This window comes from Botryllus schlosseri, chromosome 3 (assembly GCF_051294905.1).
Source record: "Botryllus schlosseri isolate E-star chromosome 3, Bs_hap1, whole genome shotgun sequence".
NCBI classification, from domain to species: Eukaryota; Metazoa; Chordata; class Ascidiacea; order Stolidobranchia; family Styelidae; genus Botryllus; species Botryllus schlosseri.
In genome coordinates, this window is record NC_137238.1 from 35,459,210 (window position 1) to 35,678,887 (window position 219,678).

At 40.5% G+C, this 219,678-nt stretch overlaps 10 protein-coding genes, 2 long non-coding RNA genes and 6 other non-coding genes across 20 annotated transcripts; 9 read left to right on the top strand and 9 right to left on the bottom strand.

Annotated features, from left to right (window-relative positions):
* The first annotated feature begins 2,381 nt into the window (after nt 1–2,381).
* LOC145435145 (uncharacterized) lies at nt 2,382–17,178 on the top strand. Its single transcript, XM_080312439.1, has 8 exons — nt 2,382–2,702; nt 3,434–3,576; nt 4,179–4,292; nt 6,271–6,384; nt 7,196–7,348; nt 10,323–10,531; nt 13,768–13,916; nt 16,904–17,178. The coding sequence occupies exons 1-8, from the start codon at nt 2,590–2,592 to the stop codon at nt 17,115–17,117; spliced, it is 1,209 nt and encodes a 402-aa protein (XP_080168565.1). The 5' UTR covers nt 2,382–2,589; the 3' UTR covers nt 17,118–17,178.
* On the bottom strand, nt 7,696–9,184 carry LOC145435168 (uncharacterized). The gene is made up of 2 exons (XR_013913729.1): nt 9,068–9,184; nt 7,696–8,291 (listed from the first exon to the last, which is right to left on the bottom strand). It is a non-coding gene; the product is annotated as an uncharacterized LOC145435168 (long non-coding RNA).
* Nucleotides 17,179–20,270: 3,092 nt separating the features above from the next.
* Nucleotides 20,271–93,507, bottom strand: LOC145436412 (proteasome subunit beta type-7-like). Its single transcript, XM_080313758.1, has 8 exons — nt 93,498–93,507; nt 25,462–25,553; nt 24,872–25,051; nt 22,666–22,813; nt 22,280–22,388; nt 21,743–21,801; nt 21,279–21,433; nt 20,271–20,506 (listed from the first exon to the last, which is right to left on the bottom strand). The coding sequence occupies exons 2-8, from the start codon at nt 25,521–25,523 to the stop codon at nt 20,392–20,394; spliced, it is 828 nt and encodes a 275-aa protein (XP_080169884.1). The 5' UTR covers nt 25,524–25,553; nt 93,498–93,507; the 3' UTR covers nt 20,271–20,391.
* Nucleotides 25,613–27,640, bottom strand: LOC145436414 (glia maturation factor beta-like). The gene has a single exon (XM_080313761.1). The coding sequence runs from the start codon at nt 27,552–27,554 to the stop codon at nt 27,114–27,116; it is 441 nt and encodes a 146-aa protein (XP_080169887.1). The 5' UTR covers nt 27,555–27,640; the 3' UTR covers nt 25,613–27,113.
* Nucleotides 28,374–30,678, top strand: LOC145436413 (proteasome subunit beta type-6-like). The gene is made up of 2 exons (XM_080313760.1): nt 28,374–28,840; nt 30,329–30,678. The coding sequence occupies exons 1-2, from the start codon at nt 28,459–28,461 to the stop codon at nt 30,607–30,609; spliced, it is 663 nt and encodes a 220-aa protein (XP_080169886.1). The 5' UTR covers nt 28,374–28,458; the 3' UTR covers nt 30,610–30,678.
* Nucleotides 49,948–52,200, top strand: LOC145435334 (uncharacterized). The gene has a single exon (XM_080312623.1). The coding sequence runs from the start codon at nt 49,985–49,987 to the stop codon at nt 51,011–51,013; it is 1,029 nt and encodes a 342-aa protein (XP_080168749.1). The 5' UTR covers nt 49,948–49,984; the 3' UTR covers nt 51,014–52,200.
* On the top strand, nt 66,384–104,381 carry LOC145436564 (uncharacterized). The gene is made up of 11 exons (XM_080313925.1): nt 66,384–66,890; nt 73,555–73,906; nt 75,169–75,357; nt 76,257–76,334; nt 76,399–76,500; nt 100,108–100,206; nt 100,870–100,971; nt 102,384–102,476; nt 103,469–103,543; nt 104,122–104,223; nt 104,296–104,381. Exons 2-11 carry the CDS (start codon nt 73,555–73,557, stop codon nt 104,379–104,381), a joined length of 1,278 nt encoding a protein of 425 aa, XP_080170051.1. The 5' UTR covers nt 66,384–66,890.
* Trnah-gug (transfer RNA histidin (anticodon GUG)) lies at nt 77,683–77,754 on the bottom strand. Its single transcript has one exon. It is a non-coding gene; the product is annotated as a tRNA-His (tRNA).
* On the bottom strand, nt 77,760–77,831 carry Trnam-cau (transfer RNA methionine (anticodon CAU)). Its single transcript has one exon. It is a non-coding gene; the product is annotated as a tRNA-Met (tRNA).
* Trnam-cau (transfer RNA methionine (anticodon CAU)) lies at nt 98,699–98,770 on the bottom strand. The gene has a single exon. It is a non-coding gene; the product is annotated as a tRNA-Met (tRNA).
* Trnak-uuu (transfer RNA lysine (anticodon UUU)) lies at nt 103,269–103,341 on the top strand. Its single transcript has one exon. It is a non-coding gene; the product is annotated as a tRNA-Lys (tRNA).
* Nucleotides 104,382–108,625: 4,244 nt separating the features above from the next.
* LOC145436565 (uncharacterized) lies at nt 108,626–131,378 on the top strand. Its single transcript, XM_080313926.1, has 43 exons — nt 108,626–108,650; nt 109,003–109,119; nt 109,185–109,322; nt 109,384–109,521; nt 109,583–109,720; nt 109,782–109,919; nt 109,981–110,118; nt 110,180–110,317; nt 110,379–110,516; nt 110,578–110,715; nt 110,777–110,914; nt 110,976–111,113; nt 111,175–111,312; nt 112,203–112,298; nt 113,181–113,291; nt 113,761–113,862; nt 113,930–114,025; nt 114,494–114,601; nt 114,667–114,762; nt 115,692–115,802; nt 115,920–116,078; nt 116,303–116,428; nt 117,509–117,604; nt 117,685–117,795; nt 117,869–118,006; nt 118,072–118,167; nt 118,492–118,602; nt 118,657–118,788; nt 119,754–119,864; nt 119,930–120,028; nt 120,089–120,196; nt 123,520–123,630; nt 123,704–123,793; nt 123,854–123,964; nt 124,711–124,821; nt 124,881–125,009; nt 125,160–125,270; nt 125,335–125,433; nt 125,494–125,601; nt 126,228–126,382; nt 127,762–127,858; nt 129,323–129,419; nt 130,335–131,378. Exons 1-43 carry the CDS (start codon nt 108,626–108,628, stop codon nt 130,660–130,662), a joined length of 5,214 nt encoding a protein of 1,737 aa, XP_080170052.1. The 3' UTR covers nt 130,663–131,378.
* Trnak-uuu (transfer RNA lysine (anticodon UUU)) lies at nt 114,837–114,909 on the bottom strand. The gene has a single exon. It is a non-coding gene; the product is annotated as a tRNA-Lys (tRNA).
* Nucleotides 115,277–115,349, bottom strand: Trnak-uuu (transfer RNA lysine (anticodon UUU)). Its single transcript has one exon. It is a non-coding gene; the product is annotated as a tRNA-Lys (tRNA).
* A 6,829-nt stretch (nt 131,379–138,207) lies between the features above and the next one.
* LOC145436566 (uncharacterized) lies at nt 138,208–151,397 on the top strand. Its single transcript, XM_080313927.1, has 4 exons — nt 138,208–138,624; nt 146,801–146,966; nt 150,050–150,110; nt 151,361–151,397. The coding sequence occupies exons 1-4, from the start codon at nt 138,559–138,561 to the stop codon at nt 151,395–151,397; spliced, it is 330 nt and encodes a 109-aa protein (XP_080170053.1). The 5' UTR covers nt 138,208–138,558.
* LOC145436415 (uncharacterized) lies at nt 140,721–146,261 on the top strand. Of its 3 annotated transcripts, XM_080313762.1 has the most exons (9): nt 140,721–141,931; nt 142,003–142,098; nt 142,779–143,058; nt 143,319–143,427; nt 143,931–144,130; nt 144,201–144,407; nt 144,465–144,594; nt 144,668–144,738; nt 145,759–146,261. In XM_080313762.1, exons 7-9 carry the CDS (start codon nt 144,477–144,479, stop codon nt 146,017–146,019), a joined length of 450 nt encoding a protein of 149 aa, XP_080169888.1. In that variant the 5' UTR covers nt 140,721–141,931; nt 142,003–142,098; nt 142,779–143,058; nt 143,319–143,427; nt 143,931–144,130; nt 144,201–144,407; nt 144,465–144,476; the 3' UTR covers nt 146,020–146,261. The 3 variants fall into 3 exon arrangements, with proteins under 3 accessions (XP_080169888.1, XP_080169889.1, XP_080169890.1); XM_080313763.1 differs by having other exon boundaries at nt 140,721–142,098; XM_080313764.1 differs by lacking the exons at nt 143,931–144,130; nt 144,201–144,407 and having other exon boundaries at nt 144,502–144,594.
* A 16,825-nt stretch (nt 151,398–168,222) lies between the features above and the next one.
* LOC145435424 (ficolin-2-like) lies at nt 168,223–187,881 on the top strand. The gene is made up of 5 exons (XM_080312701.1): nt 168,223–168,265; nt 168,329–168,483; nt 168,540–168,636; nt 186,645–186,741; nt 187,531–187,881. Exons 1-5 carry the CDS (start codon nt 168,223–168,225, stop codon nt 187,835–187,837), a joined length of 699 nt encoding a protein of 232 aa, XP_080168827.1. The 3' UTR covers nt 187,838–187,881.
* A 5,185-nt stretch (nt 187,882–193,066) lies between these two features.
* On the bottom strand, nt 193,067–204,172 carry LOC145436464 (uncharacterized). The gene is made up of 7 exons (XR_013914316.1): nt 204,087–204,172; nt 203,155–203,205; nt 200,539–200,668; nt 198,103–198,209; nt 197,172–197,253; nt 195,229–195,347; nt 193,067–193,529 (listed from the first exon to the last, which is right to left on the bottom strand). It is a non-coding gene; the product is annotated as an uncharacterized LOC145436464 (long non-coding RNA).
* Between the last annotated feature and the right edge of the window lie 15,506 nt (nt 204,173–219,678).

A 219,678-nucleotide genomic window follows, 5' to 3' on the forward strand; every position in this document is an offset into this window, starting at 1 on the left:
GTCGTTCGACATCCTCCTATCTATTCATTACATCGCATTGTGTGTTATCGCATTGTACATTGTGTGTGACTTGTTCAGATGAAAAATATAACTCAATGATTATTAAAAAAAGAATGACGTCATGGCATGCATTGCGTAAACGATTGCTGGGCAATAATGGCGCGTGTTGTACGTTGTTGAGATATATATCGGGATAATAATCCCAAGTCCAATTCAAGGTGACACAGTCAACTGCATGCAGTAGGGCACTTTTTTATACTTATAAAGCGGAAGATTTTGACCTAAAAAATCAAAATGTTGACATTTTTTTCCTTGGAAAGCTTAATTTTGACCAAATTTTGATCTCATGCATGTAAGTTAGGTGTTTTTCCACATAATGTTAGAATTGTGCTACTTTTCTTCAATTCTGTTTGTCCTTACGAAGTAGTTTAGCCTTGAAAAATTTTCTTGACTTGAAAACTGGCAAATATTTACATGAAAAAACTTTATTTAACTAAATCTGGACCTATGAAGAGTTCCAATCACGCATTATAGTAAAAATTATTAAAAGTTGCTGTAGTACAACGAAAGATATAGGCCGACTTTCCTACATTCTCTGGTAGAAAGTGTCCATCCTAACTAGCTTGCCAATAATGGAGAAAGAAAAGCTCAACAGCAGCAGTTGTTGGCTGGCAACACTGAAGTTGTGCGTACACTGCTGGTGACACACCGTGTTGGTCCATCTGACAATGTTGTCTACATCACAATTTTTCAGCATGCGCTTCTTGATATAAGAACCAATGGCCTGGCCACGCAATCTTGCTTCAGTTTGGTTATTGCGGTACGTTGAGCACCATGTCAACCTATTTGTTTCATTTGACCACTGGACCACGATCAGGTACATCGACCTCACCTTCCGTCACATGGTCATTTTGTCTATGTTATTTTATATCTTATATTACTTTTCATTCAGTGTGCACTTGTACATTGTACAAGTGTGCAACTGTGCGGGCGGGCGTCTGGTTTTAAAGACTAGGCTACTCCAAGTCGTTTCGGCGCCTTCCTATCTACTCATTGTATCGCAATGTTGTGATGTATTGACCTGATAAATTGTTAGTAATAAAGTGAACTGAATGATGATAAGTCACCAACATAGTGAACATTCAGCGCTTGCCAAACGCGCGATGCATATACCAGTTGTTATTGCTGTCATTCATGTCGAACGGAGTCAAGATTCACGATAGCTAGAAACACTCGGTAAAGGACGCATACAGTGAACGCTCCATAAAGAGAGGGCATTAATACTATATTACAGGGGTGGGCAAACTGCGGCTCTTTGAGCCTTTGACCGTGGCTCTTTAAATGATTGCACAAATGAACATGCTTTTCGTCATTTAGCTAGAAAACTTTGAAGGGGCACTGCACTCTAAAAATGATATAGTCTCAAATTGAACGGCAAAACGAAAAAAAAAATGGCCGCAGCCGTTTTCTTCAGAAAGCCACCGTAATGGAGCTGCAATATATTGAAATGTCCAGAGGGGTTTCACGCTCCAGCAGTCACACAGAGATCGAACTTTATATAGTTGTCAGCCGATGTTATGAAGGAAATATGTCGTACACGCTGAGGTGGTTTAGATACCGCGTTCAACGGAAGATGTTCAGACAGGAGATTTAAGTCGAAATCGGGCCTAATGTATATGTATTCTATTTTTTTAGGACAGAAATAGATCATGTCCTATTCTTATGTATAAAACATAGTTAGACATGATCTATTACTTTCCTACAGAAATAGAATACACTAGGCCCGATTTTGACGTCATATCAGCCGGGTTTCAAACATCTTGCAACCCAGATATCATCACGCAATAATAAACTTCATTCGATAGCCCACATTTCATTGTGACGTAATAAATTCGTATTTTTGAATTTTAGTTTTCTGGCTCTTTTAAACTAAGATTTTTGATATGCGACTCGTGCATGAAGTAGGTCTGCCCACCCTTGCCACATAAAATCGCAGTCTATATTTGTCATAGTAATACTATATATATATACCACTTGCATATCAGAGGTATATGCATAAGTGCGGCCCGTGAATGAGTGCCGATTTGAAATTGTGTCTTCGGCGGATGAAAATAATAAACACCGTTTTTTTACACTGTTTCCGTTGAAATATTATTATCCTTCTATGCTAGTTGCCGGAAATATTCGGTTTAATTCCAATGTGCATGTAATGTTCAATTGTACAAGTAAACTCTGTACTCCCACGAGTCTGCTTTTGCGTGTAATTGGCATTGTATCCATCGTGTTACACAATGATTGCAACAAGCCAATCATCTTACAAGCGGGCTGCACAGTTTAGCAGTATAGCGCTGCGCTTTGTTTAATCAGAGCAGTATGAGACCGAAGCACTACATTTGCAGAGCGGTAATGTGGCTAATATTATATTACGAGACCCTCGCCTTTTGATTGGTATCGTCCGTGTTAAGTTCAGCTAATTGCACTGCTTCTACCAGCGAGATTTTCGGGGTTAACACTCTATGAACAATTCGTCGCACGTTTTTCGTTCCAGTTGCTAGTTCGGTTTGCTTGTTGTAGTGCAAAAGGCTAAAAATGGAACTGGGCAAACCAATGAAAGAGAATTTTCTGCTCGATAATTCTATAGCTTTCGTCCAACACGGATCGTACGGACCCGCGCCGAAATGTGTGATTGATCAAAAGATAAAGTGAGTTCGCTTGTTATTGAGTACATATTCTGCAAAGTATCATATTACAGAGCTCTCCTAGTGCGCTGCGAAGCAGAACTTCGTGCAAAATGCTAAATACCGTCAACCACTACTTGCACTCTTTTGCTGCGTACCGCACACAGAGTCGAGCTCGAGTATACGTGTAGAAGATTGGCATATTCTCTTCTGAATGCATGCCAATGCTACTGATTTCGTGCTGTTAACTCAATATTGTTTTAATCTCGAGTTTTCACAGCTGTGCTAACCAGTTCTGAGTCTCATTAACTACGGCAATACAGAACCGGGTTGCCAATGTTTGCAATGCTATGTTTCTGATACAAAGCAAATCTATGGAGAATATTTCTTCAAAGAAGCTCTGCTTCTGATTTCAATTAACTATTGTTTGGCTAGGTTAGGCTATTGCCTTTTGTATCTCTGACAAATTTTTATCCATACGGCTTTGATCTGCAGAATCGTTGATAGTTGAAAGGCACTGATTTTTCGATAGGATTGCAGCGCTGCTTCTAATTTCAAGTAACTATTGTATGGCTAGACTAGTGCCTAATGTATCTCTCTTGGCTATTTTAGGCCACAGGCTTCGACCTGAACAATTCTTCATATTTGAGAGGCAGTAATTGTGGATAAGGAATGCAATAATGTCCATCTACTATCTCGTTTGCATTTCCAGCCATATTAAACCGCTGCCCGGAACTGCAAGACATTTTTTTCAGATACATTTACGAACAAGAGTCTTCACCCGACGATTGGTTTCGTGTCAAACATCCGCAATATTATGAAGAATCCTTGTCTGCTGCTGCCAGGTTCATCGGAGCTAAACCCGAAAATTTGGTACTCCTGGACAATGTAACGACCGGTAATTCTAAGGTTCTTATTGTGTACATTTTATAATAGGAGGTTTACCGAACAATGTTTGTCTCACAGTGACCTAGCTGTCATACGCTACTGTCGGTGTTGGATGATATAGATGTTTGCCAATGATTTGCTGGTGTGTTTAAGGTTGTCATTTCAACACAAAGTTTGTATCACTGAGGAAAGGTTTTGAAACGATCCACATTGACCTGACATTGCATTAAATTCTGTGAAATTTTTAATGTGATTAAATTACACTGAAATCTCAAGTAGTTGCTGACCATTATACTCCTAACGACTGCCAGCTGAAAATATTAGGGGTTTATTTCAAAAGAAAATATTATTGAATTGAAATTAAGAAAGTGTGTGTATAATGAGAAATACAGGACAATCCTTTATCCTTATACCGGTACTTTCAATTATAGGATGAACATAAATGTAAATAGAGTTTATAAGATATGCATCCCATGGTAAATTGTGAAGAATTGATATGCCATGAAAGAATATTGGCGCGTAAATTTTTGATTGAACTGCTATTACTGGTCATTGTAAATCACTTTATTTTCGAGAAAGGGGTTGTTTTGATATTCTGTATTACTATTTCAGGTATCAACACCGTCATAAAGAGTCTTTCTTTCGAACCAGGAGATAGGATCATGGTCAATAGCCATACTTATGGTGCTATTGCGAACGCAGTCAAGGAACAGCATGATTTCAAAGGTAGATTATAAATATTTGTTGTATAATTTCACAGATTTATATCGTGGATTTTGCAGAGGTGTCCGTGCTTTTGAACTAGCTCCTCTCCATTTTCAGTAATTTTATCTGGTAGTTTGATATTTCAAATCACTTCAACCCTTTCCGTTCTTAGGAAATGCTCAAATATCCAGGAGAATATGGCGCTGGTAGCCAAACAGCAGAAATGTCCCGACTTGTCACAAAATTTTTATGCCTGGGCAATGCAGGAGACCACCCTGGATGGATTTTCCAATACAAATTTTTAGATCCAGTTCAGAGTAGTTCAGATATCCTTTGTGGGCTTTCAATATTTACGTGAAAATTGTACAGATTTGCGAAGAAATGCAGCGAGATGTATATCCGTAACACCAGATATGCATATCAAATTATCTGAGTGAAAGTGCTATCTAATTCTACGAAAGTAATGTTATCACGATTTGATTTTTATGTAGTTCATGCCTGGTCTTGGAGGCCTTGAAGCTAGCAATTCTAGTGTGTGCTTTCATTATACGTTAGGCTTACCATACGTCCTCTTTTAAGAGGATTTGTCCTCTTTTTTGACTTTTTTGAAAGTGTCCTCGGAGGACGCCCTTTTGTCCTCTTTTTTTGAGATTTTGTCCTCTTTTTGAAAATTTAGGTCAGATTTAGAGCAAATTGCGAGTGATATGCCGTAAATTAGCACAGAAGTGAAGCTCCGGCGGGTATTTCGGAGTGAAAAACGGTGATTTTAACTCTGAGCGAAAAGATGACCTTTTTTTTTTTTTTAGTCAGCCGATCACAAAGTGGGAAAAATTAACCGGTTTTTGAGAATTTTACTACGGTATTGCAAGTTGCAAGTTTCTGAAAAAGTGTCCTCTTTTTTGATTTCCAAAATATGGTAAGCCTATTATACGTATAATCGCTTTTCAGCTATATTATCGCAATTTGTCCTATATGTCTGGCTCATGACATGATTGGACGAGACGAATCTGCTACTGTAAGCTCCTGATCTGTAATAAACTGCATTGCAATTGCCGAATATTGCTATGTAGGCTACTTAGATGTCAATATATAATCATATATGAAGAGCTTCTTGGAGGTACAATTGATTAATATGTCCGTCCATTAGGGCTCTTCAAAAATGACTTTTTTCTCAAATCTCACTGGCTACTTGATAAAATTGTTAGGTTACCTAATTTAAGCCTACACACCAAATTTGGTTCAATTCCAACCAGTAGCCGCATTGCTACAGGAGAAGAAAGTTTCTATTCATTATATAAAAATAAATAACAAAACTTTGAAAATTTTCTGTTCACCCATGAAGGTGTTAGGTTGTCTATAGAAACGATGTTCTCTCTCCAAATTTGGTTGAATTCCAACCAGTAGAAGCGGAGTTATTGCCGTCGAAAAATTTGGATTTGACTAAAATAGTATTTACGGTGGGCACCACTATAATAAATAATTAAAGAATCGGTCACCGTAAATACTATTTTTTTCATAATCCAAATTTTTCTACGGCAATAACTCCGCTGCCACTGGTTGGAATTGAACCAAATTTGGTGAACATCGTTTCTATAGACAACCTAACACCTTCATGGGTTGAACAGAAAATTTTCAAATTTTTGTCATTTATTTTTACATAATAAATGGAAACTTTCTTCTCCTGTAGCAATGCGGCTACTGATTGGAATTGGACCAAATTTGGTGTGTAGGCTTAAATTAGGTAACCTAACACTTTTATCAAGTAGCCAGTGCGATTTGAGAAAAAAAGTCATTTTTGAAGAGCCCTAAGTCCATTGTCCATTTTGTGATTTTCCCTCTTCACATTTTATTGCATGCACAGCAAGAGAAGTAGGCCTATGATATGAATATATTATTCAATTGTATATTGAAGTTCGGTAACTGCAACTCAGGGTAGTTTGTTAGCACCTAGGAAGGATTTATTTGGTATCTTCTAACAGTCATTTTTCCTACGTAACAGGAGTTGAAATCGTCCATGTGGAGATTACTATGCCAATAAAATGTGAGGACGAACTCGTGGACGTCTTTCGCAAAGAATATGAAAAGCATAAACCAATTAGACTGCATGTTTTCGGTAAGGAGTTTGTACTTTGCAGTCAACATTGGGACAACTAGATATAGTTCTAAGTTGTCAAATTAGACCAGGGGTTTCAACCCTATTTCGGCCGTGGCTCATTTTCCGATGAACCGTAAATTTTCTGTGGCTCACGTCTTAGTCTAGAGTCCTAGTCCAGCTCAGTGCGGGGTTATCATCGACGGCGCTGACTTGCCTATTTCTATAAAATATGCGAATTTTTTGTTGCAATTCATATTCAAATCTGGACATCAAGCGAGATGAAATCGCGCGAAGCGCAAAGAAAATATATAAGTTCAATAAATCTTCATTACACAACTAATGAAATAATTCTGCTCCCCTTTGAGCTTCTCCCGATTGGGGGATGAGGTATGGCAGCTACAGTCATGTTTGTCCGTATAACTCCTCAGTACATTATGACCGTCCGCGGTTCCACGGACTACTGAAGTTTCTGTCTGCTGAAGTTTCTGCCTACTGAAGTTTCGATGTCGGAACATCCGATCAAATGATACAATCAATTCATGCGAATCTACGTCAATTACAATGATTTCAAGGCTGGAAATTTTTAGACTAATCCAAATATCAATGCACTGCGCTAAATCACCAATCCATTGCGATTCGTTGCGGTTGGCCATATACTTTCATAGGAACTTGATAATTTCATAATAAATTGCAATGATAGCTATTTTTCTATTACAATGATACGACCTGAAGAATTACTGTAAATCTATATTGAATTCACTCCAGTCCGCACCCTTTTGAACGGCTGGCGGATTTTTATACTAGATGTTCAATGTTGATACTATTATAGACCATATCACCAGCACTTCGGCATTGGTGTTTCCTGTCAAGAAACTGGCAAAGCTGGCTAAAGAATATGGTACTCTGTCTTTGATTGACGGTGCCCACGCGCCTGGTCAAGTGGATCTGAATGTGGAAGATATTGGGGCCGATTTCTACTCAGGTATGCATGCATATTGCATATTCTTGGATAGCTTCCTCTGATGTAACTATATGCCGCTTTTTGGTAGAATGTGCAGTGAAAATATAGTAAAATGTTCAAGTATTATCTGATTAACTAGGGCAGGGGTTCTCAACTTCCCATGTATAACGGGCCGCATTTTAGCAGCGAATGACGCTGCGGGCCGCAAAACATTATTACCATGCATTTGTGGGCTTCTATCAAATTTTGGCTACTTCAGCATATTTATGAGTCGTATAAGGGCGTCTTGTCCATTTGTATGCATTCTAAAGCATTAATGGACAACGTTCGTGAGTTTGCAATTGCTGTTTTTTGTGAGAATATGTATCTTCCGGCGTCGCAAGTATTGTATTTTATTGATAAGATACGACAGTGGTGCTTATAGCCTTGTGAGGCTTTGTGCTCCATGATAATGGCACGATGACAATTTCAAGAGTTCAATGCATTTGTTTTTGACGACTTTTTCTTCCAGTCTCTCTTCCACACGTATTCATTCATCGGATCTTTGCTGTCGACTTTCAAGTTCGGCTCAATGTACTTTCTGGGTTTTTTACGTATCTGCAATCGCAGCCAGGTCGGCGGCGTCGCAAGTAAATCACTTCATGGAGCGGGTGCATTGCATTCATTACCAAGTCAGTATATCCACTTTGAAACCCTCCCTCCAGAGAACGGAACGCTCTGTTTCAATGCGTGAGCGAGCAAGCATAAAATCACGGTCACTTTTTCGTGACAACAGAGGTCATTATCACTTTGAGCTCTCAGTGATATGAGAAGAAGTCTGTCGTTTCGGGGTAATTTCTGAGCAAACCAATCATCCCATGTCCTTTCCTTTCATGACTGGAGCACTCCACCAACAGAAGTCAACTTTATCAAGTTGATGTTTTTCGCTGGCCCCTTCCCAACGCTTTCCTTGCCAGCATTTCTTCTGCAAATATGTTCACTCTGATAAAATGCACCAAGAAAATTAGCTATATACAATGTCTGTGAAGTCGGTGAATAAGTCCAATGCTAGGATAAAGTAGTATACGCGGCAACGTGTTTCAGAATATGCGATTAAAGGTCGACTGGCTACTCTTTTGGTCACGGTTGAATCGGACAATTTCAGCCTCGAAATTTCTCAGGTGATGTTGTCCTTGCTGCTAAGTATCGGAAACAGCGAATATTCGCACGGTATGTTAAAGTATTAGTCAAATAACATCTTTTCTAGCAGATTTCTTGGGTTTAGCGATATTCCGATGCGTCTGTAACGTCGTCGGCAATTTTAACAATTCCCCGAACTATGGATTGCTGGGCTTGACACGTAGGTAGCAACGTTTCTTCTAAGATGAGGCGATATATGTAACCTAGAAGAAACTTTCGTGGTATCATTTCAAGCTTCTGCGCTTCGTTACGACAACTGTTCTCCGACAAATATGACAAATATAGGTTTTCAATTTATAACCTATATGAGAACGCAAATTCATTGTTCCACGCCGAGATGCAAACCCAGTTTTCGCCGTTCCTTCCTTGTTCTTGTTTCTGTTAAAACCATCCGCAGTGAGTGCAGCACTCTTTTAAAGTGTACTATGGAGCGGTATTATCTTAAACCAGAGTTCAGACCAATGTTCCCTTCAAGCTGCGCACGTGCGCGGCCGCACACTGCTGACAAAGTCGCCACATACAGAAAACCTGTGCCGCGCACAAAAAAGCTGAAGAGATTACCTTTCTTTCAGTCGTTACGCACTGTTGTCCAAGTGAACGCGGTGAGTTGGTGAGTGCGCGCAGACTCGTGAAGAATTAAAGGAAACATTGGTCCATACCAATACTGATCCAGAACAATAGCAAAAACTCGAGAACATATCAAGAGACCAGAACACGACAAAAATGGGTATTTTAAACGAAACAGCGACGGTTCGATTAGAGAGCTAAGTAGCTAAATTAATATGCAACAATGCTGTGCCAGTAGTAATTGCGTTCATAATGAAAGAGGCCGCGGGCCACGGGTTGAGAACCCTTGAACTAGGGTTACGATATGTCCTCTTTCAAGAGAATTTGTCCTCTTTTTTCAAGAAATATAAAGTTTATTCGGAGGACGCCAAAATGTCTTCCCTTTTTCAAGATTTGTCTTCTTTTTCTCGAAGTAGTGAAAAAAATACGTGTCGTACTGAACGACAGAGTGGGCTAAAAAGATACGAATAAAGACGGCCCAACGGTAGTTCCGTTCCGACAATTATTGCTCTGAGAGTTTAAATATGTTTGCATCGCTTTTACGAGATAAATTATGATAAAAAAACTAGGCGTAATAGCCCTAGTATCACGGTAACTGAATATTTTCCTAAGAACTCGCACTCATTTGGTAAAGTCATCATCAATCCCTATTGCAATTTCCAATTGCGACCTCGAATCAAGTGCTAAAAGCTATATGCTACCCCTCAACTCAATATACATTTTGAAATGACTTACTGGAGCACTCCCGTGCCTTTGATGTTAATTCTTCCACATGCGTGTGATTGAATAGCAATTTATGGCGTTACTTCTACTTCTACTTGAGTAGCAGCCCAAATTATTTTGGCAACCTCTTTATATCATTACTTTGCGATCAGACCCGGGAAACTACGCAATTCTATTTGTCTAATTAGCCTGATTTGAGTGAAATGCCGATAATCTAATTTGTGAAATGTTTCTTTGCTCTAATTTTAATCTGATTTCTGATTCTCCTGCACATTCTACATGAGGACTGTATATTACGAAATGAGCCTACCTTGGTTTACAGACATTTCACATTCTCGTGCTACGAGAATGAACTCTACTTTGATATGAACTGAACTCGTTTTTTGTTGTATTTCCTTTGTAATTAGGAAGTTGATTCAATTTCCAAGTCGTTGCGAATTCAGTAATTTTACTTCGAAACAATTTGGATACGCTACAGTTTCCTAGTTGCCTAACTATGTGGTATATCTGCTGTTATATATTTCAGCTGATTTCTACAAATGGTGCTACGTCGCGCGTTCCTGTGGATTTCTCTGGCTCTCTCCGGATCAAGCCGGAAAGATACGTCCGCTGGTGACCTCTCACGGGTACAAGCAGTCGTTGAACGATCAATTCAACTATTCCGGCACCAGAGACTGTTCCAGCATGTTCACCATTCCGCGAGCACTGCAGTTTTATGAAGAAATCGGTGGCCTGGTAAGCACTAATCTTGACAGGGAATCAGTACTGCAAATTTCTGTTTGCGTGAAAACAGACCCGTGTTTTCTATGTATCAAGACAATTCTTTTCTCGAAGAGATGCTTGGAAGTACAGTGTAGTATATTTATTATATTCCTGTGTATTGTCCACCAACACTCGCCAGTAGTGGTCGCCAACGAGTAGACAACTGAAAAAGAGTCGCGTCACCAAACATGATGCCACAGGCATGAAATTCGAATATCCGAAGCAAACAGATGGCTTTAACCAGTGGTTCCTAACCTTTTTGAGTGTTGGAGCCGCATTTCAAACTTCAGGGTGCGTATGGAGCCGCATGGAAACACTCGAGTAGGCTATAGACTACTTGCACGGAAATTTAAAGGTAACTAGCCTACCTCTGGATCTCGCCATCCAGCTAATTCACTAGAGCAGGGGTTCTCAACTTCGCATGTACAACGGGCCGCATTTTACCCGCAAAAGACGCTGCGGGCCGCAAAACATTATTACCATGCATTTGTGAGCTTCCATCAAATTTAGGCTACTGGAGCCTATTTATTAGTCGTATACGGGCGTCTAGTCCATTTTTATGCATTTCAAATCATTAATGGACACTGATGGACAGCGTTCGTAAGTTTTCAATCGCTGTTTTTGTGAGAATATGTATCTTCCGGCGTCGCAAGTAAATCGCTTCATGGAGCGTGCATTGCATTCATTTCCAAGTCGGTATATGTACCTTATTATTATCATTTCACACGGTATTACTGTGACGCTTATCGCCGTTTAGGCCTTGTGCATCTCAACACAGGCACTTTTTTGTTGCAACAGAGGCCATTATCACTTTGAGCTCTCGGTGAAATGAGAGGAAGTCTGGCGTTTCGGGATCATTTCAGAGCAAACCAATTAACCCATGTCCTTTCCTTCCATGGCTGGTGCCCTCCACCGATAGTTACAGAAGTCAACTTTGTCAAGTTGATGTTTTTCGCTGGCGACCTCCCCACGTTTGCCATGCCAGCATTTCTTCTGCAAATATGTCCACTCTGCTAAAATGCGTCAAGAAAAATAGCTATACAATGTTTGTGAAGTCGATGGATTCGTCCAATGATAGGCTAAAGTAGTATACGCGGCAACGTGTTTCAGAACATTCGATAAAATGTCGACTCTTCCGGTCACGGTTGAATCGGACAACTTTAGCTTCAAAATTTGTCAGGTAATGTTGTCCTTGCTGCTAAGCAGTGTTCCCCCTAATTTCTGACGAGTCTGCGCACATACTCACCAACTTACTGCGCAGACCCTTGGACATTGACAACCGCGATTTAAGACTATAAAAAAGGTCGTCATTGCTGATTTTTGTGCCCAACTTAGATTTTCTGTACGCACAGATCGTGTCAGCGCTGCGCATTTGCGCACGTGCCCAGCTTGGAGGAAACATTGCTGCTAAGGCCCGGAAACAGCGAATATTCGCACACTATGTTAAAGTATTAGTGAAATCACACTATCTCTAGCAGATTTCTTGGGTTTAGCGATATTCCAAATCGTCTGCATAACGTCGTCGGCAATTTTAATAATTCCTATAGAACTATGGATTACCGGGCTTGACGCCTAGGTAGTAACGTTTTTTCTAAGATCAGGTGATATGTAACCTAGAATAAACTTTAGTGGTATCGTTTTAAGCTTCTACGCTTCGTCACGACAACTGTTATTCGACAAATATGACAAATATAGGTTTTCCATTTATATATGAGAAAGCAAATTCATCAAATTCAAGCTGCGCGCGTGCGCGGCCGCACACTGCTGACAAAGTCGCCACGCACAGAAAATCTGTGCCGCGCACAAAAAAAGCCGAAGTGATGACCTTTCTTTCAGTCGTTACGCACTATTGTCCAAGGGAGCGCGCGGTGAGTTGGTGAGTGAGGGTAGACTAGTGAAAAATTAACGGTCCATACCAATACTGATTCAGAACAATAACAATCTAAACTCGAGAACATGTCAAGAGACCAGATCACGTCAAAGAATGGTTATTCAAACGAAACAGCGACGGTGTGAGAGCTAAGTAGATAAATTAATTTGCAACAATGCTGGGCCAGTAGTAATTGCGTTCGTAATGAAAGAGGCCGCGGGCCGCAAAATGTGCCTCTGCGGGCCGCATGCGGCCCGCGGGCCGCGGGTTGAGAACCCCTGCACTAGAGAGACGACATATAAAGGAAATGTCTATGACCAGCAGCACTCAAGATACATCCTTGCCTGACGCGTATTCATCCACGCGTTTGACGCTAGTCTACAAAAATACTCTCTCCCAGTTTCCAGAATCGGCCTTATGGGCGGCTTTAGACAAAACTAATATCCATCATTTTAGCATTCATATAAAGCAGGGTTGTAACCAAGTCACAAGGCTCCGAGTCACAAGTCAATCTCACTTTTATATTTTTGACTCGAATCAAGTCGAGTCATTTTCAATTCCCACCGAGTCAAGTCCGAGTCCAAGTCAGCGAACAGAGGATCGAGTCCGAGTCATGGTATTATGACTCGAGTCCGAGTCCAAGTCATTGTTGACTGCTCAGTTTCCAGTAAAAGTCTTCCTAAACCCACTTTGTTAACTTTGTTTGGTGATATTGAATGGTCCGCATTTAAAATATATCAATTTTCCTCACTTTTAGCAGTTTCTGGTCACATTTTCAAGCACCAGTACCAACAAACGAAATCCCAATAGTGTGTTGGCTTCGAAATTACAATGAAATGTCGGTCTTGGCCGTCTGAATATCGAGTCAATGACTTGCTTCGAGTCATGCGCAATGACTCGAGTCCAAGTCGAGTCAATACACAGATTGACTCGAGTCGAGTCGAGTCATTTCCGTATTTTGAGAAAATGACTCGAGTCGAGTCATCTGAAAATCGTGACTCGAGTCTGACTCGAGTCGAGTCATGACTCGAGTCATTACAACCCTGATATAAAGAAATGGTCTATAACTATTCATAGAAAAAAAACTGTCGTCTATTTCTATTATATATTTTTGTGGCATATTTAGAGGTAAATCAGAACCGCAAGAAGGCTACCTTGGAGCCACATGCGTCTCTAAAGAGAGCCGCGGTTGGGAATCACTGGCTTAAACTCAATTTACTGTCTTTAGATTATATGTGATGTAAGATTGAGATTATATGTACAGGTTCATAAGACGCGGTTCCTTTGTAATGTCGGATGCCTGTCTTGAGATTGTATATACACATTTTGATCATTTCAGAAAGCTCTACAGTCGCATGCTGATAAAGTTCTTGGGGTTGCGTGCAAAAGCCTGGCCGCCGCTTTAGGGACAGGAGAAATGGATGTGCCAGATTCCATGAAGGCACCGTTTATGCGTCTGGTGCGATTGCCGATTGACAAACCTGCTCAGTTAGTGTTATTATTGTTTTTAATACGCCTTTCATAAGATGCCTTGAAAGGTGAACTAGCCATGGCTGAATCTAATTATCAAGGGCGCTTTGTGAATGAAATAAGCTGGTAACACCAGAGCACTGGCGTAGCAGCATCTGTTGCCGCCCCTGGCTCTCGATTAAAATGCCGCCCCCTAAGTAGACCGCAGCAAATTTCGACATAGATTCCTGTTCAAGCAATCTTGTCAATAAAGATAATTACAAATAATGCGCCGCGTTTCAGCGTCACCGTCTCAACGTTAATAAGACAAAAAATAGTAAAGACAAGAAATAGCGAACGAATGTATCGTGCACATAGGGGAGGCGACGAGTGACGCAGTGTGTAAATCAACTGTGCTGCGGCACCAATGGTGGTTAGTCCGAACCCATGTTCAAGCTGGTTTCTATGTGTCGGAGGTTTATCTGGGCTTTTCATCGCTGATCCCGCTGTACTAACAGTGCTGTCTTGAAAAGACCCAGAAACACAATAAGCCACGCTGCACAAAGTCGACATGCGAGGCTAGAAGTTGAATGCATGAGGGAGTGAAATGAAGGGCGAATAGTGAAATGAAAGTGAACGATCGCGAAGCGCTTGAAGAAAGACGCAAATATCAAGTTTACTTAAAAAGAGAAGGACACTGAACTGTATAATTTCCATGTCGTGTCGATGCGCAAGGCCTAACAAGCGTCATTGAAATGCCTTGAATTCATACTAATAATAATAATATTGTGCAAATAGAAAATCAATAGCCGCCTCAAAACATAACATTTCGGGCTTTCGCCGAAACAAAATCAGCGATAATATCCTCACATTCAAGTTTTTGAACGTAGTCTCTTTCAATAGACAGATTGGATAGAGCTGATAGGCGATCATCATTCATGGCAGAACGTAAATACGACCTAATCAGTTTGAGCTTTGAGAAGCTCCTCTCACAGCTTGCAATTGAAACATCAATGGTCAGATAAAGTTACAAACACGAGCATAAATACGGTGTCCAATCAAGTAGCTTTGCATTAAGTAACCACTGTAAAACATCAAACGTCGTTGCACTATACGATAAAACTTGGTTTCACTGCTCCGCACCAGCGTCTTAAATCTGTCAATTTCCGCAGCTAACTCCAATAAGTCCACCTCGTCGTCAGGAGTGCTTTTAAAAGCGCTGGTGAATAAATTGAGACTTTCGCTTTGCAGCAGCGCCTGGGGATTAAAAATCCAAACATATCATTTAAGTGGTGTATGCCGGTATACCTAGTTTCAGCTTCAAGTTTAAATCTGCTTCTGTATTTCTGCTTGTCTTGCTTTCTTCTTCTTTCTAAAGAAAGCTCCACTCTCTTGACACGTTTTATTTTCGAGTCCTAATTAACACTTGTATAAATTTAGGCACAATCTGTCAATCTGACGTTTATTACCAACTTAAGCAATTCCAGGACTGGTTTACCTTCACAGCTATCTCGGTCTGCTGTACCAAATCGTAACTCAAAGTATAGACCACTAACCTACGAATAGATGCGCAACTTAGTTCTCACACTTGAATACGCAGACAAGCCTACTGCTGAGCCAGCTAAAAGCAGCATAATTGGTCTTAGTTATCCTGTAGTTGGCAAGGCCCTCCGAGTGCTCAAATTTAACAATACTGATCTTCATCGAAAGCTATTGGTGGCCTGATTCCGGAAATACAATTTAAATGCTAGTCTGAAAATCGGCGTAGTTCCGAATAATCGCTCGAAATAATTTCCATTATCATGGCCAATTGGTCATTGTGTTGCGATTGTTAAGAACAACCGGCCATGACGGCTATTTCGGAGTGGTTCCATTGCCATGTTAACTTATTAATTCGTGTTTACGGAATCAGCGCAACACTAGCTTTCGATTGAGACCAGTTTGATTAAATTCAACTCGCGGGACGCCAGCTACAGGACTACCAATAACGCTGCTTTTAGCCGGCTGGTACAGCCTCATTTTGCCGCCCCCTTCGAGCCCGCCGCCCCTGGCGCAGAGCCAGAACCGCCATGTGGCTGCTACGCCAGTGCACCAGAGTTGGATCAATTCAGTTCAATCACAATTTATTTACTCCCTTGCATGTTTAAGTTACATTACAATTATAACTCTTTTATGCTAAAAATATCAAATTACAATTACAACATGTAATTGATTAATCATATATTCAACTTCGGTAGGGAGGCGGTCTTTGACAAACGTACCGACGTAATTAGCAGCAATCACAAGCTATTCATGTTTCATTCATGATGCGTAAAATACCCTTTGATTAAAAAAACTCGAACGTTTTCGAACTATTCCTAATCATGAGTAGGACGCACTGAAAAATATGAACACAGAAAAAAATTTAGGCGACATTTAACAACTGCATTTCTAATTGTGGAGCGGCTTGATGTTGCATATCTTGGTTCAGCAGTCAACAACAGATTTTTGAACGTTTCACTATCTACAATACTTTATGGTGACTGATCACAAGCTATTGATTTGAGTAGAGCTTTTGTTAATGCTTTTTGAGAGGCATCATATGAAGCAGATCCCTGGGAACAAGAAGTTTAAAAAATGACTTGATAGATGGTTGACCCTGGTCTAATTATAACGGTAATCTATTCTACTATAATTTGTTAAATGCGTCTTTAGCTCTAATTATAATCTAAATTTTTTTTGAAACTCCCTTAGGAGAACTGTATTGTGAGAAACAAGCCAGGCTTACTATATAGACATTTGTAATCCCCCGGCTTATGGGGATGAAATATGTTTCGATATGAACTCAACTTTATTCAATTTCCAAGTGTCCACGAATTCAGTAATTGCAATCGAATTTGGGAAAAAGCTGTGTAGCTTTAATCCTTTGGGATTTGGAAAAGCTGAAATTTTCTTGGTGTCGACTGTCCATTATGTCCAACTCTGGACTGCTGAAACAACAGCCAAGATTCCAGCAAAGTAGGCCCTACATTGCGCAATCTATTCAGGTCTTTAAAGCGGTTCACGACTCATGACGACGTTCGCGAGGCGTTGACGAACATGGGAACGTACATCTCGCGCGAAAACAAAATCGAAACGATGTTCACCTTCATCAGCGATGTGGTATATGTGCGATTGTCGGCTAACGCCTACACTAGCGGCGAGGACTTTCGAAAGCTTGAAGAAAGTTTAATTCTTGCGAAAGACCATTTTAATGGCTAGATATTCTGTGGTATGTTACAAATACATTGATAATGTTTACAAATACAACGTTGCAAATGTATATTGTCTATTCTCTGTATTCGTTTCTTTTCTGTTACATTATGCACAGTAATCCTAGTATTGGCTATGCAGATGGGAGAAGTTAAACTACGGTCTGTGGCACTACACGACGATGGTACCTACTCAATGACAAGTGGCGATTTCCAAGACATATCAATAGCCTACTAATCCGTAGTTTCAAGTAGATTTTGCTGTTGATCGGCGGTCGCTGCTTTCGAAATTGCAATATGTATCTTCGCGACTAGCGCAAAATGACTAATGACACAACAAATGAGTGCGATTAGGGTTGCATTTAAAACAACAATCAATTTAAAACAATAAACATGTTTGAAACGAGGCCCAAATTTAAAACATGTTTTTTATTGTTTTTGATGTTTTTTTTTTAGGCAATGAAGTCATAAATAATCAATTATGATGTCATAGTCGATTGACTTTGACAATTGAAAATATAGGGTAAAAATAGCTCCTATGACGAAATATATGTATTGCTGTTGCTATTGCTGTTGAACCGACTGTTATGAGGATTACAACCATCCCATATCAATGTACGTCGACTCTATCCGGTTGTAATTATCCGCAGGCTCATACAACATGTTTTTTGTAAAGTATTTACACAATTATGACATAATTTTACAACTTGAAAAAAAAACATTTTTTTTAAATACCTTTATTTAAAACACTGTGTGAAACATGTTTTAAACAACGTGTTTCAAGACACCGTTTGATTTAAATGCAATCCTAAGTGCGATGATCGAAAATATATCCCCTCGCCTTGAAAAAAGGGGCTATTTCGCCAATCTCACTCGACACAAACAAACCCAAAAAATAGCCTACATTTTATTCTACAGCAGGGCTGGCCAACCTTTTAAGCCAAAAGGCCACATTAGATTGACGAACTGTTGCGCGGGCCACTAGCCGCACGAAGCGCGAAAATTTTTTGAAGTTCACAGGTCAATAATATTGTCACCTGACTATATTGCGGGCCTGTTATATATCTCTGGGCTCAGTTTGCAAGGAATGGGCTATTGGCGTCTGGACATATCGATATCGAAAGTTTCGACCAACATGCGTCAATCATTTTGTGCCTATGGTTTCATAGTCGACGGTCTTTCTGCGAGTGCAAACGCAAAGTCGCATATGTTGAACGACACTCTGTCTCGTAATCGCGAATATAGTTCGATTCAATCTGATGTATTAGGTGTTCTTTCATTTTCACAAAGGGGCAATAATATTAAAAAGGAAAGGAAAGGACGTAGTTTATTTTTGTCCTTGATGTTTTTGCGGCATATACACCGACTCATGATATACTTACACACGATCTGCGCATATGCATACCATGAGTGCATGATGTGCATATATGCCGCTGGACAAGGAAGTGCAGATATAGCCTTTACGACTTTCTAAGTCATGCACCACCCCTCCATGCTATCTCAGTAATGCATGAGCGCCAAGCAGGGAAGCCATGGATACCAGTGTTACTATAATCAGGTCTTTGGTCTGACCCGGCCGGGAATCGAACCCACGACCTACCGATCAAAAAGCCGGACGCTTAACCATCACGCTATTTTGATCGGCTTACGCCGAGTGACAACATGTTGCGGGAAGCGTGTAGAAAATTTTTACATTTGATAAATCTATCACAAATTATTCTGCTTTATTGTAGTCTACGAAGATCTACCAATATGTGACTAGCTCATGAATCTGCCAATGCGTCGGAACTGATATTTTTAGTCATCTCATCTCCAGTGTTGCGGCCAGACTAATAAAATTTTTGGTTGGCCTCACAAGTTCACAATCTGTGCAATCCATTTTTGATAACATTAGAAATTTCGGAAATTACCTCGCGGGCCACTCAAAACCTTCTCGCGGGCCACGGGTTGGCCGGCCCTGTTCTACAGCATACAAACCGTAAAAATTATCGTGTTAATAATTAATAATTGTCAGATTCTATTTTCATCTGAACAACACACGCACACAATGTACAATGCGATACACCAGTTGCGGTCTCGTGACCTGGCATCCACCTCGGCCTAGTGCCCGATGTCAGTGCCGTATAGGCTAGTAGCCTCTGGGCGAACAGGGCTCTGCGCCATGGGCGACAAATGTTTGGTGATAACCCTTTTTTTAGTCCACACTACAGAAGTACTGAAAAAGGTGGGTAATGCGGTATTCGAGGCGAAGTGATCACATTTTTTCCAGGAACTATATATTGAAACTATTTCAAAATCCGGGCGACATTTTCAATGAAAGCCATGGGCGGTCCTATGCTCCTACGCCACTGCCCGATGTTACAGTTTTTTTCGATGTTACTCTCTATGCCGTGGGTCTTCCAATTCCTTGTGGATACGTTCTTTCAACGAACCTTTTCTGTCTGCTCTGCGACGCGGGGAAATGGAGCCCAGATCAACCTCCGACGCGGAATCGAGCACGCGTAGCAGACGCTCATCGTCACCACTTCGCTAAATTTCCTGTATCGCTAGTCGCTAGTAATTATGACCGTTTCCCTTTTACAAGTGCAACAAAAAAATCCCAAAATTGCTTTTGTACATAAAAAAATTTAAGAGGTTCTTTGAGGTACAAAACTTCAACAATATTATGCAAAATATAAGTTGTAAAAGTAAGCGGCTCTGTTTAAAAAACTAGAAGTGGAACGAGCCTAAAACATTACAACTCGAGTAGTATGTAGGCAAAACACTCGTCAGTACTCTGAATGCCAAGATTGTTATGACTCAACTCGTTTCTTTCAATACGGAAAATGACTCGAGAATATTTAAGTTCCCACACGATCGGTGTTTCGTCTGCCAGAAACCGTTAAGAGGTGAAAATTTGTGTAATATGAATAAGCAGTGGATATCACCAAGCGGAGTTATAAAAAGTGGGTTTCACAAGACTTCAACTCGAACTGAACAGCCACAACACCAGGACTCGGTGGTGAATTCCAAATGACTCTAGTCAAAACTATAAACGAGATTGACTTGTGACTCGGAGCCTTGCTGCTTGGCTACAACCATGCTGGATGCACAATAGCACATCACACGCTACCTTTCCCTGTGTGTTGTGTGTGCAGCGCACTCATTTCAAGCAAGAAGCGTCTTACGAATAACACAATCGCAATTTATTTCAAATTTTACACAACGTTCAAAGGTGAACAGTACATCACCGGACCGGGGTCCAGTTGAGCCGCAGAGTCAGTCGTCGATAGTAAATTACACGGCTAAGTCGTGTCCATCTGCTCTTGTACGGTTTCGGAGACGACATCAAACTTGACGGGCTTCACGGTCTTGGAAAGCACCGCAGTCGTGCCGGGTTTAAACTGATATTTCCCTTGTCTGCAATACACAATATTGTGAGTGCTCCGGCATAGCTACGACTGTGTGCATGTGACGCAGTGCTACATAAGCATCGGAAGAGGAAACTTCCAAGAGTGGCACTTTCACAAAGTCAACTAGGCTAGGTCTTGATAGATAGAACTAGATAGATAACTCTAATTCTAAGCTCTGATTAGGTTCATATTATTACCGTTAACACTCGATTTGGATTCAATTTCTCAAATCATTGTGCCATGCAAAATATATAGACAAAAAAACACAACTATTATCGAGATCAGGGCTGTAACGACTCGAGACCGATCAGTCTTTGTCACTCGATTTGACTAGAGTCATTTTTTAATGCGTAAAAATGACTTGACTCGAGTTAATTTTTGCATTGACTAAACTTGTACTCAGGCCATTGTTCATGACTACAGCGGCCAAGACATAATTTCATTTTAACTTCGAAGAATAGTTAAGTTAACGAATGATCATTGGTATTTCTTCGATCAGTCACGATACTTGGAAAATAGGTCAAAAACTGTTAAGACTGAGGAAAATTGCAGTCGGTGGTGAATTGAAAGTGGCTCGACTTGACTCGAGTCAAAACTATAAAAGCGAGATTGACTTGAGACTCGGAATCTTATGACTTGGTTACAACCCTGATTTAGATTGATAATGGCACAGACATTTGCCATTTTAAGTACTTGCGAATCCAGCAATTCTAATTCTAATCTGAATGAAGACTCAACATCTGGAGTCACCAAAAAACTATAAAATTAACTCGACCCACCTGACGCCCTTCTCATTGGCGACGTCGTAGGGCCGCAGATATTCCACTTTGTTGTCTTTCTTGATGACGCAAAGATCTACGTTGGAACCGGAGCCGAGGTCGTTGAAGATACCGGCGGCAATCGCGTCGCGCACTAGCAGCATGGCTTCCTCTTTCTGAAATCATATCTCCAGAGATAATTTATCAACGAGAATCATAGTTTCGATAATATTTCCCATTATGGGAGCCTCGAAACCTCGATTAGTCGTAATGGAGCATACAAAACATGTACGGTACTGCAAAGCGACATATGTTAGTGGAAATCATATATGATATTGAACCAAGTGCAATGAAAAAGGTATGGATGAAAAATACTAAATAAATAATCTTTATGTCATTTAGAACCACCGGTAACAACGTTGTTTGAGGTTGTATAAAAAATACAGTTTTGAACTCCAGTATCTATAAATATATAGTTATCATACCTTCATATTAGGCCTGTAGCGTGCTTCAAATGTTGCCATCGCAGCCAACGAGCCAGATCCTGGAAATGAATTCAAGATTACTGTATTGCTAAAGATTTTGCCACGTCATACGTAACGATGACAAAATAAAAGTGTTTCCATTTCTAACATCACATAATGATTATTGTGTGTATTGTAAATTTGCATCGTAAAATTCTAGAGCGGTATCTATTTTCCCCCAATCCCAAAGATAATTTCGTCACATAGGCGATACAAACAGACGGCAAACTACTTTCTGCCTAAAATATAAAGATTTAAACGCAAGTAGTTATGCCCTCCCCCCCAAAAAAAACTGTCCAGCAAAAGAATAATTAGTTAAAAAACGTAACCCCTCGAGTACGTGGTGCATACAGGATTCCAGGGATTCACCGATTAAATTGTTAGGTTGCCAGGGCCAATTGATATTTTCGAATTTATTATACAAAATAAAGATATAAAAAATTCGGAAAAAGCGTTATTTTTGAACAGCCCTACCGACCACTTATGACAAACACTCACCCATAGTGACGTACGGGAGTTTGTCCGTGGACCCGTGCGGGTGGATGCTGTATAGATGAGGTCCGGAATGGTCCACTCCCCCGAGGACCAATGCGGCGCTGACGTGACCCTATTAAAAAATGCAGTTAGAGGGTGGGTAAACATTTTGGGAGCTTACGGCAGGGTTGCGATGACTCAACTTGACTCTAATAAATAATGGTAAATTTTCTCTTGGTGGCGAGGAGCGTATAATTACAGTACTTGAAGAAAATCATCTTTCGCTACTCTACTCAAATCATTAGAATTGATACTCCATTCAGTTTTGAGTACGGGTTCTCAAATCATTGCGCTCAGCCCGAAGCATGCCACGTCAACGATACAAACACAATTCTCGAATCAATCTCTACCTGGTATTGAAACAAGTACTGCTTCAGCATTCTGTTGGCGGTCACCACCCGTGTCGGCCTCTCCGTGTCCAGTCGATGGAGAGAAAGGTTGGACGCGATCATATTTGTGGTCATCTCCGTGTCTGCGGCTGTACCGGCTCCACAACAGCTAAACATGAAAAAGGCAATTTTAGAGTCACAGTCGATCAAATTTTGGAGATATCGTCAGGGTTGTAACGAAGTCACCACAAGTCCATCCTACTTTTATAGTTTCGACTAGACTCAAGTCAGGAAGCAACAGGTCGAGTCATAGTGTTGAGACTCGAGTCCAAGTCGCTGTGTTCCCGGCGCGTTATCGAGTTCAAGTCTGGTTCAGCTCGCTTCTTAAATGTCCCAGGCCTTGCATAGGGATGTTCAAAACTACCGTAACTTTTTTCCACCGGATTCCGGGGATTCACTTCACTGATTAATTTTTCAAATTGTTGCCTAAAAGAACGACGCGAAACAATTTTTGTTTACTTCCAACCGGTAGAAGCGAAGTGATTGCAGTTGAAATTTGCAAAAATAACATTGACGGCGGGTAATCCCAGAGCTAGGAATGAAATACTCAAATAACTTCGCTTCTACTGGTTAGATTTGAGTCAAATTTAATCAGTGCATCACCAGAATCCTGAAAAAAAGTAAAATCTGAGCAACCCTACCTCGAATTCAGAAATACATAAATTTTGCACAATTGACTCAAGTCAAGTCGAGCCATGACTCGAGTCATTACAGTATAACCCTGGATATCGCCACATTCTCTAGTCACAAGTTTCACAGTTGGTCAAAGTAGAAAGCATTACTAAGGTAGACGTAAAATTGTAAATTTGTAATCAATCACAAGTAGAAGTAGCAATTTCTTACACAAAACTACTACAAGTGAATGGCATATTCATATTGAAATAAACCCGAATATTTTCGGCTGACACTCGTCAGGGGCAATCGCCAGCAACTACCCCTGACGAGTGTCAGCCGAAAATATTCGGGTTCATTTCAAGTAGAATTTCTTTTCGATGGCCTATTATGTCCCCCTGTAAATTTTGATCAATAAAACAGTATTGAAAAGTGGGGATACAATTCCAGCTAGAAATTCAGTGCCTGCAATTCAAATCAGCTGCGATTCGATTATGGGCAAAGTCGAGTGCCTGAGCGATTTGAGTCTGAATCGAGTATTAGGTTAGTAGTCATGTATCGCTCACCTGGCTTGTAACGACTCCAGTCATTTTTTCAAATGCTAAAAATGATTCGACTCAAAATCAATTTGTGTATTGACTCGAATTGTACTCGAGTCATTGTGCATGACTCGAACCAAGTCATACGACTCAATACTAGGACGGACAAGACAGATAATTCGTTGCAACTTCGGAGAATAAAAAAGTCACCACATTATCGGTATTTCGTCTATCAGTTCTGATACTTGGAAAATAGGGCCAGAAACTGTTGGGACTGAGGAATATTACGATATTATAATTGCGAGCCATTTTATATCACTCGAGCAGAGTTGAAAAAGGGGGTTGAACCGGATTGAACTCAATAATGAACAACGAACAGCTGAACTCAATAATGAACAGCGAAGAGCTGAACACAATGACTTGGACTCGAGTCAAAACATAATGACTTGGTGGTGAATTGAAAACGACTCGAGTCAAAACGATGAAAGTGAGATTGACTTGTGACTCGAAACCTTGTGACTTAGTTACAACTTGAAACCCTGTCACTCACCATGATAGTGTGAAAGCTGCAGACAGTTTACATATGTCACCTTATAGGCGATCACAAATGATACAATGCCAGTTCTATAAAACATCTAAGATACTTCGGTATTTATTCAACTTGGATAATTCGCTGTCCTGCACTGACAATGATAAGGGTTGATGACTTCACAGATACGTAATTTGTACCAAAGTGTGTAGCTTTGTACCGCATGTTTTGGAGCCTGTTATACAACCAAGAATCAATTTATGTTTCAAGGCTTTTACCATGGAAATTAGCATCGAAACAAGTTAATGCTCGTTGATATATTAACTTTCAGTAGCAAGGAACGCATCATTTCAGCACTCGTAAAAAATCCCCTCAATACTGCCTTGAATCATTAGAATTATTACTCGATTCAGATTCAAGTACTCAAACCGTTGTGCCCAGCATTGATTGCGAGCATCGCTACGCGTGACAGAGCGGTCATACTTACTAGATGTTGGGAGCGATGTAATGTATTTTCGAGCAATTTTTATCGGCCACGATCATTCCCTCCGTGGCCCGCGTGTCAGCGCCTAGGATAACGCCGTCTTCGTAAACTAATCCCACAATAGTCGTGCCCGTCTTCACGGCCCTTGGCAGCGCATGACCTTTTTTCTCGAGAAACGCATTTCTAAAAGGAGAAAGTATATTTGGTCGATAAGAACTGTCACGGACACCAGATGCTGACGAAGTAGTCATTGTGGGTGCAAAAGTATAAATTTACGAAACGCTATAAATTTCTACTCAAGTGCAAGTACAAGTATCGATTTTTGAGGCATGTCAAAAGTACTTGAAGTGGAAGTATATTTCGCCGAAAAGAAGTGTTACAAATATCAAAGGCGGTCTATAGGGCTGTTCAAAATTAGTTTTTTTTCAAATTTTACAGGCTACTTAATAAACATTGTTAGTTTGACTAAAATAAAACTGTACGTACACCAATTTTGCATCAATTTTAACCTATAGAGGCATTGCTATATAAAAAAACGTTTTTTCAAACTGTAAAACAGATTTTTCAACTGGACAAAATAAAATTTTTCTCACCTGGTATAATTCTCGAATGAAAATCCGCCGTCTGGTGGAGTCAAACATTTTACGGTTGCCATAGCAATATCCTATTATTAACGAACGGTGCTAAATAATATGACAAACATATTAATTTCAACGTTGCATGCATACAGTAGCATTACCACGTCCATTTAAACATTGATTTAAATCCAGTCGTTTTCACAATGCAAAAAATGATACTGAAACGAGTCTATATTGGAATGCGGACAAAATTATTAAAGATATCCAAAACATTGGAAACTGAACAAATCTATAGCAAACCAGAAACACAAGAAAAATCAATTGGCAAATATCATAGAACATATGGTAGGTTACTTACTGACTATATATATTAATTAGCAACATAATCCATACCAACATTGCAGACTTGCAGTGTAGGCCCAACGCTCGATACAATCAATATCCAACAAAACTAGATGTAATTGTATAAAACAACACCCACCAACACGTAATTTCAGTTGTGCGAATTTCATTCTTGTCTAAGTAACTAGTTAAATATTGGAGTGATAGATAGATTCTAAAAACATCTTCACAATAATGATGAAGATTCTTACACAAGAGTTGAAAAATATCAACTATGCATAGCTAACAAACCAAAATATGAAGTTAACTTTACGGATACGGCAAGACCTTCAGATTGTTCAGATGTTTATAAATAAGCATTGAATGTGAGCAGCTTTCGCCTTAACTCATAAATCATGGTTTACATCAAATTATATCTGCTGTATTAGTTCAACATTCGATATAAGTTTACTCATGATATTTTTAGGCTAGTTTATCTCAAACAATTTATTGTCTCAGACCTCAGTATGGAACACAACATATTTGAAGTCAATGAACTGTTATACATAAATGGCATCAGTTGCCTCTTGCAACTAGAAGTCACAATAACATATGATTTACAAAAACATGCGTCGGTTCGACCCCACAGCACAAATAGAGACTATAATATAGTACGGTAATATCATGGGTTTAATAGGGTGTAATCAATTTGACAATTGGAAACATTCAATGATTGGCAAAGCAGTTTATTAGAGCCAGGCTGATAGTATCAAGTTGATATCATAAAGTGAAAGAAATATCGGCATCGGGCTAGCGACCCTTACAGATAACAAAATATCGGCGGTTTTCGTGACATCACAGTTAACAGGGATTCAGAGCATTATAATCTTCTGCCAGTGTTAGACAGGAAATATTGATTCATTATAGATTACAGGTGTTCAGAATTCAGATGCAGCCTTTCTAGTTTAATTCACGTCCAAACATAGCGATGGCTATAAAGCTGACCAAATGAATGGTCCGAAGTTTTGGAGATAGGTTCTAAGCTAAAATGGCATATATTTTCAATATCAGCCGAATATTATCGGTAAAGGTCCGACAGATATTCGTTTTACACTAACAGTGTACAGTATATCAAATATGCAGCATTACATATGATTTCAAAGACATATCATCAGCAGAATTTGTAATTTTAAATTGGTCTGCTGTATTTTATGGTCAAGTTGGGTATTTTGGCTTAAATTCGCCGCAATTGATATTGGCTACATAGTAGGAAAATTTGGAAGATTTATTCCTTGATTATACCATACCCAGTGGCTGCTGGGGGCTGCTACATTTCAATTCCATTCTCAAGTCAACCTGAGTTGCTTTATAAGCCACTCGTCAGTTAGATCTTCGCAATCTACCAATTCCACAGACTGAACAGCTCCACTAAGTTCGTACACTTTTTGGTAGCATCCAGCATAACGCATCACTTGATTCGGATTGCAGCCTTGGGGATGGTAGTATATGAAGCATAACTGTGGCGTTGTGCGGCCATCTTTTGTGGTATGCTTGAAATTATACACAATATATCTAGGCTGTATCTCGGGGAGCTCTTCGCGCAATTCTTCAGTGGTTATGTCTTCCAGTTCGTCGTCGATGACGATTTTGTCCTCTTTCACGATAATTTTTAGAATGGCAGCCTTGGCGACGATATTACGTCCAGAGTACTTCAACTTCTTCAAAACATCAGCTATGCCCTCCTCGACCTCGCACATAGCCTGTGTTTCTAAATTCTGGCTCGCCATATTGCTTTATTATGAAGCAAAATTGCTGCGTGGGATATGTTGAAATCATGAAATGCACACGAACTGAATCGCCAAGCCTACGAAAGAGTGCGGTTAGTCAGCAAATTGATGATGCATATCGTTATTCAGCATTCGGCGCGGAAATGGTCAAAATAAAATGAGCATCAGATTAGTATCAGTTTGTTATTAATTTTATCATTTCAAAACACCACAAGACTGCAATACAATGAAAAGATAGGAAGGTTTCTAACCAACTTGGAGTAGTCTTCGAAATCAGACTCGCACTTGAGCCCAGACGATGTAAATCATCATCATCATCATCATCATTGGTTTATTAGCAATTTTATCAGTTCAATACACCACAAAAAATGCGATACAATGAAAAGACAGGAAGATGTCGAAGCGACAAGGAGTAGTCTATGGAATCTGACACCCTGGCTGGATGAAAAGAAATAACACAAAACGACTGGTGGTGGTAATGTCGATATGACAGATAGAGATCTGGTAATCTTGAGGGTTGAGCAGTATTAATTCAGTTGGAATTGTTATGCATCGACTTGCATTTAGAATACTGGACGGTGGACATTAAACAGGACATGCTCGAAGACTGTGGGACCGGTAAGAGCGCCGCCTCTTGATTTCTGTCGCTTGAAATTGAAATATCGCATGGTGAATGAGTCGGATATTATTTGGCAAAATTGGAAAAACTACCATACGATTATTTTAGCAAGAGATGAAGCGTTCTAAAATGATTTAAAAAATTCGACCCGAGATGGCACTGCGCAGCAATCAATTATGCGAAGTCATGTTTCATGATATTGCATCGTCAGCGCCGAACGCCGTGATATTTTCTTCGTTGAACTTAGGCAGTCCAGTCTAAATTTCCCGATAAAAGACTAAAATTATGCTTGCTACGGCCCCCATGATGGAGCAAAGCTTCACGCAGGAAGAAGTAAGCACGGGAACATCCATAATGGCAGTGGAATTCGACGGAGGAGTCGTAATCGGTGCCGATTCCCGCACGACATCAGGATCGTATATCGCCAACCGAGTTACAGACAAACTTACACCAATTCACGAAAGAATATTCTGTTGTCGCTCCGGTTCTGCAGCCGATACTCAAGCAATTGCGGACATAGTAGCCGCGCATGTTGAGCTGAACGGGATCGAAATGGGCGAGCTGCCCTCGGTGCACACCGCGGCTCAAATATTCAGACGGTTCTGTTACCACAATAGAGACCAGCTCATGGCCGGGATTATTGTCGCGGGATGGGATCCGAAAGAAGGTATACGCGCACCTATGTTTTTCTTGAAATTTGTATGATTTTATTTCAGATTACAGTAGGCCTACAATCAATTTTCCAATGCACCCTAGGTCGCACGTCGCATGAGAATATATAAGCTGGTTTCGTTTTGGAATCGAAGTAGCTGATGTCCATTTTTCAAATTTGGAGATCCATTTTTGAAATTGATAGAAAATCAAGTTTTTGTAATATTTTCATATTTTCGGCCATGTTTGTCACATTGTTTCGAAATTAATCATGACATAGATATTACCGAGAGAAAATGAAAACTGTATAGGCTACGTGATGTTAATATTCTAAAAATGTGTAAAACAGACTTGACCTACGGTACTTTAATTCCACATCGACATTATGGTCTGATTTTTTTAGCAACGTCAGTCTTACTGATCAAAGTATGACTTGGAATTGAGACTGATCGAGCTTTTTAAGACAACATTAAATTGTCATGATTATTCTGTCTTAATAATCAGATCAACAAACCAATTTGATGATTAATAATACCTTCAAAACATCAAGACAAAATATAACTATTTTTGTAGTACACCATATACGATATTTCCATACCTCACTTTTATGACCCACACCATTGTAATTGTAAGACATTACCTTTGTCATTCTAACACCAAATTCAATCAACACTTCAACAGTAATAAATGCATGCCGACAGAACTAAAGAAATTGATCAATCAATCTCAACTAGGAGTCTTGGGAATTGATAATTTTCCAAATTATTTACTGTTTGATCAACCCATGGATAAACACCTAGCAGCAAGAATCTGTTGACCTATGCATTAATCCAGGAACCAGGTGTTTAGTTATATGCTACTTCGTAGAGTGGATAAAACAAATGATTTTCATTAACCTTGAAAACATCACTTCTGATTTACGGTTGACACAGTGCCTATGAGTTAAGTAAGCTAGCTTGCCCCACTAAATTTCGTGAAAGAGATTGAATGTTTATGTTTTACATGGAAAACAAGCTCCGACAGTCCTTAACAAGCTCCCAAACTTTGTCAATAAATATCTATGATTGCCACATCACTGTGTTAGCGGTTGCAAATTTAATGTTGATGACTTTACCCAGACTGAAAAAAATAGATAATTAGAGCGAACTGCTGGTAATATAATTCTAATCTAATTATGAAATCTTTCTGTGCTCTGATTTTAATTCTAATCCAATAACTGGTTTTCCTGAAAAATGCTACATTTGCACTGTATAGCGCGAAACGAGCCAAACTTGGTTTGCCTTCTCATACTTACGGGAGTGGACTCGTAATTCATATGGACCGAACCTGATTTTTTTTCCTAATTCGGAATTTAATTCAATTACGGTACCAAGTTTTTGCGAGTTCAGTAATTCTAATCCAGTTTGCAAAAAATCTATGCAGCTACAATTCTAATTATACTTCAATTTGGAAAAGCTGAACATTTTCTTGTTGTCCAAGTCTGACCTTACCTTTTCTCAACCAGGTGGACAAGTCTACACTATACCGCTGGGCGGAATGGTGGTGCGTCAACCATTTTCGATCGGAGGCTCCGGTAGCACGTACGTCTATGGCCATGTGGACGCCACGTTCAAGCCAAACATGACCAAGCAACAGTGCCTGGATTTCGTAGCCAATTCTCTAGCTCTCGCTATGAACAGAGATGGCTCCAGTGGCGGAGTGATAAGGCTTGCTGCTATTGATAAAAGCGGGGTGGAACGAAAAGTGATTCTCGGGAACGAACTACCCAGATTTTATGAAGGGTGACCTGGAGGGTTGTGCTAGTGTATTTTTGCTTACGTTTTTTGAAATCAAACAAGCATTCGTGCTGGAAAACGTGTCGTTTTATGTGTGTATTGTGTGTAGGGTTGTAATGACCTTACTTGTGACTCGACTCCAGTCATTGTAGTAATTTTAAAAAATGACTCAACTTGACTTGAGACAATTCGTGTATTGACTAGACCTGCACGCCACTCATATGACTCAAGACAAATAGGGGTGTATCTATTTTGTCAATGTATAATGAACTAGTTCCTGGTGGAGTCGATATTGTCGCTACTTGAGTAGGACACGGAAATATTTTCTGATGTCACAAGTTTGAGGTGATGTCACACAGTAGGTGTTCAGAGGGTATGCATGCATAGTCGCCAACAAAACAGTACGGAATGCAAGTTTGTAACCAAGTCGCAAGTCAATGCCACTTATAGTTTTGACTTTTGTTGAGTCATTTTCAGCTCACCACCTAGTCCAAGTCAGCGAGCAGAGGGCATAATCCGAGTTGTGGTATTATGACTCAAGGCCAAGTCATAGTGTTGACTGCTTAGTTTCCAGATAAAGTCTCGTTAAACCCGCCTTTTTTAACTCCGTTCAGCGATATCAAATGGTTCGCATTTTTAATGTACTCGTTTTCCTCACTTTTAGCAGATTCTGGTCGCATTTCCAAGTACCAATGGACGAAATCTTAATAGTGTGGGTACTAAACTATTCTTAAAATTACGATGAAATGTCGGTCTTCGCTGTCTGAGTCTCGAGTCATATGACTTGGTTCGCGTCATACGCGATGACTCGAGTCAATACACAAATTGACTCGAGTCGAGTCATTTCCGTATTTTGAGAAAATGACTCAAGTCGATCGACATCAGAAAATCGTGACTCGAGTCATCGCAACCCTGACGGTATGTTTACACCTTCGTATTCCTTGGACTTTAAAAATAAATTCATTGCCTGAGCTGTCTGTATGAGAGTATTGGATAAGAACTGAGATTTCAATGATACTTGATGGAATTTTTCAGTAGCCTAGCCAGTAAAATATCTATCAGCCTTATTGGTAGTTTAAATTTGTTATTAACAACTCATTTCAATACACCGCAAGACTGCGATACAGTGAAGATAAGACACTCACGTGGCCTTGGCGATGTAAAGAGGAGGCTTGTACAATGTACAAGTAAAAGGAGGTGGAATGCGTCGGAAGTCGAAATCGATATGAAAGGTCGTGGTCTGGTTAACTGACATCGGAAAACAATGTACTGCCTTGGCATTTTTCGAAACGCCTGCTGTTGGCAAATATTCGTGCATCGTGGCATTTTCCAGGCCAACCAGCTACAACGTCAATGAGTATGTTGCCGAAATTCACATATTTTATCCATCCGACGAATCCTTAGCAACGGGCTCTATCGCAGTGGTTCTCATTCTCAACCTGGGGTCCGCGAAGCATTTTCAGGAGGCCGCGAAACCTTCAAATTTGCAAAATGGTTGATAGCCCAATTTGTAGTTTTTTAGATTATAGAAATCACGAAGCATTTTCGCTTACTAACTGCTAAAACTTCAGGACTCACATAAACAGAATGGCCGTCTGATATGAAATATTCTACTATGCACAAACTTATTTTAATCGCCAAATTGCCATAGCCCAGTGGTTCTCAACCGGCGTGTGCCGCGGCACACTAGTGTGCCAATTGGACTGCTCAGGTGTGCCGCGAGCAAAATGTGGTAACCTATGTCGAAGTATAACAAAAATCTAAATTTTGAGTGTGTCATTGTTGGTTTTTCTATTAGATTTACCCGATCAAGACACGCGATGCACAATCCGATGCAGTTATCAGATATGAGGATGTCAAGGCGACCGTAGTCACGGCATCTCAAAATCTAGTATCTCAATCTGGCATCCCTATTAGGTAGGGTTACCATATTCTGGAATCGGGAAAGTAGGACACTTTTTCAAAATTTTCAAACTTAGAATACCGGTGGAAAATCCTGAAAAATGGTAAATGTTTTCCACTTCGTGGTCGGTTGACTAAAGAAAAAAAAGTTCAACTTTCGCTCAGCTCCCGAAATACCCGCCTGAGCGTTAGTTCAGTGCTATTTTATGGTATCTCGATCGAATGTTGCCCTATGTTGAACCAAAATTCTCAAAAAATAGGACAAAATCTCAAAAAGGACGACATTTAGGCATCCTCGGAGGACATTTTCAAAAACCCGAAAATGGAGGACGATGGTAATTCTGCCTTAGGCCTAGGCCATGAATTGGCTCTTTCTCTGGGCTTTGTATTGTAAAAACGCTCTGAGCACAGCAAAGTAAATGGGAGAATCTAATAAATCTGCGACGCTTCATAACTTGCTACTGCACTGCCATGAATCAAACTGGGGCCTTAACCGTCAATGGGTGTGATAGTGTGATACGCTAGTTTGCCCATACATAGTAGTATTTAGGACGGTGATAACTAAACTCGGGCATTTGGACCGTGATATTGAGGTGTGGCCGATGTGTCCACCTTTTACTTGTCACCCCCATCAGAACCGGAGGCATAACAGGGACATGACGCAGGTTGATGACCTTTTTCTGATTCTATTTGTAGTCGTATTCTTGCCATGTCTTCGTCATCGATGATCAATTTACAGTTTACACCATACCGATATCACTTATTATTTTGATTCCTGCGATGCCAACTCATAGCACGGCCCACTTTTTGTAAGACACTGCTTTTGCAGATCGGAGGACGAGTAGGAGCCTATACAGACCTCCAACACCTAGGAAGGCATTCTCACCATCGAGAAATGAACTCATTTGGAAGTGATGTTCACGTTTACAAATTAGATTTGCCAACATAGCCATTCACATTGCGATTGTTAGGTAGCGTGCTTGCACTGCAGGTAAAATGTAGGCTCAGGGCGCAACGTTACGTTGCAAGCGACAAATTCGAGAATTGAGAAGTAAAGTTGATCAAATTATATCAGATTCAAATTTCTCCGCCGTTGAGGTTTATTATCCCGGTTTGTTGGAACTACAATTGAACTGCGGGTGGCTGCCAGTAACACTATTGAGGTATACTATCCTCACAGGTGCTATTACACGATCTGGGTGGAAATGCGTGTGGCATCCATGTATATAATACACTTCTATACGTCTCTGCATTTGTTAGTGGCGATCGTGATTGGACTCTTCGATGCGACGGATAATTGCATCGACAATGCGGTAGTGGGCAGGCTTTATTGTAAAGCCAATCTTATGAAATTAAGCTCTACCTGAAGATAAACGAGATCTCAGCAGGCCCGTTTTATGGTAACCAATGTTCGCTCCAAGCTGCGTAAGTGCGCAAACGCGCAGTGCTGACACGGTCTCTGCGCACAGAAAATGTAAGTTGCGCACAAAAAATCCGAAGTGATGACATCATATTTAGTCGCTTCGCAATGTTGTCCAAGGGTCTGCGCAGTGAGTTGGTGAGTGTGCGCACTGTGCAGTCCCGTCAACAATTAGAGGGAGCATTGGTGGTAACAGAGGTATAGCTGATAATTCAAAACCTCACACGGAAGCGGAGAAAGTTCTTCTTCCGGCCTGCAATAAAATTGTAAAGAAATGTTTGGGAAGAATCGAAAACGATTCCCATGTCAAATGATACCATTCGTAGACGTATTTTAGAGATGTCCACAGAGATAAAAGAAAACTCACGCAGAGAAAAGCTTACTTAGGTGCTCCAAAAAGCTAGAAGTACTTCGTCAGTGGCCATGGCCCCCTCTGTAAGACTATATATGGTTGCTGTTATACGCATTCTGGTAGTTTGCCTGTGCCGTAAGCCAAAAGAGTTCAGAACCACTGCGCTAGTGTGCCGCGAACAATTTTTCAATTCCAAAGTGTGCCGCGAGGTCAAAAAGGTTGAGAACCCCTGCCATAGCCTACTGTGCACTGTGTATTTCAAGAAATGCAGCTACTTAGGGTTGTTCAGAATTGATCGACTTTCAAAATGTCGTGGTTTTCAGTCCGATTCCCATGCCTTATACCATAAAAACATATTCTAGGTACTTTTTTTCGTAATTCATCCCTTGCATCCGTGTGCACATTGAGCTGGAAGAATATCGGCTAAAAATAGGGGATTCCCCTAAAATTTGAGTGTCGCTATTCGCACTAGGCTAGTAAAACGTCATATATAAGCTGGTTTTATGTAGCTATTGCGGTTGGAGTGCTACATAACCTCACTATAGAAAGTATTGTCAGTTCAGGACACCATTTTCATGTCCCACACTGCCTTAGAACTCCTCAAAACTGCCTAAGACTGATAGTCATTTTGTTATATCACCTATCCTACACTCCTCAACCCTACCCGAGATTGTTCATCAATTGCCGGGATCACCACGTGCAAGAATACAACTGTAAATGTATCATTCACTCACAGCCACATTATAAACATCACATTGTTCAAAGGAAACGAAACAAAAAGGCAAAGAAACAGATCAACTTGGCACATTGCATTGCACTGGGATGCAATGCTCACGAGAAGTCGTTTCGGAGGGAAATTTGAGGCCTAGGCAGTGCTGGCATAGTCTGCGTATTCCAACGCATTTGAGAAAGGCAAACTTCTTGACAATCGAACTCTGGAGAGTGCTACAGGAAAAGCACAGGCTGGCTGGAACATTATAATTTAACAAATAATGTCAGAGCTCTTGTGTTTGACACAACACCCTCAAACAATGGAAAAAATAAAGGTGCGGTTCTGTTACTTGAAGAATTGATAAACAGGAAAGTTTTCTACTTTCTACTTCTGCTTGTCACCATCATATTTATGAACTAGTCATCCGGGGAGGTCTGGAAGTGGAGTGTGTTTGGATCTGCGACCACAGGCCCTGAAAACACAGATTTTAATACCTTCCAAGAAGTGGAAAGATATTGATCAATTAAGAAGCTCTAAAACACTTCAGTTTGATGAATGCAGCTGGTTGGCGATCAAAGCTGATGAAGCTAAGCAAGAAATAATTCCACTGATGAAGCCATATAATGGAAAGCAGAAAGAAGTCTTGATAATAAATGACTACAGAGAATGTGCAACAGGCACCTTGGCGATTATAGCTACCCAGAGGTGGTCAAAGTAGTCAAGAAAGCTACTCAAGTAGAAGTAGAAGTAGCGACGAAAAAAATCTACTCAAGTACAAGTAGAAGTACTTCTTCCACAGGCAACCTAAAACTACTTGAAGTAGAAGTAGAATTGACCGACTTTAAATCTACTCAAGTAAGTAAGTAGTTGTGAAAACGCTCGTAATTCGTTCTCATGGGTTGTCAAAAGGTGCAAATTGAGCTATGCGAAAAGGTGTCGAGCTTAATTCATATTGATGCATATCACGAGGCAATCAATTTTCGACAGGGTAAGCATTCGTCCGCATAATGGGATGAAAATGATGATATTGATATGGAAATGCGGTACTAATCCTATGTTTAATCGAACAGCACGTTTTGGAAAATATCATGTTACGGCGCACTCCCACATATTATAAGGCCCGTAGTTTAGTCGAAGAGCAATACGGAGAAGTTGTATAGGATACGAAGTAAACACTTTGCGCGATTAGAAAACGTGAATAAAAATATGGTGGATCGTAAAAATGCGATATTGTGTAGCTTTACAAAAGGTTGCTTTTATACTTCACCATGTATGTTATCCAGACAAAAGAACGGATATCAATTATAACTCAAATATATGATACTGGGAATTGAAAGTGAAATATAAATACTATTTATAAAAGCGGAAAATGTATTTCATATGTTTTTAGTCCAGAAAGTTTCAAAGATGGTATGCTAAAACAGCTCTAAAACTAACAAAAGTTAGATTCTACTTTTCCAGATTAGGATACGCCATGGACTGCTAGATTACGATATGATAGGAAATGCTAGATTGCTAAACATCAGTTTCAAACGTTATGATGAGCCATATATACACTGTCATGAAATGTTTGATGTGGGCAATGGGAGACAATGCGGTGTGGACGGAACCATGCCAACCCGCTACCTAAATTATATTCACCGAAACTTTCGTGAAATCATGCTGGTTAATCCATATCCACGGAGCGCGGAGCGCGACGAAAATTCTGGGCTTTACTCAACTTTTATGAAGATTAAATGTTAATACTCCTTGAAAACAGCCCCGAAATTCCTCAGGCTATCTTCCTGACTGGAGGATTAAACTACTTCTACTTGACAAACTGAAAATAGCGAAAAGTAAGTAAGTAGATCACAAAAAATTACGAAGTAGAAGTAGAAGTAGCGAAAATCAGATCTACTTGAGTAAGTACCAGAAGTAGAGGAAAACTACTTGAGTACTTCGAAAAAGTAGAAGTACTTCGTTACTGACCACCTCTGTAGCTACCCAATATATTGATAATCGTTTTCGCAAGCCTGGTGCTACTAATAGCACTGGATGGATGAGTCAAGTGCTTTCCTGTCAAAAATGTTCATGTGGAGAGAGCAATCTGAAGAGTTCATTAGAAAGTTGCCCTGTGGTCCCAGCTTGGTTGAAAACTGGTAATGCATGTGACGCACAGTATATTGATCTCAAATTCCTTCATGGCATGACAGACTTTTCATTGTGCGATTTCACAGTTGCTGATGTGGCATATAAAAAGATGCGAGAACATCATTGGCATCTCACCGAGGAAGCGGTGGTATCGACAATGTTCTCGGCTAAACCAAAGATTCCTGACAAAGTGAAGGAAGCGATGGCTGCTAAATTGCTGCAAATGCCAATCCTTGAACAATTTCGCAGAGGTCGGCTATACCTCTGAGTCTGATCTCTGACTCTGTCTCTGAGTCAATGAGTATGGTTGTTAATTGAACCGGAATCATGGTTTCTATTCAATGCTATACATGTCGAACATGATTGGTTTAGTCTTCTAGTTTCGGAATGGCATACTGATTCGCATTTCATGACTGCTCAAGAATTTGTGAGTAGCGTTGAAATAGTTAACGGCGCAGCAGAGCGTTCGGTGAAATTGAATACCGACTTTGATGCTTTCAAAACAGATGACAAAGAACAGCGAGCGAGCCTCTTACAAGCCGTGGAAGATAACGGTAACAGATATGACGATTTCTCTAAAGCAACCATTTCATCCGGACCTGATTAAGTAGTATTTGCCAAGTTGATCTGTTTCTTTGCCTTTTTGTTTCATTTCCTTTGAACAATGTGATGTTTATAATGTGGCTGTGAGTGAATGATACATTTACAGTTGCATTCTTGCACGTGGTGATCCCGGCAATTGATGAACAATCTCGGGTAGGGTTGAGGAGTGTAGGATAGGTGATCCAACAAAATGACTATCAGTCTTAGGCAGTTTTGAGGAGTTCTAAGGCAGTGTGGGACATGAAAATGGTGTCCTGAACTGACAATACTTTCTATAGTGAGGTTATGTAGCACTCCAACCGCAATAGCTATATAAAACCAGCTTATATATGACGTTTTACTAGCCTAATCCGAATAGCGACACTCAAATTTTAGGGGAATCGCCTATTTTTAGCCGATATTCTTCTAGCTCAATGTGCGCACGGATGCAAGGGAGGACTTACGAAAAAAAGTACCTAGAATATGTTTTTATGGTATAAGGCATGGGAATCGGACTGAAAACCACGACATTTTGAAAGTCGATCAATTCTGAACAACCCTGCTACATATTTGCTTTGAAATAATTGAAGTATTCATCCCAACACTGCTTGCACATTGATGGAAAAGAACCATCTTCCTGTTGAAATAGTCGTCCCCATTCTCCATCTATTTACTCTATATTTTCATTTGTCAATATAATGTCATTCCAGTGTGATATCACAATTAACGATTCGTGACGTCATGTCTGGAAACTAACTATATAATGACGTTTTAACAGTCATGTTTTAAACATATTTGTATTGACTTGATTTTTGTTTTACATGCAACGCTACTCATCAGGTAGGCCTACCGATAATAATCTGCTATCGACCACCTTATTATGAGCAGCCGGTCCCAGTAGTTACTGTGTGCTTTCAGTTGTCGTGTACGGCGTACTGATTGAGTGTTAATTGTTCAGTTTCCACAGTTAGTCAGTTTTTCGGCTCATTGGATCCAGTACATCCCATCAGAATGTTTTGATTTTGTTGCACACGGCTGTCACAGTGTCACCACAACTCACGAATACAATCATGGTTGCGCTGTTGAAACGTTTCATACTAATTTACGGTCTTCAATATATGTATCCACCAGTGGCGGCTCGTGACAATATCGGGTGGTGGGGCAAGGGCTGCGAGCGACTTTTATCAACATGACGTCACAATGGCGTTTTCCAACGTAAAAAAGTAACTTTATGATGCTCACATGAATTTCCCGACAACAGTGATTTTAACGTAGGTGCCGCGAGAGGTTTGCCGGTGAGCCGTGACTTGAAGTGTGGTAACAAATGTTTTATTCATTTATTTTTTAACAAAGGATTATTTTACAAAATGTACGTGAACTAAGAATCGTCCCTATGCCACGAATCAAGTATCAGGTCATCCTTAGTAGCATGCGTTATGATTTCATGGTATAGTTATAGATTACGCAAATCGATAGACCCTAATTTTTCTAAGCCCGTCCGAAGTGTTTCGCACACGATCCTGGTGTGTTACGACCACTGAGCTGGTGATTACGACCAGAGATGGGCGGATTCCAAAATTTCGGGATCCGAATCTATCCGGATCCGGCTGGCAATAGGAAATTCATAGTCCAAAGAAATCCGGCTGGTGAATGTCCAGTTCGGAATCCGAAAAAATCCTGCCAGAACAATGCTAATTAATCATATCACAGCAAAAAAATCCGGCTAAAATCCGACCGTCACCCCAAATTCAAAATCCGGATCCAGTCCGGCCAGGTAAAAAAACATTGAAATCCTGCTCCGGCTCCTGAACCGGACTGTGGCCATCTCTGGTTACGACCAGGTGATAATAGGCAACCAAAACGTAGGCACCCGGCGTACGATTGGATCAATAGACTGGACAACTTCTAGACCTCTCATTTTCGCTCTAAAGACAACTGCGTAAACTACGTACGGAACAAAGATTCAATACGATTCATGTTCGCACTTGACTTGACCTGACTCATTCCAATGACTAGAACTCGAGAGATTGCGTAAGCCTAACTGGAAAGGTCAACGAGTTCGGACACATACGCAATTGTTATCTCATAGATTGGGCCTGTCATATTGAATCCAGAACATCAATTTGAATGGTCTTTGAAGAACTAAGGACAGCAGCCTCGGAACTTCGGTCTCGGAACATCATAGGACATTTTGGCCTTGAAACTGGAGACTGTGACACAACACATACGGCTTAGAGTCTATAAGTATGCTGCGAAATCGGCGTTGGAAAATATACTAATCAATAAATACATGAATAAAAGCCGTAACTTAGTATACTGTTACAAGAAATCATCGAGAAGTAGCATACGCAATCTCATAACCCATTCCGGTATGGTACACTGTCAAAATCAATACAAACAGACGAACACCGAACTTTGAGTAAAATAGATCGAGGAATAGGCTGATCGAATGATCAGCTGTTAGCCGACATCGAAAATGAAATAGCTATCGCATTTGACAGGGGATTGTAAGCAAATGGTTTGAAGGCCACAATTTCACAGTGAAATGGACATTGGCGAACATAAAATTATGTGAATATTTGAATGCAAACCGAGAATCTTGGTCAGCTGTTTCATGCGATCATCGAGATATACCATTGGAAATATCATCACCGATCTCGTTATGGAACGCAGACTATAGATTAGCACAGACCGACACCGGCTATTGCGTGAGATCCGCAATGACGTAGGTAGGCTAAGTATCAGATCAGCGCGCATCTCTACCATACTCGACCTCGAAAACGAAATAACTGCCTCAATCATTGAGTGTCAACTTTAAGACTTGGCACCGTGTTCGATACTAAAATCCAGACATACCGTGCGAAAGCTCATGACAGATCTAGGTATGGAACATCGTTGAAATCAACAGAGACCAATAACGGCTTTTGCGTAAATTTGTTGGCGATAAATGAAGAGTCAGCTCTTACTCGACTTTGGAAACGAAATTACCACCCACATAGTTCAGTGACAAACTTAAAACTTGTTACAGCGGTCGATACTAACACTTATCGTGCCAAATGTCATGACCGATCTCGGTATAGAACATCGTCAAAATCAATGGAGACCAATACCGGCTTTTGAGTAAAATCTGTTTGCTTTACTATGTACATGATAGATCAGCACACACTGAACTTCGGAAACGGAATTACTACCATTATCTTTAAGTAGCAAGCCTGAAACTTGGAGCAGTGTTAAATACTACCTTCACGACATATCATACCAAGTTTCAAGAAATATCATGGTGCGAAACACCGTCAAAATCGACCTGTTCCAGCAAAGGTCGACTCAACGCATATTACGGTAACCGAGTTCAGATATAGATACGATTGTTACATCACACCTTAGGGGCCAGCAAGCATATTTGCCCCGGTTGCTCGGCCATTTTACGAATAGGAGAGAGTAAATCACCGTTTCTTTATTGTGCGCGGCTTTGAGAGAATAGATAGTGAAAGCTTGTTATGAGCGCTACCGGGGCAAGCCCCGGCTAGGCATTCACAAAGCGAAAACACAGAAGAGAATTCGATTTTCGCAGAGACTTCGCTATGTATGGGCGTTTGCAAGCGAAAGCACAAGAAGAACGCGGGTTTCGCTGTGATCTCGGTATATATTGATTGCTGTGCGTCTATAAATGGTTAAATTGTTATTGAACAGAATTTTAGGTGGGGCAATGCCCCAGTTGCCCTATAGGACGAGCCGCCACTGGTATCCACTGTTCCGGGAGTGACCTGTGCACACTGAGAAACGAGCATGTACACCGGATTTATTGTCGGAATTACAAGTAAATCTCATGTAAATAACAAAGATGTTGAAAGGATCTGGGTTGCGTTAGCTGATTACCCATGCGTGACCACTGACCAGCTGTAGATCAGAATTGCCGCGTCAATCACACAGACAGCAGAATAAATCAGACTGATATCAGTGCAATAGTCTGGCGCAGGCTGTTTCGAGCCTTTGTGTATCGTAAAGGCCAGTTGCAAGGGGAAACTTAGAGACTGTCAAAGGTATTGGGTAAAAAGTAAATAGGCAGCGTATAGGTTTTGGGTATTAGGATAGTGCGAAGTAATTGCCTGAAGTATATGGCGTCGAGAACTCTTTAACTTGAAACTGTTGCAGAATCTTATACCGCTACTAGAATCATGTCTACTTTAGGTTCGTCTGATCTGTTTACGCGGTCGTAGCAATAATATTTTGAGTGATTTCTCAAGCAGCCCTGTGCGTAGTTCAGGCATACAATGGCAATATTAAACCGCGGAACTGCGGACCGGACGGAGTCCAGGCGCGTAGCTCACGAGGGGATCCCCTTTAAAAGCCGAAACCCCGTCATTTTCAAATACCCAATGTTCCGCTATGAACCTATGATGCAGGAATTCATAATATCAGAATTGCGCGCGGCCAATTAACGGGAACCGTATTAACAATTTGCGAGAATCGCCTGTGCACAGCACTGCACAGTGCACACAGTGCACAGTGCACAACGGCACGCGATCTCCCGATGCGATTGTTTTTCGTCTGAACGCGAAAGTTCAAACATTGATTGCTATGCGCTCGCGGTATTGTCGCTGGCGGTATTGTCGCGGTTTTATCGCATCTCCAACAGGCCTGGTTCCACTGTCATTAAAAATCGCATTTGCAATAGGCCTGGTGCGCAAGGTATCATGGTCTGATTCATAGGCGCCGACATTTATTTTTTGCGAGGTGGCGAAGTCTTGTGACGTCATAATTGTTCCATATCGATGACGTCATCGCCGCAATAAAACGGACTTTACTACATGCCGCTGGCGTGACGTTTTAATATCGACCCTGCACTCATTAATATCAAACCATGCAGTCGACTTATTAAATGGTATCTTTCGGTACGATCATTCGAAAGAGTAACTACGCAGCCAATCCGTCCGACGGAATGCATCGAACAAAAATCAGATTTTACGTCACTCTAAGAATCTGGAGTTGCATTAATGTTATTCACGCGCAATGCGCCGTGTAAGTAACGAAATACACCACGCACTAGCCTGGCAGGTAACATACGACAACTCTCGAATATTTCAAGCAGACGATAATGATGATTACAAACGCGAAATCGCGCAGCCAATCAGTAATTGTCTCTTGCGGTTTCTTGCTTCGCGTTGACCAACTAATTCAATTACGTGTTGACGACCGCACAAATTTCCTTCTACGGCGGCAGGTTGGCACCCCTGGGCTGGAATTAATTCCACTTCCGAGTGCATGCCGCGATCTTATCAATAGAAATCCACTGTCTACCAACTGCCTAATAGTTTAGTATTCGATATTGTTGTTCTCGATACGAGTACGTACATCCAATCCAGCAATCAAGATGATCGGAATGTATAGAAGGTTCCCTGTTCAAACTAATCGATTATAGTCAGAATTTGTGCCACCCAGAATCTGGAGATGACAGCCTACTGCACGTTAATAACGAAAGGAACAATGAAAAATGACCTTCCGCGACAATTTCGGAGTACGAATGTATCGAGTAGATAACAAGAAATATGGATGATGGCAAATGAGAAAGCGTGTATCCTAATCAGTATCGCCACAAATGGGTTTTGAGTCTGACACCGTATTGAGCAGCTTTCGTCGCGACAATAGTTTTCTCATTATATCGGTGTTTAAGCTGTATTGCTACATTTCTCAATAGTTGTCACTGGCAAAGCCTTGTTAGCGAAACGACTCTGCGCAGAAATGAATTCCAATTAGCAATCACACACCAACACACCCTTCAAATTCGCGCTCCGATTACAAAGACTATCACGAAGCTAGCTAGCTCACGAATGGTTTTGTAAACGAATATGGGCGCACATAATTTAGAATTCAGAAAAGCAGAACGTCTATTTGGGCGCCTGGTCGGGAGAGGAGATCTAAGAGTGTGCTTCTCAGCACACGCCAGGTGCGTGGCCACTGGCCAGTGGAAAAATTAGTGGGATTTGGATGTTTTTTTTTCAAATTTACCGATATAGCGTCAATTCAATGCCGGTCAAGTACATGTGTAAATGGCGATCATATAATCTCTTCGTACTGACGATTTAAGGCGTATGATAAGCTTGCCAAAGATTCTGGGAGGGCTGTCAATTAGCTAGTCCCTGATCCCTGGTGAACAATTAAATACGCGCTCGTATTACGCAGTCTTAGGCGACAGTTTTCGCTAATCAAAATGTCCGAACTTGATGGTACCCATTTCAAACCTATGTCGTCTTTCAGAACTCATGCCATGGTACACATCCTCTGATCGTTACGTTGAGGTATTAGTGGGAATCAATTACGCACGTTAAAGTCTGTTTGCAGCTATTCGATGTTATTCAGTTTCGTGAAGTTGCTTTTTAATCAATGACATAAAAAACAATCATTAATTAGCGTAAAATCGACCGCATTGTCTCCACACCAGCGAGAGGTGGAGCAAAAGCACGCTAGGCCCGCGACGCGATAGTTAGCCACATGGCCAGCAATGACATCTTTCGCACCAGGCCTATTGCAGAAGCTATTGTGTATGCCAGCGATGATATCGTGCACACCAGGCCGAGGCCGCCAATGCAGATGCGATTGCGCAGGCAAGCGATGATGGTGTATGAACTGGGCTTATTGCAGATGCGATTGTTCATGTTCAAGTCTGCGAACCCAGGCTTGTTAGAGACGCGATAAATCAGGCTAGCGACGATTGCCACGCGCATGGGAATGAATGACCTAATTTCGCGACAATCTCAGTGGGAGATAATCATAGACTCTTCTCAACACGTTTCTCGCAAATCAGCCGCGCGGAACATTGATAACACGATTATTGAATTGCAACTGAGTATTAGAGTTGGAAGGATCATTTCAAAATGACGGGGTTTTGCGTTTGACCCCTGAAACCCTCGTAGCTACGCGCCTGACACACGTGCATATCGAAATCGAAGACGTCCCTAACGAGTTCGGTTCGATTCGCCTGATTACTAATTACTGGTCACAAACTCACAAATCACTTGGGCGTTTGAGCATTTTGTACGAGGTTGCCGCCACCTCGTAGATATAGTCGGCGCCTATACTCTGATTTATCGCTTCTGCAACAGGCCTGGCTCCAATAGCATGAAGAATCGCATCTATAATAGAGTCGGTTTAAAACAGTGACGTGTGGTCAGGGGAGGCAAGTTGCGCAGTACCTCGCCTGTCGCCTAGATGAGTAAACAAAATTATGAAAACCTTCAATGATTATTGATATTTACCAACGATGCCCATGAATAACTAAATTTGAATATTTTTTCATCCAATATCACCAATTTTCATATTTATTGTACAAAAATACAGCGCGAAAGGGGAGGGGGCACCTGCGACAATGCAATTCATCATAAACAGCTCAGAATTCGTAATAACTGGTATCTATCAAACGCTATTGTCGCATCGATTGGATGCAAAGCAAATTAGAAATCTTGGTCTTCATATGTAATTCTTAGTAGCCTACAGAAACCTCTAGGCTCGCTGAAGCAACTGGCGTACCACTTGAGATGCTCGCGTTTCAGAGTTTGGCAACCACTGGTTTAGAGACAAATGTCGTTGTTCGCTAAATGCATGCTGATTGCTGAGTGATGAGCGACTATTGTGTTATACTGGTGTAAGAGTGACATTGCGAATCTAAATGAAATCGAATCTCTGCAAACTGACTTCAATAGGCGCAAATGATTGCCGCTAATACTAAAACATTACCATTGGAAGCTGTGTGTCAAGTTCGTCAACGCTAGAAGCTTGTATAATCGTCATTTACGCATGCAGTATGTGCGCAACCCCGATAAATTGTTGCTATTTTCATCAATTTGAAAAAATCGAAACTTTCCTTTGAGATAGTGTAACCAGCGTGTACTCAAAGGTGGTGTGGACACTCCGCAAATCACGTGACTGTCACGCCCAGATACCTTTGATGAAATTGTTATTGTCTGCAGCATTAATTAAAGTCAGATACGCTATAGGTCTTCGTTGATTTTGGCTGTGTTTCATATCGAGTTAGGTGACAGGATTTAGTAAGCGATCCCCGGCCGGGTCAGACCAAAGACCTGATTAGTAACACTGGTATCCATGGCTTCCCTGCTTGGCGCTCATGCAGTACTGGGATAGCATGGAGGGTTGGTGCATGACTTAGAAAGCCGTAAAGGCTATATCTGTACTTCCTTGTCCAGCGGCATATGCACATCATGCACTCATGGTATGCATATCCGCAGATCTTGTGTATGGGTATCATGAGTCGGTGTATATGCCGCAAAAAACGTCAAAGACAAAAATATACTACGTTTTTTACTATTACGGTATATTTTGATGCATTCATCTAGCCCTGTACCAAAGTTTCAAGGCTGTGGCTCAATAATAATTAAAGGCAAAGTCGCTATCGGTCTTAGTTGCTTTTGACTGTGTTCCATATCGAGTTGGGTGATAGGATTTAGTATGGCATATTTTTATGCTGTCATCTAGCCCTAACACAACCAAGATATACCATACCGAATTTCGTCATCCATCTCGCTTTGGAAAACTTTCAAAATTCACATATACCAATATCAAATTTTCCGAAAAATCCTCACTTACTACTGTAACTATTGAGTCACGGCCTTGAAACTTGGTACAGTGTTAGATGGAATCATGAAGGTATATACTACGAAATTTTGTTATCCATCGCCGTATAGAACAAAATCAAAATCTAGACATACCAATACTGTCTTTCGCGAAAAATCTGTTAGAGAGAGAGAGTCTTTATTTTCATCCAACCAAAATACATAACACACGGCAGTGGTGGTGGTACAGAAAATATGCATGCACAGTATTCGGTATTAGATAGGAATGATCGATAAGACCGTGAAGGTCATCTAGTCTCTGATCACACCAGGTACACTTGGCTCTAAACAGTCTGGCGGTAAAAAATGGTACGGTAACATGATATCTTTCGGAATGCAATAGTTTGATGTCATTGGTTTTCGTATAATCTCAAACCACCCGCGGGCCGCAGAAGTAACTGACCTGTCGCGCAGACTTGGGCCACTAGACAATTCTAGTTGGATAATTGGACCACATTAGAGGAAAATGTCGGTAATATCATTCGAATGTAATTGTGACATGTTTCGTTGCTCTAATTCTGATTCTAATCTAATTTTGGAAATATTTCTATACTCTAATTTTATTCTAATCTAATTTCTTCTTTTCCGAAAATGCTACAGGAGAACTTTATAATGATAAACGAGCCAAGCTTTCTGTATCGACATTTGCCACGATCATGCCTACGAGAATAAATTCCGATTTGATATGAACTGAGCTTGATTAAACTTCCAATATTTCGCAAATTCAGTAATTCTAATTCTAATCCAATTTGGGAAAGCTGAAAAAATAGTAGTTGTCCATATCAATATCACAGCATGCAGTATAGCGATGACTATCATCATATAATACATCACTATAATAACTAGAATATAATAACTAATGTTTATTTTTTTACATGTCAAAAAAAGTCAAAATTGGGTCAAAATTGTAGCGTTAGGTCAAAAAATGTCAAATTGTTTTATAAAATTAAAACTTTTTTGCAACCTGCATTTCGTTTGTATCGTAGATTTTGCACTGTCGGTGAACTTATCATTTGACATTTTACAGCTTGTAACCTATTTTATAGGCCTACTGTTGTAGACGGCCCATTGTCTGCTCATTGTGCATCATAAACATTCAAATGAAACAAATAGGTTGACATGGTGTTATGCTCAACGTACCACAATATCCCAACTGGAGCAAGACTGCGTGGGCAGGGCATTGCATGGTTCTTATATCAAGAAGTGCATGATGACAAATTGTGATGTAGACAGTAGACACCTTTGTCAGAATGAAGCAACACGATTTGTCACCAGCAGTATAGGGCCAGATTTCGTTAAAATTAGTTTTTTTTTCATGTAAAAATTGTCAGTTTTTGAGGCAAAAAAGTATTTTCTCAGGCCAAACTGCTTCGTAAGGACAGTCAGTTCCAACCAGAAATGTAGATAAGTACTACAATTCTAACATTATGTGGGAAAACGCCCAATTTGCTTGCGTTTGGTCAAATTTGGTCAAAATTAAGATTTTTAAGGTAAAAAATCTCAAAATTTTGATTTTTAGGTCATAATCTGCCGTTTTTTAGGTAAAAAATCGCCCTACTAAGAACTAATAAATCATTGCTGGTATCCACCAACTGTGCGCAGCGATTACCAGTATTCATCGCTTCGTATGGTACATAAACGCGAGACCGTCACGCAAGTATCCAGATATTTACTAATCAGCCTACAATCATCGCTCTATCAAATATGTCAGACCTGATTTGTGGAACAGTATCTTGTCGGCTATCCGACAGTCGTCGAGCATGTCCAATTGTCCAGTTGTCCACAGTCTAGTCGAAATACAAGCAATTTCCACTGAATCAATACTAGTCAACTCTCAAATTTACAGGACCACGACCGGACACATCGATCTCGCCTTCTGTCACCTGCCACCTTATTTTGTCGCTTGTCCTTTGTATTATCTTCTTTTACTTTTCATTCAGTGTGCATGCCTCCTCTTTACATCGCCTAGGCCCGAGCGGGTGTCTGATTTCAAAGACTACTCCAAGTCGTTTCGACACCTTCCTATCTTTTCATTGTATCGATCGCAGTTTTGTGGTGTTTCGAAATGATGAAATTCTTCATTAACTGGTATTGTTATTGATACTGATACTGAGTAACAAATCATATAAATAAGGACAGTGTGGTTTTATAAAACATTTGCAAGTGATAGCTGAGCTCTTTCTCATATCGCTAGTGCTGTTAAAGTAATTATTATGGTAAAATGGCTTTCCACTGAATTGTATTTAAAAAGATTTTGTATATAGGCAAATATTAGTTAGTTCTATCAGCTGTTTCTTCCCGAATTTCACTCTGCAACTTGGCTGATACCCTCTCCAATGAACGTTTCATTCGTAGGCTTGGTTAAATCATTCTGACAACGTATTTTCATCGTTCGGTTACATTGTGCGAATTTCAAGTGGCAAATATTGATGCAACAACGATAATGCTCACCATAGTTAGGTCATTTTGCGTTATCATTAGGGGAAGTTTTTGTTGCATTTATTTTTTCACAAAAGTTGCTTTAAAAGACCACATTTTGGTCGGTTGACTAAAAAAAGGTCAACTTCCCAGTTCCACTCCCGAAGTACAGTTTTCCATACACATTCTCCATTGGTTGACTAAAGAAAGGTCAACTTTCCGGCTCATCTCCCGAAATACCCTTTAAAGCGTTACTTCAGTGCTGATTTACGGTATTTCAGTCGAATTCGACCATGTATTTCACAAAAATTCTCGAAAAACAGTGACATAATCAAGCGATCTATTTACATATACTGCCAAATATTTCCAGTAAAATGTTGATTGCATGAAAAATCGTAAAAGTTGCAAAAAGTTGCATGAAAAAAATGGACAAAAGTTGTACTATAAGATTCCTTGAAACAGCTTAAAACAGCATTCCACATAACTTCCGAGTATTTAGGAAGCTGCAGGAAGCTGTAAAAAAAGTTGCAAAAACTTGCCCTAGTTATCATATTAGTGTCGTTGATGATCGTATATTAAACAATTATACCGAATTGTTCTGCCTATAATATTGCATTTCAAAATCTAGCGATACTCGATTTTAGATCAATATTTAATTTAGTCGTGTATAAAACATAATATGAGTTAATTGGAAATTTTAACAGGAAAACAACACCACTATTCATTAGTAACCCATACTCGTCTCTTTTTGGAATCCACTTGATTAATGCTTCCACCTGCCATTATCTCCAAAAAATATTGTTGAAAAAGATTCCCATGGACTCGCATATTCCTGGTTGTTCCACAAAAGATCTCCATTGCGATATATGTGGAAAAGTGTTTACTTGCAAGAGTAAACTCAAAAGACACATGGCTATACATTTTGGCCTCAAATGCTATCAATGTCATATTTGTGGGAAAGAATTTACTCTAAGGAGTAAACTGGGAATTCATATGAATAGGCATGTCGGTTTTAAAAATCCTGAATGTGATGTATGTGGGAAAAGCTTCACACAAAAGAGTGGATTGAAGATACACATGGTCGTGCATACTGGTGTAAACTGTCACAAATGTGACATATGTGGGAAAGTGTTCACAAGAAAGAGGGTATTGAAGCTGCACATGGATATACATGCTGGTGTAAACTGTCACAAATGTGACATATGTGGGAAAGTGTTCACAAGAAAAAGCGAGTTGAAGCTGCACATGGATATACATGCTGCTGTAAAAAGTCATAAATGTGATATATGTGGAAAAGGGTTCACACGAAAAGACGGATTGGAGGGACACATGGCTATGCATGCTGGTGTAAACTGTCACAAATGTGACATATGTGGGAAAGCGTTCACAATAAAGAGGGGATTGAGGACACACACGGCTATGCATGCTGCTGTAAAAAGTCATAAATGTGATATATGTGGAATAGGGTTCACACGAAAAAAGGGCTTGAAGCGACACATGGCTATGCATGCTGCTGTAAAACGTCATAAATGTGATATATGTGGAAAAGGGTTCACACGAAAAGAGGGATTGGAGGGACACATGGCTATGCATGCTGGTGTAAACTGTCACAAATGTGACATATGCGGGAAAGCGTTCACAATAAAGAGGGGATTGAGGAAACACATGGATATGCATGCTGGTGTAACTCATAAATGCGTTGTATGTGGAAAAGCGTTCACACAAATGGGCACCCTCAAGATGCACATGGATATGCATGCTGGTGTAAACTGTCACAAATGTGACATATGTGGAAAAGCGTTCACACAAATGGGCACCCTCAAGATGCACATGGATATGCATGCTGGTGTAAACTGTCACAAATGTGACATATGTGGGAAAGTGTTCACAAGAAAAAGCGGATTGAAGCTGCACATGGATATACATGCTGCTGTAAAAAGTCATAAATGTGATATATGTGGAAAAGGGTTCACACGAAAAGACGGATTGGAGGGACACATGGCTATGCATGCTGGTGTAAACTGTCACAAATGTGACATATGTGGGAAAGCGTTCACAATAAAGAGGGGATTGAGGGCACACACGGCTATGCATGCTGCTGTAAAAAGTCATAAATGTGATATATGTGGGAAAGGGTTCTCACGAAAGAGTGGATTGAATAGTCACATGGCTATGCATGCTGCTGTGAAATGTCATAAATGTGATATATGTGGGAAATGCTACAAACAAAAGAGTGACTTAAAAAGACACATGGCGATACATGCTTTGAATTGAAGAGACACATGGCTATGCATACTGGTGTAAACTGTCGTAAATGTGATATTTACTACAAATTTCTCGTTGGAATATCATCTTGATATCCATGCTGATGTAACTCATGAATGTGACGTATGTGGGAAAGGATTTACCTCACAATATTACGTGCAAAAGCATTTAGATAATCATGCTAGTGCCACACGATGAATGTGATGTTTGTGGGAAAGCATATCTTCTTTGAAAATCCATCTCGATGTCCATGCGGGTGTAAGAAGCCATAAATTTGATGTATGTTTGAAACGATTTAGTTACAAAATGTGCTCTAAGGACACAGGCTACGCATGATGGTGTGAAAAGTCGAAAATATTTTGTATGTGTAGAAAAATCTTAATGATCGCACACGACAACACATCCTGATTTTCATGGCTGTCTGACAAATGGTTAATGTGGTATTTGTGGCAAAGAATTCGCTCGAAGATTTCATTTCAGGATTCATTTAGCTACGCATAGCTGTGGTATCTGTGGAAAGGAATTTACTTGGAAGAGTATTGAGAATATTGTAGACTCACATGAATATCTATCCTGAAGTGAAAACTCATGACTGTGTTTGTGAGAAATTCCAGCTGTCGATAGCCATTCATTTGTTGGCATCATTTGAATATACTAACTTGCATTTCTGCTATTGTTAATAGTTTAGGGCCAATATTGATATACTGACACCAGAGTCGAACCTTCAAAACCGATAATGATACAAATTTGTTTAAAAGTAGAATGAAAATTGAAAATTATCAACAAATTTCATATTCAAATTCGGGATAAAAATAATTGTGAATCAATATCCATTCGAATTCTGACCAAAATCATGAACCCCGGTTTTGTCATATCCAAATAAATCCTAATATCTGGTTATTACTGTTTCTCTTATTTTGTCTGCATACTTCGTATAACTTTCACTCCACTTCTTAGGCTTCGAAAGTCACACTCCCAAAGATTTGTCAAGTGTGATGCAGCTTTTCCGGATATTTTCATTTTACTGGGTAGATGTACTATGCCATTTAATAATTAGTTTCGAACTTTGTTATGATACAATTGATAGTTCTTCAATTCGTGTTCGGTGTGTGGATCATTCGTTTACTTCGTTTCTTTCTTGTCCGTCGTCTGGTGTTGAATTGTGCTCGGGGTTCAATACAAGTTGTATGGCGGCACTGCGTTGTGTTCATGTGATGCCTAGGCTTTGTCATAACATGTGACATACATTGACACATAGATATCCAAATGGGTCGTTTTTTTTTATATTAAGGCCGTCTGCACCAACGCTGAGACGTGATAGGGCGTCGGGCGAGTTCGAGCACAGGTTCGTTGTTCAAGTGTTGGAAGTTTAGTAGTGAGTTCTTGTCGCCACGCAATACTCACGTAGTGACTATACACCAGTGGTTTTCAAGCTTTTTCACCCCATCAAAAGGAGGCATAGTTCGCGGCACCCTAGCAGTTTAAGTAGCCATGAGTGGCGGAAATAGGTTGCGGATTCGCGTACGACCAAGGTTTACACTAGAATCCCTTTCTATGTGGTGGGGGTTATCTAGAATCCTATTTGCCATGTAAGCGGTGTTTTACAAATACTATCGAGTGCAAGCGAGCCGGGCTTTGTGTTGGCACAGGGGTTCTGAAAAGGTGGGTCACAGAGCATTTTGAGGTGGGTCACAATGCTATTTAGAAAATTTTAGAATTAATGTAAGTTTAGTTATATTTGTTATGGTAAACGCTGGAAATATATTCATAAACTTTTCATCAGACTTTGAGGAAACGTAGTGGCATGTATGTAGTCCGCATGTACAAGTCGAAAACAGGAGGGCAAACGGCGACTTTTTCCACTGGCTATGACAACCTACGGCTAACAGCAACTAAAGTAATTTCGAGTATATGATAACTGGAAGGTAATGAATAAGTAACCAAGTATTCCGGTAGGGTCATATGACGCTATGCCGTTGAAAGGGGGTGCAATAAACTCGGATTGAAGTGTAATTGATGTAGGGATTTTCTGTACTTCGGCAGGTCGCATCATTGTAAGACAAAAGTAGCCATAATTGAAATATATTGGCAATTTCCGGTGAAGGCATGCTGCACCAACGCAACGAATCGTAATGGATTGCGGATTTAGCGGCCTGGAAATCATTGAACATAATGTAAGAGTCACATGAATTGATTGTATCATTGGATTGAATATTCGGACATCGCAACTTCAGTTGGTTTGGTACAAGACATACAATGTACATTGTACAGCATGCATATTAAATACTCTTTCTCCACTTCTCTGTAGTACTAGCACCCCGGCATTCAATAATGAATTGTTTGAAGCTGGCCCAGAATGATTATATTATTCCCCACAATAGTGGAACTAAAACCCTAATCACACAGTGAATGCGGTGAAAGCACATTTTCAAACCGGCATCTCAGAAATAATAATAAGCAATTTAGCTATGGTGTAAAAGGACCTCGTCGAAATAAAATGAACACTAAAAACAACCAGTGGTGTGCGTGCCAGATTTTGGAAGATGACGACTAAAAATGATATAGACAAAAGTCCTCAATTTACGTCAGTTCACTGTTCGGCCTATGGTTCTGATAGCTGAGACTAAAAAAGTTCAACACCGTCGTCCAAACATAATGGTATAGAATCTCCCGAGTGATGACGTTTTGTTTAGGAAACACTTCCCCAAATGCGGACGTACCTTGTCGAGTTTTGGCGTTCCGCCGCCATTGTCGGTGTGCTCACAGTGTCCTTACAAAAATCCCATGACCCGATCGAGGATGAATTCAAGGAAGAGAATGACAAAGGGCGAGGAAGTCTAAAACAATGAAAAATAAATTTTAAGAACCACTGTCGAATCCATACCTGCTATCACACCATGGCAATGATCGTGATCAACCCATATATATATTTCATGGTAGGATATATACGTACGACATTACGATGCGATAAATCTGATTCTGTTACGGCACGATATTGTAAATAACTAGTAATATTAGTACTGCACGAAAACGTTTCGTTTGCAGTATCAATCCCTGTTTGTTTGTTTGTGGTACTCATCGTGTTTGTCGACTACTATGGTCATTTACACCAGGCCGATATTGTTCATTATTTTCCGTAACTGCCGACTTTACCACGGCCCACCTCTAGGCTTTTTGATGAGGTGGCGACGAGGAGCCTAGGTAAACCTCCAACATTTAGGTATCAGAATTCTGAAGTTGACCACCGTCGGACTCGAACCGGCACTCATCGGTGTTCCAGCCGCGGATTATACCACTGCGCTGTCCCGCAGCCACGAATTCCCGTTGGGTTACCATATGTCCGTTCTTAAGAGGGTCCACTTTTTCAACAAATTGAAAGAGTCCGAAGACACCTAAATGTCCTCGTTGTGGGGTATTTGTCCCCTTTATATAGAAAAATGTAATGAAAAACTCGACTCCGACGCAGCGAACGCCATAGTTGGCAATACAATGAACGAAAAATTCGGCGCGACGGGTAATTCGGGAGTAGAGTCAACACCGCAAAAGTAACGTAAAAAAGCGTGAAATTGGGGAGTCGAGTCAAAATGATGACCTTTCTTTCAAGTCAGCAAAGTACTATTGGCCGAAAAAATTTTAAAATCATCAGTTTTCATTTCATTTTTTTATAATTTTTGAAACGTGTCCTTATTTTCGGAGCGCAAAATATGGTTACCCTACTGTTGATAACAATACGAAATATTCTGATCGGATATTACTGGCTTATTAGTGCGATTTGGAGTTCATGATATCACCAATCCGAGTGAACGTACTGTGAACCGATAGGCCAGTACCTATCGAAATCATGAAGGTACATGTGCTTCAAGATAGCTGCCGCTGCGGCTATATCGCATAGAGGAGGATGGCTGGTATAACACTAGCTCAGCGGTTCTCAACCGGGGATCCGCGAGACCCAAACGCGTAGCCAGGGGGAGGTTCGGGCATTTAGACGCGCGAAACCCCCTCCTTGAACGTGAAACCACGTCCTTTTCAAATGAGCGTTCTAACGCTAATAATACTCGGTTGCAATTCAATAAGTCGTATTATCAGTGTTGCGCGCGGCCAATTAACGAAAGGAGCGTTACCAATTAGCGAGATTCGTCCGTGCGCATTGCTCTGCACAATGCAACGCGACACGATCTCCCGCTGAGACAATTGCGAAATTAGGTCATTCATTGCCACGCGCTAGGCAATCGTTGCTAGCCTGATTTATCGCGTCTCCTACAAGCCTGTAGTTCCGCTGGCTTGAATAATCGCATCTGCAATAGGCCCGGAGCGCACGATATCATCGTTGGCCTACACAATCGCATCTGCATTGGCTTGGTACACACGATATCATCGCTGGCTTATCGACTTCCGAATTTCGATACCTAAGTGTTGGAGGTTTACCTAGACTCCTCCTCGCCACCTCATCCGCGTCAGCGGTATCTTACAAAAGCCTAGAGGTGGGCCGTGCTATAAGTCGGCAGTTACGGAAAATAAAAAGAATATCGGCCTGGTGTAAATGACCATCGTAGTCGACAAACACCATGAATACCCCAAAAACAAACAAACAAACATCGCTGGCCTACACAATCGCATCTGCAATTGGCTTTTCGTACTATAGTACGAAATATATCGCTAGCCTAACTACCACGTCTCGAGCCTACCTACCATGCTTTGGCTCCTATTTCCCGACGGCTTGGATAAAATGCCGTTAAGTATATGCTGATAGGCGATTGTGATTAAAGAGTGACATCTCGAAACTAAATGACATCAAATGTCCGCAAACATGTGCGACGCGTGCGTACATGCGTAGTTGATTTCCGCTAATACTTGAACATAACCATCAGAAGCTGTGTGTCAAGGCTTGAGTTATAAAAGAGGTAAGGTTTGAACCACCTGCAATCGGCGTCATTATAGCACATATTACATAAAAACTCGTACATTTTGACTTGCGCAAATCTTCGCCGAGGCTACGTAAGACATAGTACGCATTGATAAGCGTGCGGTAGGGTTGTTCAGAATTGATCGACTTTCGAAATGTCGTGGTTTTCAGTCCGATTCCCATGCCTTACACCAGTGGTTCTTAACCTTGCCTCCAGCGCCCCCCAGGGGGCGCTGGCGATTTTAAAGGGGGCGGAAACGCTCAGGGGGCAAAATGGGGGGCGCTGGGCTCAGGGGGGCGGTATGGGGGGTGCTGGAGAAAAATGGCTTCGCATTAGATGATGTGGTGGTAGGAAATATCCTATAATGAGTATTCAGAGCAATTAACACCGAAAACTTCTTTATATATAGCCTACAAAAGACATATAGGTTTTCGAGAAGAGGAATTCCATCTGGCGTGGAAAAATTATATGCCAGTGAAGAAATACCAATTTGAAATCGTGTGCGTCTTTTAGTTTAGTACGATTGGGATTAGATGTTCCTGTTGGGCGATATCCCTGTTGGGCGATTCTATATTTTTTTGATATAGCAGACAGGAGGTCACGAAATAACATCATGCAACGAATCATAGTAACGGGTTCGCCCGCCCGAATATGTTTAATTATTAGTTATGGGCCCTACAGTTTCGAGGACACCTCACAATGTTCGCTATACGTTTTGATGAGTCTGCGCACACTCAACAACTCACTGCGCATACCCTTGGACAACAGTGCGTAACGACTAAAAAAAGGTCATAACTTCGGATTTGTTTTGTGCAACGTAGATTTTCCCTGCGCAGACACCGTCTCAGCACTGCGCACGTGCGCAGCTTAGAGGAAACATTGCACCTCACTCAGCTATGCCGGTAAATCTGGTAACGTGAGCAGAGAGGACAAGGAATTGATGGCAATATATGTATGCAATTCCCGATCTTACTGATCGATTTTATCATGAAATATCGAAAGTTTTCGCGCTTCGCACTGGCTCGCTAAACAGTACAGCTGATTTCGTGGCAAAAGCGAACAACGTGATGGGGGCGGTTGGTTTATCACCCTATGGGAGCCCAAGACCCAAGTTATTTCGGCGGGCCTAACGAAGTGCCATTTCGTTCCTGCCAACGGGTATACGCCCGAAGATGTATAATTCTTATTGAGGGGGTCGTAACTTTTCAATGACACATCACTCAGCTCTACCGGTAATTCTGTTTACGTGAGAAGAGAGAGCATAAAAATTGATATCAATATACATGCAATTCCCGATTATATTGACCAATTCAATCATTAATTATTGAAACTTTTCGCGCCTCGCGCGTCTAGATGAGATTAGCTGGCTCAGTAAATGGACAGTGGACACCCAATGTAGATGAGTATCAGCAAACAGTGGCTAGCAGAAAGGGGGTCTGGAGACTGACGAAGTGCTGTTACGTCCCTGGTAACGAATTTATTGTACCTACGGGCACGCCCGAATATGTTCAATTATTAATTACGTGCCCTTTATTTTCCCATACAACAGCTCACTCAGCGCTGACCATCGAAATCACGCTACGGGTTTCTTGTGGGCGAAGCCCTCAGAAGTTTGGTTTATCACGCTACGAGTGCGCAAGGCAATCGTTTTTAGGGGGTTGACGAAGTGCTGTTACGGCCCTCCCTCTTACTCATTGTCTTTATTACATTCCTTACAATATGAGGTTGGGGGGCGCTGGAGCAAAATAATTTTTGAAAGGGGGCGCTGGAGGAAAAAAGGTTAAGAACCACTGCCTTACACCATAAAAACATATTCTAGGTACTTTTTTTCGTAATTCATCCCTTGCATCCGTGTGCACATTGAGCTGGAAGAATATCGGCTACAAATAGGGGATTCCCCTAAAATTTGAGTGTCGCTATTCGGACTAGGCTAGTAAAACGTCATATATAAGCTGGTTTTATGTAGCTATTGCGGCTGGAGTGCTACATAACCTCACTATAGAAAGTATTGTCAGTTCAGGACACCATGTTCATGTCCCACACTGCCTTAGAGCTCCTCAAAACTGCCTAAGACTGATAGTCATTTTGTTGGATCACCTATCCTACACTCCTCAACCCTACCCGAGATTGTTTATCAATTGCCGGGATCACCACGTGCAAGAATACAACTGTAAATGTATCATTCACTCACAGCCACATTATAAACATCACATTGTTCAAAGGAAACGAATCAAAAAGGCAAAGAAACAGATCAACTTGGCACATTGCATTGCACTGGGATGCAAAGCTCACTAGAAGTCGTTTCGGAGGGAAATTTGAGGCCTTGGCAGTGCTGGCATAGTCTGCGTATTCCAACGCATTTGAGAAAGGCAAACTTCTTGGCAATCGAACTCTGGAGAGTGCTACAGGAAAAGCACAGGCTGATCTGTCAGTTGAACTGCTGGAACTTTATAATTTCACAAATAATGTCAGAGCTCTTGTGTTTGACACAATACCCTCAAACGATGGAAAAAATAAAGGTGCGGTTCTGTTACTTGAAGAATTGATAAAGAGGAAAGTTTTCTACTTTCTACTTCTGCTTATCGCCATCATATTTATGAACTAGTCATCCGGGGAGGTCTGGAAGTGAAGTGTGTTTGGATCTGCTACCACAGGCCCTGAAAACACAGATTTTAATACCCTCCAAGAAGTGGAAAGATATTGATCAATTAAGAAGCTCTAAAACACTTCAGTTTGATGAATGCAGCTGGTTGGCGATCAAAGCTGATGGAGCTAAGCAAGAAATAATTCCACTGATGAAGCCATATAATGGAAAGCAGAAAGAAGTCTTGATAATAAATGACTACAGAGAATGTGCAACAGGCACCTTGGCGATTGTAGCTGCCCAATATATTGATAATCGTTTTCGCAAGCCTGGTGCTACTAATAGCACTGGATGGACGAGTCAAGTGCTGTACTGTCAAAAATGTTCATGTGGAGAGAGCAAATGGGCTATTCTGAAGAGTTCATTAGAAAGTTGCCCTGTTTTATGTCCCAGCTTGGTTGAAAACTGGCAATGCATGTGACGCACAGTATATTGATCTCAAATTCCTTCATGGCATGACAGACTTTTCATTGTGCGATTTCACAGTTGCTGATGTGGCATATAAAAAGATGCGAGAACATCATTGGCATCTCACCGAGGAAACGGTGGTATCAACAATGTTCTCGGCTAAACCAAAGATTCCTGACAAAGTGAAGGAAGCGATGGCTTCTAAATTGCTGCAAATGCCAATCCTTGAACAATTTCGCAGAGGTAGGCTATACCTCCGAGTCTAATCTCTGACTCTGTCTCTGAGTCAATGAGTATGGTTGCTTTAATTGAACCGGAATCATGGTTTCTATCCAATGCTATACATGTCGAACATGATTGGTTTAGTTTTCCAGTTTCGGAATGGCATAATGATTCGCATTTCGTGACTGCTCAAGAATTTGTAAGTAGCGTTGAAATAGTTAACGGCGCAGCAGAGCGTTTGGTGAAATTGAATACCGACTTTGATGCTTTCAAAACAGATGACAAAGAACAGCGAGCGAGCCTCTTACAAGCCGTGGAAGATAACGGGAACAGATATGCCGATTTCTCTAAAGCAACCATTTCATCCGGACCTGATTTAAGTAGTATTTGCCAAGTTGATCTGTTTCTTTGCCTTTTTGTTTCGTATCCTTTGAACAATGTGATGTTTATAATGATCCCGGCAATTGATGAACAATCTCGGGTAGGGTTGAGGAGTGTAGGATAGGTGATCCAACAAAATGACTATCAGTCTTAGGCAGTTTTGAGGAGTTCTAAGGCAGTGTGGGACATGAAAACGGTGTCCTGAACTGACAATACTTTCTATAGTGAGGTTATGTAGCACTCCAGCCGCAATAGCTACATAAAACCAGCTTATATATGACGTTTTACTAGCCTAGTCCGAATAGCGACACTAAAATTTTAGGGGAATCCCCTATTTGTAGCCGATATTCTTCCAGCTCAATGTGCACACGGATGCCAGGGATGAATTACGAAAAAAAGTACCTAGAATATGTTTTTATGGTATAAGGCATGGGAATCGGATTGAAAACCACGACATTTTGAAAGTCGATCAATTCTGAACAACCCTAGCGTGCGGTGCGTATTTAATTGTTCGACGCGTTGATAAGCGCGCATATTTAATTGTTCGCGACAGATTAGGGAGTCGCTAATGAACAGCACTTCCAGACTCGTCGACAAGCTTATCATACGCGTATAATCGTCAACACGAGGATGTTGTATAATCGTTATTTAAGCGTGTACTCAACCCTAAGGAATCGATGCTATACTACTAAATCCGGAAAAAATAGAAACCCCCCCCTTATTTTCCGGCTGGCTACGCGCCTGGCGAGACCTCCAACTTTGCAAAATGATTGAAAGCCTGATTTGTATTGTTGCAATTAGGTAAATCACGAGACAAATTCGCTACATAACTGGTAAAACTCCACGACTCACGTTACAAAAATGGCCGTCTGAAATGAAGTAGCCTATCCCACTGTGCATACTCATTTTAATTGATAAAGTGAGAGCAGTTTAATGATACAAACATATATTGCTTGATAAAGTGAGAGCAGTTTAATGATACAAACATATGTTGCTATGTAAATATGTTTTGTCGTGGTTTGTGAAAAAAAAGGTTAGAGTAGTGAGGTCAATCAGGGTGACTTCGAAAAATTACAAGTTATCAGTCTCAGCAAAATACTGAGCAGCAGGGCCGTGACAGTACTTCGTCAGGCCCCCCCCAAAACTTTGGTCTTGGGCCCCCCATAGGGTTATAGACCTAACTTCTGGGGGGCTTCGGCCCCCAGACCCCCCCTCCGGCAATACACTGTTTACCACTATTCATCATGTTAATTGGGAGCTTGTTGAGTGAACCGCCTTTTGCTGCCAAAGCGCGCGAAGCGCGGAAAATTTCTAGAATTCATGATTCCATCGGTCAGTATGGTCGGGAATTGCATATATTGTTATCAATTTTTATCTTCTCTCTGCTCACGGAACCAGATTTGCCGGTAGAGCTTATTGAGGTGTGTTCGAAAAGGTAGGACCACTCAATAATAATTAAACATCTTCGGGCGTATACCCGTTGGCAGGAACGAAACTGCACCTCGTCGGGCCCCCAAAAACGTGTGGGTCTTGGGTTCTTATAGGGTGATAAAACGATTCCCCCCATCACGTTGTTCGCGTTTGTCACGGAATTATCTGTAGGCTACTGTGTTGTGAGCCAGCGCTAAGCGCGAAAATTTTCGATAATTGATGATAAAATCGGTCAATCAGATCGGCTATTGCATATATATTATGCTATCAATTTATTGTCCTCTCTACTCACGTAATTAGATTTACCGGTAGAGCTGAGTGAAGTGTCTTGAAAACGGGAGGGCCCGTAAATAATGATTAAACATCTTCGGGCGGGCGGACCTGTTGATATGACTTCGTTACATGATGTTATTTTGTGACTTCCAGTCTGCTATATCAAAAAATATAGAATCGCCCAAATAGGCTTCTAAACTAAGAGACGCACACGATTTCAAATTGGTATTTCTTCACTGGCACAAAAAATATTTCCCAGCCGGATGGTATTTGTCTTGTGAGGTTCAGATTGCAAAGACAGGAACATTCGGCGCCAGTCATTTAGGCGCCTATGGACAATTAAACCTATATGCATTTTGTATAGCCTTCGGTCTGCATAAGGGCATACACCTTTTCGGTCAAGTTTTTCTCGCTGCCGATCGTTCTGGCACACTTCTTGGAGTCGCATGTTATATGGCCTAAAACTTGATTGTATGTCATGGTGGGTCGTGGCGCGGTAATGGCCCAATACCCAATAATATAGAAAAACCGCTAATTAAATTCGCGCGCATCGCGAAAAAATTTTGAAAAAATTGCATAAATTTTCAAAAAAATACTCCATGATTTATGCTAATTCACGAAATAATTTTGGGCCCCCTTCGAGCTCGGCCCCCCCCAATTGGGGGGTTTGGGGTGCGGCAGTTACGGTGCTGCTGAGCAGTAACTAGAAATGGAGGTTTTTGATCCATTTCCTTCAGAAGATACATAAGCACTATTAAAGAATAACTTCAAGATGAGTTGCTAGATAGAAATGGCTCGGCTGGACGTTCATTCAAACATATGTTTCTCAATTTTGATACCTTAAGGTGTCTTCGCAAGCGTTACGAGTTGAAATCACCTTCGCCACTACCTATCTGTGTAAAAATGGATTTTCAGCACTCGTTCATATCAAACCAAAAGCGCGAGTTTTCAAGACACGACCACTCGACCATTTCTGTAATACGTCTACATCATTGACCACATTTTCAAGCGGCACCCCTTAGCAGTCCAATCGGCACACTAGTTGAGAACCACTGGAATTCACTCTTGGCGAGATGATTGTGTATTCGCACCCGTGCACCATCCGTGATATACGGATGTAAACATACACCCATGCTACCCGAAACCAGAAGCTGCATCAGACTTAAACCACGGTAGAAATCCAACACAATATTTTAATCCAAATGATGCTTGCACGAAGCGACTAAGGAAGGTATACGTAGGCCTACTATTTATAACCGCGATATACTTCTGAGGTTGGTTATCTTCTCGTGTAACAATTTTTGGGTTTGAATACATAGGCTACTGTTTTCGCTAGAGGAAGCCTTGAAGCTGAGTTGGACAACCAGAATATTTTCATCGAATTATTGTAGAATTACAATTACAGGAAAGAAACATTTCGTAAATTAGATTATACTTGAATTATCAGCATTTCGCTCTAATTATCTACTAGTCCAAGTCTGCCCTGAACCCTATACTGATCGTATCACAGGATACAAAGTACGTTGTACAAGAGTACAAGCAGGTTTATACAAGTATAGAATTATAGCTACACAGTTTTTCCATATTAACTTAGAATTAGAAGTACTGAATTCGTCAACGTATAATGGCAATTTCTATCCATATTTCGCGTCATTTATGGCGTTGTTTAGTTGTCACTGTACGGGCACAATCGAATGGATGTCAAAACTATAAAGGGGACTTTTTGGCGTCTTCGGAGGAGATTTTCGATTTCTTGGAAAAGGAAGACAAATCATCCTAAAGGAAGACGTATGGTATAACCCTACTATATCATTGCCTGCTACATCTACATTGTATACTACTTCTGCATCGCATTATACTTCTATACTTGGGTAATAATGTGACCACCATGACCACTTGTTAGAAACTTTAGGATCTGATCCATGTAAGGCTTACACCAGGGGCGGGCAACATACGGCCCGCGGGCCGGATCCAGCCCGCGAAGGGATTTTGTCCGGCCCGCGGAGAGTTCTCCGTCTTACATGATAATGTGGCCCGCGGCCGCAGTCTGCCGAGAGCTTTCCCACTACTTGCTTAGATGTATGCGAAGCGTGCAAGAGTGGAGCTTACGCTAAAGTTCGTCGAAGCGAGACTTGCATTATCGACATTTACGATGTACTCAACCATAATGTCGTTTGTGGTAATCGTAGTGTTTGTCGGTTACAATTATCATTTACACCAGGCAGATATTTCTTATTTTTCATTCCGTAACCGCCGACTTGTAGCACGGCACACTTCTAGGCTTTTGTAAGAAGTAGGGCTACCATATTTTGGAAATCTGAAAAGAGGACACTTTTTTAAACTTTTCAGACTTGCAAAACCGGAGGAAAATCCTGAAGAATGGTAAAATTTTCCCACTTCGTGGTCGGTTGATTAAAAATAGAAAGGTCAACTTTCTCGCTCAGCGCCCAAAATACAGTTTTTCCTTTCACGTTATCAGTTGGTTGACTAAAAAAAGGTCAACTTTCCGGCTCATCTCCCGAAATAGTCGCTGGAGCGTTACTTCAGTGCTAATTTACTGTATCTCAGTCGATTTTGCCACATATTTAACCAAAATTCTCAAAAAAGAGGACAAAATCTCCAAAAAGAGGACAGTTGGGCGTCCTCCGAGGACACTTTCAAAAAAGTCAAAAAAGAGGACAAATCCTCGTAAAAGAGGACGTATGGTAACCCTAGTAAGACGCCGCTTATACCAGGGGTCGCCAAATAAAACGGGTCAAATGTTCAAATTTCGTAGAGGACGCGTACCGCATGAATTCAATATCGAGATTAATCAGGCCACACAGTTGAACAACGACCTACTCCACCCTACACCACCTACTCCACCCTAATGAGTTGATATCTTGGTAAACTATGGGTACCGGGTTTATCGAACGCCTTGAAATCTTAATTAAGGATTGCATCGTGTGTTGATTGATCAGATAGAAGCAGACATGGCGGCGCCTGTATGACAATGCTATTCTCAAATCAACATTCTCTTCGCCATTATCGGCGAGAAATGGCTTTGAAGTGGCGTTGCTGTCGTTAAAATACATCCATTAAATACGATGTATTCCTTGTATATGTGGATAAATGGGCGAATAATGTAACGATTCAGCAATCCGGCCCGCCAAGTACCTAATTTCCCTATATCTGTCCCGCCGACTGGAGAAGTTGCCCGCCCCTGGCTTACACTGTAATCGGTGTCTTATAAAGGCGTAGAAGTGAGCCGTGCTACTAAGTGAGCATGAGCACTGAGCAGCTACGGAATAAAAATGATTAAAATTGGCCTGGCGTAAATGACCATAGTGGTCGACAAGCACCATGAATACCACAAACAATGAAATGTGTGCAAGTATCAGTCACAACATAACCTTAAACTGCTGCTGTGGTCTATGCTATGTTTAATTACACTGTGGGAATACGGAATGCTATATTTGATAACTACACAAGCTGCATCTTGCTACAGGCCTTAATCTAGATTCTAGATCCATGTATTATTTTATTACCATTACATTGCTGCAAATAACTTACAATGCGGGAAATATCCCGCACGCAACACCGCAAACACAAATTAAGCCGCCTTAAACTTTAACGTAAACTACTAATAATACCATAGAACGTGAAGAAACGATTGAGGTATGCAATTCCAGCCTGTAACTTATTGGCTGATTCATAAATATACGCCGACGATTCAATGAAGATGTGACCCTACAACCTCATATAATAACTAACACATGTTCACCTAGTCGTGTAGATCGCGATTTATTTACGGCGTTCCGCCAACGATCAACAACAGTGACATTTAACGCGTCATTTTTAGCGTCAAAATCACGTCACACCTATCGAGAAGTTAGCCGTTTATCGAGTATTTATTTCTTATCAAATTGAGATCTGAAGTCTCTGGTTTCGCTTGCGGTCAGACTGATCTGTGTGGGTAGCAATATCATTATAGAGACATTTCGTTGAGCTGCTGCTTGAGACTATGTACTGTACACTACAGTAGTATGTTTATAGCACGCTTAAGTGGTAACTATGTATCCATACCGCATACCGGTGATAACTTGTGAGGAATGGCATATTTCAGTAGCCGCCACTTGTATTAGCTTACGGGTTAATGTTAAGGGCAAATTCGAGTAGGCTTCTATAGCATCCCTGATCATGATATAATAAAAGTGCGAATGACGTAGAAATTTCAAATATGTGCATGATAAATAATGCCTCATGTTTTTTGACCATGCCTATTTCATTGCACCTGTAACAATGTTGCATTTCTTATTGCTGGGAGTGCTTTGTACTTGGCTACTACTAATCCAAAGTTTTAAAAGTAACTATTTTGGCCTAAAAAAACTGTTAAGTATAGTAGTACTTGGACTCGTACTCGGACAACTAGCTGTCTAATTATACTAATTATAGCGAAATGTCGGTAATCTAATTGTAACATGATTTGTGAAATGTCTGTATGCTCTAATTTTAATTTTAATCTATAATCTGCTTTTCCTGAAAATGCTACAGGAGAACTGTATATTGCGAAACGAGCCAAGCTTGCTGTAGCCTACGGACATTCGCTCTTCTCGTGCTTATGAGGATGAACTATGATATGATATGAACTGAATTTCATTCAATATCCTAGTTTTGGCGGATTCAGTAATTCTAATTTAACTTGGAAATTGCTGTGTGGCTATGATCATAATTTTAGTCTGATTTAGAAAAAAAATGTGTTTTTCTAATTCTAATTCTAATCTATTTTGGAAAATGCTGTGTAGCAATAATTCTAATTTTAGTCTAATTTGGAAACAAGGTCTTTTGCCATAATTCTAATTCTAATATACTTGGGAAATTATGTGTAACTATAATTCTAATTCTAGTCTAATTAGGAAAAGCTGTGTAGTTGAAATTCTAATTCAAATCCGATTTGGAAAAACGTGTATAACTATAATTCTAATTCCAATCTAATTAAAAAAAACGTGTATACAACATTCTAATTCTAATCTAATTAGGAAAAACCTGTGTAGTTATAATTCTAAATTTAGTCTAATTTGACAAAAAAGTGTGTTGCCATAATTATAATTCTAGTCTAATCAGGAGAAAGCTGCGTTACCATAATTCTAATTCTAATCTAATTGGGAGAGGCTGAACATTTTCTAGTAGTTCAGTCACGTATAAATTACCATTGCTGATAGATCACGCGATATGGTCACCCGAGGCTTCGACACAGGAATGTATTCTGTTGTGATATCACCAATTTCTGGAATTGTGGTAATAAATAGGATGCATATATCGTGTGGCCTACCTATATTTTCATGTGAAAAATTTACGGGTGTCTATATAATAGCATCTGTTATACATTTTCGATGCTGCGAATCGTGTCTGCAGAAGCAGTTATGCGGTATTTATTTTTAGCTGATTCGGAGACTGATAATACGTAATTCCCTCAGGCCACTGGTACCAATATTAATATACAAGTCACTTTTTTCGCATCAATCCACCCCAAGTGATATAAATATCGACCTCGCCTGAAATATTAGCCATAGGATTGTATTTGTTAAAAAGACGAAACAAAGACGAAGATATAATACAAGGTGGAAATAGAGCAACTCACAAGGTAACTCCTACCATATTCAATTCACTTCTATCTGCTGTAGTTTGTAAGTCCTACAGTTTGCCAGCGGCAAGCTTAACTCAATCGGATCGAATGCGATAGCAAGCGAAAATGTGTCTAGTGTGTGGCGCTTTTGGACTGAGCAGAATTGAACTATCGCAGCAGTGGCATTTTACGTTAGGGTTTCGGGTGTTCGACTGGTAGCATTATTGCGTCCATAGACACATGAGCACGCAACCGCGCTTGGACGAATAGATATTTCGCCTGCAATCCAATTCTATTATGATTTGTGATTTTTAAATAATTCTCTCATTCTTATTTAATTTCTGGTTTTCCTGAAAGCGCAACAGGAGAACTGTATAGTGCCAAACGAGCCAAACTTGCTGTGCAGATTTTTGTCATTCACGTGCTCACTGTAGCGCAGTGGTTCTCAACCTGGATGGGGGGGGGGGGGCGCCTCCATTACCTCCAATTCACGCGTGTTTCTCTATATATACACCTAATTTCATATTTTTTAATTCTCTCATCAACAGTCATAACCTTCCATGTCATCAAACAATCTGTTGGGGTTGCTAGCATCCCGGTTGGATTTTATGATATGACGATAAGGGGGCGCGAAATTTTTCACTATCATAAACAGGGGCGTATCTAAAAAAGGTTGAGAACCACTGCTGTAGCGAGATAAAGTAGCGGTATGATCCACATCTGCAACACCAATGGGTTGCGGGTTCGAGTCCGACCGAGATCGACTCCGGAATTCCCGCCTAGGTGTTGGAGGTTTAGGTCTAGGCTCCTCTTCGCCACCTCTTATAAAAAGTCTAGAAGTGGGCCGTGCAAAAGTCGGTAAATACGGTATCAAAAAAAGAGTATCGGCCTGGCGTAAAATAACCAACGTAGTCGAGACACAATGAATAACAAACAATCATTCTCGTGCTTGCCGTAATGAACTCTGATTGGATACGAGCTGAACCTGATTACATTTGCAAGTTTTCGCGAACTCAGTAATTCTAATATTAATCTAATTTAGAAAATTGCAATTTATACTTGACTTTGACCATGAGCAGTTATTTTGATGTTTGTAAAATTTGTCGAAATTTACTCTTCATAGAGACGATATTCAAAGATCTATGACCAGCAGAACTCAAGATACATCCTTATCTGACGACATCTATGCGTTTGACGCTGGTCTACAAGAATTCTCATACTAGGTTTTGAGAAGCGACCTTGAACGGCTTCAGACATAACTAATATCCTGAATTTTAGCATTCATATACATAAATTGACTATGACTATCCATGGAAACAAACAACAACTGTCGTCTATTATATTTTTGTGGCATATTCAGAGGTCAACCAGAACCGCAAGAAGGCTACCGCGGCTGGGAATCACTGATTTAGGGTGAGATTAGGGTGGGGTTTAGGTTAGGGTTAATTTTGGGATTACGGGTTATGCAGGCACTTCAAATTTCGGGCACCCCATTGCTGTTACTTGTACAAATTTAGGACGGGCCGGAGAAAAGGTACCTTGTTACGGCCCGATTAGGAGGTGATCCCTAAGGCCGGAGACAATGAAGTTGGAATAGCAATAAAGTCAATTATCGCGTTCGTCAGGATTTATCAACCCAGGATTAAGGAATCCGGTTGATCGCAGCGCCTAAAGTTAGTGTTAATCTCATGATTTAACTAACCGGATCAAACTATAGATAACTAGTTTTCTATAAAAACTGCGTACACTGCGTATCATTCCTACGCACGAATATTTTCTATAATGACAGTGCCGATTGTCTCCCAGGTAATAGCTTCACTAAACAATCAACGAATTATGTATCCGCCATTGCAGAGCGATATCAATATTCTATAATCCGTTTCTAAGCTGGACCGTAAGAATAATACACGACTTTCATTTCGCGATGACGATAATTCGACCTACCTCAGTGGCAGTATCGCTATCATCAAACTGCTATTTCATTCAACAAATTGACAACTGGTAGCCTATAACGCGTTTTCGCATTATGATGCAACATAAATTGCCACTTGAATGAAAACTCGGGACACCTCGACCAACCATCGCGCGTATAGCCTTTTCCAACTTTATGCGTCGCGATTAGCAATATTGAATCACACGATTAGCAGTCTTCCGGATCAGCCAACTTTATTGTCTCCGCCTAAAATGCGTCCCGATTAGCAGGCTTAATCACATGATTATCATTCTCCCGGATCAGTTGACTTTACTATCTCCCCCCTTAATCTTCAACTCGAATACTGGAAGCCGAATACTCGGTATTGCCCAGCCCCATAAACGAGCAAATACACTTTCTCCCTCTCCAAATTGAATTATATTTGCGGACACAAGTCGCATTCCTAAAGATCATAATAATTCGTGAGCGATTTTCGTGGTAGTCTTTCTACTCGGAGCGCGAAATTGGACAGTGTGTTATCGTGTACGCCCGTGGCTTTCGTTCCTGCGTGTAGTTGTTAATCCAATGATGGATTGCGACCGTGAATTGTGAAATACAGCAAGGTAGTACAACTCTCTCCTTTATAATTAGCAGTCACATGCCGCACGGGGCGAATTACTAATTGGATGCGCGCTTTATCAAAATATAGTACCCGTAATTAAAGCCTGGTACCAAAACATGGTAGAGTTGTTATTGCTATTGTTTGTGATATTAAAGCTGTTTTTCGACTACAATGGTCATTTACACCAGGCCGATATTCCATATTTTGATTCCCTTGCTGCTGACAAGAAAATTTTCAGCTTGTCCGAAATAGAATAGAATTAGAATTATAGCTACACATTTTTGTTCTCTTATGATCAGGCCGTGTTATTTTTGGCATATGCCAAAACTGCCAAAAATAACTTATTTTTGGCATTTTTCGATTTTTATTTTTGGCAGTTTTGGCATCGTCCTCTAAATAAATAGTTTCGGACTCGAATTAGTCACAAAAACGCTTCATTTCGGCCAGTTTGTCATAAGACACCACAAAATGTGCAGCATCCACGTATAATCAGTGCCAACAAACAATAAGAAGAAGAAAAAACCTAACGATTTCATGGGTTGATAATATCAAACAAAACCACAAAAGCCTGACAAACACGCTCAACACCTGATTGTTACAGCTGTTGAATAGACTTAAATCGTTTGCACTGTAACAGTGCTTCCAAACTCAGGTCAGCTAAGTTTCTCCTAAATTCATTTCTCGCTCAGCGAATCTGGGAAATATAGGCTTCAACAGTAGCCGTTGAGGGAAAGAATGATGCCAGTCATCCACAAAAGGTTTTCAGAGCTTCAAAATCTTTGGAGGGCCGAACCGGCTTCCTTGCATCATGAAAGGAAATCACTTCGCCAGTGCCATCGATCTCATCGCGGAAAGAATTCTCTTCCCGATACCTTTCCAGTAGTTTCCTGTGTTGTCTCTCAACACATTCTATTTAGTAGCCCAACTATCCCATATCCTTCAGTCTACCGAGATATTTTCGGAGGACTTTTGTCACTTCAGGTGGCTTTATTATTACCAACTCGCATGGAAGAGTCCTGGGAAGGTTATAGCTTCTTCAAAAACATTGACGCAACAAGACTGTCTGGCAAAACGAGACTATGCAGCTGAGGAATAGTCAGACAGTTTGTTGCGTCACAATGTTAAACTCGATCGCGATGCAAAAATCGTGGTTGATTTTGGGGGTTTCAGTTCCATGAGCAGAATAAAATTTATATTTTAATAATCAGTACAGCGGCAGCTTCTCATTGATACCCGTTTTATCAAATTTAGCGCTCGACAAGCCGGTCAAAAATGGTCGTAAAATCGCCTTTGGACAAATGGAAAGTATGACGTAAACCAAATGCAGTCAGCCGTTCAATCTCGCTGTGCCCACACCATTCAGGACACCATGCTTTCACCCCTAATGGGTGGGCTGGACCCAGATTAAGAAACCTGCCTTTCACACACGCTCTTCTCGCTTGTAACGCGGTCCTGTTAACACAACACCATGAACGAAATACACTATTAGGCAAGCCGTGTTATTTTTGGCATATGCCAAAAATTGCTTATTTTTGGCATTTTCAAATTTTTATTTTTGGCAGTTTTGGCATCTGGCTCTTGAAATGCCAAAAATAACACGGCCTGCTTATGATTCTCATAAGCATGATAACGGCAGATATATGTACAGCAAGCTTGGCTCGCTTCGCACTATACAGTCTGCCTTAACATTTCCAGCAAAACTAGCAATTAGATTAGAATAAAATTACAGCGCGGAAACATTTCACAAATTAGACTAAACTTGGAATTTGAGCAAAGAAAGATTTCTTAAATTTGATTGGAATTAGATTACTGACGTTACGCCCTAATTAGTTAAATTATATAACTGTAACATAGTCTGGTACAGTAGGGAGTCGGAAATAAATACATTCTGCGAATGCTAGACTGTGAATATTGATCTATTTCGTACGGCTTATAGCTGTGCAGATGCAGCCTTACTAGTTTATTTCATGCCCAAGCGTATAGCAATGACTGTAAAGCTATTTTATTAACCGCCTAAATAAAGTTTTGGAAAAGCACCCTAAGCTAGATGTCATATCTTTTGAATATCGGGTGAATATAACGTCGTTATCGGCAAAGGTGCTATAGTTATCGGCTGTATCGGCAGTGGCTCAAAAATTTGATATAGGTGAGGCTCTTCTTGCATTGATATGTTCCGTATTAATTATTTTCTGCTTAACGGATATAGTAATCCCGAATTGTCGCGCAATGTTACTTGCCAGTGTGTAGCTAACTCGATATAACTGAAACACCGCAGCTATTCGTGGTGCTTATCGCCTATTAAGGTCACGTACACCACGACAATGATATTAGTAATATCCAGGATCTTTACATTTCGCATTCTTTCCGGACGACTTCCACACTCGCGCGCTCGCGACTTCGGTCTCGATCTCTTCCAAGCATCCGGACCTTTCCTTTACTGGCGACTTCGTACTGGGGCGGCTCACCATCATAATGGGCTTTTTGAGACACTGCTTTGGCAGTGAGGTTAGCGATGAGGAGCCCCGATAAACCTCCGACACATAGAAGTTGGTTCGACCCGAGACTCGAACCACTAACATTGGTGTCGTGACTCTGACGCTTAACTAACTGTGCCACTCGCTTCCCCAAGGGCATTTGGTAGAATGCGGCTATTGATAATGTTACGACCTGTTTTGATTTTTACGTTTAGGCACAACTATTATACTATTTTTTTTGTACTGTGGATTTGGGATATGTCTTGTTCCTAATTGTTTATAAGCAAAATTGTGATGGCAGCTGGCGGAATAGCCCACTTATCGTGTAAGATGAATATATTTTCGAAAATTCACTCTTGGCAAAAAAAATAGTGTGCATTCGCACCTGTGTACCACCCATGATAAACGCTGTGAATATACACCGTGGTACACGAATCCGCACGATATCTCAGAACTACACCACGGTATAAATCAGACACAACATTTTAATCCATATTAAGCTTACACGTACGGGCTAAGGAAGGTATGTAAAATTCATACGCGGAAGTACTTCCGATAATGGCCGTGGCATTTGTGCCCTATGTAACGGCTTCACTAAACAAGCAGCCAATTAACCAATATTATACGCACCATTGCAGAGCGATATACCTATCAATATTCTATAATCCGCTTCTTCGCTGTACCGTACTGATCACACGCGACTTTCATTTCGCGATAATGATTAATGCTACTTATTACGGTCTTTTGTCAGCAGCTTGCCGCTTTATTCAACAACCTGACAATTGACAGCCAATAACGCGTTTTCGAATTATGATGCAACATATATCGCAACACCACTTTATTAACATTACCACGTCGGGATAATCATCGCGCGTAACCTTGTCCAACTTTATGCGTCCGGATTAGCAGTATTTCATCACGCGATTAGCATTCTTCCGGATCAGGTATTTTTATGATCACCGCCTAAAATGCGCCACGATTAGCAGTTTTTAATCACGCGATAAGCATTCTCCCAACTTCATGATCTCCGCCCTTAAGACCTGCAAATCTTGTTGAAATGTTGGTCATCATCCGCACCGTTCATGCTTGACACAACATCGTGTGTGAGTGAAGAATCTGTGGATGGAAACAGTGACTCGTAACTTTAATTTTCACCGCATGATGTGCTATATTGGCTGTTTTTGTGAACCTGGATTACTCACACGACCTACGTAGGTTACGTAATCACGGTACATGAATAAACTAGACTTCAAACTTAACGCATATCTGGGTGATTTTATACAGTAGTTTGTGTCCCCATATTACCATAAATAAATAGATTTTACAGCTTAAATTCCAAAGAACTTTTCGCTCACCGCTCAGAAACGCGTCGCGTTCCATATTTAGCCTGCGGACCCGAGAATGCCCAGTAAGGCTGTTCAAAATTTTTTTTTCTGGATTCCAGCCATTCAGTTATTAAATTGTCAGGTTACCCTAAAAAACGCTGCACACCAAATCTGGTTCAATTCTAACAAGTATAAGGCTCCGATAATCACTGAATGGCTGGAATCCAGAGAAAAAAAGGTTATTTTTGAACATCCGTAATATCCAGGTCTAGCCTATAGTGTCCATCCAGTCTCTACTCATCTATACCCCTCTGTTCCCATTAAAGATTACTTTCACGCTTCTATACAGATGATGTCTATCGCCCGGCTAACCTTAACACTGTGCACTGGGATCGCTCTAGTCTCGTCGGACTCGTGTCCATCTACTATAGGAGAATTCATATGCAAAGAATGCCAGTCGTGCTGTGACAAGCAACTAGGACTCCGACCTCTCATCAATAGAGGACTGAAAGGTGAACCCGGAGATGTAGGTGAAAAAGGCGAGCCAGGCGGAATTGGCTTTAAAGGAAGCAAAGGTGACAAAGGTGACAGTGGTGCAGACGGTAGCCCTGGAATGGAGGGTCAAAGAGGAAGGACTGGCAGGCCTGGACCGGCTGGTAGCCCTGGTCAGAAAGGAGAATCTGGGCCGGATGGATTACCAGGTATAGAAACGAATTTTGAGGCGGCCAAACTATATAGTCATTGTTGGTGCTCAAAAGTAGGAGTAATGTCGTGAATTTCTGATCGAGTACAAGTAGACGTAGCGATTTGAAGTAGTCTAAGTAGTAGTAGTCTAGTGTATTAAAAGTAATTATTTTTACCTGGAAGCTGTTCAAGTAGACGTGGAAGTAGTCTAAAACATAACTACTTCAATTCAATAGTATATTCATATTGAAATGAACCCGAATATTTTCGGCTGACACTCGTCAGGGGTAATCGTCAGCAACTAGCAGAGAATTCAAAAGAACAGCGTATACGGTTACCCTGAACATGCCATCAACCGCGACATCGAGAGGAAAGTAACGCAATTCAATGCAGCAAAGTCATCAGAGCCTACCGAACGAACAACCAAAGATGTTTACAACCATCTACTTTGAATAGGGACTATTTCCACCTGCTTTGAAAAGCAATTGATCTCAGCGGTCAATAAATGTAACGACACAGTGAAGACCAACGTGATTTTCACGACAACGCAACTGCTCCTAGCAACACGTAAAGACGTGCTTCCCGCACTTCAACAAAGCAATGTATTTTAAGAATTCAAGCGTCACTGTGATTGTGGCTACGTGGGAAGAACGTCAAAGCGCTTGCAGGAACGCATAAATCAGCATGTCCCTAGATTAATTAGAACACGCTCGACGAAAAGCTCACCCTTAACTCATCCGCTCAAGATTGATGCGGAACAATCAAAGGTCATAAATTCTGCAATTGGCAAACACTTATTGGATAATCCCGCCTGTGCGAACAATTATCGAGACGACAGATTTCGCATACTCGGAAAGGGTCGCTCACACTCTCATTTGTGTGCCTTGGAGTCGATTTTTATCAAAATACACCAGCCAAGGCTGTCTCAACAAAAAGAGTTCGTGTATCATCTAAAAATAGTACATTAAACGCTCTCGTATTCGACATTCCGTGCTGGTGACGTCATATTTTGTGTTACGATTGTTGGTATACGCTGTTCTTTTGAATTATCTACTAGTTGCTGACGATTACCCCTGACGAGTGTCAGCCGAAAATATTCGGGTTCATTTCAATATGAATATACTATTAAATTGTATATTGAAGTTCTGTACCTCCAAGAAGCTGTTCAAATAACTACTTCAATAAATAGCGCAAGTAAGAATAATCTACTTGAATATACTTCGATAAAGTAACTAATTCATTGCTGACCACCTCTGAACGGGTAGTGTGTGTTCTACAGGGACAAAAGGCGAACCAGGAATTTCAGTAGGTCAAGGCGTTAAAGGCCAAAAAGGCAGCTCTGGCAGAAAAGGGGATGTCGGGGCGAGTGGTCCAATTGGGCCACGTGGTAATCCCGGTCGGGACGGCGTACCAGGTGTTGTGGACACGACCGCACTCGAAGATTTGATTGATCGGAAAATAAAGCAAGGCAAGTTACCTGATGTATCGGTTCATAAGAAGAAATACACCAGCAAATTAACAATCAATCATGGCCAGTCATGAACACTCTAGTACAGTGGTTCTGAAAGGGGGAGCCAGCGTCCCTGGATGCGTTTACGACCTCGAAAAGGGCGCCAGCTAGTATTTGGGCGATGGCGGGACTCTGAGAAAAGGAAGGGGGCTCTGAGAGTAAGCGTGGGTAGTATGGACTATGGAAAACTGTTTGAGAAAATCCGTGAATTAATAGCTCTCTCTGTGCACCGAAGTCAGATACATGAATATGTGATCACACCCTTCACGCTCAAACAAGGCGCATTCAATCGAAAACCGTCACCAAACAATCAATGAAATACGAATAGAGTAATTATTCAGTGACAATCATCATATTATTGTCTTCACTGATTGCGTCTGTCCGGGAATTCATACAAAATGTGACTCTGCGTACCTAACGCATATCGGGTTGCCAGTAAACCAGATCTGCGCAAAAAGTAGCCTATACACGACAATGCTCTGACTATGGAATAAACCAAACAACTTTTGTCGGGAGTAGGTGGGGGTTACGGGGGCGTTGATTTGCGGTCAAGGGGGGGGGGAGTTGTACAAAAAAGTTTCGGAAACACTGTCTAGCTGGTTTTTCATACTTGTAGTAGTTCCACTTACACAATTGTACTTAATTTTTGCGCGTGTGCTTTTAAAAAGGGAAAATAGTCTTGGGATAAGTTTGCCACACTTTTACGCGAATATTCGCCGTGAGAAATATGCGATGAAATAGTTACCTTTTTGGCAAAACTAGGCCCAGAATACTTGCTGAAAGCCGCTACGCTACCTGAGTAACAACGCTGACCTGACTTTGTTAACCACCTCTGACTGCAATTTTCAACCCTACAGCTTTAGCGGAATTAATTCCCAAAGGATATTCACCGCAGCAACCAGCTACTACAATACCCGGGACAATGATTTCACCTGGTAAGTTGGCGTGCGTTGGTTTGTAAATATACATTGATCATATACAATTGTACATTAACTTTAGCCTCAGTCGATAATACTACGGAAACTGACAACACAGCGTCTCACAGTGCGGTCACGGCATCTACAGGAGGGTATCCCGAATCTGTAGCCAGTGAATCTGAAAGTAAGTTATCACCGGGGCATTTAGGATAACTCAAGTATAGTAATACATCAGTACTCCCGCGTTTTATGGATTATTTCACATGCCTCACTACTGGAATTGGAAAAGCAATTTACAAGACAGGTATTTCCAAAACCCTCATTTGCAAAGAATGAGATGTATGTTCGACATTGAGCGGACATTTTTGTAAATAAATACGTCTTTGAATGCTAGGAGAGTGGCGCAACGGAAGCTTGCTAGTCTCTTAATCCGCAGAAATCGATTGATGGGAACCGTTCTCCGCTGTGAAGTACAGTGTTGGTACCAAACGTTGTAGTCGCGATAGATCAGGCTCAAATTCAGGTCACGGCGGCTTCCATTTTCTTATTCCGGTCGAAACATTGAATGTCTATTCAGTGAGGAATGGGGTAATTGTTAGCTATGCCGTCACTAATCTTTAATTTTGACGACACAGTCGATTGGCATTCACAATTGAAAATACAGGGTAATCATGGTCCCTTCGCCGGAAAGGGCTTCCCATCACTGTCATAAACAGACCAAAAATTCTTTAACCATGACTACGTCGCTATGCAGCACTTTTACGCCCATTCCGTACCAATTACTTTTTTCTACTTGCCATAACTGTCGAACGTACGAGAATTTTGAGGATTCCAGCCACTTCATACGTCGACTACATTGGGTGCAAATCTTCCGTAGGCTCAGACTACATGTTATTCGAAGTATTTACACAATTATTGCATAATTATACAGCGCTTAAAAACGCATTTTTTTTCTTCAAAAAGGCATATTTTTAAAACACTGTTTAAACAAAGTGTTTTACAACACCGTTTGTTTTAAATGTAGCCAGGTATAAGTGTTGAAATTATATCTATCTTTCCATAATAGCTGTGCACCGCTGTCGTAGTATTTAGGTATTATCATTCCAGATCTGGGCGACCCGATTTTGCATCTTTTCCATCTTGATTAAAACTGCTATATTTTGCTATTTCGGAAGCTTTTTCGACATGCAATATATGAGTAGAATATTGAGATCTCTTCCAAATTAACTCGACTCTTGATCTACGGATAGGTATACCTTAAATAGAAATAGGATGCTATTAAAAAGAAAACCATAATTGAGAAATTTCGCCATATTGCGTAATTGCGCAAAATCACACTGACGACGCTGATTGAAAAAAGTGAGTCTGCTGTGACCAGGATTCGAACCTGGGTTATCACGGCCACAACGTGAGGTACTAACCACTATACGATCACAGCCAGCGTAGCAGAGGATGGTTTCGATCCATCGACCTCTGGGTTATGAGCCCAGCACGCTTCCGCTGCGCCACTCTGCTTGACGGCAGGATGAGTAAGTTAATAAGTTATCCTGAGCTCGGTTTATCACTGAGAGAAAGGGAACATCATGCGTGACTGACGAAATGGTATCAGTAACTAAAACGTGTGGCCAACCAAACGACTTTCAGCTTTGCCGATTTACATCGGAATTAGAATTATAGCTATTGGCTAGCAAGCCAGCTTTTCGCCTCTCAGCAGCGCCAGACTGGCGATACGCCTTCAGCCACTAAACGACCAGATGTGGTTATCGATTCAAGTAAGTCACTGGGACATACTCCGACAATTATATGTTTTTAGTGGTCATATTGGACTAATTAAAAAAGATCCCGGAAATCTCATTTACTAACGGTTTCTATAGTCTAATTTAATTCTAATATAATATGTGCGGCCCCGAAAATGATACAGAAGAACCGTATAGTCCCAAACTAATGAAAATGTAAAAAAATGGTCAAATTTCACGAGCTATCCCATGAAATTGCAAAATGTCTACGAAAACGATGCAAATCAAATTTGACTCAATTCCAGCCAGTAGAAGCGAGGTTATTCGAATTTTTCATTAATAATTCTTGGATTACCCACTTAACAAATCCGCGAATTTCAACTCCGATATCTTCGCTTCTACCAGTTGGAATGAATTCAAATTTGTTGTGTGTCGTTTTATTGTACTACTTGGCAATTCTACGGGGTATAAAGTAAAATTTATAGCCAATTCAAAATTTCCCAACTCTGATAGCTTCTCTTCTACTCATTCGGAATTGAGTCAAATTTGGTGTGCAACGTTTTTCTTTAGACAGCTTAACACTTTTTGCTAAGCTGCGAAAGTCGGTAAAAAGTTATTTTGGTCGCTAATATATAATAGATCCTGAAATGTGGAAAGAATGAGATGTATGTTCGACATTGAGCGGACATTTTTGTGAATAAATACGCTTTTGAGTGCTAGGAGAGTGGCGCAACGGAAGCTTGCTAGTCTCTTAATCCAGAATTCGATTGATCGGAACCATACTTTGCTGTGAAATACAGTTCTGGTACCACGCGTTGTGGTCGCGATAGATCAGGCTCGAATTCAGGTCACCGCGACTTCGATTTTCTTATTCCGGTCGGAACATTGAATGTCTATTCACTGAGAAATGGGTTAATTATTAGCTATGCCGTCACGAATCTTTTATCGTGACGACACAGTCGATTGACATTCATAATTGAAGATATAGGGTAAACATGGTCCCTTCGACGGAAAGGGCTTCCCATCGCTCTAATAAACAGACCAAAAATCTTTAACCATGACTACGTCGCTATGCAGCACTTTCACGCCCATTCCGTACCAATTATTTTTTTCTAAGTGCTATAACTGTCGAACCTACGAGAAATTTGAGGATTCCAGCGACTCCATATCGTGTACGTCGAGTATATTGGGTACAAATATCCGTATAGGCTCAGACTACATGCTATTCGAAGTATTTACACAATCATGGCGCATTATATTTTCAAAAAGGCATTCTTTTAAAACATGTTTTAAACAAACTGTTTTACAACACCGTTTGTTTTAAATGTAGCGAGGTATAAGTGTTGGAATTATATCTATCTTCCATAGTAGCTGTGCATCGCCATCGTGCTATTTAGGTATTATCATTCGCGATCTGGACGACCCGATTTCGCAACTTTACCATCTTCATGAAAGCTGCTATATTTCCCTATTTCGAAAGCTTTGTCGGCAGGCAATATATGAGTAGAAAATTGAGATCTCTTCCAAATTAACTCGACTATTGATCTACGGATAGGATTCTATTAAAATGAAAACCGTAATTGAGAAATTTCGCCATACTGCGTAATTGCGCAAAATCACACTTACGACGCTGATTGAAAAAAGTGAGTCTGCTGTGACCAGGATTCGAACCTGGGTTATCACGGCCACAACGTGAGGTACCAACCACTATACGATCACAGCCAACGTAGCAGACGATGGTTTCGATCCATCGACCTCTGGGTTATGAGCCCAGCACGCTTCCGCTGCGCCACTCTGCTTGACGGCAGGATGAGTAAGGTAATAAGTTATCGTGAGCTCGGTTTATCACTGAGAGAAAGGGAACATCATGCGTGACTGACGAAATGGTATCAGTAACTAAAACGTGTGGCCAGCCAAACGACTTTCAGCTTTGCCGATTTACATCGGAATTAGAATTATAGCTATTGGCTAGCAAGCCAGCTTTTCGCCTCTCAGCAGCGCCAGACTGGCAATACGCCTTCAGCCACTAAACGACCAGACGTGGTTATCGATTCAAGTAAGTCACTGGGACATACTCCGACAATTATATGTTTTTAGTGGTCATATTGGACTAATTAAAAAAGATCCCGGAAATCTCATTTACTAACGGTTTCTATAGTCTAATTTAATTCTAATATAATATGTGCGGACCCGAAAATGATACAGAAGAACCGTATAGTCCAGTGGTTCTTAACCTTGCCCCCAGCGCCCCCAGGGGGCGCTGGCGATTTTGAAGGGGGGCGGAAACGCTCAGGGGGCGATATGGGGGGCGCTGGGCTCAAGGGGGCGGTATGGGGGGCGCTGGACAAAAATGGCTTCGCAGTAGATGATGTGGTGATAGGACCTATCCTTAATGAGTATTCAGAGCAAATGAACACCGAAAACTTCGTTACATATAGCCTTCAAAATACATATAGGTTTAATTGTCCATGAGCGCCTAAATGACTGACACCGAATGTTCCTGTCTTGGCAATCTGAACCCCAGAAGACGTATGTCAGTGAAGAAATACCAATCTGAAATCGTGTGCGTCTTTTAGTTTAGTACGATTGGGCGACAGGGATATTCCTGTTGGGAGATATCCCCATTGATCGATTCTATATTTTTTGATATTGCAGACAGCGGGTCACGAAATAACATCATGCAACGAAGTCATACCAACGGTTTCGCCCGCCCGAATATGTTTAATTATTAGTAACGGACCCTACAAGTAGTGATATCATCGACCTTATACGCCGTCCAATCCCAGAAGGCCACGTCGCCTTAATTGCCACGCCTACATTGCCACATCATCCGCCCATTGCCGCACCTATAGGACACCCCTTGCCACATCATCCGCCCATTGCCGCACGTATTAGTGAAATGCGTCTTGATAATATTAGTGCGTTAACTTTCGAGAAATAATTTTTGTATATTTCGGACTAGGTATGTTCGCAAAGACTGTAATTAATTAATATAAAATGGGATTTCGCCTATTCCTACTTTCAAACTTTTATTTTTACACTCGCGGTTTTATTGTTATATATTAAAATTATACGTACATTTCGCATGATCAACTACGCATGATTTTATGTGAATTTCATCGATAGTGTCCGAGTTCTATGTGACATAAGTACAATTCCAGCATCGGTATTTGCAATAAAACCGAAAAATTAGAGTCGCAGCTTTTCGCAATTTATGCAGCTATTCGCGCAGACTTTGCCGCATTTGCTGTATCTGAAGTAGAGTTTCAGCGTCGTTATTCGCTATAAGCCGAGAAATGCACCTTCGCGCAATTTATATAGCCAAACGCATTACCTTTACCGCATCTGAAGTAGAATTTCAGCGTCGTTATTTGTTATAAGCCGAGAAATGTACCTTCGCGCAATTTTTACAGGCGGTCTCACACACTTTGCTGCGTCTGAAGTAAAATTTCAGCGTCGTTGTTTGCTATAAGCCGGGAAATTAGAGTCGCTGCTTCGCACCATTTTTACAGGCAGTCTCAGACACTTTGCTGCATCTGAGCTTCATACTAATACATGCATAATTTTTGCATGACGAGAATACGAGTAATACGGTCAATAAACGCCGGAGGCGACTCATTTAAACCTTGTTGCTAGATAATACCGCTTTCGCCTACAACTAGGTCTAATTAGCACGTTCTGAAGCCGTAAATTTAGTCAACATCATTGAGATGTCCATGATTTAAATATGGTGATCGAGTGTGACAATAGCACTCGTCAAGGTTAGACAAACATAACCTTAAACTACTCTCTACTTCACAAAATATAAAGAACGAACACCTTCGCCGCAGGTACGCGATCCTCGACGTTATAATGATAGTGTCAAATTAGCCGCATGAAAGCGAGTCTAATGAATATAACGACAGACACCAAGTTAGTTGAAAAGTAAAACTAATCGTGACCGATGCAAGACGGATTGAAACAGCGCTTTCGCTCGATTCTTGTAGTGACCACATTTCATACGGTTCAGTCCTTTTCATGTCACTAGAATAAGGGTGAATAAACCGACAGTGAAACGCCACCGACGTCTTATAACGTAATAATGTAAGCTGCGTCGGGTGCTGCTATAATGTTAGGAGCGAATATAGTAGAAAGTCCACGTCTGGACACCTGTAAGCAGCTGCGCATACTACCGTAGTAAAACGCATAGCAGAATTCACGCAAAAGTCGATATTGCTTTGTGATGATTTTGATGTTGTTCCATACCGATTGGGAATATAGGACTCCTAATTCCTTAACTAACTACATAATCCCTAGTAACGTAGTCAGACGCATAACGGAATTTACGCAAATCGGTATTGCTCTGCGATAATTTTGACCACTATGTTTTGATAATAACTTGCTTCCGAGAAATAGATAACATTCATTATACGTTAGATGATACTTTTCCTTTATATTCTATTATGTGTATTTAGGGCTAATGCGACATCACTATGTTGGCGACAGGCCTGATTTGAACACGCTAATTTTGCAAATTAAACTTATCACCCACCACGAACACTCAATGAAGAGCACCCTGGAGCACCCACATAAATGCTCCACAATTTGTGACGTATAATATACTGAGCATATAATAAGCTGACAAAACTGATACTCAAGTATTTTACCTTTACACGACGTTTTTGTAAAATGAATACTAATGGTACGCGAATGATCATAGACTAAGCTTGCTTTCAGAGTTGGAAACTAAATGCATATGAAAATTTAACTATGTTTTCCCCTCACGCATCAGATGTAGGCCTACTCAAGTGTTTATGAGGCGGCGAATAGTTCGAAGGTTGTTGGTATGCAAGGACGTCACATAGAATTGTGGAGTTTTCTGTAAACTATAATCCAGTGATCTATTTTCAATCACTATACTTTTATTAATCTAAACTAAGTACTGTTAGTATGCAAATCCTAGAAAAGTATCCTCTGATAAAAGCAGGAGTAATTCGTTATCTGTGAAATAAATAGATAGCGCGCAATATGAGCGGTGTTACGATGACTGACAAATACTTTGAATTAATGCATAGAAGTAGCGATTTCGAACTACGTAAAAAGTTAGTCGAGCTCACGCATTTTCCATTTTCAAAAGTCGACGTTTTTTGTAAAATGAATAATAATTTTAATAAAAAAATAAAAAAGAGCGAAAAATTACATTTTATCTCGGAACGCAACAAGAAAAATCGTATGAACTTGTAAACTACTTATTTATGACATAATAATAATTCTACTTGTACACTTATTCACATTTTATACCACTTTTAGTAATACTTAACGGTTTCAGTTTTAAATAAAACTCGGAATATAAACTAATCGAAAAATTCGGTAACCAATTTCGCGTAGGCTATGCATACAGATGAGGGAAGTTACATCAACGCGTGTTAACTAGTTGTATTATGTAGCTTGTAATTCATGCAAGTTTCGAAACTTCTACACCGAGTCTTTTTAAAGTAGATAGAAACGAAAAACAATTACGCCTAGGCTATGCATACAAATGAGGAAAGTTCCATCAACGCGTGTTAACTAGTTGTATCGAGTTATCGAATGAGTTTTTTCCTTACATCAAAACAACTAGAATGTGTAACTACATTAAAAAACGTTCCTAACCCTTAACGCACCCGCGATAAATCGTACAAGCAACAAGTTTCGAGTAATCGAAATCGCGCCCCCTGAATTCAAAGCTTATTTCGAGATCTAAGCTACTTTGAAAATGAGGATCCTAGGATTTGCTTGAGTTTCATCTATATTTTACAATGCGTTTTCGCGTTCCAGAATGACTTATGTCAATGAAAAATAGCCATTGATCATGGTTTTGTTTTTGAAAGATGTCGCGATGCCGGTGAATTTTATAGTTCTTGTAAAAAGTTGTTTGTACACAATATATGTTTAAAGTAAGTCCTACGCATTCATGATTTCGTCCGAGTTCGTATTTTAGTAATATATACTAATTTACGATAGCGCGTTTGTAACTTGTGCAAGTACAGGAATATCATAGTTCTTGAACCGTGCTCAATGCTTAATAGAGCATTTTTGCTATTTTTCATCGCCATAAGTCATTCTGGACCGCGTAAACGCATCGTACGATATAGATGAAAGTTATGCAAATCCTAGGATCCTCATTTTCAAAGTAGCTAAGATCTCGAAATAAGCTCTGACTTGCTATTCTCCTCAAAGCATGGAATTATCAAGAGTATCACCATCGATCACTGAAGAAACGGATGAAATTATATTCGAAGCATATTCCTTGACCAGGAATTTTATCATGTACGAACTCGACGGCTCATGCGTTAAGGTAAATACGAAAGCAGAGAGAACCTTACGTCGAGTTGGGGATGAAATATTCGAGCGACATCGAACTGTCCTAAACGCAGTCTCCAAACGTCTCCGCTATTTGCACTTTTTCACATTTTATAACACCTTAAGTAGTACTTAACAGTTTTAGTTTTAAATAAAATACGGAATATAAACTAATCGAAAAATTCGGTTTTTGCGTGCATCTGTTTTGCGGGAGCGTATAGCACGTACCTATACATAGTCAACTTTAATAACTGAATTACCATGCTTAACATTGAATCCCAACTCTAAACTTGATACGTAGATGTAGGACATTATGGCAATGCACCATGCTAAATTTCATCACACATCTAATGATGGAACACCTTTAAAACTAACGCAGTCGAATACCGACTTTTACGCATATCTGTTTTGCGTGAACTTAGCATATACCTATACATAGTCAATTTTAATAGCAGAATTACCGTGTTAAACATTGAATTCCCACCTTGAAAGTTGGTACGCGGTTATAGGACATTATAAAAATGCACCATACCAAATCCCATCAGACATTTCATGATGGAACAACTTTAAAACTAACGCGGCTCTACATCAACTTTTTGCGTACATCTGTTTTGCGGGAGCGTATAGCACGTACCCATACATAGCCAACTTTAATAACGGAATTACCATGCATTGAATCCCAACTCTAAACTTGATACGTAGTTGTAGGGCATTATGGCTATGCACCATGCTACATTTCATCACACATCTAATGATGGAACACCTTTGAAACTATCGCAGTCGAATACCGACTTTTACGCATATCTGTTTTTCGTGAACATAGCATATACCCATACATAGTCAATTTTAATAACAGAATTAGCATGCTAAACATTAAATTCTCACCTTGAACGTTGGTACGCAGTTGTAGGACATAATAACAATGCACCATACCAAATTTCGTCAGACATTTCATGATGTAACACCTTCAAAACCAACGCAGTTCTATATAGACTTTTGGCTAAATCTGTTTTTCCGTAGCGTAGCACGTACCTAAACATAGTCAATTTTATTAACGGAATTACCATGTTAATATTCGACTCCCTACCTTGAAACTCGGTACGCAGTTGTAAGACATTATGACAATGCACCATGTCAAATTTTGCAAGTACTTTATCTTTACACGACGTTTTTTGTAAAATGAATACTAATTTTATTGAAAAAATAAAAAATAAAAAAGAGCGAAAAATTACATTATATCCCGGAACGCAACAAGAAAAATCGTATGAATTTGTAAACTACTTGTTCATGACATAATAATAATTCTACTTGTACACTTTTTCACATTTTATAACACTTTAAGTAATACTTAACAGTTTCAGTTTTAAATAAAAGACGGAATATAAACTAATCGAAAAATTCGGTAACCAATTTCGCGTAGGCTATGCATGCATACAAATGAGGAAAGTTACATCAACGCGTGTTAAAGTAGCTGTATCGAGTTATCGAATGATTTTCTCCTTACATCAAAACAACTAGAATGTATAACTAAATTAAAAAACGTATCTAAATGAGCTCCAGGGCATTGTGATTATGCTGCATACCAAATTTCATCACACATTTCATGATGGAACAACTTTAAAACTAACGCAGTTCTATAGCAACTTTTGCCTAAATCTGTTTTCGGTAGCGTGTACATATACATAGTCAGATTTAATAACAGAATTATAATGCTAATATGTGACTCCTCACCTTGAAACTTGGTACGTAGTTGTAGGACATTGTGATTATGCAGCATACCAAATTTCCTCACGCATTTCATAATGGAACAACTTTAAAACTAACGCGGTTCTACATCGACTTTTTGCGTACATCTGTTTTGCGTAGGGGCGTATAGCACGTACCTATACATAGTTAACTTTAACAACGGAATTACCATGCTTAACATTGAATCCCAACTCGAGACTTGATACGTAGTTGTAGAACATTATGGCAATGCACCATGCTAAATTTCATCACACATCTAATGATGGAACACCTTTAAAACTAACGCAGTCGAATACCGACTTTTACGCATATCTGTTTTGCGTGAACATAGCATATACCTATACATAGTCAATTTTAATAGCAGAATTACCGTGTTAAACATTGAATTCCCACCTTGAAAGTTGGTACGCGGTTATAGGAGATTATAAAAATGCACCATACCAAATCCCATCACACATTTCATGATGGAACAACTTTAAAACTAACGCGGCTCTACATCGACTTTTTGCGTACATCTGTTTTGCGGGAGCGTATAGCACGTACGCATACATAGCCAACTTTAATAACGGAATTACCATGCTTAACATTGAATCCCAACTCGAAACTTGATACGTAGTTATAGGACATTATGGCAATTCACCATGCTAAATTTCATCACACATCTAATGATGGAACACCTTTGAAACTATCGCAGTCGAATACCAACTTTTACGCATATCTGTTTTTCGTGAACATAGCATATACCCATACATAGTCAATTTTAATAACAGAATTAGCATGCTAAACATTAAATTCTCACCTTGAACGTTGATACGCGGTTGTAGGACATAATAACAATGCACCATACCAAATTTCGTCAGACATTTCATGATGTAACACCTTTAAAACTAACGCAGTTCTATACCAACTTCGCATGAATCTGTTTGCGGGAGCGTAGCACGTACCTATGCGTGATCAACTTTAGTGATGGAATTACATATGTAATTAAGTTTCAACACTTTTACAATGATTCGTCTTGCTTCCTATAACATCCCACTCGAGAAAATGCGTCGTAGGATATAGATGAAACTAGCACAACTCATCAAGACCGCTGAAAACAGTACATTTCAACATTTAGTAGCAGTAAATTTCTAGTAAAGTACAAGACGTGATGATTTCCGAGTGAGTTAAAAAGTAAGTATTGCAGGTATAGTTTACCTGAAAACCGAATACTCTGAAATAGAAGTAGATGCAGTGTAAATAGTTAATCACTTGATTAAGTTTAGTGCAAGCAGATAAAACCTATACTTGAGTAGTACAAAATGCACGAGTACTTCGCTATCGCCTCCCTCCACGTAATAAGTGTCTACGGTTTAAGACTGCTTTTACCGATACTCGTCGGTTTCAGTTTTAGATAGAATTCGGAAACCAAATAATTTCATAAACATAAGCTAATTTAATGAATTTACTCGAATGTACTATGCCGCGCTGATAAGATTAATTATAATATACTTATCATGTTACAGCGATTTTTCTAGCGTAGAAAATCTTTAAAATGTAGTAAGCAGGCCAAATGAAGATATTCGTTGAGCTGAATAAACATAAAAAATACTCTAGACTACTTTATCGGTACTTTACAGTTACAGTTTTAGATAAAATTTGTCCCTTTCACCTATAATTACAACTCCTCGCTATCTAAACATGTTTAGAATATATTATTTGCGATGATACGAACCCGTGAAGTACTCAAGTTGCTTTTCGTAGGATATAGATGAAACTGACAACACTCACCAAGACCAGTGATCCACTGAAAAAAGTAAATTGTAGCAGTAAAGTCCCACTAAAGTACAAGAAGTAATGATTTCCCAGTTAGTTAAAAAGTAAGTATTGAGGTATAGTTGGCTCGAAAAAGCGAAAAACTCTGAAATAGAAGTAGATGCAGTGTAAATAGGTAATCACTTCATTAAGTATAGCGCAAGCAGGCCAAACCTATACTTAAGTACTGCAAATGTACAAGTACTTCGCTATGTTCTCCTTCCACGTAAAAAGTGACTAGGTTTTAGAGTACTTTATCGGTACTCGACAGTTTCAGTGTTAGATCAAATTTGGTAAGACTTTAAATTTTAAAGTAGTTTGAGCTTACGTTTGTATCACCTTGACAAGTAACATTATCAGACATGAAAATGATACTATCACCGAATATAGAAGTTAACACGCGTCAATGTGTTTCGGAATTCACGAGAAATTGCTTACTAAGAGAAGTATATTGTTGTATACACAATAGTGGAGAGAATATTTAAAATGTAGTAAGCAGGCCGATGAGTATTCGTTTAGTTGTATAGGCATAAAAAACATTCCCGCGCGCTCTCAAACAAAACACTTCCTAACCCTACCACCTAATACTAAGACGCGCGCGGGAATGTTTTTTATGCCTATACAACTAAACGAATACCCAGCGGCCTGCTTACTACATTTTAAATATTCTCTCCACTATTGTGTATACAACAATATACTTCTCTTAGTAAGCAATTTCTCGTGAATTCCGAAACACATTGACGCGTGTTAACTTCTATATTCGGTGATAGTATCATTTTCATGTCTGATAATGTTACTTGTCAAGGTGATACAAACGTAAGCTCAAACTACTTTAAAATTTAAAGTCTTACCAAATTTGATCTAACACTGAAACTGTCGAGTACCGATAAAGTACTCTAAAACCTAGTCACTTTTTACGTGGAAGGAGAACATAGCGAAGTACTTGTACATTTGCAGTACTTAAGTATAGGTTTGGCCTGCTTGCGCTATACTTAATGAAGTGATTACCTATTTACACTGCATCTACTTCTATTTCAGAGTTTTTCGCTTTTTCGAGCCAACTATACCTCAATACTTACTTTTTAACTAACTGGGAAATCATTACTTCTTGTACTTTAGTGGGACTTTACTGCTACAATTTACTTTTTTCAGTGGATCACTGGTCTTGGTGAGTGTTGTCAGTTTCATCTATATCCTACGAAAAGCAACTTGAGTACTTCACGGGTTCGTATCATCGCAAATAATATATTCTAAACATGTTTAGATAGCGAGGAGTTGTAATTATAGGTGAAAGGGACAAATTTTATCTAAAACTGTAACTGTAAAGTACCGATAAAGTAGTCTAGAGTATTTTTTATGTTTATTCAGCTCAACGAATATCTTCATTTGGCCTGCTTACTACATTTTAAAGATTTTCTACGCTAGAAAAATCGCTGTAACATGATAAGTATATTATAATTAATCTTATCAGCGCGGCATAGTACATTCGAGTAAATTCATTAAATTAGCTTATGTTTATGAAATTATTTGGTTTCCGAATTCTATCTAAAACTGAAACCGACGAGTATCGGTAAAAACAGTCTTAAACCGTAGACACTTATTACGTGGAGGGAGGCGATAGCGAAGTACTCGTGCATTTTGTACTACTCAAGTATAGGTTTTATCTGCTTGCACTAAACTTAATCAAGTGATTAACTATTTACACTGCATCTACTTCTATTTCAGAGTATTCGGTTTTCAGGTAAACTATACCTGCAATACTTACTTTTTAACTCACTCGGAAATCATCACGTCTTGTACTTTACTAGAAATTTACTGCTACTAAATGTTGAAATGTACTGTTTTCAGCGGTCTTGATGAGTTGTGCTAGTTTCATCTATATCCTACGACGCATTTTCTCGAGTGGGATGTTATAGGAAGCAAGACGAATCATTGTAAAAGTGTTGAAACTTAATTACATATGTAATTCCATCACTAAAGTTGATCACGCATAGGTACGTGCTACGCTCCCGCAAACAGATTCATGCGAAGTTGGTATAGAACTGCGTTAGTTTTAAAGGTGTTACATCATGAAATGTCTGACGAAATTTGGTATGGTGCATTGTTATTATGTCCTACAACCGCGTATCAACGTTCAAGGTGAGAATTTAATGTTTAGCATGCTAATTCTGTTATTAAAATTGACTATGTATGGGTATATGCTATGTTCACGAAAAACAGATATGCGTAAAAGTTGGTATTCGACTGCGATAGTTTCAAAGGTGTTCCATCATTAGATGTGTGATGAAATTTAGCATGGTGAATTGCCATAATGTCCTATAACTACGTATCAAGTTTCGAGTTGGGATTCAATGTTAAGCATGGTAATTCCGTTATTAAAGTTGGCTATGTATGCGTACGTGCTATACGCTCCCGCAAAACAGATGTACGCAAAAAGTCGATGTAGAGCCGCGTTAGTTTTAAAGTTGTTCCATCATGAAATGTGTGATGGGATTTGGTATGGTGCATTTTTATAATCTCCTATAACCGCGTACCAACTTTCAAGGTGGGAATTCAATGTTTAACACGGTAATTCTGCTATTAAAATTGACTATGTATAGGTATATGCTATGTTCACGCAAAACAGATATGCGTAAAAGTCGGTATTCGACTGCGTTAGTTTTAAAGGTGTTCCATCATTAGATGTGTGATGAAATTTAGCATGGTGCATTGCCATAATGTTCTACAACTACGTATCAAGTCTCGAGTTGGGATTCAATGTTAAGCATGGTAATTCCGTTGTTAAAGTTAACTATGTATAGGTACGTGCTATACGCCCCTACGCAAAACAGATGTACGCAAAAAGTCGATGTAGAACCGCGTTAGTTTTAAAGTTGTTCCATTATGAAATGCGTGAGGAAATTTGGTATGCTGCATAATCACAATGTCCTACAACTACGTACCAAGTTTCAAGGTGAGGAGTCACATATTAGCATTATAATTCTGTTATTAAATCTGACTATGTATATGTACACGCTACCGAAAACAGATTTAGGCAAAAGTTGCTATAGAACTGCGTTAGTTTTAAAGTTGTTCCATCATGAAATGTGTGATGAAATTTGGTATGCAGCATAATCACAATGCCCTGGAGCTCATTTAGATACGTTTTTTAATTTAGTTATACATTCTAGTTGTTTTGATGTAAGGAGAAAATCATTCGATAACTCGATACAGCTACTTTAACACGCGTTGATGTAACTTTCCTCATTTGTATGCATGCATAGCCTACGCGAAATTGGTTACCGAATTTTTCGATTAGTTTATATTCCGTCTTTTATTTAAAACTGAAACTGTTAAGTATTACTTAAAGTGTTATAAAATGTGAAAAAGTGTACAAGTAGAATTATTATTATGTCATGAACAAGTAGTTTACAAATTCATACGATTTTTCTTGTTGCGTTCCGGGATATAATGTAATTTTTCGCTCTTTTTTATTTTTTATTTTTTCAATAAAATTAGTATTCATTTTACAAAAAACGTCGTGTAAAGATAAAGTACTTGCAAAATTTGACATGGTGCATTGTCATAATGTCTTACAACTGCGTACCGAGTTTCAAGGTAGGGAGTCGAATATTAACATGGTAATTCCGTTAATAAAATTGACTATGTTTAGGTACGTGCTACGCTACGGAAAAACAGATTTAGCCAAAAGTCTATATAGAACTGCGTTGGTTTTGAAGGTGTTACATCATGAAATGTCTGACGAAATTTGGTATGGTGCATTGTTATTATGTCCTACAACTGCGTACCAACGTTCAAGGTGATAATTTAATGTTTAGCATGCTAATTCTGTTATTAAAATTGACTATGTATGGGTATATGCTATGTTCACGAAAAACAGATATGCGTAAAAGTCGGTATTCGACTGCGATAGTTTCAAAGGTGTTCCATCATTAGATGTGTGATGAAATGTAGCATGGTGCATAGCCATAATGCCCTACAACTACGTATCAAGTTTAGAGTTGGGATTCAATGCATGGTAATTCCGTTATTAAAGTTGGCTATGTATGGGTACGTGCTATACGCTCCCGCAAAACAGATGTACGCAAAAAGTTGATGTAGAGCCGCGTTAGTTTTAAAGTTGTTCCATCATGAAATGTCTGATGGGATTTGGTATGGTGCATTTTTATAATGTCCTATAACCGCGTACCAACTTTCAAGGTGGGAATTCAATGTTTAACACGGTAATTCTGCTATTAAAATTGACTATGTATAGGTATATGCTAAGTTCACGCAAAACAGATATGCGTAAAAGTCGGTATTCGACTGCGTTAGTTTTAAAGGTGTTCCATCATTAGATGTGTGATGAAATTTAGCATGGTGCATTGCCATAATGTCCTACATCTACGTATCAAGTTTAGAGTTGGGATTCAATGTTAAGCATGGTAATTCAGTTATTAAAGTTGACTATGTATAGGTACGTGCTATACGCTCCCGCAAAACAGATGCACGCAAAAACCGAATTTTTCGATTAGTTTATATTCCGTATTTTATTTAAAACTAAAACTGTTAAGTACTACTTAAGGTGTTATAAAATGTGAAAAAGTGCAAATAGCGGAGACGTTTGGAGACTGCGTTTAGGACAGTTCGATGTCGCTCGAATATTTCATCCCCAACTCGACGTAAGGTTCTCTCTGCTTTCGTATTTACCTTAACGCATGAGCCGTCGAGTTCGTACATGATAAAATTCCTGGTCAAGGAATATGCTTCGAATATAATTTCATCCGTTTCTTCAGTGATCGATGGTGATACTCTTGATAATTCCATGCTTTGAGGAGAATAGCAAGTCAGAGCTTATTTCGAGATCTTAGCTACTTTGAAAATGAGGATCCTAGGATTTGCATAACTTTCATCTATATCGTACGATGCGTTTACGCGGTCCAGAATGACTTATGGCGATGAAAAATAGCAAAAATGCTCTATTAAGCATTGAGCACGGTTCAAGAACTATGATATTCCTGTACTTGCACAAGTTACAAACGCGCTATCGTAAATTAGTATATATTACTAAAATACGAACTCGGACGAAATCATGAATGCGTAGGACTTACTTTAAACATATATTGTGTACAAACAACTTTTTACAAGAACTATAAAATTCACCGGCATCGCGACATCTTTCAAAAACAAAACCATGATCAATGGCTATTTTTCATTGACATAAGTCATTCTGGAACGCGAAAACGCATTGTAAAATATAGATGAAACTCAAGCAAATCCTAGGATCCTCATTTTCAAAGTAGCTTAGATCTCGAAATAAGCTTTGAATTCAGGGGGCGCGATTTCGATTACTCGAAACTTGTTGCTTGTACGATTTATCGCGGGTGCGTTAAGGGTTAGGAACGTTTTTTAATGTAGTTACACATTCTAGTTGTTTTGATGTAAGGAAAAAACTCATTCGATAACTCGATACAACTAGTTAACACGCGTTGATGGAACTTTCCTCATTTGTATGCATAGCCTAGGCGTAATTGTTTTTCGTTTCTATCTACTTTAAAAAGACTCGGTGTAGAAGTTTCGAAACTTGCATGAATTACAAGCTACATAATACAACTAGTTAACACGCGTTGATGTAACTTCCCTCATCTGTATGCATAGCCTACGCGAAATTGGTTACCGAATTTTTCGATTAGTTTATATTCCGAGTTTTATTTAAAACTGAAACCGTTAAGTATTACTAAAAGTGGTATAAAATGTGAATAAGTGTACAAGTAGAATTATTATTATGTCATAAATAAGTAGTTTACAAGTTCATACGATTTTTCTTGTTGCGTTCCGAGATAAAATGTAATTTTTCGCTCTTTTTTATTTTTTTATTAAAATTATTATTCATTTTACAAAAAACGTCGACTTTTGAAAATGGAAAATGCGTGAGCTCGACTAACTTTTTACGTAGTTCGAAATCGCTACTTCTATGCATTAATTCAAAGTATTTGTCAGTCATCGTAACACCGCTCATATTGCGCGCTATCTATTTATTTCACAGATAACGAATTACTCCTGCTTTTATCAGAGGATACTTTTCTAGGATTTGCATACTAACAGTACTTAGTTTAGATTAATAAAAGTATAGTGATTGAAAATAGATCACTGGATTATAGTTTACAGAAAACTCCACAATTCTATGTGACGTCCTTGCATACCAACAACCTTCGAACTATTCGCCGCCTCATAAACACTTGAGTAGGCCTACATCTGATGCGTGAGGGGAAAACATAGTTAAATTTTCATATGCATTTAGTTTCCAACTCTGAAAGCAAGCTTAGTCTATGATCATTCGCGTACCATTAGTATTCATTTTACAAAAACGTCGTGTAAAGGTAAAATACTTGAGTATCAGTTTTGTCAGCTTATTATATGCTCAGTATATTATACGTCACAAATTGTGGAGCATTTATGTGGGTGCTCCAGGGTGCTCTTCATTGAGTGTTCGTGGTGGGTGATAAGTTTAATTTGCAAAATTAGCGTGTTCAAATCAGGCCTGTCGCCAACATAGTGATGTCGCATTAGCCCTAAATACACATAATAGAATATAAAGGAAAAGTATCATCTAACGTATAATGAATGTTATCTATTTCTCGGAAGCAAGTTATTATCAAAACATAGTGGTCAAAATTATCGCAGAGCAATACCGATTTGCGTAAATTCCGTTATGCGTCTGACTACGTTACTAGGGATTATGTAGTTAGTTAAGGAATTAGGAGTCCTATATTCCCAATCGGTATGGAACAACATCAAAATCATCACAAAGCAATATCGACTTTTGCGTGAATTCTGCTATGCGTTTTACTACGGTAGTATGCGCAGCTGCTTACAGGTGTCCAGACGTGGACTTTCTACTATATTCGCTCCTAACATTATAGCAGCACCCGACGCAGCTTACATTATTACGTTATAAGACGTCGGTGGCGTTTCACTGTCGGTTTATTCACCCTTATTCTAGTGACATGAAAAGGACTGAACCGTATGAAATGTGGTCACTACAAGAATCGAGCGAAAGCGCTGTTTCAATCCGTCTTGCATCGGTCACGATTAGTTTTACTTTTCAACTAACTTGGTGTCTGTCGTTATATTCATTAGACTCGCTTTCATGCGGCTAATTTGACACTATCATTATAACGTCGAGGATCGCGTACCTGCGGCGAAGGTGTTCGTTCTTTATATTTTGTGAAGTAGAGAGTAGTTTAAGGTTATGTTTGTCTAACCTTGACGAGTGCTATTGTCACACTCGATCACCATATTTAAATCATGGACATCTCAATGATGTTGACTAAATTTACGGCTTCAGAACGTGCTAATTAGACCTAGTTGTAGGCGAAAGCGGTATTATCTAGCAACAAGGTTTAAATGAGTCGCCTCCGGCGTTTATTGACCGTATTACTCGTATTCTCGTCATGCAAAAATTATGCATGTATTAGTATGAAGCTCAGATGCAGCAAAGTGTCTGAGACTGCCTGTAAAAATGGTGCGAAGCAGCGACTCTAATTTCCCGGCTTATAGCAAACAACGACGCTGAAATTTTACTTCAGACGCAGCAAAGTGTGTGAGACCGCCTGTAAAAATTGCGCGAAGGTACATTTCTCGGCTTATAACAAATAACGACGCTGAAATTCTACTTCAGATGCGGTAAAGGTAATGCGTTTGGCTATATAAATTGCGCGAAGGTGCATTTCTCGGCTTATAGCGAATAACGACGCTGAAACTCTACTTCAGATACAGCAAATGCGGCAAAGTCTGCGCGAATAGCTGCATAAATTGCGAAAAGCTGCGACTCTAATTTTTCGGTTTTATTGCAAATACCGATGCTGGAATTGTACTTATGTCACATAGAACTCGGACACTATCGATGAAATTCACATAAAATCATGCGTAGTTGATCATGCGAAATGTACGTATAATTTTAATATATAACAATAAAACCGCGAGTGTAAAAATAAAAGTTTGAAAGTAGGAATAGGCGAAATCCCATTTTATATTAATTAATTACAGTCTTTGCGAACATACCTAGTCCGAAATATACAAAAATTATTTCTCGAAAGTTAACGCACTAATATTATCAAGACGCATTTCACTAATACGTGCGGCAATGGGCGGATGATGTGGCAAGGGGTGTCCTATAGGTGCGGCAATGGGCGGATGATGTGGCAATGTAGGCGTGGCAATTAAGGCGACGTGGCCTTCTGGGATTGGACGGCGTATAAGGTCGATGATATCACTACTCCTACAGTTTTCAAGAAACCTCACAATGTTCGCTTTAAGTTTTGATGAGTCTGCGCACAGTCAACAACTCACTGCGCTGACCCCTGGACAACAGTGCGTATCGACTAAAAAAAGGTAATAACTTCGGATTTGTTGTGCGCAACGTAGATTTTCTGTGCGCAGAGACCGTGTCAGCACTGCGCACGTGCGCAGCTTAGAGGGAACATTGCACCTCACTCAGCTCTACCGGTAAATGTGTTTACGTGAGCAGAGAGAGGATAAAAATTAATCTCAATTTACATGCAATTCCCGATGATATTTACCAATTCAATCATTAATTTGTGAAATTTTTCGCGCTTTGCGCGACTAGGCGAGAATAGCTGCCTCAGTAAATGGACACCCAATGTAGATACCTAATAGGTTTTCAGCAAATAGAGAACAGCCTAATAGGGGTCCGGGAGTGAAGTCCCCCGGAAGCTTGGTTTATCACCCGATGGGGGCCCATGACCAACGTTTTTTGTTTGGGGGGGGGGGGGGGGGGGGGGGCTGACGAATTGCTGTTACGGCCCTGGTAACGAATAATTGTACCTGCGGGCACGCCCGAATATGTTTAATTATTAATTACGTGCCCTTTATCTTCCTATACAACAGCTCACTCAGTTCATCGCGACTTATATATGTAATTACCACCTATTCATTCATGCATTATAGAAAATTTTGGTACCTAGGGCGACCAGGCCACACAAACTTTGCTGACCATCGAAATCACGATAGGGGGTTCGTGGGGGCGAAGCCCTCGGAAGTTCGATTTATCACGCTATGGGTGCGCAAGGCAATCGTTTTTAGGGGGTTGACGAAGTGCTGTTACGGCCCTCCCTCTTACTCATTGTCTTTATTACATTCCTTACATTGTGAAGTTGGGGAGGGGGGCGCTGGAGCACGATAATTTTTGAAAGGGGGCGCTGGAGGAAAAAAGGTTAAGAACCACTGGTATAGTCCCAAACTAATGAAAATGTAAAAAAATGGTCAAATTTCACGAGCTATCCCATGAAATTGCAAGATGTCTACGAAAACGATGCAAATCAAATTTGACTCAATTCCAGCCAGTAGAAGCGAGGTTATTCGAATTTTTCATTAATAATTCTTGGATTACCCACTTAACAAATCCGCGAATTTCAACTCCGATATCTTCGCTTCTACCAGTTGGAATGAATTCAAATTTGTTGTGTGTCGTTTTATTGTACTACTTGGCAATTCTACGGGGTATAAAGTAAAATTTATAGCCAATTCAAAATTTCCCAACTCTGATAGCTTCTCTTCTACTCATTCGGAATTGAGTCAAATTTGGTGTGCAACGTTTTTCTTTAGACAGCTTAACACTTTTAGCTAAGCTGCGAAAGTCGGATAAAAAGTTATTTTGGTCGTTAAGATATAATAGAATAAATAGATCCTGAAATTTGAAAAGAATGAGATGTATGTTCGACATTGAGCGGACATTTTTGTGAATAAATACGCTTTTGAGTGCTAGGAGAGTGGCGCAACGGAAGCTTGCTAGTCTCTTAATCCAGAATTCGATTGATCGAAACCATATTCTGCTGTGAAATACAGTTCTGGTACCACGCATTGTGGTCGCGATAGATCAGGCTCGAATTCAGGTCACGGCGGCTTCGATTTTCTTATTCCGGTCGGAACATTGAATGTCTATTTACTGAGAAATGGGTTAATTTTTAGCTATGCCGTCACGAATCTTTTATTGTGACGACACAGTCGATTGACATTCATAATTGAAGATGTAGAGTAAACATGGTCCCTTCGACGGAAAGGGCTTTCCATCGCTCTCATAAACAGACCAAAATCTTTATCCAGCATGACTACGTCGCTATGCAGCACTTTCACGCCTATTCCGTACCAATTATTTTTTTCTACGTGCTATAACTGTCGAACCTACGAGAAATTTGAGGATTCCAGCGACTCCATATCGTGTACGTCGAGTATATTGGGTACAAATATCCGTATAGGCTCATACTACATGCTATTCGAAGTATTTACACAATCATGTCGTATTATATTTTCAAAAGGCATTCTTTTAAACACTGTTTAAAACATGTTTTGAACAAACTGTTTTACAACACCGTTTGTTTTAAATGTAGCGAGGTATAAGTGTTGGAATTATATCTATCTTTCATAGTAGCTGTGCATCGCCATCGTGCTATTTAGGTATTATCATTCGCGATCTGGACGACCCGATTTCGCAACTTTACCATCTTCATGAAAGCTGCTATATTTCCCTATTTCGAAAGCTTTGTCGGCAGGCAATATATGAGTAGAATATTGAGATCTCTTCCAAATTAACTCGACTCTTGATCTACGGATAGCATTCTATTAAAATGAAAACCGTAATTGAGAAATTTCGCCATATTGCGTAATTGCGCGAAATCACACTTACGACGCTGATTGAAAAAAGTGAGTCTGCTGTGACCAGGATTCGAACCTGGGTTATCACGGCCACAACGTGAGGTACTAACCACTAAACGATCACAGCCAGCGTAGCAGAGGATGGTTTCGATCCATCGACCTCTGGGTTATGAGCCCAGCACGCTTCCGCTGCGCCACTCTGCTTGCCATCGGGTGAATAAGTTATCGTGAGCCTGATCTATCACTGAGAGAAAGGAAGCATCATGTTGGACTGACGAAGTGGTATCAGGAAGCCAAACGTCTCCAACAAGAAGATTTTCAGCTTTGCCAAATTACATCGGAATTAGAATTATAGCTGTTGGCTACACCAGTCGTTCTCACCCTTTTTGTATTCGCGGGCCCCTTTTTGTACCGTCACGGACCCCGCGGACCCTCTCAAGTTTTTGTACAAAATTAGCGCAATTATCGTGCAACCGTCATCTGTCTTGTGCAAATATTAATTGTAGGCTAGTGGTAAACAGTCACCGAATGACGATTCTTGAAAATAACATCGCACTATAGGCAGAAATTGGGTAGACTTTTGTTATTTCGACGCGAATTTTGCAGATGTATTTAATGCCTTGAAAATCCGCGTCTTCGATTTGACATGCACGAGTGCCGAAAATCCATTTTCACAAATATATATTGATGGCGAATGTAATATAAACGATCAGCGCTTCCGACGACAGCTGGTGGGAGTTTTTTATGAACATATCACGTCCAGCCTGTATTCATTTCTGTCTAGCATCTCATCTTGCACTTATTTAATGGTTATATCACAGGAGAAAATGGATTTCGTGGCGAGGTTTCAATTCCTTCGTTGAGACAGATTAAGAAAACAATTCGACTGTTTACTAATTTGCTGAGACCGACAGTTCCAAATTCAAAATGTTTTGCAAACATCGCGAAGTCACCCTGTTTGACCGTGCTATCTCCAACATTTCATTTTTCCACAAACCCCAACAAAACATATCTAACCAGTAACATGTTTGCATCGACACTCGTCAGGCTATTGGCAATGTGACAATTCATATGAGTTTGCACAGTCAGATATTTCATCTCAGACGACCATTTTAATGACGTGAGTCCTAAAGATTTAGCAAATATTAACGGAAACTGTCTCGTGCTATTTATAATTAGGAAAAAAATAAAAATTAGGTTATCAATCATTTTGGAAATTTAGAGGTTTAGTGGACTCCAGGGGTCCGCGGACTACCGGTTGAGAACCACTGGGCTACACTGTTTAGGATTAGAATTAGCCTAAGGAATTCCCCAAAACCTCAAAATAGAATAAATTTCCGAATTAGAAATAAATAAAACGAACATCAAGATCAGTCCACGTCAAATAACAGCTCATTCTTATAAGCAAGCTTTACTCTGTTCGCACGATGCAGAACTTCTGTAACATTCTCGGGAAACCCAGTAATTAGATTCGAATTAGTATTAGATCAAACCACTCATAAATTAGACGATGGTGCAGGAAGGTGCTTTTCTACTTTTAGAATCGCCAGCAATGACAAAGGACCTGGTCAAGCCGCGAGCGACCGATGAAGCCCCGCATCGCGCAGAAGTGAACACTAAAACCACTACCGCTAAAACTAGTAAGTCGAGTAGGTTAGTTGCAGTGATTACAGTATTGTGGAGTCGATAACACGGTCACTATATTATAGAACTTAAATCTGAGTTTAGTGATATCTCGCGACTCAAGCCTCACCCATCAAAAAACATCCATTTGTAATATTAGTATGCTACGTTTTGTACGGGTATGTATGAAAAGCGAACGCGTAGAAAAAAAAATCAATTTAAAACTAAAATCAATTTGAAATAAACATGTTTAAATCATGGCCCACGGTGGATTGGCATTGTCAATCCGAAATCTTGGGTAAATATGGTTCCTTCAACGAAAATCCGACCAATATCACAAACAGACCAAAAATATTTTTAACCAGGACTACATCGTTATGCAGCATTTTGACGATCGGCGGTCATCATATTCAGATCATTCATTCCGTAGCAACGATCTACATCTAAGTGCTATAACTGTTGAACCAAAGGCGATTTCGAGGGTTCCAGCCACTCCACATCGTAGGCTTGTACGTTGACTATATTGGGTGCAAATCGTCCGTAGGCTCACACTAAATGTTTTTGAATATACACAATTATGGCATTATTATACAACGTATGAAAAAAAACATGATTTTGTTTTTAAACTGAAACTGACTAGCGACTTCTATGACCATCTCCGCATATAACAATATTCGCAGAATCTCCTGCAGACGGTGAAAGCCAGCTTTTCGCCTCTCAGCAGCGCCAGACTGGCGATACGCCTTCAGCCACTAAACGACCAGACGTGATTATCGATTCCAGTAAGTCAAGGGGCCAGACTCCAGCAATTAGATATTTTTAGTGGTCAAAATAGACTAATTATTATACAAGATGCCGGTAATTGAATTCTATTTTCATTTGCTAACTATTTCAATGTTCTCATTCAATGCTAATCTGATTGCTTGGTTTTTCTGTAAAGGCTACATAACTGTATAGTGCGAAACTAACCCAGCTTGCTGTACAGTAGGGGTCTTCAAAAATGACTTTTTTCTCAAATCGTACTGGCTACCTGATAAAATTGTCAGGTTACCTAATTTAAGCCTACACACCAAATCTGGTTCAATTCCAACTAGTGGAAGCGAAGTTATTGCCGTAGAAAAATTTGGATTATCAATGAAATAGTATTTACGGTGACCAATTCCTTTACCACTTATTATAGTGGTGTCTACCAGTGTTGGGATCAAGTCACCACCTTCGAGTCACGAGTCATTTCGAGAGTCAAGTCAAGTCAATCGATTTTCGAAGGTGACTCGAGTCAAGTCAAGTCACTTGATTTTTGGAGGTGACTCGAGTCAAGTCGAGTCAAGTCAAGTCAAGTCACGAGTCAAGTCACAATTCAAGTCAAGTTGCCTTTTCGAAGAATGAGGCATGATTACGTCATTACATTTTGCTAGCTGTCTGAAATACAGATTGAGTGGTCATTGACTCGGAACCGATGAACGAATATAGAGCTAAATATACACGAAAGAAGGCGCTGTATCGCTCACATATGCGTAGAACTGTTATACTGCTAAGTAACTGCATAGCCTCAGTTTAATGTTACCAGCCAAAATAGAGAAACGAATCGATAAGATGCAACATATTACCCATTTACATATTGATATGAGACCCTTTGGACCCGCTGAACAGTATATAAACTATATTCAATTTCAAAAGTACTTCAATTTCAATGAAACAAGAGGTTTGGCTAAGGTAAGAACAGAGAACAGACATAGATATTTTGCTATTCAATTACGTCACTACTAGTTAACGACAGCGTAAGCCGTAAGCTTCGATCACTTCGTTTGTGGTGAATGTATTTGTGAGAGAACACCGGAGGCTTAGGAAACACACGATCATTGAATGATTCGGCGCTCTCACGGGCTACACCTGCGTATCGCGAACAATCCGAACATATGCAAGATACAGTGATTTCTATCGACACCGATTACTTGATGACTTGAAATTGACTCGTGAATTTTGGTCCGAGTCACGAGTCAATCCACATTTCTGAAACGCCGAGTCAAGTCAAGTCAAGTCATTTTAGGTAAGTGACTCGAGTCAAGTCAAGTCATACTAAAAAGGTGACTCAAGTCTGACTCGAGTCAAGTCATGACTCGAGTCATCCCAACACTGGTGTCTACTACATGAGCTATCGAATATAAAATGAGCTTCGCCATACCTTCCCCTACAGCACCAGGCGGGAAAACAATGGCGGGCGTCGTAGGCACGAAGTCTACTGAAGATACCTCATCCCCACATTCAGGTTCTCGCGAAAGCTCAACTGGTAAGATCTTACCCACAGTCATGTAATTTATTACTCAAGATCAAGATGATCCATGATCAAAATGCGGTCCATGGAATATATGAGCAATTGAGCATGCGACATTACGACATGCGACACTTCGGCATGCGACAATTTGGCATTAGGCACACGAGCATGAGGGTTAAATTTCGGGTTAAGGGTTGGTTATGGTTGTATTTAGGGTATAGGGTTATCGTTATGGTTGGGGTTAGAATATATAGAAAGGTTAAAGTTATGTTTCGGATTCGGGTTAGCTTTGGGGTTATAAAGTCACATGCTTACGTGTCCCATGCTCAACTGTCGTTTCCACTGTGTCGCATGCTCATATGTTGGACAACCCAAAAATACACCAGAAATGAACTGAATGTTTCATTACACCCATACCCATTCTAAGTCTATCATGACATCGTCCCCGATTGCTGAAGTACTTATTGAAGCAATTTTCATACCGTTTTTATTCTACGTACCCTTGAGTATCACTGCCGACTTACTTTTGACCACATCTGCTTAGTTGTCTGTCAGTAAAGCACTAAAGCCATACAATGTGAACACCCAATGTCCCTCAAGCTGCGCGGCCGCGCACTACTGACAAAGTCACCGCGCACAAAAATATATGTGCCGCGCACAAAGAAGCCGACCTTTTTTAGTCGTTACGCACTGTTGTCCAAGGGACCGCGCAGTGAGTTGGTGAGTGCACGCAGACTCATGCAAATTTAGAGGTAACATACACCTAGACGTAAAATTAATCAACTTCAATCTCTTGACTTCATCGCAGCCCGGTTAGCTCAGTCGGTAGAGCGTTGGACTTTTAATCCAACGGTCAAGGGTTCAAGTCCCTTATCGGGCGCATTATATTTCACTTTAGCTACTCTAATAAAGAATCTAGGCCTATACTACCCAAATAGTTCTGCAGCCTTACAGCTCAGTCGGTAGACCGATGGAATATGAGTATATTTGTCCAACTTTATTTACAGCCTCCTCCACCGAAAAGAACGACATCAAGGCAACGACGAAGCATCCCGATAGCAATCCATTGGATATGACACCCGGTAAGTGTAACTTTCGATACTATGAGCGTCAGATCCTAGAAAGATGTTGACTGAGCAAGTGAGCATTGAGCACAGAAGGCACCATTATTGGTAAGCTGAAGCGCGGAGAAGACACACGGCACACTATAGGAGACACTACGCGCGTTTGATATCATATTTCGGTCGATTTCAAGTATCTCTTATTAATTGGCCGTGAGATCCAGCAGCTTGAATTAGAGGCGCCAACATGCCATGGCCGAACAATGGTAGGCTCACATATCCTTTATGAATAGGGGGTGGTCAAAGTGGTAAGCATTGTTACTCAGGTCGAAGTAGCAGTGTTGTCGTACTCAATTACAGGTATATAAATAACGATTTCGAAGACACGACAAAATGCTGCAAGCGGAAGTATAAAATATGAAAAGTGTGTAGTTTCGAAATGTGGAATTGGTATTGGGGTCGCATCAGTTTAGCAGTGAATGGGTTGCTATTTCAAAATTGCTAAATGGATCTTTGTGACTAACACAAAACGACCATAATGGCACTTAAGCTGCAATCCACAAATAAGTATTTTAGACCACAAAATATCTGCCTTACAGCCGATGGAATTAATCCTGCAACCGACAGTAGCGAACATACCGCAGACGAAATTACAGTTACAGCAACGGCGCCTAAAGGCGCAAAAGGCATCACAACACCAGGTAAGCATCCAGTCCAATCTACGATATGAGCTAACGAATATACAAAGAGCTCGGCCGTACATTTACCTACAGCACCAGACGAGAAATCAATGTCCGATGCCGTCAGCATTTGCCATTCTCGTGCTTATGAGAACGAACACTGGTATGATGTAACCTGAACTTGATTATCGTTTTATTTCGTTCTAATTAGGAATTGAGAAAAGCGGAAAATATTCTAGTTGTCCAATTCTGCCAAGACCATGGGTAGCCAACCTTTTTTCTAGGGCGTAGTCGTAATGAACAAGCTGGACGCCAAATACCCACGTTGAAGTGTCTTTGGACATTTCTGGTGAACTCCGGACAGACCTATTTAATGATATAGGCGTACTATACGCACCAAAGTCGCTAGTGGTGACTGCGTGGTCATGTTAGAATTTTTTTCAGTTTCACTAATGAGTCTCGTCATTAATATTAGTAGTTTTATATATTACCATCAAAATGTTATCCTTTCTTAGCCCATGTGATCAGATTCACTGGTAAAGTTGATGGTGTTTTCTAAAATTTGGGGAAAGTAGAAAAAATGATTCGTCTTCGGGTGGGCCAATTGTTATTAGTCACTTTGTTGCATGCCGTTATTTCTTGCCTCCCATCAGGATTTTTGGTATAGTTAGGAGCATACGATTGAGAGTTTGTATTTCAATATGGGGCGTATCATTTTCTTCTGCTGTTCGAATCTGTAGGCCTACTGTGGGTGCTGATTGGAAATGGCGCTACTATAGATTAGAATCCAAAAATGAAGTCACATTGAATCGCGTGCAGCTCGAAGAAAATTTCAAGATCTCTCAAGAAATCGGGAGTCAATTCGTAAATTCAAATTGCTTGTCGACGGCCGTCAACCCATACTTAGTGAATAACGTGTCGACGGCCGCACAAATTTCCTGGTACGGCCGCAGGTTGGCCACCGCTGGTCAAGACGAACCAATTCCTATTCTCCGCAGTGACATCTAGCTGTGTCCATTCAGTGGCAGACATGCACCACAATTGAACTGAATGTTATAATATACGCATATCTTTTCTACGTTAATCTTGATCTCATCCTTGACCGCAGATCGATACACAATAAACCAGGTCTAATGTCGTGGTTATCTTATGGTTACAAATGGCATCATAATGTTCAAGCGATGTAAGCATATTCACTTCGACTTTGCCTGCCACACATGCCACATCATTTTGTCACTTTTCTTTTATGCTATCTTCTACTACGTTTCATTCACTGTGCATGCGTGGCAGCCCACCCATTAGGGGTGTGTGAGCAGCACCGTAACTGCCGCACCCCAAACCTCCCAATTGGGGGGGGGGGGGCGAGCTCGATGGGGGGCCCAAAATTATTTCGTGAATTAGCACAAATCATAGAGTGTTTTTTGAAAATCTATGCAATTTTTTCAAGATTTTTTCGCGCTACGCGCGAATTCGAGTAGCCATTTATCTTTATTATTGGGTATTGGGCCATTACCGTGCCACGACCCACCATGACCTACAATCAAGTTTTAGGCCATATAACATGCGACTCCAAGAAATGTGCCAGAACGATTGGCAGCGAGAAAAGCTTGCCCGAAAAGGTCTATGTATGCCCTTATGCAGACCAAAGACTTCGGTATATATACAAAATACATATAGGTTTAATTGTTCATAGGCGCCTAAATGACTGGCGCCGAATGTTCCCGTCTTTGCAATCTGAACCTCGCATTGACAAATACCATCCCGCTGGGAACAATTTTATGCCACGAAGAAATACCAATTTGCAATCGTGTGCGTCTATTAGTTAAGAAGCCTACGTTTGGGCGGTTCTATATTTTTTGATGTAGCAGACTGGAAGTCACGAAAGAACATCATGTAACGAAGTCATATCAACAGTTCCGCCCGCCCGAAGATGTTTAATCATTATTTACGGGCCCTCCCGTTTTCAAGACTCTTCACTCAGCTCTACCGGTAAATCTAATTACGCGAGTAGAGAGGACAATAAATTGATAGCATATTATATATGCAATCGCCGATGTGATTGACCGATTTTATCATGAATTATCGAAAATTTTCGCGCCTCGCGCTGGCTCACAATACAGTACAGGTCATTTCGTGACAAACGCGAACAACGTGATGGGGGTGGGTGGGTCGTTTTATCACCCTATGGGAGCCCAACACCCACGTTTTTTGGGCCTGACGAGGTGCTGTTTCCTTCCTGCCAACGGGTATACACCCGAAGATGTTTAATTATTATTGAGTGGTCCTACCTTTTCAAACTCACCTCACTCAGCTCTACCGGCAAATCTGATTAAGTGAGTAGAGAGAAGATAAAAATCGATAACAATGTCTGCAATTCCCGATCATACTGACCGATGAAATCAGGAATTCTAGAAATTTTGCGCGCTTCGCGCGCTTAGGCGACAAAAGCTGATTCACTGAAGAAACTCCCAATGAATATGATGAACAGTGGTAAACAGTGTATCGCCGGAGGGGGGTCTGGGGGGCGAAGCCCGCCAGACGTTCGGTCTATTACCCTATGGAGGGCCCAAGAGCCAAGACCAAAGTTTTTTTGGGGGTTTACAAAGTGCTGTTACGGCCCTGTGTGTGAGTAATGATGGTTAGTTGCTATTGTGATAGTACTGTTATTTCTAGGGCCGCCAAGTGTCTAACGTTGACTACGTGTAATGGACACTTGGTGGACACATGACAATGCATGCGCCCTTCTTGTCTGAACTTGCTGCCGTGAGGACGTAGGAATAAAGCTGTCTGAAAACTATTGTGAATCTATTTACATCGACTATATTAGGAGGTCTTCCGCACATGCCTCTTCTTCACATCTTCTAGGCACAGATGGGTATCTGATTTGAAAGAATACTTCAAGTCGTTTCGTAATCTACCTATATCTTTTTCTATTAGCGTAATGTTGTGGTGCGTTGAAATGATTAAATGCACAAATAGACCGAACAAGAAATTGCAGGCCGTCAGAATTTCAAAATTGATATTAGCTTTATTGTATAACAGCAAATTGACCTTCTCTTGCTTAGCTACAGATGATGCAAATACAAAACCTCATGTAGACACCGAAACGGGTCGGCTGACCGAAGTTCATTCTACAGTAAGCGAAGAGCCTGGCGCAGTTGAGCCTAAAGCTACCAACAAGCCAAGTAAGTTGGTCGACAGAATGTTAAGTTGTAGTTTTTTGGAGTTCTCAAGTGATCATAATTCCACACTACTTCGACTTCGATCTCCAGATTTCAGTTTGTGGCCAAAACCATCTGCTTAGATTAGAATCAGGGTTGTAACCAAGTCATAAGGTTACGAGTCACAAGTCAATTTGACTTTTATCGTGTTGACTCGAGTCAAGTCGAGTTATTCTCAATTCACCACCGAGTCAAGTCCGAGTCCACGTCAGGGAGCAACGGGGCGAGTCATATAGTGGTAAGACTCGAGTCCAAGTCCGAGTCGTGGAGTTTACTGTTCAGTATCGAGGTCAAGATAAGTTGAAGTCACTTTTTCTTCCGTCAATTCTTGACTCGAGTCAAGTCGACTCACCAAAAAATCTCGACTAGAGTCATTACAACCTCGCAAACTACAGCTGTTCTAAGTGCAATGTACACCTGGGAAAATTCCTAACTCTGCTTTTTAGCGCTGACAAGCGGTAGGCAAGGACCTTCTCACCCAGATAGTCCCACTAAACAGGCCGACGGAGCCATCTCGGCTGAACTTGAAGAGTCTGCTATAGGCGAGTTAAATGCCTTGAGGTAACAACTAAACCAGACTCTTGATTTACTTTGGTTGGTGACACGCAGGTCAGGAAATTGGACGAACTCCGGAATCTGTGAAATCTCCGGATGGAAGTGAATCCTCTACAGCAGCAGGTAATACTACTATGATAAACCCCGGACAGGTAAGGGTTAATCTTCGGTTGTCTAAGTAGGCCGGGCTGATACTCATGTAGAAGTAGAAGTATCCTTGTATATATTTCCACTCGATTACAAGTAGAAGTAGCTATTTCAAAGACATGTCCAAGCAACCTCAAATGGAAGAAGGAACTATTTTAAAAACAAAACAACTTGAGTAAGTTACGTAAGACGAGTCATCTGAACCTATACTTAAGTACTTGTAAATGATACATGTACTTCGTCACTGACTACCTCTGGCTCTGACTTTGACAACTTGAAGATTTTCAGCTTTTCCAAATTAGATTAGAATTACAGATACACAGTTTTCGTTACAAATTATACGACAATTAGAATTATAGCTACTCATTCATTCCTAATTATACTACAATTGTAATTATGCCTACATAGTTTTTTCTTAATTGAATTCATATTAAAATTACTGAATTGGCGAAAATATGGAAAGTTTTATAAATGATAATAATGTGGTATATCACCGCAAAATGAGTCCTCAGCCCGAGGTTCAAGGCTTGATAACTACGATCATGTATTGCATAGGAATGACAATTTGACTGTGTTGGTGAAATTTTAAAAATTTACTCCAATTTTGCCATTTTCATTTGGGGGCAGGTTGCTCCCGGATTATGTGTGTAATGTGCATTTAACAGTTGTACTGTGAATAAAGAATATAATAATAAAGTTATATTCATTTACATGTTGACGTTAAATAGGGCGTGGAAGCTATCGAGGTCTTACTGTTTTAATGTATATGGTATGGTTAATATCTAAAATTATCTAGTTATCCAAGACTGCTCTGGCCAAGCTAATTGGGGTAATAGCTCGATCAGCCCCTGAATTGATTTTGGTTGATGATATGCAGGAGGTCATGCTGGACATGGACAAACGTCTAAAACTGCGCATTCTGCCGGCGGTGTTTCACCACAAAGTGAATCCTCAGCCCCAGGTTCGAGGCTCGATAACTACGATCGACCGACAAGTGAGTGTTGATCTGTGGAAACCATTCAATAACGTTTTTCGAACTCATCTCTCATCAATACTCAGTTGCAAGCGACGCATCTGCTACAAAGCCAGGCGCATCAACACAGTCTTCTTCAACTGAACATTCCCCCGATGGCATGGAACAGCAAAGTGAGTCCTCAGCACCGGGTTCAAGGCTTGATAACTACAATCGCCCGACAAGTGAGTGTTGGTCTGTGCAAACTATTCAATAAATTTGGTCGAACTGATCCCTTATACCCAGTTGCAAGCGAAGCCTATGCTACAAAGCCAGGCGTATCAACACAGTTTTCTTCAACTGAACATTCTCCCGATGGTATGGAGCAGCAAAGTGAGTCCTCAGCACCAGGCTCAAAGCTTGATAACTACAATCGCCCGACAAGTGAGTGTTGGTCTGTGCAAACTATTCAATAAATTTAGTCGAACTGATCCCTTATACCCAGTTGCAAGCGAAGCCTATGCTACAAAACCAGGCGTATCAACACAGTTTTCTTCAACTGAACATTCTCCCGATGGCATGGAACAGCAAAGTGAGTCCTCAGCACCGGGTTCAAGGCTTGATAACTACAATCGCCCGACAAGTGAGTGTTGGTCTGTGCAAACTATTCAATAAATTTGGTCGAACTGATCCCTTATACCCAGTTGCAAGCGAAACTTATGATACAAAGCCAGGCGTATCAACACAGTCTTCTTCAACTGAACATTCTCCCGATGGTATGGAGCAGCAAAGTGAGTCCTCAGCACCAGGTTCAAAGCTTGACAGCTACAATCGTCCGACAAGTGAGTGTTGATCTGTGCAAACTATTCAATAAATTTGGTCGAACTGATCCCTTATACTCAGTTGCAAGCGACGCATCTGCTACAAAGCCAGGCGTATCAACACAGTCTTCTTCAACTGAACATTCTCTCGGTGGTATGACACAGCGAAGAGAGTCCTCGGCACCAGGTTCAAAGCTTGACAGCTACAATCGTCCGACAAGTGAGTGTTGATCTGTGCAAACTATTGAATAAATTTGGTCGAACTGATCCCCTATACTCAGTTGCAAGCGACGCATCTGCTACAAAGCCAGGCGTATCAACACGGTCTTCTTCAACTGAGCATTCTCCCGATGGCACGGAACAGCAAAGTGAGTCCTCAGCACCGGGCTTAAGGCTTGATAACTACAAACGTCCGACAAGTGAGTGCTGATCTGTGCAAACTATTCAATAAATTTAGTCGAACTGATCCCTTATACTCAGGTGCAAGCGACGCATCTGCTACAAAGCCAGGCGTATCAACACGGTCTTCTTCAACTGAGCATTATCCCGATGGCATGGAACAGCAAAGTGAGTTCTCAGCACCGGGTTTAAGGCTTGATAACTACAATCGTCCGACAAGTGAGTGCTGATCTGTGCAAACTATTCAATAAATTTAGTCGAACTGATCCCTTATACTCAGTTGCAAGCGACGCATCTGCTACAAAGCCAGGCGTATCAACACAGTCTTCATCAACTGAACATTCTCTCGGTGGTATGACACAGCGAGGTGAGTCCTCGGCACTAGGTTCAAAGCTTGACAGCTACAGTCGTCCGACAAGTGAGTGTTGATCTGTGCAAACTATTCAATAAATCTGGTAGAACTGATCCCTTATACTCAGTTGCAAGCGACGCATCTGCTACGAAGCCCGGCGTATCAACACAGTCTTCTTCAACTGAACATTCTCCCGGTGGTATGACACAGCAAAGTGAGTCCTCAGCACCGGTTTCAAAGCTTGACAGCTACAATCGTCCGACAAGTGAGTGTTGATCTGTGCAAACTATTCAATAAATCTGGTAGAACTGATCCCTTATACTCAGTTGCAAGCGACGCATCTGCTATAAAGCCCGGCGTATCAACACAGTCTTCTTCAACTAAACATTCTCCCGGTGGTATGACACAGCAAAGTGAGTCCTCAGCACCGGGTTCAAAGCTTGACAGCTACAATCGTCCGACAAGTGAGTGTTGATCTGTGGAAACTATTCGATAAATCTGGTCGAACTGATCCCTTATACTCAGTTGCAAGCGACGCATCTGCTGCAAAGCAAGGCGTATCAACACAGTCTTCTTCAACTGAGCATTCTCCCGGTGGTATGACACCGCAATGGGAGTCCTCAGCACCAGGTTCAAAGCTTGATAACTACAATCGCCCAACAAGTGAGTGCTGATTTGTACAATCTATTCAATAACTTTGGTAAACCAATTACTGGGGCGATTTTTTTTACCTAAAAAACGGAAGATTTGGACTTGAAAATCAAAAGTTTGACTTTTTTGACATTAAAAAACTTACTTTTTACCAAAATTTGACCTCACGTATGTAAATAATAGGTGTTTTCCAACAAAATCCTAAAATTGTATTACTTATCTTCATTTTCGTTTGGAACTGTTTGTCATTAGTTACGAAGTAGTTTGGCCTGAGCTAACTTTTTTGACTTAAAAACTGACAAATTGTGTCATGAAACAACTTTATTTTAACTAAATCTGGACCTATGAAGAATTCCAGTAGTTTCATCACGCATTATTGGAGAACTATTTAAAATTTGTTGTAGTAAAGCGAAAGATACTTTCGTACATTCTCGGGTTGAAAGTGTCTGTCCTTACTGAGTAGCTTGCCAAGAATGGAGAAAGAACGTTCAACAGTAGCAGTTGTTGGCTGGCAACACTGAAGTTGTGTGTACAGTACACGGCTGGTGGCACACCGTGTTGCTTCATTCTGACAATTTTGTCTACATCACAATTTTTCATCATGCGCTTGTTGATATAAAAACCAATGCCCAATGCGTTACGTTGAGCATAACACCATGCCAACCTATTTGTTTCATTTGGCCGTTTATGATTCACAATGAGCAGACATTGGGCCATCTACAACGGCAGGCCGATAAATTGGGCTACAAGCAGTTAAAAATCAATGAAAAATTCGCCCACAGTACAAACATCTACGATACAAACGAAATGCAGGTTGCAAAAACATTTTGACTTTGTAAACAATTTTGATATTTTTTGACATGTCAAAAAAATCGCTCTACCAATAACCTATCAATACTCAGCTGCGAATGACGGATCTACTGCAAAGCCTGTAGTATCGAGACAATCCTCTCCAAAAGACAGCGCAGTGGCAGAAAATGAAGACTATTCAACAACAGGTGAGTGATCCCATGATCTCAGGGAAATATTGCTGTGAATCAGTGGTTGACAACCTTCAGCATATACAAAGAACCATTTGAACCTATTTCCGATCACATGAAGCGAACAGAGAGTCGCACGCTGTGCTTCATTTCTAAATGAAGATACCTATCCACACAGTTTCCTTTTACGCTTTACGAAGTGGATAGAGAATGACAGAGTAGAACATTGCTCCGCAACATCTCGTAGAGATATGACATCTTGTTCCTGGAAACCGTGGCAACTCTGCTAACGAAAAAAACAGATTTCAAACTTTCACGACCACATATCACAGCTGACGGCTGATGTTTTCAAAACTATCACGAGTAAATATAGAATGGAAGGTATGCAGACTATGACACCCTTAATTCCGGCAATGTTCGAAAACATATTCGGTTACCGTGATACAGAGGCTGTTTCCCCGGTCGTTATGACAATTTCACTTATAAACTTTCCTAAATTACGACGAACGAGTCACATTATACAAGGAGCGAGACAAAATTATGAAAATCATATACGACACATGAAAGTGCATAAGCCAGGGGTAACCAAAGCGGTGCCCGCTGGCGTCAGGTCGCCCGTAATGACCAGATGAGTCTCCCTTCGTGGGAGTAGGAAATATTAAAATGAGAGCTTTGATGGTCGAATTGGAGAAGGGTTCTATCTGAACAACAGTAGAACGTGGGTTACTAGACCCTAAGTATCATGCGAACGCAGATTTTGATCGCGCCGTTGCTCGTCTTCGCCCCCCGGTCTCGGGAACAGTAATCTTTTATTGGTAAGGAGCAGAAACCCTGTCCAGTGCTCTGTATGTCAATATAAACGGTGTATTGACCCCTGCTATAAGACTATCCTTAATTTAGCCACTACGGACAACGACAGTAAAGTGGTTGCTAGTTCCAAGTCTCCACCGGAAGCTTCTGCAGACGTAAAACCATCTCCGACACCTACAGTCAACATCATTCACGCCCAAGGTAAATCCACGAGCTTTGTACGATCAATTTGATTACAAATATGGTGTAACACGCTATGCATAGTATACGTGGACCAAACCATAGTAACCTAAAATCAACTCTTACTGTTAGACTCCAATTATCTGAATTAATACTCCAGTCAGATTTAAGTACTCGAATCATTGTGCCCAGCGCTAGTGAATATAGACGCCGACAAGTGACATTGCTTGACCAATGACCAGCCATTCGGGAACACGAGTGTGTCGAGCAGATAAGAACAAATACGCGTAGCAGATGATTGCTAAGGAAAATGCGCGTATTCAATCAGTAATTCGTCTTTTACATAGAACACAAGCGCTTCTTAGTGGCTTGCATCATATGATTCCAGTCTAATTTGGAAAAGCTGTAAATTTTCTAGTTGTCCGACTCTGAACCCATTGGGTTGACAACCCTCATAATTTCTTGATTGACTCTGGTTGATGATACACAGATGAAAGAAATGGCCAAACTTCTGAATCTGAGAAATCTCCCGATAAAAGTGAGTCCAGGTCAGCACTAAGTCCTGGTCCAGACAACTATGATCACCCTACAAGTAAGTGTTGACCTGCGCAAGCTATTCGATGTCTTCAGTCGAACTATAATCACCTATCAATACTCAGTTGCAAGTGATGCATCTACCACAAAGACCGGAGCATCGACACAGTCTTCTTCAAAAGGCAGAGCAGAGGCAGAGAATGAAGCCTACTCGACAATGCGTGAGTATTCTTATGATATCTTGTAAATAGGAAATACAGATGTCCTAAGCAGAGTCAAAGTATAGACAGTGTTGCTATTCAAGGTGAAGTAAACTTGTGTGTAGGCCTATAGCAGTTACAATTTCCGAGACAAGCCAAAAATACTCCAATTGAAAGTAGAGAATGAAAGATTTAGTAATCAAGTACCAGATGTGGTCCAAGTAGTCATCGTCGCTACTCAATTACAAGTAGAAGTAGTGATTCAGAAGAAACTAGACAAGTAAGTATTCTAGGCCTAGTTTTGCCTAAAACAACGAAAACTGTTGAGTAGAAGTAGAAGTAGAAGAAATCTAAATTCATAATAACTTGAGGAAGTAGTGCAAGAAGGCAATATCTACTTTAAGAACTTCGAAAAGTGGAGGTATTTCGTTACTACCTCTGTTGATAATTCTATCGGGCTACTGATTGATTTGGGTTGTCGATACGCAGGAGGCGAAACTGGCCAAACTTCTGAGTTACCTGCAAAATCTCGAGATGATAGTGAATCATCCACAGCAGGCCCAGGTCAAGGTCCAGATACCTACAATCGCCCGACAGGTGAGTGTTGATCTGTGCGAACTATTCACGAACTTTGGTACAACTAATCTCCCATAAATATTCAGTTGCAAGTGACCCATCATTTACAAAGCCTGGCATATCAACGCAATCTTCTCCAAAAGGGAATGCGGATAGAGGAAATGAAGACTACAAAACTAACCGTGAGTCAGCGATGAAAGTAATTAGATTGGCGTTCGTTCCTAATAGGTAAATATGGAATAAACCGAAAATGACGCGCCCGATAAGGGACTTGAACCCTCGACCGTTGGATTAAAAGTCCAACGCTCTACCGACTGAGCTAACCGGGCTGTAGGGCTGTAGGGCTTAAGGTAGACTGAGATCGATTGTTGATATGAGTAGCTATCATGATTTAAAAGAAATAAGGAGCTTCTTGTAAGGGACTTGAACTCTTGACCGTTGGAGGAAAAGATAAACGCTCTGCCGACTGAGCTAACCGGGCTGTAGAGCTTTAGGTGAACTGGGGTTGATCCTCTATATGAGTAGCCATTATGATTTAGAAGAAATAACAAGCGCCCGACAAGGGACTTGAACCCTTGACCGTTGGATTAAAAGTCCAACAATCTACCGACTGAGCTAGTCCGGCTTTACGGCTATCGAAAGGTTGGGGCTGACCCTATGTAGAAGTAGCTATTACAATTTAAACGAAACAGTATGCGCCCGATAAGGGACTTGAACCCTTGGCCGTTGGATTAAAAGTCCAACGCTCTACCGACTGAGCGAACCGGGCACCGTTCACCGCGATGAGATGGGGCTTAGTTAACTGCAATAGGGAAAGTAGGAAATGAAACCTTTATGGACTCAAATTGAACGCCGGATTAAAAGTCAAACGCTCTGCCGATTGAGCTAACCTGTCCGCGCTACGCAAAATGGAAATACTGTTGTTATAATCGACGAATATATTATAAATTTACTTTGGGAAAGTTGCAAACCATTACCGTGATGCCAGACGTAAAGCAAAAGATGTCATTGTTGATTAGAGCTGTGTGGGCCAATATACCTCCAGCGAATCCATGTTTAGAACCTCCTTTATCCTTGTCGTGGATCTATCTGTCGTTTTTTTAACGATTAGCGACCACGGACGAGGCAAGTAAAGGGGTTACGGATTCCAAGTCTCCGTCCGATGCTACTGCAGGAGCAGAAATTCCTCCGACACCTACAGTTAACGACGTTCGCGTAACCGGTAAATTTCTCAGCCTTGTATGATTCATCTAATTACTAATGACGCAGTATTCCGAGGCATAGTTTACCTGTACTAAGCTACAATATATATAACTGAAGTACCCACGGTAATATACAGCTTCAGGGCATGACGCGAGTACGATAGCTACGGATATTGATGACAAAGAAATTCATTCTAAACCAGCATCCCATGGCTCATCATCAAGCGTGCGTGCTTCTGCAAAGTCTTTGTCGACAGAGCATCAAACTAAATCAACAACAGCATCGACAGTATCATGTGAGTGAATCCTACATTCCGCCATTTAGCCTACTTCCAGATGTGGTGAAAGTAGTCATAGTAGTCATAGTTTCTATCCAAGTGGAAGTAGAAATAGCGAATTGCAAGACATGCTTAACTAGACAAAACCTACTTGAGTGTCCCGGAAAAGTAGAGGTTTTTCCCTACTGTGTTGACTTCCTTTGGGAAAACCACTATAGTAACCGGCCCGTTCGAATATACAGCAGAACTACAGCCTGATTCACAGCAAGACAGAGATGCCGATGGAATATCGACTTCAGATGCAACCATAGAGGAAGGTCAACCTGGTTTCTCCGCTACAAGCGCTGCCGACGACATTGACCCGACAGGTCTGTTTTTTATTCATTGTGCCTGGAATGATATTTACGTAATGAGGTCAAGAATGAAATGTATTAAGTTTAATCTCATGACGAGTGAATTGACATTGCTCTTGTTAAGCAACCTCGTAAATCTTGCTAAAACGTGCACTATTACCATTAGCTGTATTAACTGAACCGGAAATATGTTTATATGAAACGTGTTTGTTTATGTATCGTGTGGACATGGCGTACGTACAGATCCTCTCTTACTAATCTGTCAGCTCTGCTTCGCATTTCAACTTCAGACATTCAACATAACTTCGATGCACTTGTTAGAGCCCAGCAGAGGTTAGGTTTCCCTCACTAAGCAAGACAAAAGGACACCAACAATACAACATATGAGTTCATTTTACTTTTTGTCTGCACAGCGTAGCCATTTGACAATCATAACATGACATATCTTGGTCATTATTTTTGAAGTACATCCTGGCGTCCTAATAAGATGAGGTGTCAGGAGATTAGTGTGATTTGCAAAGAATTTAAAACGGCTCATGCTTACCACTTTGTAATTTTATAATGATACTTTATAAATATTTTCTGTAAATTAACGCTCAATTTCTCATTACCCTAACACATCCAGTTGGCCGCCTGTTTTAACTAAGTCATTTACCTTTTCCAATGTGAAAAAATAAAACTAATACACCGCAGAAAATAGCTCAACTTTCGGCTCGGCCGGCCAAAGTAAGTAAGCTGCTTCTTAATCGGCGCGCCAGGAAAATAATTTCCCACTCCTTGGTTGGAGAGTAGGCCTAGTTTCCAAAAGAAGATTTGGTCGAGGGTTGGCATGCTTTTAGCAGTTGAGCAGATAGGGCTACTTTTAGCAGTTGAGCAGATATGGCTACTTTCGAGCTTGGACTGTGCATCTTTGGGACTAACGCAAAAAGACTCATGACACGACGAAATGGTTGAAACCGCGATACAGGGTATATTTCGTGTAATCATTCAGTGTGCTTTCGCTTGAAGTACTGTGCGATCTGTTACCTACACGGTAGGAATAAAACTAACCCTGAACACGATAAAAATTTCCCTTAAGCTCTGAATGCTTTTTAGTGTCGACGAACAGCAGACACGGACCTTCACAACCAGCAAGTCCAACTGTACTAATTGACGAAATCTTTTCGGCAAAGCTCGAAGAATCTGATACAGGTGAACTCAAATCCATGACATAAACAGTTGGGTTACTAACTTCAATGGATTTTTGATTGACTTTGGTTGATGATACGCAGGAGGTGAATCTGGACAAACCACTGAAACTACAAGTCACCCCGATGGTATTCCATCGCCAAGTGGATCGTCAGAACCGGGTTCAAGGCTTGATAACTACAATCGTCCGACAGGTGGATATTGAATCTCTTGATATGTGACAATATTCAATAAGTTTAATCCGACTGGTTCCTTTTCAATGCTCAGTTGCAAGCGACGCATCTGCGGCAAAGCCTGTCGCGTCAACGCAAACTTCTTCAACTGGACATTCTCCCGATGGTATCACACCGCAAAGTGAGTCCTCAGCGTCAGGTTCAAGGCTTGATAGCTACAATCGCCCGACAAGTGAGCGTTGATCTGTGCACACCATTCAATAACTTTGGTGGAACTTATCCCTTATCAATACGCAGTTGCAAGTGACGCATCTACCACGCAGCATGCCTCATTAGCACATTCTTCTTCAAAAGGCAGAGCAGCGACAGAGGGTGAAGCCTACGCGACTGCTAGTGAGAAATCATTCCATAATGCTATAGTGTAGAATTATATTCTCAGGATATGTAGAAGCCGCTACGTAAGACATTCAGCAGAAGAATAAGTCATTTCGATATCGAGTTTCTGATAATATAACATAGCTTCAATTCCTGCTCTTTCTCAGCATCAAATGATAAATTATATTTTGGAAAATGCGATCTTGCCTCTCACCATGTAATGTTTACATGTTCCAATAAATAAGTTACATTGAACGCAAACTTATGGAGAATATACCCAACGTAGCTTTTACTTTCGATAAGGCTACAAGTCTATCAAACTACACCTTTATTCGCAATCAGAAACCGGGGATAAATCCAATACGGGAGTAGCAAGTACCAAATCTACAAAGGAAGCATCTGCAGATACAGTAAAATCTCCATTACCAACAGTCAACAACATTCCCGTGTCAGGTGAGCTCCTTATCGATGCTTAGCCCGAAGACACTGTTGTCACATCTATTTCAGTATCTCGCGAGCAATCTACGACCGGTGCAGTACATGGCTCCGATGACAAGCCAGGAATAATGGACCCGGATAGAAAGTATCCAGATTTGGATCCACCCGGGACTGTTGCCTCAACCGCATCTTCGACTGCATGTGAGTTATTTAGATGTGGTCAAAGTATAGTTAGCATTTTACTCAATTAGCGCGAAATGCCTGTAATCTAATTGGTGAAATGTTTCATTGGTGTAATTCTAATTCTAATCTAATGTATTAAATGTCTCTCTTCGTTAATTTTGAATTGTAATCTAATTTCTAGTTTTCCTGAAAATGCTGCCTAGGAGAAAAATATAGTGAAGTGATTCTCAAACCTTTTCCTATACGTCCCTTGATGATGGTGAAAGGTTTCGCTCCCCCTTATCGTCATATAAAAAATACTAAAAATTGCAACTAGAATGTTTGCAATCCTTAACGCATTGTTTTGTGGCACGGAAGTTGTTGTGGCTGTTGAGACACTTCTCAAATATGGAATTGCGACTATACACATAACAATAATTATGAGCTGGAGGTTAATTGCGCGGAGCGCGAAAAATAGTCTCCAGTTGAATATTTTGTTAAACATAACTATGTACAATGGTAGCAATCAGCACATAGATATTTTATCGATTTTTGTTTCTAGTCACTTCCATTGCTCCACTTGAGCTTAGCTTAAACGTACCTGACCATAAGCTAGCGAAAACCAATGGCACAGCTATACAAGCATTCGCCGGTTACACTTCATTCAGACTCAGAGATATCTTCTGATCAATGCAAGGTTCGGTATCGGTCAATATCCATTGCGAGTGTGTGGATGTCAGATTTTCAGACAAAACTAGGCCTATAATACTTAGTTTTTACTTACTCGTTAATCCCTACTTCTACTTCGGCTTGAGTAGAAATGTGTACGCTGTTACTTCTACTTCTACTGGAGTATCGACGGTGACTACTTTAACCACTTCTGGATTTACAGGAATTAGAATCCGCTACTTTACTCGTATTGGAGTAAAAATTGTCTCAGTTACTTCTACTTCTGCATTGACTATCTACACTGGGTACTTTGACCATATCTGGTTCATTTCCAGCACCAGCGGATGACTCGATTCGGACAGAACCAGCTGTACAGTCTCCAAGCGGTGCCACAATTGAAAACAGGACAAGTCCCAAGACCGGCACCAAAACTCCACCATCAACAAGTTAGTTTATAAAACAGCGTGTAGATCTGAACCCCTCGAGGTTACACACTACGACAAATTCTCAGAACTCGCAGTAACACCCGACAAATATTATCCTTCCGACAATACCGGCACGGTGCAACCAGTTTCAACGCATTCTGGGTCCGAAGATAAAGTCACAGACGGTACATTACTGTGCAGAGCCGTCGTGGTATATTTATAGTACTCTCTATTCATGCATTCAGAGTACCACGTTGGGTCAACAAAAGCTGGAGACACTAACGATGATACCCACGGTAAACCGACACATCAACCGAGCACGGGAGATGTTACCAATGTCAAACCTACAACATGTAAGTGGTCTATAGACGCTAGAACAGTGGCACTGATCAAATATATTTTCAATTAAAAATTGCGAGTTTTGATTTAATTTGTAAAATGTTTAGATACCCTAACTTTAATTCAAATCTAATATTTGTTTTTCCTAAAAATGGCTATAGGAGAACTTCATAGTGCGAAACGAATCAAGTATGTTTGTGTCAGTGCTGGGATCAAGTCACTACCTTCGAGTTACGAGTCATCTCGAGTCATTGCACATTTTGACTCGAGTCAAGTCAAGTCAATCGATTTTCGAAGGTGACTCGAGTCAAGTCAAGTCAATCGATTTTCGAAGGTGACTCGAGTCAAGTCAAGTCACTCGTTTTTTGGAGGTGACTCGAGTCAAGTCGAGTCAAGGCAAGTCAAGTCACGAGTCAAGTCCCGGTTCAAGTCAAATTGAATTTTCGAAGTATGAGTGGTGATGCAAACTCATTACATTTTGCTAACTGAGTGAAAGACAGATTAATTGGTCATTTATTTTGAATCAAATACCGAATATAAAGTTAAATATACATGCAACAAGACGTTTTATATAGCTCGCACACACTTGGAACTGCTAATAAAACACGTGATTATAACTGCGTATAGCTACATGCTACTGTCCGTTACACCAAAATAGAAGATCGAATACGAAGCCTCGAGAAGTCGAAACAAATTGATATGGTACAATACACTACCCCTCTAGACATCCACGAGAATATATAAACGCATAAACTATGTTCGTACAAGAGGGTTGATTAAAGGTGAGCACTGTGTAATGTGAGCAGTGAGCAGTCTAAGAAACAAAGATACGTTGCTATAAGATTAACCTACTATTACTACGACAACGTAAGCTGTGATCGTTTCATTTGCGGTCAATTTACAATCAGTGAATGACATGGTTGGCCTCACAAGACAGCGGCGTACCGCGAACAATCCGAACACACATAAGATAGGGTGATTTAATCGACACCGTTTACTAGATGACTCGAAATTGACTCGCAAATTTTGCTTCGAATCACGATTCAATTGACATTTTTGAAGCGCCGAGTCAAGTCAAGTCAAGTTATATTCGCAAAGTGACTCGAGTCAAGTCAAGTCATACGAAAAAATCGACTCGAGTCATCGCAACACTGGTTTGTGTGTATAGAGAGCAATGTTCCCTCTAAGCTGCGCACGTGCGCAAATGCGCAGTACTGAAACGGTCTCTGCGCACAAAAAATCCGAAGTGATGACTTTTTTTTTTAATCGTTGCGCACTCTTGTCCAAGGCACCGCGCAGGCGCTCTGACTCGAGAAAAATGAGAGGGAACATTGCCATGGGTAAATAGTGCTATCGCTGAAGTCTGAAACCGAGGTAGGCAAATATTGCGCTCCGCGAAGCTTCGAGAATTTGCAATCGTGTGCGATTCACGAAAGAGATTTTTCTTTTACTATGGTATCGTACGCGTGAGCGATACTGATATCATATCAATAGCGCAATCCTTTGTGGGAATGGCGAAATAACGTGGTTTAACATAATTATAAATAACAATGGGCTAGCTAGAAGTTAACTGCCAGAAACTAACGAATAGTCTTCTCCGCGTGTCATGAATATTGAGTAAGATTTACTGTACAATTCCATGCCGCGAATTTTCGAAGTCATCACTTCCATCAGGGGAATCTGATCACGTATGGTGATATAGGATAATATGCAGAATATGCAAGTACAAGCACCAATATTGTTGAAAAAATCCATCCCTTCGCAAACGTTGATCGGGAAATGCAGCAACTATATGCACTGTAGGGCGTTGCATTAGATCAGCTTCTAAGCAGCACAAATTTGTGATTTTATTCGATTCGTTTGAACGCGTATCTTCTGTCGATAAGGTCATACGCTGATCTTGTTCTTGCTTCAATCAGACTTGAATATTCGTATCATTATATCTGACAGTATGTCTTGATAGTAATGACTGCATTGCCGGTATTAAGACGTCACATCAGTGTTTTAACGCGATAGGCCTACATCGATCGCATGTATTGATTTCAAGTGCGTTCTCGTGAATCTGTCTTCTAGTAATTCAAAGTATGTCACCATATCGTCGCAGTGGAATCAAAGTGACTTATGTCCAGATTTCAATATCTTTTGGCATAGCAGATAGGAGGTCACGAAATAGCATGATGTAAGGAAGTCATTATACCAACGGGTACGCCCGAAGATGTTTAATTATATTTAGGAGTCCTACCTTTTCCAACACATCTCACTCGATCAGCTTTACCGGTAAATGTGATTACGTGAGTAGAGACAGGATTCAAATTGATAGCAATATATGCAATTCCCGATGATATTGACCGATTTGATCATGAAGTATAGAAAATTTTCGCGCCTAGCGCGTTTAGGCGAAACGCCCACTAAACGAAGACCAGATATAGATGATTAGTAGCGGTGAAAAGCGTGTAGCCTGAGGGGGGTCTGGGGGACGAAGCCCCCCAGAACTTCGGTTTATCACCCTATGGGGGGGCCTGATTGCGCACTGTTGTCCAAGGGCCTGCGCAGTGAGTTGGCGTATTTGCGCAGACTCGTGAAGAATTAGAGGGAACATTGATAGAGAGGGTTGCTTCTCGGCAGCTAAGCCCTTTTCCACCATACCTGTACACTAGGTACGTTTAAAAATACTATTTTTTGCCGGATTCCTGGGATTCATTGATGAAATTGTCAGTTAGCCTAAAACAATACTGTACACCAAATTAGGTTCAATTACAATGAGTGGAAGCCGACGCAGAGCCAATTAAAATATCGGCCCCGGCCACTTATTTCTTAAATGCTAGTCAATATTTGAAAGTAACTTTTGCAGTGGCAATGTAGATTTCGTGAAATTAGAACGAAGGGTATGGCCGCATTCTTCACAATGCATTGCGACAATGTGAAATCAAATTATTTTCTTTTCCTATTCTCCTCTCGACACTGAATTACGCCTTATAGACAATATTTTCGACTTTCGGCGGAGACACGTTACCATTGAGACAGTTATATGTAGTGAGCTCGGGTTTGCTATAACTGTATAGTCCCAACTTCGGTTGACAAACTAATTGCCAATCTTCCTCCTATTAAGAGTTATCACATGTCATTTTCAAGATTTAGTGGCAATAATACGTAATAATTTGGGGCAAAAGTACTTACTTTTCACACTTGAGTATTGAAAAGTACGTTAGCATTATCTTTTTGGGTGGAATTGAGGACCAACTGCACGAAATAGCCACCGCATCGCGCTAACTACATATTTCTACTTTTACTTGAGTAGCGACATAGACTGCTTTGATCACGCCTGCCTAATTTCCAGCGCCTATCGACGAATCGAAGGATCAAGAGCCAACGAAACAGTCTTCAAGCGGTGCCGCCATTATAAACAGGACTATTCCAAAGACCGGCACCAAAACTCCACCCACAACAAGTCAGTTTATAGAATAGCCTATAGAGATGAATTACCGAGATTACTCACTACGATTTGTTCTCCGAACTCACAGTCACACCCGACAAGCCTCATTCTTCTGACAATACTGCAACGATGGCCGGAGTTTCCACGGACTCTGGGTCTAAAGATAAAGTCACAGAACGTAAATTACTGAGTAGAACTGTCCTGAAATATTTCAAACACGCCCTATTAATGCATTCAGAGTCCAAAGTTGAACCAACTAAAGCTGGCGACACCAAAGATGATATCCACGGTAAACGTACGGTAAACCGACAACAAACAGGAGGTGTTACTGATGTCAAATCTACAACATGTAAGTTTGCCTGGACTCTAGATGAGTGGTGCTGATCGAATATATATTTCCATTGCATTCCGAAGCATCTCGTTGATGCAGACGAAAACGAATACCCCCTTTTTCTCACTTCTCATTGAAAATTATATGTTCCTATCTTGCTTGTGAAATTATTTGATACTCCGATATAAATTCAAATTCAATCTCTGGTTTTACTGAAAATAAGTTCTATACATGATAACTGCATAGTGCAGTGGTTCTCAACCTGGGGGGCGCGCCCCTCATTGGGGTCGTGAAAGCATCTGAAGGTGGGCGCGAAGAAGTGGGCAACTGAAAAAAAAGTTTGCGCCCTGCGCGATTTACCTCCAATTCACGCGTGTTTATCTATATATCGACCGAATTTCATATTTTTGAATAATATACTTCTTTGAATAATATATTCATATTGAAATAAACCCGAATATTCCGGCTGACACACGTTAGGGGCAATCGTCAGAAATTGGTAGAGAATTGAGGTCAACAGTGTAGGATATATCAACAATCGCGTATATTGTTCAATTGCATATTGAAGCTCTGTAGCTCTTTGTAGTACGGAATTGAATTCAATGTCAAGTTTTTGCGAATTCAGTAATTTCAATTATAATATAATTTGAAGATAAAAACTGTGTAGGTCCAATTCTAGTTCCTGATCGTATTCACAACATTGTCTAATTATCACACTCTGCTGACTATAGAGTGACTAACATTGCTACTTTTATGTATCGTAGCTAACGAGGATAAGTCAAGTCAAATCCATACAAGCACCCAACACCCAGAAGGTCTGAAGCCTGAAGAAATGGTATCGATGACAACCCCAAAGTTCCTAGCAGCTACAGCAAGTGAGCACTCCATAATTTAATTTTAAAACTATGATCAAAATTACGATTATCATCAACAGCGACTAAAGGCACATCGATCAGTACTAGTGCTAATAAGCAACCGCATGCTCCAGATGACATGTTGGAAGATAGTGAGACTCCAACCACAGGACTTCAAGTCACTTCAAGTAAAGAACTCATAAGAGGTGGTAAGTAACGAAGTACTTCTACTTTTCGGAATACTCAAAAAGTATGTACGTACTCTCACTACGCCCTCAAGTGGTTACGATTTTAAACTACTTCTACTTCTACTAAAGTATCCCCTGTGACTATTTTAACCACCTCTTCCTCACTTACAGCGCCCACGGACGACTCGAAGCAGCTAGAACCGACTAAACAGTCTCCAAGCGGTGCCGCGATTGCAAACAGGACTTTTCCTAAGACCGGCACCAAAACTCCTCCTACAACAAGTTAGTTTATAAAATAGTCTATAGAACTGAACGCTTGAGATTACACACTACGCCAAATTTTTAGAACTCGCAGTCGCACCAGACGAAGCTGATTCTTCTGACAATACCGCAACGATGGATGGAGTTTCCACGCATTCTGGGTCTGAAGATAAAGTCACAGAACGTGAATTACTTTATACAACCGTCCTGGGATATTTTGTATTATCTGTATTCATACATTCAGCGTCCAGCGTTGCACCGACTAAAGCTGGCGACACTAAAGATGATATCCACGGTAAACCGACGCATCAGCCACACACGGGAGATGCTACTAATGTCAAACCAACAACATGTAAGTTGTCTAAACTCTAGATCAGTGGCGCTGATCACATATATTTTCAATTGCAAACTGTGAGTTATAATCTAATTTGTGAAATATTTTGTTGCTCTGATTTGAATTCAAATCTAATCTCTGGGTTTCCTGAAAATGCTACGGCAGGATGACTGTAGAGCGCGAAACGAACCAAATATGTACTTGGTGCGAGTCATGCGCAATGAATCTAGTACAAGTCGAGTCAATACACCGATTGACTCAAGTCGAGTCGAGTGTTTTTCCGTCACTTTTTCGTCGAGTCACCAAAAAATCGTGGCTGTAGTCGAGTCATTACAATACTGATACTACCTCAAAGAATATAATGCCTGCACACATTGAAGGTAATTTGTAGCTTTGCAATGCATTTTTCCATACTATTGTGTGACCAATCAGGTTTCCAAGGCTAACGCAATGGAACATAGTATCGAAACTAAAATTTCTGTTGATAAATTGACCCTTAGTGGCATGAATGGTATAATTTCAGTGGTCAAAATGTATTTTTAGTGCTCGACTCAAACCATTAGAATGCAAACTCGATTTGAATTTGAATACTTGGATCATTGTGTGTCCAGTCCTATGCACGACTGAACTCATCCGTTTCACAGCTACACCGCTGCCACCAAAAACCTGTCTTGGCATCAGTCTGGAATCAGCGAAATATCAAAATGAAACGGGAGGAGTGTTCAGCATCGACGTTGAAGGCCTTAATCGAACGATGGACGTGTACTGTGATGTAAACACGGACGGCGGAGACTGGATTGTGAGTCACTATTACAATTTCCGGGTGCATCGGTAAATATTCTCGCTATTCCCAGCACAAGAGTCGGACCGAATCTGATCATTCCTGACCAATACCGACATTTCTTTCATAGTAACGTATCTCTGCAGTTATGCGACATCGATACCTGAGACCGAAACTCCTTATAGATACTGGGGTCTCTCCTAGTCGAATTTGAGTCCAACTTTGGTCGTTTGCACCAGTACAAGACGTCGCAGCATATTTCTAGGTCGTTTTTATATGTCTGACGACTTGTTGGAGTGTCACGCGCCAATGATTTTAAAGTCTAGGCCCTAGGGCAGTGGTCAGGAACCGTTTTCGCCTGAAGAGTCATGTTAGCCATATATTTTCTATTTCAACTCCAAAAGAGCCATACATGTCCCTCATTTGTTACGTCACAATTGAAAATTCGTCACGTCATGGTAGTAAAAATTCCAACTCCCTAAATGAGATTAATCATGGGCGCCAAAGCAGTTCATTTCTCGGCGTGGATCAGGAAGACAATGTGCATTTGTAAACTATATCGTCATATAGGCGTCCCCATGGTATGCTATTCTCTTTGATCGACCAACGTGTGGTGCCATCCGAGATTACGCAGAGCACGATGCCGGGTACATCGAATTCGCGAGGGATATTAGTCGCTGGCGCTGCCGCAACTTAAATTTGAGGACTTTGTAAAGTGGTCCAAGGCTCCAAGCCCTTAACCCTGGATACGCCACTGTCCTGACCTCTCAAATACCTGTTTATCTTGCCACGAGTATATTTATTTTAGCCGGTAAGAAAATATTCTAACAAGTTGCTGCAATATCGATAAAATTAAGTACAAAATTGAAAATATGTCAAAGAGCCATATCTTATACCCAAAAGAGCCACATATGGCCCGCGAGCCATAGGTTCCCGATCACTGCCCTAGGGTGTCTGCCAGTCGTTTCGAATCTAACTTGGGTCGTTTTGTCTTGTACGAGAGGACGTAGCGTATTTTCAAGTGGTTTCTACGTGCCCGAGGACGCGTCAGTGATTTTATAGAGTTCAGGGCCTCCGTTAAACAATTGTGAGTATAACGTGGGTCGATTTGACCAGTAACAAAGCCTGCAACGTATCTCCCCGTAGTTATGTGACATCGATACCTGACAGAGAGAGCCATCATAGAGGGTCTCTCCTAGTCGCATTTGATTCTAACTTTGCTCGTTTCTGCTTGTACCAGAGGTCGCGACATATTTCTAAGTCGTTTTTACATGTCCCAGGCCTTGATCCTGTAAAGTTGGAAGTAGTTTTAAGGCATGTTTGCATCATCTTTATGACCGAAATCGCACCAGTACCACGGTATCTGTTGCAACCCGTCAGGTTTGTATATCTTGCAGGTATTCCAACGACGGATGGATGGCAGCGAAGATTTCTACAGAGGTTGGGACGATTACGTGAATGGTTTTGGAACACTAGCCGGCGAATTCTGGCTTGGTGAGGTTTCTATATTACTTTTCATTCAGAGTTTCCGGTATTGACTCCGTCTTATGCAACGTTACCAGTCGTTTTCAAAGTCGTTACTGAAGTCAAGCTTCATTTCCCATTTCATCTCATCGCGACTTCTTTAAAGCAGACTTGAAATCAGACTGGTTGCAGCATGTTTGCGACTACGCATGTTTTTTATATCCTTTATTTGATAACGTTTTTAGAGGAATCAGTTCGTCTTTTAAGTGTCCTTATTTGTATTTCGTGTTTGTACTAATTGTATTTCTACGATTGTAGTGATTTTATTGTTTGATTACTGTATTAAATTGTCTTTTTCGTTTGTATAAATTGCCTTCGTTACTGTTGTCTCGCTCTCCATTCCATCGCGCAACGAACGAGTGAGCACTATAGCGAATCACTCGCTTGTTTTAGCATCTTAGTACTCTCAAAGCAAATCCGAAGTTCACATTGTTTAATATTCGATTTGGGTTGCTTGGTTGTGATTGAATACAAGACGGATACGCAAGGTTTGCATAGTCCGAAGCAGATTTAGTGCCGCAGACAGGATTCCACGACTGCTAAATCGCCACTCATTGACAACGGAGTGTCGCTTCAAACAGAGCAAAAGCCTAATACAATTTGTGAACTGCTGTTTGTCATGTCCAATTATGTCGGAAACCTTAAAATTCCATAAGCAGAGGGATTTCCTGCGAGTTTTATAATCCTGTAAAGCAGGGGTTCTCAAGCTTTTTTGTGTTCGCAACCCGGAATTTCGATTTGAAAATGTTCCGCGACCCCACCTCTCAATTTGGTTGATGATTACTAGAAAAATGATCATCACCTTCGCCAAAACCTACTCACGGCCTATGTCGGAGCTGGAGACTATGTGCGCAGTAATAGCAATTATGCAACCATAGGTCTTTGTGAACGATTTCCATCTATATCCAATCGAAGTATAGTCAAGTATTGCTACTTGAAATTCTGCGAAGTGCGAGATATGCCGATTACGATCTGTAAGTTATTCAGCCACGCCGAGCGGGTGTGTGTGTGTGTTGTACCGGGGCCTACGATATCGTAGGCTCCAGTTATACTGCTAACACACAGCACTGCCGATTACTTGTAGTTTTTCTAGAAGGAAAAATTACCGTTCTATTCATTCCTATGCTCACGACACTTCAATCTTCCCAGTGATGGCCAGACACCAATCTTACGTTATCGTATGGCGCTTTGAAATGACGCTACGATTGATCTCGATACCTTGTCGGCCGGGTTCGCATTCCTCAAATGTCGTTTTTTCTTCTAGTTTGAAAAATGAACCAACATTTTCAGAAACGAGCCGCCGATAGCACCCATTTTATTGGCATTTCTTTAATAGGCATTGCGTATATAATTTTCGTCTCCGCTACCTCAGCTAATAGTCAAACGACCCCTAATTTGGAAACCCATGGTGTAAAGATTATATTTGATTTGCAGGACTGGAGGCAATTCATCAGCTGACAAAATTCGGCGATTACGAATTGCGAATAGATATGATTGAGAAAAGCGGCAATCGACTTTATGCGAAGTACAGGTAGGCTTCCACATTTTCAGATTATTTCGAATACCATGCCAAATTCACCGGTGCCAGTGTTGCGACCAAGTTGCTACCTTAGAGTCACAAGTCATCTCGAGTCATTGCAAATTTAGACTTGAGTCAAGTCAAGTCACTCGAATTTATAAGGTGACTCGAGTCGAGTCAAGTCTACGGTCAATTCACAGTTCAAGTAAATTTGAATTCTCGAAGTATCGGGCATGATTGGAAGTCATGATATTTTGATAGCTGTTTGAAACACAGAATGATTCGCCATGTAATCAAGGAACTACAATATATATGCATGCGAAAAAGCGTTGTATCGCTCAGGCATACGTAGAACTGCTAATAGAATACGTAACTAACTGTATAGCTTCCATCTGTGATCATATAGGAATAATACGAAACCTCGAGAAGTTGAAACAAATTAATATGATACATTACATTTCACATTTACACATCCATGACATACATTTTAAGCCTGCTCCTGTTGACGAGTAATATAATGCATTAACTATATTCGTTTGATTTATATCATACAAGAAGGTTGAATAAGTTGTTGTCAGCCTTCTATAGAACGATGGTCCATTACTATTAGCTTAAGGTACTACCAGTACGACAACGCAACGCGTAAGCTGTTAGGATTTCGTTTGCGGTCTATTTATTTGTAATATAACAGTGGAGGTTGAATGACTGCTTTCTCTCACGAGTCACACCAGCTACTCGTAAATTTCGCTTCGAGTCACGAGTCAATGAACATTTCCGAAACGTCGAGTCAAGTCAAGCCATTTTTAAAAAGTGACTCGGGTCAAATTATACGAAAAAGTTGGCTCGAGTCATCCAACACTGCCAAGTGCCAAATTAACTAGTAATCCATTGACCACCTTTATTTACATCTATATTCTATCTACACAGCTCTTTCAAAATCGGCAATTCCTCCACAAAATACCAGCTGACAGCTACCGGATACTCCGGAAACAGCACCGATGGATTCGGGCCTCAAACCGACCAGGCGTTCAGCACCAACGATGCCGACAACGACCAGTGGATCGGATTCTGGTCCGGGAACTGCGCAGTCAGATGGAAGGGCGCTTGGTGGTACAAGGTGTGCATGAGAAGCAACTTGAACGGGGTCTACGAACGACACGCGATGAGCGGGATATCGTGGTGGAACAGCAGGAGGAAGCGTTGGATGTACATGAAGTTCGTTGAGATGAAACTGAGGAAGAAAGTACAAGGCTGAACTCGAATGATTGCATAGTGATTGTTGGCAGACTTGTACAAACTACTGGATTTTCAAAATGCGCATCTAGAACGAATTACTTTTCAATGCTTGAACTAGAACTACTAAAAAAAACGTTAGTCAGTTGGCATCCAGTTTTATCTATAGAAGAAGTTTGTGTACCATCTAAAAATAGTACATTGAGCTTAAGCGTTCTCTCCGACCCGATTATCAGAAATTTCATGCCGGTGACGTCATATTTTGTGATACGATTGTTGATATACAATGTTCTTTCCAATTCTCGACCAGCCCCTGACGAGTGTCAGCCGAAAATATTCGGGTTCATTTCAATATGAATATACCATCAAACGTTAATTTAGGAGCACATCATATTTACAACGCAGCGCCCTTTTAGGGTTCGAATCAATTTTCTTCTCCAGGATCAGACACAAAAACAGTCTTGCTAGACCTTGGTGATTGTGACTTTTACAGCAAATAAATATAAAAAATATTAATATTATTGCATATATACAGGTTTTCTGATTTCGTGAGGCGTACATGTGCTCTTTGAGTCGCGATGTAAAACAATGTCCTAATACTCTGTATTTAGATCTTCCTTATTATGTGATTTCTCGCAATGTATATTTTCTTTGTATGCCCTCATTGAGGACAGTGCGAAAGACGAATAGTTGATGATTCTAAAATGTTTTGTTTATTAAACAACAACAACAACAAAATGACTGGTCTTTTACACTAGGCCGATATTCTTAATTACGATTTCTTAATTGCCGACTTGTAGCACGGCCCACTTCTTGGCTTTTTAAGAATTAATCTATGTTAAGCTGCCACAAAGAATTTTTTTTTGGTCATAAACTCTACAATAGTTGAAGGATCGAGCTCAATCTGGTACTCATGGTCACAGAATTTTACGCGTCGTTCAGAAATAGGCCTACCCAACACGTCCATCAGCGAGCTCAGATATCAACATACAAAAACAATATTCTTAAGACACCGCTTACGTGGATCAGATGGTGCGGAGCCTAGATAAAGATCAAATACTAGTGTAGAGATTATGGATTCTATTGTATTCATTCCCTTTACCTAGATTAAGTGAATAGTAACTCCAATTAACAGAATTTGAAACTACCCGTAACCATTTTCGACCGGTAGGGTGCTTCGATTTTTCGAAGGAGACGGGGACTTCCAGTATCAGAATCAGTTAATTAAGAATTAAATCATTTCAAAACACCACACGACTGCGATACAATGAAAAGATAGCAAGGTCTCGAAACGATTTGGTGTAGTCTTTGAAATCACGCACAGACCTGAGCCTTGGCGATGTAAATAAGAGGCATTAACAGTGCACATTGGACGGAAAGAAATATTGGGGTAACATAATAAGACTATAGGCGAGGTCGATATATCGGGTTGTGGACCTGTAATATTGAAAGTTTTCTAGTAGGCCTATTCATTCAGTAAAAGCTGCTTGTATTTCGATTGAATATGAACATATTTGATCTAAGACTCTTCGATTTTTCAAAGTAGACACAATCCTAATCCTAAATTCTCATGGATTGACATTTTGAGAAACTGTTGCGTCCAACATTTTGAGTATTGCGATTACGATATGTCATTCATCGTTACATCGTATTTTTGTTGAACAAGTATAAATCGTTTACGGAGCAGAAACACCCCACAGAGCCATGTTGTTAATTACTCTTGAAGCAAGCTTGGCGAGGTAATCTTGTGGTACGTCCCACAGCTGCTTTAGGTTGCTAGTTCGCGTCCTACTGCGAAATCCCGCGAATGCATCAATATTCCATGAACCACAGCACACTTTCGACACGTTTACAACGCTAAAAGGAATATTTTCAATGAGAACTTTGACATAACCAACTGTAAGCACAGGCATACATAAGAGATTAGCTTAACCTAGAGATAGTTGCACCACCAACCACGAGACTGCAGTCCTGCGAATAGTATGTTCGATCACAGAGAATCAAGTCGACAACTGCCGACTAAGACAACTAGATAGTTGTCAAATTAGATTGAGGTCGGAGACCATAAATGTAGCTGAACCGTGAGAATGCTAATCGTGTGATTAAAAATTGCTATTCGCTACGCGAAGTCCGATAAGGTCACGCGCTAATCAAGCGGTGTTATCGATTGCATCATAATGCGATAACGTGTTATTGGCTGTCAGTACTCAGTTGTCAATTTGTTGAATGAAATAGCAGTCTGCTGATACTGACTGTAATATTTAGAAATACCGTTATCGCGAAATGGAAGTCGTGTGTCTTCAGTGCGGTTCAGCGAATAAACATATTATAAACTATTGATAGATATATAGCCTTGCGATGGTGAGTAAATAATTCGTTGATTGTCTGATTGATTAGTGAAGCCACTGTCTAGGAGACAACCGTCACGGTCATTATCGAAAATGTTTGTGCTTAGGTTACGCAGTGTACAGGTACACTGTACACTGTACAGTGTAAACTAGTACAGTTTGTCTGCAAACAACTAGTTTGTTCCGGTTTATTAAATCATGAGATTAAAATTAACGTTTTGCGCTGCGATTAACCGGTTTCCTTAATCCTGGGTTGTTAAATCCTTATGAACGCGATAATTGACTTTATCGATAATCCAACTTTATGATATCCGCCCTAAGTGCCTAATCTAGTTTAAGAAAAGTAACTCTAATCTCATTTCTGGTTTAGGAGAACAAGCCAAGCTCGGTGGACAGACTTTTGCTATTGTCATGCGTATGCTCAGAGGAAGTCAGTAGCGATAAGGTACTTCTACCTTTTGAGGTAGGCTACTTCAAGTAGATTTTGCCTACTCACACTACTTACTCAAGTGGCTGAGATTTTAAAATACTTCTACTTCTACTTGACAGATTTCATTTTAGGCTTAGAATACTTACTTTTTACTTCCCTGTAAATCTCTAATTCCACTCATACTTGGGTATAAATTTACGAAGTTACTTCTACGTATATACTTGGGTATCCACGGTGACTACTTCGACCACCTCTTCCTATGCTTATCAACTCTGATTTTAAATGAATAGAACTCCTCTTTAATTAAATTTCCATGCTTTTGCGAATTCTGTCATTGTAGTTCTAATCGCATTCGGAGAAAAACTGTCTAGCTATTAGTGCGGAGAGCATCGACAAATTCTCTTGTCCTACTGCGATCATGTTTTTAAAGCTCTGGTCCGACTCCTAGGCCGGATTTCAGAAGTGACCGTGATCCGGTCCGATAGACTCAGATAATAATTATCTACTCATAGGAAGGTATTGAATATTGATTGAAGCAAAGCAAACAGGAAATTAAAAACTCAAAGATCAAGCCCAATCCTTATCTGAAGTAATTATGCCAATTTGTACTCGGAATGTGGTATATTTCCATTATCGTTTCACTTCAACTATTGATTCGAAGATTAACGAGGGTAAGGCCGTCATATTCATAATAATCAGTACTGATCCGGCTCCGATCCGATCCTACTCTGGTTGTATCAGAAAAAGTGCTGATCCGGCTCCGAATGAGAAAACCCGGCTGAATATCTATTCGGGCTCCGGTCCGTGTCCCGCTCTAGTAGATACTAGCTATCACTCTAATTCTGATCTGATTTTGTAAAGCTGAACCTTTTCTAGTTGGAGAACTCTGCCAAACTGTATTGTTGTAGAAATGACCCGAGAGACATTGAAGATGTAACTAGACTCGGGTTTCAAAATTGCAATCACAGATCGAACTAATTTGACTTTCTACCGTCTGACTATGTGACATGCCTCCGTCCCCCAATTAAATGCAGATCGATAACGATACAGGGATGCCTCAAAATCGATTCCTCGACACGAGCCAGATGGAGTGCACAGCCCGAAATTGATCCAGTGATCGATTATATTGAAGACGCAGCAGAAACAACTCGCTCACAGCAATCATTTGAGATTGTAGTCGAGGTGCAACATAGAGAAGGCCGGCATAAAACTGCTTTGCTTATGCTATGATGAATCAGTGAGTAAGAAAGTTTTTCAATACAGGATATAAGCTACATTAGATTTGCATTCGGTCATAGCCGGATGCTGGCAATTCTTCCATAGACCTCTGTATTTCAGTTTCAGGGCTCGACAGCAGACTTCGACAATAAGATGATACTAGGTGTCTAATTAGACCATAATTAGAGCGAAATTAAGGTTATCTAAGTCTGATCTAATTTGTCGAATTTTATAAGCTCTCATTTTAATACTGATCTAATTTATGGTTTTTCTGAAAATGCTGCAGGAGAACTGTATAGTGTGAAATAAGTCAAGCTTGCTGTACAGACATTTGCTCTTCTCTGAACTCAGAAATTTGAATTCTGATCTAATTTGAAAAAGAAAACAGAATAGCGATGATTCAAATTCTAACTTAATTTGAAAAAATACTAATTCTAGTTCGATGCTTTTTAAAAGCTGTGTAGCTGTAATTCTAACTCTAGTCTAATATGGAAAATATGTGTAGCTATAATTCTAACTCTAGTCTAATATGGAAAATATGTGTAGCTATAATTCTAATTCTAGTCTAATATGAAAAGTATGTGTAGCTAAAAGTCTAATTCTAATCTAATTTGAAAAGAAAAACTGTAGCTATACTGCTAATTCCAATCTAATTTTCCGAAAACTGTATAGCTGTAATGATAATTCCAGTCTAATTTGAAAAACCTGTGTAGCTATAATTCTAATTATCATCTAATTTGGAAGAAAAAACTGTGTAGCGGTAATTCTAATTCTACTGAACTAGAACAAGAACTGTTTAGCTGTAATTTCAATTTTAATCTAATTTTGGAAAACTGTGTAGCTATAATTCCAATTCTAGTATAATTTGGAAGAAAAACTGTAACCATGATTAAAATTTTAGTATAATTTGGAGAACATGTGCAGCTATAATTCTAATTCGAGTCCAATTTGCAAAAAAACGTAGCTATCATTCTAATTCTAATCAAAGTTGGGAAAAACTGTAGTTATAACTCAAATTCTAGTCTTATTTGAGATAAATTGTGCAGCTATAATTCTAATTCCAATCTAATTTGAAAAGAAAAACTGTAGCTATACTGCTAATTCTAATCTAATTTTCCGAAAACTGTATAGCTGTAAAGCTAATTCCAGTCTAATTTGAAAAACCTGTGTAGCTATAATTCTAATTCGAGTCCAATTTGCAAACAAACGTAGCTATCATTCTAATTCTAATCTAAGTTGGGAAAAACTGTAGCTATAACTCAAATTCTAGTCTAGCTCTATAAGTCTAGTGTTAATCTAATTCAGAAAAGACGAAAATTTTCAAGTTGCTCAAGTCTGGTAGCATGCACAAATTATACTTGTTATTGCACTGTAAGACCCCTTGGTTGCGCTGCGAATGCTGTAAGATCGAGGTCAAAACCATTCTACGCGGAGCTTTCCTGATTGTACGGCCCGTTCTGCTCGTGATATACGCGGCCGTAGCTTGTGTAATACGGGATCAATTCGCTGCGAAAAGTGTGGACGATTGCAAGAATGAGATGAAACCTCGACCTTGCTTCGACAAGACCATTCTAAACGCAAGCATTCTGGTAATTACGAACATGAACTTAGAAGACCGAATTCATATAGAGTCTGATGCAGACACTTAGACAATTACATAATTAAAGAGCTTTCCTGATTGTACGGCCCGTTCTGCTCGTGATATACGCGGCCGTGTGTGAATTGGATACACCAAGTGTGTATTTGGGATATCTTCATCTGGACAGTCTCTTCTGAGAACATACTTATATTATACATACACAGTAAAATCGGGAAAATCGACCGAAAGTACAAATCTATTAGCACTGACACTTTGCAATAGTGGAATTCAACTGTATCGATTTGTCATTTCACAGCCGTTCGTAACTGTGGTCCTCTTCATATATTGCGTGTGGATCTTCTTTCAAGAACAGACGGGGAGCAGGCGATACTCCGATGAAGCCAGGGCAACTAGAGCGAGGCCGGGACGGGAAGTGACGAAACAGACACATCCCGCCGCTTGCTCCAATTTGAATGGCGAAAAACACGGAAAATCTGAAAAGATTCATGAAGGTACAAAACTTCAATATACAATTGTCCAGCTCTAGTATATTCATATTGAAATGAACCAGACTATTTTGGCTGAAACTCACCAGGGGTAATCGTCGGCAACTAGTGGAGAATTGGATAAAACGTTGTATATCAACAATTCAGTGTTGGGATCAAGTCACTACCTTCGTGTCAACAGTCATTGCACATTTTGACTCGAGTCAAGTCAAGTCACGATTCAAGTCAAATTGGATTTTCGAAGTGTGAGTGATGATGCAAAGTCATTACATTTTGCTAACTGGGTGAAAGACAGATTAATTAGCCATTTATGCCAAATCAAATAACAAATATAAAGTTAAATATACATGCAAAAATACGTTGTATAGCTCACGCATAATTAGAACTGCTAATAATATACGCGAGAAACTGCTGCGTATAGCTAGATGCTACAGTCTGTCGTTATCAACCAAAATGCAGGATCGAATACGAAGCCTCGAGAAGTCGAAACAAATTGATATGGTACAGAGAGAATATAAACGCATAAACTATGTTCGTCCGATTTAAACTATACAAGAGGGCGGTAAAGGTGAGCACTGCGTAATGTAAGCACTGAGCCGTCTACAAAACAAAGATACGTTGCTATTAGATTAACCTACTACTACTACGACAACGGAAGCTGTGATCGTTTCGTCTACAATCAGCGAATGTTTGGTTGCCCTCTCAAGTGACTTCGGCGCATCGCGTACAATCCGAACATACATAAGATAGGGTGATTTAATCGACACCGTTTACTTGATGACTTGAAATTGACTCGTAAATTTCGCTCCGAGTAACGAGTCAATTGATATTTTTGAAGCGCCGAGTCAAGTCAAGTGAAGTCATTTTTGTAAAGTGACTCGAGTCAAGTCAAGTCATACGAAAACGTTGGCTCGAGTCATCCCAACACTGCAACAATCGTATCACAATGTATCTTCCAATTCTCTACTGGTTGCTGACGATTACCCCTGACTAGTGTCAGCCGAAAATATGAGTATACTATTAACATGAGAAAATTGTGTTTGAAAGATTTAATCAAATTGTATTCCTTATCTCGCTACGTTCTCAGATTCGAAAACGGCGATTACACCATGTCAAAATGATCAGGTATGAAGTGCAGTGAACTTTTGTTACTGTCAGACTTGTACGAACCACCATTAACGACCATCTAACTTTTGTTTTGTTGAATAGCATGGTGGTGTTTGGTCAACGGGGGTTGGTTGCTTCAGAAGTGAAGCATCTCGATGGCCGCAACAATGTGCGGAGTGTTTTTCAACTTATTTGAGCACCATACGCACTTTTTGCAAAATAAATCTCATTCGCACAAGCCAACCAAAAATTATTATACGAAAAGAAAATGAAGATACTTAACAATGTTTAGTTCAGATGTGCAACAAGCAGGCTACCGGTCTAGATGCCCCTTTTCCCTCGTGAGTGCCTTTGGACATGCAAAATCGTGTGTCGTCAAGTCAAACAAGTTTTTACAATTGGATTGAAACGACAAAGATTATGGAGACACAGCACTTAGATTTTTTATTAGGTCTATTTGAATTATTCCACGTCAGAATAAGTAACAATTATTTACTATCTTCATCCACACTCATCCTAATTTTCATCCACTCTCATCTGCAACACGCTTGTCATCCGCATTGCATTTTTTTCATCCGCACAAGTGAGTACCATCCGACAGGTCGAAAAGCACTGGATTTGTGTATATATAGTTCAATTACTTACGTTCTGTATATCATAAACAGTAGCAAACGCAATGATTGCATGTTTTGAAGGTGGATTTGACATGATTTAATCACAACACTCAAAAATGTTGCAGGTCAAGCGAAAGAAAGGTCACGAATACGAATCAATGAGACGATCCTACATTGAAAAGGTATCAACAGAGCGTCGAAATATCGTCGTTTACAGAGGTGCTCAAACTATTCAGCATTGCTACTCAAGTAGAAGCAACGTCGTCAATTTTTACTCAAGTAGCCTACATGTAGAAGTAGAAATTTCCAAGACATGTCCAAACTAGGTCAGTGGAGGTTTAAAACGAAAGGCCTTACAAATAGTAGATGTGGTCGACGTGTCGGATTGTTTCAGCAATTAATCGGAGGTCAATCTAAATTGCACGTAGTAAGGTTAACTTATTTTGAGATACAATAAAAAAACCTTTTAAAAGTGACAAAAGATATAATAGTGAACAATAAAACGTGCAATATAAAGAAATACTAAAAATATTTTTACTTCGACTAAAAAAACTCATTTTACAAATTCGACACCAGACAGTCCCCACGTAAAATAGGTTGGCGTTGACCATTTTTAGTCAATCTTGCCGGCACTGTCGTAGAAATACAGATTTCGCGTCAGTTTGTAGTTTTCCATGTACAATCGCCAGGCCTTCATAGCTATAAAGGAGGATTAATTGTCAAAAGGGATGACATCTCGGCGTCCTGGGTCAGAAAAAGGCGGGCAAATCCTATAAAGGTAATAATAGATATTTTGTATTCCGCCCATTGCAGTTATGACATTTCCACACATAAGATTGATGCAAGCATATCCCAAAATTACTTTCAAACCATATCTGAAAAATTAACTATTTCGCCTAAAAATCTGTCCAGTATAAGTGGAAGTAGTCTAAAAACATAGCCAGTTGAGTAAGAATTAGAAGTAGGTGAAATCTACTCGAGTACTCGGAAAATGTAGAACTTCGTTACTGATCTCATCTGCCATATGGCGTACGCCATCCGTATTATGTGAGTGCATCGTGCAGTCATTATATCAAAAATTAAATCCGACCATGACTTTCAACAGCTTTTTCATATTAAAATCTGTGCTCAACTTCGATTATTTCGCACCAAACGTTTTTTTTCGTTGATGTTAAGTTATCGCAACAAAATGACCCTGTAAATGCAGTGACATACCCGGAAAGCAGTGAGTTTGCCTTGTATACAGAGCTGGACGACAAGAGCTCTTTCAAATTAGATTCGAATTTGAATTATAGCTACACATCTTATTCTCATCTTATTCCAATCTAAATTAGAATCATTATATTCGCAAGGTATTGAAAATCGTATTAAATGTCAAATTATACAACAACAAAACGTTTAGTATACACTGTAAAAATAATTCTTGTAAAATATCTTGTAACGAGCTAATAAATGCTTGATACAAGCTCGATGGAGCTTGTAAATGCCAAATGCAAGCATATAACAAGCTGTCATACGTCGGTGCTTGTAATTGTGCTTGTAAATTGTTTATATTTTCTGCAAGAAGAATGAACAAAAATAGCAGTCTGTACTCACTCAAGATTCGTCACAGACACGATAACACACCCCAGACACCATAACACACCACAGACATGCCCAGACACGATGTCCGAGTGTCAACACAGTTCGCACACGCCCCCCGACATGCCCCAGACATGTCCCAGACATGATGTGCGATCGAAAACGCAGTTCGAACTTACTCCAGACATGCCTCAGACATGATGTCTTACTGTCAACGCATTTCGAACACACCCCAGACATGTCCCAGACATGATGTTCGAGTGTCAACAACAGTTCGAACACACCCCTGACATGATGTTCGATTGACAACGCAGTCCGAACCTATCTCCAGACATGCCTCAGACATGATGTCCGAGTGTCAATACAGGCCCAACACACCCCAGACATGCCCTAGACATGACCCAGACAAGATGCTCAAATGTAAAAACGCAGTCCAAACACACCCCAAACATGATGTTCGATAGACAACGCAGTCCGAACCTGTTTCAAACATGCATCAGTCATGATGTCCGAGTGTCAACGAAGCTCGAACACCGCCCCCCCACCCCGTCGACATGCGCGGACATGTCCCAGACATGATGTTCGAGTGTCCACCGCGCTACAAATACCCCCTGACATGATGTGTGATTAACAACGTGGTCCGAACCTATCTCCAGACAAGCCTCAGACATGATATCCGAGTGTCAATATACAGGCCGAACACACCCCAGACATGCCCTAAATGTGTCCCAGACATGATGCTCGAGTGTCATAACGCAGTCCGAACACATCCCTACCATGATATTCGATAGACAACGCAGTCCGATCTTACCCCAGTCACGCCTCAGACATGATGTCCGAGTGTTAACGCAGTTCGAACACACCCCTGACAAGCCCCTAAGACATGTGAGTTGAAACGTTGTTCAAAAACACCCAGACATCATATCCGGCAATAGGAAAATGGACAAGACACAAAATACGATGCGATTCCAATGTTACTATTTTTCATTATCATCCTTTTGGTCATTATATTTCAATATAAACTCCCAATTCACCCTGTTTGCACAAAATAAATTCGCCGGTTTTGGTTGAGCGGTTTATCAAAAAGGCGCGAGATCAATACGAGGAAGGATTTGGATTTCGATTTCAAATAATCGCAATTAATAATTTTTATCTGATTCAAGAACAATGGATATCGAATTTAGATTAATTTTACGATCAATATATGTAGAAATGAACTTGAAATGTCACATAACTTTACACTTCAACGTGTTATTCGGATCAGATGCCTACCTTTTATTGATTTGGACTTGGATTTCAATCTCGAATTCGTAACAGGATTTGGATTTTACAATATTATATCCGCCCATCTCGGCGCGAACGCGAATGGCGGATCCAGCCATTGAGAAAACTGCTGATGAACTAACACTTTGTAGAATTGAGTATATATTGTTTGTCAATGCCGAGTGCTTCTTTTGTACTAAATTGATAAATTCTATTCAGTTTATCAAACACTTTCATAGTTACTCTGTTAAAGAAGATGGCGTTCGTGTTTTTCGTCCTACAGACTTGATGTATCATGAACAGCAGCAGATGTGTGTAATCAATGACATTAACCTGATGAGGTTACGTCGCGGCGTATATAACTGATCAATATTTGTGATTTGATGTATTTCAGGTTATTGAAATAGTCTTGATTGCTATGGCTAACGCTGAAGCACAGTTAAAGTTGAAGGTGACCTATGGTGACCGTTCAAAAGTGTTTAGAGTATTAGAAGTGAAAACTGCTGTATTACATAAATTTCCTGAAGTTCCCGCTGACAATGCCAACATTGAGTACCATGACAAAGATTTTGGCTGCGCTGAATTTGATTCTGAAGTGGAACTACGCAGTGGCGATATTTTGAAATTGAGTGAAAAAAAAATCAGGTAATTTAGTCTCATGGTTATACAATTACTATAATATACATGCTTCGTTACTTGATATTTTTGCCTTGCAGAGCCTTCGAAAGTGACAGATTTGCTTGGTGCTGGTGTTCGTAATTCAAATTGCACCAGTAATGTGGATGTATCATTGACTGAAGAGCAGACAAATAGTAAGTTTTATGTCACCTACTGCAGGACCGGCCAACGGCCAACCCGTGGCCCGTGGGCCACATGTAGCCCGCAAGAAGGTTTTGAGTGGCCCGCGAGGTTATTTTCGAAATTAATATTATCAAAAATGGATTGCCCAGATTGTAAACTTGCAAGGCCTACCTAAAATTTTATTAGTCTGGTTGCAACACCTGGGATGTGAAGACTAGAATGTAAGTGACATTCACAATTACAAATTCAAATTACAAACCACGCCATAGTATAATCAAGAATATGAACACTGACAGCTATGGCGTTGTTTTGAATTTGTAATTGGGAATGTCACTTACACATTGTGTAAGAATGTATTTGGGAACACTGATATACACCGTCACGACTACATTTTAACGCCGGAACTAGAAAGCTATACTATAAGAAAGCTATAATCAAGAATATAAACACTGACAGCTAAGTATAGCTTTCTAGTTCCGGCGTTTAAATGTAGTCGTGTTGCGCAACGTTATCTTACAGCCGAATACTTTGAGAATGGAGAAGTCAATCAATATTTAGATTTTTCATTTGAATTTATTAATATCAATTATTTTAACATTTATCCCCCACCCCCCACCCAGTCGCCTTGTTTGTAGCTTGCGCTTCCTTTGGGAACCAGAATTTTGTCTCATAAGTGATATTTTGATTGCAGGAGATATGTGCAGTGGTCTGCGAAATTAAGAACAAGGCGTTGATGCTTCATCATTCATGAATGATCTGGAGCCCTCTACACCTATAACTGATACGCCATTGATGGATGCTGAAGAATGTACTAAAATTCCTCAAAGATGGTCTGACGGCAAGTATAAGGTGTGCCTTCCTGCTTATCTGCACAACGAGGTGGAAAAACTGGAGTCAAAAAGCGACTTGAGGCCAAGATTAAGAAAAGCAATTGTGGACCATCTGTTCCAAGATCTAACGAAACACTTTGGGTATGTATTGGCTGTTGAAGTGATCTATATTCTAGTGCAGCGTTTTTCAACGTGTGGGATGGGTCACAAAGGGTATAATTTTGGGCCATGCACAGCATCAGGTCGGTTCTATTACGTCCTTATTCACAGACTAACGCTTTGTGACAACCATAGTCCTCTGTACTCAGGATATACTGAATGAAAATACTGGAGATGACCCGATACCAATTTTGGTGCATTCAGCTTCTTGACTATGTAACTTTCGTCCACTTTTCATTCAGACTTGACGTGCCACCGTATACAAGAACACTGGTATGTACAGCTCTAGTGCAAGAATATACAGTTCTGAGATCAAGCTTGGCAGATGAAGATCATTATCTTCCTGCATGGGTGAGTTTTGAAGCTTGAAGTATGGTAGTGCTACACCAGGGATGGGCAAACTACGCCGTTCTGTGCGGCCCGCGAGAGTCTAAAGAAACTTTTTTTAAATATTGATAAAATGCGTACAAAAAAATCAAATTAATGCAGGGACTTGATTAAATTTTTCTTAGTATATTTCACCACGATAATTCTAAGACAGTGGTTCTCAAACTGGTGGGCATCTGAATGGGGGCGCGAAGCTGAGCTCGACTGAAAAAAATTTCCCCGCTTCGCGCGATTTGCATCCCATTCATAGTTATTGCTCTGTATTTAGTCTCGATTACATATTTTAAAATCTCTCATCCACAGTCGTAACCTTCCATGCCATCAAACTACCCGTTAGGTTTTTTAGCATCATGGGTGCGTTTTGTGATATGACGGCCCGCGAATGAATTCAGATGTTGAATGCGGCCCGCGAGCTCAAAAGTTCGCCCACCCCTGTGCTACACTATCTAAAATCCGTAACATTTTAGCACGCTTGGAAAAAGAAACTCGATCACAAAATTTTTAAGGAACGTCGGAAAGTAAAAAAAATGCAGACGATCCGGTTCTCATCGCAAATAGAATAAATTATGGAAGACCTGGTCCACGGAGACGGCTCCATACTGAAGAATCCGACACGAGCAGCCCTCGATGCAAGAAACCCCGAAGTTCTGGTCTTCCTGCTAACGAAGTAGGAAATTACTATTTTCGTGGCTTGTCAGTCGGGAACCGCTGATTCATATATTAATTGAAAATTTCAGGTCCGAGAATCCTCGAACAATGAGGAAAGCTTCGCCGAACATAAGTCAATCATATTGTCAAAATCAAGTTCATCTAACCCAGCCAAGGCAAAGCTTATGAAAGCAATGAAAGCCACTTTCAAAAGGCGTCGGTTAGATATAGAAGACGGGAACATGCCAACTGCTGACATTCTTGTGGAGTATCCCCTTATCAGAAATTCATATTAGGTAAGAAGCAATATCATTGGTTTGATTTCTATTTAACGGTAACTGATAATGTTTCAGCTATCGGAAGAAATGAAGCTGATTAACAATGGTCTAGATATTCTGGACAAGATCAAAGAAAATAAATTCTCCAAGCATGCAAGAAGAATCAAGTGGGATCGCTTGTCAGCCAACATTGTAGATGTGATAGGTACAATGCTTTGAATATACAAATTATTGGACAACTCAAAATATGAATTTGTTTTTTTTTTCATATTCTGCAGAACTCAATTGGATGCTCGGTATACCTTCAATGTTCAACGAATCCTATGACAAATTCTTGGTTCTAAACAAGGTTTGTACCAAGTACATGTCGACATTGCATTGCTATAAAATATACTTTACTGCGCTGATAATAGGCTCACAGCTAGATATGTCAGTATAAGTCGGTGTCGGCTAACCTGTGGCTTGCGAGATGGTTGTGTATGGCCCTCGAGGTAATTCTCGAAACATCGGGTAAAATAGCAAGGTCTGCCAAAATTTGATTGGTCTGACCGCGAAATTTGATGATGACTAAAAAATCAGTTCCGACGCATTGGCGTATTTAGGGGCCAGCCACATTTATCGCAGATTTTCGTATATGACCATTAAGTAGAATATCTCGCAGCAGATTTATTCGACTTGATATTTTTCTTGGCACTTCGCATGATTTATTGTCACTCGATTTTTTGCATTTAGTATTGGAGCCCTCCTGAAAATTATAAATACGCGTCACTTACAGAATTGAGTCCAACTATATATTCGCAATTAGGAGATAACGTTGTGTCGTCCAACATGCGACTTCGCTTGTGTGCTCGCAGCGAGATCGTCGACGATGAAACTTTGCACAATAGGACGGAGGGATGTTCACCGAAACCTTCGATATTGCTATATCTAAACGCCGAATAATCATGTCCTTGCAAAATTAACCCAGTGGTATACAAAGGCAACCCTCAATATTTGCAAGTAACATATTTATTTATCGAATTCATTCATTGTTTTTGAAAAAATTTCCCACCTAGCGCGATCACGACATGAATGCCCACAGAGTTCTCATGACATAATGTAAAACGTAAGTCTTATTTTTAATGTTACCTAATTCGGTTGGCTCCTATCGGACGACTTAAGAAAGGTCATTAACATTCAAGTGGCCCACTCAATGGTTCCTAAATCTCTTGTGTCCCTTTGGATGAAAAGGTACCCCTGGTATAAGTGCTGTCATAGTCATAATTTTGACCTAATACATCAGCCATTATTACTCTGATAGTATTATTGGCTATATAAGTTCATACTCTCTTTGCCTTTCAGTATACAGTTGTGTGCCCTCTTTTTTCAGGATAATCCAGAATCACCGCACCCAGTTATACATCTTGACACTCGACAAACCAATTGGATGGTGCACTTCGACGGGCTAGTGATAAATGACGTAGTAGATGTCACACATGCTTTAGCTCTCATTCTGTCAATACATTGGGTATTCAATATCCAGTTCGCGCGTGGTGTGGATAAGACTCTACATTTCTTGTCCATCTGCATTGCAAAAATCAAAGGGCTGCATATGCCGTCTGCGGTCGCTTCAATGTGTGAAACAAATTGATTTGCAGTTTTTAAATTAATTTGATCATTGATATACAATGGTAAGTGTAAATAGTTTTGCTTTTTTGGGAGTGCTGAAGTAGATTTGGCCTCAAGTGATTATATTTTCAGCATACTTCATTACTTGACAATTCTGACGTTGTAATGTAGAAAATAGGTTTGTACTGGACCTAATGATACTTTAGGAACTACATCAGTGCTTGTCAAGCCATTCAAGCTGCACTCCTGTGGAGTATGCTTGGTCTGCTGCACAATTTCTTTTTATACATGCTGCTGTTGATTTTCATATACTGTGCTTGAGCCTGCTCTATATTTCCTGCTGATCTGCTGCTGTTAATCGGCTTTAAATAAATGAGCCTTTTCGCTATATAGTTTTGTGAACAATCATGGCCGCCGAATGCATTGGGTCTTTCTGCCAGTTCAGGTGCAAGATTTGGGTATAATAAGAGAGAGAAAAAGAGAGTTACAAGATATATCTTGTACTGAGTTTACTAGATTTAGCTTGTCAGCTTGTAACGAATTACAAGAAAAATACTGTAAACTAATAATCGAATATACCATATTTTTTCCTGTAATTTTACAAGAATAATTTTTACAGTGTATATCAAATCGGATTTCATTCCCATGAGCACGAGGATGGCAAATGTAAGTACACAGCAAGCTTGGCTCGTTTCGTAATGCACAGTTATCCTGTAGCATTATCAGGAAAACCAGAAATTTGATTACAATTAGAGCATAGAAATAACTGAAACTATATCTAGTTATCACGTATTTGGTTGTAGGTGGCGATCCTCACCCTAGTGGAAGTATTTTCCTGGTTTTGTAATCGCCGATGCTCTCTGGATTCCGTCGTGAAGCCAAACCTTTCGGAACTGGTTTGCAAAGAAGGCTGTTACGAGGATCCATTCCTGAATGAAACAAAGCCTATCCTCTGCAACGTGCTTTTCGGTGAGTTCCCAACAATTTGCATATACATATCTAGCCTAAATGTACAGGTGTATACCGTATATACAACATATACATATTATCCCTATGACAGATTTCGTGTTGTCGGGAGCAACCTTAACATTTACATTTGGGTTGACTATTGTCAAAATACACCAACCATAAGTATGTGTCAACAGAATGAGTTCGTGTACCATCTAAATATATTACATTGAGCTTGAGCGCTCTCTTCGCCCACATCGTTCGAAATTTCATCCCGGTTACGTCCTATTTTGTGAAACGATTGTTGATATACAATGCAGTGATGGGATGACTCGACTTGACTCGGCGCTTCAGAAATGTGGTTTGACTCATGACTCGGAGCAAAATTCGCGAGTAAATTTTAAGTCATCAAGGAAACGGTATCGATTAATCTCAGTATCTTTTGTATGTTCGGATTGTTCGTGATACGCCGAAGTCAGTTAAGACAGCAGCTAATTATTCACTGATTGTAGGTTTTGCTGAGTAGTATTAGAGTAGTAGTGGTAACTGTATGGTTTCTATCGAACGAATAAAGTAAAAGTGTTTATATTCTCACGGATGTGTAAATGGGTAGTGTATTGTACCATATCAATTTGTTTTAACTTTTAAGCTTCGTATTCGATCTATTTTGGCTGATAATATCAGAATATAGCACGTAGTTTTACGCAGTTACTCACGTATTTTATTAGCAGTTATTCGTGTGCGTGAGCGATACAACGCCTTTTTGCACGTATATTTAACTTTATATTCGTTATTTGATTCAAGATAAATGGCCATTAATCAGTCTTTCACCAGCTAGCAAAATGACTTTGCATCATCCCCTCATAATTAGAAAATTCAATTTGACTTGGATTGCGACTTGACTCGAGTCACCTCCAAAAACGAGTGACTTTTACTGACTCGAGTCCAAATGTCCAATGACTCGTGACTCGAAGCTAGTGACTTGATCCTAATTACTGATACAATGTTATATTCCGATTCTCCACTAGTTGCTGACGAGTACCCCTGATGAGTGTCGGCCGAAAAAATTCGGGTTCATTTGAATATAATATAATAGAATATACTATTCAACTGTATATTTGAGGTCTGTACCTCCTAGAAACTATTCATATACATATCTGATGTATGCACACGAGCCATATGTGGGCCATTTCCATAAACTGTGAACCAGGGAGGGCCAGCCAGCAGCACTTGATTGACCGCTACAATTCGTGTGGCGAATGGACTGTTCGCATCACTATTTTCTTGTGAAATACCTTGCTCATAGCAGCTACTTATAGTAGAAGAAAACATCACATGTCGCTGTCGGCACGGTAACTTTCCCGGCCAAAAATCCTCGCGCGGCAACATCTGGCACCGCCATTTGTGAGCATCATCATCAATGCTTCAATGACTTAAGATATTTTGCTAACAATAGAAAATGACTCGACTCGACTTGATTTAATTGTTGTATTGACTCAACCTGTACTCGAGTGATTGCGCATGATTCCAACAAGTCATACGGCTCAAGTCATTCTCCAAGACTCGATTCAAGTCTAGTGCATCAGGACAGATAATTGGAACATAGGTTGAGAAACTGCCATTTTTCTGTTTGAATGAACATGAACATGTTAAGAGTGAGGAAAATTAGTATAGTATGAATGCGCGGACTATGATTTCAACCAAGAGTTGCACAGAAGGGAGTTTTTTTTTGGGTATTCATGGTGTTTGTCGACTACTGTGGTCATTTACACCAGGCCGATATTTTTATTATTTTCCGTAACTGCCGACTTATAGCACGGCCCACCTCTAGACTTTTGTAAGACACCGCTGACGCGGATGAGGTGGCGAGGAGGAGCCTAGGTAAACCTCCAACACTTACGTATCGGAATTCGGAAGTCGACCTCGGTCGGACTCGAACCTGCACCCATTGGTGTTGCAGCCGCGGATTATACCACCGCGCTACCTGACTTGAACTCGATATTAAACAGCGAACATGAACACTGTGACTTGGACTCGATTTTAAACAGTTTGATTCGACCCGTTGTTTCCCGTCTTTGCCTCGGATTTTCCTCGGTTGTTAACCGAATATGACTCGACTAAACTTGAGTGAAAATATCAAAGTATAATTGGCTTGTGGCTTGGAACCTTGTGACTTGATTACAGTCCTGATGATCATCGGTCTTCTATTTTATCTATTTTCCAAAGGCAGAGTTTCAGATATTGCTGATACATTTTCCCGGCTACTAAAACTCGCAGATTTGAAGTAATTCGTATTGGCAGCGACATAGCTCGTAAAGTAGACCGATTCCCGATAAAATGTGAAAGTGGATCGCAAGCTTTTGACAAAACACCTCCAGAACTAAGAAACTATCACAGATCATTAGCTTTCCGATCCATACTATCATCTCGATGGCTGGCGGTGCTACAAGCAATCCGAGCGACAGGTAGCGATTGGGTGGTTGGCGAATATGACATAATCTTGCTCTAACAATTTCAAGGAATGGTGACATTCACCTGCGATTATATGACATTTATTCTCTAATTTAATATTTTTGGAACTGGGAAAGTGGTTCTAACACTTTACTAACCTGCGGAGAAATTAAGGTAATATGCAAGCCTTTGCTAACTGAAAATGTTCGCTGATCCGTACAAGTATGAATCCACCACAATACACATTTATTACACTACTATGATTGATTGCTGGAGCACAAGACGCACTGTGCATCCACAGAGCAATAAGAGAACAACACAATTAAAATATGAGTTTCACACAACTATAATGAATATTATTGGAAAGCCATTGTAAAGTGTCACCGTATCATTCGGTCGAAACGCAATAGCGTAATAACAATTGCTGAACTGCAAACTGGAGATAGAGTTGCGGTTTTGAACCCTGACCTAATCTTCATAGGCCCCGCCCGTTGCCTGTAACTAATGACTCCAAGAGAGCGAGTCACAAATCATATGCATAAGTTGATTGTGTGTCTTAACCTCCAGTAAAACTCTGATACTGTCTCAGGTAACCCCTGCGGTTCACCGGAACTACAGATCAAGGATTAACGCATTCTTTGATATTTGTGCAGTGTACGGCACGATCCTGGTGGCAGTCGGGGTGCTCGAAATCATCTACTACCTGGCTGCAGTGTTGGGATCAAGTCACTACCTTCGAGTCACGAGTCATTTCGAGTCAATGCACATTTTGACTCGAGTCAAGTCAAGTCAATCGATTTTCGAAGGTGACTCGAGTCAAGTCAAGTCACTCGATTTTTGGAGGTGACTCGAGTCAAGTCGAGTCAAGTCAAGTCAAGTCACGAGTCAAGTCACAATTCAAGTCAAGTTGCCTTTTCGAAGTATGAGGCTTGATTACTTCATTGCATTTTGCTAGCTGTCAGAAATACAGATTGAGTGGTCAATAATTTTGAAGCGATGAACGAATACAGACTTAAATATACACGCAAGAAGGCGCTGTATCGTTCAAATATACGTAGAACTGCAAACTACGTAAGTAGTTGCATAGCCTCAGTTTATAGTTACCAGCCAAAATAGAGAATAGAGAAACGAATTGATAATATGCAATACATTACCCATTTACAAATTGATATGGTACAATTCGAGCCTGCGCCAATGGTTGGGGATCGACTATGTATAAACTATATTCGAATTCAATTTCATTAAAACAAGAGGTTTTGTTGATGTAAGAACATGGAACAGAAATTTTGCTATAAGGTTACTTCACTATGCTAGTTTACGACAGCGTAAACTGTAAGCCTCGATCACTTCGTTTGCGGTCAATTTGTTTGTGAGAGAACAATGGAGGCGCAGTAAAACGCACGATCATTGAATTATTGGTCGCTCTCACGGGTTACATCAGCGTTTCGCGAACAATTCGATCATATGCAAGATAAAGTGATTTTTATCGACAACGATCACTTGATGACTTGAAATTGACTCGTGAATTTTGCTCCGAGTCACGAGTCAATTCACATTTCTGATGCGCCGAGTCAAGTCAAGTCAAGTCATTATAGCAAAGTGACTCGAGTCAAGTCAAGTCATGCGAAAAAGGTGACTCGAGTCTGACTCGAGTCAAGTCATGACTCGAGTCATCCCAACACTGCCTGGCTGTGAAATGGTATAAATCCTGTAGCATCACAGAGGCAAGCATACCACCTGGAGACGCGAGATGGAGTCAAATCCTCAAATGATATACGGGACATTCCAAAATGACGCGCTTTTATTTGCTTTTTGTTGGATTTATTTGTCAGTGACGAAAAACGGGTTTTTCAAAATGAACTAATGTAGATCGTCAAGCAACAGAAAATCAAGTCAATTAGTTACTCTGAGGAGTTTTCTCACGGGCAGATACACAATTTGAACGAAATATTCATTGCGTGTAGAATCCATAAAGATTACAACATAGGCACGAAAGAATAAGAATAACGTTCCAAATATCAGACGTTGGCGCGAAATAGGTCAGGCTTGCTAAACTGAACGACAATAAAGCATCTATCGGCGACGTCACAAGGGCATTCAAAGTTTATTCAACCGTAAAGTTACGGCTCTGAAGTTAGCTCATAGAATAGTGTAGCAAGACATCAAACATGATAATGGCGATATTGACTTCAGAGTATACGAAGAAGTTTGATGTCATCATAACTCGGGGGTTCTTATTTCCAAATGTGGGCGATTTTGAGGAACAAGCGGACGGCTGGGGGGCGTTAGCGGGCGAAAATGTTAGAACGTCCAGTGAGATATATTCAATTAAAGCGGTCAAAAAATGCAAGTGAAAACGGCTTATTCTGCATGTGACGTGAAAAAAAGGTAAACTCACCGGAAAGTAGACACGAAAACCGGTTTTCCGAGCACCTACCACCTCGAAAAAATAACCTTTTTTAGTATATTCACCAGGGACCAGAGTCAGGTGAATTAACTTTTCGATAAAATATCCTCATTTTCGGATCCGCAAATATGAGGGGGGTTGAAAATTTGTATCGAGATGATGCGGGGGCGATGAGTCGAAAACGGTTGGGAACCACTGCTTTAGCTGATTAATTCATTGATTGTGTGAATGAATTGTTGTTACTGGGTTTGAATGTCGTGCTACTATCGCATAGTGTGGTGAGATGTCAGTGAGTAGTTATGAAATAATTATTTCACACCGAAAATTATGGAGAACGTAGGCAACTGATGATGGACTTGAACCCTTGACTACTGAAGAAAATACCCAAAGCTGCACCGACTGAGCTGAGTAAATAATGTAATGAAATTAGGGGTTCCATGCTAATGTCTAATGTGAAAAGTCTAGTAAGCGTATGGGATCCATATTGATTTGACATGTTTATCGTATCATCAGAACCAAATCCATGCGATTGGGGCGTTGGATACAAGTATATAAATCCGTTAAACACTCTCATCAACATCAATGTGGCCAGGGCCCAAACTACACTTCGTCATCCAACCCAAACGTTGGTCATCGCGATGTGTGTTATCACCGCTACTTGTGAGCGAGTTCTATTGTGCTACTGAACCGGTTTATACTGCCTAATCATAATCATGCCGCGCGCGAAAAAACCCTATAATTCATGAAGGAATTGGTCGACAATATATCAGGAATTGCATATCTATTGCTAGAAATTTTTTCATCCTCTCTCTGCCCGCGTAATCAGATTTACCGGTGGAGCTGAGTGAGGTGTTGGCTTTAAATGTAGAGCCCGTAAATAATAATTAAACACATTCGAGCGCCAAAGCGTACCAAACTAAAAGACGCAGACGATTTCAAATTGGAATTTCTTCACTGGCAAATACATCGAGATACATAGAGATGTACTAATAAAATGTGATCATTAGGGCAAGTTTTTGCAGCTTTTGCAATTTTTATTTACAGCTTTCGGCAGCTTCCTAGATACGCATAATGTATGTAGTAGTAACATGTTTTAAGCTGTTCCTAGGAATCTTATACTGCAACTTTTTGCAACTATTTTCTATTTATCATGGAAGTTTTCGCTGCAACTTTCACCAAATATTGTGCAAAATGTAAAGGAGTACCTTAGAAAACATATGCTATAAAAGTATTTGTAGCATGAGTCTCTTTGCCTTGCAGAACAAAGAGCTGTGTTATGGATTAGCTGCATCGTACCGGCAAAATATGTAGTTTTCGGCGGTGTCTCAAGACCGTTCGTGAAATGAAAGTACCAAATTTGACCGCTCTGCAGGAGCTGACAGCGAAATACTGTCATGTAGGTTTCAATCCTAAATACCATAAAAGTGTATACATGATCGATTGAATAGCGAAGAAAGAAACGAAACAAACAGACACACTGCAAATCGTACACTGTTAGGTTATACAACGGAACCTTTCGAGTACCTCATACCCTAACAATTTAAAGAAATATATAAATGAAGCTGTTTACGGCAACTTTCGTTAAAATTAAGTGCAACTTTCTCGCGATTTTAGTGCAACAAAAACTTGCCCTAGTGATCATATCGGTAAGAGCATAGCCAGAAATCAGAAGTCGGCAAACATTTAATGGATAATCATATTCAATTTTATGCTGAAGTTCTCTGCCTCCAAGAAGCTCGTCAGGTGTTTGTTGAACCTTTTGGCATCGAAATCCTGTACAGTACAACCAATCTAAAAGAATAAATTTTGTGCGTTTTATGCGGCACGTGCCAATTTCTGCAGTAATTAATACGCAACAAGACCGTATTTTGAATTCGTTGTGTTCCTTTACGCACGACCACGAATCGAACAATTGATTTCCCGCTTAATACGACCAAAAGTGAGCGGAAACAAACTGTTCCAATGAAGCATAGTCGACGGTATCTATTGCAAGTAGTAGATGATTATTATGGAAACCGTAGGAGAACACTGTCAGGATTCTGAAAGGGGCAAAAATACTTTTGGCGCGCTCATGAGCTGCAATAATACGTGAATGAGAATGAGATATTTGTGACGAGAATGAATTCAAATACTCACGTCCTTGGGTTTCGAAAGCGAGCCTTTGTGCGTTACGTCATCCTTTTTTCGATTGCTTCCACGTAGTGTTATGAGTTTGAAGAGTTGTTTTTCAAATGCAGCGCGCGAAAACATATTTTTCTTAGATAGTATCGATCGATTATTTCTCAACAGGGCTCTTTGTTCTTCGCACGCGACGTCCGCATTCCAGTCACCATAAACAGAATGCGGTTTCCTGTTATTCTGTCGCCAGCGGTGTAATGGTTGATGCTGGATTCACGAACATAGATCTACTGTTCCTAGGTTATAGCCAGACCGGGACAACTGGTTAATCCTATTTAATAAGACTGATTTGAGCGATATGCTGATCTAATTTCATTCAAATTCTAATTCTAATTTTAATGTAATTTGTAAAACGTTTATATGCCCTGACCTTAATTCTAATCTAATTTCTACTTTTCCTAGAATGCTACGTGATAACTGTATAGTGCGAAATGAGCCAAGGTCTCTGTACAGACATTTGCCATTCTCGTGCTTATGAGGATGAACTAGGATGTGATATCAACTGGACTAGACTCAAGATCCAAGTTTTCGTGAATTCAGTAATTCTGACACTAATCTAATTTGTAAAAATAAACTGGTAAGCAATAATTCTCATTTTAATCTAATTTGCATCAAACTGTGTATAGCTATAGTTCAAATTCTAATATAACGAGGAAAATGAATAGCTACAATTATATTCTAATTTGGATACGCTGAAAATTGACTAATTCTGCAAGTTTGTATTTGAGTGCTTAAAATTGCATTGCTACGTCTTGCGTTGCTTAATTGGGTTTCATTTGTGCCGTTAACTTTAAACTCGGGCCGCACGAAACGTCGTCGAGGTACTAAATAGCAAGTGTGTGTCTTGGAATCAACTTTTATCAAAATACACCAACCAAAACTCTGTCAACAAAAGGAGTTCGTGTACCACCTAAAAATAGTACATTGAACGCTCTCTCTTTCATGCTGGTGACGTCATATTTTGTGATACGATTGTTGATATACAATGTTCTTTCCAATTCTCTACTAGTTGCTGACGATTACCCCTGACGAGTGTCAGCCGAAAATATTCGGGTTCATTTCAATATGAATATACTATTTAATTGTATATTGAAGTTCTGTACCTCCAAGAAGCTCTTTAAATAGCAAGTCTTTATCCTTTTATGAATGTTATCGCCTTTAAGCGGATCTCTCTTCGTCATAATGGTATTTTCTACAAACCTACTAAAAATTGGCAGGTCGTTGGTCCTTTTGTTTTGTCAGCATGTTATTCAGTACGTATTCCACGGTTCCGTCATCATTCCGGCATTTGCGTCATTTAATTCACGAAAATAAATCATAGAGCGTGAGAACAGAAAAGCCTGCATATATAAAAACAAGTTGACAACCACTCTTGTTAGAAAGCGCGCAACGGCGTAGAATCGGACTTACGCGATCATTGCGTGCTGATAGACCCAGGATTGGCAAACGCAGGTTTCTCGTATTCAGGATTGCAGAGAGTTAACCAAGTTTACACGATTTACTGCACGTTTGAATCAGCTCAGTTTACTGTTAATACAGCCCACTCCGCTTAATTTGTACAGTTTGGTTCTGCTCACTTTGTGCCGAATTCAGCAGAGAAACGGCTCTGTCCGATTCAAGCGTAAAATCAACTGCTCGCTTCACGGTCTTGCGTAAATGCACACAAAATTCAAAATGCGTTACTGTTGCGTCTTAAAGTAATTGCAGCTGGAGCAGTTAAACTAACAAAGTACTGCTTATTGTGCCATAATGCAACGATATGAATTGCGAGTATGCGTCGGACTTGAGCGGGGAATCGTCCGAATTAACCGGAATTTTTACTTTTGTTCTGATCCTGAGCATTTTGATACAGCGGTTGCCAGGGTTACCCTGTGTCCGAATTGAACTATAGGTCGACTGAATTTTTACCCTTTTGAAAACACAATATGTTATGAAACCATCGGATTCGGAGAATGCACGTGCGGGCAAGCAAATGTAGTGATGCCTCTATTTTCCTAAAATAAAGTTACACTAAATATAAACTTTACGATCCACTATATTTGTTATCAACTTACCAGTGGTTCTTAATCTTTTTTCCTCCAGCGCCCCCTTTCAAAAATTATCGTGCTCTATCGCCCCCCACCCCATATTGTAAGGACTGTAATAAAGACAATGGGTAAGAGAGAGGACCGCCTAAATGTCCTCATTTATGGCAATTCGTCTTCCTTGAAAGCTTTTAGATCTAAGATGGTGGATAGTTTCGAGTGAAAATGCCGCTAAACAGGAAATTGTGGTTCGAACGTAAGCGACGACTTTTTTTAGTCAACCAACGAAAAATCTAGGAGAAAAACTGTATTGCGGGAGTTGAGCCTGAAAGTTGACCCTTTTTTAGTCAACCAACCGCAACTTTGTGGTAAATTTACCATTTTCCGGATTTTACTCGCGTATTGTAAGCAGGGCATGGTATGGTATGGAAGTATGGTATGGTATGTAAGTATGGTATGGTATGTAAGTATGGTATGGTATGGATCAATATTTTGGTATGGAATATGGAACGATGCAAGTATGGTATGGAATGGAAGATTTTAATCTATGGTATGGAACGACATTTCCATACTTCCATACTTTGGTATTTCATACATTTTATCGTGATCTGTGCAAGCTTCATCAAGCTTACGTTGTTCGCTGTTCACGGAATACGATCGCTTTTTGTTATGTGAGAACGCTGTGTAGGAACAAATACACGCTTATGCTTGTGCAAGGGTTTTAGGAGCACCTGGAATGACATGATTTTGTGATGCAATAATGACAACAGAATGTTGATCCTATATTCTACTGAGTCTACTAGACACGGCGTTTACGAGCGTAGTCTATCATGTGACGCAATAATTGGTAATGTAGGCTACTCCAACTACCTTATTCCTTGAGTGACGAGTGACGACAGCATACTAGCAATCATGCTGCAATGTACACTAATAGCTCAATGTGGTTGATAATTACATTTCTTCTGAAACATTGTCCGCCACATTTACACCATTTACATACCGAGATATCTTATTTGTCTCATTTCAAACGCTTTCGCATTAGGATTATAGATCAGAGAGTGGGGTAGATATAGTTTGAAATTCTCGCCACGCTAACCTCAACCAAATACTGTACCTCAGTGGTTCCCAACCGGGGAGGAATTCCCCCCTTGGGGGGAATTTTGCAATTTTTAGGGAGGAATTCCACATTAGATTTGTAACGGATTTCTCAAATTGTTCATATCCGAACTGTCATGTAGTCAACCAGTTATATCCGAACGTATGCTCCTTATGGCTGTTTTTTGTCTGCTGGAAGTATGTTCAAATGTGCCCAAATTTTCAGAGAGTGACAAAATATTCCAACGTCATCCATTCAAGTCAAAGAGATCGCTAGCCTTGCTTTATTTTTAGTGAACAGCTACCCCATCGGAAAAAGACATGTTAAACATGGTGCAATGTTGCCGAAACGTGATGGGTGTCCTAAATGTCAATGAGCTCCAGCAGGGAATCTGATCACGTTTATGTTATATATCAGGACTGTAACCAAATCACGAAGCTCCGAGTCACAAGTCAATCTCACTTTCATAGTTTTGACTCGAGTCAAGTCGAGTCATTTTCAATTCACCATTGAGTCAAGTCCTAGTCCAAGTCACCGAGCAGAGGGTCGAGTCCGAGTCATAGTATTGTGACTCAAGTCCGAGTCCAAGTCATACTCCTGTCAACACTGTTTGGTGATGTTGAATGATTTGGATTTATGATAAACTAATTTTCCTCACTTTGAGCAGTTTCTTGTCGCATTGTCAAGTACCAGGATCAATAGACGAAATTCCAATAGGCTGGTCACTTTACTGTTCTCCGAAATTACAATGAAATGTCGGTCTTGGCCGTTTTATAGTCTCTAGTCATATGGCTTGGTTCGAGTGATGCACAATGACTCAAGTCCAAGTCGAGTCAATACCCAGATTGTCCCGAGTCGAGTCGTTTCCGTATTTTGAGAAAATGACTCGAGTCAAGTATAGTCATCAGAAAATGGTGACTCGAGTCGGACTCGATTCTGGTCAAGCCTCCTATACATGAAAGTACCAATATTATTGGCCAAATGCATACGCAAACTTGAGAAAAAATCGCGAGACCAGTAAATTTATGCATACCGATTTTTCACAACAGTTATATTAGCGATTGGTGCATGGTAAGCCAAAAACACAAATGGAAGTGTGGGGGGTCTGTTGAGTCAAGCCTTCCAGAAGTTGTTTGATTGGGACCAGGACCATTGTTTTTTTTTTAGGTCTACACAGTGTTATTACAGCACTGCTATGGAACAAACATTCGATATCGCCCGTCTTATTCTCTCAATCAACAGGTGTTTGCGCGGTAAAAATGAACTTTTTTAATAATCGGGCAGATTTATCCTAAGGGGGGAATTTTGGCTTAAATTTCGGCCAAGGGAGGCACGAGATGAAAAGGGTTGGGAACCACTGCTGTACCTATAATCACGCAGATCGCAGCAGTATTGATCACCTGCAGCTGGGATATTTTGTGGGTGCGCCTATATTATAAATTGTTGTGCGAATATTTACTTCAAACTTGCATGTGCCTAATGCCAACGTATCGGAAATGCGATGATATTCTTATGGAGGGTCCTAGATAACAATCCGCTGACTATCTCATTTTGCTCGCGGAAGCTGTAGACGTACACGGCACCTCACCACCGTGAACTAAACCTCTCCAAAACAGACTCTGTAAAACTATTACCAGGAATTAGATTCGCGTCTTGGCTGGTTGAAGCAATAATTACACCCGAAATATCATAATACAGGTGCTAGGAAAGGTACCTTACTATGATCTTGAAGTGTTTGAAAGTATGGAATATGTATCAAGTATGGTATGGAACAATGTTGGTATGGTATGGAAAATTGCAAGTATGGTATGGAGAGAGTAAGGCAAGTATAGAGTATGGAAAATCCACGTTCCATACCATACCATGCCCTGATTGTAAGTCTGAAAATCTTGAACTAGAGTCCTCCTCTCCCGATTCCAAAATATGGTAACCCTACGTAACGCCACTTCGTCAGTCCCCCTAAAAATGATTGCCTTGGGCACCCCCAGCGTGATACACGAAACTTCTGGGGCTTCGCCTCCAAGAACTTCGTCGCGTGATTTCGAAAGTCAGCAAAGTTTGTGTGGCCTGGTTGCCCTAGGCGCTAAAATTTTCTATAATGGATCAATGAATAGGTAGTAATTGCATATATATGTCTTATCCTCCTCAGCCCACGTAATCAGATTTACCATTAGCGCCGAGTGAGCTGTTGCCTTGGAAAATGAAGGCCACGTAATTAATAATTAAACATATTCGGGCGTGCCCGTTGGTACAATTATTTCATTACATGTTGGTATTTTGTTACCTCTTGTCCAGTATATAGCAGTGATGAGCGGATAGTGCTTTTCGAGACTCGGAATCCCTCCGACAACTTTAGTGTCTGAGGAAAACTCCCTCCGACTCCGAAGACCTCAATCCCAGACTCCGAGATACTCCGATAAATCTCGTCAAGTATCCGAAACAATGGCAAGCATGGTACACTTGGTAATGTGTTTTACTAACTTAATCTGATAATATGGTTGGCCTCATAGTATTGTCTACTCTCCAGTCCCCAATGGAAATGCAGATGGCTGATTTTTATGCACTTTGCTATCATTTTTGCATGTTACCCGTCATATTACAAATGTTCAAGGTGTAAAGTGTCTGTGTTTTGGTTTGTAATCATAATCAAGAGTGTATTTTGGTCAGAGCTATCCGAAGATATCGGAGACAAAAGTTACAATACTCCGAAATTTTATGAAAAAATATCTGTAGTAAACTCCGACTCCGCTCCGACTGTCACAAAATCGTCAAAACTCCGCTCCGAATCCACTCCGACTCCGCTCCGATGCTCATCACTGGTATATAGTCGCATAAACGCATACACGCATTAAACTTAAATAAGCACATGATTCAAAATTGATATTTCTTCACTGACAAATAATTTCTCTGATGGATGTTATTTGTCCTGTGGGGTGCAGATTCTGACGACATGATAATTCGGTACGGGCGATTTAAGCACCTATGGACAATTAGACTTATATGCATGAAAGTTTACGGGGCAATTCTCTTCGGCTAAGGTTTTTTCGCTGACAATCTTTTTCGCACACTTCTGGGAGTTCCATATTGGCAGGAACTTCATAATGCCTTCGTGCATTGAGACGTGGTAATGGCCGACGCCAAAATGCCTATTTCTATTTTCTATTATTATGCGTATATTTTCGTGGGGGAGTCGTCAAATCATGATGTGTAATTTATGTTTATTCACCGAAATATTTAGTGCACCCTTCGAGCTCACCCCCGATTGTGGGTTTGGGTTGCAGCAGTTTCGGTCCTTGTAAGAGGTCAAATCCAGTCGGTCTTTTCAGGACTTAAGTATTGGAAATATTTCGCGGTTTGATCGCGCTCGATGACAACTCTACTATAATAAACCATATAATAATTGTATGTGGTATATTCAGGGTCAAATCTAGGTTGCTATAACAACAATCGGGTACGGGCTCATACCCTGTGGTTCGAACCAGATGTATCGCATCCCGAATTCACATCTGCGATTGGCAATACGGGAAATTAATGGCAGAGGATTTTGTTTTAGTGCGTTGTGTGACTAAGTAAGTTAACTGACAATGGGATGCTTATATAGGCTATTCTCACATCGAATTTAGTACTGTACCCAGTTAATAATTTCACCATGAATGTATTCCAAACAAAGCAACTCATAATATTTAACGTTAATGTGAGGTTGTGGACCACAACACTCGATAGTATCATCCTTTATGATACGATGAAGAAATATTCTGACGATTTAATTTAGTAGCTCTCAAATACAAGTATATATAGTCATTCCTTTCGTGCATAAAGCTTCAAGGCATATTTTATGTACTAGGTGCTCTCACTCTCAAAAATTAATATACAGTGTCACCTCCGATATCCACACGATGTGCGCTGCAGGATTTAATACCTAGTTCGGAACATTTTGTTGAAAATAACCCTAGCAAGCGTGACGGTAGTGTTTTAACGGGAAACTGGCGATCTAAAAGTACGCGCAATCCATTTTATATGAATTATAATAACCCACTACATTTATGATAACATATGTAGCAAACGTCGACGCGTAGCGCGACTAAAAATTTCGAGATTTGACATGTTTTGTGGAATGTAAATTTGCTCTGAATACTGATTAAGGATATATCCAACTAGTACATCATCATCTACTGCGAAGCGACTTTTCCTTACCGCCCTCCATATCATCCCCTGAGCGTTTCCGCCGCTTTCAAAATCGCCAGCGCCCCTTCGGGGGCGTTGGAGGCAAGGTTAAGAACAACTGACGTATACTAATCACGCAAAGTGTTGCAACCGTATCCGATACAACTTATCCGTATTGCTCTTCGCCTAAACTGGAGGCCTTGTAATATGGGGTAAGGCGCCATGCCATGATATGCTCTAAAACGGGGTCTTAAATTAAACAAAGGGTTAGTATCGCATTTTCATATCAATACTATAATTTGCACCCCACGATGCGAAAGAATGCTTATTCTGCAAAAAGTGATATCTCCTGGGATGCATCAATACGAATCAAGCTCTCCGCATCTTCTGCATAGCTCAATATGCAGCTTTTGACAGTCCATGCGAACGAATTAATAGTGTTTTCAAGACTACTTACTTGAGTAGATTTAAAATCATTCAATTCTACTTCTACTTCAAGTAGTGTTAGGCGGCTTATGGAAGAAGTACTCCTACTCGTACTTTGGTAGATTTTTTCGTCGCTACTTCTACTTCTACTTGAGTCGCTTTCTTAGACTACTTTGACCACCTCTGTACGAACTACTAGTCATCGCTCGAGAATACTAGTGCAACAATCTTAAGGATAGGTCGCTGTGAAGTATAACTCAGAAGTATAGCTGTCCAATATTAGGCTGTGGCTGTCTGGTACTTAACTGAGAGACGGTCCTGATTGTTCTGTCGTGAATTCTCTGTATCAGAAATAATGTCCATACAGTTTATTACGTATTCCAAGTAGGTAGCGTAGAGTCTCATCTCGAGTCAACTAAACATGCGCTTATATAGACAAGTGATCATTGCAATCGGAAGTCTTATTCGTTTCCTAATATGGCGTGGAAGACACAATGTTGGATATTATCATATGGTCCCGCAAGCAGGTGTATCACATCTGTATCACAGCTGTATAAATTGCAACACTCTGCCACAGTTTGACAGCGGTTGCCTCTGATCGAATGAAAGCCAGATCGAATGAGATATGCTTGCGGTTAGTAGGTTCATGTAAGTTTGGAGGTTGTCAGTTACGAGATTTACACATTTCATGTTTGAACGACAACAGGGGTCTGTTACACAATCCCTTCAATACAGTAATAGGAAGTAATATTCATATGCTAATATGGGTGTGAAAATACACTGTTGTATGCACCCTATACACCGACACCGTCCCAACAAAGAGGGAGCGGACATGCAATGAAGCGGAAGTTAACTATCACGTATAGGGAAAACAACAGCCATTACTACAGCCAGGAAATTCAAGAACTTAGTCAACTCAACAGATAGAGAGCGAACAAGGTTTTCTACAGCTTTTATAATATACAAGTAAGCCTACAATACCCCAAGTTAGCCTATCAAACACTACACAATCCAGATTAAGTGAACAAGAAAATTGCCATACAATACAACACGACAATCCAATACACGTACTAGAAATAGGTAGCCTAACAATCAATAAAACTAGCCTAACATAATAAAAGACTAGATTACACAATACATAATACATCTCAGTAGGCTTCGTTATCAAGAGTTATACTCCAGCCAAGTCTGAGAGGCTATCCAACTTCAACAACTGTCTGTGGCCACCGATATGTACAATGTGGCTGTTACATAAAACATAAATTGTACTTCGATCAGTACAATTTTAGATTGGATAGAATCGACGTCTATCTCAATCAAGCGCTCGCGCGGTGCTCTCCAGCTTTACTCATCTGTGGCAGGCTATTGCCTGAGCTCTGCTGAGAGTCAGGACTTACCAGGCGTTTGGATTTCTTCTTTGGGCGCGGCAATTTTGGAGATGCCACAGGGGAATCTTGACGGTTCGGAATGGCACACGTAGCCGGCTCCCGATCACGTACTATTGTGGCTGGAATAGCGACTTGGGCCACGCACGTTGCATTATCGATGTGATCGCGTCGGTTTGTATCCAGCGTCAGTTGTAGTGAGAGCTGAGCTTCTTCAGTCGCATCGGTAATTGTCTGCGCCGGCTCGTATTCATCTTCCTCTCGTGGAATAAGTGGCTGGTCGACACCGACGTTGACTGTGTGACGTCTCGTGCTAGCGTCAGAGTCGTACGCGTCAGATTTTCCCCCAGATATGTTTTCGCCCGAATCGATCGATTGTAATTCAATGTTTTGATCGGAATTGTCGCCACGAGTAGAAGTAGAAGCGTGAGCACCGCGTCGAGCCGAAATGCCCCTCGTAACGTGTTCGCCGTACTTGAAATAAACTCCACAGCGGCAATACTTTTGTCATGAAAGGACTTACGCACTACATTACGTTTAGAACAAAATAATTTACGAGTTAAATACAATCCCCAGATCATAGCGTTCAACAGACAGAAAAGTAGGTATATTGGATAATGTGGGTTAGTTACACTAGACAACAGATAGAGCACGCTGTTCCTAGATGCACTAAAACTACTTTTACTGGCATTGAGGGGTCCGCCTCAATGTGGTCACCTAACAAACTACGTTGGTTACAAGAGTTACGGACGCGTTCTGCGAAGTAAGGAAGCTATTTAAAAAAAAAACGAATTTCCAACTTTGAAAATTCTAGTGGTAGTGGGTGATTCTATATCAAGAAGTTTGAACCAAGGTATAGGCTGTCCCGTTTTCAATGAAGTGGCAGAATGTGACAAGTTCCGATTGAAACGAACTAACGGTCGCACGGAAAGGCGACCATCAGGGAAATACAAACTTTTCTGAACAACTACAGAGTGTTTGAAACATTTCTGAGAAAAAACAAAATCTCCCTAGACACGCAATCCGGGCCCATTTATGACTGGCGTCAACTAAAATGCAGAATTCGCGTTCAGCGGTTAATGAATCGCGTTCAATTGGTGTGCGGCGTTACATTCTAATGTGTTCAAATTGGACACTAGATTTCGGTATTGAGAATCAGATCGGTCCTGTACCTGCAGGATCGTCACTATTAAAAGTCTCATGCTGGCGCTGGCGTCATTGAGACGTGCTGCAGCTTGTCTCAATACCAACTTCGCATGTTTCCGACTGAACAGCGGCTCGGTATGAGGAAATTCCTACGTACCAAACATCTAAACTCAATCCCAGTGACTTCATCTCAATTCTTGTAACATAAGGGTAACGCTATCCAAAAAGCATTATAATGGGGGAGTTTTTCCTTAGGAGTACGGTGCGGGCAGCGCAATTTGCGCAATGCGCTAGGTTCCACAAGACTGCACTAAGGTTGTTTAAACACTATCCCAGGTCCGATTAACAGTCGGTTAAGTCACTCGCCTTGTCGGAACGTATTTTCAAGGTCAAAGAATCGTATACCAAATTTAATCAAGTACAATCAAGTTAAGCAGATACCCTACGTCGTCCGTAGGAGGGCAAGACCAATTCAAATGAAGAGAATTAGTGGTAGTATACATGGTTCTGAGGCGTAATATCAATTAATTCAGAACCAAAATTCAGAGACAGATTTTCTGAGCCGTAGCCGTAAAGTCTCGATTCATTTGGGTATCGAAATCGATTGACGGAACCTCTTAATTAATGTGTTATCAACCACTTTCTTAAAGCACGTTAATTGCCAGAATCTTCAAACAATATACAATTCGTAGGCAAATCACAAAAGAACAAAAGGTTTGAACCCGTAACGAAGTCGGGTGGAAAGATCAACCACATTAAATACAAGAACGTGATCAAGCGTCTTCACCCCAGTTAAAAATTTTGAACAGCAGCTTGTTGCTGATTTTCCCAATCACACGTGCCCACGCACCGAGTAGCCTTGTGCTTGAATTTACGGTGATACCAGCAAAGGCCAGAAGGGCTCGCGATTTTGTATGATTTCATACCGCTGTGCATGTTGATATTCCTGATATCATTGCGTAATTGCTCAAGCATCTGCAGAATACAGGCAATATCGTCTCGTTGATTTTCATTTTGATTCGTAGCCGGTGCACTATTTTTATGCGTCGTGTACGATTGCACTGCGTTAACGTGGTTTGGCTCAACAAATTCCGGCGCATACGGCGAAAGAACCGAACGTACCGCGTTGACGAAGCTAGAATTTTTAGTAAAACTAGCATCCGCTCTCTGAGCTATAGTCAATAGTTCGCGAATGTCAGTTTCAGGACCTTGGGCTACTAAAGCTGGGCGTAACCTAGGATCCAATAGTTCGACGAAAATAGATCGCCACGAACGTTTATTCGCCTCGCTGTCAATATGCCCGGAATGATATTCATTGGTATAGTCAAAAGCTTGTTCCGGCGTCCAGCCACCCTGTTTAGCAAGGGCCATGATGCTCGTAAAGTTATTAGCCAATTTTTTCGATTGTGGCATATACCGCTGAAGTAAAGCGCTCTTAGCATTCTTGTAACTATCCGCGGCCCTAGTATCCAATCTGCCGTTGAAAGTATGTTTGATTACATCCTGTCCGATGTTCAACATAACAAACGTCGTACGAGCGTGATTAGAATTTATTCTAAAGGCATCGAATATTAATTCAGCCTGCTCAAAGAATTGCTCCGGAAAACGTGTTTCGAATTGGACTTTTTTCAATTTGTTCACGACCAACATCATTTGACGCTGTATATCCGCCTCATATGCATTCAAAGAACCCGGTTCAAAAACCATGTTATCTCGCTGTAACGGTGCGGCGATATTGGAATTCTGCGGTTGCGCTTGACTTGGTACAATCGAATGCGACGCAATTTGCTGCACCGGAAACTGGTCGTGGTCGCGTGCGAAATTTGGCTGCGATAGTCTTGGCGCGGCCAAATTTTCTGATAAACGCTGACCGGCGTCGATATGTCGCTCGGCCTTAGGCTCTGTTTCACGTGAGGTAACGCGCGGTTGATGTGTGGCAGGCGCTATTTGCCTGTTTTGACGTCTCGTAGTTACATCAGTGACATCCCCCAACACATATGGTGGTGTGATAGCCACGTCACTTAGAACAACCCGATTCTCTACCCTTCGGTCCCCATTTGGCACTATGCCATTAATATAATCCATCGTCGATTGTGAATCTAAGCTTGTATTTGCTGTATCGCCAGCCCCAGTACCACCGATGGCACCTGCGGTCTGACCCGATAATACAGGCGCGCTATCCCCGGTTTGTTGCTTACGCCGAGCCCCACCGTGAATATCCGACTTGCTATCAGTTTTAGTGCCACTAGGAACAGTGCCTTCACTTGGATCAGAATTACCGGCTAAAACAGTTGCCTGTTTAATATGTTTGGCGTCACTGACTTCAATTGGAGGCGAGTCCTCAGTAGGCTCAACTGTCTCATCTGTGCTAGACATCTAGGCAATGTATTACACACTGGTCTATACAGAAAATCAATCATACGCAATAACAACAATATAAGCACACAATAATCAATATAGCATGCACAATCAACTAGGAAGTGCCGTGTGAAGTCTATATACCAGAACGGAATAAAAAAACACGTTACCTTGATTCGCGGCGTTTTGCGTATCGTGATGGCAATACGTTAGAGTCTGTGATGGTGATAAATCCGAACGATCGAACGAGGTACCATGCAACAATCTTAAGGATAGGTCTCTGTGAAGTATAACTCAGAAGTATAGCTGTCCAATATTAGGCTGTGGCTGTCTGGTACTTAACTGAGAGACGGTCCTGATTGTTCTGTCGTGAATTCTTCGTATCAGAAATAATGTCCATACAGTTTATTACGTATTCCAAGTAGGTAGCGTAGAGTCTCATCTCGAGTCAACTAAACATGCGCTTATATAGACAAGTGATCATTGCAATCGGAAGTCTTATTCGTTTCCTAATATGGCGTGGAAGACACAATGTTGGATGTTATCATATGGTCCCGCAAGCAGGTGTATCACATCTGTATCACAGCTGTATAAATTGCAACACTCTGCCACAGTTTGACAGCGGTTGCCTCTGATCGAATGAAAGCCAGATCGAATGAGATATGCTTGCGGTTAGTAGGTTCATGTAAGTTTGGAGGTTGTCAGTTACGAGATTTACACATTTCATGTTTGAACGACAACAGGGATCTGTTACACAATCCCTTCAATACAGTAATAGGAAGTAATATTCATATGCTAATATGGGTGTGAAAATACACTGTTGTATGCACCCTATACACCGACACTAGATCCCGATTTGATATATCGAACTCGCCTTCAGTCACATGCCATCTTTTTGTTGTTTGTCCTTTCATGGTAACAGTTTAGCAAGCCAACGTCTGATATTTGAAACGTTAATCTTATTCATTTGTGCCTATGTTGTAATCTTTATGGATTCTACACGCAATTAATATTTTGGTCAAATTGTGTATCTGCCCCTAAGGAAACTCCTTTTCATTCAGTGTGCATGCCTCTTCTTTACATCGCATATTTCCCAAGTGGGTGTTTGGTTTCGCAGACTACTCAGTCGTTTTGACATCTTCCTATCTTTTCATCGCATCTCAATCTTGTGGGGTATTGATCCGATAAGATTGGTCGTAATAAACTAAACTGATATCGGACGCTTTGTCTCGTAGATTTTCCCAGCGACGCATCCGATGCCTGCAATCCCAGCCTTTACGCTGCGAGCTCAATAAGAGGTTTCTGATATATATTTTTGGACTTCCAACACTTGCGTTGTCTGTAACATTAGATGGAATTCTTTCTCTCCGCACTGCTGTTTTTATCCGTTTTCGATATGTCGCCAACGTGGGCAACAAACGTTCGACCATCGCCTTTCAAAGGCATTGTCTGCAGCCAGTGCCAGCAATGGTGCGAGAACACCGATTTGGTAACCACAGGAAGTGTTAGGGTGGGTAAAGCTGGCCCACGGGGTGTTCGCGGTTACCCTGGCCCACAGGGACCGATCGGTAGACCTGGTGATACTGGACCACGTGGTGAAGATGGGCCAATTGGGCCTACCGGTCCCCAAGGCGTCCTGAACATGACTCTGATCGAGCAAACCATGGACAGAAAAGTCAAGGAAGGTGAGCAGTTCATCGCTGTCATTCGCCGAGGGACGTTTATGTACCGAAATCTATGATTTCTAGCTTTTCAAATGTTCACCCCGAGAAGTTGTGATGGCTTTAAATTGGAATCGGCATTAGCGCGTAATGACTCTGGGGGTGTCTTCGATTTGTACATCCCCACAGTTGGATTCAAGGGTGTATTCTGTGACGTAACTGACGATGGTGGAAACTGGACCGTACGTTTATTGCACGTTATCTGTTCAAATGAGATTTATGTTCGGTTCCTCAAAAGGTTTTCCAGCGAAGAATGAACGGAAACGTTGATTTTGAAAGAGGTTGGGATGAATACGTGAAGGGATTTGGCGATTTGCGAGGAGATCATTGGTTGGGTATGATTTGGTATCGATAACTTTGTTGCTGGTTCTATCTAATGAACTGCGCCCAGCATGATGAAGAGCACGCAGTGTATTGTCGTGATAATCATTAGGACTCGTAATTTGAACAAATAGATATCGAGATATCGGTACCCAAATCCTTATACGTTATTGGTGTGATCCAATGTCTTAAATATTGGTATTATAGACTACATTATCTTTATCGGTCACATGAAAAGCCGTTATGAATTTTTTTAAATTAAATCAATCATAATATAGTGATTTTCAACCTGATAGGGAGAGAGAAAGAGAGACGAAAAGAGAAGAGCTAGCCCACTGTTCTCAATTGAGGTTTGCCTACACGAGGTGATTAAGCACGCTCCACCAGTGGTGGCTCGCGACAATATCGGATGGTGGGACAAAGTGTGAACGCGTTGTTTATATAAGGAATAGACTGTGTTGTGATGACTCGAGTCCGACTCGAGTCACGATTTTCTGATAACTCGACTCGATTCGAGTCAATCTGTGTATTGACTCGACTTCGACTCGAGTCATTGCGCATGACTCGAGCCAAGTCATATGAATCGAGACTCAGACGGCCAGAGCCGACATTTCATTGTAATATAGTAAATTGTAATATATTAAATCTTATTAAACTATTAAGATTTCGTCTATTGGTACCGGTACTCGAAAAGGCGACAAGAATCTGCTAAAAGTGAGAAAAATTAGTATATTATATACGCGAACCATTCGATATCCCTAAACAGAAATATGGTAAGTGGGTTTAACAAGACTTTAACTGGAAACTGAGCAGTCAACACAATCAATTTGACTCGGACTCGAGTCATAATGCTATGACTCGGACTCGGCCCTCTGCGCGCTGACTGGACTTGGACTTGACTCAGGGGTAAATTGAAAATGACTTGCCTTGACTCGAGTCGAAACTATAGAAGTGAGATTGACTTGTCACTCGGAGCCTCGTGACTTGGTTAAAACCCTGCGTCAGACGTCAGGCATGGGTACCTAGGCTAAACATATTTGAAAATATTCTGAAGAAAATATGAAGTACAGTAATCCATAAGCACATTTTAACGTTTGTATCAGTAGGGCTACTGTGCGCGGCGTGATATATTAGTTGCAAAATGCTCAATAACGAGTTCCTTCAAATCTGAAATGCCAAGAATGACAGCGTTGGCAGTCGAGAGCACAGCTAACGCATCGAGATTATCTTTACACTTCCCGATTCTAAGAAAAATCTCTATGCGTTTCAATGTACTGAAACCACGCTCGTATTCCGAGAATGAAATCGGGGTGGTTAAAATGATATAATAAAGCTATGGCCTACTAACGATTTCCGCCCAATATAGTCGACGTATACTATATGGAGTGGATGGAACTCTTGAAATCTTCATTGGTTCGACAGTTATAGTAAGTAGATATAGATAATTAGTACGGAATTGGTATACTGATGATGATGACCACCGACCGTAAAATGCTGCATAACTATGCAGTCCTGGTGTAAGATATTTTTGGTCTGTCTATGACACTGGTCGGAAGCCTTTTTTCGTCGAAGGAGCCATTTTTACCCTATCTTTTCTATTGTCAATGTCATTCCACTGTGAAAAAAAATGTTTGAAACAAGGACTTGTTTTAAACATGTTTGTTTTAAATTTATTTTTATTTTTGATGCAACCCTATGTGACACAACGCATGCGGCTTGCTGTGTGTAATTTTGCCGAATAAATTTGCGAATGAAAGCCGTAAACTTGGTGCACTGTTAGACGAAATCATCAAAATGAACCATGCGCAATCTCATCACCAATTTCGGTATGGAACACCGCCAAAATCAATACAGACCAACATCGAATTATACGTAAAATATCTTGAGATATAAACTGATAAAGTGATCAGCTGTTAGTAAACATGGGAAACGAAATAGATATCACACTTGACAATGGGAGTTGTAAGCAAGTGGCTTGAAGGCTATAAGCTCACGATGAAAACGATATTGGCGAACATCAAATTAAATAAATATTGGATTGCAAACCTAGGAACTTAATAAACTTTTACATGAGATCATCGAGATATACCATTGAAAATCCTATCACCTATCTCGGTATTGAATGCAGTTAAAATTAGCACCGACCAACACTGGCTGTTGCGTGAAATCCGCAATGCGGTAGGTAATGCAGATCGGCGCACATCCCTACCATACTCGACCTCGATAAATAAATTACTGCCCTAATCATTGAGTGTCCTTGACACTTGGCGCAGCGTTCGATACTAAAATCAAGACATACCGTGCAAAAGCTCATGACAGATCTCGGCATTGATCATCGTTAATATCAATAGAGACCAATACCGGCCTTTGTGTAAAATCTCTCAGCAATATATGACGGTTCAGCTTACACTAGACTTACGAAACGAAATGACCACTCACATAATTCATTGGCAAACATAGAACTTGGCTCACCGTTCGATACTAAAATCAAAACATACCATGCCAAATCTTACGACCGATCTCGGTACGAAACATTGCCAAAATCAATAAAGATCAATACCGGCGTTTAAGTAAAATCTGTTTGCGATACATGAAGGATCAGCACACACTTGACTCGAAAACGAAATTACTACCCAAGTCCTTGAGTAGCAACCCTAAAAATACGGGGGTCACTTTTTGCAGAACTGTCCATAACTTTTCAAATTCATACCGTGACCTTATCAAGACCTTAATCTGGGCCGTTCCCGTTTGAAAGTGAGTGAGTATAGCCTCATACCGATTCCGCCTACGATCGACAACTCATGACTTGTCTACCATGTCTAGGGTTTTAATAAGTCTATAATATTAACAAACTTTTTCTAATAAACTCTCTCTCTTCCCCCCTCTCTCTCTCTCTCTCTCTCTCTCTGAGTCTTTCTCACTTTTCAAGGTCACCCCCAGGATGGCGTCAGAGAGTAAACAATGATGCATCAGGACGTGGCCACTGTTGCCTGGTTTTTTGAACTAGCCGTCAACCATCGTCGTAAACCGCGTGGTTTGTCAGGTATCGCAAAATCAAAAATATAAGAAATATTTACATATGGTCGTAGTCAGTGAGTGGTCATCATGGTCAACATCATTATCAAGACACAATCGGACCCCTACCGCCTAGCTCAGGGGCGGGCAACTTCTCCAATCGGCGGGCCGGATACAGGAAAATTAAGTACTTAGCGGGCCGGATTGCTGAATCGATACATTATTCGCCCATTCATCCTCATATACAAGGAATAAACCGTATTTAATTAATGTATTTTAACGACAGCAATGTCGCTTCAAAGCCATTTCTCGCCGATGAATGACTAAGATAATGTGGATTTGAGAACAGCATTGTCATACAGGCGCCGCTATGTCTGCTTCCCTCTGATCAATTAACACACGGTGCAATCCTTATTAAGATTGCAAGGCGTTCGTTAAGCCCGGTAGTAGTTAGTATGATCGCTCGTGATGCGCCATTGTGGCTTATGGGCCCGCTGGTGACCTGCCGCGAAACTCGTGTTGGTGACCCCACCCTTTTGACCCCCCCTTCCGCTGGTGACCTGCCATGTGTTCTTATGGGATCTCTGGTGACCCCACCCTTTCAGGTATAGGGCTCGCTCATGACCTGCCGTGAAAACTCGTGTTGGTGACTCCACCCTTTTCGAGGCCCTATCGCTGATGACCTGCCGTCTGGTATTCGAGGGAATCCTAACGTTTACGGTGAATGCGACAATGATATATCGTTATTCTTATGGACGCGGCGATGATTCGTACTTTCGGGTATAAGTTTTGTTGACATGTCATACTCTCAGCAAAAAGGTGTGAAATAGTTTGCTAAATCTACGAATCAACAGTCGCATGGTAATGTTTTGGTAATTAGTTTGCCACAGAGCCGGCGTAGACGGCGATTCAAATACCAACAATAGCCGCGTTCACATACTAACACTCCAAGTAGGTGTGAAATAGTTTGCAAAACCCCGCGATCGCTGACAAGATAATGCCTCGGACATAGCCATCTTTCGCGACTTGGTGTTACAGGCATATCGATCGCTCACGCGGTGAAATTTTCGTAAGCGGTTTGTCACAGAACTTGATTTCCCTCGTAAGATTTAATAAGTAACGAATAACAGACCGTCAGTGTCGGTAACTTGAATAGCGACAAATTGTCACTTATTTCTGCTCCAACCCTAATCCTTTGTGAAGTGAACGCTTATTCAAAAATGTGTGAAATAATTGTAAAATCCTACGACCGCTCACGGGGTAATGATTCAGACATAGCGATCCCTCATGCCCGCTCACAAGGTGATATTTCGGTAATTAGTTTGTCACAGAACCGTCGCAGACGGCGATTCGAAAACCAACAATTTGGCACGCGATCGCTATATGTTTTGACACTTCGGAACAGTGGCTGACTTTAGTTTCATGATAAGAATTATGAGAGTATTCAAGCAATGTGTCAATTTGTCAACTTGAAATGAAACTCACTACACAAATCAAGTTGATTCGTATCTGAATGTGTTAATTCGGTACAACTCTAATTCTTTTGAGAAATCTTTTCGTGATCTGTTGAATCGAACGTAACCTGAATATTACTGACGCCGACTTTCAGCCCCATCGAATTATTCGCACATTCCGCGCCGCTGTTCCACACCTATAGAATCAATACCAACTAGCTCAACGAGAATCAGGAATCACAAGTATACACATACAATAATTGTATTTAATACTGAGAAATCAAACGCTTAACAAAAACACGCAACTAATCATTTACCAACTCTAGCATTACCAAAAAAATTCAGGCATTGTTGATTGAAAATCCTTGAATCCTTATTATCAAAAAAATGTTAGAGTACGGTGTCGGAATCCACTCGCGAGATGTACTAAAGGTAAATTGAGGTAATCCGAAGCGAAATATTTTCACTTGAGGGTAGTGTGAATTGAAATAGGATTGACAAACATGACTACCCACTTTCCCGCAGTCCCCTTTCGATATTATACGCACATTGATTTGAAACAAGTAATGAAACCTTACAACTCTATTCACGATCCGGTTTTACGTTTGTCAAAGAGACATTTCAATATCTTATCACACTCAAAATATTTACTCGCAACAACATTCACAAGTGTTAAATCGATTTTGACTTACTTGATTATATCACTACAACTCGCAAACTTGAATTAATTCAGCCTGGTTGTATTCGTATGACGATAATTTTTATTCGTCTGTAAAAGCCGCTACTAATCTAAAACACAAAGTAATTACTACTCGGTGCATATACGACTTGACATAAACATATTTTGAGTATACGAGATTTGAATGTCTGAACAATAACTGAGAATTAAATTATCACAATTGAATCCATATATGACAGCGTAAAAGATATTGGAATGTCAGCAACTCTTTACGGTCATAGTTACTACCACATCACCTAATTTACCCGGCCAACACGTCATGATCATTCCCGAAATCAACACAAACGCGGTCACTGACTTGAGTTAACCACAAAACGGCATCAAGTTTTTAATCCACTTGTAGCTGACAGATTATTCGAATGCATCGGTGGAGAATATTATTGAACTCGTCGATATTGTTACCTCAACAAATTATCGCTTACGCCGACTGCGAAAGTTAATATCGAATGATAAGACTTGTTCACATATTTGTTGAACACAGACATGACGAAAAACATTACCGATATTTTATAAACTAGTCATATTACTTTTCACATCTATCAATATCAGAATGCAAGTCAGCAAACTTTTTGTTAAATGTAACATAACACTTTTGGAATCGGATTCGATATAGTCATACAAATTGTATTAAACCCAATACCAAAACAAAAGGACTTTTAAGTTCATTGAAATCAAATCATTCGTCTTCGACTTACGCTTTATTAGATTGCACGCAACAATTCGTTACGAATGAGCTGTAACCAAAGTTAAGATATCTTTGTGTCCGCGGATATAGAGGCTGAATATAGCTAACACAATCACGAATCCGCGTTTCAGAGTATTTCACGGATGTAATAAACTTGTTAGGGTCGCCTATCTAAAAGTAAGCATGCGTTCGATTTCCAGACCGACTTTTGCGATGTTTAGGATTCGATTACAATAACCAAGAGTGAGGATTTAACATCAATGTCGTTGCTGTCGGAATTGAAACATTACACAGTGTGAAAATAAATCTTTGATATCAAAGCGCTATCCCAAGTACACGATTAATACTCAACTCCGTTCACACTTTCTATAGAACGTGCTAAATGTAAAATATCGCGAGGTTGCACTCTAAGACTTTGATCATTACAAAAGTAAATTGGAATATGTTCGCTAGATGCATTCAATTCAACTAGAAGTGACTAGTGCACAACACTCGTAATATCAAGGAAGTACTTGCTACACTGTAATTTGCTAAACGTGTTTTGCATTGTTGTTCATTTGTAGTATTGATTGAAATTGTTCTTGAACCCTCAAATAATAATTTCCGACATGAAACCAAACCGCGGAAAGTCGTTACCATCACAAAGAAACAATTTGTACGACGTTTGCCAAATGTATCCTATAGTTAGGTGTACTAGAATTATTTGTCTAACACATACACCGACAATGCAATCGAAAATTTTTCCGTTGTCATTCGCTAAAGTAAATGTCATCACAATACTCTGTCACTAAAAGACGTTACTTGTATGTGATTGAATCCCTAACAATTATCTCACTAAACCGAACTCCAAATAAATTTTACTCACTCGACGGATATGAAACAGCGTCGCTTAATCGGTCTATATCGTTTTTCTAAATGCAAATCATATCCACCCAGCAGAAAACAATTTTCACTCGCTTGGTAATGAAACCGAAGTCTCCATTTGATATTTTATTTTTGGTCAAATACTTTGCAATGAACACATTTGAGTGGCTGAGCTTTACATCATCAAGCTGTCATCTGTAAATCAAGATTACACCCAACTTGTAACTGTACGATACCGGGTTGCATCAGTTTGCTATTTTTGTCATTTAGTGACTGCTGAACATACCAAACGATACACATTCACTCACGAAATACTGTGTTGATCGTAATTTCCATCATCGTGATAATCGAAGTACATTTGTTTCGAGTTCATAACAGCCGACTACTTCTCTATGACATGACGAATATTTGAAAAGTTATGCTTAGAAGATTGGTGCATCTCGCAAAAAATAATATACCACTCATATTGATACTGTTACTCCATCGACCGGTATTTTCAAACGAGTCGATTTTCAACCGAGCAAAATTTATTACTTGAGTTATCCCGCTTACTATATTTAAATGTAAACTCACCCGTCTTTCAAAACCACAACAAACAATGATAAAAAGTACACAAGCAAACACAACAAGTTTTACTTTTGTAGGACATTAATTATTATTCCACGCATCTCATTTCATACTAAGTGTATATGAAAGATATTCATGGTACACGAAAATATTCGATATTCCATGCTACGTACATACGCAATGATTGGTGACGCTTTCACACTATTTCGATTTAGTGTATCAAAAACAACAACAACAATTTTCACTCTCTTGACTTATGAAAACAACAGACGAACCTTCATTCAATATTTTGTTTTTGTCAACTAGTTACTTTTTCATGAGACCCCCACAACTCTTACAAAAGTACGAAAGATATTTACATCGCACAAAGTAATCAACTTTACTCGATATTCTCACATTACGAAACTAAAGAAAGGTTGGTTTGACTCTACAAACTGTTTCGTTACCTCAAGACCTTTATTGTCTGAATGGTTGTTCATGTGTCTTAAGAATCAAATAGTTCAACACAGCACTACTACCAACAGTAACATCAGAGTTGTTTACACAAAAGTTTGTATGTGCGCAGTATGCGAATACCACGTGTAAGTCCAGCACAATTGCAGTATCCAGCCGAGATTAGTTAACACCAATTTATTACAACGGAGCCACGTAAACTTTCGTGAATGTAAGGCATACTCATTTCTCGAGATTATGTCAATGTCATAGCAATAAACCAGCTACTCCAACAACAGAGTACATACGTTTTCTAGTAACGACTCTCGAATCTTACACACAGATCAATCTACTTTGCTAACAAAAAGTGCTGAGTCATCGTATGATTGCCCTCACAACAAAACAGCTAGAAGATATTATCATACAAAAATATTCCTAACCCTTTGCGCACCAGTGACAAATCATACAACAAACATTTTTTGTGAGTCGAATTGTTGTTCAGTGTCAAGTCTACCTGTTGAAACGTACATTAAAACAGCACAGTCACAATTCAATTAAAACCACAAATCTATTTTGATTTCGTCACAAACTGTCACATACAGAAAAATAAATTTTCTTTCCCCAACACATACTTGTAACCAATCGCTTTCACTAAACACACAACTCCATAAAAGTATTTACTTTCTACAACATAGACATTCCGATGTAGTCAAGAAATATTTTTATTAATCAAAATCATCGATTTCTGTTCACGGCGTTAGTGTGTGCATGTCATACCTGTGGACCCCGTATTAAAATGGACACGACACGACTGAATGTAACGGGGTAGAAGTCTATCGCATCGATTTACATGTGGTCTTCGCTACGGTTTCAAAAAACGAATCATCTATTTTGCATTGGTCGAGACCGAGTGAATCAGTTACATGTATTCGCAGTAATCATTTTGCTTGTCATATGCGAATGATAGGTTTGCTACTCCGATAAATCAAATCAACATACAACAATCTTCTTGACGATCATAATAGCAATTTCATTTTCCACCATTTCGTAATTGTATACACCCGAAAAGTATATTGTAAAACTCGGAAACTACGTTTAACAAGACCAGTCACACTACCGGCGTTGAACACAAGATACCTACCCAAGTCAAGATATCATACTGGTTTGGACAACTGACGTTTACCTGTGTAAAATTATCATTTTCACTTGGAGGTCCACCGTTACCTAACTAAAATACCATTGTCCTTTGGAGATTTATCGTTTACCCAGTGTAACAAACACCTTTTCACTTGGAAATCTATTTTTGCCCTGGATAACAAACCTTTTTCTCTTGGAAATATATTTTTTCTCTGGGTAACAAACCTTTTTCACTTGGAAATATATTTTTCCCCTGAGTAACTAACTATTTTCTTTGGGAAATATATTTTTTCTCTGAGTAACAACACCATTTTCGCTTGGAGATGTGATGTTTGCCTAAGTAAAAATACCATTTTTCGTTTTGAAATCTGACAACCACACGCATCAATTTGGTATTTGCTGTATTGACGAAAGTTTGAAATAGATTACAACGAATAGTGACGAAAATATACACGACAATCGGTTTCAGAGTATACTCGCGTCGGTAGCAACACATCTATATCATCGGTTAACCACATGAAATAACAATATACTCTTGTATATCGAAATGTATGCTTTGGAAAATGACGAATATTGTGTACCCTGATGTGTGCCCGGGTTCGTACTTTAGTTTTTGTACAGAGTCCATACGTCTGAATAAAACACCACCTCGACTTTGGTACCTGGTTGGTATATGGATATGGTCGGAAATCGATGAATTTAGGTTCTCGTCGTACTAACAGTTCCGGGTTGAGTTTTCTCACACATGTTTACTATATTGTGTCACTCTTTATTGGTCAATACATATCCCACCGTTCAGTCTGAAATCGTAAACCCGAGAAAGTATTAACCGGATCCGGATATCAACTCTGAATCAAAAAACCAATGAAACATGTTACACTCTGTGTTTCCATGAAAATAACAAGACATTACACATCAAGTATACTTCACGATTGTTCATAGATACCAAGTATTCGCGTAAACGCGGTGTGTGACATTACATACATCATGGATAACAATCTAACATCATGGTCGGCGTTACAAGCATCATGGACGACAAATTCATGTTCTCTCAAGTCTCGTCATGAACCGACTCTGTACATTCAATGTGGGGGTACATGACTTGGAGACAGACAAACACACATTTTTACTATATTCCGAGGTCTGGATCACGATGCAAGTCTACCTGAGAATCCAAACTACCTTGTGAATGTGATAAATCAAGGTGTGAACCGTGAAAGGGATGAAATCTCGGTGAAATAGTGTGCGACTCATTTTTCTCCAAGTTGAATACATGTCGGTTCATGCTAAGATCATGTTACGATCGAATATGTGTGTTTGTCTGTCTCCAAGTCATGTACCCCCACATTGAATGTACAGAGTCGGTTCATGACGAGACTTGAGAGAACATGAATTTGTCGTCCATGATGCTTGTAACGCCGACCATGATGTTATCCATGATGTATGTAATGTCACACACCGCGTTTACGCGAATACTTGGTATCTATGAACAATCGTGAAGTATACTTGATGTGTAATGTCTTGTTATTTTCATGGAAACACAGAGTGTAACATGTTTCATTGGTTTTTTGATTCAGAGTTGATATCCGGATCCGGTTAATACTTTCTCGGGTTTACGATTTCAGACTGAACGGTGGGATATGTATTGACCAATAAAGAGTGACACAATATAGTAAACATGTGTGAGAAAACTCAATCCGGAACTGTTAGTACGACGAGAACCTAAATTCATCGATTTCCGACCATATCCATATACCAACCAGGTACCAAAGTCGAGGTGGTGTTTTATTCAGACGTATGGACTCTGTACAAAAACTAAAGTACGAACCCGGGCACACATCAGGGTACACAATATTCGTCATTTTCCAAAGCATACATTTCGATATACAAGAGTATATTGTTATTTCATGTGGTTAACCGATGATATAGATGTGTTGCTACCGACGCGAGTATACTCTGAAACCGATTGTCGTGTATATTTTCGTCACTATTCGTTGTAATCTATTTCAAACTTTCGTCAATACAGCAAATACCAAATTGATGCGTGTGGTTGTCAGATTTCAAAACGAAAAATGGTATTTTTACTTAGGCAAACATCACATCTCCAAGCGAAAATGGTGTTGTTACTCAGAGAAAAAATATATTTCCCAAAGAAAATAGTTAGTTACTCAGGGGAAAAATATATTTCCAAGTGAAAAAGGTTTGTTACCCAGAGAAAAAATATATTTCCAAGAGAAAAAGGTTTGTTATCCAGGGCAAAAATAGATTTCCAAGTGAAAAGGTGTTTGTTACACTGGGTAAACGATAAATCTCCAAAGGACAATGGTATTTTAGTTAGGTAACGGTGGACCTCCAAGTGAAAATGATAATTTTACACAGGTAAACGTCAGTTGTCCAAACCAGTATGATATCTTGACTTGGGTAGGTATCTTGTGTTCAACGCCGGTAGTGTGACTGGTCTTGTTAAACGTAGTTTCCGAGTTTTACAATATACTTTTCGGGTGTATACAATTACGAAATGGTGGAAAATGAAATTGCTATTATGATCGTCAAGAAGATTGTTGTATGTTGATTTGATTTATCGGAGTAGCAAACCTATCATTCGCATATGACAAGCAAAATGATTACTGCGAATACATGTAACTGATTCACTCGGTCTCGACCAATGCAAAATAGATGATTCGTTTTTTGAAACCGTAGCGAAGACCACATGTAAATCGATGCGATAGACTTCTACCCCGTTACATTCAGTCGTGTCGTGTCCATTTTAATACGGGGTCCACAGGTATGACATGCACACACTAACGCCGTGAACAGAAATCGATGATTTTGATTAATAAAAATATTTCTTGACTACATCGGAATGTCTATGTTGTAGAAAGTAAATACTTTTATGGAGTTGTGTGTTTAGTGAAAGCGATTGGTTACACGTATGTGTTGGGGAAAGAAAATTTATTTTTCTGTATGTGACAGTTTGTGACGAAATCAAAATAGATTTGTGGTTTTAATTGAATTGTGACTGTGCTGTTTTAATGTACGTTTCAACAGGTAGACTTGACACTGAACAACAATTCGACTCACAAAAAATGTTTGTTGTATGATTTGTCACTGGTGCGCAAAGGGTTAGGAATATTTTTGTATGATAATATCTTCTAGCTGTTTTGTTGTGAGGGCAATCATACGATGACTCAGCACTTTTTGTTAGCAAAGTAGATTGATCTGTGTGTAAGATTCGAGAGTCGTTACTAGAAAACGTATGTACTCTGTTGTTGGAGTAGCTGGTTTATTGCTATGACATTGACATAATCTCGAGAAATGAGTATGCCTTACATTCACGAAAGTTTACGTGGCTCCGTTGTAATAAATTGGTGTTAACTAATCTCGGCTGGATACTGCAATTGTGCTGGACTTACACGTGGTATTCGCATACTGCGCACATACAAACTTTTGTGTAAACAACTCTGATGTTACTGTTGGTAGTAGTGCTGTGTTGAACTATTTGATTCTTAAGACACATGAACAACCATTCAGACAATAAAGGTCTTGAGGTAACGAAACAGTTTGTAGAGTCAAACCAACCTTTCTTGAGTTTCGTAATGTGAGAATATCGAGTAAAGTTGATTACTTTGTGCGATGTAAATATCTTTCGTACTTTTGTAAGAGTTGTGGGGGTCTCATGAAAAAGTAACTAGTTGACAAAAACAAAATATTGAATGAAGGTTCGTCTGTTGTTTTCATAAGTCAAGAGAGTGAAAATTGTTGTTGTTGTTTTTGATACACTAAATCGAAATAGTGTGAAAGCGTCACCAATCATTGCGTATGTACGTAGCATGGAATATCGAATATTTTCGTGTACCATGAATATCTTTCATATACACTTAGTATGAAATGAGATGCGTGGAATAATAATTAATGTCCTACAAAAGTAAAACTTGTTGTGTTTGCTTGTGTACTTTTTATCATTGTTTGTTGTGGTTTTGAAAGACGGGTGAGTTTACATTTAAATATAGTAAGCGGGATAACTCAAGTAATAAATTTTGCTCGGTTGAAAATCGACTCGTTTGAAAATACCGGTCGATGGAGTAACAGTATCAATATGAGTGGTATATTATTTTTTGCGAGATGCACCAATCTTCTAAGCATAACTTTTCAAATATTCGTCATGTCATAGAGAAGTAGTCGGCTGTTATGAACTCGAAACAAATGTACTTCGATTATCACGATGATGGAAATTACGATCAACACAGTATTTCGTGAGTGAATGTGTATCGTTTGGTATGTTCAGCAGTCACTAAATGACAAAAATAGCAAACTGATGCAACCCGGTATCGTACAGTTACAAGTTGGGTGTAATCTTGATTTACAGATGACAGCTTGATGATGTAAAGCTCAGCCACTCAAATGTGTTCATTGCAAAGTATTTGACCAAAAATAAAATATCAAATGGAGACTTCGGTTTCATTACCAAGCGAGTGAAAATTGTTTTCTGCTGGGTGGATATGATTTGCATTTAGAAAAACGATATAGACCGATTAAGCGACGCTGTTTCATATCCGTCGAGTGAGTAAAATTTATTTGGAGTTCGGTTTAGTGAGATAATTGTTAGGGATTCAATCACATACAAGTAACGTCTTTTAGTGACAGAGTATTGTGATGACATTTACTTTAGCGAATGACAACGGAAAAATTTTCGATTGCATTGTCGGTGTATGTGTTAGACAAATAATTCTAGTACACCTAACTATAGGATACATTTGGCAAACGTCGTACAAATTGTTTCTTTGTGATGGTAACGACTTTCCGCGGTTTGGTTTCATGTCGGAAATTATTATTTGAGGGTTCAAGAACAATTTCAATCAATACTACAAATGAACAACAATGCAAAACACGTTTAGCAAATTACAGTGTAGCAAGTACTTCCTTGATATTACGAGTGTTGTGCACTAGTCACTTCTAGTTGAATTGAATGCATCTAGCGAACATATTCCAATTTACTTTTGTAATGATCAAAGTCTTAGAGTGCAACCTCGCGATATTTTACATTTAGCACGTTCTATAGAAAGTGTGAACGGAGTTGAGTATTAATCGTGTACTTGGGATAGCGCTTTGATATCAAAGATTTATTTTCACACTGTGTAATGTTTCAATTCCGACAGCAACGACATTGATGTTAAATCCTCACTCTTGGTTATTGTAATCGAATCCTAAACATCGCAAAAGTCGGTCTGGAAATCGAACGCATGCTTACTTTTAGATAGGCGACCCTAACAAGTTTATTACATCCGTGAAATACTCTGAAACGCGGATTCGTGATTGTGTTAGCTATATTCAGCCTCTATATCCGCGGACACAAAGATATCTTAACTTTGGTTACAGCTCATTCGTAACGAATTGTTGCGTGCAATCTAATAAAGCGTAAGTCGAAGACGAATGATTTGATTTCAATGAACTTAAAAGTCCTTTTGTTTTGGTATTGGGTTTAATACAATTTGTATGACTATATCGAATCCGATTCCAAAAGTGTTATGTTACATTTAACAAAAAGTTTGCTGACTTGCATTCTGATATTGATAGATGTGAAAAGTAATATGACTAGTTTATAAAATATCGGTAATGTTTTTCGTCATGTCTGTGTTCAACAAATATGTGAACAAGTCTTATCATTCGATATTAACTTTCGCAGTCGGCGTAAGCGATAATTTGTTGAGGTAACAATATCGACGAGTTCAATAATATTCTCCATCGATGCATTCGAATAATCTGTCAGCTACAAGTGGATTAAAAACTTGATGCCGTTTTGTGGTTAACTCAAGTCAGTGACCGCGTTTGTGTTGATTTCGGGAATGATCATGACGTGTTGGCCGGGTAAATTAGGTGATGTGGTAGTAACTATGACCGTAAAGAGTTGCTGACATTCCAATATCTTTTACGCTGTCATATATGGATTCAATTGTGATAATTTAATTCTCAGTTATTGTTCAGACATTCAAATCTCGTATACTCAAAATATGTTTATGTCAAGTCGTATATGCACCGAGTAGTAATTACTTTGTGTTTTAGATTAGTAGCGGCTTTTACAGACGAATAAAAATTATCGTCATACGAATACAACCAGGCTGAATTAATTCAAGTTTGCGAGTTGTAGTGATATAATCAAGTAAGTCAAAATCGATTTAACACTTGTGAATGTTGTTGCGAGTAAATATTTTGAGTGTGATAAGATATTGAAATGTCTCTTTGACAAACGTAAAACCGGATCGTGAATAGAGTTGTAAGGTTTCATTACTTGTTTCAAATCAATGTGCGTATAATATCGAAAGGGGACTGCGGGAAAGTGGGTAGTCATGTTTGTCAATCCTATTTCAATTCACACTACCCTCAAGTGAAAATATTTCGCTTCGGATTACCTCAATTTACCTTTAGTACATCTCGCGAGTGGATTCCGACACCGTACTCTAACATTTTTTTGATAATAAGGATTCAAGGATTTTCAATCAACAATGCCTGAATTTTTTTGGTAATGCTAGAGTTGGTAAATGATTAGTTGCGTGTTTTTGTTAAGCGTTTGATTTCTCAGTATTAAATACAATTATTGTATGTGTATACTTGTGATTCCTGATTCTCGTTGAGCTAGTTGGTATTGATTCTATAGGTGTGGAACAGCGGCGCGGAATGTGCGAATAATTCGATGGGGCTGAAAGTCGGCGTCAGTAATATTCAGGTTACGTTCGATTCAACAGATCACGAAAAGATTTCTCAAAAGAATTAGAGTTGTACCGAATTAACACATTCAGATACGAATCAACTTGATTTGTGTAGTGAGTTTCATTTCAAGTTGACAAATTGACACATTGCTTGAATACTCTCATAATTCTTATCATGAAACTAAAGTCAGCCACTGTTCCGAAGTGTCAAAACATATAGCGATCGCGTGCCAAATTGTTGGTTTTCGAATCGCCGTCTGCGACGGTTCTGTGACAAACTAATTACCGAAATATCACCTTGTGAGCGGGCATGAGGGATCGCTATGTCTGAATCATTACCCCGTGAGCGGTCGTAGGATTTTACAATTATTTCACACATTTTTGAATAAGCGTTCACTTCACAAAGGATTAGGGTTGGAGCAGAAATAAGTGACAATTTGTCGCTATTCAAGTTACCGACACTGACGGTCTGTTATTCGTTACTTATTAAATCTTACGAGGGAAATCAAGTTCTGTGACAAACTGCTTACGAAAATTTCACCGCGTGAGCGATCGATATGCCTGTAACACCAAGTCGCGAAAGATGGCTATGTCCGAGGCATTATCTTGTCAGCGATCGCGGGGTTTTGCAAACTATTTCACACCTACTTGGAGTGTTAGTATGTGAACGCGGCTATTGTTGGTATTTGAATCGCCGTCTACGCCGGCTCTGTGGCAAACTAATTACCAAAACATTACCATGCGACTGTTGATTCGTAGATTTAGCAAACTATTTCACACCTTTTTGCTGAGAGTATGACATGTCAACAAAACTTATACCCGAAAGTACGAATCATCGCCGCGTCCATAAGAATAACGATATATCATTGTCGCATTCACCGTAAACGTTAGGATTCCCTCGAATACCAGACGGCAGGTCATCAGCGATAGGGCCTCGAAAAGGGTGGAGTCACCAACACGAGTTTTCACGGCAGGTCATGAGCGAGCCCTATACCTGAAAGGGTGGGGTCACCAGAGATCCCATAAGAACACATGGCAGGTCACCAGCGGAAGGGGGGGTCAAAAGGGTGGGGTCACCAACACGAGTTTCGCGGCAGGTCACCAGCGGGCCCATAAGCCACAATGGCGCATCACGAGCGATCATACTAACTACTCCCGGTACCCTAAATTAACCACGATATTAGTTCATTGGGTTTGAGTACATCGTAAATGCCGATATTGCAAGTCTAGCTTCGACGAACATACGCGTATGCTCCACTCTCGCACGCAGCGCACACACGTGTATAATAACATACTGTCACTAATACTTGACGTTAAGCAAGTAGTGGGGAATCTCGGCAGATTTGGGCCGCGAGCCACAATATCATATAAAACGGGAAACTGTCCGCCCCTGGCCTAGCCCATGGCATGCTTTCTCTTGTCATATCCAACCATTTGCAGACATACTAAACCAGTTCATGACTCACATTCCTTCACGAACGTGGACTTGGACTTGACCTTGATCTTGAACATCACTGAAGCGTGGCCACAATTAACAAATCCCCTCAGAAAACTTCCTAGAACATGGTTTGATGTTCGATAAGGGAACACGGTTTGATGTTCGATAAGGTGATAAATTACACAGAATACCTTACACGTCGACTTCTGATATTCTTCCAGAATTTCTGACACTATTTCCCACTCGGAAAATATCCGGAAATATTTGGTGATAACCACTTTTTCAGGTTTTCGTAACTTTTTTTGCAAACCAAAATGAATCGGAAAAATCTCAGCTTTGAAAAATACTCAACACCCGACGGCAACGGCGTGTCAAAATGGAGTAATCGGTCACGGAGACATGCTGTATCATATATGATACACTGCCCTCAAAAGGGTTAATTACCACCATCACGCCATACCATACCAAGTTTCAGTAATTATGATGGTGCGATACACCGTCGACATATATCAGCAAAAGCCGACTCAACGCATAAGACAGTAATAACGTTCAGATACAGATACCATTTTTACATCGTTCATGTAGAGCAAATCGCGAAGTTGCCCAACCTGCTCGGTAATTTGATGAGTAGATAGGGTAAATCACCGTTTCATTATTGTGAGCGGCTTTGAGGGAACAGGCACGTGAAGCTTGCTATTAGCACTACCGGGGCACGAGCAATGTATGCGAAAACACAGAAGATTTTCGCATATATTTCGCTATATAATGATTGCTGTGCGCCTATAAATGGTAGATTATTGTTACAGCACAGAATTTTAGGTGGGACAATGCCCCAGTTGTCCTACAGAACGAGCCGCCACTATGTTTTACTAGCTATTAAAATGGAGCATTGAGTTGTTAATGTCAAGAACAAAATAAAGGACTTGATATCGATATAAATCGAATCTTATGTTAGTTTGTGACGATCGGCAATATACTTCATTTCAGGTCTGGAAGCATTACATGAAATGACAAAGAGAGGGAATATTGAGTTGAAAATCACATTGATCACAATAGATGAAACTTATTGGGTTGCTAAATACAGGTGAATATCAATTGCGTATATTGTGATTTCGATGCATGCCATAGATTGCATAATAAGCAAAGAAATGCAGAGTCTTTGTTAGATTTACTTCTGAAACGTCACATAACAGTCTGTTTGGGTTATTTCAGCACTATTCCGGAATCAGTTATCAACGTTTCATTACTATTCCGTGTAACACCAAGTCAACAGAATATACTCTTCTCAGCTTTCATTCATTTGTTCGAATACGCGATTTAAATATTTGTCACGTACGAATGATTATATGAAACCTAAATTTGACATCTGACCTTAGTAGTGAGGAAGCCGGTTATATGCTCCAAAATCCGGTTGCTATGATTTTTCATTTTTATTTGGCAAATTATACAGTCGAGTCCGCGTAATTTGGACACCGGATAACCCCAACAACCTCTTTATTCAGCCGAAATCTTAATAACGGAACAAAAGAAAATTTTTACGTAAAAATCTCCGATTATTTGGACAATTATCGACTTAATTCAGACACAGGCTTGCAATTCGCATCGTTATCGTGACTACAGTATAGCGCAGATGAATTTAATTTATTTCGCAATCGTACTGTATTCTGAATGTGTTGTGCGGCTTGAAGCAGAACCACGAAGAGAACAATTGATTTTCCGCTCAACTCAGACCAAGCCGTTTCTCAGACAAAAGGGAGCGGAGCCAACTGTCCGAATTAAGCGGGGTCGACTGAATTCCGATTTCGTTCCGAAACCTGCGATTTACTTCGCGAATGACATTTGTTTAACGTAAGCGCCAATTCTTATTATGCAGCAATTTCCGAATCGGACCCGGAACCGACAACTACAGACTGTCCGTTTCCGGATACTCCGGGAATGCAACCAGAAATGCGTTCCACTATCACAACAATCAACAATTCTCAACGAAAGACGCAGATCACGATAGTCATTCGTCTTGTAATTGCGCTTCTGGCCACAAAGGAGGATGGTGGTATCGCAAATGCGTCGAAGCAAATCTTAATGGACTCTTCCACGGGCCAGCCTGGCAAGGAATGGCGTGGCATGATGGCACCCTCAGACTCCTTCGCTACTCGGAGATGAAGCTTCGTACAAGATTCTGATAAGAAAGATAGACTTCAGATACGCGATGCCTACCTTACGACCGTCATTAATTAATGACCGAAATATTACCCCATACATAACTGGATTCTTGTTACCATGCAATCGCCATTCATGTTTTTATTAGTCTTTGCGACGAATTCGTATTTCCTATAGTCTTTTTGCATGTCATTAGTGACCATGGTGCATCTCTCTGTACACAATCTTTGACCGTGGTGCAAAATGTCGCTGTGGAATCGAAGTAGTTGAAGAAGTTGTCGTTTTCTTTCGATCATATCATGGACATGACTGAGTTTGAAACAATGTGATGAACGAAATCACGGTCAAGATATGAAGGAGAAAATTAAAATTTTACAAAAACTTGATTTTTTATAAGTTTAACTAATGGATTTCAAAATTTTAATTATGAACATAAGCTACTTAGATTTACCTAATTTCTTGTTTAATAAACAACAACAACGACATGATGTCTGACAAATACGTGAAATAAACGTTTCTTGATTAAACTGCTCGCGTTGAGTCGGTTATTACAATTTCCTAGGGTTCAAAATTTGTGAAAAACATTGAAATTATAAATTTTTCGTCGTTCCTTCTGAGAGTTATTCGCTCGAGTATCACTATAGTGTTCTTTTACGCGCAATTCAAAAATAAATAAAAAATTATTCGACCCGACAAAATATTTTATGCGGATCGCGTTGTAAACGCGAATATTTTGAATATAACTTTGAAGTGGATTGAATTGATTAGGTTCCTGGAAATTCCTAACTAAATAATAGGACTGGACACAATGTTTCGAGTAATAAATGATTCAAGTCGAGTAATGAAATGTGATTCTTTTGAGTATTGAATTTAACGCTCCGTGCGACAATTATAGTTTCGGGATCATTTCTTACTGTGGAAGCCTGGCGGCCTTGATCGTTCGTATCATGGCATACGAAACTATTATAAAACCATCTATTACCTTTTTGTTGAGTGCAACCGGCATTATACGCGTTGTGATAGCACAATAAGTATATATTTCCACTTCCCATATCTTTCTTACTGCCATCACGTCGATTCAAATCACGCAGGTACTAGATTTTTGCCCATCCATACTAAATAAATGAATGATTTCCCTGTCGGTTCTGTACCGATATCGTGTTGTATAGAACTGACATTGTCAAACTATACGTTTTTTAATGCTTGTCATAATGTGCATATAACCTTTGGCTGTTTTGTAGGCTATATGATTTCATTTTTTTACACGGACTCAATCACGTCGATGTATATACTCGTGGTGTGAGACGAGATGTGTCCATGTCAATTCACACTTCAGAGACATCTACGCGAAATTTCAGTTCAGTTCAGTTTATTATTGAAGAATTCATCAGATCAAGACGCCACAAGATTGCGATACAATGTAAAGATAGCCATGTGTCAAAACGACTTGGAGTTAAGCTATTTTCCGAGATTCAACTGTTTTTTCATATTCTCATTCTCGAGGGACAGGGTTTTAACCAAGTCACAACGTTCCGAATAACAAGTCATTAGTACTTCGACTCGAGTCAAGTCGACACTCATTTTCAATGCACCTCGAGTCAAATCCAAGTCCGAGTCAGAGAGCAGAGAGTATATTCAGAGTCATAATGTTAAGACTGGCTGCAACACCAATGGGTGCGGGTTCGAGTCCGACCGAGGTTGACTTCCGAATTCCGATACCTAAGTGTTGGAGGTTTACCTAGGCTCCTCCTCGCCACCTCATACGCGTCAGCGGTGTCTTACAAAAAGCCTAGAGGTGGGCCGTGCTATAAGTCGGCAGCTACGGAAAAATAAGAAGAATATCGGCCTGGTGTAAATGACCATAGTAGTCGACAAACACCATGAATACCCCAAAACAAACAAACAATGTTAAGACTGAAGTCCGAGTTCAGATCATCGTCAATCCACTTTTTTACAACTCAGCTTGGGTGATATCGAATGCCTCGCAATATAATACACTAATTTCCTCACTCTTAATAGCTTCTGGTCCTATTTGTCAGAGCAAGTAGTGATGGACGAAACACGAATAATGTGGTGATTTTACTATTCTTCTAAGTTACAATGAAATGCCTGTCTTGACTGTCGGAGTCTCGAGTCATTTGGCTTGATTGATTCATGCTAAATGAATCGACTCAATACACAAATTGACTCAAGTCGGGTCGAGTCATTTCCCGTATTTTAAGAAAATGACCAGAGTCAAGTCGAGTCACCAAAATTGCGACTCTTGCCGAACTCGAGTCATTACAACCATGTCTAATATTAATCGATTAATTTTAATAGGCCAAATTTGAACCGACGAATGAGGTGTCTCAGTAAGTTAATCGATTCATTAATGCCCCGACATTTCTCGCAGATCAGTCCGGACATACCCCAGACATGATGTCTGATTAGTGCTGTCCGGGACACCCCGTTTCCGGATTAAGCGGATTCGACTGTATGACCACTTACATTCACGTCTTCTCTTAGGCGGTGTTGGATAATCTTCACCAGACTCCGAAGTCGGAATCTGTGGGGCTTCCGAGGTACTTTGCGTTGACCGAGTTCCAGAAAAAGCACAACAACAAATTCAAGTCAGGAAGACGGACGCAAATAGACGATATTTCAAAAATATTTCCCGTCGATATTATCAGTATCACACTTTTACAACTAGATAATTCCATTTGTCCAACAAGACTAATCGGAGCGAATGTCGGTAATCGAAATCTAATTTAATTATTGTTAAGCATGCGAGCACGTTAGAGACGTCGATTCCGGCACCCAAGCTGAGAAACATTATCTCTTATCGCGATTTTACCGCTAAATATACGTTTTCCTTCTCCAAATGAAACTGTATTCGCATCGATAAGCATCAAGACGCGTTCAAAATATCTCGAGAAATATTTTCACGCAAGTATATTTAATCGTAGCGCGAAAGTGAACAGTAGTAGTGATATCATCGACCTTATAGACGCACCAATCCCAGAAGGCCACGTCACCTTAATTGCCGCGCCTACAGGACGCCCATTGCCAAGTCACCTGCCACACCTATATCACACCCATTACCACATCATCTGCCACATCATCCGCCTATATAACGCCCATTGCCTCATCATCATGATTATGCGTACTGAGCTGTTTTTAAGAATATGAATTCTCTAATACACTAAACGTTGAACTAGATTTCATAACGTCATCACAGAGGAATCCGTCAACTATCTTGCTCTAGGTTATAGGTTCGATTCCTGTAGTCAGCACATTTCATACGATTCAGCGCTTTTCGTATCTTCTAACACTTTACTCAGTCTCATTGAAATAGCATTGTATAGTGTACGAGTTCATTTTTATTTCGAAAAAAGAGCATATCAATGATATCGTTGATCGTCATTGCGTCGATTCGCGTGCTGAAATCCTCCAGATCGGTTGATGTTTCGAGGTACACCGCTTTGCTGCCATCCGACGCTGTGATCCGAGTTCTTGCGTTCGATCTGACCGTTTTGTTTGATGTAGCGATCGCTGGCTTGTAGTATGTACGATACGAGCGGAAGGTCGGGATTAGGAACAACTACGCTTGCCGAATAGATGACAAATTCGTCAGCCGGATTCAGAGGTTGATAATGCTCGATCCCGTCGCGAGTATACGTAACGACCAAACCTCCTTCATGCTTCAGAGTGGCTCGATATTTCTGAATGGTCCCGCTTGTGGAATGTACGAAGAGTTGATCCGAGGTCAATTCTGCTCCATTCGAGGCTTCGATACGTAATTTTGTGATGTCATTAAAAAGATACAAGTCTTTTCTATAGGGCCCCTGGGGCAGAATAGTATCTCCACGGATTGCTAGACTCATTCTTTGAAAAGAAATATCATACATAAGTACAACAGTCATCACGCAATTCCACTTCACCATCAAATTTAGTCGAGCCTCTTCTTATATTAGGTGTCGCATAACAGACATTACGAATATATTGCAACCCCTTGCGCTTTATGAGAAAAGGACACGTAGGATAAAACTTTGCATGTTCGAGCCAGGGGTCATCGCACGGCAACCAATTTTGAAACAGCCCTCCGCATGAGAAACACTTTAAATGATCCTTATAGCCCAAATAGAACAATCCACAGTCTGCGAGCTCGGCTCCAGAGGTATTGATATTATCCGGCCACCGCATAAATGTGCTTAGTCTACGAGCATAGCGTACCATGTTATAGAAAACGGGATCATTCAATGGGGAGACAGTTACATCTCTATGCTTCGCATAGCATTCATAAATCTTTTCCCCTCTGTTATTTATCATAGCTTGGTACTGTTCAATGGGACCCCTCCGAGTTTCATCTTCGCTTATTTCTATGCTACTTGCGGTATTGATGCAAGCGCAGTCGAATGCAGCGTAATTTGTAGGATCCACGCTACGCTTAGGTAGAGAATCGCTTTGATCAATGCTCGACATTGCTATCCGAATTGATATACTCTCATGATCAGTATGTTTTATATAGATATTGAGCTATGCACCATCGAAAAATGTGCTTGGTACCGATCGGATGATAGGCCCCGAGGTCGTATCACGGAAATTAGAACGTCGACTGCTCACAGAAAAAGACACGTAGCTCATATCCGTTCCTGGTACGTGTTATCATTAATTAGAATGCTTGTAAGAATGCCACGAGTACAATCACGCACTCTCCGCGTGTCAAGCGCATGTACTTCACTATATAAGAGAGGCTCGAATCCGATCTAAACTATACCGCAAAAAGGATGTCGACAATGGAGAAAGCAAGCGACGTAGTTAGCGAATCAACAACTATGATTCCTGATAATCAAGCAGATACATTACCGATTGATGATTTCGATTCCGATGTTGAGGTAGAATTGATCGAAGTTACGATTGCAGCTGAAAAGAGTAAAGAGACGGAAGCTAGTGATGATGACATAACAATTATTGATGAGGCAGTGGTGCAATCTGATGAGGTTCCCTCTGCTGACGTGATGACACCAATCAATATCGGTATACCACGACCGGAGCCAAGCGAACCTAAATCTAAGCGCAGACTCGACTTTGATAACAGCATACTACCAATTGGTGTTCAATTTACGCCTCCGCAGAGTACTGATAACTCGACAGCTGTGACCAGCGCTCAAAGCCCGCCTCACTCACCGATCATCGCCCCATGGAGAGTTTATTCGTCCCCTTTTCGCAATAAGCGACGTCGTATCGCTAATAACGTATTGGACGAGGAAAAGTTTGATGGTCTGATTTATAATTTGGATTACCCTCTACTTACGATTGATGATGGTATACTATTTTTCCGTTCTCTCGAGCAGAATATCGAGGAGGTGTTGTTTGTTGATCGAAAACGGAGCCCTAATTTTCTCCGGGCTGTGTTCATTATCACCCTAATGGAGGGTCATATGCATAGGAAATATTTTGCGCCCCACTTCTTTATAGAAGGCAAAAATCAAACAGGGAAAGAAGTCTTGATCGATTTGTTGCTCTCTGACGATATCGCCAACTTCCTAGATCCTTTTCATGCAAATCTAGAGGCGTTCAAATTTCACAGTACCGAGAAATCTATTTCAGTGATGCGCAATTGCGGGTCTCTATTTTTCGATAACAAGATGTTGCAGGAAGCCATTATGTACATTCATCGCAATCATTTGCAGTCTGCTTACGGACGAGTAAAGCCGTCGTCGTTTTGGCTCGTATCTGAAATTCAGAATGGTAGCGATGTTATGTTGCGCAATTTGGGTGGGATGTTTCAGTCTAGCACAGTGATTATTCGCTTTGGTAATCAGTGTTATCCTTGCTACTTACCTGAGATGAATAAGCATGCTCGCCGTAAAATTATACACGATATATTTGCTCGTACATTCATACCGTCAGATTCCGAATTTGAGAGTGAATCCTCTTATGTTGAAAACGATGTGCATGCACGTGAATTTTATGTCAAATTCGATGAGCTCAAACGACAGTACAATGACTGGTATATTTGATTTGTTTTCTCAGATTAATATGGAACCTTTTAATTGCGGTAAAGATCTAAATATGTTGTTACAACAATACGGTCCGGGAGAGACAAGACGTACGCGAGATGCTACGACTGCTACCTTTGAGGGTTTTATTGATGACGATATCAAGAGAGTTGCCACTTGGCGAAAAATGGTCTCATTGGAAGGATATGGCGAATGGCAAAAAGATTTTCTCGTTATAGCAAAAAATGTGCTTAAAGACATCGATAAATTTGCTCCCAATGCCGATGAATTGCGTAACTTAGAAAATATCAAATTTCTGTTCCTTTATGAAGCTTTCAAGTGTAAATTGCGTTTGAAATATGGAATAAATTTGTGAATGTGTATTTTTGCAGAATATACTTAATATATATGGCTCGTCGAAGACGCTACGAAGAAGACGCTGGCTTCATCATCGATGATTCGCTCGGTTTTTATAGCGACGCAACAGCGGTTTTGCAATCGCACTCCAACTCGATTATCGATTCCGAATGGATTAACAGCAGGAGGGTTGCAAGGGGTGCAAGAGAGGCGATCAATGTACGTCTGGTCGGGAGAGGTATGAATGATATTCATGCGCGTATGTCATCGATATACCCGAGAAGATTGCGCCAATTCAAAGTGAACTATGCATATGGCTTCCTGCTGTTTAATCGAGAGACAGAAAGACATAGCTATTTTCATCCGCAATCAACCCATGCTGTTTTGAACATTCCAAGAGTTATACTTTCACGGGAGGATTTTGATCGCTTCATCAACGAAATCGATTTATCAGCTGCTTACGAACAAGCAAGACAAGCAAGACCTGACACTAAGTTTTATTGCGTTGCTATATTACATATTCAATTTTTTTTCTACGAAATGTCCCGAGTTTTACTGGGCTGCCCCAGTGCATCGATATCGAGTGACATAACAAAATGTCGTCATATAAGAACGTTTATTTGAAATAGACGAGGTGAACCGCTTAACGATTCGCTATGCCTGTTCCGTTGCTTATCCCATTTCTTTGGGAAAAAACAAGACGAGAAGCATGTTGCACAATTGGCCTCTCAATTCCGTGAACGTTATCGCATCCCTATAGATGATGGGGTACCACTCGATGAATTAAGCAAAGTCGAGGAATGTTTTCACGTAAAGATACTTGTTTATGAAAAACATGATCATCAAGCATTTATGTTGCGTCAGTCTGAAGCGGATGGGCCAGTGGTTCATATACACATGGAAAGTGCACATTCTTGCCTGATCACGAATATCGAACTTTATTCGCAGACATTCTTTTGTGACTCGTGCAAGTTTTTCTTTAAAACCAAGAAGAATTTGACGACGCATCTAAAACGCGAATGCAAAACGTCGCAGACTCGGAAATATGCTAGCGGCGTATACCGTCCTAAACCCACCGTATTCGAGCAATTGGAATCCGAAGGCATTTTCGTTGAGGAACAAAAGAGATTCTTCCAGTACCGTATGTGTTTTGACTTTGAATCTATGCTCGTGAAGGATGAGCTCAGAGCTAATTCTGCGAAAGTAGAATACGTTAATCGGCACGTTCCCGTCTCAGTGTCCTTATCGAATAACGTAACGAATGAAACTAAAACTTTCATATCTGACGGTTGCCCGCAGACGTTAATCGATGAAATGATCGGGGAAATTTATCGCGTACAGGAACTCGCCTCAGCCGAAATGCGAGAATCTTTCGCCAATGAAATAATCGAACTTGAGAATTTGATTGAAGAACGGAAATTGATCGATCCTACCAACAGAAGATCCTATTTGGACAATATCTCGCTTCGACTCCATACGTGGCTCGATCAGATACCCATAATCGGTTTCAATTCCTCGCGCTATGATCTGAATTTATGCAAAAAATATTTAATCAAATCCTTGCGCAAGGAAAGCGGATTCTTCGTTTTGAAAAGGAACAGCACCTATTTGACAATCGCAACGCACAGATTAAAATTTCTGGACATTTCGCTATTCCTGAGTCCGGGTTATAGTTTGGATGCTTACATGAAGCTATACGGAGATGGGGTGAACGCAAAATTTTATTTCCCTTACGAATATCTCGATAGCATCGAACGCCTCGACGAAACGTCGCTACCGAGCCATGAATCGTTTTACAACGCGCATCGCAATTCGAATATAACGGAAGAGCAATACGCAGAATGCCTCGCTGTATGGGAACGCGAGGGTATGACCACATTCCGTGATTTTCTCCGATATTACAACGAAGGTGACGTCATTGGCTTCTTAACCGCGCTGAATAACAATTTCGAATTTTACAAAACGCTTGGCATCGATATGTTCAAGGGTAACGTGAGCCTTCCGAATATAGCGAGTAGACTGATGTTTCGTGATTGCTATGATATTACTCTTCTGAATAAGGCCAATGCTGACCTTCACGAAACGATTCTGAACAACTTGATAGGAGGTTTGTCACAGATTACGTCACGGTACGCTATGGCAGATGAAACGAAAATACGCAGTCTTCGCTACGGTAACAGTGCTAAAACCGTCAAGAAAGTAATAGGATATGACGCAAATGCCCTCTATTTGCAATGCATAAATCAAAATATGCCAACGGGTTACCCTATAAGGTGGATTTATGATGAGGAAAAGCAAAAATTCCATAAACAGCGCGTTTGGCCTACTCATGCGGAGCGCGAATGGTTGGAATACGAAAGTCACGTTCGTGACATCAAAATTCAGCACGCGTGGAACGATAGTCAAGTGAGAATCGGAAATAAGCGCCTATTTGTCGACGGGAACGCCGGTAAACTCATCTTTCAGTACGATGGGTGCTATTACCACGCTTGTAGGAGCTGCTTCCCCGATAAAGAGAACACCGAGAGGCGTGAACTCACCAAACAAAACACGGAATATTTAGAAAAATTGGGATATACCGTTATCCGAATGAAGGAGTGCGTTTGGACGAATATGAAACGAGACGCTGAAATTGCGCAATTTGTCTCAAAGTTCGAGCGTAAAGTCACGAAAGCTTATTATCTCACTGAGGCGCAGTTGCTCAAGCGCACGCTTGACGGGTCATTTTTCGGTGCAATCGAGTGTGACATTCATTGTCCCGACCATTTAAAATCGAAATTCGAAGAGTTACCTCCTTTTTTCAAACATATGGAAGTAAACGAGTGCGATATCGGTGAACATATGCGTGAATACGCCAAGGAAAACAATATTAAGTTTCCAAAAAAATTTCTGGGCTCTAGTTATTTCACGAAAAAACAGTTGTTTAATACGGATTTGCTTCAGTGGTACTTGAAAAGTGGCATGATCGTGACTCGCGTATTCCAAGCTGTCGAATATGAACCAAAACAAGTTTTCACACCCTTCGTTGAGCGAGTATCCTCTGAGCGTCGCAAAGGCGATGTCCTCCCGAAAGATCCGGCCCGTGAAATGGAGGCGTTGACCTGGAAGACGATTGGAAATAGTGCTTTCGGCCGTACTATTCAAAACCCTAATAAATATAGGGAACACGAATACGTTACGTTGGAAGAATTACCATCGCGCGTTGAAAAAAAATTTTTTGTCGATGCTGTTGAAATTGATAAGAGCGATGAAGGCTTGCTCGAAGTAGCTACGCGCCCCCTTAACATTTGTCACGAAAACCCAGTCATTGTGGGCTTCTTTATATTCTGCTGTGCCAAGCTGAGAATGCTCCAGTTCCTATATGACTGTCTGCATGTGTATTTGGACGATAGCGATTGGGCTTTCCTCGAAACAGATACTGATTCGGCGTACATAAGCTTAAGCTCCGATACGATCTATTCTCTCATCAAGCCTTCCATGAAAAAACAATTTTTTGAAAATCACGACAAATGGTTCGTGTCTCGCGCATGTGCAGAGCATAAATGCGATTTTGAACGAGATCCTGTTGGTTTTAAAACTGATAAAGCTTGCTGCATTGAGGTTCGCAATTACTCGAAACGTATACCGGGTTTATTCAAAGAGGAATGGGTCGGTCATGGATTTATAGGCCTGAATTCCAAGACCTATTATTGCAAAGGCGACACCGATAAGTACAGCTCGAAAGGGCTTCAAAAAACGGCCAACAAAACTTTCAAAGATTTCAAAGGCATTCTTCAAAATAGATCGATCACGGGTGGCGTCAATAGCGGTTTTCGTTGCTATGGGAGCGATATGTTTACGTATAAGCAATATCGAAGTGCTTTGAGTTATGGTTATTATAAAAGGATTGTGCTTAATGATGGAATTCATACATTGCCTTTATCTCTGTAATAAATGGATCGAATACGTACATTGCATGCTCCGTTTCGGATGATCGTGGCTGGTCCGAGCAGTAGCGGGAAGAGTTATTTTACTTATGAGTTGGTGAAGAACGCAGAGAAGATGATTAGACCGCCTCCTGAAAAAATTGTATGGTTGTATAATAATTATCAGGCGTTGTACGATAAAATGAAAGGGGTAGAATTTTCGCAAGGGCTCTCCGAGCTCAAAAAGTTACAGAAAGGAAATAGGCACGTTCTCTTGGTGATCGACGACATGATGACGGAAGCGAAAGAGGCCAGAGATCTATTCACTCGATACAGCCATCACGCAAAGATCAGTGTCGTGTTCATATGTCAAAACTTATTCTATAGGGGCCAAGGCTTTCGGGATATGACCCTGAGTGCGAGCTATATCGTGATATTTAAAAATCCCCGTGATGCGAGTCAAATCAGTTTTCTTTCACGTCAAATGTTCCCGGATAAAGCCGGATTCCTTACGGAGGCTTATAAAAAGGCAACTCGAAAACCGTTCTCGTACATACTGGTTGACGTGACGCAAGAGACAGACGAAAATTATCGTCTTCGCAGCAAAATATTCCCACATCAAAAGTTGACGGTATATCAAGAATAAATACAGCTCGCGCTGCAGATTTTAGGGCATTCAACATGTCGAAGAGGGGAAGTAACATATCTCGAAAACGATTGAGCGACTATCACGTTAAATTAAAACTTTTGAAAAACGCTAAAGGGAAACAGCGAAAAGAACTTTTATCGAACAATCAATTTTTAAGTTGCGTCTGCCAGTGCGTTCATAACTTGGCTTCGGGGACAGTACGTATCTCCCCGTCGAGAAAGTTGAGGCTTGGAAAACACAAATCCGATATCAGACAATTGCTGGCGCAAAAAACTCGCAGAGGTCAACGGAGGGTGCTACAAAAGGGCGGATTCCTCTCAGGTATAAAGATTATGATAAAATAGCAACTTTTTTCTAACTAGTCTGTTTTAGCTATATTAGGCGCTGCAATCCCCGTCATCGGGAGTCTGTTGGGTAAACTTTTCGGGAAGAATGCGTGAACTACAATTCCCCGCATTTCGAAGCAAGGACGAATGGGAAAAGAAATTTGATAAACATATATCGAAAATTAAAAGCTCTCAATTGAATGCTTCCGAGAAACTAGCTCTGTATAGGCATGGTATTGCTCAACTGAGAAACTTGAGAAAAGACGTAGACGCAGCGACCGCCCGCCCTCCCGCCGCACACACGGGGCTCGCGAGCCCCGTAGCGAAAGAAAAGCGCCCGCAAAAGAAACGCCCGCGCCGGATTCCACAACCTTCGTTTCCCTGGCTTTATAAGAGACAGCGTAAGCCTAATCCCCGTATATACGGGAAAGAATGGGAGACGTAGACTATTTTGATCCGAAACAGCCCAAATCGTATAGGGGCGCCTATTTGCAAAAGGAAAAAGAATGGCTTAAAGGACAAGATACTTATACTTTTCATTTTCCGTTACGTAAGAAATTTAGGCGTGAACGTGTAGTGGTCTCCGGTATCAATGCTCAGTTTCAGAGCGATTTGATGGATCTGCAATCTATTTCAAAGTACAATAGCGGTTTTCGTTATGTGGTGGTCGTGATTGATATTTTTAGCAAATACCTTTGGATGATAGCGATTAAAAATAAAACTGCTTCAAGTAGGATTTCTGCTTTCAAACGTGTGTTTCGTGAACGCGTACCGTTAGTGTTACAAACCGATCAAGGTAGCGAATATACCAATCGCGCTTTCCAGAACTATCTAAAGGAGAACAAAGTTAGATATTTCTATACGAGGAGCGAATTAAAATCCTCTGTCGTTGAAAGAGTGATTCGTAGTATGAAGGCGATCATGTATCGATTTTTCACAAAAAATAACACGAGGAATTACGTGAGCGCTCTCGATGACTTTACTTACTCCTACAACAGGACGTACCATCGTAGCATTGCCATGGCCCCAAACCAAGTGAATTCGTCTAATCAGGAATCGGTTTGGAGAAGACTTTACGGGTTTCAAGAAGCTAAACAACCCGACCTCGCTGTAGGAGTACCCGTCCGTATATCGAAAATTCGAAATCTTTTTGAGAAAAGCAGCCTACCCAACTGGCAACGGGAAATTTTCTATATCGCAGACGCCCAAAAGGGAGATCCCCCAATGTATCGCTTACGTGATTACGGTGGTGAAGTCATACAGGGTAGATTTTATAGAGAGGAGCTCCAACGCGTAAAAGAACCGCAAACTTGGCGTGTCGAGAAGATTATAAGAAGGCGTAAACGCGCGGGACGAGAACAGTATTTAGTGCGCTGGTTGGGATATGGAAGTGGATTCGACAGCTGGGTCGATAAGAAGGATATCGTCTAGTCGGAACCTTTATCAGTTTTTGGCGCAACTAGTAATCATACTGGTCATCGTATCGTTCTCTCTCTATAATCTTACCATTTCGAATGGGAACAAAGAGCTTTGGATATCTCTCCTCTCCTCTTGCGTTGGTTATATGCTTCCGAATCCCAAGCTCAAAATATGAGCTACGTCACGCTATTTTCGAACGCTTCCATGGATAAATTTCCTGATAATACAACAGCGAGTTATTGCGTTGAATTGGACGTCCCGAAAAACGTGGAAGATACAGAAGTTTCTCTGGCTGAGATCTCCTTCCCTACGGATTATCAAAAACAGTATAGGATCACGAAGAATAGGTATGGGATCAGATCGCAAAAGAGAGCAAGAAACTTTAATTTTAAATTGGGAGAATACGACTCGTTATATGACATGTATAGATCGTTGGAAAGAGACAATCCTGATGCAAAAGTAACATGTTTCCCTGAAAATCATAGTATGTCTATCTCTATACCTCATAACGAGGTAACCGACAAATTGCGACCAGAGACGGACATAGGGCATAGTAGCTTGCTACGCCGCGGAGAATTGTACGGTGCTCTTATGTATAAGGAAACGAGGGAGGAGTTATTGGCGTTTCATTTCCCGAATACTAATTGTACATTGTGGAATTATTTTTTCACCGAGGGTATCATTCATTTGAACTTTCGCATGCGACATGATCCGACTATCGATTTCGTTTATGTTCATTGTAATATCATTGAGCCACAAGAAGATAGCGGTAGGCTCTTACCGTTGTTACGCGTCGTTCAGGTAAACGATCGTAAATCATTTTCGAAATATTACACGAAGCCTTTTTATTTCCCTGTTAATATAAATAGGCTAGAACGCGTCGAAATATCGCTACTTGATGAGAAGGGACAGAAAATACCCTTTCGAAGTTCTCCTTCGAGTGTTGTATTGCATTTTCGTAGACGGGGAGTTGCATTATGAAATATATTCATATTACGTCACACGAGTCTGATTTTACTATCGATCTCGCGAAACCGATAGATTCTGGTGAATGGGAGATAGGGCTTACCGAGTTGTCTTTTAAAAATAATTTTCAGCCCACGTTCGAGCCTTACGACGGCTTATTATGGTACGTGAATGATGCGGAAGGCGATAATAATTTTTATTATTTCCCGGCTGGTGATTATCATGATAAAATTAGTTTGATGAAGCGTATCAATCACGATCAGAAAAAACCACGATTTATTTGGGTAGATGGTTCTGGTCCGGTCTTGATAGCGGGACCCTACAAGAGTTCCAGCGATCCGACACTTTTCATGGATAATAGAAACCCCGTTCTCAGAGGAGGCGCTCATTCGGAGGTAGAGCTAGATGGTGGATTACATAGACGAAGAAAAATTCACTTTCAAGGGGAACCTGTGTCCGTGACCAACGTTTTAGTTTATACGGATGTCATCACACCTCAAATTGTAGGTGATACGAGTGCGCCTCTACTACGCAATATCCGCGTTACGACAGGAATAGATGAATATCAGCATATGCTATTCAAAAAAATATATTTCTTTCCTCTGAATACGGAGCGAGTAAGCGAGATACGCGTTATGCTTCGCGATGATAAAGGCGAAGCTATAAAGTTTGGGAACGCGCCTCTTCATCTCACACTTGCTTTGAGACATCATGAGGAGTCATTATTGCTGTGATCGGGAGGCGTTCAGAAACTATTATCACCAACAGAGCGGTGGTGATATCAATTTTTTTCGGGGTAAAGTGCAGAGAGGTCATGGACTTGGTAACTTATTTCGTTCGTTCGGAAGAAGCGTTATGCCCCTAATTTCGAAAGGTGCAAAATCACTCGGGAAGCGTCTACTACATACCGGTGCGCAAGTAGCCTCTGATGTTCTTAATGGAGAGAATGTCGGTGATAGTCTTAAAATACGCGGCAAAGAAGCCGCTGGGAACGCTCTCGATTCTTTACTGAGAAAAAGAAAAATACCAAGACGGGGCCGTAAGATCACGAAAAAGAGACGTCGCAAAGATATTTTCGATTAAATATATATTACACGACGATAAGCATCATTTGTTACTTGAGACTTGATAGATGGCGGAGTTAATTCATGTACAGTCCCCAGAGGGGGTACATCCCTCATTGGATTTATTTCACATTCCCGCGACACAGACTAGCGTTGAAAAGAAAAGAATCATCAAGATAGCGCCGATTTCGAACAACTCTAGTGTGATAACATTCCGCTTTGAGGGCTCAGAAGACTTTATCGATTTGAGCGAGAGCTATTTCTTATTTCATTTACAATTAAAGAAAGGTGGCGAAGCAATTGGCGCCGACGATGATGTTGGTGTTGTAAATAATATCTTGGATTCCTTGATTTCTCAACTACAAATTAAAGTCGCTAACGAAACTTTGAAACAAGATATAAAAGTACAGTGTTATTCGTCCTATCTGCACAATTTATTCGCTCCGCTTGACGTGCAAAGTACCACACTGAGGGCCTCAGGATGGAGAAAAGATACTTTAGGAGAAATGGATACGATCGGTGGAACTAACGCCTCGGCTAACAAAGGATATTACAACAGGAGTAAAGCCTATAAGGATGATAACGTGGTGGAAATACGTGCAAAAATCCATCACGGACTATGTCTGCAAGACCGCTACATCCTACATGACGTGCCTCTCGAGTTTGAGCTTACCTTGAATCCGAAAAGCTTTTTCATGATGGGAGATGCTACCGGTCAATTCACCTTAACGAAAAAGGAATTACAGTTATGTAGCGTACGAGTCAGCGACGATGTGAAGACAGCGATGATGGTGAATGCCCAGGCGAAATATCCGTATATCGACATGAAATTGATCACCCGAACATGTGCGACTGCTACGACGCAGATAGATATCGGGAATCTATACAGCGGGACTCTACCTTCTCGCCTAATCATCGGAATGGTAGCTACGAAAGCCTTTCAAGGAGATGTTACGAAAAATCCTTATAATTTCATACACAATAATATGCAACGACTCGAACTGAAACTAAACGGATTTCTGATTCCGGAGGGAGGTTATGAGCTAGATTTCGATAAGGGTCATTACACGGAGCTTTACCATAACCTGATTGAGGGTACGGGTGCAATGGAGAGAAACACAGGACTCCTAACACCTGAAGAGTTCGCTAGTGGTTTCTGTCTACTGGTTTATAATTTGCGCCCTGATGATTTGGATGATTGCTTTGACTTACAAAAGAGTGGTACCTTAAGTTTACGGATCACATTTCCTGCTGGCGGGCTAACAGCGGAAACTACTTTGCTCTGTTTCATGGAATTCCAGAAGCTATTGCAAATCAGTAGCAGTCGTAAAGTGACCGTGCTATGAACGGGGATGAAATAGACCAAATATTGTGGTGCTGCGAGTCAACAAAACATATTTTCCTTGGCACATTTCCTATCGATCGACTGCCGAGGCGATCCCCTCCTCCTTATGCTATCGTGATCAATTATGACGAAGCTCGAAAAATCGGAAGTCACTGGATATGCATTTACGCGGATGAGGATGAGACACATTTTCATGATAGTTTTGGCTTAATGCCACTGAAATACGAGATTGCCTGCTTTATAGAACCAGAAAATTATACCTGCTCTATAAAGCGTCTGCAGCACAAACGTTCCAGAGCGTGCGGTCATCATTGCCTAAGCTTCATCGTCCATAAGGCGCGCGGATGGAGTACGGAACGTTATTTAAATTCCTTCGGTGAAGATCATCGCAAGAATGATTCGATCGTGCGACGCTTCGTCAAGGAGCTGAAGCAAGAATATGAAATTGTGTAAATGTATATGCGAATAAAATCAATAGTTTCAAAGTTTGCTTAGTACGTTTAAGGGCGATATTCGCTACGTTCATTATAGCAATCATCTCAATCAGCAGTAGCGACTTGCTTTCGGTTAGGTGATAGTGGCTACATATTACCATTATCTAGCAAGAACCAGGAATTTGTATTGAGTGACTTCGCTCCTACAGCAACTTACATTACGGCGGTACTGAACATCGAGTAATAAGCGGGACTAGGCAGGCTACCCTTAATGCGAATTTGCATTTTGCTGGTACAATCTATGCTATAGTTGAGCGACTTTGATACGACCTCAGCACACTTCTTTGATATAGCTGCGCAACGATCTAGACTTGAACGTCGGCGTCTGGGACAGATGTGATGTTATAGCCCGCAGTTGCATAGCGTTTTAGGAGGTAAATTATAGCATAGACATAGGTTATAGATTTAATTCACTGTCGGAAAAGCATCAGTGCACTAGCTATTAAAATCACATATCTAAAAGCAGCAGCTTATGGACTTGTAAAATCGACATAATGCAAATCACATATCTAAAAGCAGCAGCTTATGGACTAGTGGCTTCATATTATCATCATCTAGCAAGAGTCAGGAATTTGTATTGAGTGACTTCGTTCCTATAGCCCCGATTGAGTGACTTCGCTCCTACAGCAAACGCAGCTTACATTACGGCGGTACTGAACATCGAGTAATAAGCGGGACTAGGCAGGCTACCCTTAATACGAATTTGCATTTTGCTGCTACAATCTATGCTATAGTTGAGCGACTTTGATACGACCTCGGCACACTTCTTTGATATAGCTGCGCAGAGATGTAGCCTTGAACGCTAGCGTCTGGGACAGATGTGATGTCAGTGATCTGAAATGTTATAGCCCGCAGTGGCATAGCGTTTAGGAGACAAATTATAGCATAGACATAGGTTTAGCTATAGATTTAATTCACTGTCGGAAAAGCATCAGTGCACTAGCTATTAAAATCACATATCTAAAAGCAGCAGCTTATGGACTTGTAAAATCGGCATAATGCAAATCACATATCTAAAAGCAGCAGCTTATGGACTAGTGGCTTCATATTATCATCATCTAGCAAGAGCCAGGAATTTGTATTGAGTGTGTGAAAACCCAGTATTTGACGTCTTGATATTTTCCGGTTGTAAAATTTTTGGTGAAACTTTCCGCGCGCTTTCCTTTGTTGGTCGGTCGACGAGATTGGTTTTGGGTTGGAGTGAGCACTGAGTACGGTAGTAAGTTGCTGCTTTTTAATTAAATGTTACTAAGATAATACGACTGGAGTCTGTGGCTGTATAAAGTGCAAATCAGCAGTATATGAAAGAATCGGACTATTGAACCAGACCAGGAAAGGGACGCTACAAATTTGGCGAGCACGCCAGGACATACTGTACTGATTTGTGCTATTGGAATAACGGCGACGCTACGGTACCGACAGGATGACAAAAACCAGAAGTAGAAAGACCAAGCGCGAATCTATTGAGAAGTATGAGGCCAAGGATCAGGAAAGGGAAGAACAATATTCTGCCTTCGTCAGTAGAGCAGTGGGGGAATTGAAGGAATATCTAAACAGAAAGATTGCACTACAGGAAGAAAGGCTGTTAAAAACGGAGGCTCGACTGAGTAATAGAATTGATGGTCTTGAACAAGGACTAGCCGAGATTATGACTTTTATTCGGACGGTAACCGGCGCTACACTGCCAGCTCAACCTGCCGCTGCGACTACTGAACGTGAGTCGGTTGAGCAAGAACAGGAAATTGTGACCTCGTCAGAGCCAGTTGTTGAAAAATTCCTGGAACCAGTCAGTCCGTCATCAGGAAAGTCAGCCGTAAGTGATGCTATTTCTACTTCGAGAAATTTAGCCCCAGTCATGGAGCAACATTTGACCAATAATTCTGGTCGTTATAGACCTAAACGGCCTCAACCGTTTGACGGGACTAGCTCTTGGAATAGTTATATATGCCATTTTGAAGCGGTGGCCGAGTATAACAGATGGGATGACTATGAAAAGGGCTACGAATTAGCAACTTGTATGCTAGGGCAAGCTCTTGACTTGCTCTCTGAACTAGCACCGTCAGATCGGAACAACTATGCGATAGTTGTGGCGCATATGCAGAATTTCTTCAATCCCACTGGGGGAGAAATGGCCTACAGGGCAATGTTTGACAATAGGGTACGAAACAATGCCGAAACTCCCATGGAGTATGGAGCCGCTTTAAAGTTACTAGCAACAAAAGCATTTCCATCGCTGGATTTGCCTGGGCGGGACGTGATGTTGAAGACACAGTTTTTTAGGGGAATTGCTGACAGCGAAATGCGCAAGCTTGTTGCCATGCAGCAGCCGAAGTCATTAGAAGATGCAATAGCACTCGCCACTCAATACTATTACCTTGACGCTATGGACAATACTGTTAAGAGAGAGGGCAAGCCGCGTGCTGGCATCGCTTCTGTGACTAGGAACGAATGTCATTCGTCGTCGGATGAGTCGATTCCCAAGATGGATGATACTCTGAGTGAGCTCAAGGATTTGCTGCTGAAGCTGGTACAACAGAATACCCCGACCAAACCTTGTCCGTTATGTAAACAGCATGGTCATTGGGCCCGGCAATGCCCAAATGTACCGCCAGGAGCTCGCCGTTGCTTCAACTGTCGTGAAGAAGGGCACATGAGGAGGGACTGTCCAACACTCGGTGTTACAATGTCGAACGACCCTGTATCAAAAAACGTGATGCAGCAGGCATGAGGTCCTCATCGCCTGCTACTGCGATTGTTGATGATGAAAAGAAAATGGACCTGTTTTTGAGACCATGGATTTCAGCTATCCAGTGGGAAGATAGCTGGTATGCTAAAATTGAGGTGAATACTCAATCGATATGGTTTATGGTGGATAGCGGCGCTGGTACGACATTGCTAGATAAATCACTTCTAGAATCGATTGATAGCGTTCTGAATCCGTGTACGCGTTCGTTCGATGCGGTGGGAGGATACCCACTGGACATCTCTGGTACCGTGGAGGTGGAGCTCAACGTTGGCTTGGTGGCGGCTCGACAGACGGTGGTTGTAGCGGATTTGGGTGTGCCAATCGGACTTCTTGGAATGGACTTTTTGAAGAGTCATGAGTGTGTCATGCATCTCTCTTCCGGAATACTGGACGTCGCAGGAGAAGAAGTGAAACTCACCAGTCATGACAGGGTACCTTTCTGCCAGGTGACCATTGACGATGATGTTGAAATTCCACTGCTATACGAGAAAAATACTCCGTTTAAAACAGAAAGAAGAGAAAGTTCTGATTCACAGCACAAAAGTAGGCCTACGGGACAGCCAGTAAAGGGAGCCTCGTCTGAAGGAGGGTCCCCGGTGCTGGGGAGGAGAGGCTCATATCGACGGACACCGAAAACCGGAATGAAAATTGTAGCTGCAAACTTTGACAGCAAGGAAACTCCTGTCGATACAAAGGCAGAGAACCCGTGTTGCACCCCCAATTCTGCGATCATGAGCATTTCGAGAGAGAGTCTGAAAAGACACAAGAGCAGGGTCCTGCTCTGGTCCGACGTCGTCAGGAAGAATGCGAAGAAAAAGACAAAACCCGCTAATGTAAATGTCCAGCGTCAGAAACCTGCCAAAATCGATCGTAGATTTGTTGGAACGACTCCGAAGCAGCAATCCTTGTCGCATCATGTGAACTCGCCTGTGACGATGTACATTGGGAAACGAGCAAAATCCAGGAGATTGAAAGTGACCGTTGTCGATTGGCCGACCAATCATCTCGATTCTGGTATGAGTTCGGGGACCATTACCTCGGGGGGTGAAATTGAGAAAACTGAAGGCCAACCTACCCAGAGTGAGGTGGCAGTCAAACGAAAGACTCGAGGTACTAAGATCGTAGAAAACGTGTTGCTGTCGAACCCCAGAAAGTGGGTGAGAAAATACGAAGTAAGACAGAAACTGCAGTGGGAGAAGAACCGAAGAAAATGACATCACAGAAAACTGCAGATGCAGAAATAGAAGAGAAGACCGATCAACCTCGGACGACGGAGAGCAAACTTCAGAAACGAAATTTCGTTGTCGGAGTAACCCCAGTAAGAGAATACAGCCAAAGGTTGGTGGAACAAACCTGGTTTTACGTGTCGTCAACTTGCGACATTACTTGCGTGAGGCTGACCATGCGCAACCTTGATGAAGAAATCCGATCCGGAAGTCGAAGGTTAAAATGTAGACGTTGAGACGCCTGATAATTCCCGCGGAAATGCAGACTTCGAATCTTGTCAGTGACGTCGTCCCGTTAACTTAACGTTTTCTACTTGATGCCCTAAGCATTTAGCTCTTGTTTAGTATGTTTCTGTTGCTGTTTCCTTCTTGCAAACTCCGTTCGCTCGATCATATTGATTTCGATTGCTATTAAGAGAATCTCCATCAAAAATACGAGGGGGTAGTGTGAAAACCCAGTATTTGACGTCTTGATATTTTCTGGTTGTAAAATTTTTGGTGAAACTTTCCGCGCGCTTTCCTTTGTTGGTCGGTCGACGAGATTGGTTTTGGGTTGGAGTGAGCACTGAGTACGGTAGTAAGTTGCTGCTTTTTAATTAAATGTTACTAAGATAATACGACTGGAGTCTGTGGCTGCATAAAGTGCAAATCAGCAGTATATGAAAGAATCGGACTATTGAACCAGACCAGGAAAGGGACGCTACAAGTGACTTCGTTCATATAGCCCCGATTGAGTGACTTCGCTCCTACAGCAAACGCAGCTTACATTACGGTGGTACTGAACATCGAGTAATAAGCGGGACTAGGCAGGCTACCCTTAATACGAATTTGCATTTTGCTGCTACAATCTATGCTATAGTTGAGCGACTTTGATACGACCTCGGCACACTTCTTTGATATAGCTGCGCAGAGATGTAGCCTTGAACGCTAGCGTCTGGGACAAATGTGATGTCAGTGATCTGAAATGTTATAGCCCGCAGTGGCATAGCGTTTTAGGAGATAAATTATAGCATAGACATAGGTTTAGCTATAGATTTAATTCACTGTCGGAAAAGCATCAGTGCACTAGCTATTAAAATCACATATCTAAAAGCAGCAGCTTATGGACTTGTAAAATCGGCATAATGCAAATCACATATCTAAAAGCAGCAGCTTATGGGCTAGTGGCTTCATATTATCATCATCTAGCAAGAAACAGGAATTTGTATTGAGTGACTTCGCTCCTACAGCAAACGCAACTTACATTACGGCGTTACTATACATCGAGTAATAAGCGGGACTAGGCAGGCTACCCTTAATACGAATTTGCATTTTGCTGGTACAATCTATGCTATAGTTGAGCGACTTTGATACGACCTCGGCACACTTCTTTGATATAGCTGCGCAAAGATGTAGCCTTGAACGCTAGCGTCTGGAACAGATGTGATGTCAGTGATCTGAAATGTTATAGCCCGCAGTGGCATAGCGTTTTAGGAGATAAATTATAGTATAGACATAGGTTTAGCTATAGATTTAATTCACTGTCGGAAAAGCATCAGTGCACTAACTATTAAAATCACATATCTAAAAGCAGCAGCTTATGGACTTGTAAAATCGGCATAATGCAAATCACATATCTAAAAGCAGCAGCTTATGGAGTAGTGGCTTCATATTATCATCATCTAGCAAGAGCTAGGAATTTGTATTGAGTGACTTCGTTCCTATAGCCCCGGCAAACGCAGCTTACATTAATACGGCGTTACTGAACATTGAGTAATAAGCGAAGCTAGCCAGGCTACACTTAATACGAATTTGCATTTTGCGGGCACAATCTATGCTATAGTTGAGCGACTTTGATACGACCTCGGCACACTTCTTTGATATAGCTGCGCAAAGATGTAGCCTTGAACGCTACCGTCTGGAACAGATGTGATGTCAGTGATCTGAAATGTTATAGCCCGCAGTGGCATAGCGTTTTAGGAGATAAATTATAGCATAGACATAGGTTATAGATTTAATTCACTATCGGAAAAGCATCAGTGCACTAGCTATTAAAATCACATATCTAAAAGCAGCAGCTTATGGACTTGTAAAATCGGCATAATCTCAGTAGTTAGATGCTTGCTACAACTCGCAATTTATCAACTTTAGGTCGCGAGTAAAGCAAGAATTCATAGACTAACATCCATCTCAAATCCGAAGTGCATACCCGCGTAATTATAACCAAATTTAGTGCGAATCTATACGGAAATGTAGCCTAAATCACCTGCGTCATTAGCTGAAGTGCATAGCGCGATAGTTGTGATAAATGCGAAATTTTCCGAGCGTAAATTGCGTATATGCGATGTCGGCGTTTTGATCTGAAATGAAATGAGCGAATTTAAATATAGGTGATAAACTATTGCTCTAGCTAATTATTATAACCACACCGAGATTCGAGTAATAAGCGAGCCTAGATAGTCTACCTTTAACAGAAAACTTGCGTATACATTCGAATTTGTGCGACTTCGGCTATATTGCCGGTTAACATTATAGCCACGCGCAGGACTCACCATTACGTTAGCTATTGGAGAAATCTCAACGTAAATCAATCTGCGTTCACAAGTAAGCTAATGCTGCATCGAGAAATTATAGCTAAATTGAGTTTAAATTGACACGAAAATACATTGGTCTTACCTCAGCTGCGATACCTGCGTCCCTGCGCACATGGCAATACTTGTAATAGAAATGTGAAGTTTTCAGAATGCGAATTGCTTTACGTCGGAACTAAACATTCTAATTCGTAACGCCAGCGCGGCGTTTTCTTGGAAACGCAACTATATTTAGAATGTTCTAATTCCCATTATCGATGTGATCCGACTTTTTGGAATCGCAACGATATTTAGAATGTTCTAAGTCATATTGTCGATGTGATCCGACTTCTTGGAATCGTAAGCAACTATATTCGTGCCGCATTTACACGCGTCAATTTCTTGGAATAGTATTCGGCAATATGCGCGGTGCATGAGCTTTGCGTGATCGTAGGCCTTTATGGTTGCGATATCTGTATTATTAAGTTGCATTTGCAGAATTCCCCGTAATCATTGACTAATTAATGATGACACAGCTGTTATAGTCTTACATTTATGTGTAATAACTCGAAAAAGGTGTTGTCTCGGAATTTAAGAGAGAATCGGTGGTTATATTCTCAAAACAGCTCAATACGGCTAGTTTGCTCAATAGCCTGGTGGTGAGCGACGTGACATTATACCCATCCAAACCAGGTTCGATTCTAGCTAAGGTAAGTTTTGGCGTGGTAATGAGTGTTATAGGTGCAGCAATCGACATCGCGCTGGTTGATGCGGCGCTGTGCACAATATAGATGCGGCAATCAATGCGGTGATGATGTGGCAATGGATGATGTGGCACTATAGGTGTGGCGCTTGATGATATGACACAGATGAATGTGGCAGGTGATGTGGCAATGGCCTGATGATGTGGCAATAGGTGTGCTATAGGTGCGGCAATGGGCGGATGATGTGGCAATAGGTGTGCTATAGGTGCGGCAATGGGTGGATGATGTGGCAATGTAGGTGTGGCAATTAAGGCGACGTGGCCTTCTGTGATTGGTGCGTCTATAAGGTCGATGATATCACTACTAACAGTGTATTATTGTGTATGCCTGCGAATCGGAATTTATGTCCCTCCATAAGCGTTGATCAAATCATGCGTTGCGAACGTAAATCCGGATATGCGGAAGCGCGACCAAAATCGCTGTTAGGGTTAGCGATAAATTACTGCGAACTACCAAATGTTAAGTCAGATCCCAGTGCGATGGCCGCAGGGGACAATCACTGATTGGCCGCGCGCTTTTGCAATCATCATTCTTGCCTGCATGACACATTCGTATTCCAGATCGTGATACCCGCCAGCGCGTAGTTAAATTCTCCACCCATTGTGCGTGGGATGACGATCACTAATATTGATGCACCACAACATTCTCAGTGGCAGAAGTCACGCGATTCCGCATACCCACACTAATGACGATTCGCCGTCTAGGTTTACGAGAGCATAACCATGTAACACTTCAATATATCTATAATTCTCAATATAAGCACGAAGTATCATGCTTGTCACATCAGATAGTATCTAATCGATTGATAGCGATGGTGAGACTATACGTTCACACAAAATGGAGTTGTTAGGATACATTCCATTAAAGCCGCCGTGTTCATGAATTTCAGGTCCGAAGAATGCTATCGTATTCAAACCAGAGGTGGTCAAAGCAGTCAAGAAAGCTACTCAAGTAGAAGTAGAAGTAGCGACGAAATAATCTACTCAAGTACAAGTAGAAGTACTTTTTCCATAAGCAACCTAAAACTACTTGAAGTAGAAGTAGAATTGACCGACTTTAAATCTACTCAAGTAAGTAAGTAGTTGTGAAAACGATCCTAATTCGTTCACATGGATTGTGAAAAGGTGCAAATTGAACTATGCGAAAGGTGCCGAGCTCGATCATGGGATGAAAATGATAGTATTGATATGGAAATGCGATACTTATCCTCTGTTTTCTCGAACAGCACGTTTTAGCAAATATCATAGTATGGCGCCCTCCGCCATATTATAAGGCCCGTAGTTTAGTCGAAGAGCAATACGGAGAAGTTGTATAGGATACGGTGTAAACACTTGGCGCGATTAGTAAACGGTAATAAAAATATGGTGGACCGTAAAACTGCCATATTGTGTAGCTTTATTTCCGGAGAATAAAGGCATTACTGCATTTGCTTTTATACTTCAACATGTATGTTATCCAGACAAAAGAACTGATATTAATTAGAACTCAACGTATATGATACTGGGAATTGAAAGTGAAATATAAATAATACTTCAAAAAGCAGAACATGTTTTTCATGTCTTTAGTCCAGAAAGTTTCAAAGGTGGTATGCTAAAACAGCTCTAAAACTAAAAGAAAATTCAGAGTCCATTTTTCCAGATTAGGACACACCATGGACAATGGACATGCTAGATAACGATATGATATGCTAGATTGCGAAACATCAGTTTCAAACGTTGTGATGAGCCATATATACTGTGATGAAATATTTCATATGGGCGAAGGGCGACAATGTGGTGTGAACGGAACCACGCTAACCCGCTACCTAAATTATACTCACCGACACTTTCGTGAAACCATAGTGGTCACGCCATATCCATTGCGCGCGAAGCGCGACGGAAATTCTGGGTTCTACTCAACTTTTATGAAAATTAAATGTTAATACTCCGTGAAAGCAGCACCGAAAGTACTCGGGCTATCTTCCTGATTGAAGGATTGAACTACTTCTACTTGACAAACTGAAAATAGCGCAAAGTAAGTAAGTAGATCACAAAATATTATGAAGTAGAAGTAGAAGTAGCGAAAATCAGATCTACTTGAGTAAGTACCAGAAGTAGAGGAAAACTACTTGAGTACTTCGAAAAAGTAGAAGTACTTCGTTACTGACCACCTCTGATTCAAACAACCTTCCACGGTCAGGATATACAAGATTACATGCAATCGGATAAAACCATTGCTTTGCGACCTCATTATCTATACAGCTGCGGCACTGCAGAACAGAATTCACAACGAAATGTAGGCTACTATACCTTGGTAACATGCTCAATATTGCTTTGTCCAGATTCCATCACTCCTTGGACATGTAGATCCACGTCCTTGCTGCGCGACATAGTCTTAATGAAAGGGAGTACCGTACCGCGTGTCTGGCAGTGGCTATTCGTCTGGAACGGGACCAATAATTGCTAGAGACGGGCAAATCGAGTAGCTGATTGATTCTATTCTGAATCGAGTCGAGTCGACTATCACTCATTTGGTCATGTTTTACCTAATTTGCGGTGACAAGATCCGACGCGATATAGCTGCTCTGAGCTAAGAATCGAGTTCAGCAACCAGAAATTAGAATATATCATTCGTCAAGCATGTCGGCGAAAAATTGTTGCGTGACATGCCAGTACTTTTAAATCTTTTTGACCTCCGGCACCCTCTGAAAGGGAAAAAAGTTCGCAACACCCTATACCAGTGGTCGGAAACCTATGGCTCGCGAGCCATATATGGCTCTTTTGGGTGTAAGATATGGCTCTTTGAGAAAATTTTAATTTTGTGCTTAATTTAACAAAACTGCAGCAACTTGTTATAAATTTTCATGATGGCCAGAATAATTATTCTCGTGACAGCATAAGCATGTCTTTGAGAGGTCAGGACAGTGGGATATCCACTATATTAAGGGCTAGGGGCTCGTACATCCCTCTTTTCAAAATCCACAAATTACGTTGCTGTTGCGCCGGTGACTAACTCCACTCGCGAATTCGATCTGAACGCTATCGCACGCCTCAAAATCGGGGATTGCACGCTTGGTCAAAGAAAATAGCAGATATGGCCACGCTTGTAGGACAATGCAGTTTTCTAATACACATTGTGATACTGATATACGCGGAGAAATGAACAGCCTTGGAAGTGACATTCACAATTAAAAATTGAAATTAAAAACAACGCGATAGGTATCCATGTTTTTTATTGGTAAGTAGCTTTCCAGCACCGCCGTAAAAATGTAGGTGTGTAGCGCAGTGTTACGTACGCCTAATCAGTATTTAGATTATCGGAATCAGCGCGACAATTATACATTTAATTAATATCAGTTATTTTAAATTATAAGCTATTTACGATGAGATTAAGCACTATCATAGATGAGGGTGAACCCGCCTGTGCCTCATCTGTGCCTTACACCTCTTCTTTTGCGCGTTATTTTCGAACAATAAATATGAAAATTCCGTGATTTTGGGAATAAAAAGTTCAAATCTAAGCCATTCATAAACATCGATAGAAAGTACCAATAATAATCAATGTAGGTTTAACAAATTTCCTCATCTCTGACGACATCTGAGGCACTGCCTTACTTGCTGCCCCTAATCCGACGTCATTAACGTATCGCACCCTGTAGTGGGTATGGCGCACACTACGAATCCCATATATTAGTGCTACCGATTCGTCACGGATTTTCAATTGTGACGTAACAGTTGATTGAGAGGTATGGCATGGCTCTTTGGGAGTTAAAATTGAAAAAATTGGGCCAATATGGCTCTTCGGTAGAAAAATGTTCCCGACCACTGCCCTATACCCTAGCTCTTTGAGTGCCCCAAGGGCCAGACTTTGGTAGCTGATGGCGAAAGTAAGATTACAAGTCTACGTCATAACAATGTTCAGCCCGGATTCTGATAGTGCGACCGAAAATGTTGATTACTTTTGACCAATTCTAAATATCCTGACATCATTACATGTGCACTGCTCTCTAAATATATGACATGGGCTCAAGCAATTATTTTTCACAGAAGTACACCGTATTCGAACGGCGGTTAAACGATTGTCAAGAAACGTACCATACGAGTCTACCAATCTCTGCGATTTCAAGATGACGATTTGCAAGATTTGTATACAACCAAGTTTCAGCTATTACATTTGCTGTGGACGGAAACAAAATTTGAACTTCAGTAACTGTACCTTTGCAGCAAATAGTTGAGTACCCTATACAGCAGTGGCCGGGAACCTATGACTCGCGAGCCATATATGGCTCTTTTGCGCATAAGATATGGCTCTTTGCGAAATTCTTATTTTTGTGCTTAATTTATCAATATTGCAGCAACTTGTTATTAAATCTTAGCACGATGAGTATAATTATTCATGTGGCAGTATAAACATGTAATTGAGAAGATAATACAGTGGCGTATTTGGGGTTAGCGGCTCGGACTCCCTTTTCAAAATCCTGAAATTTAGGTTGCTGTCGCGCCGGCGACCAATATCACTCCCGAATTCGATGTACCCACCACGAAATCTCGGATTGCACGATACGTTGATTGATCTAAGAGACTGGGAGACATGGCGACGTCTGTATCACAATGCAGTTTTCAAATACACATTGTCTTCCTGATCTACGGCGAGAAATGAACTACCGTGGAAGTGACTATCACAATTACAAATTCAAAATACAAACAACGCCATAGCTATCTACGTTCTTGATTGCTAACGTAGCTTTGTAGTCGTCGCTGTTAAAATGTAGCTGTGCGGTGCATGCAACGTTATGTTGCCGCCGAATACTTTGAGAATTGAGAAGTCGAATCGGAATCAGTGCGACAATTACATTCGATTATTATCAGTTATTATAAATTCGATGATATTTACGTTGAATTTGCTCTATCATTGGTAAGGCATCGCCAGGCCGTGACTCACCTATGCCTTACCTCTCCTTTCACGCTTTATTTTCGAACAATAAATAGGCAAGTGGCGTGATTTTGGTAATAAAAATGCTCAAAATCTTGCAGAGAGTTGAAGCACTGCCTCACTTGCCTACCCTGACCCCACCTCAATGACACATCACACATTACAATGCATGTATATGTATGTGTATACTGCTGCATAGTGACCATGTTTGGCTCCACCTACGAATCATGGGTCCTCGCATTTAAGATTAGCATAAAGACGAACCCACGATCTCGTATGACTGAAGAAAGCCTCAAATTTTGTATGAAGATTAACGTCAACACCTATCAACCAGACTACAAAGTCGTCATCAGGAATGCCATCAACACCAAAAGACGCATTAAATATGAAACCGTGTAAAAAGTAGATTCATACGTTTACTGTTGTCTAGGTCTGTTGGAAATTTAAATGGTAATTGTCTTAAGCTTAGAAAAATATCACAGGCCTCTCAGTGTAGTACAATTAAAAATATATAACTTGCAAAAGATCTATGTGGCTCAAGTTTTGCATACTCATTACTTAAATAGAGACAACTGACATGATTAGCACGAGTTTTTACAGAGAAAATGCGGTGCAAACGACGAATCCCATTGTAGTGGTTTCGAATTTGCGCTACCATGACGTCACGATTTTTCAATTGTGACGTAGTAGTTAATTGACAGGTATGGCTCTTTGGGAGTTCAAATGGATAATATAGGGTCCATATGGCTCTTCGGACGAAAAAGGTTCCCGACCACTGCTATACAGGAACACATTGAATCGATTCCTCGCTACGCGCCAGATAGAATCTGCCGGTCCGAAATTGATCCGGATATCGATTACATGGAAGGCGCAGCAGAATTCGGCTGATATGGCATTTACAAGAGGTTGTGCTGGAGGTGTAACATAGAGAACGCCGACATAAATCGGCCCGTATGCTTTGCAGTACATGTCAGAAATTATACAGGCTAAGTTACTCAGCGCCAACGAGTTCATTAGGTCGGAATTCGTTTGCTGACAGGTGGCAGGTGTACTACTATATAGTTTTAGATATAGAAACGCACAGAGATTCATATAAATATATGGATGAAATGTGATCACTGATCATGTACTCAAGCAAAAAGGGTGTTTGTTGACGCCCGTATACCACCCGTGTATACACCCGTGGTATACGAAACCGAAACCTACCATCGACTTACGCCAGCACGGTATCAATCAGACATAGCATTTTAATCCAACTGCCGTATACATACAAGGGCTAAGGAAAGTATGCATGTAGGTACGTACGATTTGTGACCGTGAACCAACTTTTGTGGTGCGAATTCGCACTCTCTTGGCTAAGAATGTATAGTTTGCGACCCGCAGTGGAGGACAAGTAGAATTAGAGATGATGACGTAAATTTCTGATAAATTACAAGTAGAAGAAGCAATCTGCAAGACACGCTAAAACTACTTCAGGTGAAGGTATAGAGAAGAAAAGTATGTACTTTGTTAAGGATGCTATATGGTCACTGGGTCGCACACTTTTAGTAGCCGAACGGAGGTGGCTACATTTGAAATTGCAAGATTTATCAGGGTAGCTATCTGAAAATTATACTAATGGTACTACAGATCGGTGGAATCCTTGAAAATATAGCGTGATATTAATTTTAATGATTTGAGTCGAGTAATGAAAGTTAATTTATCAACCAGAATAATAGTTTCGATACTAATTTTCACTGTTCAAGCCTTGAAACCTTGATTGGCGGTATCGTAGCACACGAAATATTTACTACAAAGCAGGACCGTAACAGCACTGGCCCCCCATAGGGCGATAAACCAGACCCCGCTCAAGCTATACGCTTTTTGCCGCCACTTATCATCGCCGTTGGGTGTCAGTTTAGTGATCGAGCGTGTGACGCTTAAAAGCGCCAGGCGCGAAAAATTTATATAATTCATGATTGAATCGGTCAATATGATCGGGAATTGCAAATATATTGCTATCAATTTTTATCCCCTCTCTGCTCACGTAATCAGATTTACCGGTAGAGCTGCGTGAGGTGTGTTGGAAAAGTGCGATAAAACCTTAAATAATAATTAAACTTCTTTGGACGTACCCGTTGGTATAATTACTTCGATACATGATGCTATTTCGTGACCTCCTATCTGCTATGTCAAAAGATTTTAAAATCGCCCAATCGTACTAAACTAAAACACGTACACGGTTTCAAATTGATATTTCTTTACTGGCAAATGTTCCAAGCGAGATTGCATTTGTCTTGTTGGGTTCAGATCGCTAGGACAGGAGCATTCGGCGCCAGCTATTTAGCCACCTATGGACAATTAAACATATATGTATATCTGTCAAAGTTTTCGGTCAGCACAAGGGAAGTCCTTTTCGGTCAAGGTCTTCTCGCTGCTGATCGTTCTGGCACACTTCTCGCAGTCGCATGTTACATGGCCTATAACTAGGGTTAAGATATTTTGGAATCAGGAAACGAGAACACTTTCGCCAAATCAAAAAAGTTTGATTTTCAAGACTGAAATCAGCGGATTTAGCAATTTTTTATGAACATTTTGAGGAGTTGACTAAATAAAGGTCGTCGCTTTCGTTCAATTCCCGATTCACACAATTTTTACTTGAATTTAGTGGTGATGCCTAAAAAAGGTCGTCGCTGCCGATCGAACCACGAATTTCCCGCTCGAACGTCCGTATTTGCTATTTACCGTGGTTTATGCTCATTTTCACTCGAAACTGTCCATTATCTTAGCTCTAAAAGCTGTAAAGGTGGACGGATTGCCAAAAAAGGGGACATTTAGGCGTATTCGGAGGACATTTTCAAAAACATGGAAAAAGAGAACAAATAGTTTTAAAGGAGAATGCATGGTAACCTTACCCATAACTTCATATGTCTCTGTGCGTCGTGGGGCGATAATGGCCGGCGCCGAATTGCCTATTTCTATAAATCGTGAGTATTTTTGTTGGGGGCAACCCAATAATCAAGATATTCGACAACATTAAATCGCGCGCAGCTTGAAAATTATTTAGAAAAAGTTGCATAAATTACCGAAAAGTTACTTTATGATTTATGTTAATTCACGAAATAATTTTGGACCCCCTTCGAGCTCGCCCCCTCCCAGTTACGGTCCTGCTACAAGGCTACG

Bases quoted from the DNA above. Each gene is read 5' to 3' on its own strand.
- LOC145435145 (XM_080312439.1), top strand. From the start codon at position 2,590: ATGGAACTGGGCAAACCAATGAAAGAGAATTTTCTGCTCGATAATTCT. The intron at 2,703-3,433 runs GTGAGTTCGCTT...CATTTTTTTCAG, and splicing joins GTGATTGATCAAAAGATAAA to ATACATTTACGAACAAGAGT. The intron at 10,532-13,767 runs GTAAGCACTAAT...TGATCATTTCAG, and splicing joins ATGAAGAAATCGGTGGCCTG to AAAGCTCTACAGTCGCATGC.
- LOC145436412 (XM_080313758.1), bottom strand. From the start codon at position 25,523: ATGGCAACCGTAAAATGTTTGACTCCACCAGACGGCGGATTTTCATTC. The intron at 25,052-25,461 runs GTGAGAAAAATT...TTCTCCTTTTAG, and splicing joins TCATTCGAGAATTATACCAG to AAATGCGTTTCTCGAGAAAA. The intron at 21,802-22,279 runs GTGAGTGTTTGT...ATTCATTTCCAG, and splicing joins ACTCCCGTACGTCACTATGG to GATCTGGCTCGTTGGCTGCG.
- LOC145436414 (XM_080313761.1), bottom strand. From the start codon at position 27,554: ATGGCGAGCCAGAATTTAGAAACACAGGCTATGTGCGAGGTCGAGGAG.
- LOC145436413 (XM_080313760.1), top strand. From the start codon at position 28,459: ATGCTTGCTACGGCCCCCATGATGGAGCAAAGCTTCACGCAGGAAGAA. The intron at 28,841-30,328 runs GTATACGCGCAC...TTTCTCAACCAG, and splicing joins GGGATGGGATCCGAAAGAAG to GTGGACAAGTCTACACTATA.
- LOC145435334 (XM_080312623.1), top strand. From the start codon at position 49,985: ATGGATATACATGCTGCTGTAAAAAGTCATAAATGTGATATATGTGGA.
- LOC145436564 (XM_080313925.1), top strand. From the start codon at position 73,555: ATGATGTCTATCGCCCGGCTAACCTTAACACTGTGCACTGGGATCGCT. The intron at 102,477-103,468 runs GTAAGATCTTAC...CTTTATTTACAG, and splicing joins TTCTCGCGAAAGCTCAACTG to CCTCCTCCACCGAAAAGAAC. The intron at 103,544-104,121 runs GTAAGTGTAACT...TCTGCCTTACAG, and splicing joins TCCATTGGATATGACACCCG to CCGATGGAATTAATCCTGCA.
- LOC145436565 (XM_080313926.1), top strand. From the start codon at position 108,626: ATGAGTCCTCAGCCCGAGGTTCAAG. The intron at 114,763-115,691 runs GTGAGTCAGCGA...TTTAACGATTAG, and splicing joins TGAAGACTACAAAACTAACC to CGACCACGGACGAGGCAAGT. The intron at 118,168-118,491 runs GTGAGAAATCAT...ATTCGCAATCAG, and splicing joins TGAAGCCTACGCGACTGCTA to AAACCGGGGATAAATCCAAT.
- LOC145436566 (XM_080313927.1), top strand. From the start codon at position 138,559: ATGTTGCAGGTCAAGCGAAAGAAAGGTCACGAATACGAATCAATGAGA. The intron at 138,625-146,800 runs GTATCAACAGAG...ATTTGGTTGTAG, and splicing joins GACGATCCTACATTGAAAAG to GTGGCGATCCTCACCCTAGT. The intron at 150,111-151,360 runs GTTGGGATCAAG...CATTGCGTGTAG, and splicing joins ATCTACTACCTGGCTGCAGT to AATCCATAAAGATTACAACA.
- LOC145436415 (XM_080313763.1), top strand. From the start codon at position 144,477: ATGAAGCTGATTAACAATGGTCTAGATATTCTGGACAAGATCAAAGAA. The intron at 144,595-144,667 runs GTACAATGCTTT...CATATTCTGCAG, and splicing joins CAACATTGTAGATGTGATAG to AACTCAATTGGATGCTCGGT. The intron at 144,739-145,758 runs GTTTGTACCAAG...CTCTTTTTTCAG, and splicing joins AATTCTTGGTTCTAAACAAG to GATAATCCAGAATCACCGCA.
- LOC145435424 (XM_080312701.1), top strand. From the start codon at position 168,223: ATGACTCTGATCGAGCAAACCATGGACAGAAAAGTCAAGGAAG. The intron at 168,484-168,539 runs GTACGTTTATTG...GTTCCTCAAAAG, and splicing joins ACGATGGTGGAAACTGGACC to GTTTTCCAGCGAAGAATGAA. The intron at 168,637-186,644 runs GTATGATTTGGT...ACTTCATTTCAG, and splicing joins GCGAGGAGATCATTGGTTGG to GTCTGGAAGCATTACATGAA.